At 39.0% G+C, this 288358-nt stretch overlaps 1 protein-coding gene across 1 annotated transcript; it reads right to left on the bottom strand.

Moving 5' to 3' along the window:
* Nucleotides 1-64304: 64304 nt before the first annotated feature.
* On the bottom strand, nt 64305-66239 carry LINGO2 (leucine rich repeat and Ig domain containing 2). The gene has a single exon (XM_035563001.2). The coding sequence runs from the start codon at nt 66237-66239 to the stop codon at nt 64419-64421; it is 1821 nt and encodes a 606-aa protein (XP_035418894.1). The 3' UTR covers nt 64305-64418.
* Between the last annotated feature and the right edge of the window lie 222119 nt (nt 66240-288358).

Here is a 288358-nt window from a genome sequence, read left to right as displayed (position 1 = left end):
TGAGTGGTCAGGGATGAGTCCTGTACTTGCTCATCTCAAGGTTGCTCTGCATGGGCTATTTCTCTTGCCCCACTTAAACCATTCTTTTTAACAGGTGATTTCTTAAGTACCTGTTTTTTACTAGCACTGTAGGAAGCTGAGGTGCCTGTGTTAACACTGAGGGTATGTACATGTTAAAGTAACTGCTAAGTTGCTCCGAGAAACACGCTCTGTAGCTTTGATGCTGTACAAGATACAAATCTGAAAAACAAAGGAGGCACGATGGTGTCTTGTGAACAGTGGTGATGAAAAATGTTTGCATTTCCTGAGCACAGTCCTTTCCATTGCATTAAAACTATTTTCTCTCCCTAAATATGTTATAAAAAATGTTGTTGACTGTTTACTGTTTTCAGGATATGCTGAACTATTATGGACTAATGCCTATGCTTTTAGTTAGTACTGGGCTGTGTACAGCTTCTTTTTCATCTACAGCCCATGCACATCTGACTTTTTATTACAGACTCAAACTTCTTTGCATTATGCAGAAAAGATATTATCAGTTCTAGTGACAGGGAAAATGCAGATTTTTTCTTTAAAGTTATTTTCAGTTCATTATTTCCTTTCTGAAGTTAATATGAAACCGCTGAAGAATTCCCAGATTCCTTGTAGTTAGTCTTAATAAAAGACGTATTCTACTTCTGTAGGCTTTTTACATTAATAATTAAGACAAATGCAGTAGTGAATCCCCTAGAAAGAACACTTGTCAAATAGTTTAATATTATCTATTCTGAAGCTTTCAGTTGAATCCAATTAATGTTGCTATGTGAGAGTGGAGGACCTTCAGCTGATGCTTTTGAAATCCATCAAAAATTGTAATGAACACTTGTATCCATATTATGTCTAAGCCAAGTCCTTCTTTCTGAAATGAAGGAGCATAGGAACTTTGCCAGTCATAAAAAGCCATGTGTTTACATTTAAGTTGTTAATCCTGTGCTATCATTCATTGCACGTAATTGGTTTCTTAATTGCATCTCTTCAAAAATCTGATCTGTTCAAAGTTCAGCAACCTCTTTCTGGTGAGACCAGCACAGTACAATCTCCAGTTAAATGTGTTTGCCTTTTCTAGGTGTTATCAAGATTTCAGTAATGAACTCACTGAGGCACAACCATCAAAGTGTGCCTAGGACAAGAATGAGGTGACTCACTGTGTGTAGCATTTCTTGTACCAGTACCACTTTATTTGCAATAGGGAAATTTTACTAATGTAGATTAGGAATCTTCAAATTTTATAGCAAACAGGCTGACTGGCAGCAAGCTGGATTTTCTTTTATACTTTTTGAGAATCTGTCTGCCTGTTTCCCTCCCCTTTCACATCAGAAATATACCAGTAGAAGTCCATTGATTGGCAAATAAATGAAGGCAGAAAGCCTGATTAGAAATGCTGGAATGAAGGAGGACAGTCTAATGGCTGATGATTTTCCTTCAGGCTCATTGTTCTGCAGCATGACTCTACCCGAGTCAGCAAGCCCTGACAAAATTTTTGAGCTCAGGTAGAGCTACAGCTGCAAAGAAATGGAGGCACTGCAATGCTTTGAAAAACCATTCATCTGTGCAGTTGCACTTTCTGGATAGAATAATAACTCATCCCTTCTTTAAAGAGGAGAGATGGAAACATAGTATGAATATAAATGCATGAAAATTATGGAAAGTACAATGATAGTTGTCAGTTCTTGAATGTAATATAAATTTCCATAGGTGCCCTGCTTGCTATGAGTCAAATCTACCAGTGGAAAGTACTGACTCTTGTACCCAGCCATTACTTTCTCACCTGAGTGATATCTTGATAAGCTTTGACACTTCCCCCATAGGCTGGTTATCTTAGTTCCTATTAAAATCCATGTAAACCCTATGAGATTGTCTAAAATGGCACTAAAACATACTACATTTAGAATTATAGTTTAGACTTCACATGATTTCATTTGTCTGTAAATTTATCAAAAAAACAACTTTTCCAATGTAAGTAATTATGCATGCTATTGGATGTTTTGTGACTACATTGATTATATTTTGCACATAGAGTTGATGAGTTCAATTCAGAAAGCAGCGTAGTATGGCCATTGCTTCTGTACTGTTGAAGTGCAGCTATGTCTTAATGTGTAGATACTCCCATTTGTGTAGATGTACTACAAAAGGCTGTATTTTTTAAATGTTTTCAGGATGGATCCCCGGCTCATCACCAGGCCACACAATTATGCAGTCACAAACAAAGGAGCTGAAATGCGACAGTAAAAATGATGTTATTCTGGAGGACAGATGGGGACAGAGAAAGAAGACTGTCCGAGGAAAATGTGTGCAAGGTAAAATGATTTATATAGCATCCTGGTTGCAAGGTAAACATAAGCGAATGGCCTTATTTAACAGGCATTGTTTTCCTGATCAACGCGTCTTCTCGATGTGTAATATTTGTGTGTATTCATTAGTATGATTTACAGCACAGTTTTCTTTCCTGCTGCACTCTTACATCAGCAGGCAATTGCTCACATGCTGATCTATCATTTTAGCACAGGGGAAAAGCAGCATCTTGCAGAATCAGTGAATGAAGATTTTGAGGAAAGTATCTCAACTGAGCTAAGAAACAGGCACTTAAGTGAACAGGTACTTGTGACTCAATTGGAGGTACCTCAGAAGCTCTGAAAACGTGCTCTTAGGTCACAGAGAGAGCACCAGATGAGAGCAAAAAGTTGAAGAGCCACTTAAGTAACCTGTCTTTGAGTGACACAGTGAAACCTTGCTGACACTGAAATGGGAGCCCTTTGCCCAGCTCAGGACCAAGCTGGGACATACCTCTTCCAGACCAGAGGCACAGTCACCTCTCTGAAAGTCTGTACCCACGGCATCTGTTCAAAGAAGTTACAGAAAATGATAGTGGGCCTGTACTTCCAGTTTTTCTGGACAGAAATAGGTGTAGTCATTTTGGGGAAAGTCACCATGATTTTACAAAGCTAGCTAGAATGCTTTTTTTTTTTTTTTCCCCCCTCCCTTTGGCATGTAGTGTATTTCATAAATTTACTGCTCTGTCACTTTTAGCATTCTTCCTCCCTATGTGAAAGCAACAACTATATTTTTGATAGGACTACAGAAAGCATTATAAGACTATTGAGACAGGTCCACCTATTTTCCTCTTATTTCTGTAAAGAATTGTTCTAAAAATTGCATCTAGGTACTTCTTTTACTGCTCTCTTTATAATTCTGTTGATTAACAGTAGGGTAAAGTGTTGATATTTAGACCAATGATGTTTCTGAGAGAATTATTCTACTCCTCTTTCTGTTACACCTACCCCTAGTAAGCATACAATGGATATCTCAAATATTCAAATGAAAGTTGTGAAGGTTGGGTGCAGAATTATACAGCTGAATTGTAGTGGGTTGTTTTTTCCCCACACTTTTGCAAGTCCTGATTCCCAATAAGCACTTCTCTAAAAAAAGTCAGCAAAATTATTGTAAACTGCAATTTGTGCAAATATTGAAATTACCTACATCTTTGCAGTTTACCCAGAAAAGAAGCAAAAGCAAACCAACCTGCAATATTAAGGAAAAGTAATATATCAAAAGACTTCTCTCAGAAAAAACTTAACAAATGACAGGGAGTAGAAAGTGCTTCTGGAAATAAATTTGTACTTGGACAGATCTGCTTCCAGAAGCTCTTGTGTATGAAGATTGGGCGATACTCTGTTTTGTAGTTCAATGAACAGTGAGAGATTTCAATACTAAGCAAATCAGTAAATCAAGAAGTTCTCAGTGAGGCCCTGAGTTAAAAAATTGGTTTTGTGCTTGAGCAGCCCATGCTGTCATACCAAGATGTTCCTAGCCGAAGTTCCTGAGTAGACAATTACTTATACATTCTCACTATGTTTGCTTATGGTTAAGTATTCTCCATTCCATGTCCCAAAGGCTTTTAACCTACTGTCCAATTTCAGTCAAACTTGATGAGTACAGAGAATAGAACAATTTGGGGGTAATATGACAAGCATCAGGCTTTATTATTTCCCTTGGGTACAGGATGATTTGTGAATTGCTGACAGGAAAATTAAGAATCTGCTTTCCACTGCAGCCCAGCCAGCCAGCACTTCCTGTCACTCAGTGTATCCAGTGTCAGCTTGTGTCACTTACGCACCACAGTAAGTCCCACTTCTGCTTAGTTTAGCATCTTATGTTTCCACCTAACTCACACAAAATATCTAGTCAGACACTCTGTTTTACATCTGTGCTGCACAGGCATAAATGACCATCCAGAATGTGGGAGCAGGAGGCAAAATGAATATAAATTAAAGATGGGCAGCACAGCATAAAGAACATTGTTCATGCAACAGGCATGTATTTGAATCAGTAATGTGCAAGATACCTCCATTTCACTGAAGTGCTGCAAAAAGACAGCCTTTGAAGAAGAAATAAGAGGCAGTTTAAAAATGCTCTTCATGTCCCTTTAGCTCTGCTCCTCTGAAACAGTAAAGATTTCTATCAAGGCCCATGATGTTAGCAGAGGAGATGCTGAAAACTCACCTAAAAAACGTTGTCAGCGTAGGAAGGACTGTTGAGATGCCTATAGAAGAGGCCTAGTTCCATATAGTCTGAGAAGATTCAGTGGGCAATAAATCACCCCCATCAGTTCCCTAGAGCTTGAATTTCACATCCTTCTTGCTTTGCAGTGATGCTCTCTGGATAGAAGTTTAGCAACTAATTGTATAAAAGTGATGGTATTTCATTTATTTTTGGAAATGATCAGATAGCTTTATCATCTTTGTAAAAACAGAATCTTAAGGTGTTCAAAATCAAGAACCAACATGAAAGTTGTTGAAAGATGGATCTGAAATTCTTCTGAAACTTAACTAGGACTCTTTGTCCTTGGCTCGAGACGGCTTTGAGCTTGCAGGACAGAACTGTGTGCATTTCTTCGAATTTTATGTCTGAGCCAGGGCAACTAAAACACTTGAAAATAATAAAAGCAGAGCTTCTCCTGCAATGAATTATAGCAAAAAAAATATAAAAATAAGCAAATAAACAAAAAAACTGACAAAATCTGAACATCATGAGCACTGTAGAAACCACTTCAGCTGATAATACTGAGGAAGTCCTTTTGCCAATGCTTACCAATAAAGTGGTTTTGTCATTTTTTTTTGGTATTTTTTACCTTTGGAATAACAATAGATCTTTAATAGGCCATTGCTTGTAAGCCTCTCAGTCACAGTCTGTCTTTGTGCATCTTCAGCAAAACTATGAGCCTAGCATCAGAGAGTGTAAGTGTGTTGTGGCTATTTGCCTTTAATGGAGGGATAGTCTTGAGGGGGATCTTAGAGACTTGAAAAGTGTCATGAATGTAGCAAGAGAAGTTTTGCTGAACCATTTGGAATTTGATAGGAGGCTTAATTATTCTTATTCCTCCCTCTGCGCCTCCCCCTACAACTTATATAAATATAATATGAAAGAATTTAGAAACTCCATGGGCAGATCTACACTAAAGGCAGGAATGTCAGGGTATGTCCAAATGCCAAAGCCAGGACTTAATATTTTGATTTACGTCCAGTTGAACCAAACTGCCAGGGTGAGACACTTTCCTCACACAGAGAGGGCTTAAATCTAGTTCAGCGGAGTCATGCTTCTCCTACTGCCTGGTGCTTGAGGGATAGGGGAAAAGAAGAGGAAAATATGGAGGCCTGTTGAATATGAAGAGTATCAAAGTAAAACCATCTCACATGGATGATTAAACAAAAAATATGGATGAGTCTAACAGAAGCCATCACCTCTACCACCCCTTTGAATTTCCACGCTCAAGATCAGCCTTTGGTGGCTAAACCATGTGAAACCATTTCTAGGTACAGCACAGCTGTGCCAGCCTAAGGTTGTTCCTGTGAACGCCTTGCATTCCTCAGCTCCTGATATAAAGGATCATATGCAGGGTATCTTCTCCCACCATGGCAGATGGGACAACCCAGCAGCAGGTCCTCCTCTCCTCCCAGTGCTCACTGTACTTCATGTATCTCATAGTGCCCCACCCCAGTGGGAAGAGCTACATACCACTGCACCATGCAGATAAATTTTTATAGCCCAGCACACAGCAGAGACACATCATAATGTACTACCAGGGACTGCATCACATGAAGGGTTTGGGTCTTGAAAAGAGTTGTGAGGAGTAACTTGTCCACTTAAAGCACCTGTGACGTAGGGATTCTGGCTTTGGGAAGGGCACCAAATGGCAGAGCAGACAAGTTTCTGGGACAAAAATTATTTTATTTTATTTTATTTTAATATTTTATTCAGACAGGAAGTAATAGCAGTGCTAACGCCATATCTCATTCTCATTGTGAATATTCTCGAGAGAGAAACAGCAACATGGCTTAGAAACAGAACTTTTCAGTAGTAACAGATACATCAATCTGTATTTAGACAGGATGTACTTTAAGAGTTTTGTTTTTGTTTTAAACAGCAGAGGATCTCTGTTCTCCTTACTTTGGATGCATTTCATTTCTCAAATGCATGTTCATGTAGCTTTGATTCAATTGATTGCCATGACCACTTCTCATTGCCACTCTATTTTGATCTTTCAGCAATTGAAGGGTACCTAAATATGGAAGGATTTTCTCATGCATGCAATGGAATAGTCATTCATTTGTACTAATTTTCCATGATCCGTCCTTTCAAAATCAGAAGCTTAGTTAAAAAAAAAAAAAAAAAAAAGAAAGCTCAGTGCAGTCTGATGCCAGCAAAACTGCACCTGTTTTTGCTTTGGATTCTTGTGCTTTGATGAAGAAGGAAAGAACAGAATTATTATGCACTCCATCTCTGGTTAAATAGATGGCTTAAAATAGCCTGCCAGTCACAGAAGTGGTTACCAGACCAAAGCTGCAGGAACAGGTTATGGATATGGATCTGATGGAATAATAACTATGATATCAAAGTTGCTTCTTTTAGGTTAAGACTTTCACAAGGGTTTAGTAATTCTGCACAGTTTAGACCATTAGTGCCTGAAATTTAGACTTCCAGTGGGACTGAATTTCATCAAAACTCTAGAAAATTCAGCTATTTCAAGTGATGTTTCAAGTTGCTCAAAAGCCCTGTCTCTGTCACTCTGTGCTTTAAATACTGTTGTGATTTGCTTTTAAAATAATTTTTGGCTCTTATATTCTTTCTTGCATACTTCAATTTTCACTAAAGGGTTCATGTGAAAGTGATTGTCTAAGACCACCTTCGATTTTTTTCTTTCACAATACATGTTAGGATGTAACTAGGCATTCATAAAGAACGAGTACGTTGTTAAAGCTGTGCAACAATCCAACAATACCTCCCAGGAGAAATTATATAAATGATCTGTATTGCTTTTATGGTGATGGATGACACAATATTAATAAATACAGAGATTTTAAAATGCCAGGTTTCAGGAGGGATCAAACCTACAACTTGAGGAAGTACTTTACACAAGTCTTCTCGACAACTAAATTTGGCTGCACAAATGTGTTCCTGGAAAAATACGATAAATCAATTATAATTAATTCACAAGTGTTAACAAGTTCTGCTCTATGATTTTGATAGTATTCACCTGGGATAATCCTTGTATGACTCATGTGGATGTTTGTTTTTCTAAGTTAAACTCTGACAATTAAAACAGACTGTGCGCTTGCACCTTACCGTGGTACAATGTAACAGCCTGAGGTACGAGCAAGAGGGGCAACTCACCTATCAGCACTGGTCAGTATCTAGGTGTACTTATTGTGGAAGTCAAGAAGACTTGATGGTATGCCTGAGGTCTAACTTATCAGCATGCCACAGAAATTTGAAGTATGGTTGTGACAAATTCACACTGGACTGGGCAGGTTTACTAGGCAAGGGCTCAAGACATCCTCTCAGGTCAAAGTTTGTCTATTTTGTTATTATTAAAGATCAGAGGAATCTTCACAAAGGGTTTTTAATGTAATCATAGTTACAAGCTGTGCTTTTTGGCTCAAGTAACTCATTAATGGTGTGAAAAGAAGCAGCGAGCCAGCTCTTCTTTGAGGAAATTATGTGGTAATGATAAGCTGCCTAATCCTTCAGGAGAACAGTCCATTCTGCAGAACAGATAATTTCCATGTAGTTGAAAGAACACCATGAAAGCCCCTTGAAGACTGGCAGCTGACTACCGTATATAAAGAGAGGTTTTTGTTCTGTGTCTGCCAGCCAGTCTCGGCTATCAGCCTAATAACTCTCTCAGTGCCTTATAACAGCTCTACATAGACCCATTTAGAGCCCTTGATCACACCAGAAAGAGAATAAAGAGCCCTCCATACTCTTTGCAAGGAGGAAAGTAACCAAAGCATCTGCTTTTGTGAAAGCAAATCCATATAGCTGCTAACAACACTTTACAGCAGCATCAGTGATGACATGAATACCAGAAGTCTGAATGCCATTTCGCATCTCGATGCTCTTTTTCATTAGTCAGCAAAGGAATAATAGCTTCATGTAAACTGCAGCTGGTTTGGGTGTGTGTGGGGAGCAGATAGCTGTCAAAATGCTGAAGCCCGGGGAGGGGGGGCAAAAATCTTAGAAGAATGTGGCATTCATCTGAAGCCATCAAGAAATGAGGTTTGTTGGAATCTAGCCATGCAGCTAGGCTTAGCAGGTTTATTGTTCTGTTGTGGTAGATGTGTATAATAAAACAGATAATGACCTGTAAGTGAAGTCCAGTACTACAAGAAGGGAATGACATTGACCCTTAAATCATACAGCCTTGCATTTGGTGAAAGCCAAAACTTTCACTTGTCCAGAGTACGGCAACCAGGCAATAACCAGGCAGCCATCCTCGCTGGCCTGGCCACTCAGAAATGTAAGGACAGACAGCTGAGCCTGGATTGATAAAATGTCTTCTCTGCTACATCCTACAGGAATATGGTATGTTTTAAAACTATGCGGACAGTTTTTTTTCCATATAGAATGACAGAACCATCTAGATTGGAAGAGACTTTCAAGATCATCAAGTCCAACCATCAACCTGACCTACCAAGTCCTATCACAAAATCATGTCCCAACTTCATATCCTCTTGGATTACCTAATTTACCTGTGTATTCCCCCGTTTCTTACCATACCTGAGTTGCTGCAAGGAAAGGCTGATGTTCATAGGCATCACAGTGACCAGACATGAGCAATGGTGACTGGGCATACTTATTTTCTAATTTCAGAGAATGGCCAATAGCAATAGGTACCAAGATCCCAGTGACAGATAAAGACCATTACTGAAGCCACACGGTGATGATAAATGCTCCAATAGTTTGGAAAATTGATAGGTTGTCAGGCCATTTTACACCATGAAAATGCAAGTAGCCCATGAGCTCAGCTCTAATATTTCAGATGAACAATGTACATGGTTCTATAGCAGCATTTACACCAACAAATCCATAGCACACGGTGAGTAAACAGAGGCATAAATGAAGTATTTATCTGATCCAGCTGACAAATCTATTTGCAGTAAATGCACTCATACCATCAGGGGCACTACTGCAGAGAGGATTTAGGCTCACTGATAGAACCCTAAAATTAAATGTAAATGAAACTGTAATACATAATGGTTGTGCTTCAGGGACAGAGAGCCACCTATTCTTTACTGTTCAGGTTGGATTGATGGAAGTAAGGTACCGGAAAGAACTACAAAGAGCAGAAACCTGGCCCTTTGCTAAAAGACTTCCCACTGTGTAGTGCAATAGATTACAGAATTTTGCACAGAGTGAGATTGAGGAAATTCGGCGTAAGCTTTCCTGTGTCCAATCTAAGAATCAGTCTCAAAAATCACTAGGAAAATAGTTGGTATTACTTGCTACAGAGGGAACAGTCTCCTGGTGGGTTGTCTGTTTGCTATGAAGATAATTCTGATTTCTTTTCTTACAGTCAATACAGCACTTTATGAAAAAACTTCTGAAAAATCAAAGGTGAACGAGCCCTTGCAACTTCTGTTACACCCTCACTGATCAGATGCTGTACATCTTTGACAGTAGCAGAGATACAATTTCCTGCAGGTGCTGTGCAAGATGTGTTAAAGTGTTTGTGCAACACCCCAGGGGGTAGGGGAGACTGCACATCTCCACTGAAGCACACGGCCAGTAAACCCAATGAGGGCAGTTTTGGGGAAAGGCTTAAAAAGTCTTTCTGGTGAAGGAAATGTGTGCATTGACTTGGAAAATGGGAGCCCAAAAAGTACTGTGGTGCCACTACTGGGTTCTGGAAGTTGTTGGTGTTGATGCTGTACCTCCAGCAAAGCTAGGGGCTTCACTGGCCCTGCAGAATGAGGTCATGGTGTCTTGTTTGAAAACTTTGGGTCTTACACCCCACATCTCCTCCCAGTGTAGGCTTGTGATGACAACTGACCAGAACAGGACTTGTGAAGGATGGGAAAGAATATATGAGGTCATTGATTCCCAAAGGAAAAGCCTGGTAGCCATGATATAGCCTTAGGCAGTAGGACTAGGCAAGGCTCCTCTTCAATTTAAGGTCCCAGTTTGTGATAGCCAAAGCCATATTGCCCATGATGATGATGATTATTATTATTACTGCTTAATGTTTTCATCCTTACTGTCTCTAAGCAGCAAAATAATGTGGACTGTTGTTCAGATTAGGAGGATTATCACAGAAGTCCCATAGCCAGACTTTTGAATTTGGAAAACATCCATAATGTAATTAAACAGAAAAAGAATATTTAAGCATCAACAAAAACTCAAGAGAGAAGGTTCTTAATGGATGTTTTCCAAATGATTCTCTGGGATTTTCATACTGATGCTGAGTTGGTGTATTCAAAGCTACGTTACCTCAAGTGACCCTCAGGAAAATAGTTGCATTCTTATTTTTCTGGTAGCGACCACAGAATGAGGAAAAATGGGCATATGAGCAATACAGGGCTCAATACCTGGGCTGAATGATGACTTTCAGTCATCATGAGAGGTTATTTATCTGCCTTCCAATCTGCTTCAAGAAGCAGACAAAAAAGCATTTGAGCAAAGAAATGTGATGAAGACAAACCAAGCAGGAAGAAAGTCCACCTTTGTGTAGTGGAGAGAACAAACAAGAAAACGTTGAAATGATCAAGGTGAACTGAAAAGAAAGAATAAAGGGAATGTGGTGGATGTATTCTTTCTGGATTTCCTTAAAGCCTTTTGTATCATCCCTTAGGGTATCCTGGACAAATTGTCCGACTGTGAGATGAACAGGTACATGCTACGCTGGGTGCTGAACCGGTTCAGTGTTAGAGCTCAAAGCGTTGTCCTGGAAGGGGTTACATCTGGCTGTTGTCCAGTGTTCCCCTGGTCTCAATTCTAGGACCAGTTCTGTTCAATATTTTTCTCAGTGATCTGGATGCAGCTGTCGAATGCATCCGTGGCAAGTTTGCTGATGATACTAAACAGGGAGATAATGTTGACTCAGGGGATGAGAAGCCTTGCAGAGGGACCACGATACACTGGAGCACTGGACAACCAGCAACAGCATGAAGTTCAGCAAAGGTAAATGCTGAGTGCTGCACGTGGGACAGAGTAGTGCCAGACAAAGGTACAGACTGGGAGCCAACTGGCAGGAGAGCAACCCTGCAGAAAGGGAGCTACCTGGTTGATGATTTCAGAATCAGAAAATCAACCGGTCTTAGGGAAGCCCACAGAATAGCGTAGCACTGACCAACAGTAGAATGAGGAGGTAAAATGAAGTTGTATGTAATACATTTTGTGTCCAAAGCACCCTATAAATCTGGAATGGCCAATTTGGAGATCGATAATTCTTTGCTTTAATCAGTACAATAGCATAGAATAATTATGAACAATTACTTCTGAAGGGACTATCAAAAATATCAGCAACAATTAAAGGAGGATTGAAACAAGCAAACATTGCAGAAAATCTGCCATTCTTATTTATTTATTAGGTGTGTGGGTCTTAAGGGAATACCTACTGTTAGTAATTGCATGCTGATTTATCTTTCCAATTACATTTTGCAATATGTTTTGGTTTTAGGGGAAGTCAGAGACAGAACTGAAGGGGAAATAAGTCTTCTAGAGGATGTTATTAAACCAGAAATGAAGCTTGCTTATTTATTTATTTATTAACAGGAGTTTCTTGAAGAGGCAATTCTGTAAATTTCAAAGTCCTAGCTGGAGACATGAATACAACAGGAGAAAAAGTCAGTAGTAGAATGGACAGGCAGCAAAATCACAGCCATAGACCTTTGATACCTTTAGTCTGAGACCACTGAATGAAGGATAAAAGCCTAAATGATTGAATACCTAAGAAACTGTGTGAATATTTAATATAGAATATTTAAAATATTCTATGCCTCATGTCACACATCGTTGTGTAAACCTCAGATTTCTCCATTTCTCCAATGAGATCAGCAATGGGATGTGTATCACGGCTTTCACGCGAAGCACTCAGAAAAAAATCACAGAGTACACGAGGTTCAGCAAAATTTGAAGGTGAAGGGTCAAATGTGGACCTGGGAGATGGTTTCAATTTGCAGACTTGTTTGCTTGTTCTGTGATTTTGCCTTCTGAGTGTATTTTTCCCCTTGTTTTTCAGAACTTGAAGGGGAGCCCACTTCTGGGCTCTTCAAAGTCCCATACTTCCACAAAGCTCAATGCGGTTAGGGGTGCAAGAAGGAAACAGACATGAAACTGTTATCTCACTTATTTTATTTACAACTTAAAACTTGGTGTAACTTACATAGGTATAGCTCGTTTCATGTTTCCAGGTTTCAGGAAGCATTGCCTTACTTGGCAATCTGAAAACATATTACAGCAGAGTCTTGCTGTGCAGCAGTTAGCATTGCTAAGCCAGTTTGTATTCAGGTGCAAATCAGAAACCCCAGCTGCAAATCACCTCAGTAGCTCTAATGGGGTGGATTTGGTGGGACGCACACAGGGACTTACTTCAGAGAATGACACAGAGAGCTGTGACATGCTCATACGTAGAACTGCCTTCTGATGATGATACATACTACAAATATCATAACCACACAATTACATCTTATACCTTTGGTTTTACATTTCTGCTGGAAGTCATTCCCCATACATATTATTATAGTACACATATTTCCCACTGCTTCCATAAATATTCAGCTCCTCTTTTACCCATGCTAACACCTTCATGTTTCTGTAGACCAAGGATCATCAGAAGATAATGGTACACTTTATAAATGAACACCTGAAACATTAGATGTATGTATACTGCATTTCCCCTTTCTCCTGTCACTCACTCACCCAAAAGTTACTTGGAAAACATCACCAAGTAAAGCTTTACTGTGGAAAAAGTGTTTTTTTTTTTTTTCTTTTTTTTTTTCTATGTCTAGTGTGAGTTTTTTGACTATGTCATGTCACAGACTCCTAAACTTCAAGTCAAAAATTAATCTAATTATACTTCAGATAAAAATTTGGATTTTTTCAAGTAATCAACAGATTTTTGGGAGATTTAGTGCTAATAGCAGAGTCATTTATTATTACCTTTATGAAAAAAATAGCTATCATTCAGATTAGTAAATGCAGTGATATTGGTATCTGATATGACATATTCTTTGACATGCATCCTATACTAAATGAATTTTAAGAAGACAAATATACTAAACTAAATTATTCTTTCCCTTTCCTTCACAGAGAATTAGCACTAGAGGGGATGAATACAATTTACCTATTAAGTAAATCGACCAAGGTTTGTGGGTGAAAAAATATCAGTCATAGTGGAAAAAATGCTGTCTTGTTGGCGCACAAGTTTATTTTGAGAATTTATCAATGGGAGCAGTGTTGCTAACAGCAAGCATTAAGGAAACACAGACCAAGCCCCAGGGGATGTGTGTTTCTGAGTCAATCTCACATCAGTCCTGAAATGTGGTTATCACTCAGTGTCTGAATATTTTTAATATACGCTGCATTCTAGTCCCACATAGGCAGAGGACCAAACTAGCAAACTCCATCAAGATTACCACAGGGGCTGATTCAGGCTCCTTTCTCTCATGAATGGCCTGTCTGTTTCTTATTCTCATTATACATTTTTTTTTCTTACATTTTGGAAAAACTGATCATCATCATCATCACTGTCTCATTACCTAAACAAAGCAGGGAGAAATAGGCTTGCTTCAGCCCATTCAGTGGAGGCCATTTACAGCCTTAACACCTTCCTATACTGGCATTTGGATCTTATCACCAATTACCAGAGCCTGCAACCACTCTTCTAGGAGGAGAGATGAGTGTTTGCTCTAGGAAGAATGGAAAGAGAGCACTTGAGAAAAGCAAAGTATAGAAAATAATGGCTAGTAAGGGAAAGATGGTTTAGTTTTGAGTTGCTACTCCCCTCTCCTTCCAGCACAAGAGAATACTTTCTGCTATTTAACTGTAGGAAACTGCAAAATTATACAAGAGTACTTTTCCTATGTGGAGTGATTGGAACTCACTGCCTAAGAAGTTATTAAGGATTAGAGCATAACAAGATTAAAAAAAATCCAATACATTAAGTATGATCTGTTGTGGCAAATCTCGTGTGCTATACACCATATAATGTTTCTCCTCAGTCTTTAATTTGGGTTGCCCCATACGGACCAGGAATAAGACTGTCAAGTGAGCATCTGGTACCTAATTTTGTTGTATCTCCTGAGACCTTTATGAACTTCTGGAGACAGAATTATTTCTTTGTATTAGGCTCAAGTTAACTTTTACTTGCCCAAAAAATATACTGCAGAATTTGTAAAAACCTTTAGGTCTCCTGTGGTTCTTCATATACTGTGGTGTCTGCCATTTACACAACATTTTTTATTTTTTAAGATATAATTCGCCATTTTGAACTCACCCAATAAACTTTTTCTTGCTACATTCCTAGAGAGGCTTAAAATAAGAGTGTTGGGTAGAGAATAACAAGTATAGTGGAAAATTCCCTGGCAGAAGTTTTTAAAGCTTGGGGAGAAAAGAGAAATCATAAAGGCAAATTGTAATTGAAAGGCAGTTTCTCCACTGAGTATTTGGAAACTAGAAATTTGAAAGATTGGTGGATATAGTCCTTTTGTCCAACATTTTCAACAAAGAGATAATATCTTTAGAGCAGAGAAATAAGAGTTCTCTTTTCCGGTGGATTTGGGTCCCCTGTCACTATACACCTCTCACTCCCCTTGATCCCCATCCGATATTCCCTGAGATCCAGGCTGATGTCCAAGTGCTTTCAAATCTCAGTCCTGTTCTGCTGCTTTCAACTTCCAAATAGTGTCCTTAGCTACTTTTTGTCTCATGCCCCTTAAGCTACCAGCTCAGAAGGATACAGATGGTGTCAGCGTTGGTTTCAAGCTCTACACGTGCTGGATGATCAACGTCCTGACCTTACCCAGCACCTTTTGCTGTAGATAATGCCCATGTACTTTTCTTCTCTGCATAACTACTCATTTTTTCAAGATCTGTTTGAGCTCCTTTTCTGGTATTTGTTCATGCCTTGATCAATCACGGTTTTTGGGGAACTGGCAGACCAATCTAATTATATCAGCTATGCTTATATAGGAAAGTAGGCTGGAGCATGGAAGTAAGAACTAAAGGATCAGAAATTATCAGGACTGAATCAGAAAGAATTCTGGAGGATCCTGAGTCTCAGTGACCTCATGCCATTTATTACATAATCATTTCCTTAACTTCATGCAATTTTACTCTCAGACCTCTGATTAGCCTAATCATCACTATCTGCAACTTTTCCGATTTTAACAGGTCTTTTCTGAATGCAAATAATCTGAATTGGATACCATATTCGGTGTGATTTGGTATAATGGTTTGAATATTGCACTCCATCCACTGGAATTGCCCTCTCTTCTTTCATTACTGCTTAAAAGCACATTCACCACAGGCTGTGAACTAGATTTCAGGAAAAGATTAAAAGGCATGTGTTCTTTATAATGCAGTGATCCCTTCTCTTGACAAGAGAGCCATTGCAGGTACAGCCTGGGGACATTAAGGACAGGATTATTCTGTGTACATAGAGCAAAACAGCCTCTGCTTCGGGTAGGCGAAGACAGTGACAATGGTAATCTCGCACAATGTATCAGAGACACCAAAATCACAAATCTAAATGCATCACAAGAGCATCTGGTAGCTTACAATGTACCTGCTGTATGCAAGATGAGGGAAAGCTATCCACCTCATTTTTAGGTAAGGGAAAGATGCACAGAGACATAAAACCACTGACTCAGCCTCAGTCACCAAGTCCATCTGTGTAGGAGGGAGCTGTACCGTTCCAGGCCGTTGCATAATCATATTGGACTCCCTTTCCATTTCAGTGTTTACATAAATCCAAAATACAGACTACACTTGCAAAAATCCCGACCACTGACGAACAGCACACTATGTAATGTTCTCCTCTTCGTCAAAAATGATATTTGCAGTTAGCTATTTCTTCAGCAAAAGTCTACAGGTTAAGAACAGATGCTGCGGGGAAAACAAAATGTAAAGAGATCTGATTATCAATACATCTTAATTAATATTTCCATGGGAGTGCTTTTGAAAAAACATCGTATTTTGTGTACCATTCAATTTCAAGCCAACATTCTTTTTATTTTTTCCAAGATTGCCTGATCCTGTTGTAATTTTCTTCAGAGCAGACAAACAGTGATGTACTAATACCCATTGTGTTCAGACAGGCAGATTCCTTTTGTGAAAGAGGGGAAAAAAAGGTAAGGTACCACATCAAGATAGATGAATAGATGTTTTTAGCATTAAATGTTAATGATATAAAACTTAACTTTTTCAGCCACTTGCAAAGCCACTAGATCATACCCATATTAAAATAAATGATCAGATACTAGAGTTTTAAATATACTTGGCTTGCCCTGCTTACTGCTACACAGGCCTGAGCCTGAATGTCCTTGAGAATCGCTGATGACTTGTCTGGTAAGTTTTACCTCAGTACCGTTTATCACAGTGCTCAAGTAATCGGAAAGGATTTTCAAGGCTGTAACCACTGAATCACAGCAACCTGAGGTTGCAAGTGTGGGTTTTGCTGTTTGGAAACACCGCCCCTGGAGTAGCCATTGCTTTTCTTGGGACACAGTGATGGGTGTAACAAAGAGTAGGTCTACCACAAAACACCTGCTAACAGTACAGAGGGTGCCCACCTTTTCTGCATCTAGTGATCACAGCTTAAACTTTTGCCAGCCACCTTCTCCTTCTAGACACACCATCTTCCCTCAGCCCTTGTTCTACACTCAGTGTGGAAATAACCTGGAGTAGAAAGAAGCTAGTTTTCTGAAACATTTATTCTTTCCCCATGGTTGTTTTTAATAGGGCTTGAAACAATGGTTATTCCCAGAAGTGTGAAAAAGTAGTCCTCTTTAAACTTCTATGCCTGAACATGCACCTCTAAAGATGCCGGGATAAGCAAAGTCTTGTGAAGCATGTCAATTCACCTTGATGAGAACATGCTTGAGTCCCCATGTGTAATGTCGAGCGCCCAGGCTGCACCCAGGCAATCCACTGGCTCACAGCCATAATGGCTGATGCAGAGCAGATCCAAAAATACAAAGGCTCAACAATGAGGTTTTCCCAGACACACCTTAGGGTGAGTTGGGCAGAAGCTGCTAGCAATAAAGAATATATGGACTTGGTCAGCAGTCAGTCTCAAGGGCTTCTGTGTCAGTTGGACACGCCTGTGCCAGCTCAGGGATTGCAATGCTTGTGATGAACATGGGATGGGAATAAATGATCAATACAGTCTCCTCTTGTGGACAACCCCAAGTACAATGATGATTCTTCTCTGGGTGGGAGTTTGAAGGTAATGGTTCTCTGGAGCCTCTTTTTTTTTTTTTTTTTTTTTTTTTTTGTTCCCAGGAGATGAAGCCATCTATTACCTCCCTCACGCAGCAGCATTAACATCAATCTTTTATTCTCTGCTGGTACTGCCCCAAACAGCTTCTAGGTGAAGAGTCCTTTTTTATTAGCACTTGTAAAACTAAAAACCCTCCGTAAGAATCAATGTAAGTTTTAAAATGTAAATGTGGGGTCTGCACATAGCAACAGCAGAGAGAGAAGCAAATGGAAAGAAGAAACAAAGGAAGGCAAGCAGGTTCAAACTCGACACCAGGGACCTTTACACTCACCATAATACTCAAGGATAGGTATAATGCTCCTCACTGTACTTGTATGAGACAGTGAAACACTCTCTCACACACACTCTCACACTTCCTTTCTCTTTTCCAAATATTATCAGAGACATCTATCCTTAGTCAGTGATCCTTGCTTTAAATTTCTTTAAATCAAAATCTGATAATCTTCCAGACTGGGGGAAGACTTTATCAGAGGAGTTCCCAGGGATATAAGCCCTGTATGATACGCCTGTTAATTGCTAAATTAACAAAGGGCTGACCAAAGATATGATTCTTTGTTTATAGTAGAAATCCTATTTTACCAACAAGTAGTTTTAAGGAACCCAATAATAAAATATCTATGCTCGTACAGTCATGTTCTTTTATTCCATTTTCCATCAAATTAGACTCTATGAATGCTGTGATCTCTGTGTGTGTGTGTGTCTCATTGGGAATTCAGACCTTAGCCCGTGCACTTGCTACCCTCTTCCTCAGAGATTCTGAATCTGTAGGCACCATTTGAATTAATTTCCCCAAATTGGTTTCATTTTTTGCACTTTCTTTGAGGGTACAGGTGGCTCTTAGTCACACGTAAAAGCCTTACACATAACACATCAGTTAGTTTAGCTGCACTTGGGTGCTTACACTCTGAAGAGAAGGAGGAAAAAGCCCACTGCCATCATGGCTAGAAAAGAATATATAGAGCTTTTCTTATTTTAAGGTCACAGGGGAAAGGAAAGAAATAGCACCCCCATAAGTAGCACTGCTGAAGCAGTCAGCAGAGTTGGCATAGGCAAGATGTGGGCTAGCCAGTGAAGAGTCATGGTAAGCATGAAATAGAGTTTAGTATTCTGATGAGCTTTTCTGGATGGTTTTAAAAGATAGGGCAGAAAAAATCCTGTCTTCACATTGTTGATAACTTACAATGACTCCTTTTATAGGAACTTCCTGAGGAAATGTCTTAGTTTAATGCCCAGGGTACTCAGTTTTATTACATGAGTGAAAGCCTGGGGTTTTAATATGATATTTGTCCAGAACGGGGCAGCCCAGCTAAATATCCATGACTTTTCTCATCACTGGGATTTTTTGCTGTTCATTTTCTCTAGGGATGCAATAACACAAATCCCCAAAACCCCAGGAACAATGACATCCTTCTTTGTTGAGAAAAGAAAATTAATACTGCTGTTGTAACCATCCTTCTCAAGTTTCCAGACCCCTTAAAAGGAACAGAGCTCCATTATTTGCTGTTCTTAGTGCACTGTAAACTCTCTTCTCACTAACCCACAGAAAATCTGCCAAAGTTATGGGACAATTTCAGTCAGAGTGGCTGGCTTAGGGATAGATTTTGTACTTCGTGAATGTCACTTGCATTCAGCTGATGAACTTCCCATTTTGTAGCACGAATGAAGACAAAGCTGCCTTAATGCCAAAGGTACTTTTGACTCCCTCCTGTAATTTCTGCCCCGTGTCTAGATGGTACGGCTGTTTTCTTTTTTCTCAGTAGGGTCCAAATCATGTCAGTGCAGCCTATTGAATCACCCCAGCCCAGGAGCCATGCAAAGACACGTACATTATCTTCTGTAATCCCCTGCATAATGCTCCTCAGCATTTCATCCCGAGTCCAGGTAAACTTGCCCAAACACAGACTCACAGAGTGTAAGTAGTATCTGTTGCACTGTGCACATCGGTGGTTATCCTCATCATTACATTTCTAAAGAGTGAAAATTTGAGGTTCCAGTCCCTCTTTGAACTTCCTGGCAAAGGCATTTTGCAGACCCCAAAGGACAGATCCAGAATTCAAATTTATTGAGAGTTATTTGAGAAATTTATTGGGTTACAGGTTTTCCTGCTTCATCATATCAGAGAAGACAGACAATGTCTGTTCACTAATTCAGAACTACTCTTGGGTATTCGTTCTAAAGCATAATGTTAGATATACCTCACAGAAACAGCGAAGTGACTAATCAAACTGAAAATGGTATAAATATGAGAGAGGATATTATCAGCACTTGATCTTCTATAATCTATGCCCACGCAGCCTCAGAATATTATTAATCAGCCAAACTATGCAAAAGGAAGACCTTCATCTCTGTGAGACAGCTGTCCCCAAATAGCCTCTAAGTGCCTTGTAGTTAGCAGGCAATCACTCATAGACTAGCCCTGATCATTATCTGAAATACTTGATAAATTATAGAATGATTAAAACTGTGAAAAATCTCATCAGTCATTGCATAGACTCCCCCAGGTCTAATTCTTAAACCTACTTCTGAATTTTAAGCCTATATGTTACATTTCCCTTGATCTGGTTAGTACTTATCCTGTTGGATTTTCTCATGGCTTTGCTTTCGTCATTTTTCATAGACTAGTAACACTACGGAATGATGTTCTTTGCAGGAAGCCATCATGCTTGCTGCTGTTGCATAAGCTACCTGGAATTTTTTTTTGCTGGCCAGTAATTCAGCCTGTTTTAAATAGGTAATGCTATACTCCAATCATAAAAGCTTTTTAATCTGGCAAAGAAGAACAAATACATGGCACCAAGCAGCTAAATTTAACTGGAATTAAGGACCATTTTATATAAACTCCCTCTCACATAGTTAGTGTGCTTCCAGAGGAAGAACAGTACTTTTCTATCACCTTTGTCTACTATTAGACTTTCTGATGAATTTTGTATTTTTACAATGATTTGTTCCAGTTGTGTAAAAAGGGACATTTTCCTAAACATGGCGTTTTTCACGGGGTGAACGCCTTTGCATTTATTCTGTTCCAGTCCAAATGGGAAATGTTCCACAAGTTGCTGCTATTTCAGGTCTTCTCCAAGGCCTTCACTGTATCTTCTAATAAATCTGGGATTAGGTGTCCAATACTAGAGTGAAAATGCTTGGTCCCATGGTGTGAAATGTATAGTTTGAGTTCAGGTATATTAGAAAAAAAATTGTACTTTTTGTGCAAGAGAAAAGGTAACATTGTCTCAGCAGGCTTTATGACAGATCATGCATTCTCAGTCTACAATAACCTACAATTAAAATTAGCTTTAATACTGCATGCTAATTTGACAAAAATGAGATTATTCACTTGGTTTGATCTGTTAAAAAAAAAAAAAGCAATAAAAAGAACTTCTACTGCCAGCTATAGAACTAGCACTTGTAGCACCGCCAACATCTTTAATACCAACTGAATCATTTTCATCTTTAGTCCAGGCTGTTCGCATATTTTATATACATTTGTACCAAAAAAAGCAAATCAACACAGATAAGGGCACATCTAGTAGCACATTGATTGTATTTTTCCAGTACTGAACCAAACAGTCATCTTCAAGGCATTATGGCCATTGCTTCTGCTCAGGATTTTAACTCGAGGGGCACTACCACAGTCAAGCAGTAATCTGGGCCAAATCCTCCACTCTGCAGGCCAGCAAAGTCCTCATTGTCAATGTCTCTACCAAAATGATCTAAGTACCTTCTGGTATGGAGGAAAAATTAAACAAATGAATAATAATGACACTGAGGAGAAAGGGGGTGATGGTGAGGAGAAATTAGGCATACTAGAAATGTAGTTTGTCCTTCTGATACTGAAATGTTTGCTCATTCAAAGAAAGACTTGTAATAAAGAAAGATGATGCAAAGGACACAACATTTGGGTTTCTCCAGGTGCTCAGACCAGGTGGGTCATCTGCTCTGCTAACAAGCAAGTGAAATAAAATAGCAAATGTTGATATAAGTAATGAAACTATTTTTAAAAAGGTAATCCCTTAATAGATATTGTGTGTTTAATATTACTAATATTTACACTCTTACATAATCATATTGTGGATGATTTAACTATGTTATCTCTGGAACAGTGGTTATTCTAATAGATAAAGCTGTGGACACCAGTGGTTCATAGAATAAATAGTCCAACATAATGTGCAAGACATGTACTAACCCTGATCTTCACCAGTGCTGTTTCTGTAGGCTCATCTGATGTCATTTAGATTGGCAATTTTCTATTATTACATCCATTGTAGATTAAATGTTCAGCATTAAATTATTTTGAAGATGCAAGCAATATGTGTTCTAGCATTGGGATTGACTATCTTATGTAAAATCATACGTCTTTGATGACTAAGGTCTAAACCAAGTTTAGAATAATTGTGGGTGAAAAATAAGGTATAAAAGAACTGTTTTAAAAATACTATGTTTACCACAAAAGCTATGAGAAAATTTGTAATAGGAAAAAAAAATACCACAATTAAAAAGAGACATTTTATACTGTAATTATTTCAGAGCCTGAGAAGCCTCATAATTATTTTGTAACTTTTAGCACAGAAATATTTGGAAAAGGCATTTTCCAGGGTGAAGTATCATTACTTGGAAAAAAACAAACATCACAACACCTAGAATATGAAGATGAAAAACAGTAGAAATTCAAATTAAAATAGAACCTCTTCAGAGTAAAAGGTTGTTGCAAAATAGTTAATGTTTCATAATTCACTGTTTTCAAGTGCCATTGCATATGTCTTCACATAGTCTCAACAGATATACAGCACCGAACTACAGCTGCACAGGTAGTCCACTAAATTCAGAGAGGCTAATCACACAGAGAAGTAATTTGTCAGACTGAGCTCCCTAAATCTGTACACTCCAAAATGAACTGTCCACACTAATCCTGGAATTGCATTTGGGCACAGGGTAGGACAAAGAGTTTCTGTCTCTCGCTCACCACCAGGCATCATCTACTCCTGTTGATTACAAAATAGGAAAGTGATCATGTGATGAAATAGATCCCAAACCTCCCAACTTAAAAAACAAAAATTGTTATGTTCACAGGATGAGGTAACACCAATGACTTATTATGGTATATAGTCTTTTTTGGGGTCTGAGAGATATTAATTGCACTGCCTCAAAAAATGACAGGTTCATGATTCATAACCCTCTAGGTAATTTACAAATCAATATCAGCTGCAAACAGCATTCTAAAAACAAATAAGTATTATTTCAGAACAGAACTGGCAGAATTGTTTTTCATTGTTTTTACTAGACTAATATGTATATAGAAACCTAAAGGACTTGCATGTCTGAGAGATTTCTTTTTTTCCTTCACCCTTAATCCCCCCCCCGCCAGTGGTATCGGTTGTTCTAATACAAGATTTTCAAAATTTTATCTTCCATGGAAAACCTTTGCATAGAGAATCACACATTATTCATGTCATTAGGGTACACTGAAGCACACGAGTGCACTCTAAAGTAACAATTCAGGCCACACCAAATTAATCTCCAGTTTTGGGTGGTGGGTTCCAGAATAGTGTCTGCCATTTTAGGAGCAGACATGCATGCATTTTACCAAGAACCATGAACAGAAAGAACAGTACACAAAATGTTATGTGGTTTATAAGATATTTTGAAAATCAGCTGCATGCATGTTTGCTAGTATCAAAAACTACATTGTGTGGATTATTTTTTTCCTGAAAAGATGCAAACCTACCCTGCTCCTGAAGCTGAGGACCCTATCTTCATCGATGTCAGGCAGATTGGTCTGCAGAGGACAAGAAAATCAGGCTGGGAATTCACTTCCAAGTCCCTACTATATATTACTGTGTTTTAAAGACCAAGCCTTTTTAATTTGTTCTGTTCAAGTGTTACATTTTCTCCGAGGTAAAGTAGACCATGGGATCCTGATCAGCCCCTTTCTATACCAGGGAACAATGTGTTATATCATTATCTGAATTTTTAAACATTTATAATGCAGCTCTGACCAGGAGCAGCAGGCAAAGTTAGTCAAAGAATTCATGGTGCATTTTTTTTCTTGTTTTTCTGGTATGCTTGGAAGTCACTAGGTTTCAAAAAACATGGGTTAACTTGGGTCAATTTGCAAGGCCAATTATTGAAAAACATGAGCATGTATCAGGTTTCAGTGGATGTCCAATCAATGATATATTTTAGCTGATGTTCTAGCAGTGATATACTTCAGCTTGTAGGAACTGTCTCATTCATTAGAAAAAGGGATGCTTCTTGAATAAGCTTCCATTCTTGATATGCTGTGGCTGCTTTCTGTTATATCACATCACTTGGACTCTGAATTTTAGTGGAAGTACAGGATAGAAAGTTGGCCATCTGATGACATCCCCATAAAAAGCTTCTCTCAGTTTTACTTTTAGTTAAAATTACATTAGTGCTTTTCTATCCTGCAAGAAGGAAGTGGTATGTTTAAAGAGCTTTACAGCACTTCACTGTAAAATTTTAAAATAAACTGAAAGCTTTAGAAAAACACTACAGAAGTGCCAACTATTTCCATGTATATTGATTTGATCACTCCATTTTTCAAATAATCAAAGTATGCATTCAAAGTTTTGGAGTTGGCATAGGTTTCCACTGCAGACTTAGGAAGGACTTCAGAACTTTTGAAGTATTCCCCCTTTATGTGCTTAAGTATTTCCATAACTGGGTAAACTAGATGGGTAAATAATTTCTAAGGGAACAAGGGAAAGGATTAGTTCTTCATCAGGGCTCATATATATTTATAAGTAGCTAGAAGATACTGTTGTGTTATTGCTAATAGCATCTCTTCCAAATTACATGCATTGATTATGAACTTCTGTAAAAATGCACATTTTTTTTCAAGAATTTGTGTAAGATATCTGCCAAAGACAAATTTTCTACTTTACAGATGGAAAAATACATTTAATGTTTTGCCAGTTGTATCCTCCTTCATGCCTGTATGTTCATGCCTTAAACTAGTTAGTGGCATACAGTTTATTTATAGATATTGATATTGAGTTGACTGTAAATTTTCTGTGCAGGACTTGCACTTATTTGGAGACTTCTCCATTACTGCTTTCATTACTGATCCATTTCTGTAGAGAAGAAAGGAGAACAAATAGTATGAGGCCCTATGCAGTGATATTACAGCAAGCTCAAAACTTACCACTATGCAAAGCAGCATCTTGAATATCATTTCTGCAGCAAATTTGGAAACTCCTTCACTTTATGACATTGACTACCCTGCCTCTTTCTTCTGTAAGCCTATCTCATCTTTAAGTGGTCCTACCTAAAATAAATAGATGTGCTTAAATTAAACACAAACAAACATGGAAATGTGACCTCTGTATACCTGTCTTCCAGAGGCATTTTTGAAAGCACTTTAAACTTCTCTTTTATCTCAGACAGCTGTCAAGATTCTCTACCCTGTCTGAATTTTGCCTTCTGTTTTAACTTACACTGGTGCGCTGAACTGCAGTAGGAGCCTGAATAAATTTGTGCGGCTTCCTCCTACACACACATTTGACTAACTTGCAGATATATACCAAGCCATACGTTCTCTTCACGGTTGATTTTTACCTCCAGTAGCAGCATACAATTTTGATTACTTGGGGATAAAATTTACTGAGATACTTAAACATTGCTTTTTATGTATTGTTTAACTTACAATAAACAATATAATTCAAAAGATGCAATTATGCGGAGCATTAAATACTACTTACCAAAATACTTTCTGAGAAAGTCTGATTAGTATTTGTATTATTTAGTGCATCCTGAAAATACCTTTACAAAACTGAATACCTTCAGAAGTTGCTAAACTATCATTTTACCTTTGTCTGTAGTAAATTATACTTGGTGGATTTATCACTCACACATCTGTAAGTCAGGAGTAGCCCTCCAGGAGTGACTATTACAGTAGGTCTACCTGCCTTACTCATTTTTGCTCTCAGCATACAGCCAGACTTTTATTCTGGGGAAGATGTGCTGCTTGGACCTGTAACATACCTGCAGCATGCAGAAGCAGTGCTGGTAAGGAGGGAAGGAGACATGCAAAAGAAAATTGGGTTGCTTCCATTTGAGTGGTGTTTATAGAGCTGTATTTTGAGACAGAGACTCTTGAATGTTGGCACTGCTTTGCCATCTGCATCATTTAAAGACTACCGCATAGCAGCCAGCACTCCCAGTATGCCCTGAATCCCTGATTTTGTTTCCTCAATTGCAATCATGTCAGAAAGGGAAACAATGCTTTAAAAATGAGGATTAGGAACGTAAATGTGATGCTCCTCTTACATTAGCATCAGTTCACTGACTTCTCTGTAAATCAGAATTCACCAGAGGAAATGCATGTCACAGGCAGCTTTTATCAAATCTTAATTTTTAGTCTTTTGAATAAACATATCTGAGTTGCAGATACCTAAGAGGAGTGTCCCTACAGAGAAAAATATCTAAATTATTATCAATTTTATCTTCTCTGTGACACACTGTCATGTAACTGTAAAGTGTTTTGTTTCCAGGCTGAAGAAAGAAATGGATTATCTAGAGAAGAACAACGAGTATGGTTTCTGGGAATACAGTGACATAGTATTAAAATGGCATGTTCAGTTAGGACCATGATTGAAATAGTTTGGGCATGCAGATGTTTCTGGATATATAAGCAGCAACCTTGGGCTTGCACACATCAGTAAAGAAAAACATTTTTTTTTCTTAGAAGTGGATGCATTGCATTGTGTGTACTGTTAATCACTGTACTGATAACACTACGAAATCTAGTAAAATCTTATTCAGTCTGTTTTAATTAAAATGGATAGAAATTGAGACAGCTACTTGCTACATTTTTTCTTCCTTTGTGAATAAAAGCCTGCAGAAATCTTATGGCCTGTGCTACTCAGAAGGTCAGAGATATTGGTCAAAGAAGCCTCCTTTGGCCTCCAAATTCATGCATCATCCCATCAGATACCACACCCAGAAATCATGGTGCTAAGTTATACCACATCACAGAATCACAGAATGGTTTGGATCAGAAGGGACCTTAAGGATCATCTAGTTCCAACCCCCGTGCCATGGGCAAGGACACCTCTCACTAGGCCAGGTTGCTCAAAGCCCTGTTTAAGCTGGTCTTGAACATCACTGAACACTTACAGGGATGAGGCATCCACAGCTTCTCCAGGCAGCCTGTTCCAGTGTCTCAACACCCTCCGAGTAAAGAATTTCTTCCTTATATCTAATCTAAATCTATTCTTTTTTAGCTTAAAACCATTCCCCCTTGCCCTATCACTACACTCCCTGACAGAGACCCTCCCCAGCTTTCCTGTAGGCTCCCATTTAGGTACTGGAAGGCCGCTATAAGGTTTCCCCGGAGCCTCCTCTGCTTCAGGCTGAACAACCCCAACTCCCTCAGCCTGTATTCACAGGAGAGGTGCTCCAGCCCTCTGGTCATCCTCGTGACCTTCCCCTGGACCTGCTCTAACAGGTCCATGTCCTTCTTGTGCTGGAGGCCCCAGAGCTGACCTCAGAACTCCAGGTGGGGTCTCATGAGAGCAGAGCAGAGTGGGAGAATCATCTCATCTCCCTCAGCCTGCTGGCTGTGCTTTTTTTTTGATGAAGCTCAGGATATGGTTAGCATTCTGGGCTGCAAGCGCACATTGCCAGCTCATGTTGAACTTCTCATCAACCAAAAACCCCAAGTCCTTCTCCTCAGAAATGCTCTCAGTCCATTCTCTGCCCAGCCTGTATTTGTGCTTGGGATTGTCTGGGCTCAGACTCAGGACCTTGCACTTGGCCATGCTGAAACTCTATGAGGTTTGAATAGGCCCACCTCTCAGGCCTGTCCAGGTCCCTCTGGATGGCATCCCTTCCCTCCAATGCGTTGACCACAACACACAGCTTGGTGTCTATTGGCAAACTTGCTGAGGGTGCACTTGATCCTATCGTCCATGTTACTGACAAAGATGTTACGCAGCACTAGTTCCAATACTGACCCCTGAGAAACACCACTCATTACTGATCTCCACTTGGACACTGAGCCATTAACTGCAACTCTGAGTGCAACCATCCAGCCAACTCCATACCCACTAAGTGGTCCATCTGTCAAATCCATGTCTCTCCAATTTAAACACAGTGATATATCATGAAGACAGTGTCAATGACCTAACATGATGTTAGATATGTTGTTATCTTCAAACTGTAACATACAGCCTGGTGAAAGCATGAACAGCTTGGGGAACAACTCCTTCATTTTCATGCATTCGAAGAAAGCAGAAGTTCCCTTCAGAAAGAAAAAGGCATAAAACCTGAAAGTTTGGGGTGGTCTGTTGTACAGAATAACTGCTTGAAACGGTTCCAGGAATTTATAGTGTGGCTTTGCTCAATCATCATTAAGGAACAACAAAAGGGAAAAAGGCAAGGCGAGGCAAGGCAAGGGAAAGGCAAGGCAAGGCAAGGCAAGGGGATCTAAGAAAGATTAAAACATAGTCTTTAAGTTCTAATAACCAGAAGTTCCTCAGATTAGGCAGAACAAAAGTAGAATCTCTATGAGATAACAAACTAAGAAATCCTTATCAAGATGCCTAATAATAGTAATAAATATAAAGGCGTATGTCTCAAAATTAATAGCTGAGGGCCAACTCTGCATGACAACTGAACCCTTTGGTCACTGATGAATTTCATAATATATCTTTTTTTTTGTTTAGTACCAGGGTCTCCAAGGACATTCACATGTTATGTCTTCACTGCTGTCTTTCCTAAACACACTGGGGTTAAGTTTACCACTTTAGCAAGTGAAGTGCTCTCTCTAGCCACCACGAACACTGGCAGACCCAGAGCCCCAATAAATGAAGGTTAGTGAAAGCATCATGAATCTTCATCTGCATGAAATCAAAAGACCTTGCCCACAAAGAAATGCAAGTTCACAGATTCATATTTACACAGAAGCTATATGAGTATTTGACAAGTATGGTTTAAAGTGTCTTAAGTTTTTGTGAAGCACAAAGATTTAAGAGCTTACTCATAAAGTTCAAGAAGCAGATTTCTCAAGCACAGTCATTTTTTATTTCCCACTTGTGTTAGCTGGAAGCTCGTTTACCTGCTGGCTTTGCTAGGAGCCTACCCAGACTTTCTCACCAGAATAGGAATTACCACAGTCAATGGATGCACCTCCATGAGAGAAACAATCACGGATCATTTGTGATTTATAACATCTACCACACAGGACCTTCCTGGATGGGTATGCAAGTAAGAAAAAAGAAATAGTTAATTCAGCCTTGGGAGTACACTGATCAAGTTCCTGACCTTTGGCTTTCACCTCGCTGCTGGGGGATAAGGTATAATTTGCTTTATAATCCCATATGTGAGAAACTGAAATTCCTAGTGTTTCCTACAGCACCAGGTTTATAGGAAGAGCATTAACCATACCAGAAAGAAAGCTGAAAACCAGGCTGGAATGAATTTCTCCATGGAGCATTGCACTAGTCATACCTCATAGAATCACAGAATCATTGAGTCATTCAGGTTGGAAAAGACCTCTAATATCACCTAGTCCAACCTTCAGACTAGTACTATAGTCCGCCACTAAACTATGCTATTAAATTCTAAATCTACACATTTCTTGAAGACCTCCAGGGGCAGTGACTCAACCACTTCCCTGGGCAGCCTGTTACAATGCCGCACAACCCCTGCAGTAAAGAAATTTATGCTAATATCCAACCTAAATCTCCTCTGGTGCAACTTGAGGTCATTTCCCCTTGTCTTATCACTTGGTGCCTGGGAGAAGAGCCTAAATCCCATCTCACTGTAGTCTCCTTTAAGGTATTTGTAGAGTGCAATAAGGTCTCCCCTGAGCCTCCTCTTCCTTGGGCTAAACAACCCCAGTTCCCTCAGCCACTCCTCATGAGACAGTTTGCCTCGGCCCATCAACACAGCCTGTCCAGATCCTTCTGCAGAGCCTTCCTACCCTCAAGTAGATCAACACTCACACCTAACTTGGTGTCATCTGCAAACTTACTGAGGGTGCACTCGATCCATCAGACCTTGCTGCTGCTTATAGAAACAGGTATGAAAACCTCTTGGGAAACCAGGCTGAGCTCCCTTGAGACAGGCTGTCACCATGGAGTTAGACAGGAGTCCAACCAGGTGACAGCAGGTCAGCACCGACTCAGGCTGCTTTAGCTCTTCTTCTGGTGGTTTACCTACTGCATGACAGACGACATTCCATGGACTCTGCCATTTACATTGAGCTCTTTCTATCCATCTGGCCTTCTGTGACAGCTGTTCAAGTCTGCTGGGACTCTCAGTCAGTTATGCCGAAACTTCCTCCTGTATGGATCAGCTTTATGGACACCGGAAGGCTTTTAAATGAAAAAAATAAAACAAAACACAACAACACAAAAACCAACTATTGTATGAAAGAAGTATTATTAGAATGTAAAATAAGATTCTCAACCTGTGGAGGAAAGTGTGGCAGATCTGGCCTGACAGACTAGAACTACAAGGGGTTCACATGCACCTCTTTTTGACCTTGCTGTGTTCCTTCAGAAGCCATGCCTTCTCTTAGGCTTGGCTCCAGCAACCCTGTGGTCTTCTGGCTTGTAGCAAACTGCCCAGCCTCTTCTAGAGCTTATAAAGTGTCTTTCTCTTCCCCTCTGTGGCCCGTCTACATCCTGCTGCTTTCAGCAGTTTCTCTGTGTGCACCGCAACCACCCGACACACTCTGTCAACTCTTCTCCCTGATTTATCCTGCTTCATGGCTCTTTCCCACAGGCAGGTTTGTTTACTCAACAGGGTACTGCCACACTCTCTGAAAAGCAGTGTAGGAGAATTGAAAACTTAACAAAACCAAACTTAGCAAAAAATCCTACTGTTTCTCCAGTTCTCTCTCTTCGGATGGGAAAAACAAGACAAACTTTCCTTGTTCCAGGAGGTTAAACCTCTTGTCCAAGAGTGTTTCGGTAGGTGGCCCATAATTTTTAACAATGCACTTGCTTGGATGTCAGAGAAAGGGGAATTTGATGTAGATTTATTTACAGCGTTAGATAAATACTTTTATGCAGGCATTCAAAAATACTGTGTTCTCTTAACAAGTCTCTCTGTTAAACAGAATTCACAGGTGGTAAACAAGAGTCCCTGCATTGTCATGCTGCTGACATTTTAGCTGACTTTTACATCTGACACATTGTGTTCTTCTCTGTCTATCCAAAATGTTCACATCGCTGTTAAATTGCATGGCTAACAAGTGGAATGGATGGTACTTGTTTCACAGGCCCATTATTTCTCCAGACAAGCGGGAGGGAGTCTCAGCTTTATGGCTCTACACCACTTCAGCTGTGTGACACCCACAAAGCACAAGTTGTCTGGATCTAAAATATTTTTTCTTGATGAAGGATTGTAGTTCTTTGCTCATCTGAAGTACTTACAAATTTGTACTAATAAGTTTTTATTTGCTTCTAACAAGAATTGCCTATAGCCTACACTGATGTGTTGTGATACAGTACTTAGCCATTCAAAGAAAGAAATTCAGACCGAAATCCAGGAGTCTGCACTTTGACAAGGAACAATGCTGCTCATGTTCAAAAGAAATGAGGATAATTGACCAAGTTCAGTGAGAAGACTCTGAAGAGCCAGGAGTTTTCCTTTCACTGAGAAATGGAGACATCTGCCAGCTGCCACTGAGCAAAGTGAGGTGACAGCAGCTTCCACTGACTATACCAGACAATGACTGATAAAAACTCCTTCAAGCAAGCACTGCAAGTCTTATGCCATAAGCTGATAGAAAAACAAGAATATTAAAATTACAGTTAGTAGTTTGTGCTCACAAGAACTTAACACCTGTGGAACAAACAAAGCCCAAGAACATGTGACTTGCTTGCTAGTCTCCAGGCTGCTGTCAGTTTCTCTGTAAACCCTCTTTTTTTTTTTTTTTTCTTTTTCCTTTTTTTCTGAGTATCCTTTAAAAAAAGGTAGGGAGTAGTTTAAGGATGAGGAAAAGTCATGTCATGAGCAAGGAGGGCACTGAAGGCTGCTGGGCTTGGAGAAGCCAACAAATCGCACATAATGTTCAGTACAGAACTAAGAGGGTCCAGCTGGTCTGGGAATGTCATTGTTTCACTTCAGATGAAAGGGCTCCCAGGCACTGCACCTGTATTTTAAAGCTTTCTTTTTCCTGTAGTTCGAATGCCAACAGATTGGAGAGAGACTATGTGCCTACTTTTATGCTAGCAAGTCAGCTTTGATCCATGACATAGTAGGTATGTGATTTTAGTACCTCTGTTAGGCATTGAATCCCTGCCAGTATGGGTTGTGGTTTAAAAATAAACAAATCAGAAAGTGATTAATTTTTAGCTCTAGAACTGGGTCAGGCAAACAGTAATTAGAGCTTCCAAAAAAGCAGCATTTCCCCACTCCTCACAGCAGGTCAATGCTGTTGCTGTTATCTGTGAGGAAGAGCAAGCTCAGATTACACAGCTGTCATCATTCTATTTCTTTCACAGCTGTGATTTTAGTATGTTTAAAAATTGCTTTGAAATGCCACCTTCTTTGCTTATTTTTGAAATGAATAGTAGCACTAATATAAACAGAACCATTGGTGGCTTGTTTTGTTTTGTGTTGTTGCGCCTACATAACCTATTAACACTTGTAAGTGATAACCAAATTGATCATAATATCTCTACCTGGGCTTGATTTGTCAAGGTCTATGGTTTACCTGCAGTGCGTTCTGTACAAACATATAAGAAAAAGTGAACTCAATACTTTAGTTAAATGGAAGACAGCACAGATACTCCTTCTTTTGCCTCTCAAGGGTGAGGTACATCCCAGCATGTAGACTTGTGCTTTTTTAATACAGTTTCAATCAGAAGCCTAAGCAGCACACCTTGAAAGCACTGGTGAATAGGTATGTATTTAATTTGGTTTTGGAGTTAACCATGCTTTTAATGGAGTTAACCATCCTTTCCTATAAATGCCTGTATCTCTTATAGCTGCTTTACTATCTCTGTGCTACAGGTCTCTACAGCTATGGTTGTCTCTGTTGGTAGTGGATACAACACCAGTCTCAATTGCTGGACTGAGGACTGAGAAGAGCTGTCTGCACACCTCCAACCCTGTCATGGCTATCTCCAGCCCATTACTGCTTCTAGTGCATGAGAATCTCCAGTTTACAGGTATATGTTTCTTGCCTGCTACTCAGGCAAAGTAGAGAGATGTCATTTTTGCTTGTGAAAATCTGTGAAGTTATTTCAAGCTCTGTTGATTCTTCATGGCCAGCAACTGATGCTCTTATGCCCAGAAATTATTTTACCATGAAGACTTCAACTTCCCATCTCTCTTTCTTCCCCTTGCATTACCTCCTGCAACACTTGAGTGTTTAATAATGTCTGTGATTAAATACTGAAAGCTTTTTTTTTTCTTTTTTTGCTTGGTTCCTCCCATCCGTGCTTACCTCAAACATAGGGAAATGTCAAAACTCTCATCCTGACAATTTTGACATATTATGAAGAAAAAAAAAGAGAGAAGAAAAAAAAAACATATTTCTTCCACCTCCCTGCAGAAACAATGCTTTCCCCCAAGACGTGTGGAATAGTCTGTTTTAGATGTTTAGTCACCAAACTCTTAATGTTTCTGCTAAGGGCCTCCACTCTAAAAGATGTCTCCTTTTTTGCATATAAACTTTCCATTAAGTTTCTCCGGAGGATATTTTATAAAGTCCTGTTTTCATATTCTACCCCTCTTTTGGTGGGATTTTGAACGCTGGCAATATCACACAGATGTTTCTTTATGGCTTACCTTGCATTTACCTGATGCACAGTACCGGTGGCATGGTATTCTGAGAGATTTTTAAAGTAAACCTTTCTGAATAAACATCTGAAAAAAAAATCTTCTATTCCTCCTCGTCCATATTCTGTGCTATTCTGAACTACTGGATTTTACAGTAAAAAGTTCTAAGCTAGACTGAAATGGGCATGCTGAAATATTGTCTTTGGGCAGTTTTGGACACAGCGTGTTTCCATTGGCAAGTCCGTAAAGCCTGCAGAGATGCTTTGGTGCCTGCCTCCAAGGCTGAGCTGCCTCCAAACCTTGGAAATATGGAGCAAAGGACTCTATGGCCTGGATTAGACCAATTTCTGTATTCAATTCTCCCCTTTGGGTTACAATTCATTTGTATACATGAGAACAGGGAATGATGTGATTCTGATAAAGCCTATTAGCATAGCATGTTATGAACTACTTCTTTACTTGTATCAGGAATAGTGTAGCCAGCAGGGCCAGGGAGGTGATCGTCCCCCTGTACTCTGCTTTGGTGAGGCCGCACCTCGAGTACTGTGTTCAGCTTTGGGCCCCTCTGTACAAGAAGGACATAGAGGCCCTGGAACATGTCCAGAGAAGAGCTACAAAGCTGGTGAAGGGCCTGGAACACAAGTCCTGTGAGGAGCAGCTGAGGGAACTGGGGTTGTGTAGTCTGGAGAAGAGAAGGCTCAGGGAAGACCTTACTGCTCTCTACAGCTACCTGAAAGGAAGGTGTGGGGAGCTGGGGGTCGGCCTCTTCTCACAGATAACTAGTGACAGGACTAGAGGGAATAGCCTCAAGTTGTGCCACAGGAGGTTTAGGTTGGAAATGAGGAGAAATTTCTTCTCAGAAAGAGCAGTCAGGCATTGGGATGGGTTGCCCAGGGAGGTGGTAGCATCACCATCCCTGGGGGTGTTTAAGGAAAGGCTGGACATGGTGCTTAGGGTCATGATTTAGTGGGTGGGTAGCGGTAGGAGGACGGTTGGACCAGATATCTTGGAAGTCTTTTCCCACCTTAATGATTTTATGATTCTATGATTCTGTGATTTATCTGACTCCACCCAACTGGCTAGTAGGTGCTTGTACTTTCAATTTGTTTCTGCTAAGTGCCCAGAAATCTGTGGATGCTACATACACACACCTGAGACAGGGCATAACTACACAGGAGGAATACACTTAGCTGACAAATTAGTGATGGAAAAGCTGCAACACTCATTCATTTTCCCAGATTACATCATTTTTTTTCTAACTGATGCCATTATTCAGAAAAAAAAACCACTTTTGCTGAATTGCTGCCAATTACAGTTAAATACAGTTAATATTTTAATCACTGCAGCACTGCAACACTGTTTATTCTACCCAGAGCATCTTACTCAACATTTGCTCAGACTATTATAATGTCTTCGCACCCAAGAGATAGTTCTAATTTATGGAAAGCTTTTCTCTGCCCAAATAGTAATTTTTCTCTCCTCTTATCTGTGTTAGTTATTATAACATATTTTGCATTGAAAGTTTTTTTTTGCCATTGTTTTTTTTCTCATTTCAACTGAACATACAATCATGCTATCACTTATAAGTATCTTGAATCAAAACTTCTAACAAACTGCAGTACAGCAATTATGCAAATAAGTGGACTGAATGTTTTTAGCATTACAAAATTAGCATACTGTATTTAAGAATAAATAAAAAGTTATAATGGATTTTAAATATTTATGATAAGTTGTTTATCACAGAAAATCAGCAGAGCACCAATTTTATGTGTTATTTTCTCTACTAATTTTCTCTTGGCTTACAGCATACAGTTATGACTAAGAGATTTGAGACTCGATTCCCCAGCTGGCTTAAACTAGAGGAACCCTGCTGACTTTGATGAAGTTCTGTGGATTTACATCAGCCATGAATCTGCACCTCTTCTATGAGAGTTACTGTGTGCCAAGAGAATGCCGAAAGTGGACTTCACGGAACAGGTTGTGCTTTTTCTTTTACTGCAGTCCCTACTCTGACCTACATTTTGTCAGGCTGCATTTGGGGATAAACTGGCATTCTGCAGCTCTTTTCCCTCTGAATTTATATAGACAAATCTCTGCTCAGACTCCCCATTAGGTCCAAGCCCTTGTCAGAGTGGGCTTGCTTTAGTGCTCCCCTGAGTTGTTCTCAGGCCTCATTTCTGTCACACTAGAAGACCCACCAAGCAAACCTTACTTGCAACCACATCAAAGTTTTCAGCTGCAGCATAAAGAAATCACATCTGATGTTTTACTAAAATATTAATTTGCTGTGATTAGCTCATGGATTGGCTCCTCCAAACACCACCCAAACAGCTGTTCAGCGGCATCACAAAGCATAAACCCAGCATTTACAAGGAGGACGTTTGCCGGTTCTGACTCCTGGAGGTCACCATATGCTCTCCGCTCCCTACTCCAGCCTTAGAAAAGGCAGATGAGGTTATCAGTTGCTCTGAGGCATGGCTACCATGTGGGCTAGACATGTGAACACCACCTGTCCCATCCAGGATGAATGAAACAGACATGTGCCCTGCTCAACTGTAAAAGTAAATTACTACCTGGAAAAGAATAATCGTGGCACTGTGTAGACACTGCATATTTCTGGATAATTAATTCTCCACCTTAAGTGAAATGGTCAGAGAAGAAAATCAGTGATACATTCTGAACTAGAAATGACATAAAAAACAGGTATTCTTCAGATTTTGATTTATTCTTTAGGTAAATCAATTTGATTTACTATAATCGAGTAAATTTGGTTTACTCTTTAGACATTCTAGACCATTTTCTCTGTAGAGAACATGCTTTATATTGCTGCATTGGGTTGTTTTGACCCATGTGCAGGACCCAGCACAGCATTTAGTTTTGCTGAATGCCATACAATTGGATGTGGCCCATCAATCCAGCCTGTATGGATCCCTCTGCAAAGTCTTCCTACCTTCAAGCAGATCAACACTCCCATCCAACGTGATGTTGCCCACAAACTTACTGAGTGTGTACTTATTCCCCTCATCAAGATCATTGATGAAAATGTTAAAACTAGCCCCAGTACTGAGCCCTGGGGAACACCTCTTGTGACTGGCCACCAAATGGATTTAATTCCATTCGCAACAGTCCTCTGCGCCAGATTTTTAACCAGTGAACTGTACATTCAGCCATGCCATGGAGAGCCAGTTTCTCCAGGAGAACGCTGTGGGAAAAAAGTATCATTATGCTTTGCTAAAGTCCAAGTAAACAACATCCACAGCCCTTCTCTCACCCACTGAGTGTGTCATTTTATTACAAACAGATTAATCAAGCAGTTATCTGCCTTTCATAAACCCATGTCGATTAGGTCCGATCACCTGGTTATCCTGTACATGCCATGTGACGGCACTCAAGATGATCTGCACCACGACCTTCTCTGGCACTCAGGTCTGACTGACAGGCCTGTAATTCCCTGGATCCTCCTTGTGAACCTTCTTGTCACATTTGCTAACCTCCAGTCAACAGGGACCTCCCTGGTGAGCCAGGACTGCTGATAAATTAATGAAAGTGGCTTGGTGAGCACTTCCACCAGCTCCTTCAGCACCCCTGGGTGGATCCCATCTGTCCTCATAGATTTGTGTTCAAGTGTTACAGTAGATTGGTAAGCTTTTCTCCTTGAATTATATGGGCTTTATTCTGCTCCCTGTCTCTGTCTTCCAGCTAAATGGGCTGGGTATCCTGCAAACAATTAGTCTTGTTAATAAAGACTGCAGGAGAGAAAGCGTTAAGTACCTCATTTTTTTTTCACCTGTCATTACTATGTTTCCTCTCACATGCAATAAAGGATTGAGCTTCTCCTTAGTCACCCTTTTGTTGTATATTTATAAAAACACCTCTTTTACTGTAGTAAAAGGCACAGCTTACTTGGAGAGCAAGGTTTTTCAGTCAAACTTAAAAGTATTCTCAAGACACAACAGAAAGCACAGCAGCCTGGTACCTGTGGAAGCCTGCCTGTATTACTGCTTTGAGTTATTGCAGCGGGTGTTGGGACACAAACAGCGGGTACAACTATCCCTCCTCCCCCAGAGCACACCCCTCGCTGTTGCCGTGGTTACAGCAGGCCTGCCCTGAGGCGCCATGCCGCGCCCAGGCTTCTCTAACTGGCTGCGGGACTGCCCCGAGGGCACGGCTGTGCCTTGCCCGTGCCTGTTGGAGCTGGTTGGAGCCGGTTGGAACCGGCTGCCACTGCACAGCCCCACGTTGCCCTACAGGGCTCATAATGCTGCCTCCCTGCTGAGGTACTCATGCTGTTTACACCCAGTCCAGCGAGCCACTTCTGAGAAGTGGTGATTGAGCATGCTGGATGAGAGCTAGGGGCTTCTGGTGACATTACACTGGAGAGCAAGTTCCCTGTTGCTGTTGTTCAATAGGCGCAGGGAGGAATTTTGTTCAAGGGTCTAGTCCAAGCCTTACTGAAACCATGGGAAGGTTCAGGAACGACTTTGTTTCGGGCCTTTTTTAGTCTTTTTTTTTTTTTTTTTTTTTTTTTTTTTTTTCTGGGGCATGCATATTATGGCTACATGCCTGCTATAACTATTTTTTTTTTTTTTACTCTCTTTGGTGTTTGCTTTGGATATTTTAGCTCTTTGGCTCTGAGTCTTGAGATAGCCAATGTTACAGTTTTCAGGTTAATGCTTACAAATGGCCCTGATTGCTGTTTCTTTAGACTTTAGATAATTTGGTTTTGAGCAGGAGTCAGTCAGCTTGAATCCGTAGGGAATGTAGTAGTGTTTGTGATGGACCCACAAGAGAAAAATGATCATGGACTGTGCAATTAAATTACACAAAGTATATGAATGTTGTTCCCCATGTAATTCCCCACTTCTGTATTCTGATCATGACAGAGCTGGCAAACTGCACTAAGCACTGGTCTAAGAGATCCACTGCTCTGTTACAGCCAGTTGAAGAGGCTTATTACTTGTTAGACACCTATTAATTTTAAGACCCTGAAGATAGGATATTAAGAGAAGTAATTACCATTTTCATTTAATTTTTATGTTTAGATTTTAGATTTTAATTTTAGATTTTAATATGTCAGGTGAAAAGATATATTTAAATTTTCACCCTTTTGTGTTGGTGGGGTTTATAGGGGAGTGGGACAGAAGCATGGTTTAAACAGAGATTCACAGAGTTGGACTTTGGTCTGAGAGAGTTTTTTGTCTCAAGTCACTGGCTATGCGTCGAATAAAAAGGAAAGTATCCTGTCACCTCCTGGGAACTTAACGTGACCTACTCAACTAAGAAGACCGGTTCTGTGACCATGGGACCCTGTTTGAGGATCAGTGTCTGCTCGGGAGAGATTCACCTTCCTAAGTGAGGCAAAAACCTTTTTGCCAATAGGATGGCTGACTTCATGAGAAGGAAACCAGGAATGTGAGTGGAGTGAGAGGGTAAACAGCAGCCCTTTGAGGGAGTGATGGACAGGGCTGCTGAATAAGGGGCATAGGGTAATACATTAGGGAGGGATCATGAAGTAAAAAACAAAACAAAACAAAACAAAAAAGGATTATGCAGGGTCTCTTCCAGCACTTGCAGATTAGCAAAGAATTGCCAAGAAGGCAGCATTATGGAGAAATGTCCCAAACCACTTCTAGGAACCCAGCATGTTGTTGTGCCCTTTTAAGTGCCTGTGCAGTAATGCATGCCATATGGGTGTATGGGGAATAAACAAGACAAGTTAGAAATGTGTATACAGCTGTAGGGCTATGATATTACCGTGTTGGGATCATGGAGATGTGGTGGGATGGTGCCCATGACTGGCGTATAACAATCATAGAATCAAAGAATATTCTGAGATGGAAGGGACCCAGAAGGATCGTCATGTCCAACTCTTGGGTCCCCAGAGGACCACCCAGAAAAATCAGATCATACGCCCAAACGCTTCTTGAGCTACAACAGGCTTGGTGCCATGACCACTGCCCTGGGGAGCCTATTCCAGTGCGCAGCCACCATCTTGGTGAAGAACTCTTTCCTAACACCCAGCCTGAACCTCCTCTAAACCTTCTCTGCACTCTACTGTAATACACACAACAGGAGGATACAGGTTTTTCTGGAACAACAGGCTGAGTAGATTATGATGAAATGGCTCTGTGTGATAGACCAGCTGGAGTGCATGAAGCTGTGCTTGGGGGTAAAGAGGAGTAATGAAGAGCAAAGAGTTTATGGTTAGGATTAAAAGGAAGACAGAGTTAGGCAGACTTATGGTGGGGGTGTGCTACAGGTCACGTGAACACATAAAACAAGCAGATGAAGTTCTCTACAGACAGATAGGAGCAGCCTCATGTTCATGAGCCCTGGTCTTCATGGAGGACTTCAGCCAATCCATTCATTACCTGTTGGAGGGACAACACCGCAGGATGTAACCAATCCAGGAGATTCTTGGAAATTTCTTCTCCAAGTAATAGAGAAGTCAACAATGAAGGGTTTGTTGGGAATAAAAAGGCCAAAGGCACCCTTGGCAGCAGTGGCCATGAAATAATGGAATTCAAGGTCTTTACAGCAGCAAGGAGGGCAAATAGCAAGCTCATGACCCGGCACTTCAGGAGAGCAGACTTTGTCCTTTTCAGGGTCTACTTGGTAGAGTCCCATGGGACAAGGCCCTGGAGGAAAGAGAGCTGGTTTATGTTCAGAGATCACCTACTCCAAGCGCAAGAGCAGTGCTTGCCAGCAAACAGGAATTCAGGCAAAAATCCAGGAGGCATGCAGGGGTGAACAAGGAGTTAGTGGCAAAGCTCAAGCACAAAAAGGAAGTGTACAAAGGGTGGAAGCAAGGACAGGTAACCTGGGAAGAATAGAGAAATACTGTGTGAGCATCCAGGGATGAAGTTAGGAAAGCTAAAACACAGATGGATTTGAATCTGGCAAGGGACGTCAAGGACAACAAGAAGAGCTTCTCTAAGTGTGTTGGTGACAAAAGGACAACTAGTGAAAATGTGAGCCCGATGCTGAATGAAATGAGACCTGAAGTACTGAAAAGCTGAAGTACTGAATCCCTTCTTTGTTTCTGTCTTTACAAACAAGACCAGCCTTCGGGAATCCCATGTCCCAGGGACAAGGGTAACAGGCTGGAGCAAGGAAGAGGCACCCTTGGTGGAAGAGGATCGGGTTAGGGAGTGCTTAAGCAAACTTACAAGTCCATGAGCCCTGGTAGGATGCACGCGTGAGTGTGGAGGGATCTAGCAGATGTCATTGCAAGAGGATTCTCAATAATCTTTGGTTGATCATGGCAACTAGGAGAATTGCCCAAGGACTGGAGAAACGCAAGTACTTGCATGAGCAGGACCCTAGGAGCTGGTGGATGGTACAGATGTGCACACCAATGATGATATGCTGTCCTGCAGGCCTCTGACCTTTCTTTGGAGGTACTAGTTTTTTTCACAGTCCAAGAGAACTGAAACTGCCCTGGAATTTTCATGTAAAAAGCTAAAACTGTTGGTCATACAAATGGATGTGCCAGCCCACCTGCAAGGCAGTGACTTTGTTCTCCATGTTTTCAGGGGAACGGTCAAATATTGGTAGATATTCTGGTAGCTGGAGTAATGCAAAAATCTTTGTTTGTTAAAAATGTCCTAAATGAAAAGCAGATTAATTGTATGTATACAACCAGGCAGTACTGGTTTTATGCATGAGAAACGGGTAACTATGTGGTGGAAAAAATGAGCAAGTGGGGTGCTTCTTATCCACAAAACTGTAAGCACTGAACCATACGGTCTGCATATTCACAACATTGATGTACTTTCATAAACTTAAAAAGATGCAAAATGCTGCTTGTGGCTGTGGTTCTGTATATGGAAATATCACTCCAATACCTAATCCCTCCAATACTGGGAATGGGATCAATACTTCTGCACTGGGTGCAACAAGTAATCAAAGCTTCAGCAAGATTTTGCACTGAAATTTCTGTCCAGCCTATTTTAAAAGTGGGACCCATAAATGCAGATGTTGCTCCCAGGTTCAACTTGCAGCACACAGAATTTTCATAAGTATTCAGATTTCATTTCAAAATTCGGCATTGTCTGTTTGCATTTAAACTGCTGTGTGCAAATATTAATTCTAGGTAGCAACTAAATCTCACAGTTACAATTATACTCAAACCTTGTACGCTGTATGTACTTTGACACTCATTGAATTTAATTTCTTGCTGACTGGAGACCAGTGAACTTTTTCTTATAGTCAGTGGTGTAATAAAGTCCCAAAGAAAGTCTTGTGGAATTCTGCTCTGTGTTCCCAATGCTAATTATGCATTCATGGCACATGTTGTAAAGGCTTCAAAGGCATATGTGGTGAATATGTAGTAACAATTTTACTCAATTTACTAGAGCTTGTCCCAGCCAGCTCCTACTGATGCAAGAGAGTGAGTGGGCGTTCTGCATGCCATGTGCTTATTATTTAATAAGCAGGTTGTACTGTACACAGACTCTGAATGTTAATGAATTTCTAAATATAAAGAACACTTTCTTTTGAAATACAACATACAGACATAATAATGCCAAGGATAAAATGGCAAAAAAGCTGCAGAGAGAGAATGACAGGGAATAAAGACTGGCATGAGCGAAGGGTGGTTTGCGCTGGGTGATGGAGTATACCAAAGTACTAGCAAAAAGCAGAAAAGGAGAGTTTGGCTGGGACAAATGAGTGCTATGAGAGGGCATGTTTGGGATAGATGGGATAGAGGAAGGACAGTGGTGGAAACCATGACAATGACATAGGTTAACACTGCAGATGAAACTTGCTGAGAGCAGAGAAGTGGTGCATAGCCACTTCTCTCTTAAATTCTAGAGAGAGTCAGTGAGGTACAGTCACTGTGAATTTTCCTGCCACATGATGCAGCATCCTGAGAAAGACTGTAATATTCCCTCCTGTGTGCACCAGCTCACCAGCTGTGTATTCAGGGAGTATTCAGGGTGTAATATGATTAAAATGATGGTCTGTAAGTGTACTGTTAATTTCTTAAAAAAAAAAAAAAAAAAGGGAGAGGGGCCAGACAAAAGACTAGTTTTCTTTCAAAAGGCAGCCTGATTTTCTCATTCCAAACTGGTACATTAGAAACATTCCCTTGAAGCTGAAGAAGTGTAAAAATTATTCCTGTATAAAAGTAAGCTCTCCCAGAGAATGTATGCATAAATTCAATCAGAGGAGCAGGGTGAATATTTACTGGCAATAACGCCTTCAACTGTGTTAGCTTTGTGCTGGATACAAGGGCTGTGGTATTGCTTTTGTTTTGGTTGGTTCTAACTGAAGAGTCAAATGCTTCCTTTCATTTAGCTGGAATTAAAAGCCCACCAGCTTCAAAGAGATTTGTTTTGCACATAGACCAAAGATGAATGCAGTTACTTGGCAACCTCCAGCATGGTTGAAGCAGCGTCAGGATGCATTCTTTACAATATCTGAAAAGTCAAGCCCTTCTTCTGGGGCATAGAACACTTTGCTTTGGTCATTCTCACTCCAGTTGGCTTTTGTGCTCTAACGTGCTCTGAGCGTCTGTGCTGAAAAACTATTTCTTTCACAGGCTTGTATGGCACATTTGTGAGAACAGCGTCTTTGTCCTTCATGGAAATGCAAAGCTCCATTCTGTTGGGTTAAAAGTACCATTCCTCAGAAGTACATCTTTATGGGGGTTAAGAAGCCAAGGGCACAGGGCACAAGGCACACAGAAGTTTTACAAGTACCTTTTAAAAAGTATTAGTCTTTACTCACTGGCATAAGAAATACACAAATCGTAGATAAAAAGGATGAATTCTTATTCAGTTTTATAGAGCTGCAGCTCCTGTTGCAGCCACAGAAATACAGGCTCAAGGATATTGGGGTGCACCTGGGAAAGAGATGCCTAGATGTGGGGATGAGTGCCACCCACATGAACCCGGAGCTCCATCCTCTGCAGCTCCCTACTTGACTTGGGAGCCCGCTGAGGTGGCATCCTGTGGGCCTGCTGGAGGTGCCTGGTCCAGGGACATCCATGGGGCTGTCCTCGTGACCTGGCAGTGAGGGAGTCCTGTTGGTCCAGCTGCCTGCAAGCCTCTTTGTTGCACTGGTGCATGATGACCACAAGGATCTGGTGCACAAAGATTAATGTGTAGTGCTACAGACTGGGCTCCAGCTCTTTGAGAAGGTTCTCCTTGTGCAACCCATGGAGGCAGAGGATGGAGACAAGGAGAGTCTCCACTACAACTATCTTCCACCACTTGGCCATGTAGATCTCCTGCAGCTCCTGCCATAGCTACAGCATCATGGACTCAAGGATACTGAGGTGATCTTGGAAAAGAGCTACCCAGATTTCAGGGTGGAGTACACCTGTGAAAAGTCTGCGCTCCCACACCAAGAACTTGATGGCCACCATCTCTTGTGTCCAGAACGGGCAGTGTTGTTTCTGCCTGGACCATCACATCAGGCATCCAAAGCAGAATTCATGCTGCTATGGTACGATGATGGGCAGGTCATCCTGAGTGTCACAGAATCATAGAATCGTGGCAGGTGGGACAAGTTCAGTGCAACGTTGTGGCCATGACCAGTGTGCAGCGCAGTGCTGTGGGGAGAGCTGAGGATGAGGAGCTGCTCCCCTTCACTGGAGCTGCCGCTGGCAAAGGGTGTTGTGTGCTGGAAGAGAGAGAGTGGCTACTGTCATTTGCTAGCACGATAAAGGGCAGAAAAATGCCCTGGCCCCTCAGTAGGAAAATCTCCCGGCACCGCTGTGCCATGCTTCCTGCTGGCCCAGGGGCAGGGCGAAAGTGCTTACAGCACTATGAAGATCAGCCTCTGGCTGATGGGAAGCTTGTTGGGATTGGAAACTACAGTGCTGCAGGAGGTGCCAGGGCCAGGTGCAAGAGTTGACTCTGGGAGGCAGCATGCAGTGGGATGTCTCCAGAGCTGTCCCCTGGCAGCACAGGAGTCCTGTTGGCCCAGCAGCCTTTCAGCCTCTTTGCTGCGGCTGTACACGATCACCTTAATGAGCCCATGAACAAATATCCCAGTGTGGTGTTGCCTGGTGGGCTCCGGCTCCTTGACCGGCGTCTCCTTGTGCAGCTCATAGAGGCAGAGGGTAGAGATGATGAGGCTCTTTGCTACAACCATCTTTGTTTGTTTGGCCCCATAGGTCTCCTGCGGATACTGCCACAGCCATGGCCTCACAGGCTCAAGGATATTGTGGTGGTCTTGGAAAAGGGCTGGCCAGATTTCAGGGTGGAGGGCACCAAGGGGAGCCCAGGGCAGCATCCTCACAGCCCCACGCTCAGTTGGGAACAGTGTTGGTTTTGGACAGACTGGTGGGAACACCATGGGCCAATGAGCCCTGCCAGCATTGTGGTCCAGCTCCTTCCCTGGCTTCTCATGCATCTTCTCCTGCTCTGTGGGGACAGGGGCAGTGAGAGGTGTTGGGGATCTCTACAAAGAGCAGATGCCAAGAAGTCATCTTGCTCCCACACTGAGAACTTGGTGGCCACCATCTCTTGTGTGCAGAGTGGGCAGTGTTGTTTCTGCCTGGCCCATCGCATCAGGCATCCAAAGCAGAATTTGTGCTGCCATGGTAGGACGATGGGCAGGTCATCCTGAGTGTCACAGAATCACAGAATCATGGCAGATGGGACAGGTCGAGCGCGATGTCTTGGCCATGACCAGCGTGCAGTGCAGTGGTGTGGGGAGAGCGGAGGGTGAGGAGCTGCTCCCCTTCACTGGAGCTGCCGCTAGCAAAGGGTGTTGTGTGCTGGAAGAGAGAGAGTGGCCACTGTCATTTGCTAGCACGACAAAGGGCAGAAAAATGCCCCAGCCCCTCATCAGAAACCCCCCTGGCCCCACATCTGAGCTGTCCTGTGCCCCATGCAGGCTGCCCCAGGGCCCATGTCCCCACACAGCTCACCTGCGCTGCTGCAAGCGCGCCCCATGGGGCCCCAGCTGCCTGAGCTATGCAGGGCTGGGGAAACATGGGCAATGACTGTGGGGATGGGCACTGAGAACAGCTGCCAGCAGCCCTGTTTCATGACCCAGCTCCCATCCAAATCCTTCTTGACCTTCCATTTTTTGCTGGGGTGCACAGAGTCCTGCGGCCAGTATCAACAGGGCAGTGAGGTGGCCCTGTGCCAGCCAGCCCCAGGGTCTGTGCCTCACAGGGGCGATGAGAGCAGCATTTGGCAAGAGGATATAGACCATGCTCATTTTGCCTGAGATCTCCCATGTCTGCAAGGACCCCTACCATAACAGTGGAGGTGGGAGGGACGTGGCAGTGGGCTTATCATGTGTGCCCTTTTGAATGTGGAGAGAAAGATGCTTCCCCTCCTGCCTGTTCTGCCTTCAGCATCTGCTGTGCTGTGCGTCTGAGGCTGCAGCACAATTTCCTGTGGGAGAAGATGTCACCAAGGTGGCCCTGGGGCTCCTGAGGGGCATGGCCCTCTTCCCCATCAGGCGGTCCCACTGGGACTGAGACACAACGGGGCAGGGGAAGGCAGTGGCAAAAAGGGTGGACAAGTGTAAGTGTCAGTGTCAGCTGTGTAATGAGTAAGAGGGAGACTTTGTTGTTGACTGTAGATGTTGGTTTATCTCTTTTTCCCTGAATTAATAAGGAGTTTCAGCCTTAGTAGTGCCACTGTGGTGGCAGCCTTCTGCAGGGCTGGGGAGAGTCCTGGGGGCTGCTGGCCCTCTGCTTTGGGGCGCGGTGGGGCCCCCTGAGAAGGAGTGGTCCCTGTACTGGCTGGGAGTGGGGGGGCTGTGGCTGCAGCCCTGGCCAGAGGGACCTGCCACCTCCTGCCACAGCTCCTCATACGGCTCCTCCTGCTCTGTGGGGACAGGGACATTGGGGATCTCCACGAAGTACAGCTTCAGATGTGCTGGGGCACTCATCAAGATAGTGTCCTGAAGGGCTGCTGGAGGCACCCAGTCTGTCTGTAAGGCTGTCCTCCTGCTCCCTGGCAGCACGGCCCAGCAGCCTGTGGGCCTCTCCACTGCAGCTGGGCACAATCACCTGAATGAGTCAGTGCATGAAGGTCTTGGTGTGGTCCTGTGGGCTGGGCTCCCGCAGGACTGATCTTTTCCTCCTCTGCTGGCAGCCACCACTGGCTGTGTGGGGGACATGAAGAAATATGCCAAGAAGTCATCTTGCTCCCACACTGAGAACTTGATGGCCTTGATCGGCCCCGTGCAGAGTGGGCAGTGTTGTATCTGCCTGGTCCATCACATCAGGCATCCAAAGCAGAATTCGTGCAGCCATGGTAGGATGATGGGCAGGCCATCCTGAGTGTCACAGAATCATAGAATCATGGCAGATGGGACAGGTTCAATGCGACATCGTGGCCATGACCAGTGTGCAGTGGTGTGGGGAGAGCTGAGGATGGGGTACTGCTCCCCTTCACTGGAGCTGCAACTGGCAAAGGGTGTTATGTGCTGGAAGAGAGAGAGTGGCCACTGTCATTTACTGGCACAACAAAGGGCAGAAAAACGCCCTGGCCCCTCAGCAGGAGCCCCCCCAGCCCCACATCTGAGCTGTCTCATGCCCTCTGTGGGCTGCCCCGGGGCATGTGTCCCCGCACAGCTCACCTGCGCTGCTGCGAGCGCGTCCCGCGGGGCCCCAGCTGCCTGAGCTGGCAGGGCCAGGGAAGCACAGGCAATGACTGGGGACGGGCATTGAGAACAGCTGCCGGCGGCCCCACAGCACGGCTCCACCAAATCCTCGCTCAATTCTCCAAGCGTCACACACACACTCAGCAGGAGTCCAGGCGTGAACCAGGCTGGGTTGGGCTCTGCTGGTGTCCCAGGATAAGAAATGAAGGCTGCATGGTTTTGCTCCATCACTTGGTGTCCTTGCCATAGGCCATCCACCTGCTCAGGTGCCCATGGCAGTAGACTGCAGCTGAGACAATGGCTGACTGGGGTCTGGTGCCCCCCACCTGGTCTCCACAAACAGGCCAGTGCTTCTGTGGTGATGAGTGGTATCTGGGAAGAGGGTGGAACCCAGACTTCAACCTCTCAAATCTCCTTCATATTTTCTTATGAGCAGGTAGGTTCAAGTTAGGTTTGCCATCACACATGTTGATGTCCTCCCTGTGGTCTCACAGGTGAAACCATAGGGTGCCGTGTGGCGTGTGCCCACAGTACCCTTTCTCTTGAGAACAGAAATGCTGACTCCTTGTAGCTGAGATGCTGATTCGTGTAAGTGAGGAGGAAAACAAACTCTATTCACTCTGTTGAACCTGTTCGGACAGTTGCTGCACATGAGATGGAGGCCTGAAGAGATGCAGAGAGATTTTCTTTGTATTGCCAGAGTTTTCCTGGCCAATCCATTCACCATTGGTGCCTCTGTGCCTGTCCCATTCATTAATGTCAAGATGCTGGCTTAGGACAATGGAGTGCGCTGTACAAACTTTCACTGCATGGCCCCTGTGCACCGGACTTCATCGGGGTCTTTGGATGCCTGGTTATTGTCCAGGTTGCTATAAATCACCTCCCTCATGGCTGATTTCCTCGCATACTAGATACCTGCCTCCATATTGGTCCACTTGCTTAAGTAATTTACAGTCTCTTACTTGAAAGGATACCTTTGATTTAAGCTGGACAGGAGTCACCTCCAGAGGCTGAGGACTTTTGCCCCAATTCCAAACACTTTGTCAATGTCCATTTCCTATAAAGGGATCCCAGCTGCTGGGCTTTCTTGCCCTCCATTCCTGACTACTGGCCTCATTATCCCAGCACTGGAGCAAGCAGGTGACAATATGCTAGCCTGGGTGATGGCTGAAATCATTTCACATATTTCACAGCTGACTCAGGAGTAGTGATCATAGAATTGTAGAATGGTTTGGGTTGGAAGAGACCTCAAATTCCCCCCCTCCCCTGCCATTATGGAGACACCTTCCACTAGATCAGGTTGCGCAAAGCCCCATACAACCTGGCCTTAAACACCTCCAGGGATGGGGCATCCACAACTTCTCTCAGCAACCAGTGCCTCGCCACCCTCATCATAAAGAATTTCTTCTTAATGCCCAATCTAAACCTACCCTCATTTAGTTTAAAATTGTTACCCCTTGTCTTATCACCACACCCCCTGACAAAGAGTCTCTCCCCAGCTTTTCTGTAGGCCCACTTTAGGTATTGGAAGACCTCTATAAGGTCTCCCCAGAGCCTTCTCTTCTCCAGGCTGAACAATGCCAACTCCCTCAGCTTGTCTTCACGGGAGAGGTTTTTCAGCCCTCTGATCATCCTTGTGACCTTTCTCTGGGCCCATTCTTACAGGTCCATGTCTCCCTTATGCTAGGGGCCCCAGATCTGGCTGCAGCACTCCAGGTGGGGTCTCAAGAGAGCAGAGTAGAGGGGGAGAATCATCTCCCTCGACCTGTTGGCCATGCTGCCTTTGATGCAGCCCTATGATGCATCCAGGCTATGACTGGATCGTACCGATCAGGTAGTTTCTGACTTATTTATGATTTCTCTCTTTTCCCCCTCCTGTTCTTGTGTTTGCTCTGCTACAGAGCAGTGTGCGTCTTACAATTCTTCCTCCTGCTTGCTCTTAGGAGGAGCTTGTTCTTCCCTTGTTAAATGGCCTGACTTCCACTTCCATTGATGACTATTTTTGACTATAAGGGTTACTGAAGGTTGCCTCTCTGGTTTAGCCATAGTGTCTGTTGTTTTGTCATCAGATCCAGAGACCTTTTCTTCCCCTTGAGGGTGCTGAATAGTGTTGAACAGGGCTCACTCAGCAGGTGTGGGCCAGGCCAGAGCACATTGTGGTGATTTGTGTCTCTTTGGAATTGCCACGGTATGCTTTTTTTCAAACATTTTATCAGTACTTCAGGATTCTGCACGTGTTTAGGGGTGAAGTCCCAAAGTAGTCGAGATACCTACTGTTCTGTGTGCCTATCCATATTCTCCCATGTGTCCTGCCATCTGTCCTGCCATGGGGCATGTTCCTGAGTAGTATTTTTAGATAGTCATTTCACCTTAGGAAAAGCTGGAAGCACATTCTGGAGACATAGCAGTAGGATTACATTGATTAACCAAGTATGTTCAAAATACTCAGGAGCTATTGTAGCTAGCCTTCAGGAAGAGAAGGGAAAGGTACCATTCCTTATTTCCTCCACCAGTTGGCTCTCAGGGGAGAAAAAGGAGAAGGTATAATTGTTAATAGTCTGTGAGAGATAGTTTCCAGAGTGCAAGGATGATAGCAATGAAGGGCCCGAATACCAGATTAAGCTCAAGGGCAGTGCTTTACAGAACAGCAAACTGAAAAAGACAAACACAGCCTTTAAGATCTCAAATCCAATATGCAGCAGAAGAGGGAACATGACATGGATCACATAAAACAACGCTGAGAGCAAATCAGTCAACATTATGACCAGCAACTGTTAAACAAATATTGTAAGTTTCATCTAACACATTCTGGACAAATCTGTTGTTATTCCAATCCTTCAGGCCCAATGCTGGGTACCAAAAAAGGTCTGTTGTGGTTAGCTGATGGACAGTTTAGGTCAGCTGCCCTAGCTGTGTCCCCTCCACAACTCTTGCTTAACCCCAGCATATTAGCCTTAGGGGTGGAGGGGAGCTGGAGAGACAGCCTTGATGTTGTGCTAGCACTGCTCAGCAGTAGCCAAAGCATTGGTGCGATAGCAGTGCTCTTCCACCTACAAGTGAAGTGCAGCTGTGTATTGGCTGCTGTGGGGAAAGTTAACTGCAGCCCAGCCAGACCCAGTACACGGTCATTCACACTAACTGATGAGGAGATTTATTCCAGAAAGGTTGTCTGATGGTTGCCCAGGGAGGTGGTGGTGTTACCGTCCCAGGGGGTGTTCAAGGAAAGGTTGGACGTGGTGCTTAGGGACATGGTTTAGTGGGTGACATTGATAGTAGGGCGATGGTTGGACCAGATGATCTTGAAGGACTTTTCTAACCTTAATGACTCTATAATTCTGTGGTTCTGATCGGGGACCCATGTGTAACTGTTGCAATTTTCAACAAATAGTTTTGTGACTGATGGTTGCGTGTGACTGCACGTGTGCAGCAGCTTACTAGCACATACCTGGGCACTGTATTGGGCATAAATGGGAGAGTTTTGCTACAGGGTGTTGCTTAAGCAGTGGATTCTGTGGGAAGAGGTCAAGGGCTCTACTGGTGCCAGAAATAGACGGTTCTGGCCATTTCCAGGTAGCTTCAGCAGACCTGCAGCAGGGTGACAGGGAAAGGTGTTGCTTTGTCTCTCACTCTCAGTGTCTGGTTTAACTAGGAGGTTGAGCCTGTTTTGCTTGTGACAGTCATTCTTAAGTGATCTCCCTGTCATTATCCTGACCCATGAGCTTTTCCACATTAGTTTCGTATTCCAGGTCCTGTTGAGAGTGCAGATGGTTGGGCATCTGCCACCCAGCAGAGGTCAACTCACTGCAGGCGCTTACATTTCAACAGCAGTTAAAAGAACTGTTGTCTGAGGAAAAAACAACCCCCCCCCCAAAAAAAAAAAACACAGAAAAAACAACCAACCAAAAAAAAACCAACCCAACCCAACCCAAACCAAAACAACAACAACAACAACAACAACAAAAACAAACCCAAACAACAACAACAAACAAACAACCAAACAAAACACCAAGAAACAAGCAGAACAATATTTTCATTTTCAAGGCACTGTGAAGAAGAGTATTTCATTTATTTTGTTTGGAAAAAGAAACAAAAGATTTTTAACTGCTTCCTATGTATGTATTTCCTTACTTAGTGTGAATTGCTACGAGTTCATGTGGGCAAGTCAGGGGTAGCCACTGAAAACCCTGTTCAGGTTTTCTGCTTAAGTAGGATAAAGGGTCAAAAATTCTTAACACTTTTACTGACTGTTTTTTTCGACACAAGTAAATCTAGTTGATTTAGTTTCATTCTAAGAAAGAGGGTTGAAGCATGGAGTTACATAATAAATCCTTTTCACGGTGGTCAAAAACACAGTCACAGGATGGGTTGGTTCTCAGGTCCTTCCCACTTTCCCCTGGATGGTGCTTTTCACAGTGCCCACAGTCCTTCATGACTGCTTTTGCATGTCTGGGGAGAAAGACTGAAATCCCCCAATGGGATACTGTATTCCTGCAGTCATTTCTCTCCAGGTTTAATTTTCCCGTTCCGCTGTGTGATGGTGCTTATTCTGATGCTGACATGCCTGTGCTTACTGGAAGTTTTAAAAAGATTTAACCTGAGGTATTAAAGGCTGTAAAGTTCTCATGAATAAAGACCTCCACATTCCAGGACAAGAGCTACTGCTTAAAAGGTTAGTTACAGGTCTGTCATCTGCACTGCCATCTGGTCAAGGTCTTTCATTGCAGTGTCTCCTAAGCTGATCGATATTTCTCCTAGTTGACACTCAGCAACTTGAGCAAAGTGCCAAGGGCCAGGGCATCAGAAGGAAGTTTAGTGCTTCCTCGTGCTTTCTCCTTCCATTGAGAGTAAGACTGGCAGATATCTGCCTCATCTATTTTGAGAAGATTTTTCATCTAGCAAGTCAGCCCTTGCCTTCTTCCAAACAAGTCAAGCTGCATTCTGGACTTATTGGTCAAACACTTGTTGGGTAGTGTAGGGAAGGGGCAGGATGGGAGAAGACAAGGCATGGCATGGCAGGAAGTAGCCTAGTTAGGGGCCATTCAACTTATATATGTGGGGAGAGCAACCTTGTTAGAATATTAATGAAAAACATTTTTTCTTTGTAATCAGTATACTCACTGGAACGCTTAGCATATTTCCAAAACTGTAACAGGGGACTGAAAATGGCAGCCTCAAATTGTTGCCTTAAAAACCACAAGTGAAACAGTAATGGATTTTTGTCTTTATTTATTTACTTTTTCTTTTTTATTTTATTTTTAGGAAAGTTTTTTTTGTGTGTGTGTGTGTGTGTGTGTGTGTGTGTGTGCCTCAACAGATGAATGTTGTTTCTGATAAGACAATTGCAACATAGAAATCAATTACAACAATGTGCTTTCCAGCTTTTATTTTTTCATTTAAGTAACTGACAATTCAGAAGGACACAGACAATAGGGCTGTAGCAGAACAGTGTTACAATTAAAATCAATTTATATGAAAAACAATTACAATAGCTGTTGGAAATCCAGGAAAGGTTGACCTTTTGATCAGAACAGACTGCATTTTAAGAAAGTAGTTGTAATGAAATGATGTGGTTTGTAGCTTTCCTTTTTTGAACAAGGAGAAGGAAAATCCTTACGTTAAGACAGGATCTGGAGGGAACACTTTATCATACTGAGAAAATAATTTTCCCATCAACAAGCATATCTCATCCATTTTTCATACATTTCATTCTCATACTGTGAGTCCATTGGAGCAAAGTGCTTTTTTTTTTTTTTTTTTTTTTTTTCCTATATGCCTTCTTTCCATTTGCACTGGTTTGAGTTTCTGCTTCAGTATGTTAAGAAGTAAAGGACAAGTTAATCTCAAACTTGTGCCTGTTTGCAGTTCTCGAGGATGACGTGCCCATTCAGCAAGTAGTCCCTTCAGCTCTCATTGACTTGAATGCACACCTTCCAGTGTCTTCAGCTGTTGTTGGTCTTGAATGGCAGAATGGACGTATGGTGGTTAAGCTCATTCCCAAGGGCAAGTTTGGTATTTTTAGTTGTCCCAGATAGGCCCATACTTTAAAAATAGTTCCCAGTGACTGCTGAACGTGAAGCAGTAACTGGCCATTAACTATCAAATATGCTCCACTGACATTCATAGCAAATTCTTCTGGCTTTAGTCCTAAAGCAGAAGCCGGGAATGGGGCAGTTCCAAGTGTTTGGATTATGTATAGGCAAACCAAACTTGAGTAAAAGATGAAGTTGAGGTTGGACGTGATTCAGCATTGTGGCAAATAAAGCAAACAATGTTAGGTCAAATTCCCTGCGATAAACATTGGCAGTAGAAATTTGAAAAGTAGACACTTGTTACTTTATCTGTTAGAGATCTGGGGAACCTATGGGAACGCTAGGTTTCTTTCAATACGGTTTGATTAGAGAGTACAGAAACTATAGGACCTGTTTTTGGCAGTCTTGTACAAGGACTAAATGGTAATGTTTTTGTACTAGTAGTCTGAGTGCTCAGCGCTGGGGTTGATACACTTGACAACCTGATGATGTGTGGTTTGCATTCATTTCAGCATCTCTCATCTATAATCAACGGCAAAGAGAGAAATCTTCATAGATTCGTTAGGAGATGAAGCATTTAATGCGTTTATTAAGCATTGCAAAAACACTAATTAAATGAGGCATTAAGAGGTCCTTTCATGCAATATACCATTGAATTGCAAAAAAGGCAAGAATCTAGTTGGTGTGCATCTTTCCTGACAGTTTTCTTTCATATACTTCCACTCCTCTGCAGGAACATCTATTTTACAGCTGTTGGAAATACCGACTACAGGGCAGACTGTTGCTGTCACCACAGTGCCATCATCTTCTGGAACACTTTGGGTAGCAATTGTTTAATCTCTTAAAAAAAAAAAAAAGAATTTATTTGTCTTATAACAATGCCTATTATCACATACCAATCTATGTTAAAAATTATAATTCCTCATGTACGGATGGCTGAACTGTAATTCCTCAGCTTTATAATCCTGAAGGGAAATGGCAGAATATTCCTTTTGAAAGGTGAATATTGTTACTGTATTGTATTGTATTGTATTGTATTGTATTGTATTCCCCAAACCGCTAGAGGCCCAGGGGTTTTGACTACAGCTCAGAAATGCTGAGGTCCAGCCTTCTGCTCATGTTACTAGCCAACAGCTGTGACTTCTCCACATTAGGCAGTGCTGATCTGATTTCCTTTATCAAAGTGTGACAGCCTGCCAAACTCACTAAAGCCAAGACAATGAGATTCCATAAGGCCTATTAGAATGTAGTCTTTTGTATAAGTCAGGGGGCTATATTGTGTCAATAACCCCACTGCATTGTATGCCTCTTCTCTGTAAAAGAAAAGTGTTTTCTGCAGTGCATTAGAACTGACACACCTCACAGATGCACTGCAGGTTGGTAGCTTTTTAAGAGGAAATGTTATTTGGTTTCAGTGATAGCAATACTTTACATAATGGATGTAATCTATTAGTTTTTGTGCATACAGCAAACAGCTCTCGTAGCAAAAGTAATAGATTAAATTTATTATCATTGTCTTCCTCTAATAAAATAAGTGTGCTCTCCATCACTTGTGCTTCTGAGTTATATAAATAGCAAAGTTATTGGAAAATAGCTCAGAAAAATATAACTTCCACTTTAGGGACTGATGAGGTAAATAAGATCTTCCAGCTGGTGATTATAGTTTAAACTAGCTGAATGTATCCCCTAGGTATTAATTAATAAATCAGCTCCTGCAAACCCACATAATTCTACAGGTACTTAGAGAAGGTGCTAAGTACCAATGTCATCTGATTTTTTACACTAGTTTTAATTTCTTTTTCTTTCTGCAGTCCAATCCCGTATTTCACTAACTTATTACTGTATTACTTTTCCCCTTGAATACTAAAGTTGAAACTTAACGTTCAAAGAACAGAGGAAGAATAAGGCTTTCCCTAGGGAATTTCCTGTATCTAGGAAAGAAGGAACTTAGACCAAATTTCCCTGCCTGCTGCCGAGTCTGTGGGCAGTAAGGTCAGGTCCTTTTCAATAACTCCATGTTTCTTAATGCACTAGTTCAGATTTATTTGTGCTTTCCCAGCATGAGTTACCAGCCTTCCAGCCTTCCTTCCCCCATCCCCACCCCATTCTCTCTCTCCCCAGTCCCTAGTCCAGAAAGTACAGGAGATGGATAAAGCCCTTTTTATAGCCAGCCATCTACAGATTCATATGAGAAAGTTTTATGATGCAGAAAATTCACTGGAATTCTCTTCCCCCATGTGTGAATAACTTCATCTTTGTGTATTGAGCTTATTAATTGGTAGATAGTGTGAGCTTATTAATTGGTAGATAGTGTGATGCTCCCATTTCCCCCTGCCCTTTTCAAATACAAAAATTCTAGAGCTAGGCATTTTTTAAACTAAGCTGTGGATGCTCAGGTTTATTTATTTAAAGGTTACCTTGGTATCCAATATAGGGCTAATAACTGTGAGATGAATCTTTTATAGTAGATCTGTAAAAGCATAAATATTCTCTGAAATTTATGAAAACAACTGTGCTCTAGAGAATTTTGGATGCTTCTGAAAACCTGAAGACGTGTTTGTGTGTTATGAATTAACTGTAGATACTGTATATATATCTTTTTTTCTGAAATTAATAGATATAACAGGAGAGCACAAATCTTTCTGTTCAGACCCCAGCTTGAATGGGGCTGATTTCAATGAATTTGTCACAGATTACCTGATGTGACAGGGTTTTTCTTTACCTGGTTATCATGGAAAAGACTCATGGTTTCTTTACTGTAAGAACTGGAAACTGTGTATTAAACCCTGTGTTATAGGAACAAGTTCCCCCTCTTGAGATAGTATCAGGTAGTCCAAAAGAGTAACCTGAATTGCATTAAGGAAGTGTAAAGCTTAGTGTAGAAGAAGCCTTCCAGGAACCAGTCTGTCCTTTGCAAACTCAGTGTTCTCAATGCAGTAGTAGTGCGATGGTTGTTTTTTCATGTCATATTGAAGACTCTACTGCAGCACACTGCAGACTGTAAATCAGATGATCAGACTGAAGGAAAATAACATGAAATCAAGCAGATCCTTAACATGATCTAAGTTTCTCTCACAGAAGTTTGACATTTGACATTTGATAGTCTACTGTGGAGGAGGGTGCAGTGATGCAAGTCAGCCAAAACCTTTTGAGGGTGTCAAATGCAAAAGGATGCAACAGATTGCAAGAAGTTTGGGAGAGCTCACATTCAGTTTCTGTCTCTCTCTGCTCCCAGCAATCCATCTGGATTTCAGCCTGCATCTTCCTTTTCTGAGGTAGCAAAACCAACTATGTTTCCCCCTCCTAGTGAACAAGACCCTGGTTTAGAGGATAACGGGTTCAGGATTGATAAACCTTATTTCAGATTATCCCAGAAAATGTAAGTAAAATCCTCTGTTGGTGAAAGCAACTAGCTGCGAATGAGAGTAGCATCAGTAGCACAGGCCAGTTATGGCCTGTGTCCTTCGAAGCTGATCTCTGCCATAGATTTGGTGGGTCGTGGCAGGCCTCAGGCTGGGAATAGCTTTCAAACTCAGATTCTATCTTTCACCACTTAATTTCTGTGGTGCAGTTACAGCGAAGTTTGAATACTGGTGTTTTCCTTAGAAAACATGTTTCAGAAGTAGACTTGCAGTATTGGTTGCCTTCATAAAAAAAAAGTGATATACACTTGGTGAAATCTATCTCCAGGGTACTGGGATGTGGCAGGCTTTTTCATTCTGACATTAGGCTGACCAGTATCCCCACCAATTATCTGCACATGCTGTTCAAGGGAGGGTGAAGGAACAGGCTGTCTGATACTCTGCCTGGAGAATAAATCCCAAAGCATGTCTGAATATGACCTGGGATTTTCTCTGTTTCTCAGGGCTCCATGCCATGAGGGAGGAGTGAAAGTCAGCACATGAAAAATACCTAGAGTATTCTCTTCCCGACTATAATGGCTTATATTTTCAGTTCAGGAATGATTGGTTTGAGTGCATTACCTGTTGTGAAGACTTGACACCAAGGATGTTGGGACTGGTGCTGAGAAAACTGCATTTTTCTCAGCTTAGTTTCCTCCCTACCCCTTGAAAAAATGTGATCAGCTGCATGAAGGGAAGCAGTGTAAATTTTCTTCACTTCTCCCAGTAAATGTTGCCACTCCATGGAATTATTTATTTGGGTTTCATTTTGGATAAGTATGATACACGTCATGACATAAGCCCTAAAGTAAATTTTAAAATGACATTCAGGACAACTGTCTTGACAAACATCTTTTTTTTTTTTTTTTCATTAATATTACCGTATTTTGGTCAAACATGAAGCGGACTTATGGACAAACCCGACTTGTCATGTGCTTCATGAATCATTACAGCAGCGCTAGTTCATTTCCCATCCATATTCATGATCATATATATTAAAATAAATTACAACACATTTTTTCTGGTTAACCTTGTCACCTTTTAAAAACAATATACATTTAATACTTGAAGTAAGAAAAAGAACAAAACAAATATAACTTTTTTTCTTTTTTTTTTTTTCCACACACAAACATATACATATGAACTACATGTGCTTGCAAATAGATTTCAGTAACTGTGATGATACTTTAATAGTTATGAACTATGGCATTCCCTCCCCAAAGAATGAGAGACTTGCTATCATATGTACTTGCCCATAAGCCAACTTCCTACTATAAGGCTGTAAGCTCACCAGATCAGTGTTGTCATTTACTACCTATTTATACAGTGCCCATTGTTATGAGGACAAAGTGTCATTTGTTTTTAGGGATCAAAGCGGCATAAATGAATTATTTCAGAAGCAATAACATTTTGTTTTCTGGAATATCAAAATTATTAACGTGTACAAATTGACAGCCATCTTCACAGCTGTCTTGACATTTCATCTCATTGTTCTTGGATTATATGTGAGGAGATAGTGCTGTTGACTTGCAAATAGCACACATAGAAGTCGGCAGACTTTCTTTTTCTTTTGCCTGTTTTCTTTTGTTCCCAGAATCTGTGTTTTCAAATTCTCCAGCTCAGTTAACAGTGACAAATATTAAAGCAATCCGGAACAGAAGGTAAGCCGCAAGGTGAGAAATAATTAAAACATAATTTCTGCTTATTTTCTACTATAGCCCCTTAGTAGAAAGCGAAAAAACACCTATATTCCTATATCAAATTTCTAGTGTAACCAAGGAGTAACAGAATGGGTGTCAAGGGGATTTCTCCTGATTTATACTGCTTCACTAGAGTAGAAAATCTGTTTTTAGTCTTTTGTTCCAACACTTCTGCTTCATGACAATTTTGGTTCCAGTTTGAATAAATAAGAATAATCAAGTTATGAGGTAAAAGTCTGCTCTTTTATACTCTTCTATGAGCTGTTTGAATATGAAGGATAAAGTATCCTTAAGTTTAAGTTGAAATAACAATTTTCTTGCCTATGCCAGCTCTTTTCTCATTCCGCTGAGGCTATATGTAAAGAATTCTATTTTCAGCTGGCCTTATATCCAACCACCTGCTTCTAGTGAAAAAAAAGGAAAAAGAAAAAATAAAAAAAAGAGTCAGAATCATTCAACCTGCAGATTGCTTTTGGCTTGTATCTATCTCAGTAGCAATAAGAACTTCACAGACGCTTGTTTCTTTCGTTAGAAGGAGGAGGCTTACTTGTGCTTCTTCTTTTTTTTTTTTTTCTTATTTCAATATTTTATTACTGTTTTTGGTTTGAAGAGGGTTTACAATCGTATTTTGAGATCCAAATTCCAAAAACCATGGGAGCATACAGTGAAACTAAACTGAATCCAGAGATCTTCATTTGGGATTACTATCATTTGCAACTGAGAAGGAAGAAGGGCAGAGCTAGAAAACTGTGGCATGAAGGTGGCATGTATCACTGAACCAGCTAGCTGTGATTTTTCTAAGCTGCCAATGAGAATAGAGTTTATAATTCTCATTACAGGTGATAGGAATAGGGTATCCAAACTGCTCAGCTAACTTGAAAAATCTCCTTCATTGTTCAGTGATTCAACAGCAATCAGGCCTTTTGTCTCTTCCAAAGATGTTGCTTTAACTCCTCCAGGGACAATTAACATTTAAATTACTGTATGAAATAGTTTTTTAGTTCTTCTTTCCTTAGTTCTATACTATGTCTTTTCAGCGCAAAGGGAGGTCACTTGGGACACTGAAACCAGGTCAGAAAGCATGTATCCAGTGCTAGCCCATACACTGCCTTATGGCAAACCTACAGATCAGCTGCAGCGGACTGCAACTTCGACGTTACTGTGGCTATGCTGGTTCTTGTATTTGAGAAGACCAAAGCTACAGCTGCAGGAGGACGGACAGCTTGTCCATGTATTCCTTTCCCTGCAACTCCATATCGAGCCGCATTGTGAACTGAGAGGATGGGAATGGACAGAGCACAGTCATCATGCTAGTCCCAGGTAAACTGGGATCACTCAGTGGAAAAAGGTAATTACACAACCATGCCAGAATAGGCCTTCCCTTCCTCACTTCTTGCTGTGTGTTTTACAGCTGGGGAAGGAGGTGGAACAGCCAGTCTCCTATTTACATGAATGTTTCCCTTTCTGAAGAAAAATGAATAAGGGTTGGCCCTTTCATTGTTGACTAGTGGACTCCTTTTTCACAGGATGATGTAGCAGATATGACAAAAATGACTATCTGACTGCGGTTTCTTAGCTCTCTGTGCTAGAAGCTACTGCTGCTGCCAAGCAGCCAGAAGCTCATTGTTCTACTGGATTTTCAACCAATCTTTCATCTTTCTAAGGGTTAAATGTGGTCTTCTGGCATTCCTGCATCTTGAAGTTTTTTTTTTTTTTTTATGGAAAAGACCAATGTCTAAAGCAGATGTTTAGGCGTGGTGTAGGAAAGCTTGTTTATACATATCTTTGATGTATTTCATTTGCAACATGGCCTACATTCCAAATTTCCTCTATACCACTTTCTTCTTCAATCACAAGAGTTAGATATGACTTTGCATTAAATATGAACGCTGACTTCTTACTGTGTCTCATATACCTCAACTACAATTTGTGGTGCTGAGTGCACAATTTGGCTTTCTTACTTTTCTTTATGATATCATTATTACCGTCATAGGTGATGCAGTACCATGCTGCAATAAATAAGGAAAATAAACCACCATACCATTCATGTAAATAAAGGAAACATTGAATGGCAGTACGAATGACATCAACTTTGGGATTGTCCTAATTAAAGAGTGTTTACTTAAATAAATGCGTATTGACATCAGGTCATATCAACAGTTCTCCAGGGTCTCAATGTCTCCTGTCTGATTTCTGTTGCGTGTAGAGCTGTTGACCCTGTTGACAATGGCAGTGTGTATGAATGGTGAAGGAGTGGGGAGCAGAAAGCAAAAGCTGCCTCCCCAGTCTGAATCTAATGGAGGTGATATCACAAGCTAAGCCTTTCTGAAAAGAATATTCCCAAGTTAACAAGAAAAGAAGAAGGAAGAAAGAAAAAAGGGAGAAGCAGCCCCAAATCTATACATATGGCTGAGATGGGGCACTGGTTATTCGTTGTCACCCTTTTATCATTGCAAGCTCTTAAGACATTGCTTGCAGTGTCCTCTTTAACTCACTCTGGAAGGATAAGGATCCATTCGTTATGAAAGAGGAAGAGAACGAAGCATCCGTCTGTGTAAGTGGACTTCAAAATATATTAGTGCGAACTTAACGTTACGTTAGCACAAAACTTACAGGAACTGTTGCCAAAGATAACAGTGTACCTGCTTTCTCAAGTGGCTCCGCTGGTTTCAGCCTTCTCTGTTTTCTCCCTTTTTGCAGAACTACTGCTGCTCTGCAGAGGCTTGTTGTGCTGACCAGCAGGAAAGGCCAGGCTTGGCCTTGTGCCAGTGTGAGGGAGCAGCAAGTGTGCAAGTCAAAAGGAGAGAAAACCCCTTCGTTCCCTCATGTAATGGCAGGTATGCACTGTCCACCTGCATCTGAGTAAATGACAGGGGAGCCATGTGCGGCAGATGTCTCATCATAGCTGGTTTCTTTTCCTCTGATATGCTCCAAATCCCTTGCAGTAAACTGCAGTTTCCTTGATCTCTAGAGCAGATGGAGAAGTGACTGGGAACACATTAGAGGCAGAGTAGGCATGCAGTCAGCTACAGTACCTTTATTCTTAAAAAAACAACCAGCCAACAAAAAACTGCCCAAATGGTGGTTGTCTAGGTCTGACCCTGGCACTGCACTTCTATTTACCCTGCAGTGAGCATGTGTCCCAGGAATACACATCTGGGGAGCAAGACTGTGGGGAGCAAGATAAAAGCCTGCCTCTGAGTCTTGCTCTCCTTATTTCTGTTAAGAGATGCCATATGCCTTGCCAAGTTCACGGTGAAATAAGTAGGCTGCAAAAAGTAGAACATAGCTAGAGGCAGGGAGCAAACACTGATTCTTAAAAACTGAATACTGACTGAACTCAGGGCAATACACACAATGCTGACAGCTCTGTAAGGTGGTGCTCTGCCAGAGCAAGCAGTAATTTCATCACCAGGACATATTTCACTCAGGTAACTAAGCACATTACTGCTCAGAAATCCTTGCAGTACACTAACAATGTAATCACTTTTTAGAGACATTCTAAGGAAAGAGGGGAATTCAGCCATTCATAATTAATCCTAAAAGCACATTTTTGCTAGATTTTTTTTAGGATTTTTTTTTTAATTATTATTTTGACATTTAATATGAAGCAATCTGCTGCAACTGTCTAGAATTTAGGAGAATTTTTGCTTTTAACATTGATTTTAACATTTAACATGAAATGACTGCAGGGGTAATAGATTACTAATTGAAAAATAACAATTACAAGGGAAAGGCACATGCAAATGTCTTTAATGGGCAGTTCAGAAACACTTTGTTTTATCCCCATTTGTTTCTTTAACTGCCCACATTAAGGTACAGTAGAGTTTTGGGCTTCAGTGCGGTGGTTATTTTATCAGCAAAAACAATTTCCCTGGTGTTAGTGTTTAGTCAGGGGTTATTCAATCCTGTTAACATTTTACAAACCTTCATAGAACAAAGAGGATTAATCTCAAGCATCTCCATAAATCTCCAGCTGTCTAGTTCAGAACACACACAAAAAAAGAAAGCAACAAAATGAAGCGCAACTTAAAACCAGCTAAAGTGAAGAAAATTCTAACAACCCTCGCATCCTTCTCTATTGGGTGACCTAAAATGGAGCAGTGATGCAACCAAAGATCAGCCACTAAGAACAGAGATTCTCAAAACTGCCTTGGCCCTGTTTCCTACAGCTATATTAGGGATATACCTGGGGAGCACAGCTGGATTGTACAACTTCTGGCACATTTCCCTTGATAGCAGTGGAAGATTTTTAACCTGCTTAGAAAATCTCTGCCAAAGAATGTGGATAATAGGTTTTAGAAGCACCAGCATCCCATTACAGGCCAGCCTGACTTTGGTTTCAGAGTGCTGAAATTTAACTTTAAGATTGGACACAGGCCCTTAAATCACATTAATCTGAATGTTCTGTCTTACAACATTTTCATATCCTTTTTGGCTAAACACATACATAGTCATTATTATCCTTACTCCAGTTAATTCCGATTATTTATAAATCGTATTTGTTATCAACCACTTAGCAACAAACCTATGGCTCATAATTGCTAGAAAATTGAGAGGTCGCTGAACAACTCCGTATCTTCCCATTGCTGAGAGTTCCAAATTAAGAACAGTGGAATCTACAATAAAGAATAAAGAATAAAGCTTCAGTTCTGAGCCTTTTGGGGATTTGTTTAGAGGCATAAAACAAAGAAAAAGATTACTTGTACTGAACTAACATTCCACTTTCGTCTTCTCCCCATTAAAAAATCTTTCTAAAACCTGGAAAAACTTGCACCTCTTGTTCTAATATACTGCCCCTGAAAGAAACATAACCACATAGTTATTAAAATGGCATCAAGAATAGCTAAGTAATCTGTTCTTGGAAATTAGCTTTGCGTTTATATGTTATCTACAAATATACAAGATGAGAATGACAGTGGCTAGAGGTTCATTATATCTGGCAGTATGTTAGCCTTTTTGAGGCTATCATGTTTTAAACATTATTTTAGTATTATAATCCCCATATTATGCATGGACAACCCTAGTTTACTGGCATTGGAGAAGAGTTCTTTCCTAGCAGCAAAGCTTTTGTAAGTTTTAATTCACTCCTGCAAATAGTAAGATGACCATATTTCCCAAGGAGTATGCAGAATGTATTACTTTCTTTCTTTTTGCCCCATACAGATTAACATTTTAACAGTAGCTTTGAAATTAAAAACAAGGCTAACAAAAACAGCTCCCTCTCATCAGGGTAGAACTCAACTCTTCTATGCCAGCAATATCTAGTGGGTTGCCTTCCCTGGGTGCGATCCAGGGCTACATTACAGTAAACTGGTCCAGTGTGATATCACAGATATAAAAAATATTCCATTCTGTATCAAAACTAGGCACATGCCTTATATTTATATGAAGAGAAGATCAACAGAGCTGAGCATTTTTGCTCTCAACTATTCATCTCTGGCCTTCTACATGAGGAGAAAAATATTTTATGCTGTTTCTAATTGGTAACTACAAGAGTCTAATTTGGGTTAGATGGTTGTTAAAAGGAGGGTGACATCACACTTGGGTCAGTATTGGTGGATATCTAAAAGCACAACCTCTCATTTGTATTGCTTTAAAATGTACACAGTATAGATGTATATTAAAAAAAAAAACAAACAACAAAAAAAAAAACAATTTTTGTGGTGTTGAACCAACTAGAAGGTATGATGCAAGGCTCTTTACCAAATGAGATCTATAGATACAAATTTCACTGTAGAGTATGCTTTAGACAAATGTGTCTTTTTCTTTAAGTATGTAAATCCTACACTGTAGGCTTTTTTTTTTTTCCTTTTTCTTTTTCTTTTTGTAGTGGTAGAAAATGTTGAACAATTGTCCATGAGCATGAGCCAACGGTTCATTGCTGATATCCCCAGAATGCCAATATTTGCAATGCAAACAGTTAGTACAATTTACCAGTTCTATGAAAGGCCCTGACATATCTGCCTCAAGGTCTGGAGGCTCTGCTGTACAACCACAAATAGTCTTTCCATTTCCATGTAACCTTTTGATACAGTGACAGCTGCATTAAGCTGCTTCTGCCCAGCAATTCCACATGCCAGGCTGGTTTAATTGGTTATAATGCCACAGAAAAAGCACTGCTAGCAGAACACCATCAAATCATTTTCATGTTGAACCTTCGCGGTCCAGCAACCTCCCCTTCAACTACAGCACCATTGTTTTTGCGAGGGACATATTCAAGATCAATGCTGGTTTTGTGTTTGCCTTTCCCTCTACTCCACACAAAAAGAAGTAGGAAACAAAATAAAACCACTCCGAGGAATGTGAAGCAGCCCATAGCTGTGGACACCAATATTGTCTTAAGGTCCAGAGAGAAAGTGTTCGCATTAGTTCCATTGGAACTGGTGTCGTTGGAGTCTGTCATATACATAGGGGTCCTGTTGGCATAAAGGAAACGGTCTGAAGTAAACCCCTTCACTGTAAGGGAGGCCGAATAGGTGTCGTTCCCAGCTGCATTACTTGCAATACAAACATATATCCCAGTGTCCTGGTCTTGAGCAAATCGAATCTCCAGTGTGCCGTCTCCCAGAACAGTGGCTCTTCCATTTGATTTAGTTGTGATCAGCCTCCGACGTGGGGTAACCCATGATATGGTGGGCTGCGGATCCCCGTCAGCATTGCACATCAGCTGCACCGTCTGCCCTTCCTCCACTACCAGGTACTGCAGCTTCTTGTCTTGTATCTTGGGCTTCTTACAGGTGAAGTAAAAGGAGAGAGCTGTGCTGTGAAAGTCCTTGAATGACCTCTCCTTGACACTGTCTGGGCCAGCACACATCGGTGTCTGGCCTCCAAACTGCAAAGTGGGTTGCCTCTGTAGAATCCAAAGGAGACGGCAGTCACAGGCCAGAGGATTGTTGTTAATGCAGAGGATCTCAAGGGCTTTGGGGGAATGAAATACATTCTCTTCTAGGGTTTCTAGCAGGTTTTGGGACACATTAAGCACACGTAAGAATCGGAGCCCTTGGAAAGCATGTGGTTCAATGGTACGTAACTGGGCCCCCACCATGTGGAGCTCCTGCAGGCGTACCAAATCAGAGAGCATGCCTGCTTCAATGGTGCTGATAGGGTTGTAGGAGAGGTTTAGATGCGTCAGGTAAACCAGATGTTTAAAAGCAGAGTAAGGTACTGCAGACAGATTGGTGTTGGTGATGGAGAGAGAAGTAAGGTTGAGACCATACAGGCTGTTGGCAGGCAGCATGTCGAGGAGGGGCCAGGAGTCTATCTCCAGGTCTTTCAGGCGAAATAATCTTTTGAAGGCATACGCAGGCAAAGCGTTGATGTTGAGCTGTTTCAGATGCAGACTAATGAGGTTGTGGAGGTGGGAAAGAGCTTCTGTTGGTACAGCTGTGAGGTTGCATCTCTCCAGGGTGAGCTGCTCCAGGCTAAGCAGTCCACTGAAGGCCCTGTGTGATATATAGACCAAATCGTTGTCCCCAACCTCCAGGGACTTTAGGTTATGTAGATCTTGGAACATGTAGTCCAGCAAAATGACAATCTTGTTTTCACTTATATCAAGTTTTGTTAAGTTTGACAACCCAGTGAACACCCCAAGGGGAACCAGCTTCAGACGGTTTCCTTTCAGCCTCAGGGAGCGCAAGTTGAAGAGATTGTTGAAGGCTCCAGGCTCCACATTGGCGACTATATTGTCGCTGAGGTCGATCTCCTCCAGCAAGGGGTATGACGTGAACTCCTCAGGGTTGACGCTCTTCAGTCGGTTCTTGCTGAGGTCCAAGATTTTGGTCTCAATGGGAATGCCCTCTGGAATGGCCATCAGGCGCCTCCGGTGACAGCTGACGGACTTGTTCTGGGCCGAGCATTCGCAGCGGGCCGGGCAGCCTATGGTGGGGCCCATGAAGACTAGCAGCACAGCCAGACCTAGGAACGGCTGCCAGCAAGATACAGCTGTGTGAAGCATGACTCCACCGATTTGGTCTAACCCTCTGTCACGGGCCTGTAGGGGTGAGGATGGGAAAGGGAACATGTTAAGTCTGCAGCAAAAGGAGAACTCTGACAAATTTTAAGTGCCATTTCAAAGCAGGTACATGTGTTTTTATTTGAAATAAAATAAGAAAGCCTATTGTGAACAGCAACAGCAACAAAAAGCAAATTTTCCTTCCTAAACATTGGGCTTGTCAAAGGACCCGTTTATCTAACATTTTCCAACCAGACATCAGAGGAGACAAAACAGCTTTTCCCACTGAAAACAGTAAAAGATGTTAGGTTTTTTTTCTTTTTTTTTCTTTTTTTCTTTTTTTCTTCTCACTCTCAGTGGGTCTCCACAAGCCTGCTATAACTAATGCAGAGATAAACACCATGCACTCTGTAAATAGGGCTAATCACACTTACTGATGTGTTTACAGCACCAGGCCTCCATGAGGTGATATAAATCTAGGCTTTTGCCTTTCCTGTTCACATCAGTGTTTTAAGGCAAACCTTAATGATGTATTATCTTCAAGAAAAAGAGTTCCTTGACAATGAAAAGATTCCTTTTAACATTTATTGCATGCAGTTATAAATAGATGGAGCTTGTTCACATATACAGAAACACAATGGCTCAGATGAGAAAGAACCACTGCACCTCTGATTAGAATTTGTATTAAGAACAAATTGATTCTTTGCTTTTACAGCACAGAGAAATTTTACGTGATTTTTAGAACCAAACACCTGAAAAGGATTTATAGAATACGTCTTTGTACTTCCAAGACATGTAAATTAGCTTTGGAAGGAAAAACGAGGTGAGATGAGCTGGTAGCGTTTAAGCAGCACATTGTCCAAAGAAGCACAACAGGTTGTTTGGAAGTCACACTTCCAAAGTAAGAGATTTTTTTTATTCCTGCCTTCAGGTTAAAACTGAGGATAGTAGAAGACAAAACAGCCCCTATTAAATTAACTAACCTTCACGAAATGCTATACTTTACAGGTTTAGTCACCAAAGGTAAGAGACTTTTTAAGGATAGCTACTAAACAGACACACTCAATAGCCTATTTCAAAAGAAGAAGAAGAAGAAAAAAAACACAACACCAACACAATGTAGGTACTCAAAGGAAGGCTTGTATAATACACTTGCAGAATAAGGTGCACTGCAAGCAAGGAAGTGCCTCAGCCTTTTTGCCCACGCAACTTGATAAGGCCAAGTGGTAGGACTGAGACCCTGGCTTTGTAACATTGACAAACCTTGCAAGGTGCCTCAGGCCTTGTAAAGCCTTTACTGGATTGGTTAATTTGTGCTTGGCTTTAGTTGTATCTGTAAAATTGTTTACATAACTTCTGCCTGTAACTTTCTCTCAGGTCTGGACAGATGACTGTTGTCCAGCTGGTCATATGCATACTGACAAAATTACCCAATTCATTGCCTGACCTGTGGCTTTGAGCCTTGACAATCTGACTAGTGCTTAAGATGTTTTCAACTTAAATTTCAGTCAAATTTTGCTCAGCTGTGTGCAATCATGTAGATTAGATCCTAGAAGAAATGCTCCCCATACACAGAGAACGATTCGTAGATTTCAGCAAACATGGTATAAGTAAAACTATGATCCAACCAGACAGTTATGTTAGCAAATAAGGTGTTTGAAACATAAAAATAACACTGAGTGTACCTCAGAAAGTGGAAGAAGAAACAGCCACCACTAGCTGTGCTGCAACAACACTATACTCCCCTGGCAAAGACCTTTAAGGTGTGGTAACTCATCAAGTAATCCCCTCCTGATCGTGGAGGGTTGTCCTTCTCAGATCATGGACAATCAGATGGGTAGGGATTTAACATTCATGAAGAAGAGCAGATATTTGGCTCTGTTTATCTTATTGTATCGTTAACAATCCTCAACAGAAACTCCATGGTCTGAATTGTAAGCATTAGCATTTTTGTAACACAGTAATAAATAGCTGTTGTGCTTTGACTATTAAAAGCTTAAATGGGTGAACAATAAATTCTCTTGGAGCTGCATGTAAGTTATGTTCGACTAACCACAAATGAATGATGCACATAACACTCCTTTCTTAACTCTGTGGAAGAATCTTGCTCTTGACTGACATGGCTTCTTCTTTCCACTCTGACACTTTTATGCAGAGAGGCAAATTGCATGCCGGTTTTGCGGTGTAGTCTGGAGACCTGGATGAAGACTATTCTTTATTATACTACTTATAAAAGCACATTTCAGCTTTGTCGTAGAAGGACAAACTGCTGAGATTCATTTAGTTACCCGCTTATGTTGTACTCTTGCAAGTAACTATTGCTAGTTATGTCCAGCTGTGATAAAGCTTTTCAGAGATAAACTTCACTTCATTAGGCACAAAGTTAAAACTGGAAGTCTATAGGGGTCTGTGAGTTAGGTGTTTGGAGTGAATTCAGATCAGAGGCTTTTGGGTGCTCTGATCGCTACCTTCAGAGCTCAGTCTGTGTGGTTAGCACTTTCATACCAATACTTCTGCATGCAGGGAATTCATTTGCTATCTTGTTCACCTAATACATGAAGCACAAAGTAAACAGGGTCAGTGGAAGACAAGCACCCCTGGAGTGTTCATTCTAGATGGCAAAAATATGAAATGCTTTTGCAGCTATCCAAGCCACCTGGTAACTAAAACTTCTGAGGAGTGTGAAGTAGGTAGATGGTATAAAATATGGTAAAAGATTTTTTTGACTATTGCTGAAATAAAGAAAGGTAGTGTTAATAAAGTATGTCAAACATTAATAGTTATCTTCTGCAAGAACATATGCACACAGATAGAGATGGTTATGCATTTATCTGTAATGGTGTATGCATGTGTGTGCATGCATTTGCAGGCAAGGAAGATTCAGAACTGAGATTTAAGCTGGAGTAAGTTACACATAGATAAGGAAAAATATTAAGTTAGTCACAAGACAGGAGAACAAAGATAATTTATATCAACAAGTGTAGGTTAGAAGAAAACATAAATTAAATGGATCATTTCAATTTCCATTGACACAGATGATACTACCGCACTTCCTGCTAATCATATCTGTGACTACATACTGAACTTTGAACTGCTTTTTGCAGTAATTACTTTTTCTTCATTACAGAAAATATATAACCTTACATCAGATGCTTATACAGATAACAAACAAAAGGTAAAAAGGTCTAGCACAGGAAGTATGAGCAACTTCAAGATTTCTGACTGTTTGCAAAACAAGGTGAATGCTGGAAGAAGCTCACAGTGAACTTACCAGCTATTGTGTATGATCCAGTCTGGATTTAATGAATTTGAAGTGTTACTTTCAGGACATGTCTGTTAATATCAGTAACAGAGCCTCCCTTGGGCCATCAGTGTGAGAACATCTTGAAAGCATACATATTAATCCCTAGTCTATATTTTGTGTCAGTGTGATCACCATTGCTTACTATTATACATCCATTAAACAACAAAGCTGTTGTTTAAAAATCTAAAGGGAATGGGACCAGTAAATAATCCTTTTCACTGCAAGAAGATATATATATTTTTTTTAAGCTCACAGTACTTTTAATGATAACCCACATTACTTTAGACTTGTGGGATGCTAATTAATTGCCAACTTCACTGACACTGTGCTGAAATATCAGTGTCATCGATCAATATGGCATATTTCATTCCTGCTTAAACAACCTGCATATACATACTTTATCCTTTGCCAGTCTAGGTTCTAAAGATCTACAGGTTTACTTCACTATCCTTCTTTGCATCTCTCTGTAAAACTTTTATCCATTGTGCTGCATACAAGAAAGTAAAGTACATACATACCTATATACATACATACCTACAAGTAAGCTAAAATGTTCATATTTTTGCTCTGTAATTACACTATGCCTTGCACTGTGGCATACTACTCTAAGATGATAACCTGTTAGCACAAAAATACCAACAAAATAATTAAAAAACAATAGGAACCAGCAGGTTTTATGTGCTTTAATACAAATGGGAACTTTTAATTAATTAAAGTTGGAAATTAGGAGAAATTTCTTCTCAGAAAGAGTGGTCAGGCATTAGAATGGATTGCCCAGGGAGGTGGTGGCATCACCGTCCCCGGAGGTGTTTAAGGAAAGGTTGGATGTGTTGTTTAGGGACATGGTGTAGTGGGTGACATTGGTGGTAGGGTGATGGTTGGACCAGATGATATTGGAGGTCTTTTCCAACCTTAATGATTATATGATTCCCTGAAAGTTAAAAAAATAACTCTGCCCTTTTTTGCCTTTCTCTGGCTCTGTTTCTTAAGTCCCATGTCAAGAGTCAAGTTACTGTTGGCTGGTACTCTTTTTCAACACAAGACCTCAATCAAAGTTGAGCTATGCAATTCAGAAAGCTCACAGAAGTTATTAGTTAATAGCTCTGTGTGAACTCACCCCAAATTGCCATCCCTACTGCTTTGAAATGCAAATGATTTTGCACAGAATTCTGCAGCTTTGAACCTACTCATAAATGCTGTACAAAAATGTGTCTGTATCAGTACCTCATAGCTTTTGAATTGAAGAAGTATAACGAAAAATAAATAAAAAGCAAACTGTTGCTCCCTCAGAATGCTGTGCAAATCTGAATGACATAGACAGGAATGTGACAAGCCATGAAAATGTGCTATATTTTGTATTATTTCTGCCTCTCCCTCAGTCTCATTTTCAAGCCTTTAGAGCTAAAAGCTTCAGTGCATCTGACCAGGCTCTATTCCTTGTCCCATCTGATACTACAGTGCTGTGGAGGACCAGGCTTTAGGCAGAAGAGGTGAGATCCAGATTTGCTTCTGTCATTGGTCTCATATCTGATGCTTTGACTTGGTAGTTTTGATATCCCTTTTTCCCTCCCGATCTCTCAGCCTTTCTGACAGTTAAAAAATCCACTGGATCATATCAAAGTTGATAATTCTGCCTGACATTATGGTCATTTAATACTTTCTCTTCTATGATTCCCTTTTTGAAAACATAACTGTATTAAACAAACCTTCTGAGACAAAGTTTTGCATAGGAGGTATCTGACTTGTACTCACACACCTAAGCTCTAACAGCTAATCCTGAGAACCAAGCAAAGTCCCTATTTTAAAGGATTTTAAATCATGTCCTGCCCATTGCTCAAGTCATAAGGCATCAAGACAGATTTTTTTATGAGCCTTTGTTCAGAGACAGTAAATTGTTCTTCCTGTATAAGATTGTTTCTTTCCTACCTTGTTGCTGAATTTTAGCATTCCTGTGTTTTGGAGCATGTAACAGATCCTGAGGAGTATGAAAGGTCCTGTCTTTGCCATTCATGTCACCATCTGCCATGCTTCAGCAAGCAATAAGCCAACAAAACCTTTGCTCCAACCTTTGCAACAAGACACCTTTGCTTGTGTGTGCTCAGTAGACAGTTACTGAATGTGAGCAGCTAGAGCTGCTACCGAAGATTTTACTTATGTCCTTCAAACATTCACCCAGTTCAGTGTGGTTTGGGAAGTTTTTTTTTTTTTTTTTCTCACAACCTCAACTCTTAGCACCCATCATAAATGATTATTTCATAAGACCAGCTGATCTAGCTTTCCTGTTCTCTCCTGTGATGCTGGACAAGAGCTTTCCAGGTAAGTGTGGAGAGAAGGGGGGTGAGTCCTTGCTGCTGGGCTGCAGCAAGGAGGTGATGGTGGGAAGTTGTGCTGGGGATGAGTGAGAACAGGCTGGGAGGATGGCAGAGATGAACCAAGCTAGTTAAAGGGAGAAAAGAAGAGAAACATGAAAATACTAGGCATTTAGGAATGTTCTTATAGAAAGAGACAGTGCTACAGGGAGGACTGAAATCCTGACTGTGTCATTTTCTGCAATTTTGACATTCCTGTCATAGGGTCTTCCAATGTAAGATTGAATGTGTAGCAAAGGGTTTGCCTCACCAGATCTTGTGCCAGGAAAACACCTAAGCTTTGTGTTTTGATCTCAAGCTCTATTCCATTATAAAAGACGATATACAGAAATGGAAGAAAAAATCAAAAATTACAATCAGAAGAATATTTTGAAGTGCTTATCCAGAAGTATTGTTGTAAGACTGATTAAAGTCTTTTTGCCATGTTTTATAAAGCTAGACAAGTGGGCAGAGTTTTTACTCCAAATACTTAGATTATTGTTTGAATCAAAGTAAAAGAAATAACCGTGCCAAACAACAGAAGGTAAGAAAATCACTTGATTCAAAATTCATTTGATTGTGCAAGTGCAGTGATTTTAACCTGCTGGGCAGCTGAACTCCCCCACAACCACTCTCTCATGCCCCCTCCTCAAAGAAAAAGGGTTGAAAATGTGATGGAAAGTCCTCAAGGGTTGAGATAAGGACAGGGACATCACCCACCAATTACCATAACAAGCAAAACAAACTCAGCATAAGTAGATTAATAGAATTTATTGCCTATCACTAGCAGACTACAGCAGTAAGAAACTAAAAGCAAGCTAAAAATACATGATCTGACATGGGGCAGCTGCTAGGCTCTGCTCACAGAGGTCACCCCTGCAGCCCCCCTGCTACCAGGCCCTTGCTACATAAACCCAGTACATCAAGTTGCCTTGCTTTCAAGTTGCCTTGCTTTCTGAAATTAAGCAAACAAATGAAGTCACATGTATGCATACTTTCTGTTTCTAATTTGATGTTTTTAAGATCGATACACCAATTTCTTGCATTTGTCATAGAGAAAGTGAATCTTGAGAAGAAATTTGAAAGAAAAGGTAATAAACCTTAAGGATTACCTCACAGGAGACACTTCATGCATAAAAAACAGGAAAAGAAAGTGGAGAGATTTGCAAGAATAGAAGACAGGAGACATTCCCACAGACACCATTGGTAGGTTGAAGGTCAGAAGGTTTATGAAAGGTATTATATGAACAATTATGTGAAGAGCTGTAAAAAAGTAAAATTCAGATTGTTTTTTGCATAGGTTAATGATGCAAGTCAACCATTCAGGGAAAGGTTGCAATACTATTCTATTCACACAATTAAATAGCTTGTAAGGATCACAAATATTTGCATTAAAAGGTTTCTGGAAAAAATTCTTGGTTGAAGAAAGCATGAACTGATCTAAATAGCACATCCTTTCTACCACCTATTTCTCCTAATTCAGAAACAAGATTTTGAATGGCTAAGTTCTTCAGAATTACTTCTGCCAAGTTGTTCACTCATCTCTGGTAACTTGTATCCCTATTCTACTGGTGAAAAGTGATGTCAATAAGAGGTAAATATTCAATGGCAAAGACAGGAATAGCGCAGTTACCATGACTACAGATGTGTTGATACACCTAAATGTGATAATGCAATTATGGGGAAAGACACAGACTCTATCTTTCAGAGAGACAGAGATCCTCAATAGCTTATATTTTGTTGGGGCCACTTAATACTGAAAGAGCACCCAACTGATGCAGCGAAACTTAACATACCTGGACTTGCTGTTAAGTATCGTTATATGGTAGTCTGCTGTATGATGGGTGACTTCAAGATGATAGACATTATATTAAAAGAGTTCACATTTTTATTAAGCTGCTTTAACCCAAAGTGATACTAAGCAAAAATCCATCAAGCTGTGTTTCACTAATGATTCGTGGAAAATTTTAATGATTCATTTACTGAGAATGACTTATCATGGGGGAAGAAAGGCAGATTTATGACAGTATGGAAGGGGAGACAATATGACAAGAAGGAAAGAGCCATAGCTGTTGCTTTTTGGGAACTCAGCAGTCAAAATAGTAAAAATCTCTTGCAAGATAAATTTCATCATTTCAGAAGGGACTTTGCTATGTTTCACAATGTATTCAGGCAGGTGAACTTTAGAAAGCTCTGCTGCTATAAGCAGGACACTGAGCAAGCGAAGGAGAAACCGCTAAGTCCTATCCTTGCTTTTCATATCTATACTAATTAATGCAGTCTAAATAAATTAACTCAAAACTGAGTCAGTAGGAAGAGTAACTGCATTGACTAAAGAGAAGGAAGGGAAGCTTTTGTCAACAGCATTTTTCCATTAGAAGGCGATGTTTCTTCATCTTGAAGTAAGTAAGCTTTCTTTTAGAACTGTACAGCAGTAAAGTACATGGCATGGCAATAAAGCTGATGTCCCTGTTGCCTAGATGGGATCTCTTCTGTTGAGAAAAGATGGAATTCCTTCAGAAATTTTAATTCTGACATCCAGCTGCTTCTGAGCTTCCACAAGTGAAAATTTTGGTGATGGAAAGCCACTGAAAAGATAAGAGGAATCCTGCTTTAAATGTGTGCCAGCTGCAGTGTTTCTAGGGCAAGTACATTCAAGTATAATTGAATCCTGCTTCAGTAATCCATTTAGGAAGCCACAGGCGTCTCTAGTAGGATCTAGGACATCATTAAAAAAGGATCTTGATGTAACCTTCTACAAATGGATGTTTCCTTCAAATACCTGCACTTCAAAGCCCTAAGATCTCTGTGGCTGCCAGAAGAAATGAACTGTTCTGGTGAAGTGCTGTCTGCACCTTTTGCAATGTGAGAAAGCTATATCAGTACATTTTTCAAGCTGTCCATTAGAATTTTTTTTTGTTAGGTTTAACACCCAAAGATCTTTGTTGCTGTGATGACTTCATCCACACATGGCAAGAGAGGTATATGACCATGACCTTACTGGCTGTTAGGAAAGGCAAACAGATAAAAGTGCAATCTGTATAACGATGGCAGGTGACAACTTTTTCGCCAGCAACTGTACATAAATACTGAATAGGGCAAAAAGGGAGACCAAAACTGCACAGTCCTCCATGGGGTAGGGGTCTGGTGGAGTCAATGCTGTGATTGCAGTCACCAAGGAGGGGGCTCAAACAGTTTCATTCACCTGACTCGGTTCCCTGGAGCTTTCTGCTGGTAGCAGAGCCTGGTGACTAATTGTGGTATGTGAAGAGGCTAAAGCATTTGAAAACAGAGCATGCCTAGGAAAGCTAAAAGATCAATCAATTAGTACTACAGTTGTTGTTGCTGTTCGTTATAGAACTCAAAGTCTGTTTAGCCAAATGGCTCTGAATATTTAAGACCCAGTAGTTTTAAGAATCTTTTAGCCAAGTACACCTGGAAAAGCAAATTGGTTTTATGAGGGTAACACTGATCTCTGTCTGTTTAAGGTTTTAAGTGGAGGTATGCAGTTTAAATTTTACAGCTCCAGCTATTTGAAACTGGCTAAAAATTGAACAAGAAATCTGAAGAGATTGGAACCAATACATTTTCTTTTGTGCTAAGACAAGAAATTCAAATGTGGGTACTGCACATGTAGTGGGGAGAAAAGATTCACTTAGTGAAGCTGTAATAAATGCATAATTACAGTAGAGTTTATCTGGTTAATACAAGAAAAAATGAAATGCATCAGCTGTGCATTTTTTTTTCCACCTGGATAAGCGTGTTAGCAGCTGTTCTGTTTGTATCTTGCACAGAAACCCTATCAGTCAAAACAAGGAGTATATTCGCTGGGGACTGTCTTCATATTGTCATATGCAAGGCCTTCAGAGCACAGCATGGAAGGAAGCTCCTGAGCCATCAGATGCTGTTTGTAGACTGCGGGAGTAGTTAGAGAGTCTGGAGAGACAATACAGCAGCTACAGTATTATGTTTGGTACATTAAAAATACTTACAAGAGAATAAACACATTTCTTAGTCCTTGTTGGAAGTCCCCAAAGTGCAAGCCAGATCTCTGCTGATAAGATGTTGTTGGATTCAGAGTGACTATTACAGCAGAAAATTGTGGCCAGCATTCAAGGACTGGAACAAAGGACAGAAGGGATGTATTTCGGCTCATCGGCCAACATTGACAGGCTCTGCAGTAACAAGTTGTGTGATAGACCCAACTGTAGCCACTTACTGGCTCAGGTAAGCAAGATAACCCAGGGAAAGCTGTACAAAGCTACTGCTCAAAATAGAGTTGATCATAATGTATAAACTGGAGAGCAAAAGAAAATTGTCAGCTGAAGAGAAGAAACCAAGAGAATGTGGAAGACACAAAATTGCTGAAATTTTGTATTCAGATTTTTTCACTTAGGTCAGAGTCATAATCAAGTCTTTTGACTTGAGCCTGGCCTGTTGCAGAGGTATCATAGTTTCTGTTGAAAAACTGTTTTCCAATGATTTTTTTTTTTAAACAATTGCTTAAACAAATTTAAGATAATTACTGCAACAGTTATATTCATTAAAAAATAACATTCACGCGCACTAGCACACACAAAACATGCACATTTGCTTTAAAGTCTTTAAAGGAGAGGGCTGTTTATACCATCTATAATAATACTCTCCCGAATAACACACTTGTCCTTGTCCTAAATAAAATTAATACTAAAACAGTTTTCTCTTGCCAGAACACTTTTGTATGGCCTAATTAAAAAAATAAAAAAACAAAACAAAAAAACCACGAATGCTTGAGTCTGCATGGATGCATCTCTCCATAATGATGTCTCAGTTTTATTCCTAATTAAAAACTCATTAATATCAAAGACTATTGTGAGAAACTCCAATGAGACTATCATTTGGGATCTTAAGACTGAAGGCAGCACCCCTGCCATCAACTGAAATTCACTTATTCAAGAGCTGACTGTAAGCACCGATGTACTTCTTGCTGAAGGCTGTACGTAATACTTCAGTCTTTCTGTTAGTATCTAGCTCTGAAATGTAACATGCTCCAAAGAGTTGCCTGACAAACTGAAAAAAAGAGAACTGACGGATGGCAATTGGTTCACTCAAAAGCATTACATATTTTCAGTATTTCTCATCACTGGTCACTGGAGCGGGTTAGGGTCTGCAGACAAGGAGGGTACATGATCAGGAAGGACACCACAGAGGCTGTGCACTGGAGACCTTTCTGCATCTCCTCCAGTGGAAGATACCTTGCACGTGCATGTCATTTCTGAGCAGATGCTACCATAAATGCAAAATCTGTGTAATGATTGAGGCACACGAAGAGAGGCATTCATTGCACTTGTGCCCTGAGGCGAAGTTTATGCTCTCTGAGTCTTAAGGTGAAAGGACATCCATGAAGCAATGGATGCTGGCAGTTTCCCATGGCTCTGAAATATGCGACATGACTTCCCCCGAATTCCTTGTCAGTAAGTTATAATTCATTTGATTTGGAAAATTCAACAGAGTCTTAATCTTTATTACCCATCCAATGACAAACATCGCTAGAATGATCTAGAATTCAAGAATGATCATAAGAAGCAACATTTATTTAAATAGTGAAATTTTCTTTTCATCCAGTTCCCCAAGTTGGGCTAATTATTATTGTAATTGTAACACTCATTCAGAGGCACTAACACATAGCTCAGTAAGTCTGGCAGGGGGATTCAAACTCAAACTGTCTTATGCCTTGCTTGACTGAGAGGTCTGGACAGATAAAATACATCTAGGTATTTAAAGGTGTCTTTGGGTAGCTTTAGATACTTACATTATCTTTGTGAACCTGGTTTCAGATTATCAAAATCTGCCTCAGTGAAGTTGCAAAAGGTACTCAGTTAAGATTTTATTCTTGAAACACACAGTAAGATGGAGATATCCACTACTCAAACAGACTGAATTCCTTTGATCAATAGTGTAGAGAAACTTTTCTACACATTGCCATAAATCTCACTGGAATTACCAATACTTAACTTTCCACATGGTATGAAATTGCTCAGGAGCTTGCAAGTGGGATGACTAACTGACAAAAACAATAAAACCTGAAAAAAAACCAGCAATTTCGCTCATAAGGGACTACTGCAAAATGGGTATCTGTGGTGGTATTTTTCATGGCACACCCCTCCCTCCAACAAAGTAGATCAGCATAGTGTATCTTAAGAAGTGATTCATACTTTTACATATGCCATATTTGCATTCATGACCTCTAACTGTTGTCATGTACTTTGTAAGGAGGAGCCGTAAGCCTCAGAATAATATTTTCACTGTGTCCAAACTTGGAGTCCTCAGAAAACTCTAGACCCATGATTTGTTGGTGGTGTTTAGGGACTCGCACAACAAGATTATTCAGGATATTATACTCAGTCTGTTTCTCACCGTTGCATCTCAGCCAAATTTAGCTTTTTTGTTTAAGAGTCCAGAAGAATGATGCTCATATAGGAGCAACCGGACTGCTCTGATTTCTCCAGTGCATCCATTTTTGTTGTGTGGCCAGATTTTAATTCAACATCTTTTACACAATTCATAGCCCAGAAAATCCTCTGTAAAGCAATAATCCTTGTTATTGTGTATGACAGAAATACAAGAACAACTCCCTGTCTTCCATATGATGATTTTTTTTTCAAAGCCTTCTGTTTTTCCTATTGATTTCCTGAACCTGCTTCCAACTATATCAAAAACATTTTGGTAATCTGTCTCAGTGATTTCACTAGCTTCTTAAATGAAAGCAAGGGAGGAAAAAAAAATGTAGCAATGACCACTCCTCTGTTTTGTGCTGAAGCAGCTGGTACGGGAATAAGAGTCAGAAATAAACACCTGGTGGACTCTCAAGACAATCTCTCTTTCTAATTTTTCTGCTGTAGGAAAGAAAAAGACCAGGTGATGTGCAAAATTCAGACTATTCACACATTTATTTTTTTTTGGAAAGGGGAAGGAACAATGACTCTGTTTTCATCTTGCTTATAGTCGCAGATGCACAGAACTGAGGTATAAATTTAAAGGAAATCAAGACCATACCTCAGCAGATGATATGAAGCAGTGAAAGGTGTTCAGTGTTTTGACAATATTATTTTTGCTAGCTAAGTGAAAATAAAAATGATTTACTTTTATTCTCCTTTCCTAAGGGTTATCATAACTTCTTTCTTATAAGTAATTATATTCCAATTTGATTGAGGACAAGAATAATACAGCAATGGTCCAAATCTCACTTTTTAGTCTCTTTCAAAACAGACAGAACACTATCTGTTGAGTATAGTAACAATTAATTAGTGAAGTATTAAAAGGATAACCAATTCAGACCCATCGCATTAAAGTCTATGTATTCCTCTTTGGTGTAACACTCGCTGAGCTCAGCTCAACACCTGGGCAGCAGCTGATTTCAAAAATGCAGAAATGTTCATAGATACTCTTTCCCCCATATGTTTAATATAATTAGGATATAAATAAGCACTGTATCAAATTATGCAGGCTTCTCACCAAGTGGTGGCTTCAGACATTAAATTTAGACACCTCTTTTTTGTGGCTTTGTGCCTATCTCATCCTACGACAGGAGAACTGGGCACTTCAGCTTAAGACTGGACATCTAGAGGATTTGCCAAAAGGACATCACCCACCTCCTGTGACCACTCACCATCAGACCTGATAATTTGTGGAGAACACCTCTGTTGCCTAATATCATAAGACTTAACGTTAGTCATCAAAAATCTGACCTAACATTAGTCATAACATTATGATTTCACTACGACTGCTTTGAATGCTGAGCCCAGACTTCCAGCATTTTCAAACCAAGTTTCCATGGGGTAACATCAGTAAATGTGTATTTACTTAACCATCCTTTTACGGGATGTGAGGGCTTATGTCTTTGATATGTTTTGTTACTTGAAAAGGTGACTGACCAAAGAGCTGGTTAAAGCCTGATGCTTCAGAAGGCCTTGTTTCAACTCTCCTCTTCCCTGCTGCAAACACATGTACTCTGTGCTTTCTCGGAGGGGTCAGACAGCAGGAGCTTGGGCTGTAAGACACGGAGGTATGGATCTCTTCAGTACTGCAAAGAGGGGCTTTGTGGCTTGCACTTGCAACCCTTGAGATGCCTGTGCTTCTCACTGGCAGCCACCCACAACCTGTGTATGGTTCTCACGCAGTCATGGATAAAAGACCTCCTTCTGGCGTGCTGTGCTGTTGTCATACAACAGACCCGCTGCTGCATATAAGTATGACTTGCTAAAATGACATTTTTTTTAAGGACAGTTGACTCTGATGCACTGGAATATTTGGTCTTACAGACCAGCATCACTCCCAGCTAAATCTGTTAGGCAAGAGGATGAGAAGGATTCTGTTCCCACCACAGTCAAAGCAGTTTGCCAGCAGTATTACCAGAAGCAGAAATGCTGTGAACCAAATTCCAGTTAATTTCCTCAAGCAAGTAATTTTGACAGAGGCTGCATGCTTGTGTACAAAGTATCAGATACATACCAAATACTAAAATTTTACTCATTGCTAGACTTTTCCTAAGCTTGTAAGATTTTCTGAAGCCTTGTTGTACCCGTTACAGTCTCCTTGTAGAAGGACGGGTCTTTCTCATTTAATAAAGAAAGATAAAGAGAGGGTTTTTTTTTTCAAACACTTTTATATGTATATATATATATTTATATATTTTACTAGCAGTGAATATCTCAGATCATGACACTGATTTTCCATGATTTTTTATTATATAAACTGAGTTCAAATAAAAAGTCTTTTCACTTCCATACAGGTTTCTGTGCTCTCAAAGACAGCAATATCACAAGGTACTTAAAAGCAGATAAACTACTGAATCCGAGGATGGAGGACTCTTATACATGAGGTTAGTCAGGTGAAGGACAACTGTTTGCTCAATAGGTGATTCTTTCTTAGTTTCTCTCACCTTCCCAAAACAGGCTGGGTTTTTTATTTTTCCCTTTGTAATAGAAAGTCTTTGTTTTTAGAGGCTCATTTAAACCAAACCCTTTCTGCTAGAAAAAAAAAATAATCAGAAAATGCTTTACTATTCCATCTTCAATCAGTTGTAATGCCAAGCATATGCTCAGGAGGTAAAGACAGGAAAAACAGTGAAATTCTCTAAATGCATAAATGTACTTAGTATGATGATAATGTAATTTCTGAAAAACTTTGAGCGACTAGATTTTACTCTTAAAGATAAGCAACCAGATTCAATTTAGAGAAGCCAAGCCCACTTTCGCAGACATAATTTCAAAACCTTGAATTTGGGAAACTGTGAGCTCTAAAACATAGTAGCAAAGACATATAAAAAAGTTTTAAAAGTTAAAAAAAAAGGAAAAGAACAGGACATTATTTTTGTAAAACTTTAGTATTACTTCATGCTAGATTTGTGATTTGCAGGGGGAGTCTAATTACTGAGGTGGCATTGATTATGCGGTGGCAGTGTGGGACAATCTGGTAACCAGTAACGGTATATATGTCAGAGAGTTAACAGTAAATAATTACTGTGCTATCCATTCTTGTATAAAATAAAAACCTCTTCGGTAGACAACTGATAGATGAGAATGACACAAGCTAAATCTGAGTTCTGTGATTCAAAACCCTCCTGCCCAAGCTTCCTTTTCAGTGTCTTGGAGCCTTGACAATCACTTGGGTAAGGAAAACTGCACTCTTCAATTATCTGCCAATGTCTGACAGAGAAGAACATGGAGTTAATAATGAACATTATATCTGTTTTTTGAATCAGTGATTCGGAATGCCTTATTCTGCATTCTGCTTTCAGGTCTTGGTGAAGAGAGTGCTCCCCCCAGAAATTAAGAAAACTATTGTATAAAACCAAGAACTGGTAACAGAAGGAAGTTAGCCACTCTGTGGAATGTTTAATTAAAAATAAAAATAAATAAATAAATAAAATTATTTTTATTTAGGGAGGGCAATTTAACTACGATGTGCAGGTTACACAGACTACAAAGAATTAAAAACTACAAAAAAGATCATAAGCCAACTATGAAGCCTTTAGGTAGTGTAGCTGAGCATCCAGCAGACTGTCGTGTTCCACTCATGCTTCCTTCTTACAATGTTTTGGGGTCTATAGGATGAGTAGTCCTTATCAAGCCTTAATTAAGGTCTAAGTCATCAGAAAGGAAGATGACATTTTCATACAGCTTACTTGAATGTGTATATGTTCGTAATGTTCAAGTAATCTTCCGAGAACTTGGAAACAAAAATAACTAATTTGTCAAGCATATTTTCAAGTTACCTCTAAGGAAGGGCAGATGGGCAGATGAGGTATTTATAGTTAGATAGCACCATGCTTAAATGACTCAGAAATCTAGTCTTCTACCCAAAAGCAACACAGACACATATGAATATACATGTGTGAGCGCAAATCAAATTTTGTTGTTGTTTCTACTGTGAAGTTTTGACTCAAATTCTCATGGATTAAAATTTAGTTTTTGCCATCACTGAAGAAAATGCATTGTATCTACCCACAAATCTGTGAGCATAGTTTGTTCTTGCATACTGGTATCTCCATTTTTTTTTTTTACCAAAAACACGTTTTAAACAAGAGTCACTTGGCTGCCTGTTCCATTCACAGTGAGGAAATTTAATGCCTGAAAAGCTGAACTGCAAGGCAATTAAGACAGTTGGTCAATATCTGCCTTGCTGTTTTAGTGAAAGGAGATTATGCTGCTACATTTTCATTGGTTCTGTTGATTGGTGTATTTCGACAGTCAATAAAGAGGGAGGTTCTTTACTTTTAAACACTGCTCTAACTTCGGTTAAGCTGATTTTTATTGATACTTGACATCCATTGATATGTTTTCCTTTAAGAAATGCTCAGACTAACTAATTTCTCTCATATTCTGGATGGTAACTACATTCAAATACCAATGTGTAACCACTGACTGTGAAGACCTCATGAACAAGAATTTATAAGATGAAGTTAGCATCAAGCAGATGTTAAGTGAGTGCAACTTGGAGTTTGATCAACATTTTACTGAATTCTACACCGTACCAACTGCACAAGAGAGGATTTTAGGTAGATGCAGAGTGCTGCTATCTGCTTATCACTCAAATAAGTGTACCGTCGGGAGTCAGTGACCAGCCCTTGTCACTGGAAGGGAAAAAGACAGCCCAAACCTTCTGGCTTATGCACAGATATAAAGAGCAGAAAATAAGCTGCAAATGCTGTTTATTCCCCTCTCTTTCCTCCGGGACTGAAAGAATATGTTCTGGTTGAGCATTTCTCCCTCTTTCCTAATATATCCTGCCATATGGATGGAAGAAGAGAGAATGAATCACTGACTCCACATGGGGTAGGATGAAGGGGAAATAGGCACAGAGGAGATAGGAATGACAATCTGAGTGCAGACCTGAAATCCCCCCAAACAGTTCAAAACAGCAATTTGGCTAATGGCTGCAATTTGGAAAGGCTGCACATCCTCAGAAAGCACAGGGGAGGTGGGTGGAGAGCAGATTAAATGTATCAGTCTCTAATCCACTTCCCACTGCCTGGCTAGCATGCGTGTCCTCTGCATCCCTTCACACAATCTGGAGGTGCTGGTGGAAGGACCTTCTGGTCGAGAACTTCTGCCGTCTGCTGCATTTTCCCTGAATCCGTCTGCTTCTCTGAGTCACCATTTCCATCAGGAGATCAGTGCTCTTCCTCCCGCTTAATGACTCTCCCTGTATTACTAACTTTATGGCAATGCTAATGTTTTATTTAGCTGTGGAAAGCAACCACAACACTATCTGACCAAATGAGCCTAGACAGTGAAGTTGTCGTGTTCAGTTACATTTCAGGAATGTTCAGACTCAAGCTGACTGAATGGCCTCTAACACTCACAACACACTCAGAAGGCCTGATGATGCCATTTCAGGTGAAAGCCCTGCATAGCACAGCAGCACGTACACAACGTCATCTGATCAGCAGACATTGCCTCTATCGTTTCTCAAAAGGATGACCCAAAAGGAGCCCCAAAACTTTCCGAAGGCCTTGAGGAAGAAAAGTTATCTTTATTCTTGCCTTTGTATCCTAACGAAGCCCTCTAAAAATTAAAAATATTGTTGCCAATATAAACATGCAATGTATTGTTTCTGAATTAATAATAAGCCTTATAAAAATCCTGGAACACAAATAATTGAAGCTTATATAATGACTCTGGAGGGAAGAAAAAAAAAAGAAGAAAAAGAGGAAGAAAAAGAAAAAAAGAAAAAGAAAAAGAAGAAAAAGAAAAGGAAAAGGAAAAGGAAAAGAGAGAAAAAAAGGAAAAGAAAAAAAAAGAAAAAAGAAAAGGAAAAGACCCCCCCCCCCCCCAAAAAAAAAAAACAAACCAACTACAACAGAAATTTCTTGTGATATTTCCAGTTTGAATTCATAGGTTCTCAAAACTAGGTAAGCTGGTTAAGGCTAAAGATGTAATTTCAATAACACAGACCAAAGTACCCAACGACAAAACAATGTGCAAGCTACAGTCTGAAAAAGACTTCTATCTATCACTAAGGAGCACCTTACAGTTTACATGTTTATCTGAATTTACTCGAGGAGTTTTAGATGGGTGCTTCTTTGCAGGAAAGCAAATCTTTGCAGTTTTAGTTCATGAAGGTTTTAGAGAATGTCCTGCCTTGCTATCTGGTGCTAGTTGTTTGTTCAGGCGGAACACTTGCCATGCATTCAGAAGCTGTTCCTAGGTATAATATGTACTGCACTTGCTAGTATGAGGTATGATCAATGAAATTGACTCAGCATCTGTAACAGAGAACCCAAAAGCCAATCTTGCATTTTACCGCCTTAATATACCAAGGCGATATACTACTTTTTGTGTTTATGTGTGATCCGTAGCTTTTGTAGTGAAAGTGATAACTTTACCCTCTTGTCTCAAAGTTTAAGTTACACTTGCACAGTATGAAGTGTGAGGTGTCTATGGCAGTCAGCTCCTGCAAGTACAAGGACTTTAATTGAGAAAATTTAATTAAGATAACATTAGAGGTCAGCACTTCACACTTCCATTTCATTGACATTTTCAGCACTCCGCTTCCCTGCTGGGTAACACTGGCATATAATTTATAAACTTTTCATTCTATTATATTCCACTCAAAACATACTGTTAATATGCCATCGGGAATACTTGCTCCCTGACGTGGAAAAGAAGATTATAAATTCCAGAAGTGATGCAAAAAAACCTAAAATATATTTGGATAACTCAGTTACATGACAAATTGTCTGGAAATATACACCTATATCTGCATGAAATTATACATGCCATTTGAAGAAATGCTGAATACATCATTCTCAGGTCTGATTTAGATCCTATTTTTCAAAACAGCTGCTATACTACTTGAAATATCTTTATCATTAACTTACCAAGACACTGATGAATAAGTATATTGATACATGTATTCAGCCAGATTCTCATGTGAATTCAAAGTCCCTTTACAGCACTGGTGAGACTGAAAAGTTTTAAAGGAAATGGAAAAAAATGAGTGCAAAGCAAGCAAGTAAATGAGTCCTTTAGGCTGAGCACAATAAAGAAATCTCAAAACAACTATGATATTGGACTTTGTTTTCTCCAGTTCAAGTCTAGCAAATTAAATTTTTAACACAAAGAAGTCATTTGTTATTTGGTAATGGCATCTGAAAAAACTTTTGATTCTCATACAGTGCCATAAAGCTACAATCAAGTCACATTAGCAGTAATAACATTGGCAAAAGGTAACATAAGTAATGCTTGTATAGGAATGAGGAATACTGCCAAGAAGAATTAAAAACATTCCTTTTTCTAAAACTTGACTACATAACTTCTCAGTATCTTAATAAATATATAATACCCTAAAGCAAAATTCAGACATGAAAATCCAGAGTTTTATGAGCTATGTAGTAGTGGTAGTAGTGGTAGGGTAGCATACTGAACCTTCTTCATATCTAAAATGTAAATGAAGATGGGAGCAGAGTGCTGCTAGCTGATGGTATGTAATGAAAGAAGCACACTCACTGCAATTTGAAAAATGCAGGCTTTTAAACCTGCTCTGAGGGTAGGCAGAGTGAGAAATGAGAACACAAAATTTTTAACAATCTCTTTCCCCCTGTGCTCACTCTCAGGCCTCCTCTCAGACTGCGTTGTGGAAGAGGAAAGGAACAAAGAGCTGCTGCAGGAGATGGGTGGTGTCTTTGCACAGCACTGTAACACCAGTGCCTTGGCTGTTCCCGTGGGGCGGTGCTTCTGCAGCTTCACTGCTCTAGGGGCAGAGAAATCGAGTTGAGAATACACCCAAGAAAGTCAGCAAATGCTGGGGTTAAACCAGATCATTAACATCAGCAGCAAATTTTCATCTGGGGAAGTCTCAGACCAAGGCTGGGAGAAAAAGCTCTCTCCTGCATGGGAGGCAGTGCGCAGATGTTTAGGAAGATGGATGAAAAGATACTGTGACCCCAGAAAGGTGTGGAAGGAAATCATGTGCTTGTGAGGACCAGCAAAAGCTAGCAATCTTGAAACCTTTCCAGGATAAATCTGTTCAGCCTTCAGCTCTCTGAATGTACTGGATGCTTATAATGTATTAAATCTAGCATTAATATATATATACTGAAAGAAGAGGACTTGGAAGCAGACTGTCATGTCATCTAATGAAGCCAGAGAAGGGAAAATCACAGCTAATCAGTCTGTTCTCATCTGTGAAAACAGGTTTTTATTTTATTTTATTTTATTTTATTTTTAATTATTTTATTTTATTTTATTTATTTATTTTTTTTTTGTAACAAAACTTGCCATCAGCTAGGGTCTATGTGACCTCTGGCTTTTATAATCAATGAAATCACAGGAGGATAGCTTCCATAGACTTCTGTTTCAAAAAAAAAGGGGGTTTTATTGAGAAAGGAATGGCCTCAGACTTCTCTAACAGTGCGTGAATCATATTCTTTAGTCATACACAGAATCAAAACCCAAAAACATTGGTACAGAGACCACCACCTGCTGAGAAAGAGCTTGTCTGTTTGAAAGTCACCCCCACAGGATCTGGATAGCTCTTAGCCAAGTTCTATTCCTAGCAAATGGGATCAGACACTGTATTTCTTTCTTTTTGATTCAAATGACTATGGACTGGGCTCTCCTTTGGGTCATAATGCCATTCACTTTAAAGCTCGACTGAAGGGATAACCTCCCCTGCAGTTGGATCCCCAGCTCCCACCTGCCGAGTCTGTGCCCCACATCTTGTTTTTTCTCTCCTGTTTCAGCGCCCTCCTGGCAGCTCTTGAGGAGTCTTTGATGAAAGGGCTGGGTTACACCACACGTGGGGTGCAGCTCCAGCCCAGAGCAGCCCCTGGCACCGCGAGCCAGGTTTCATGCTTGGTGAACCACGCTGACCTTCTGACACCCTGGTGTGTCCTGCTTTCTTCAGGGGTAGCCACAGGACCCTGCCAAACCCTAGCCTGCAGACATCACTGGGACGCGTCTAGTTGCTCATACCAAACGAGACACAATATTGGGCTGGTTGAATCCCTACCTGATCTGGTACTGCTGCTTTTATCTCCTGTCGGACGAGGTGACCTTGTGCACTGGGTATGCACTGGTCTAAATTTCACCTGCAAGTTGCAACTACAGCTTGACAGGAAAGGCAGCTTATATACAAAGAGTCCTCATGAGACATTTAAGTGTCTCAGCCTCATAAGCATTATTGATTTCGTGGGAATTCTTTAGTCCCAGAAGACAGAAAAATGTGATCACGCACAATGCCTATATGACAAAAGAAATCAGCCATTTGCATTACATTTAAAATGGGTAGCATTAAACAATCAGAACCACAGGCATAAATGGATTGCCCTGCTTTAATGCAGATAAAATGAGAAAGTTGATATGTGGAATTCATGATTTCAAGTGACTTCCTGCTTGTTTGTTTCTGCAAACCCTGATTTCAGCAGTCATGCAAGCAGTTAACGACCCTCTTTCTTCTCCTGAAAGTCAATCATATTACAACACATGACATTTTTCCTGCTTCACAGAATCGAGATAAAAAGTACAGAGAAAGACTGCAGTGCAAAAAGCTTTAAGATGTAGCACTGAAGCAGAGAGGCATTGCAGCCTTTCCTCGAAACCTAGCGAGTTTATCAGCAAGCAGCAGAAGCGATCCACGTCTAATTTAGGAAAGCCACTAGGTGTCCCTGCTAACCTGCAGCAGAGCGGCGCTCCCAAGTCTTGCTGGAAGATACAAGCACGCCTCATAAACCCGTCCAAAGAAAATACAGCGCGACCAAATCAGACAACTGTACTCGGCAGCATCACCTGCCCAGCTGCGCATCACCCCCACCCCACCGTCCACCACTTTTCCCTTGCAGACTTTCAGGGATGTGGTACCTGCAGGCAAGGTCAGTGCTAGTAAACTGCACTGTTTCCTGTTCATTAAATAAACCAGGTATGTCCTTGGTAAATGTTTTTTTCGAGACTGCAGGCTTTCCGAGACCACACAGTCCTCAATCAAAAGCCGGGAAGTTTGCTGTGGTGCCCATCACACCGGGTGCATCAAGCTGAATAATGCAGTATTTAGTGAACAGGGCAGAGAAGCTATTCTTTTAGTACTGGATGGCTAAGACAAATACAGCAAGATATGATTTTTTTTTTCTTCTCCATTGTTTTTTTCATTCTCTTCTTTTCAAGCAATTGAATCAAATATGATTTGATTTAAGAGATCATTTTCGGAAAGGGAGAGATTTTGCAGGATTTTGGATGCAGACTTAGGAACACCTTAGGCAGCTGTAAAAAGATTTTGACATGTAACTTTCAAAGATCTCATTTTCACATTCAAACAAGTAAGATTTTTATTACTGGTATTACTGGGAGCCAGTGTTGCAGTCCCATATCCCCAGGGAACAGGGGGGACCTCTCAGTGAAACCCCAGACACTGAAGGGGTCTATCATTCTTCTGGTACTGTAAGAAAAATAATGATGAATATTTGAATTAAGTGTTTCCAGTTTCAAACGATAGCAGTTGCTTCTCTCTAGCTTGCTCTTCATAAACTAGAGTTTCACAAAAACAAATATTTTATTTACAGATTTTATTGGGTCTATTTTTGCCCTAGGAAAGGACTATTATTTTTTCCTTTAGTGAAAAAGAAAAAAAAGGGCGGGAGGGGGACAGGCAAGTATGAAAAAACACCACCAAACACCCAAACTTGTGGCATTTTGACTGATGTCCAAAATGTCTAGGCACTGCCTCACTAGAATTACAATCTGGCTATATCCTACTTCTGTGAGCTGGGATTTCTACAAGCTGGACTGTTTCCCACTGTGATGCATCATTATCTCTACCTTGGTGAAAAGAAAGGGCTTATTTTATAAGAATAATAAATCACATTACATTGTGATAGAAATAGCTCTTCCAGGAAGATGAAGACACAGGAAAGCAGTGCAGCATAACACAACAGAGCTGTAGCTCCCACAAAGAAACAAAAGACAGCAACATTTGGAAGTTTTCCTGAAAGTTTTCTTCCTGCAGGGCATTTGAAAATGCACATGACAAGAACATCTATTTACAATACAAATTATGGATTTGTGATCATTTTTTCAAAAGCCCCCAAAAGGGGGGCTTCATTTTTTTTTCTTCCTTTTTTATATCGTCATGTGGTTTAGAGCTTCAGGTCTTTAACACCAGGCCTGAGAAAATAATCAGTTTATTCTTCTTCAGAAGTGATGATTCTTGTTTACTTACTGCACTTCAAACTCTGGAAAAACCTCCCCATTTGCACTAGCTAGGTCCCATTCTGAAGAAATAGTGTGAATTTTTCACAGTTCAACAACTGTTTTTTTTTTTTTTTTTTTTTTTTTTTTCCAAACCAATAGAGGCCTTTAAATCCGCAGGACAGCACAGTTTAATGCCTTGGCTATAAAAATTAAAAACACAACAGGTTTTTACTCAATACTCCTGGTTGCCCTGTTGGTGCTCTTTAATGCATGCCCAACAGGGAAATACAATGGCAATAACTGGTTAATGAACGCTGTCAGGTTTTCAGTGCTGACTTTTTGCAATAGACAGTTCTCAGGCAGAAGAGTAATACTGAAATATTTAAGAAATCACTATTATTTAAGAAAATTTTCAACCATTGTCAGAGGAAAGAAAGGAACAATGGAGAACACATTCTTTCAGGCTCATCTAGACCTTGAGTTCTTTAAGTTGCCAGAGCAAGGACACAGAGGATGCATTAACCATCCAAAGTGATTATCTTCTTTCTGTGAACGGAGAGAGAGATGCCACTGATCAGCCTTGACCAAAGTAAACTAATTGTTGTCGGCGCAACTTTAAAAATGTTAACTGTTAACCCAAAACCTCTATAATTCCTTCAACAATACGCTTAAAAAGCCCACATGCTACAAATTTTCCTTCGCTCTTACAATGCTTTTCCCTCCGTTTAATGTCAGCTTTAATGTTGTGAAGAAAACTGTTAGCCCTGATGCAGAACTGTTAGCCCTGATGTTGGTTTTACAACCATCAGGCTCAGAAGCATAGTCCTAGCACATTTTTTTTCCTTTTTTTTATTTTTTTCTTTTTTTCTTTGCTTCTCCAGTCAACAAGCACACTGCAAGATGTGACTGGCAACCTCACAGAGGTGCTGTGTTTCAAAGATCAGACAGATTTCCATGGCTTTGAATGGAGAAGAGCTGTGGGAAGGGATCAAGCTCCAGGTAAAGACAGGTCACTGTCCAAGCAATCTGAGAATGAAGCTGTATGATAAGAAGCAACATAAGAACAAAATAGGAATGGGGAGTGGAAAATGATAAATGACAATAAAATCATAGAGACATATAGGAGTGACTTTGGCCAAAAAAGAGAAAACATAGCTGAGGAAAAACACAACTAGGGGGGTAGAAGGTCCATACTTCTAAAAGTGAAAGGTCAGAAGAGAAGGGAAGAGATGAAAGATGCATTTTCCTATGCTCAATGCATTATTATTACTCTGTTGGACAAACTATTCCTATTGTATACAACTCAATAGTAATCCATGCATAAAATAGGAATTACCACCTTAGCTAAATTAAATAAAAATAGGAAGAAATATATTGCTTAATGGCAGAGTGTTTATGGCAAAATCTATAATTTAGACAGCAGGAAAAATATGTAAATCCTTTTCATTAAACAGCAAATCTATGCCAGTTTGGGAAAAAAAAAAAAAAAAAAACACAGAAAAAGATGGAGCCTCATAGCAAGGCCACTAGCATGTTCAGAAAGGTTTTACAGCTCAGGCTGGGATTTGGTAAATGCAGGTCCTCCAGCACTGTCCCCCTCTCACCACTTTCCTCCTCTGTGCAATTGGTCTGTACACCCTTGGGCTGATCGGCTCTGCCTGGGTTCTCCACCCCAAATGGTGCTGGCAGTCCTGGCACATGTTGTAACCTAAATCTCACTATTTCTGAACTGGAAGCCTCTTGTTTTGTTCCATCAGTCAGTAAAAATCCAGTGCTGCTTTTGCTTTTGCTGCACATAATGCTGTAAGGTCTTTTTTATGAACACAAACCACTTGGATGCTTTTTATCTTTATGCATTTGATCCTGTGAGGGTGTGAAACCTGCACTGCAGCTAGGAGCATTCTTATGGGAAAAATAAGAAATGCAATATTTATTGTTTGTTTCCACTGAAAATATTTCTTGTTTCTCACCATGTTGTCATCGGCATATCAGAGTCAGAGTGGGCTGGGGTTCAAAGGAGTGAGAAACAAATCCAAGGAAGGGGCTTCCTCCTCAGACACCACGGCCAACCACATACGTTTTCTCATCCAGTTCCTACTAAAACCACTAGAACTGACACACTGGCCCTAGCTCCTAATATGTCTTTGCTGGGGACCATAAACCCGGTGGCTTTAGAGTCTCACTGAGAAGTCTGCTTGTGTTGATAAGCAATTATCATTGGGATAAAAGGAGAGAAGATAAAGTCTTGGTCTATCAGACAGAATGGCAGTACCACTCTCTTCCAATGTTATCAGTATTTCAGGATAGTTACTTCGGAGGAGCAAACACACGGGAAGTTAGATTGCTTGAACATATTTATCCAACATAATAAGAAGCCTAAATGTAAATTAAAGCACATCTACAAAAACGGAATCCATTATCACATTTTCATGAGCTTTAATAACAAAATTGCTTTGTACTTTCTGAAAGCTGAGTCAAACTCCAGATTTTAAAGTGGAGCTGGAGCAAAAACACTCTGAGCACATGGAACAGAAGGTTAATAAAAAGGATGGAAAGAGAAAAAAGGAGGTGAAAAAATAATCTATATGCATGAAGAAAAGTATTCATACAGAATATTCACAATGAAATATTTTATACAGCTCATATTTAGAAAATAAGAGCTAGGAAGTTTACAGAATGGCATCTAGAGATTTGGATTATATAAAAGCTGTGTCAAACAGTACAAATCCTCAGCTCAACAAGATTTTTAAGATTAAATTTCAGTCTAGTAAACACACAGTTAATATAGGAGAGGCTGATGTGCTGATATTAGTGCACATTCACTTTCTTGTTTAAAATACTTCCCTTTCCTGTGAGTATCTCAGTGATTCCTCCACTGAGATGTCACAGTGGAGGATATATGATATACAACCACACTGTATCTCAAACCTCTGGTTCTTCAGAATGAAAATGTCTTAGCCCAATTATAAACACCAATCCTGCCACCAAATAAACTGGGAAAAAAAAAAAAAAAAAAAACACAAAAAAAACCCAGCAAAACCAACCATCAACAACAAAATAAGCGACACAGAAAACAGCCAAAACCCAGAACCCAAACTATTTTCCCAGAAGTAACTTCAATTAGTTTAGAGAGTTCCAGAAAGTTGCTTTGCTAACATACTGCACTTCCTCTCCTAAGTAAAAACATTAAACATAATCACATTTTCATAGAACCATAGAACAGTTTGGGTTGGAAGGGACCTTAAAGACCATCCAGTTCCAGCCCCCTGCCATGGGCAGGGACACCTCCCACCAGACCAGGTTGCTCAAAGCCCCATCCGGCCTCACCTTGAGCAGCTCCAGGAATGGGGCATCCACAGATCCTCTGGGCAACCTGTGCCAGTGCCTCACCACCCCGTGAGTAAAGAATTTAGGCACCAACTGTCGCCTCTAGCCACCTGCTGTGATAGATGGATCCAGTGTCCTGCTAAAAGGGGTGGTCAAGACATGCAGAGTCTATATCCACCAGTTTGCATTTACAGCTACGGTACAGAAGTGTAGGATTTCACTCTAGCGAACTTCTCTTCCTGCAAGAATATTGTGCTTAGAAAAATGATTACACCTTTGATTGCAGTTAATGGTTTGGTATAATCCAGCTAAACACTTGTTCTCGAGATGTACTGCCAGAAAATCTGCTGCTCAGGAAGCATTTTCCTGCAAGCAAGGTCGGCAGAACTGAACCACCACAGGCATGTGTAGGGACATATGAGCATGGTAAGCAGGTGTCCCAGCATCCAACCTCACCGTGGCTAACATGCGGGATAGGTTAGATTTACTGCTATGCCATTTAACACAAATCTGTTTCTGTATGACTTCATTATTTTAGTCTGGTTTTGCACTCCGTGAATCATAAAATTAAGTCCAGAAAAGGTGCTATCTGCAGTATAGAGAAACACCTGATTCATCAGCTGAAGGCTCTCATCTGTTCCAATACTTCCACAAATGCTTGTTTTGAGCTTTGCAAAATTTGGCATTTTTTGCTTGGGTAAGAGTCTTGAGTCTAACTTTCAGATACCACAAGACCAGTTTTCCTTTCTGCTAATAGAGTCTGTCCCATGCCATCTTTAGATTAGAGAAAATCACGCAGCTGCAATTACCCAGTGAGTAATTGAGATACTGTGAAGATGGCCTTTTCTGTGAATCTCTACTTCTGCAGTGAAGCCAGGTCCCCAAAATGAAAAATCAGGAAAGTGCTTCGGTGTGGTATTTGAAATCTTAGATGCAGTGAGCAGTCAATGTGAGAACCAAGGCCACCCCAGACCAGCTCTCCTGGAATCAACACATGGAGCTGAGACATGAATGCCAAACTCAAGCAGGAGATATTTGTAGAAGATGACAGAAGGTGGTGTTAGTCGTGGTTCCCTGCCATGCAGTCGTGTCTTAGCAGACTCAGTGCACAATGCTGCCTACTCAAACTTTTTGTTATAATCTCACTTACTCTCTATCAATTTTTACTAGGCCTGACAAGAGCTTACTGTAATAATACTTTAATGCTTGCTTCCTATCCCTCCACTCACACTCTCACATGTCTTTTGTGCCAGTCTGCAAGTAAGAGATGCTGCTGGTATTCTTCTCAGAGCCCAGGCTGCTGATGCCGGGCTGGAAGTATCTGCATACACTGATTATGGATACAAGGGATGGCTCATGTGAAGTGATGGAGACCCACTGTACCCCACAGAACCGTGCTGTTTACATTAGCTAAGAAACCTGCTCCTCTGCTGTTTGCTATGACAACAAAAGGACGTTAAACCAGTATGCTCTATTTTCTGAGAGAAATAATTTTACGTTGCAGGGATTCAGAAGTCCGAAGAAAACACCATCCTATTACCATGTTTTAACTTCACGCAATAAAGGCTCATCCAATTTACAGCCAGTATCTCAGTATCTTTGTAACCAATATATTCATGTCGGCAATCAGATCCATGAACATTTTTTTTTGTATTTAATAGGTATAATTTCCATGAATCACTAATGGAATCAGTAGGACGACATAATATGTATTCAAAAAAATGAGGTGGTGCCCTTCAGAATCCTGGAGGGATTTCATCAGCACAAAACAGCCTGCTTCTTTACTCTACAAAGCCAGGGGTTTTCTACCAATTAGGAATTTAATGGCAATTTGTAATGCAGCTCTGGGAGACCACACTGGATTTTTGTTTCATGTTTCATGCTTTGTGAGCACTATTAAAAAAAAAAAAATCAACACTTTTAGCAAATCTGAAACTTGTGTGCCTGGAAAAAAAAAAAAAGTGTGGTTTCTTAGCCTGATAAATGTTAGTCAGTTTTTCTAATACAGCCATTTCACTCCTCTCCTCTTCCTCCAGTTTAATACAAGGTGATTGGGTGAGAAAGCTGAGGTCCTGCATTTGCTCTAGAGGACTGAGTAATTTGAAAGGGAATTGATTGCTGTGCCTATATCTGTACCCAGAAAGTCTCTGGGCTAGAGCTGGCTTGCAAGAGAATCTCACTGCTTGCTTCTCAGACTACTTTTTTTTTTTTTTTTCAGACAACTTCAAGAAAGCAGTATGTCGAAGCAAGCAAGAGTTTTTCCCATAGTATTGACTCAAGCTTTGCATGTTGTTTTGAGGCATCTTTCTTGCCACATTACAAAGAGCTCCACATGTTATTCACCTCTCATACGGCACAGCTAATGGCTGGCCTCCCTTCCCTAGTGCTTGACACAAAGACTAAGCTCACATGCCACCTGAGGCACATGCATGCTCTTTGACAGTCTCATTCCTTCCACAGTGAGTTTCCTTGAATGCAGCTGTTATTCAAAATGCTCGGATACTTTTCCAACTCACTCTCTTTTCAGTGCAGCAGGGGGTACCAGCAACTGTTTTTCAGTTAGATAGGCATTTCTGGGAGCCTGTCCCCTGTGCTTGGTTGTGTATACCAAGTTCCTTTTTCACCACTTTTAATGAAAGTGCCAGGAAACCACATGCATTTTCTTTACAACTCAGCAAGTAAGGCAAATCTGAAACCATGCAAAACTTAACATGGCAGACTGGTGAGCATCCTCTGCCTGCACAGCATACACAAAGAGCACAAAGTCAACAGAAGGGAAGGAGAAACTGCAAAATGGGCTTAAATGAAGGAGTTGATTTATTTCAAAAAAATGAGTACCCAGAAATGGTGAAGTAAGTGCTCAGAATGTTCCTATGGTTCTGGGAAAAGAAATAAGCCTTTGTCATCAACATTTACATTATAAATCATAACATAGCCACCTCAGGCATAGGTATTGCACTTTGAGTAAGGCCAACACAACAGGGGCTGGTTGTGACATCTGAGGCAGCAGTGTTGTATAAGCAGAAAGCCAACGGGTCCTGTAACTGCTGTACAAGGCAGAGGATCAGATGAAGTAGAGGGTGGGATTCCCCAGAGGGCTTGGCTCGATAGTCACGCACAGCCACAACAATTAGATGGACCTTTCCCATTGATATCCCAGTCACTCTTGCACAGTTCTTTTTATGGTAACCATACAGGATAAAAACAAGATGTCCTAAGTAACTGCAATTGGATTATCATGTTAAAGCTCATTTCACCACAGCTTTCTGAGTATGAGCTTTCATTTTCCAAGACATACTAAAGCAATAAAGCTGAATAGGATCCTTACAGCCTCCCTAGGCCAATCCATTATTGAAACCTGTGGAGATTTGCCAAAAACTATTCTGGCCTGAATCTAGTCATCAATGAAAGATTTATTCAACATATTAAATAATGTATTGTAAACACACCACTTTCAAAAACAAATCACTTTAAAAGAATTCTGCTATTAAGAGATTCAGATTGCAAGGCTACCTGACGACTTCACAAAAATGTGAGTTCCAGATTTGTGGATATTTTAACAAAAGCATTTGATTTGGAATTCAGCTCAAGCACAGGCATCAGACTACATTAAATGAATGAGATGGGAATAAAGTGGAAGAAATTGGGGCACCTATAAGACAGCAATTCTGAACAAACAGAATTTCAAAACATGAGAGGTGGGTAGAGGAGGAGAAGAAACACACCATGCAATTCGCATTAGAGGACTTGTTTGTCCTTCTTACAAAGCAAATAAATCCGCATTACATTAATGCAAATTATTGCTTTATGAACGTAACAAATGAGCACAAATGTGAGCTTCTGTTAACTGCTGTACACAGCTAAAAAGCTTATGAGTGACTGGTCCCAGTGCCTGGAAGGCTGGTTTTCCAGGAAAAGCTGAAATGTGATTAAAAAAAATTAGATAAAAGAACTGTGACACAAAATTCCTAGGTTCTGAATTTTACTCAGGTGTGGAAGACAGCAGTAACAAAGAGAGAAATCTTCAGCTAGTCAGCTTTGTTGCACTAATTTAAATTTACACAGTGTGGAGGAATCACTGCTGATTTCTAACAACTGATTGTTTGGAATATGGCTTTTTTCAAGTCATATGGGCAAACTGAAACAGTTTCAGTGAATGCAGACAGGAGAGAATGCAACAAATAAAAGAGAGTGAATAGCAAAGTGAAGAGTGCAGGACATTAGGTTTGTAGGTTTTGTAGGTTTAAGATCAATTTGGACAAAATCAGAATAACACAATCATTTTCCTTCAAATATGCATAGACCTGAACCTTCCAGAATAAAACATACATAACAATAATGTACAATCACTATTTTTGGTTGTACACATTTACAAAATATCTGTCAAATTTTACTGCAGAACCTCTGCCACAGAAATGTATCTCATGTAAAAGGGATGGCTGTGGCTAACTTGTGTCGTGAGCTCTGTAGCATCTGAAGAGACGAGGGTAGAGGTGCTGGACTGGGTCACAGGTAGAAAACCTTTGTTCAGAGTGAAAAGAGGTACACAGCAAAGTGTTACTGGATCTGGGACGTATCCTGAAACACAGTGCTCAGTATGTGTAATTAGGAGTAAGGATTAAGAGTAAGGTTAAAAGGGGTTTCTCCCCCTCTAACAAGAAGATCTTGAGACCCAGTCAGGAAACACATGCAAAAGCATATAGAAGAAAGCAGAAAATACTAGTAGGTGAAGCTGAAACTACCCTTGTGAAAGCCTTGTAGCATTTTAAAATTCTTTTTCTCTTCTTAGATTCTTAGTCTCACTTTGCTAAGTGAGGTGCTAGTGGGTGAATATGCATTTGGAGGAAGGACTTTATTATGAGGAAAGTAAAGCAAGTAATCTAAATAATCTACTTTTTTTTTTTTTTTCCCTCACACTGAAATACTGAAATAATTTATCCAGAAAAATGTGGATTTTCGTATAGCTTTTTCTTTTGGAGAGGACAAGTTGATAGAGTGTACGAGAGTAATCATCCTGACTCAAATTCTGTCCTTTTCCTTTCTGTTTTTGTGATATTTGCAGCAGGAGAAGGCAAGAAGAAACAAAAACGAAATGAGGGGATGTTTTTTTGAATCCTCAGTGTTCTTTTTAAGATACTGTTCTATCAAGAACTATTGTCCCAGCTGTAGTTAAAATAATTACAGAGCAATTACAGTCTAATGAGGAAAAATGGTGCGATCTACTCAACATGAGTAAGAGAGAGAAGACAGTACTCCTTTGGACTGATAATGCCACTGCATGTGCATGTGACTATCCTACAAAGCCAACAAGAAATCTAATATGTTTGTAAGGTAAAAGCACCAGGCACTGCTAAGCATTTTCCAGACGGAGGAAGCCAGAGAGTTCCCACCTCAAAGGTCTTTTCTTCAAAACCAAATGACTGATGCAGAGAATCTGTGATACAGCTAAGAAATGTCACTTTATTTTCCATCTTCCAATTCTGTAATAGTTAAATACACAAATTAGGCAGAGTAGTAAGACTTTCAAAGGTAATTGAAAAGCCTTGTGATTTCAGGACTTTTACTTGCAAGGTTAGGTTCATCACTTAGGTGGTGACCTCACATTGACCAGCAGGGGAAATGTGAAAAAGGGTTGTCTGACCTTCAGGAAGTCTTCAGTTTCTAAGTGTTGAATGTCCTTTCGAAACAGAATTATGGCTCATAAGCTATTTGGTATATGTCCATGCTGCCAGCTACATTGCAGCACTCAGATACTTGATCTGGCTGTAGTATGGGTAGGAGCACAGTTAAAACTAAGGACAGACATCTCAATGTTACACTGCAGCTTATTGTGAAAATTTACTGTAGTTGGAGAATGATTTCCATTGATTTTCAGTGCTTATGCAGTGTAGCTGAAGATCTGGACCGCCATAGATGCAAACTGATGTCTTGTCATTAAACTTGCAAATCACGGTAACCCACCCACTTTGGGTAAAGGAAGACACTGATAGAACACATGGGAAATCATTTCTTTATGTACTTACTGATGTTTTAGAGCAGTATCACTCTCTGATTAGCATTTATTTGAATGTCTAAATATAACAAACACACCGTTAAATCTGTACATTTCTGGATGAAGCTTTACTGTACAAATCAAACCTTGTGAAGTCGCAGTGATGCTGCTGTGGTGTGCTGTGTACCTAAGACCTAGCCTTCCCTCCTATGCCCTCCCTCCCACCCTAGTAAAATCTTTTTGATCAGTTACATTTTTGGTAGTGATTTCAAACCTCTGAATATAAATTTCCAGTGCACTCCTTTGTGGGTGCATTTTTACACACCTCCCAGACATCCTGCAGTGCAGAATCAAAACACAGGAAAGAGAAGCACCTATGACTAGATGTCCATGTTACTTGGTGTCAAAGGTGCCATCCTTACCATCCCTCTTTGTTTCTTTTAGAAATAGACTATGAAAACACCTCAATAATTAAATCATTTACTTACTGGGTGTTACAACAATTGGTAATGATGAAGACATTGCACAATCAGCAGGCTGTACTCATTTGTTCTGCTGCTTAACATCACCACTGTGAGAACATCATTGTTTATTATGGCTCACAGGCAGTAATCATTTTAAATAACATGAGGATTTTTTTTCACTCAGTTGCTTTCATGCTTTAGGCTGATGAGAATAATCACCATGCAACAATTACTTGCACCTCTACAGATGATACACAACAATTCAGGTCACTGCTTTTTAAATGTATATGTATATACTTTTTGGTGGGTGGAGGTGGTGGGGGGAGTTACAGGTTTTCCTCTTACACATTTCAAGGGATAAAAATAAAAATCCAGATTGTTGTCTTCATTTCTTCTCTGCTGAGAACCCTTATTAAACCAAAAGGTTAAGTGTCCAATATAGGACACTTTCCAGTTACCATATGAAAGAATTCAGAAAGCTAAAGAAGTAGATGAAGTATTTGGTAAACAGCTGTGACCTACCAACATGGACACACATGAAATAGCTAAATCCACCGGGCAATGATTTTGTTTGAAGATTTATTTATGAATAATTCACCCTCTATCCATTTTAACTATTAGCACCTGAAAATACTCCAGCAATCTTTTCAGGAAATAGGAAAAATAAACACTGTATTCTTCAATGCACATACCTTTCAAGCTGCTAATAGTAGCTGAACATAAATACAGAACTCATCCCCAAAGGTTTGCACCCAATGCACCCAATGTTCAATTTGGCATTAAAAATAATGATACATGAGCTTGTAATTGATACCAAGAGTATTTTTTTTTCTTAAACAAAGCAAGCATGCATGAGTTTGAAAAGTACTTAGTTGAAACGATGGGTTGAGAGTAAGTGGGTCAAATGCAGGTCTTCGGGATAAGTTATCTTCATAAAGATGCAGAACTGACACCCTGGATTTGTAGAGGGTGGACTTTGGCCTGTTTAGTAGACTGATTGGAGGAGTCCCTTGCAAGACAGTCCTGAAGGGTAGAGGAGTCCAGGAAGGCTGGGCACTCCTCAAGAAGGAAATCCTAAAAGCACAGGAACAGGCTGTCACCACATGATGAGAGATGAGGCAGCATGCCAGATCAGCCTGGCTGAACAGAGAGCTGTGGCTGGAGCTCAAGAAGAAAAAGAGGATTTGTGACCTTTGGAAAGAGGGACAGTCCACTCAGGAGGACTACAAAGATGTCGTGAGGCTGTTCAGGGAGAAAATTAGCAGGGCCAAAGCCCAACTGGAGCTCAATCTGACATCTGCTGTTAAAGACAATAAAAAAAGTTTTTTATAAATACATAAACAAGAAAAGGGGACTAAGGAGAATCTCCATCCCTTATTGGGTGGTGGGGGAAACATAGTGACAAGAGATGAGGAAAAGGCTGAGGTACTTAATCATAATTGCTAGCCAATGGGACATCACAGAAGGAGATGTAGAAACAACACTGAGAAGGTAATAAGTCAAGACTGACTTTGTTGCTAAGCAGGAACAATTGAAAGAATGTGAAATGAAACCATAAGCACAGGTGGAAATTAAACAATATATAGTCCATATAGCTTTGCAAAATGAAAAGGTGAAGCACCCTAATGTGTGAACTATTCCTTAGTGGCAATATTTTGAACATACTGGAAGATAATATCTGAGAAACTCAGCAGAAGAGTAGTGTGCTAGTCATTTTCTGGTGAGAAAAAAGCCCTTTAGGTAGGAGAGAAGAATAAGGAAATGATGGCATTTAAGGGAAGAAAAAAAAAAGAAAAAGAAAAGAAAAGCAAGCAAGGTACAAGGCTGTCTTGAATACATAGGAACAGCTGATGACAAAAACGACAAGGAGAAAGTTATCAAATCAGGTCTTTTCTGTAGTGATGGTATTAAGACATTGATAACCAAGATAACTTGCTTATTATGAAGCAGATCATAGCAACAAGAAATCAAAATGAAGTGGCATCACTGCAATATACATTATTTGCTTAAACCAAAGTAAGGCACAGGCATATTGAAAACTTGATTTTGTAAGGCTGGACCAAAGCAATCTCTGGGCAGCTGTGTGAATGAATGGGTATTTTGCATAGAGAATTTTTTGATTCTAGAGAATAGAGAATATTTTGCATGTGCTTCTAAGCACAGAGAAGCCTGTGCTATTTAATGTGCTATCTAATGCTATCTATGCCTGTTGCATAGAGAAGCCTGTGCTATACCCACTTACCCTCCTGTGGCCCAAGGTGGTCTCTGTTTCTGATACTACCTCAGTTCTTGGTGCCACAGCTGTCATGGCTAGGGCCTGTGTGAGTTCCTGTGCCTCAGTTAATTATAAATATGAGAGGATATGAAAGGTTGAAAACCAGCTTCTTGCAACTGCTGCTGTGAGTCTGGGTCCACTTTTTTTCCAAAATCTCAAAGCTCAATAGATCAAGTCAAATCCTTCTAGTTTTATTACCTGTTCAAGATGGAGAAACGAGTATTCAGAATCCAGAGGACAATGTTTTGTACTTCAGTGTGCTGACAGACAGTACTTGTTAGATGCAAAGCATGATTGAAAGAGGGAGTAATCCATAACTACAGAAAGGGTGTAAAGAGGAAATGCAGAAGTTCCACACAAACGGAAGAGCAGTGGACTTAGGATCACAACTATGGAACTGTACTTCTCTCAGTGACACTGACCCTATCACTGATGTGTGTTCATGGCACCTGTTGGCTGATGTTATCATATTTGTTCAGATACCAAGTAGTTCAGTCCTTCTGTAGAGCCAGTCAGTTTTTCCTCCCCTTTTTTTGCCACACCTGATTAGGCTTGTGTGAGAGAAATAAATCCAGTCTTATGCAATGCTAGACTATTACCATCACATAGGAAAGATGATAATCTATCACAGAAAATCCATAAAAGGATGATATCAGGGGTTCTGTTCTTAAGCCATTTGGGAGAACCATATCTTATTGTAATCTGCCTGGCGCCAACAGCCTTCTGTTCCTATTGAGGCAGTCAGTCACAGAGAGGGAATGGAGAGGTGACTAAAGCTCCATTGGTGACCCAGGGCCAGAGAGCAGCAGGATGCTGCTTCTGAGCAGAGCAACTGCTGAATCCAACAGGTCATTTTAGAAAACAGACAAGACGGAGGAGCTGCAAAGACTGAAGAATATTTACACTGTGCTTTCACTAAAACACCAAGTGGCATAAATGGCCAAATATTTGAGATTTTAAATAAATAAATAAATAAGTCATTCTGCAAACCCTGTCCCATAGGCTGTGTCTGACTAGAGGCTTCTTTGGCAGCCCAGTAATTCCAGTCTGTGCTCCACTAAATGAGGCACAGAAGTTTCTTCCTCACCTCTACAGCTTCTCAGCCTAAGAGTTGTATTAAGTCAAATGCAAGCACAGAAGGAATGCTAAGTAGTAACAAAAGAGATTAGCAATTCCGGATTATATTCACAATTTAATCAGTAGTAATAGAAAGTGATATATACAGTGTAAGAAGGCCATCATGCAAATGACAGCACAGGTTTCTCTTTTAAACCAACACCAACACTTCTACATCAGAGTTCACCATTTTCATTAAAAACACACAAACAAAACCAACCAACCAACCACCACCAACAAAAACAGAAAAGCCTTTAGCTCTTCTAATAGTGGAACTTGAAATGGTTTTATAAGAAACCGATGTATTTTTATCAGAGGCAAAACAAACAGACAAACAAAAAAGCAAAGAGCACTTTTGAAAATGGTCCATTAATAAAATTAATCTCTGAAATTTTCAAAACACTGCTATGCCTGTGTAAATGTGTGATGTCTTATGTATAATGATGCAGATAATGTGTTAAAAAAATAAAGCCTTGAAACAGAAAGCTTAATGTTACCATAGTAAGATGTACACTGGAACAACTAATTCATTTGTTTTACTTATAGCTTGATAATAAGCAGGTACTGCATGAACTCTGGGAGTTCATGACCAATGCTGAAATGTTCTGAGCATGGACCCTTCCATTGAAATTCTTATTGAGCAGTCATTGTTTGTGTGATATGCTCCTAAGGCTACATATTCTTCTATCCAAAAAACAAACAAACAAACAAAAATGTTGGCAAAACATATCTCTTTCATCTTTATTTTATGGGTTTTCGCAGCAACACCAAGGTAAGATAAATGATTCTTTCAAGGTCCTGAAGGAAATCTTTGAGCAATGAAATATGTATTTTCAAAATTCCAGAACTTTGTGCTAATCACTGACAACTCTTCTTTATCATTAATCAAGTGCTGCTCTGCTCTTACAATAAGTAGTTCTTTGGTATTCTGGAGAAAAGATAAGTTTAATATCCCTAATCTTTAAAAACTGATGGCCTTTGTAAGCCCAAAACTCTTTAGCTTTGCCCCGATTTAAAAATAACAAAAGCATACGGCCAGTGAGTTGTGATCAGTGAATCTGTCCTGAGAGACATTGCATTTTTTTTCTGATTTGCTCTTCAGAGACACTCACATAGCTGGACTGAAGAAGCCGTACGTGAGCCAGCAGGACTTTGTAACATGGGCTTTGAACTAGTGGATTTTACTGCAAAAATCAAACTGTTTCTTAATATTTGATCCAAAAAATTCTTCGATAGGACATAATCTCATTTAGTCATAAGGCAAGTGTTCTCTTAGCTCCTAAGTGAGCCAACTGGGAAAACGAAAAGTACTTTCCCCTTTATTTATTTATTTGTGTATTTGGGCAGTACTTGCAAAGCTTTTAAGACACCTCAGGTTGAGTCTTGAGACTGACAAATTTCATTCATAAAAAGACTGCAATGCAGGTGGAAACAGGACTTCTGACCACTGCCTGAAACACATATATTTTATATTGATTGCACAATACAGTCATTTTCTGTTGGACCATGTAGACTATAGCAATGTTTTCCAGTCAGCTGTTCTAAGCATATACAGTAGTATGCATTTACATTGTATGCATTCATACACATTGCAGTAACATATAGCTAAAAATATCTCTACAAGCTTTTACTGACTATTTGTTACACCTGTTTGCTAATGCTTTCTGTAATAATGGAGAATTATTCACAGTTGACGTTGTCAGCTTGGTGAAGGTATATTCATGTATCTCTTTTTAACAAGCCGTTGTATATTCAAAACTTCTCAGCTGGGACTTTTTGGTCCTAGTTCTGGTTCAAACACCTTAGAATTATATGTCTGTGAACTGCAATTGCTAAAGACACAGCTATTTTAAAACATAGCATGATATTTGCTGTTTGTGATATTCCCTGAAAATTCTCCTCAGTCCTTCAGAGGATGGGCAAGCAGCAGCAAACATATATCATAAGCAGAGCAAAGGTGTCTGTGGTAAGTTTCCATCCAACAATGCAGAAGGATTATGGTCAGAGTGAATTCAGATTCTACTGGAGTTTGAGCTTTATTTGTCTGATTGAAATAATTATCTCAACGTTTTTCCAGTGTGACAGAGACATCCCAAAAAGCATCTAGCAGCGAACAAGAACAAACAACCCACAGGGGAACAGAGAACTGCTACTGTGCCACTGCTTATCAGATCGAGGCTTTACAGAACCTCACCAACTACCTCTTCTTAATTTTGGTAACAAATTCATAATGAAAACTCACCTACGCTAAAAAATAGCCACCGGGGAAATCAGAAGATGCACTTTGTACTTTTCCCTGAAGTCTTTAGGAGCCAGAATGGGAATGAAAGAACAAACAATGCCATGTTCAGCAGGAATCTTAAATAATAGTCTCACCAAGTTACATGCATCAAACATCTTCAGAATTCCAGATCATCTATAAACACAGTAATGTTCAAATACTACATCCATATTTTTAATACCTCCTGGACCTACTGTTTTTCCTATTGAAACTTCTACATTTTTACTCGGCGGCTACAAAGGGAAAAAATATCCCTCTTCTTAGTAATAAACTATTATTTTTAAGAACAGAGTTTGCTTTAAAAATTTCACCGATCTTTTTGGTGTGTTAAAAAGCACAGAATACTATATACCATGTATCATGAAAAGTTGTTAGAAATATTTTTTTTGCCCTTCAACTGTAGCACTTCTTAAATATTCTAAGGTAGCTGGAAGTGTCTCCTGGAAACTTCCCCATATTGCTTTTTCATTTATGAATTTTTGTTATCAAGCCAGATTGAGTCTTTAAAAGTGAGCTGAATTTCTCTATTTCCCAGCTGGATAGTATGTACATTCAGTAACCACAATTAACTATTTTTTTTGTATAAAAAAGGAAGGTAGTGGCCTGTATCTGTAGACCAGAAATAGCAGAGATAGCAAAGTCTTCCTAGAGAAAAATTACATGCTTATTTCTTAAAGTGTTTGTATTAATCTTGTCAGTCTACTGACATGCAACTATTATTAATGCAATCATTAATAGCAAGTTTTTTTTTTTCAGACAGTACTTGATACACTAACTAAAACAATGTAATGTTTCTGCCAAAAAGAACACTATCATGTGACAGACATTTTTAATTTTTATCAGAATTCCTTCTTTTCATGTTAGTCTGCAAAGTAGAGAAAATTTTTAATGAACTCTGACATCCAGCCTGATGATTATACATTTGGATAAAACACTCTCCTTCTGAAGTTTGAAGGTGGAGATACATGCGATAATATATACGTGTGTGTGTATACAAGAAAGACATATAAAATATAACGTAAAAGACAGCTGCTTCCAGGATTCTACATGGAGCTCTAGGCCCCACAAGCAAGTTACTGAAGTGCTCTAAAAAGCAGACAGTAGAAAAAGCTAGGAGACAACAATGGATAGTTTAAAAAAAAAATCTTAAGACATTTCTCAAGGTATTTCTTAAGTAATTGCCCAATTTTTGCTCTTTGATACCATCTGAGAGATTGAAGCATTTACCTGGAAATTGCCTACCAGCTAGAAAAAGGCAAAGGACACATCTGGGGAAGACATGTGTGTGCTTTTTTAAAAGGGCATAGGCAGGATTTCATGTCACTGGGGGGTAAAGAGAACTGGTTGCAATTTTTTTAATAGCATAGTTTTTTTTTTTTTTTTTTTTCTGAAGTATCTTTCCTAAAGTATCTTGTACAGTACAAGGGACTTTTTTCCCTTTCTATTGCAGTGTGTTCAAACTAACCTCTTGCTTTAACAAGCACTTGCTTTATGTTGTTTGTAAGGTGCGTGTGAACATGGTGCGGTGAATGAACACCTTCCCCAGGAACTATTATGGTGTGCACACTCTTCTCCCTCTATGCTCTCCCTACAACTCCTCTCAGTCTCCACTGTAACAGTGCTTTGACACCAAAGGATGCTCTCTGCGATTACCACACCTGCAGGAAACAATGGCTCTCAACCCGTCCCTCTCTCCTTCTCCTTGCTAGAATCAGCAATTACACAGTGAGCTACTTTGAATAAAATTGTGAAGATGGCTCTAATTAAAGAGATATCATTGTCCATCACTTCAATGCATGCAGCTTGTACTGGGTCTGGCTGGGATGAAGTTAACTTTCCCCACAGCAGTCCATACAGTGTTGAGCTCTGCACTTGCAGCTAGAACAGCACTGGTATCACACCAGTGTTGTGTCTGCTGCAGAGCAGTACTGGAGCAGCATCAGGACTCTCTCCAAAGCCCCCCAAAGCCAGTAGACTGAGGGTGGGCAAGAGCTTGGGAGGAGACATCAACCAGGGCAGCCAACCTGAACCAACCAAAGGGATATTCCATGCAACATGGTGTCACACTCAGCTATAAAAGGTGGGAAAGAGGATGGAGAAGGAGGGCTCTTGTCATGAAGACATCTGTCCCCCTGAACAACTGCTACGTGTGTTGAGGCCCTGCTTCCCAGGACATGGCCAAACATCGCTCATTGATGGGAAGTTGAGAATAATTGTTTTCTCTCTCTGTGTGTTTCCACGTGGCCTTTGCTTGATTTTCTCTTTCTTTTCCCTTTAATTAAATTATCCTTATCTCAATCCCTCAATCCATGAGCCTTTTTTTTTTTTTTTGGTTGTCTTTTCTCCCCCCAGCTCCTTTTGAGGAGGCAGAGCGAGGAAATGGTTGTGTGGAGCTCAGCTGCCCGGCAGTGTGAAACCACCATCATATGGCTCAGCAGCACAGTGAAAAAAAGAAGAGAAGAAGAAAAAAAGTATGTTTGTGTAGGTCTTTGGGGCTGTGTGTGGTTTTGGCCCAGAAGTTTCTACAAAAATGTTCTTTGTCCCTCTCCCCATTGAGATTTCAGAGCTCATACGGGCAGCTGTCAGACTACCCTACCACTGGGAAGTCCTTGTTCACAGACCTGAGTGATCACGTTGTCCCACACTGATGTCTTCTCCACCAAAAAAAATATTTGACTCATAGCACATATCCAGGGTACAGAAAGCTTCTGGGATTTGGCATTTGGCATACGGGGAATGAATAGCTGAATCCCAAATATGCCTCGTAATGTCAATGAGTGCAATCGTACTGGTTTGCAAATACATAAGCCGCAGTAGCATGCACACGCATAAGGACTTTTGTAAATAGGAGCATTTACTGAACTCAACAAGATGGCATGATAGGAAAATTCACAGCTTCCCGCTATCTGTAATGAAGTGTAGCATTACGTGTATAATCTAAGAGAAGCTTGTGAAATGTATCAGAAAACATAAAAGGACGGGGGAGGGAGGATATACTCAGCTTATTACACAGTAGTGTTGGCTGGGAAAAAAAAAAGAAAAAAAGATGTGCTAGAAAAATGCACTGGGAAATCAGTGCTCATTATTATTTCTTTTCCTTTTGAAGTTATCTTCTCATGCAGAGCATCAGCGACCTGAACGACTAGTAAAAACTGCCTTCCAGAATTTCATTATTGTATAAGAAAATAGACAGATTTTAATTTCTAGTGAGATAGAACTTTGGGGGTTGTGGTTTTTAGAACTTATTTTTCCATGGACCTCTTGAATAATAAGAAGAGGGGGAACACATTTTCCTGTTTGTTTTCATGCTTTTCATGTAAAATGTGGAAAGAAATAAGCCTAGTTTGATGATACTGGAGGAGTCTAGGAATAATTTACTGGTCATTAGGAAAACTTTCCACAAAGATCAAGTGACAGCACAGGAAATCCAAAGGGGGAGGCATGTAATATCAGTGTTGAACTTTAAGCGGAAGAATTGGCTTTACCGAACTAACACACCTCCTGCAGATGAGTTCTGATCTCATCGAAGACGATCTGCCCTCCTGCTTTGCAGCCTGCAGAAGCCCTGTGAGGAGCCATATGCTGCTGCTGCTGCTCCTCCAGGAGGTTGTTTCCAATGTCTGTAAGCAGCTCTGGGGCAGAGGCTTAACCTGCTTGCACCTTTCATATGGCTGCCCCCACTACAGAGTGGAGTTTATAACCAGGCAACCAGGCCTTTCCTTATGACTTTTATCTGACCCCCTAGTAAAGGCTAAATTGCATGCCCATCAGGATTATTGTTATTACTATATGCTTATTCACCCTACAACACCACTTCCTTTCTTATCTACCATCCATTTTTATTTTTATTTTTATTTTTATTTTTATTTTTATTTTTATTTTTATTTTTATTTTTATTTTTTCTGGGAATCAATAGCAAGACAAAATTACTGCTACAACTGAGAGAAATTCAGTACATACCAGCTATGATGGATAGCTGTGGCTAGTTAGGTCCTGTGTGGCTACAGGTAGGATTCACTTTTGATTAATGTGTCTCTAGAATGAAATGAAATGTGAAGAAATATCCCTGGCAATGAGGCTGGGTAGTGCAAAGGACAGTGATGCTAACAGATGTTATTAGTTGTGTAATAACCTGAGAACAATTCAGATCTTAGCCACTTCTCAGCTGCACTCTGCAGCCATTGACACCTTTACATGTCACATGCATGGAAAATAGTGAGTGCTGGTGACCAAATAAAAGGTGATTTAGGTCTCAGTTCTGTGTCATGCCAGGACTAAATTCTACATGATTGGACCGAATTCAGTCAAAAGGAACAGAGGCCAGTGAGAGTTAAAATTGGAGAGGAGCCCTAGTGAAGCCCTGTATATACCCCATAAATATACCACAGCCACAGCCCTATGTGCTAGGTGCAGATGGTTAGCAGACAGACAGAACTTCTTTCCTGATTTGTGCCTGTACCTGTCTCACTCCTTCACTTTTCTGTTTCTTTTTGGGACCTCACATAGGGTACCTAGTCTACAGAGCTTCCCCTGGGGAGATTCTACCACAGCTGCCATTAAAGTCTGTTTTCAGACAGAGACCCCCAGAGTCATAGGATCAGGTGGGCACTGCAGTTTGTTTTTAACAGTTATAATATACATACATAATATACATACATATATATATATATATATATATATATATTTCCAGTGATAGCGGGCAGAATCTCAAAACACCTCAGCTTCAGTACCAATCTGATTTTTGAATGTTTGTGTTGGGCAGTCTGATATCGTTTGTAAGATGGGAGCAACAGCAGCATTACCAGTTCTCTGATGCTTGGATGTCTGGATGTTGGATACACAGACATCCCTTTGTCTCAAGCAGGAAGTCTTCTGTTTGTCAATATAACTAGGACATTGATATTTTGAATTCAAATAACACAGACTTTTCAGGATGAAAGAAAATACATTGAAGAATAAGATTTACTTACAGTTTTATATTGTTCCTTACATCTGGACAAGAATAGACCAAGTCAAACCCTAAATCTTCAACCCCAGTCTTACTGAGTTGAGAAGGTAGGGTGTCACCACCAACTTAATAGTGAAAGTATGTCTTCTGAATAATAAAGAAGAACCAAACTATCTCCAGAAACCTGTGTAGATATTCAAACTTGTAGGCAATTTAGGCACACTACTGCTTCTTTATTTCTCTCATAAAAAAATCAACCATGTTCTTAAGCTGCAATTCCTTGTGTCGTCTTTCCCTCCAAGGTATTGTACCTTACATACTGGAAATAGTGAAATGTATTTTACCCACTTTAAAATTTCAAGAATATGAATTAAAATCAAGCATCTCTGAGCACTAATGTTTTGGTTAATTGAACCTTTCTGACATGTAGTCCCCCAGGTCTCATGTGCTAAAAGTTCAGAAAAATTCACCATGCAGTGAATACATTATTCCTTAAAAACACCAGGACAAAAACAAAGACTGTTCTGAGCTTACTGTCATGTTTCATTTAATAATAATTTTCCCATCCCTGCTTCTGTGATGCCAGGCTCCTTTAGAAATAATTTGTTTCAAACTCTGAGATACTGTTACCATATGTAAGGTACATTTCTTGGTAGGGCAAATGAAATGCTCTGCAATTCTTTAAAAGTTCTTTTGATTCCTAAGATAATATAGGCATAAACCCTCCATAAGGAAGCTTATAGACACATACAAGCCTACTTTCTATTCAGTTTTACATAAATATCAAACCCAGCATAGGACATTTGGAAAGAGAAGTATTTACTCTCATTTTAACATCCAAACCCTTATTTCATTTAGAAGAAAAGACGATTGTGAAGAAAACCATTATTTGAATGGACATACAAGGTTTAAGGTTGCCAATGAACCTCTTTCTTGTTAGGCACGTGTTATGACAGCCTTTAAACATGTAATACTTTTCCCACCAAGAACTTTGACCACTCAGTAAACATACAAAAAATGCTTCATTTAAGGGGATCTATTCCATGTTTTGCTTTGAATTCAATACTTTGGAGAATGTAAATGTCCCTGTAGATCTTTATGTTACGGAGTGGCTATGGAAGGATACAGCATAAATAATTAGAAGTCATTTGTCCTGCTTTGGTGCTGCGAATTAACTCAAAATTAGTGTTTTTAACAACTACTGTAATGGTTAGGAAGTGAATATTTCTAACAGACTTGAGAAGAGGAAAAATATACTGTTCTTTTTTTTTTTTTGCACCAGTGGAAAAATGGAGAGATTTCAGTTCAGGATAAATGCAAAAATATTTGTTATAAACCTGTGGACTTTAAGGCAGATCTTCTGTTTCCCAGTTCTGTGTCAGGTATGAGACTGCAAATTTGAGAGCTCTGAATGGCAAATCAGTGCTCAAGCCTCCTTGTAAAACTTCTCTGAGTTTCTTAATTTAGATTTTTCCAAGATGAATTACTGTTATCAAATCCAGCGAGTTTTCATGATTCATTTATCATTTCCAAGAATTTAAGATGTCAGTTTTTTTCTCTACATCATCATAATTTCATTAAACCAGCAAACAACTTCTGAGAAGTTCAGCCTCCGCATTCTCTCACATGAGGACTGTACCATTAATTCTTCTGGACACTTCTATGAATAATTTGAAGCAACCTCCTGATAGGTCTTCTGAGAGAGCTCAGAAAGAAAGAGGAAGAAAGTGCTTCAGTTTTTGACGGACACTTGGTTATTGGACTTTGACTTTGGCTGTGGGTTTTCATATTTCTAGAGTACTTTATTTTCTTCCCTCATGCATCCCCTAAGTCACTGAATCGCAAAAATTATATTGAAGAGATGAGAAAAACTAGTATTATATATTTTTTTTCCATCTAAAGGGAATATATGGTATGCAGGTGTGTAAAACCATACAGGTTTAGAATTAAAAATTCATTTATACTTTGGCAACCATTCTAGGGAGCAAGGGAGTCCCATCACTATAACCAAGGACAGGGTTTGGCTCAAATTCCATGTTCTAAAAAAACCCAATCTTTTTACAATTACATTTTTGTGAAACAAGGAAACGTGCCAAGGTTTTCAATGAGATGCATATATCCCAGTTGAAATTCAGTTCATTTTGGAGAATCACTGTGGACATCTTTATGGAAACAAGCAGGTACCAAACAGAAAATGATGGAAAATTTTGTAGGCAGGCCGGAGGACCTGCCTAGGGTACTGAGCAATGCTAGTGCAAAATATGAGGATTATGTCCTCTCCTTTTGCACTATTATAGACTCCCCGGGTGAAGTTAACTAAGATCAGAGGAGGAGTTGTCTCAGTTTTCTGAATCAGAACAAGAAGTACAAATTGCCATGAAAATGGGCAGATGGGAGAGATCCCTCTCTCCAAGCCTGCTTCTCCATCTACCTGTCAGGTGGGCGAGGAGTGTGTGGGTAAAATGGGGCTGAATGAATGTAATTCAAACTTCTCAAGCTCAGCTGGTAGACTGCTTATCCTTTTTTCTATAGTATGGAGAATGTATTTCCTAAACTGCAGCAAGCCGCAGTAAATGAAGAGAGACTCTGTGACACGCTCTGAAATTACAGATTTTGCAGGTCTCTGGACATTTCAATTTTGTCCACTGACATTTCAATTGTAAAAGCAGAACAAGCTTAAAAATGGTGTGCATGTGTGTGTGTGTGTGTGTGTAGGAGGAAGAGAACAACTTTAATCGATAATTTTTAAAAGCTGGAAAAGAACAGAGCATTTTGAATGATAACAAGTGCACTTTGCAACTGCAGGGAGGAATTACATGACCAGTGACTTTCCTTCCGAGGTTGTGAGCAGGGCTAGTAAAGGGCATGCTCACTGGTCAGGAAACAGTAGTAAATTGACTGCATGACACTGCTGGAACCACTGCTCCTCCGCTCTGTGTGGGGCCTGTAGAAAGGACCAGAAAGCTGGCAGTTCACGAGCTAAGCCCTGCTTGCTGGCACAGTTCCTAAGGTTCATTTCCCCAAGCCTGGGAAGTCCCTTCCCCTACCTCCCACCCAGGACACAGCTTCAGGATTTCTGGGCTCCAAAGACTGCTTTGAGGGAGACCTTGGCTGTCCTTCCCCCTGCTCCCTTTCTGAAAGGAAGCAAACTATTACAACGCAAACGAAGCTCCTGCAGGAAGGAAGTCAGCACAAGGTGACTATGAAATGGAAGGACTACATCAAGATAACTGTACACGTGAGTGGTTGTTACGCTCTGATGAGTCCGCATCCTCTAGATGACACAGTGAGACATTACTGATAGTGCAAAACTGCACTAATCTAGCCTTGAAATAAGATGCACACATTCACTGGCAGGTCTAAGTTTGTTCTAGTGAGCCTGACGATATTGCCTCTACAATAATGCCATGTTCAAGTCACAGACTGAAGTAACACCCATTCACAAATTTGAAAAATAAACAAACAAACAAACAAACAAAAACAACAAAAAAAGCAAACACATCAAAACCCACAGCACCCAGGCTCTTCAGGTTGGAGGCACCTATAGCATCCACTTCCAACATCCATTCTCGCAAAGCAACATCTGCCAGTTCTGCACTACAGAAGTGGGGTATGAGGAAATGGCTTGTATGGAGATCAAAATACGGGTACGAGATTTGATTCAGCACTTTCTGCTAGATCTCGAAGGAGGTCACTATCCCACCACTATGCTTCAGCACTCCAGCAGTTTTTACTTATTAACCTTTAGGTGTACCAAACAAATTTCAAGAGCAAGTTCCTTGAAGAGGTTGCCTGTTGTTTTACGTGTGACACACTGTGCAGTGCAGGAGACAATTAATTTTCATTGGGAACCTGATGACAGATTACAAATAATACTACTTTCGTGAATAAGTTATTGTTAATCATTAAAAGATTAACACTGTGTTCCATGTGGAGAAATGTACTATGGAGTATCCTGACTTTCTCACTGATTAGCTGTAGAGGGAAAAGTTTTATGCCTTTTGAGGTTTCACAAACATTAGAGATTTCCAAGCACACATTTTTCCCATAATTTAGACATGTGGGGTGCTATTCAAAAAGTGTGGTCTTTTTTAAATCTGCTGTTTATTTCCACATATAACAACTTACCAGACACAAAACCTATGCCTATAAAGATCAGTCTGATACAGGTTGATCATGCTATTTCTGAACACTTACACAATATTTCATATTTGTCAGTTGATGTTGTTTCCCATATCCTTCTTCTGACTGCATGTAACATTTTAATAGTGACCAGGTTTTCATGCTTATTTCATATTTTTCTACAGGAAGAAAAAAATCTTTTTAATATCTATACTTACTTTATTTTCAGAACTTGCAAAACTTGAATAAATCAAACTGCAAATTCTGAATTCAGATTACACTACTTTGTTTTCTTTTTCTAACTCTTCATTGTAGGTCATTACAGCTTTGTTAGGTAAAGAGTGTCACTGAAATCACAACATTTTTGAGCATCCTAAGGAAGCTTAGGTTATTACAGGAGACTCATCCTCCATCCATTTAATTTGGAGATTATTGGAGACCTCATCCGTGGGTATTACTACTAAGCATTCTCTTACAAGTAATTATTCATATGAGTAAACACTAAACTAAAATATAGGTGTTTTATAATAACAAAGAGGTAGTCAAATATTTTTCTAGGGGTACCATCACCGTCAGCTTTCCACTACACCCTCTCTTTTAAACTTTACTCTGTGAACTCTTCATTCACTTGTATTTTACAGCACTGAGCATTTTCAGACATGATCTTCAGATATACCACTGATATTGTCTGAAACTTTTGTCTCCAATATCAGAGCTTTGTGAAAAAGGTAGGCACTTCTGTGAGAACTTTTTTGAAAACAAAAGCTTTCTGGGAAAATTTTCATAGCAGTTCAAATCCCTTCCAGTATTTTTTTCAGACATTATCATGAACCCTAAAAATGCATAGGGCTTTTCCCCACCTATAGTTTCTATGACTCCATTGTGCAATGCAAACAAGATAGAAAACATTCCCCACAGTGTTGTTTTTGCTCTTTTTTTAATCCCAGAAGGGTCCTCTGGAATTGAGTAAGTTAACACCATGTCAGCCCACATCAGAGCAAAGCTGCATGACAAGGAGCCTGTATATAGTTTCAGTCCTGTAAGCAGGGAAGATGTATAAGCACGGAGCTCTGTATGGGCTAAGTTACTCTTACAAAGCACTGCTGGACACAGTGTGTGTGTGTGTAATTAGTGGTATAAAATCACAAGAAAGAGAAAGGAGGTGGCAGGGAACAAACACCAGTTCCATGAGGATTTCGTAACTCACAGTTCATAAGACCACAGGCCTTGACTCAGCAAATCCAGCCACACTTAGCATTGATCGTTTGTCCAAACAGACTTTTTGTCTTCATCAGCTTCACTGTGAACTGAGTGAAAACTTCATTTAATGCCTTGTTGATCAGAGGTGGCCGTGTTTACAGGTAATAATGTGCCTAAGCGATCGGGCTTCATATGCAATTCTTTATGCGTCTACAGGAAAAATAGATCCAACATCCCACAAATGTAAACACGTTTGTAACTCAAGCATGGGTAGAGGTGTCTTACACAGTTCTGTACACACTAAAGATGGAAATACATCAATTTATTTCAAATATTGTAACAAATTCAGTTAAAGACTGCAGTGCAGGTACATTACCTGCTCACTGGGAATCCAAATAGCACAAATATTCATTGGCTCTTCTCAGAAATATACAAAAAAGCCACAAATCACCCTTTAAATTATTACTTTTTTCTTCATTTTCCTTAACCATCTGTGAGCCCCAAGCAAAGTTTCAAGCAAATCCTTCCCCATCCCTCCCTTTCTCCCCTGCATTTGCTGCACACACACAACCAGATTTTGCCTGATGATCCTGTTGCAAAAACATTCAGCATTAAAAGGAGAAAGAAAGATCAAATAATATAAGGTCAGATCACTGAGAAGGCAGCAGCCCTAGCAGCAATGAAAAGAAATTGTAAAAGATGCAATCACCTTACCATTCATTGTGGCTTCCTGCTGCCCTTAGTGCTTTCTGAAGTGGACAGCAGTTAAGTGACAGCTTTCCTGTCTTTTAAGTGCCTTTGGCTGCAGGCACAGGCTTTTTCACAAGTGCTGCACATTTAACCTTGTTCAGAAAACAACCTTTGTAGGAAATAAGCCTAATTGAAAAGCAGTCGAGGTTTCCAGAGCCTTATGAGATCCTCCATGGGCAACTGCAGGGCCGAGTCATGATGGGGAACAAAGATGCACAGCACTCTGGATCGTCTTGGTATTGTAACCTTCTAAGTGAGGGGTAGCAGACCCAACAATATACACGTCTTAGCAATGCCTCTGGCAGAGATGGTGAAAAAATGAAGTGGTCTTGCTTGCTAGCAAGGTTTGGGCACTATCTCATCGGTTTAATTAATCACTGGGGAAAATGTTACAACACTGCTCTGATTATAAAGTAATGGGTCCATCAGGCACAATTAGCGCCTGGCTGAAACACTGTAGTTTGCTCAAAAACTATTCAAGTAAACAATTGTGGGTCCTGGATGGGGCTCCTTTTCTAATTAATCTATTGAGAACTGAAGTATTTGCTTTTCCTCAACAAGGCATTTCCTAATATGTGATACTGCTTTGCTCATGCTTCAAGTCTTGCTGGTAATTAAAGGCAGATTTTCATATAAGGTTTCCATTCCCTCACCATAGCTGTGGGCACCTTCCTAGAAATGGTTGTCCCTGTGGCATGCCAAACTGCTGTGCTATTACATCATTCCCTAAATTAACACATGTAACATGATGTAATAGCATCAGGGAAAAAGAAGCGACTACAGTGACATGAATTTCAGAAATAATATCTTTGCTGACAAGGAGAATTTACATGAGGAGTTACCCAGCTACTCCATTCAATTTCTGCAATAAGCAAGTACCTAAAAGGGGAGCAGTGTCTATTGGAAATTCAGCATCACTAATTGATGCATAACTGCCTCTTATCTAGTATCAATATTTAGACTGCTAATATCAACTTTTGAATTAAAAAAAAAAAAGAATAACTAGTTCTTTTAATGGTGTTTACCTCATTTAACTCAGTAGTGGGGTGGAAGACACACCAGAATATAGTCCCTATAGAATATGTAGTGGACCAACCAACCATTCACAACACACAACCAGATCCACCTCACTGGGAGGAGTTTTTGCTGCTTTTACTAGAATACAAAAATGGTGCCCTCTGTTCTCAATCTCTTTCTTCAGTTTTCACCTGTCAGTCTCAGCATTTACTCAAAGGCAGAAAAATTTTAATTCCCATGTTTTTACACATGCAAACTGTTACACCAGAGGAATGTCTGCTCAATCTTCCAGAGTAAGTCAGTTCTGAAAGATTCAAAATTACTCATTTCAAACAACTCACAGATCCTTTCAGCAAGAACGAGCTATATATGGTGCTGCTGTCCTCATTCACAAATCAATAAAATGCATGTTTCTCTAATGCTTTGTTTTTGTACTGAAGGTAAACCCTTGGGGCAATTCAGGAGAGCTTGAGGCCTACCACTAGCTGGTGGGAAGAACTGAATTCATGTCACATTAATTAACTGCTTCTTTTCCAGCTAACATTAAGTCCACTCACCCAACATATATGTTGACTTCTACAAGCACCATCTGAGCATAGGGTATATATCTGAGTTACTAAGAGCTAGAAGGCATTGCTGTTGTTAAGTTGTCACTAGAAGGGAAAAGTAAGGGAGGGTTTTACCACAGGTCAAGCTCCAATTCAAAGCATTACATTCCTGACGTGAAGAGCCACTTTACTTAGCTGTCATAGCTAAGAGAATACCTAAAAATTACCTAAGGACTCTATTTGTAGAAGGCATTATATGTAGGAAGTATCTCATCCAAGAACCTTACCATAGCTACACATATCTGTGTGACTTGTCCTTGTTGTTAGCCCAATTTCAGTTTGCTGGGTGAATAAGACAGGGTAGAGTGTTTGTTAAAGAGAGGAAAAAAAACCACCCTAATATATTAAGACCCTGACATGCAGTAATGCTTGCATGGAAATTAAATTTTCTGAGCAACATGGCCATTCCCTGCCTGGTGGCAATGGGAGTCTCCACCACAACTATCTTGACAGGATGTGTTCAGCTGGATCAGGAGATGCTCCCCAAACCTCTGCTCTGTACAGTTATAACCCAGCTAGACGTGGTCCTACAAAACCACCCCAGCACCAACATTTTCCAGTGCTATTGATCAACACCATCATAGACTATCTCAACTACATACAAAACACTGTCACACACAACCACTTCTGAAGGAAGAGCTTCTGTTGACTACTTACAAATGTATAATTTGTTTACTTCTGCAGCAGGAATGCTCTAGGGGAAGTCTTTGTTTCACTCCATCCACGATGTTATCCTGACAAGTTTGAACATACAATCAAGAGCAGACACATCAGGAGCTTCCTTAAGGAAAATCTTGAGACCAGCCTGAAATTGCCACCTGCACGGCCCCTTTAACAATCAGTCAAAGTCTTCCTCGTGTTGGTTCAGTCAGTTGCCTAGTTCCAAACAGATCCATCTTCTCCCACAAAATCCTCGTCTTATCTCTGCCGATAGTTGGCTGGGCTACCTCTAAATTAACAACTCAACTGCACTGGGTGTGCTCACAGGCACTATCCTGAAAACAGCTGCACCATGGTTATAACTAATTGAAAAACTTGGTATTCATATTTCTAAATAAGGTTCCGCAGCTCTTGCCACAAACTTAAGGTAAATCAGAGGAAATTAAGCCACTGTTTTTTGTCATGTTTCTAAACGCTTTTGCTAACATTATATTTTTCTTTTCCTTTGTTATTGTTGTTACTTGATTTTACACCTCTGCTAAAATCTTTCCTAGATTTTCCAGCATTAGAAGTGTCCTAAAGATAACCTAGAAAGTATTGGCTATTTCATTTGCTAAGGAATAAAGAAATTCCAGACAGTGCTTGACTTCTTCCAAGGTAATAGACACCTCAACAGGTCAAGATTTCCTCAAGCCACTGCAGAGTCCTCTTTCACCCTTATAAAAACATAATTATGAGTTGGTAAAGCTGAAAATATAGAGACATCTCTCTCTCCTTTGGCCACACAGTCTTTGTGGAAAGCATCAAGACATTGAAATGAGGACAGGAAACTTGGTTTTTACTTACTGACTGTCACATCAATGGCAAACCCCCCAAAATGTATATTTCTAGCTTGTCAAGGCAGGACCCTGTTCACTGGATGCTCCAACATTTCACATACTCCTGCCTTATAGACATACTGCTTCTAGTTTCTGAAGCTACAATAGTGCTGTGCCTCGATGTGCTTCTCTGTACCTCAGAAACCATAATTTGGGATATAGAACCAACTAATTTCTAACTCAATAGAAATGCAAACTGTAGTAGCACTTTTTTTTCCCACTATAATGGTACACTAACATTCAGTTGAATAGGTGTTTCATACTGCTAGAATGTCTCAAGCTGCAGCAACGTTAATAACTACATCGGAGCTACGAACTTATTGGCTCCTACTGGACTACTTAAATTGTTTGGCTGTGTCAGTGAAGTATAGTATAATTTCCGGCTGCTCTTCTGTAGTGTCTCAGATTGCTATGTACAGTGTAGCTTTCAGCAATGATCAAGTGTGGAAACTGATCTGAATTTTCTCTGATTGATTATAATCAATGGCAATTATAGCATACAGCATCTTAAATACCCATTGGCATACATATTCAGTTCTTTAATTTCACAAGTTCCTACTTAATCAAAGTGAGAACTGCAGATGTTGGGCTGAAAGAGACAAAACTGGAATTATTGTAGCTATTTTATAAGCTACATGATTTAAGCTGGTGTGCTCGGTCCAGCTTCTGCTGACTCCTGCTGGGCAATTTCAGAAGAAAGGACTGTAACTTGAGAGGTAGAGCTAAGCCCTGATGACTCAAGGGCCCATCACTCAAGAAGCAGGCTGCTTGTTCTCTGGTTAAGACTTTTGGTATAAGTGTTGTTAATCCAGCACGCTGCACCAAATGCAGACAAAAAGAATCTCTTGAATGAAAAAAAAAAATCCTCTTTGTGCACCCTTAGGTTTCTCAATAAATTTTGTGTGTGTGTGTGTGTGTCTGGAATCCCATGCAAACAGCATTGGTTATATAGCACTGTGATATCTTATAAGGCCAACCGGGGAATGTTTCTATAGCATCTCACCCTCCCTCCCCTGAAGCTCTCTCATGCATCATATTCTCCTGAGTTTTAAGCAGGAAATTAGGTTGGAAGAGCAGTAAGCCTGAGATATAATCAGCTGAGTACCATAAACATCCCCGTACTGTGTTCTCTGTGTATGAAAATAAAAATAACTCCTGCTTAGCATCCCCCCAGCTTTTACGTGGAGCCTAATGACATCTGAGAGACAAACCCCCTCTGTTTTTTATTGGCAAGATTTCTTACCCCCTGCAGCTGAATCTGTCTTCCCTAGAGCCATCAGAAGCGGTCGTGAAAATCTCCCATCTCCAGACCTGATTTTGGAGACCCATTCTTGCAATCCCTTACATCCTCGAGACGCATGTCCTCAGTGTCAGTCAGTGTGCTATTGATACATCCTGAGCGTTAATGTGTTATTCATATTTCTCTGAGTTCATCACTGTCTCAGCTTGTTATTCTCACTGTTCCCTGGAATAATAGAGCTTAGTGAGGCAATTTATGCTCAGCTTCTGCAGCATGTGCAAGTAACATATTCTATTCAAAAATATTACAGAAAAAAATATCAACTATGTCTAATCACCTTCTTTCCTCCAGAGATTTAAAGCACAATAGCATTCTAACTGCACTCACTTAACTGCTTTTTAAATAATAGTTTTGAGTGTAGCAGGGCTCAGATGCTCCCTTTGAAGGAGCACTTTCTCCTTCTCGCTTTGGCTTCAACTCCTGATGAAGACTCAGTTGTGATCATGTCTCACTGGTGTAAATAAAGAATACTGCCTCTACGATCAGCGCAGTCACAAAGCAGTAAAGAAGACAAGAGTCAACTCCTTAGCATCGGGTACTGTGCAAAACCACCTTGCCGATGCTGTGGTAAACCCTGCTGGAGCTCTGATAAGGCTGCGCACTACATTCACTTTTCACAGTCAGGGGGGTTGCCTATGCCAACATAATCTACATCATATATTTAACCACATGTTGAGAGTTGATTTAAAATATTAAAGTATTACAATGAAGTCTTTTCTAGGGCAGGCTGCCCAGCACAATCCAAAGCAAACTCCCCTCTTTTGTCAGATTTCAGTGCATGCATTTTTTTCTCCTGCTGTATTGTCTATTCAGTGCAGAGCATGGACCTGCTCTTATCCTCTCACACATGCATGAGATCAAGTATCATGAGGCGTGAGCAGAATAAAAAATTAGATATTTTAAGTTCCTTAGTCTCCGTCTTTTGCTACGTAGCATCTCAAGCACCAAAATTGCGCATCAAAATATATTATTTATAGACATTTTAGTCTTAGACTTCATGCAACGGGGAATGAGGAAACATCTAATACAATATAATTGACAGACATCTGCCTGCATTACATAGATCTTCCAGATTCTTCTAGCCACTCCCCTGAAAATATAATATTAATTCTTCTTATTTTAATCTGAGAATTTAGAGACCAAAATGCATTGCATTCACAAGAAAAAAATACTGTTTAAAGACACATTCATATTCAAATAGTTCAAGAACATAAAACCACACCATGAGTGTTTTTTCTCATAGGTAATGCAATCTCTTCTCCCTTTATACTACTTTAGTGTAAAAAAATACAGCAGATTTATGTTTTAATTTCGCTCCCTTTTTCTTAGGTTGCTCATGGAACAGCGTCAGAGAGAAATGGCCTGCAGCATTTAGGCCCTACATCAAACTGGCAGCTACTGTTCCTTGACACCATTCATATTCCAAGTAAGCATTGTGGTTTGGCATCCCTCTGTCATCTTCCAAATCATTAAACTGTCTGATGAGAAACAGCAGGTTAGCTTTTTATGGTGTTGGTTAACAGTTGTGCATCTTTGCTATGCTACAGCTCCATTGTTTAAATTGTCAAATAGGAAGCACGCTTGTTACAAAAAGACATGGCTGATACTATGGCTTATATCTTATATCTTACGGCCTCATATCTTATAGCTCTATGAATTACTTGTGATCTCTTTGTGATCATCACCGCTGAGGAACCTTCTAGCATCCTCCAGACACGTAATAATCACTGTAGAGTCATCTGCTTTACATCAACAGGCCATTTTGTACTTTAAACAACTTTTCAGATCAAACCAAGTGATTTTGCTATATAGAATGCTTGATCAAAATTCTAATAAAATGAGCCTGACTTGAATGTTATACTCAGGACTCCTCATCCTCTTTCTGTACTTTGTGAGGCCACAGAAGATTTTTCAGGTTTGCACTTGCAAGCCAGATGCACTATGTCAGAAACAATAGCACACATGCCAACCTTAACCTGCACTTAAAATATGTCCATGAGAAAAGGAATTAAAGCTACAGAGGTGAAGTGCTAACACTTGAAAGTAAACCAAAGGAGTAAATCAGTTTTGATTTCTTGCAGTCTAGCCATCAGAAATGCTTACCCTGGAATTTCTGAAGTCATGATTATCCTTGCCTGCTGGCTAGCTTCATGCTGGTGTAACAGAAACAGTATGCTTGGGGTGAACACTGCACAAGTCCTGACATCTTACTTGGTAATGAAATCCTACTGAAAGGTGAGATATGGAACCAAGACAGCAGATTCTGTTACATTTAGATCTATTTTGTTCCCGCAGCTACCCCTTGTTTTTGAGGGCTGATGCTCATCTCTATACATATTTCCAGTATGAGCCTCTGCATGCAAGGTGCAAGGCCATGCTTACACCACACACACCAGAGAATTTCTGAAGATCATGATTCACGTTCACTAGATCATTTCTAATTCACGTACTCAGGAATTTTTTTCATATGGAGACCTGTCACCTAGAAAGATATCTGGGATTCTTTTGAAGATAGATTTTTTTAGAATTGATAATACAACTAACACAGTGCTGTTGCTGTTGTTGTGATGGCCTAATGGTCTACATTTTCAAAAGTTACCTTGAGAAAAAACAAACAAACAAACAAAAAATACCTACAGTATTTCAATACTAAACATGAAAAGAAGGTAAGCTTGGAAGATTTAACAATGGGCAGAAATGTAAATGCAGATTTTCATGGAAAGCCGACTGAACATAAAAAAAAAACCATCCATAGATAGAATTTAGCAGTTCACTGCTTCTAAGATTTACTCATCAGCTTGAAGACTGTGGATTAGGACCAGACACCATCCTGTGGCTGGTCCTAATCTCCTTGTATTCTTATGTCAGCACATGCAGGGTTTCATGGAAATGAAACAAATTTGCTTCTGTGGACAGAGGAAAATTGAGCAGAGATGCCTTCTTACAGAAGGGTATCTCTAGATCTTGAAGAGTCTTAAAAAAAAAAAAAAAGGTAAAACTTCTTGTTGAAATGATTTTACCATTTTTTGATGAAGTGCAGACAGAACCATGTGATGATGAAAGGAAGGAAAGTGAGTTTCAACAAAAAATGGAAGATCTTATTTTAATGCTACATATGCTTTCTGTTGTCCTCAGTTCTATATTTGAATTGTCAGTAACACAATTTCTCCTTTCACATAATTTTACTTCAGTTGCTTCCCACTATCACTTTGGTTCCTTACAAAGATTATAAAAAAAGAAAAAGTCACAACTCACAAGTAATGTAACTGAAAAAGAAAGATTTAAAGCAAAGCAAAAGGTAAATAATAGTGGGTATTACTGTGTTTCGCTTAACATTTGCACTGGAATAAATCTGGACTTTCCAGATGGTGGAGAATTATGTACAGCTCCTGTACCAAGACTGAATCACATGGCTGGCAGTGTGGCTCTGTTAAGCTTGGAGTCTCTAAGCAAGCTGAACTCTTTCATTTTGGACAACCTGGTTGGCCAGACATCCATGAAGTGCAGGCGCATGAGATGCAGACCAGTACGGCACCTACAGTGGCGGTCAGTCTTGACTTGCAGCCACTGCTGAAGGCCCCACTACTTGGTTCTCTGCTGCACACGGCCCACCAGTCTCCATCCAAAAGCTTTTGATAAGTAGCCTGTTCAGCTGGGAAGCACAGTTACCCCAAACTAGATCATGGTGACTTTTTATCTGGAAAGGGACACCATTAAATTAACAAATTTTACCTTAAAACATGAAATGTTACCTATGATGCTTTTGACATTGGCCTGGGAGAGAGGAAAAAAAAAAACCAACAAAACAAAAACAAACACAAAGAAAACATAACGAAACCAAGCCCAAGGTACAGTGTTATTTCCATTATGAAATCAATTTTCCCTAATAGGCTGCCATTTTCACAGCACAATGCAAGATTTCAAGATGATGTACTACGCTTTGCTGTTTTCTGATTAACAAAAATGTTTTGTCTTTGTTTTTATTCTGGTAAAAAAACATTTTTTTTTTTTATTGTTTTATGCCAGCCATTGTGTTTGTCTTTATGAAATTTATGATTTAAAAAAAGATAAAAGCTGCATTACTATAATCATAGATGCCTAAAAAATTCAATCAGAAGATAATTATAATAACAAAAGCTCTTTCAGATTCAATGAATTACAACTGGTAGGGTAATCATTGTTTCTGGAAAAAAAAGTTTTTTTTTTTTTTGTTTTTTCTCCTTTCAGACGAGTAATATAGTTTAGAAAGGTTGTACTATCTATATTTATTCAAGTTGTAGGATGAGAATGAATTGAGTTTAACATAATTGACAGGCATCCTAAGGAAAGAAAAAAAGAAATGAGATTTGTTCTTGGTCAGTCTGAATTGTTTAGGTTTAATGGGATTGTGAACACATTTGAACTGTGCTCTCTTCTTATGCAGCTAGTTCTTTCTGGTAGACTTATCCTAGCTTATAGTTCAGTCTTCCTTCAGTAAAGAACAGAATTTTATTTTGGCTAAAGTGTGACAAAGAATTAAAATTTTCATTTCATTTTGGCAAAATTTGAGTGAAACAAGGGTACCGTGAAGTCCTGTCAGTATCCAAACTTGCTGTCTAAAACTCTATGTGGGTCTTGCAATGCGATGGGTTACTGTGACCTGGAGACACAGATGCTGAAGCACTGCTCTGTGAAAGAGAAGATATCTGGAGCAGAAGCTTATAGGACAGGGCCATGGACAGACACAACTAAGAGTGAATTCCACACTGTGATGATCTTAAAAGTTTCCTTATCAACATAAAAAGAAACTTGCTCTCTATTACCTGATTCAAGTTTGCCTGCTGGGGAATATCACATTGGATCAATGTGTCTCTTAGCACTTTGGCATGCTATTGTGTTTAACCTATGGATTGCATAAAGAAACATCCATAAAACTGAAGCAGTTGTTTTACTTCACGATCTCTTCATCTTCAATGAATCTTAATGTGTTCCCTTAAGTGTCTCACAGTAGATACTGAAATATTTTACAAAACATTGCTATTTTTAGGCAGCATACACATATTACAGAGACGAACCAGGATCATGCCATTCAAACATAAAACATGCAATTACTTGAGCTGCAGAATTAACAGTCTTGCATACAACAGCGTTTTTTTTTTTTTTTTTTTTTTTTGTGGTTTAGCTCCTATCCACATTTTTCAATAACTAGAATAAAGTATACTTTGCAGACACTATTTTACTGAAGGTTTTATTAGTGTCCTTCTCTCCTTGTAGGCTTGTTTGCACAAAATTAATAGGAAATTACTAGCTTCTGTGATTCCTCCTTATGCTGAATTTGGCTGAAACTGAGAAGTTTGTTCAAACTTAGTAGGAGATCAACCCACAAACAGGGAGCATAGCCACCATAGCCTCCTTTATTTAGGAAACCAGGCTTTCACAGCTCCCTGTTCCAAGCAGTGTACAGAAGACAGCAAATGTCTTTGGCAGATGAGGATGCACAAAAAGACAGCCATGAAGTATTGGTCAGAGGAGAAGATAGCTACAAGCATGTCAGCATTGCCTCCTCTATAAAGCTGTCATGGGAATTATGGAGGAATCTGAAAGAGGATAATGAGATAGCTGTGCAAGTGTTCATAGGAAGATTCTAGTTTGAATCAAGGAGCAAACAAAACAAGCTGATAATAGTGATGACTTAAAATGATTTATCATCAGTAATAAGCCAGTCTTTGATATCAGCCTGCAGACCCCAAATTTGGGCTATTTTGGAGAGTTTTTCCACTCACATTGTTTATAATCTGATAAAGAAGCCCTGCTGCTACAAATTTACTTGCTGATGTCTTTAAATTGATGGTGGCTACTGTTCTTAGGTTAATCAATTAAATTTTCTCAAAGTCTAATTAAGGAGGAAACATTTGGATAATTTCAGTGTGAAATATAAAAAATAGGCAGTTTTTTTGTAAACACACTCTTTGTTTTCAGCCATCACACGCCTGCAGCGAGTACTTAAAGCTCCTTCTCCTTTTTCTTTTGCAAAGTACTGCAAAACAAGCACAAGTATCTTAAAACACTGACAGCATTTTCTACATTGTTCAACCTCTAAACTTAATATACAAGATGCTTTGATGAAAAGCTTCTGAAAAAAAATTCAGTATTTATGGCTCCTAGCAGTCTTCTGCAGTGGATTCAAAGCCTTATAACTGGGTGGAGAGACAGAGAGAATCAGGATTTAGTAAGAATAAGAGTAAGAATAAGGATGAGAAGAGGAATAAAAACCACAGCAACAAAAAAAGTAAGAATAAGCATAAGAACAACAAAGAAGGCATTTTTTTTTTTTAACCATTTCTAGCCTTCTGTAGCTGTGAGTGAATCAGAAAGCCCATGTTTCTGCTTAAGGTATTGAGAAGTCTTTGATCAGGGCAATGAAATTATGGGACCGAAGAACTGCTCATAAATTATAAACATTATTTTATCTAGCTACTATGTAAATAGTAGCAGACTATTACCAGGAAAAGCTAAACTGGGCTCTTTTATGTAAGGTAATGGGTATCTAGACATTTTTCTCTGTAGGGAAAGTGTTTGGCAATAGATGATTTCGTTCTAATCTCAGTACTTTCTCTTCATTCCAGCATGCAATTTTTCCTTGCTGCTTTAATGTTTTCAAATCTTCCTACTGCCACTAATAGACCAGATGGATTCCAGACACATTACAGAGAAGATAAAGACTGTTATGCTGCCCCTTTCACAGTCTACAGTTGTTTTATCATTCATTGTACTAGCAAAAGGATCAGTCCCTCAATATGACAACCACTGTGTTTTAAAGAAAAGCTTCAAAAAAAAATTAAAAAAAAAATTCACAACCTCAAAACATATGAACTGCTTAGTGCTAGCTGAGAGGAGGAGGGAGAACTCATTTCAGAAGTTGTTTGCTAAAAGGCATGAACTCAGAAACAGTCAGCCCTGATAACTCACTTATGTTTTCCACTGAATAAAATATTTTGACATTTTCCTGGTCTAAATGAGAGCTGCCGAGAGCTGTTCACAGGCAATTCAAACTCTAGTGAGCAAGTCACTGTAGGCTGGCATGAATTCATACCAGCAACTTCCCCTGTCAATTACCCTGTCAGGCCATCCTCCAGTTCACTGTGGGTGTAGAGATGGAAAGGGCAGCACAGGCAGAAAGCACGTGGGTCTTCCCGCCCCCAAAGGGCTCTCCAGAAGGCCCTGGCCATTGCAACACCCGGCTGGAGTCCTCCTTCCCTCCCTGGAGCAAATGGTCCTAGCATCCACTCCTCACAGCCAGCGAGCAGCGCTGGAGCTCCGAGTCAGGACACAGCCATGCTTTCAACTTGCCTTTCAGTGCTGAATTACTACCTGGCCTCCCGTGTCTGTGGGACAGGAATACCTACAGAGGTGCCAGGGAAAACCACAACTTGGGCCGATGCAAAATGCCTCCAAACTGTATGCCATGCCCACCAAGGACTGCTGAGGTGCCCACATGCCTCCTCTTGTCCTGGGAACCCCTGCACCAACCTTTTCCACCTCTCTCCCCACATTTATATCATGCAGAAATAGAAGAGATGGGGAAAAGGTGGGAACCAAACACAGAGGTAAATATATATATATATATTATAAGTAAAAAGGACCTGATGGGTAGGGCGGGGAGGTACTGCAAAGACATACAAACAAACAAAACCCCTCCAACCCACCCAACCAAAAAACAGGAGGGAAGAGAAACCGTGCAGAAAATGAGACATAAAGAAATAAGAATATTTGGAGGGAAGACTGGGATCAGCAAATGAGCAAGGAGAAGGTAATTACATTTTTATTTTTTATTTTTTAACTGGGTGAAATGGAAAGGAAGTTCCAAGAAAGCAAAAGGAAATTGGCTGATGCTGAGACATGACAAAGGGGAAATAAAAGGGAAGTACATAGGAAATAATACAGAGAGAAGAGAAGGAGACAAATGGAAAAATGAGACAGGTCAATGTGGCAGAATAAGAAGTGAGGAAGTGAAAGCGAAGCCAAATGTTAAAGAAAATGAGAGAAGGATAAGAACAAAACAGATTGGGGCAAAAGATGTCAGGAAGAAAAGAAGAGAAGAAAATGGGAAATAGGTGAAAGATGAAAGGAAAGGGACACACTGGAAGGAGAGAATGCCATCCAGAGGGATCTTAACAGGTTGGAGAAGTGGGACTGAAAACCTCATAAAGTTCAACATGGCCAAGCAGAAGGTCATGCACCTGGGTTGGGGCAATCCCAAACATGGATACAGACTAGAGGGTAACTGGATTAAGAGCAGCTGTGAGGAGAACGTTTGGTTGATGAGAAGCTCAACATGAGCTGTCAATGTGTGCTTGCAGCACAGAAAGCCAGACATATCCTCGGCTGCATCAAAAGCAGCGTGGCCAGCAGGTCGAGGGAGGTGATTGTCCCCCTCTGCTCTGTTCTTGTGAGACTTCACCTGGAGTGCTGCATGCAGCTCTGGGGCCCTCAGCATAGTGGAGTCATGTACCTTTAAGATAGCCCAAAGAAATGTCACGAGGATTATCAGAGGGATGGAAAACCTCTCCTGTGAAGGAAAGCTGAGGGAGTTGAGAATGTTCAGCCTGGAGAAGAGGAAGCTCCGGAGACACCTTACAATGACCTTCCAGTACCTAAAGGGGGCCTACAGGAAAGATGGGGAGGGATTCTTTGCCAGGGGGTATAGTGATAGGACAAGGGGTAATGGCTTTAAACTGAAAAAGGGTAGATTTAGATTAGATATAATGAAGAAATTCTTCACTCAGAGGGTCGTGAGGCACTGGAATGGGCTGCCCAGAGAAGCTGTGGGTGAGCCATCCCTGGAACTGTTCAAGGCCAGGTTGGATGGGGCTCTGAACAACGTGGTCTGGTGGGTGGCATCCCTTCCCATGGAAGGCGGATTGGAACTGGATGATCTTTAACGTCCCTTCCAACCCAAACCATTCTGTGATTTAGAATTATAATTCTAAAGCAAATAAACTTGGCAAGGATTAAATTTTATTTAATTTACTTGTACTCCACATTTTATTTACTCTTTTGTATTGTTTATAAAACGTTACTAGGTATGTGGTACTTTACAGACATGTAACATCTGTCTTGTTATGTGTAAGAAGAAACACAGCAAAGGATTAGGGTTGTTGAAGGAAACAAAATCAGTTTTGAGTGGTCAGAGATTTTTCCAAGAGGGTAAAATATTATTATTGCCTAGTGGGAAGTAAATTAAAGGTTTGCAATGTAAATTAACAGTCTCAGTAGGTTATTGCTGTAGAAAAAAGGACTCTTCAGAAGGATTTTAGAAAACAGATAAATGGCTTTTTTTTTTTTTTTTTTTAATGGAAGTGCTAAGGAGACTGTTGTAGATAGAGGAGGAGAAATATGAAGGTAAAAACTTCACACAAAGGTGGAGGAATCTGGTACACCAGAGCCATGGATGTGTGCATTGCAGTGGAAGTTAAAAAAATAAAAAAAGAGTATTTGTGAAGAGACATGAAAGGTGAGGCAACCAGATGAAAGGGTGGAATGGGTAATTTGCTGAGTGGACTGGAATGAGGAGAGGTGGGATGGCTAATGCCTGATGCCTCATAGCCCATGGGAGGTCATTTGACACCTCCTCCTTCTTCCCACACATATATCTCATTTGTTAACAAGTGCCATATCCTTAAAATGAACTCAGGCTCATTAAACAACTTAAGAATTTCATCTGAATATGGAAAACAACACTTTTATCCAGCCAAAATGCGGCCCTTTGGAGGACTCTTCAGAAAGCAGTATTCAAATTACAGCAGAAATGTATTTGGCAGCTCCTAAGTGTTGCTGCCATTATTTCTGGAAGAAGTGTTGACAAGGACTCCATATCGCAGGAGGAAGGCAAAAATTAGGATACATTTATATTTTGTCATCACATCAGGATCAGAGACAATAAAATAATCTCTACCTAAGAAGAAGTAAAGGAAGAAAAAATAGGCCATGCTCAGAGATGAGCATTTCTTTGTCTTTAAAACTGAAAATGACAGGTAAGATAAAAGAAAAAGATATTTTAATTAAAATATATGCACATATTTGAATAGGAATCAGAAATGAAATCCTGCAGCTTATGTGTAAGAGTATTTATTTTAATTATGCTTTTCCGAAACAAGCTCTCTTCTATCCAATGTCAGAGTAGAAGACTCCTACCTGAACATCAGAGCAGATACAAACATTTTTAAAGCAATTCGACACTTCAGCCTGAAAAGGTTAGTGAGGTCTAGCACACCAACATTTATCACAAAACTGTAACTTAGTAACTATGTTGTGTTGAACAGAAAAAAGGAAGCATTTTCATGACTCTTGCCATTCAGAGGACATAGCTGAGTAAGGATTTTTACAGAAGGTAAAGCACAAAGCAAAAATCTCTCTATTACTCACTGAGTTACTGTCTCAAAACTGAAGGGAAAACAAAACAGTTTTCAGAGAGATACCTTCTTAAATCTTCACAGATGTTTCAAAAGGGAACATAAGTGTTCCCTTAGGCTAACCTGATTAGGAACCGAATCCCAATTTCCAGCATGATAAATATGTACCTACCCCAGAACGTGAGATTTTCAACTTGAATTCTTAAATGCTTATTGGAAAAGCCTACACTGCAGACTGCAATGCAGAAAAGAAATACTGAAACTATCCCTATGTAAAAAGCAGGGCAAATTGTTAAATGCAGTAAGATTCTTTCAGTTTTGCAACCGTCCTTACTGTAGCTATGTTAGTTTGCTGTGTAGGCAAGTGAACTCTTTAAAGGAGGACATTTTGGTACTTCTGAAAAAGTCTGTTCTCCATTGCCAGTGACATTTTAAAATTTATAGAAGAGAAAGGAAGAATAAAAGTGCAGGACTCAAGCTAGAACACTCCCTCTTTTGCCACTATGTTGATACATGGTGAAGATGGATTGGTCATGATGAAAGGTGAAACAGTCCTTATCCCTACCAATTAATTATGTATTTAATATAAATTAATCCTTATTTAATGAGGTCTGAGTCATTAGAATCAAGTTTGCATAGATACAGATAGATAGACAGATAGGTATAATTGGTGCTACAAAAGTGAAACTTTTATGTGTGAAATGAAGGTCAGAGCTAGAGACAGTCACAGTTTTATTATTAAAGAGATGCCAAACTCATTACTGATATACTGCCCAGGGTATCGCTGTGATAATTCCATAGTCAAGGCTCCTGGGGGGAGGGGGTTGATTAAAAATATAAATGATTGCTTTTCTTGCTTGGAGAGAATGACACACTGTAACACAGTGTAAAGATAATCTTTAAGCAGAACAGAAAAGGTACTGCCTGCTGAGTCACTTGATACTCTGCCTCCCAGAGATAGCAGCTCCTCCCTGGGACAGGCACAGTGGTCCGTCCTGGGGTCAAACATGCCCAAAAGTTAGGGGAAAAAAAAAAATAAAGAAGAAAAAGGTAGAGGGGAGAGAGCTCTCTTCTCCTTGGTCTTCAAATAGGTTCATTACAAAAACATTGCTTACAGTCAGATGAAGGAAGTCATATGCCCCAGACACACAAAACTGAAAACTAAAACTAACTAAAGTCTATGAGTAATGCTGTGCAAACAGCCCTGTTGAACTCAGTTAAAACTGTAGAAACTATACGTGTGCTGCAACGATCATGAGTTTTAGTATAAACTGCCATGAGCAAAGGGGGTACATAGTCACACATTTATTTCTCTGACTACTTTACTACACTTAGTCATCAAGGTGCTTTGACTGTGTTTACCCAGAGGTCTTTCAGGATGAACTTGGCACCTTGACTGGTGCAACTGAGAGAAGACGAATCATGTTTCCTGTTTACTTAAGAGGATGAGGGACTGGTGGGAAGGTCTAGTCTTGGCTTGGCTGATCAATAAATGTCAGAGAAAATGAGAAAGAAATGGTGATGATTACTTCCTACCTTAAGAAAAGAACTTCTCTGTAGATAAGGTTCACCTGAAGTAGCTAGGAAAGAACATTTGTTTTGAGAGGTGAGCAGAAATAAGACTGAGGTCTTTCAGAGAAGACCTGGACATGTCTGATTTTTTTTCCCCCCATGGAAAATACTCATCTCTCATGGATTATGGTGAAGCTTTAAACCAGATCCAAAATAAAGGAATTATTTTCTCTCAGCTAATAAGCTTTTGTGACAGAGGTACTGGTGACTTAGAGAAGTCAAAACAGTAGATTCACATTTGATCAATCTATGCATGGCTAACTAGTTAATTACCTAACTAATTACCATGAGAAAAAAGTGGCATGAGGAGTATGAAAGTGTGAGTTTGGGGTTAATTTATTTCCTCCTAGTTGCTTCTTTTTTGAGCACACAATTCAAAAGAGAATGAATCAAGAATGTATCATTCCAACATAACTGAAAAGCCACTTCATTTTTTAGATTGGACCAAGACCAAGAAAATGCATGAACTAGTGAGGAAAAAGGCAGTAGTTAATTTCCTTTACTCCTAATTAACGGAGTTATAAGTAGAAGCTTTTGTTTTCTGTTCATTTTTTTTTCCTCCCCATTGTATCAAAGTGGGAAGGAAAACAAGGAAGCACGTAACTGCATACACATTCTGCATCTCCTTTAAATTCAGCTGTCAAAATACCATGAAGGTTTTGAAGGGAAAAATTGTAACTTTCATTCAAATGTTCTAGAATTACCACATAGATCTCATCATTCTAAATTATGCTTATAGACCCAAAGTGATTTTTATGAGCTGCCTTTCCACTTCAGCTATTATCATGGTTAAAGAAAGAGGAAACAATCTTGACAAAAGATGCTAGCAAGACCCAAAAGGTAGTTTGGAGAGAGTAATGACAATAATTCATCAAATAATGGTATTGAAATCACCCACCCTCCAGTAGATCTATTTATTGAAAATAAACTTTCCAATGAAAAAAATAATATATTTTATGTTTGAAAATACATACTCAAAAGAAGTTTGTCACAACCATGCAAAACATTTACAATCCATGCAAGATATTAAGAGTATGTATATCTAGCTAAGGCACTATATTTTCACATTATATATATAAAAATATATATAATAATATATAACAATAATAATAATTATATATATATATATATATATAAATACTAGCAGTCTCTGTCCTTCTTTCTTCTATCTGAAGACCTTCACGAGTTACTAAAGTGTGTCATGGCTACCCTGCAAATCCTCGGGCCTAACCAGATCAGAAAGTATTCAATACACTGTAGAAGTTTTTCTGTCACTGCTGAAACATTTTCTGAGAGTTTATACTGCCTATCAGGCACAGAATCAAGAATAGAAAAAGCAGTATAATCCTTCCAAAACAAAGGAGTACAACATGATTACTTTCTAGCAGAATAAATCAACTCACCAGTCATCTGTCCTGTTAAATTTTTGACCTCATCTCATCTCATCTCCCCGCTTCAATTTTCTTCCTGACATTTTAGCCTTCTATTCCTCCATTTTTCCCCTTTGTTCATGTGTTTCATTTTGAGACAGAGAATCTCTTATTGACCCCTCTACAAAAAACGAAGCTGAAGGTACGCCAGACAATACATTTGAGGAGAAGGGTGTCAGAATTAAAATGTATGCCATCACTGAAATTGAGGGTGATTCACAAATTCAACCTCATCAACTCAGAGCAATGATGCAATTCTGGAATAGCATTAGTTAGTTTTCATTACAAAGCTAACTCTTATTTCAAGAGTTATAATGATGAAAGGTCAAAGTAATTTCAGCGTGTATTTCTATGGTAAGTATATATGGGGTACTTATATATGTACACATATATGCAGTATATATCCTGCTTTTTACCTTTGGGACAGAGGTATAACTGATTTTTAAAGGAACAATCAGTTTTTCCCAGTCTCCATATCTTTACATGTTTTCTCAACAAATGGCCTTTTGTTTTGTGTTCTTCTTATATAAGAGGAAACAAACAATTATGGGTACCCAATTACTATTTCAGGCACTGAAGTCTTAACTAGGAATCTGGTTCTGATGGACTCTCCCTTAAGTCTCACTGCAGGGCAGGCTGATGCGAGATTAACAAAGACAAGATTTCACTGTCATTGGTAACAGAGAGACAAATGAAGAGCCAAGGGCACATACAGAGTTTTTTTGAGATGGACTAAGATAATTCACATCTGAGGCTTCTTGTAATTTGCTTTATACTCATTGAATCATAAGAATAATGTGCCTACTTACATAATGTGAACAAACATAACAATGTCCAAGAGGGCACAACCAACATCCATATTACAAACATGAGAGTTAGGTAATGATCTGACAGATCTAGAGGCAGAAAATGTACAGCAGTCATACTGACTCTCAGGTCAGCTAAGGACATACAGTAACCCAGAGAGAGCTCAGAAAGCACGCAATACAGGTTTGCTGTAGCCATGTGTAGTTCACCGAGTGGAGCAAGATAAACTTCTAGAATACTATTACCCTTTAGGAAAGTGCATTGGAAAAAATAAGTTTATTTTCAAAGTGGCTGCAGATTTGGCAGATTTAGTTCCTTCCAATGCTCCCCTGTCTCCAGGTCACAGTACAACCTGCGTAGGTTTTGGCAAGTCTGACAGAGAATTGCCAGTGCTTCCCTCATGCAGCCTTGTTCAAAATCATTCTCAGTGCCACTTTTTGATAACCTGCACTTCTCCATGCTGCGAAAAATGTAAAGAACTTTCTGTGCTCTTGATTCAGTCTTCTCAAAGCTTTACTTTAAGGAATGCAAAACCAGAGTTGAACCAACTGTCCTTGGGGTAACAAAATCAAGTACATTTCATTGGCTGCAGGCTGCCTGCAGAGCCCACACCAAGCCTCTGAATGTTCGATTACCATGGCACTCAAGTCCTCTCTTCTTTATTTTTGGCATGACAGGGGCTACCCAACTTCATGAAATAGATTCTTATATTTATAATACTGTAGTCAGGGAAATACTGACTTCTTTCACTTGCTGAGGATGTTCCTTATGGTGGAATTGCACAACCATTCCATTTCTAAGAGGTATGAAGAGAAGAAAGGAACAAACATGTCTACAAAAAACATCTGGAACATCCTCATTCCCATGTTTCATTGGAAAAAGAGGGGTCTGGCATTTGCTATGTACTTGACTGAAACCGAATCACTGGCAGGTTGATGAAAGGACCCAAAGTCCAGATAACTGGAAGAGGTTCAGGCTACCAAGTAACACAGTCTTTCACACCAGCCTGTACATCTTCAAGTTGCACTATTATCTACCACAATAACTCCATTGCAAGCTTTCATTTAGCAGCTTAGAAAGAATAGAAACAGTCTCTCCTAAGGAAACAAACAAACAAAACTTCAGGAACTTCTGAAAGATTCTGCATGGTTTTTGTTGCCTGGGAAACCAACACTTCCTTTCTACATCATAACCCAGTACAACTGAAATCAGGAATAAAGAAACAGAAAGAAAAACTATACATGAACTGTGAGGAAAGACAAGAAAAGACAAACTAGACAAGAATGTTGTGTCTGCCCCACAACAAATTCACTTGCAACAGGGGCTTTACAGTGGGAACAGCATGCAGCACATAAGATAGTAGTAAGCAGATTATCCCTTTGTGACAGGGAGGAAGGACTTGTTTCTAAAACCCACTGAACACCCACAATTCCCACTGATGTCAGTGTAAATAAAATGTCAGAAATTAAGTAGCATTTCAAGGGAGTTTTGTGCTTCTCAGGATTAAACTATGTCAGGAAAAAAAAATCTTGTATAAAAATTCAGGACATCTTCAAGAATAAGGAGTGTGCAATCTCCCAAAGCATGAGGGAGAAGTCCTGATTTTCACAGTTTGCCCCTCCCACCTTTTTATGGTGTTCATCTTTAGCCAGAAATTGGATTTATTTGAGAGATCATTTCAAAAGAGTGTTGGAGGTAACATAATGTTCTGTAAAACATATAAGCGAAGGGAGGGGGAATCTAGTCATCATATATGCTGATTTCCTTCTTCACTGTATGAGACATGACACAAATACATTTATCAATACTTAATCAACTTATCACTAGCCAAGCAGCAGCCCTATTAACTCCTCTAGTCAAGGAAGTCCTGCCACTCAGAAATGCTCTTATCACTGGAGAATATTGCCAGAAGTCATCTGTCTAGATTCAAGAGAGATGGATATCTTGTAAAAGCCTTATTTGAATTTAGCATTGAACACATTGTGACAGCCTTCAAGTATCAGCGATCAAAATACCATGACTTCTTTACTGAGCTTGCTAGTTTTACCTCAATATTTTGTCCTGTCCGTGCTAAGCACAAGTCTGACAAATCCTGAGATGCTGTCTGTAGACAAATAATATTATCTGTCAATTGTTTAAAGGCAGACATACCTGCCTATCTTTTTTTTTTTTTTTTTTTACAGATCTGGAAGCAGAACATTTCAGGCACTGAGAACATTTACAGATAAAAAGTAGAAGCCTGTTCACAGCTAAATCTCTCAGAGCTTCTTGGAGCTTGGACAATACATATTTTAACATCAGATAAAACTTGTTGAATTAGCAGAGAAATTTTTTGCGGTTGGAAACCTAAATACTGTCTTCTGTCTCCCAACGATTTCCTGCATTTGGAAAGGCTATTAAGGTCTTTGGACTTCTCCTTCAAACTTTTCCCTACTGGAGTCAGCTGAGCCATTTTTATTAAGAGAGAATGGCTGGCATTAGAGTTACAGCAAAGGAAGCTTAAGCATTGCCCCTTAATTTGTGGACATCTCCTGTCTGAGAAGCTCTACAGAACATGGCAGAGGTGAAACATTTGGTCCTTTAGAAGTGACTCTCAAGTGCAAAATCACGTAATTTGATTGCCTTCAAAATACATGAAAATGATAGGAGTATACAAAAACGATAAAACTGCTGATTCAAAAACTAGAGTGGCCAGAGTACACAGGCTGAGGGGGTGTTATTACTGTAATTACTCTAATTAAGTATAATTATAATTGTATAATACACATGATATATGATAGCTTCAATACATAATAGATTTGATTACATAATTATACAGTATGCAATTAGTTATGCATTATATGAGTAATTATAATTATAAATATTTATTACTTATTAATTATAATAGCCACATGTCCATCCTCTTCAACTAGAAGCACTACTTTCTCATCTGCAAAAATACAGGAAAATAGACAGTTTCCACCCAAAGGTGCAGACAACTGACCTGTTCCTCACCTTGCATATCCAAAAATGTACAAGTAAAAGAAACACTGTCCAAGTGAGAAACAAATGTACACTTACGATCTTAGACCTTCAATCAAGATTATTGGAGTGATGTAGCCAATAAGCCAACCTTTTGTGACCCAGTGTGCACATCATGCACACTCCCTTTCATTCTCAGCTCTGCTGATTAATCATGCCCAAGTGTTTTGTGCTGCTCTGGGCCTCTGTTTCCACTCTGGATGACAAGAATAATGATACCTACCACTCTTACAAAGTAGTTCTAGGTCTGTGATGAAAGAAATCTAAGGTGACACTATTATTGCTCTTTTCTTTTCAACAGCAAGTATGGAAACACAGATTGTAAAGGCAGAGCCTGGCATGAGTCAAATGAATCCATGCTTATACCCAATCTAAATTTACCCTCTTTCAGTTTAGAACTGTTGCATCTTGTCCTGTCATTACAGGCACTGGTAAAAAGTCTTCATCTGATAAGCCCATGTTTATATATTGAAAGGCTACAATAAGACCTCTCTGAAGCTTACTCTGCTCCAGGCTGAACAACCCCACCTCTCTTAACTTCTCTGGAGGTATTCCAGCTCTGATTATTTTTGTGGCCCTCCTCTGGACTTACATTAAAAGGTCCATGTCTTTCTTGTGACGGGAACCTCAGACCAGGATGCAGTACTCCAGGTGAGATCTCACAAAAACAGAGTAGTGGGGGAATCATAGAATCATTCAGTTTGGAAAAGACCTCTAAGATCATCTAGGCCAACCCTTACGCTAGTGCTAAAGACCACCACTGATCAGCTCCCTTGACCTGCTGAACATTCTTCTTTCCATGCAGCCCAGGATATGATTGTCATTCTGGGATGCAGCCACACATTCCTGGCTCATATCCAATTTTTCATCCACCTGTATCCCTTGTCTTTCTCTGCAGTGGTGCTCCCAATACACTCATCATCCAGGCTGTATTGATATTGGGGATTTCCCTGGCCCAGGTGTAGGGCCTTGCACCTGGCATGGTTAAACTTCATGAGGTTAAAGGGGGCCCACCTCTCAAGCCTGTCAAGGTCCCCCTGGTTGGCATCCCTTACCTCTAGCATATCAACCGCACCATACAGCTTGGTGTCATCTGCAGACATGCTGAGGGTGGACTCAATCCCACTATGTCATTAAAGAGGACATTAAATGGTGCTGGTCCTTGTACAGATCCTTGAGGGTCTTGAACTTGTTACTGGTTCCACTTGGTCACTGAGCCATTGACTGTAACTCTCTGAATGTGGCCATCCAGTCAATTCCTTCTAATAGTCCATCAGTTCTATACCTGTCCAGTCCATCGTTGAAGGCCACTAGAGTACTCAGGTACAATTTGCCTTTATTGAAGCCATGTTGGCTGTCTCTGATGTTTTCTCTCTCTTCCATTTGTTTTATCATAACTTCCATGAGAATCTGTTCCATGATCCTACTGGACACTGAGGTGAGGATGACTGGTTGGTAGTTCCCAGGCTCCACGTCATTACCCTTTTTAAAAAATGGGTGTGATAATCCCTTATCTTCAGTCACTGGGGCCTTTGCCTGACTCTCATGACATTTCAAACATGATAGAGAGTGGCTTAGCAATTACATCTGCCAATTCCCCCAGGACCCTGGGATGCATCTCATCAGATCCCATGGAGTTGTGTATGCTATGGTTCCTCAGGTGGTCTTGAACCTGATTTTTTCTATGATGGGAGGGACTTCTTTAATCCAGCCACTTTCCTAAGGTTCAGGAACTTGATGGATATGGGAAGAGTGATTTTCAGTGTAAACAGGCAAAAAAAATATTGTTGTCAACATTCTCCATGTTGCTTGTTACTAGGTCTCCTGTCTTATCTGGGGAGGAGTGCACATTTTCTTTAATTTTCCTTTCTGAACAACATACCTGTGGAAGCCCTTCTAATTATTTCTTTGCCAAATAAGCTTCAGCTGCGCCTTAGCTTTCATGATCACATCTCCATACATCTGGGCAGGATCTTTATACTTTTTCCAGGACACATGTCTCCGGTTCCATTGCCTATGCATTTCCTACATACACTTGCATTTGACCCAGAAGTCTATATTCAGCAATGCTGGTTTCCTTCCTTCCTTTCTTGATTGATTTCTTGGGAATTGAAAGCTCTTGTGCTCTAAGAAAAATGTCCTTAAAGAGCTGCCAGCTCTGTTCCACTCCTTTATCCCCGAGGGCAGCTTCCCAAGGGATCCTACCACTAACTCCATGAACAACTAAATGTTCACTCTCCTAAAATTCAGGATCTTGACTTTACTCTTTGCCTGGCCCATATCTCTTGAGATCATGAATTCCACTAGGATCACTGCAGTCCAGGCTGCCACCAATCTTGACACCTCTAATTAGTTAATCTGTGCTAAACATCTCAGATAACTTCACTTGCTCTGGGTGATGTTCTACGTTCATTAGCAGTCACAATAGCTAAAATTTAGTGTGTGTTGTTGAAGACACACAGAAACCTCAACATTGTGGCCATTTTATTTAGTTATATAGCACTTGCCACCTTAAAATATTGACAGTGCTGTGACTTATTTATAGAAGAGTGAAGCCATGTATCTTTGAAACATTTTCCTCCCATTTGTAATGTTTTTGTTTGTTTCTTTTTCTTTTTTTTTTTTTTTCTTTTCTTTTCAAACCACAAGGATGGCAGATTAAATACACTTTCTGAGATTGTTTTCTTCGTCAACAGCTCTTCCTAAGATGGAGCATCCTGCAATACTTTGGTTGTGAGTTAAATCTGATGGAATGAAATACGTGCTAGATTGCAAACAATCTTTAGACAGCCACCTGGGGCAGACGTGAGAACAAAAGTAATCCTCTCCTTCCACTTTGTGATGACCTCAATACAGACTTTTTACACAAAACCTTCATAAAAGATGGGAGGAGAAAAGCTGTTGCCAACACAATGTCTATAACATGCATATAGATACCTACATGTTAAACATATTTATGTATATATACACATATACATTCATGCCTACAGCCACTAACATTTTTTTTTTTTAAAATGGAAGAAAGTGATGCATCTAGAATAAACATTCATTAGACATTTTTATACATGCACCCCAACAGTATATTTCCTCTGAACTTGGAAAGGTCAGAGAGCTGGGTATTTTAAGAAATCCAGCAAAAATACCACCTTCCTTGTGATGTATAGAGATATCTAGTACAAATCTAAGTACTGAGCACTAGGAATGGTGCTGCATGGCAGAGCAGAGTTGTACACTGGCAGATAGACCTAAGTGGGAATGAATGAATCTGTGCTGAGCAGCACTCCAGTTTTACCAGAATATGTATGGCATCTGATCAATGTAGTTTTAGCCAACTCAGCAGCCTGGTGTACTTCATAATGTTTAGAAATACAGAATTATTTTGTTTGGAAAAGACCTTCAAGATCATCAAGTCCCACCATTAATCTGCCTTAACTGAATCCCATCACTAGACCATGTCCCTTAGTGCCATGTGCACACATCTCTGGGCACTCCACCACTTTCTTGGGCAGCCTGTTCCAATGGCTGACCACACCCTCTGTGAAGAAATTTTTCCTGGTATCCAAACTAAACCTCCCCTGGTGCAGCTTGAGACTGTTTCCTCACATCCTATCACTTATCACTGAGAAGCATTTGATACCACAGTGATAGGTAGCAATGACAAATCCTTATACAGAGAAAATATATCTTCTTTTTCATGAGAAAATAATTGAAATAACCATAGTGAAATTAATGTGATCACTGATAATGATCTAGTATGTGGTCTGGGAAATCCTGTTTCCAATTTAATTTTTATCTGAGACAAATTCCATACAACTAAGTAAGTAACACAAATCCAGAATGGAGAACAACAGGAAAGTTCCGTTTTGTAAAAACAGATCCTTCTTCTGAACATTTATTTATTTGGTCATAACCATTTTGTGATTTATTCTTACAATAAAAATAAAACATTTTATTTTGCACTTTTTTTTTCCCAAAAAATTGATGAAGACATTACTTCATTTCAACATTTTTGCCTCTTCACTCTCTAGAGGGAAGATAAATTATATCATATCCAAACTGAGTCATTAAGTAATTTTCTATATCTGAAAAAAGAGACAAGCCTTGAACTTCAAGAAAAAAAAAAAAAGAAAAAAGAAATGAAGAAGCTACTGCAGAAGTAGTGGATATGATATATTTTACTGAACAACAGAAGGAGAGAACAGGTAGAACTCCTTGGGGATTTAAAGTGCTCTAACCAACTGGGATAGTGGTATGAACAAAGGCTAGTAATATTTCCTCAGTTTGCATTTTTCTAGATAAAATTAATTGAAAAAAAAAAAAAGCAGTAAAGGATTACTCTGCATTGTTTTACTGCTGAAAATGCAGCTAATTCCTGTTTCAGTTGAGTGTAGCTTCAACATAAAGGCATAGCTGGCAACACCAGCTTGCGTGCAAGCACTGTGCATCCACGATGAGCCAAGGAACACTTTGCGCCTGCACTGCCCCACCTCTGCCCGGTGCCTGCTGTACTCTTCTGGCAGCAGGCTCTTCCCAGTGCTCTGCATTGACCCTCACGGCTCAACGGAAGTCAAGTCCTGGATGTGATATCCCTCAAACTCACACTGGGTTGTAGATTCCTTCAGGGAAAGCACTCAGCTCTCATCATCTAGAGGGATGCTGTTTCTGCCTTTAGTCCTTGAAGGTGAATCATCTGATCTGATGTCCTTTAGCACTGAACACAGAATAGCCAACTCGCTCTTCATTTTTGATCTTCTGTCATTTTTAAATTATCAGTGAGATAGAAGATATTGTGAGTGCTCAAGTGAAATTTTGTCAGTGAAGCCTGAGGATTTCCAAGGCCAAGAGAAACCATAACGCTGTTCTGCTAAATCACCCAGGGAAGCCGACTGCAACTGCAGACCTCATTACCTGACCTCAGCTAAAGTTTTGTGTTGTTTCCTTGAGCTAATTCATTATGGTTCTTTGGAGATCACCTAAATAAAATCTCAGCCACAGAAGAGCGAAGAGAAACTACTTCATGCACAAGCAGTTGTGTGTGTTCTGCCTTTTAATACATCTTTAATCTATCCATCTACAATATACAACTTTTATACAAGTGCATGCTTTACCATCTGCTTGTTTACTATACTAAGGAGTGAAAAAGAAGGTCTGACAAGCTTGTGTGTGTATAAGTGTACAAATAAAATAAAACATTCAGATTATAATTTGACAGCAGACACTCAAAGCTGAATTGGGGATATATATATATATATATTTTTTTTTTTATCAGCTTGCTGGCTGGCAGAGCCCAAGCACACCATGCAGGTGGAAATGTATGGCTCTGTGTTCAAATATGCTGCTTCCAACAACAGTGCTGAACTGGCTAACCAAAGAATGAAGTAGCTAGAGGAACAACTGCCAACTTTTGTTATCAGCCAGAGAAAAAGCAAAAACCAAGGGGCAGCTGCTGAAGATAGGTAGTGTAAGGAAAAACAGCAGAGAGAATAAGTGAATGTATCACTTTGCTACCTGCCCCTTCTAGCACTCATAACATGCCACTTTCTTTTGTTCAGTTTCACTCAACCAAACATCATGTAGTGCCTAAATAAGCTGCACTGTTCTTAACAGCAAGATGCAAGGAAAAATTCCCTAAAAGATTATTTTGTGTTGTGTCAGAGTATACGTGTAGTATACTATTCATATATGAAATGCCATAGATGAGGGAAATATTTGGCTGTACATACACACAAAATATTAAGCAAAAAAGCATGTGGTAGATAAAAAACTAGAGTTCTATTTCTCCAGTTCTAGCTAATTGACTCCCTGAAACTCCAGAAGAAAAGTTAAGTACTACTTTGCTGGGGTTTTTTGTTACTTTTTTTTTTTTTTTTTTAAGATACTGTCATGATTTAAGTTTTCATAAGACCCAAGGGAAGCTCTGGCAATAAATTTTGAAACGCCTTCAATGGTCCAGTAAGCATGATAGTCCTTTGGCTTATGGGGAAATAAATGACTCACAGTCTGCTCCATAACTGAAGATCACTCTTGACCTAAGCTATCTCTTTCAGTCTATCTAAAGAGCATTTGTATCTGTTTGAAAGACACACAAGTGCTAAAGAAATCATGAATGCCTATGAGTTAAACATACAATAAGGACACCAGTCTGCACAGGCATGAGAAATGGTATCTTACAGGATGGCAGGACTAACATGGGCGATGGATTTTTCTTCTTTTTGTAAGATAAATAGCAATGGCAAACAGCAATACAAATAATCCATATAAGCAGGGCTCTTTCACAGTCCACTCACTGAGAGAGAAGTTTCAGCTCCAGCTGGTTGACGTGCACTTTGATTGCTGAGCGTGGAACTCCAGGGAAATAAGGAAAGGAGAATGGAAGAAGCATTTGAGTGGCCTTCACTCCAGTGAAGTGGCAGAGCCCATGAATCTAGGCACTGACATTAATGAAAAGCTGAACCATTGCACAAGCCTGATCAATCACAGAAAATAGAACAGTCACATCTAAATCCAATTCCACAGGCTGAGCTTTTACATTCACCCTAAGTCTCTAATTGCCAACACATTTATTCCTTCATTTGCAGTAAATGCTCCCTTCTGAAAATTCCTCTACCCATCAGCTGGCCCCTGGATATGACCTCAGTCTAGCAGAATAGGGATGAATTGAGGTCTTCATAAATGTTAGCTGCTTGAGCTAATATCACAGCTCTTACTTAATGCCCTTTTTCCACCCACTCTTACAAATGTTACTTGACTTTGTTTACAAATGGCATTTGAGTTCTGGACATGACAGTGAGCAGAAGAAACACTTGCTTAATGTCCTTTGGCAGACGAAGATGGCTAGAGACAGCACCAGCCATAGTGGGAAAAGGTGGAGCCTTTCTTCCTAGGGGTAGCTGCCTTTTAGCACAAGAAGGAAATAAGCTATGCCATTGTAAATTAAAAGAGGACAAAGGAGATGGCTTACTCCATTCTTTTTGACACTAGACTAAACTGGAAGAGATGGGGAAAAAAAAATTGTCACTGCTCCACACAGTGCCTTTATCTGACCCTGGGACAAAACAGCTATTTGCCGTCAAAGAAGTTACTGTAGACTCATCATTGCAAAGGTAATTCTTAAGATATATTGACAACAGTAGAAATAGAGACATAAGAATCACAACTGGCAGTGTGACTGCAAACTCTGAAGTGGGATGTCCACCAGCAAAATTGGGTTGGCTCTGGTGGAAAGTGAAGTCCAGATTTGCCACTGCGGAGCAAAGTGCATGGTAGTGGAACATTTTTCATTAATGCCTGTTCAAATGCAAAGCAAATTTTCACTTGAATGTGTTTGTAGTGCCTTTGTGTTCGCTTTCTGCAGACTTCTGAGCTCTCAAACCATTTTAGCATGAACAAACACAAGTGAACTGCAAGCTTCACTGCTCACATATTTGAAATGCATATTAGACTTTAAAAGCTACTGCTCATTCCTTGTTGGATATTGCTAAAATAATCTAATCAGAGGAAAGAAACTAAGTTACATGTTACTTTGGTAGCTAAAAACTAACTATGCCAAAACAACACCGAAACTATCTACGTGAAAAATAAAACCTTTCACTGGAAACTTATGTAAAAATTTGAAGAGTAGAAATGACAATTCCGTAACTTATATGTGGGCAATTAAGAAGCTAATAGAAAGACAAAACTGTTAAATAATGAATTCATTTAGTTGCTTTCAACTTATTATGGGAAAAAAATGTGCCATTTCAATTTAGCAAAGGAAAATGGAGAGGATATACTAATAAGTTTTGTGTTCTGACATATTCCACTTTCTTGTCTCTTTTCTGAATTTTGGTAAGCATCGTCATTTAGATTTTAAGGACATACAGGGCAAAAGTTTCAAATACTGGCATCTCAGCTGTTGCTAATTTATTTTTTCTTTTCTTTTTTTATTTTTTTCCTTATCTGCTACACCCATCTTCCAGGAGCAAGCTCATGAGCCAAGGTGTAAGCAATCCCAAAGTTCTGGGACTGAAAATAATCAGTAAGTAATCCCAAATTGCTTCTCAGCCTTAAAAAACACTACAAATATTGGACTTCAGTTGACAACCTTCTTTATTCACTCAAATCCAGAAGAGTTTGCAATGAAGCTCCGGAGCTGTACACACCATCATAAATTAGTGTACAAGCAACAGGGCCTGCAGTGAAGCATTTCATTGTCAAAGTTCAGAGGCATGAGAGAAATGAGCAATAAGGAACCAATATAACTAATGTGATCTGAATACTAGTTTTGCCATCCTGAACTATATATTCTGCATGTATTTGCAGTCCCACAAAGCACAACTGGTAGCTCAGCTCAACTCTTTTAGATAAACGCTATTGTAAGTGTATAAACCAGCTCAGCTTTATTATCAGGAGCATAAATGTGTTCAGAACAAGATTAGATGCTGCTGCTGCTATGTAAAAAAATCCAGCACCCTCCCTTCTGCAACCCCCCAAATCAAAACACGCACAGATGGAAGCATTTCAAAGCCCGTGAGAAGAATATTTTCTGAGAAGAATGAGGATATATTACATGAAAGCTGAAAGAGCAATTACAAACCAAGATTTCTGGAATCAGAAGCCACTAACAGAAGAAACATTAGAAAGAGATGACTGGGGAAAAAAAAAAAGTAATTTAAACCTCTTCAGGGCTTACCAGTCCCTGGGCTCCACACCATGTTATCATTACTGTGCAAAGTGCACTGTGCAGTTTTCATATTTGATCTTTTTATAATCATGAAACAATTGTTCTTAGTTTTCACCTTTCTTGTAGCACAAGCACGATGAACATGCAACAGAAAGATTTTCTGTAAGGGGATCTGATTGCTAAGCACCCTTTTACACTATTGTAAGATAGATGGAAGACCTACAGTAGCACAAGCTTCTGCTTCACTGGGGCTTTGAGGAAAACCAGAAAAAGAAGCTTTTCCCTGCCCTTCTTACTCTTTGTCAAAGAGCCAAGTCTAATGTCAGCCCCAGAAAGCCAATCTAATTTGAAAAGGCTAGGCTTTGACATCCTTGATTAACAATGCAGCCATTTGGAGGAGACTTGACGGATAGATGACTGGAGCTATCCTTTCAGAGAAACAAATAGTTCATTTACAAATTACACTTCATTAGTCTGGAGAAGATTAACCCAATTGCAGATGGCAAAATGTAACTAAAGCTGCATAATTTTAGTGGAAGTACCAGTAAAACTTAATTTTCCCTAAAATTACAAGTTTAGGGATGAATGCCTCCCTCCACCCCTCCAACTGCAAGAAAGCAGTAAGTCATTGTAGTTTAGAGTCTGAACACAAGTTTAATGGAACTGGGAAGTAAAGTGAAGATTCTCCAGTAACAAATATATTTAATTGTATTATTCATTCTTTTAAATGCACCCATTGTATTCCTAGGTCTGTGTATGCGAATGAACATTACCGCTAATGTTGATACCTCCTGACATCACAGTAAATCTATCAAGATTCATCACAGAGAATTCAGGGGTGCAGAGATGCTCCTGCACAGAAATGACCTGGCATTTTTTTAACCCAATATTTTCTGGTCAAGAAAATTTTACTCCCGAGATACGAAGATCTCACAGAGAATGTGGAATTTCAGACAAAAGGTTTTAAGCAATGATTTATCAAAATCAGGACTCATTTCTCAGGCAACAAGTCCAATAGATACAGAGAAAATTATTCATATGTTTCAGGAGCTTTACCTTAAAAATTCCTGCCTAGCAGTTGTGTTATTAATACAGAGTTTGATAGTTTCAATAACGGACAAAATACTTTCCTGAAAACCACAGTACTTATCTGATTTGTGAAAGTATCAGAAAGAGGACCTTGAACTGAAGCCTTTCCATCAAACAAACAAACAAATAAACAAAAACTGATCATAAAGATAGGCTATTCTAGATTAGTTTCTTTACATTTTTCATGAGAAGCTTGAGAGACTCTGGTTTCACTACAGTTTCAAGGATATTTTTTCTCCTGCAGCTTGTCCTTCTGTTCTCCTAAATGGAAATCCTCATCAAAACTTTTCTCTGTTTCCATATGACTGTCTTTTATCTTCAGAATTACAAACATTTTCTCAAAGATTTTCCTAGTCAATTGATCTTTCTATATTTCCTGCAGAAGACCAATGACATCTGGGTCTTCATATTGATCTGGCTCAGTCGGATCAGTTTAGGAAAAGGAAAAACATGCAGGAGATGGCATGCAAGAACAGAGATGACATATGATGTCCTGACAATTAATGACATGATAAATTATTAATACTGCTTCTCCATCTCTAAAGACAAAATAATGTAAAGCAATAATAATGAATTGGCAACGTAGGAATAAAACTTCTCTTTTTCTATCTTCTCTGGTCGGATCTTTTATCATTTTTTTAAATAGTTTTTTTTTCAGTCAAGTGATTTGAAACTTCTCTTCTGATGGGTCATTAAAATCTTCCATGTCAAGCAGGCAAAAAACAAAGCAATAGGCAATGCACAGTAAGAGTAGAGAGGCTAACTATAATCACTGTGTGACATTATGTTGATTCATGCTGACGTTTCTGCTGGTCAAGTGGTAGCCTCCAAGTTCCTGAAGTGAACAAACAGTGCCATGCATGCTTGATATGCATATCCCATTCATTTTTAACAGCATTGCCATGGAAAAAGAGGAAAACAGAACAGACAGATGCTTAGCATTTAGATGAAAAAACAAACAAACAAACAAACAAACAAAAAAAAACCAACAACAACATGACAACGCAGTAATCTTCACCAGGGAGGGCTGATTCATTATGTCAACTCCTCAGGGCCCTGCACAGCAGATTTGGCAGGGCAGTGACTTTCTGACATGACTGAGCTTGTTGAGTCAGTGATCAGCAGATTTGTGTTGTGTCTGTTTTCTACAGGTCAGTTCTAGAAAACTAAATTATTTCTGTTCAGCAAGAAAAGACAAGACAATGGAAAGATGGAAAGGTCAGAGAACAGCAGACATGAAAACCATTGGGGAGCTAGTGAACAAATGACAACTTTAGTAATCAAGTTATTTAAAATAACTTATAACTTAGTAACCAGACATTTTTAACTTATGGTCCAGATATGCTTCCCTTTCATAGACTGTGCAATACCATTTCAAGGAATCCCATTAAGCTATTCTTACTCATAGTTACCACTCACACTGAATAAATGTGGCAGAATTTGCTTCTAAATGAAGAATAAATGCAATTTTGATTTGATGTCTTTGTTTTGCTCAGAGAGCAGCATAGTGGATTATAGGAGCCAGAACCACAGCGTTCAGTTAGAATTGGTCTGGTGATCAAGAAACTGACGAAAACAGATACATTTAAACTAGTATACGGAAATATTTTTTGGCTAGAAGTAGATCTATGGGAAGAAGTAAATGAGAACAACATGATTATAGGGCAATCTTTAGTGAATCTACAGTCTGCTCAGCACCTATAGAACTGTGTGTGTAAAACACATTAACAATGTAAATATTGATAATTAAGTTCTAAGTTAGCCTTGCAACTTTGCAAGACAGAAATTATTTCTTACTCTATATAAATCCCTAACTAGGGTACGCTAAAGGTGGGTAAGAATATAGGATTCTCATTCTGAGATGTTCTAAATTAAGCATCCCAAATATTATTCTAAATGGGCATTAAGGGCTGTGCCAATGAAAATTGAAAAAAAAAAAAAACTAGAACCAAAACAGCCAACCAATCCAAGCCAACCAGTCAACTAACCAAACAAAAAAAACCTTACATTCAGCACCATGAAAGAAACACCTACAAACCACCACCACCAACAACAAAAAAACCCACAACCAACCAAAGACCCCCACAAACAAAAACCAAAAACCAACCAACCAACCAAACACTAGAACTGAAAAAGAAACACAAAACAAACAAACAAAAAAACCACAGCACAATGGGCTGGTAGAACCTGGACTGGTCAGCTTATATTGCTCAAAACTTGCATGAAGCATATGGAGAAGTATAATGTGACCTCCATAAGCATGTAGAATGTGAAAAATTAAGACAGCGTGCATGCCAAGAGGAGGAAAGCAGACAGAGCAATTCAACAGGAAAGGTACACTTGCAAACTAAAGGGAGGACAAACAAAGCCACAGCTCTCATATACTCCTAACCAGCTTATTAGAAAAATCTTTCTCTTTTTTCTAAAAAAATCACCTCAGTGCTTTTCTCTATATTACATCCCACATTCTGAGTAATTTGCACTGAACATAAAAATCATTTAGCTATTTATGCTATTATTAATTTTTTCCCATAGCAAGAAAACTATTATCCAAAGCTCATTTAGATATCATGAAGTACTTGGGGTCAAATATCTGTGGTTCTGATTAATTTGCTATTGGCAGCTGTGAAGTTAAGAGACATTTGGGTTCAATAATAAGAGAATAGATACCATATTTTAAGGAGATAATGTTTAACAAAATTGTTAGATGTTTTCAGTATATGCCATTGAGATTACAGATACAGTTAAAATGTAAACCAAAACTAAATCTTAAAAAATGAAAATTATGAAAAGCTCTGACAACAGGTAAAGAAGATATCAGTGCAGATGCAGTGCAACCTACAATAATACTAACACCAGTAACAACAGAAAGTTTAGGAAGGAATTCCAAATACTTTCCACTTAAGGGCATTTAACAGCAGTCAGCCTAAACACACAACATAACATAAGGAAGTGTGACTTGTTCCAGGTGAACTAAAGCTGAGTAGTTCGTCTGGTTTGTCCAAAACACTGCATCATGCAACAGATGAAGAACCTTTGCACGAAATTCTGTAAACAAGTAAAACAAACTCAAAGAAGGTCAAATTTTACATATGTACTAACATAGGTCAGGATTATGTACATCTACAGCACTATTCAGTTACTTACACAGTGACTGGATAATGCAGATAATCAGTTTAGCTTGTGTAATAACTGTGCTGAGCATGTGTGCATTACTGGGAATGACATACCTGCCATGTTACATAATTCTACCATAGATATTTCATCATATTTCCTTTATTTATTCAAACAATATTTCCACTCTTTTTGAATGCCCATTAATGGTGCAAATCTTACAAATGGAGTCAATTCCTTCTAAAGGTACATTACCTGGAAAATTCTGTTAACCCATGCAACACTCTATCCAAAGCATTGCAGGTAAAAGAGAAGGCATATAAACTCTGGGTCATCCACTTAATCTACAGTAGCAAAAGATCATCTGTCAGTACCTGATGTGAACACATACTCTTCACTCAGTAAAGTAACCTTTTCCTGAGGGAATGGGAGAGAATGTTCACTTCCTAATAGCAGTAAGTGATCACAGTCATTTTATTCCTAGAACTATTGCCTTGCTCATAAATCACTCAGCTTCTCATATTACAATACATTCAGGGGTTGCATTATCTTCTAAGTGTCATATTTCACATCTGAAATACTGAAAAACTGATGCTTTCCTTGCAGAAAAGTCCTTAATACTTTGTAGAAGGCTTGACTTTCAGAGTTTTTGTTGATGCTACTGAAAATAGTCTGATGAAAGATGCATCCCGCGATACTAGAAGAATCTTTCACAAAAGCTGAAAATTGAAGCTAAGCGGAGGTTAAAGAATGTACAGCACAAAGCTTGCACTTGTTACACTTAGTAAGTCTTTTGTAGATCAGAATAAAAAAATATATTATTTTGCATCTGCCTAGGTTTCCTCTGTCTGAGACATTTCAATTTTAACTAAAATGAAAGACCATGGAAAGTAAGGGGACTCCTCCGACTTTGGGTTAATCTCTTAGTGCCTATTACTTTCATTCGATGAAGGCATATCTTCAAATTCTGTGTGCTTTATGGTGCTCTATGTTGATCTTTGGGTAATAAAGTACAAGCCAGAAGAACAAAGCACAAAGAAATGCTGTGGGAGAGAAAAAGGTTACATTTCTTTTCTTTCAAAGCATGAAGTTTTAGAGCAATTTCAGTGATGATATATCAAGGCACCATTTTACTCCCTCACTCCAAAAATCCTTCATTTTCATGGTCATGTAATGCACACTCCATGGCAGTGGACTGGAGGCAGCTAACAATAAGAAGGGCTACAACAGTAAAAGTTCATACCCCTATCTGAACTGGTCATCCTTCACTCTAGTCCCACAAGGTGTCCTGAGTTTAGAGATACATTTCTATACATATTTAACTTAGTAAAAAGTGCAACATTTCTTAGGATTTGGCAGTCAAAACCAAATGATGCATTCTCTAATTAGCCAAAAAATTAGCCAAAAAAAAAAATAGCCAAAATTAGCCAAAAAAAATAGCCAAACCTTCACTTTGATTTAGCTGGAAATGGCTGCCATTTTCTGTCTCTTTTTTTTTTTTTGGTCATCTTATCACTAGGGCATGAAAATTCCTGACCTGTAGTAACTAGAGAAAAGTAAGGCAGCTCTTTTCTCTTGCTGCTGAAATTTTCTGACAAGAGGAAGTAAGGGATATTCATTTCAACACTGTGAAGCTTTTACGTGTTACATACTCTGTGGCTAACAACTGAAGAAAAATACTCCCATGTGTAAGTCATAATATCAGGACCAAACGGAAATGGATCCATTTTCTAGCTGTGACACAGACTGTATTATCTTGGATAAATGGATCTGTCTATGCTTCCATTTTTTCTCTTGTGTTAGAATGCTTTATGCATGCCATGTGGATAGTATGCAGTTTATTTCACATTTGACAAATCTAGAGAAGATTCTTAAATTGAAGGTTTAAAGAAGTGCATTGCTATGAATTAGATCTCGACAGTGTAGAATAACCCCAGTAGCAAATACACTGACTACAATACAGAGCATTTTTGGTGCACAGCTCACTGTCCTAGTTGCAGAATAGATTGATTAAAGGAATTTACACCACTTCTCCAACAGAGGGTCTTCTCTGGAAGGAAACTCTATCCACACAAGAATTTTCAGCGCAGTGGTGGCAGCAAACAAAATTTCTCCAGACCCCAAGCTAGCAAAGCAATTTTGGCTCAACTATGCCATACATGCATACTCTATTTCTACCCAGTGATGAAATACCACAGAAGGGAACAAAGCAGCACACAATACCTCTAGCCATGTGGGACCTCAGGGGGTTTCTAGCCCAAACTCCAGCCCAGAGCACGGTCAGATGTGGGGTCAGACCAAGTTGCTCAAAGCTTTATCCCATGGGGGCTAGAAACCTTCCAGGCTGGGAGATGGCACCACCTTCCTGGGCCCCAACCCTGCTCCTTGGTTGTCCTCATTGAAAACAAGTCATTGAAAACAAGCTTGAATAAAACCTGTTTCAGATACTGTCTCTCACACTCCCACCACGGGCACCACTGTGAAAAGTCCATCCCCATCCCTTTGATTGACTCCTATATGTACTGGGTTGCTGTGAGGCCCATCAAAACCTCCTCTGCCTCCATTGAACCAGTCCTGACTGTGGCCTTTCCTCACAGGTTAAGCACTTCTAAAGCACCACTGTTACAGTCAGTGTGAGCCCCTGCAATATGCTGATGTTTCTCCTGTCCTGGGCCCCAAGCAGGATGATTCACCTTTGTCCACGACATACCAACTCTTCCCCACCACATTTTTCTCCCTCGCATGCCCAAAAATGTACTCTAAAATGACTTTGATGAGTTTTCTAGGGACTACAGTGAGACTGTATTTTTCCCTTAGTCTTTGGTACCACAGCCAACTCTCAGAGGGCTAACATGTTTAGATGACACAACTAATATATACGGAAAAAAAATAAATAGGTAAGTCTCTCATTAGAATTGACAAAGCAGCAGCAAGCTTCAAGCTAAGAATAGGTGAGAAACAATGGGCCTAAGCTGAACCTAATTAAGTTAATTAGTTGAACAAATAGAGAAAAAAGGTAATTAACACCACTCCACTGGTAACATGCTTGACACAGGGTAATTAGCCTTTTTGAGAAGTACCACAGAGCACTGCAGTTATACAACTATGCAGGATTTCAGACTAAATCAAACTCTGCACAATGGAGTTGGGGGTGCAGACATCTTGTGATTTCTCAGAGCACACAAGAGAAACATGATGAGAGATTTTATTGGAAGTGGAAAGATGCATTTGTTCTTAAAAGAAGCTTCTAGCACATATAAAGTATAACAGGAACAAAGGTCAAGAAAACTGCTTCTGTGTGCATTCAGAATCTGACTGTATAATCTGTTTTATAACACTGGCATTTTGCTGTAGCAGAGTCCCCCAGACCCACCTCCTTTTTTTTAATTTATTTTCCCCAGAACAGAACAGTGCTTTGATCACATTATAAATGCCTTCTGTGACTTCTATAAAATCAGGGTAGCAATAACGTTGTCAAATTCTCCTCAGATCAACTTTCAACAGAAAAACGGCCTTAAATAAGTACAGGCCAAGCAACAGAGGAGAGAAATGCCAATCTGAAAATACTGTCTCTCTATTTCTCATTTGTTTGGAGCATTGTCTGGCATTGGGGCCTATTTATTAGGGTAAAGCTTAAAACTGAATATATATTAGTTTACTGTTATGAAGGAATGCTGCATTGCTTACAGTTTATTATGCCCTTGAGTGCCATAATGACTTCTTACCTGTATTAAATCCTTGTGTTTTTGTAATGAAATGCATGCTCTTGTGCCCTAACGAGCACTCAAACATAATTTATAATCAAACATTATGAATCTGCAATTACTACATTCCCCATTGCCACACAGAACAGCTTCCAATGTACAAGTTTATTTCTGGTGGATCAGTCACTCTGGCCCACTGGGTAAATCTTCCTCCACAAAGATTTAGCAGATCCCTTTTCATGTGGAAACAAAGGCAGGCCAAAATCATCTCTTACTGTGGGGAAGCCCCAGGGGCACACTATCATTCTGATATTCACTTATGCATCTGTTACAAATCATGGATACCTACTGCACTTGAATGGAAACAGAAAAGGTGTTCTGTCACCTTCTTGGGGTGACATGCCATTGCTAATGCACAAATTACCATGGTTATTCCTTGAGCAGTCTCACTGAAATACATGTTTCAATTAGGAAAGACAGCAGAAGCTAGGCCTTTCTTTGGAGCCAAATTAGCTTTTTATCAGGAAAAAAAAAATGCAGCGGAGATTGCCTGGAGCTGAAGTACATGTAGATAGCTGGCTCATCTTCCCTAGAGCCCAATGAAGTGCAGGTGTTTGTTTTTAAATAAGATCCTTATATTACAATGAAGAGGACCAAAACCCTGAATATTGATGAATGTTGACACCAGATGAAGGAGAAAAGGAAAGAAATAGTGTTGTATGATGGTCCCAAATGGCCTCTGCAATAATTACTGGCTCTGGGACATTTTGTTTATGAAATAACCCATATAGGTATTCCATTACTTAGCACTGACATCAAGGAAGAGCTCATTGGTTTCAACAGTACCATAATTCACATCAGCACTGGGGAAACTGCTTGTAACTACAGCTTCCTCATTTGTAACAGTGAAAATTAGTGCACTGAAAAAAAGTGTAAAAATGGAACTTAAAAAGGCAGAACTGATTAATTAGGCAGAGTTGTGTCACAAAGCTTAGATGGCTAAGGGTAACCAAATATCTCTTTATTGAAGATCACTATACCTAGTGATCCAAACTCATACAACATATTTCACCTATTGTACACAAAACGTGTGTTTTTAAAATAGGTTTAAGATCTGCAAGTTTTTTTTTTTTCCACAAAAGCTTCAGCATTTTCCAACTTTGCTGTTATTGATAGATCTCATGATAAGTTTTCTGAATATCACACATTCCCTTGAAAATGTTTTATCCCAAGCTATGTTCCTTTGTGACATGTATTCAAAATACCAACCCTGCTACCTCCACTGACAGAAATCAAAACATCTCATAACTTACAATGTACATATTTGTGAATTATTACAGGTAAAAGTATTTCCTGATACTTCATTATAAATCAGAAAAATCCAGTTAAAAAAAAGTTATACAACTGTGAATGAAATAGGGCTATTAGGGATGATTGATCAGATTCTCATCTTATTATTTTATGTATGTGAAAAGAATACTGCACTGTGGAATATAACAGGAATTACTTTATACCTTTGTGAATAACTATCTTGTGGTCTCTTTTTCTTCCTGTGTACATAGCAATATATAGTTAATATATAAGCAGTATATAGTTCATATATAACAAATGGGTATTTTCCGATATAATCAGTGAATCTAAATGCTTCAAACAGCCACAGGGACATATTTCTTCCAAAGAGTGAATCCAAAATGACACAGCTAATGAGTATGTCCTTGAAGGACTTTAGCTGCATTTATGCATATGTAATTCAGTTACAACTGATTCATTAAGGAAAGGCTGAGATGTCCATATTACCTGAAGCCTATTTAAAGAGAACATCTGTTTTGCTAAATGGGGAGCATATCTGAACTGTGAATAAGAAAGAGATAGCGAGAGGGAGGAAGGACTTAAGACAAAACGGGTACATATTAACATCTGTTAACATGCTCTCATGCAAGAAAATAATACAGAAAACTGCATGTTTTCTGAGTTGCCTAGACCAAGTCACATACTCATAAGTATGTATATTCACTAGGCCATTTCTATCTATCTACAGGAAGCAAAAATAATATTTTCCCCATGCTGTGTTCACCTCCAATACCTTCTGAGATCTCTCAGATGCTACATACCTGCTCATTTGTTTGATGGTGCAATTATTTTAGTGTTCTTTACCTTCTATATGTCAACAATGTGTACTATACACCATACAAAGGAAAAGGGAAAGACAAAGCTTTCAGCCAGATATTCTGCATCTTTTTACAGTGTGACTGGGAAGGATCCCACAGAGGACTTCAATCTGGTACCTAATTTGGAGTGGGAAGCATATGCATGGAACATACCTGTGACAACTTCACCTCCACTTAACTCTCCTTCTAAGGTCGATACCTTGAGCCCATACTGTTACAGCAAAATAACGCTTATCAAGTATATTCACCTGTATGCAATCGTTTGATGTTAACCACTACCTAACCACTAAATATTTTTGTAAAACCACAGTCTGCAGAAGGAATCAAGATTGTGAAACCAAGCCGTGTCTGGACTGACACTAAACCTCACACACACATTAGTTAATGGGCAACTATGGGCCAGTCAGCCTCACCTCCATCCCTAGAAAGGTGATGGAGCTACTTCTTCTGGATGCCATCTCCAAACAATTGGAAGAGAAGATTATCAGGAATAGTCAGCATGGATTCACCAAGGGGAAATCATGCTAGACCAACCTGTAGCCTTCTTTGATGTCATCACTTGCTGGGTAGATGAGGGGAGAGCAGTGAATGTTGTGTACCTTGACTTCAGCAAGGCTTTTGACACTGTTTCCCACAACATCCTTGTGATGAAGCTTAGAAAGTGTGGGATAGATCAGAGGACAGTGAGGTAGACTGAGAACTGGTTGACTGGCAGAGCTCAGAGGGTTGTGATCTGTGGCACAGACTCCAGTTAGAGGCTTGTAACTAGTGGTGTTCCCCAGGGGTTGGTACTGGGCCTTGTCTTGTTCAACATCTTCATCAATGACCTGGACGAAGGGATAGAGTCCACCCTCAGCAAGTTTGCTGATGATACAAAGCTGGGAGGAGTGGCTGACACTCCAGAAGGCTGTGCTGCCATTTAGTGAGACCTGGACAAGCTGGAGAGTTGGGCAGAGAGGAACCTGATGAGGTTCAACAAGGGCAAGTGTAGAGTCTTGCACACTGTGGAGTAATAACCACATTCATCAGTACAGGTTAGACCTGCTGGAGAAGAGCTCTGCGGAGAAGGACCTGGGGGTCGTGATGGATGACAGGATGACCATGAGCCAGCAGTGTGACCTTGTGTCCAAGAAGGCCAATGGGATCCTGGTGTGCATTAAAAGGAGTGTGGCCAGCAGGTCAAGGGAGGTGATCCTCCCCCTCTACTCTGCCCTGGTCAGGCCTCCCCTGGAGTACTGTGTCCAGTTCTGGGCTCCCAAGTTAAAAGAGACAGGGATCTTCTACAGAGAGCACAGAGGAGGACCACAATGATGAGTAAGGGCCTGCAGCATCTCCCATATGAGGAAAGGCTGAGAGACCTGGGTCTGTTCAGCCTGGAGAAGAGAAGACTGAGAGCTGATTTGATTAATGTTTATAAAAATCCAGTGTGGGGGAGACAAATGGATGGGTCCAAGCTCTTTTCAGTGGTGTGCAGCAATAGGACAAAGGTCAATGGCCAAAAAACTGGAACACAGGAAGTTCCACACAAACGTGAATAAGAATTTCTTTACAGTGAGAGTGACACAGCACTGGAACAGGCTGCCCAAAGATGTTGTGGAGTCTCCTTCTCTGGAGATATTCAAGACCTGCCTGGACAATTTCTTGCTCAACCTACTGTAGGGAACCCGCTTTTAGCAGGGGTTTGGACTCAATGATCTCCAGAGGTCGCTTCCAACCCCTATGATTCCATGATTCTGTAATGTTGTGCCAGGATTATGCTGAGATTCTGCTTTACCATGTGGCTTAGCAGGATCTGCAGATACTAGTGCGAGGGTGTAATGAGATTTGATCATCAGAAAAGTTGAAGCTATTGGCAGTATGTTCTTGATTCTTCAGATAAAGTTCATTACTCCTGCACTATAAGCTTGGCTTTCATATATTAATCCTGCTTACAATGGAAGGCAAAAAAGCAAGGACCTCCTGTTCACTTTACCCCACTGGAATAAGAGATTCCAGCATTAAGTAGTACACAATTTATGGAGGGATGAGTTATAGTCTTATTTTGCATTTTGTGCTATTTTACCTCATTTTTAAACTAACAAACAAGCAAACAAGCAAACTGTACTTTTTAGTTCTGAACTAGTCTTAAGCGAAAAGAGCATGCCTGACTTTTATTACCCACTGTTAAAGCTCTCTGCTTCTGCCTTTCCACTTCCTCCATGCACAGACAGCAAATTACCAAGGGAGGGCTAACCTTGATTAGAGCTCACATTATACTCTGTCCATTGCAATTCATTTCATGAAGTTAAGGAAGGTGTAGGATATCCCACTGCCTTCCCCTTCTGCTCTAAAGAGACTGTTGATGACTCGTTCATGTTGTCCTGGTTATTACCATTGACATCATGCAATACATGCCAGAGCTCAGATTTTTAATTAGAAAAAGAAAAGTCCTGAGCAGCAGGACAAGCACTCTGAATGAAAAATTATTGCTTGGTTATAAGGTTTTAATCATGTGTCTACCTGCAACACAACAGGAAATGCAACAATGCCAACATAAGTACTTTGTATCTTTTCCTCATTAAAACTATAAACAATACACAAATTAAGCACGATCTGTATGTAAAATGGTGCAAGGAATAAAAGTAATTCCAGGCTGACTGAAGGCTGATCATGAGCAGCTGAGTAGCTGCTGTTACAATTTCAAGCTTTACCACAACAGCAGCTCCCATTCCGTAGGCACTTAGACAAGCGTATGAAAGTACACAGGGCTAAAGGACAGTGCTGTTTACTTTACAGGTAGAATAAAATAAATAAATGAAACATTTGCTCATCATACTTGAAATAAAGATTAATAAACAATTTGAAAAAAGACATGAATTAAGTTTATGAATTCATTGCAAAATGTAGGCTATCCAATATTATGCTTTACCTGTTCTTTTTAATGATTCATCACTCCCTTAATATATGTATACTATACTAAAAATAAACAATATATAGTGTAAGATGAAGTGGAAAAGTGAAATCTGTATTTATTGGTTATAAGCCACCATCATGTCTCTGGTAAATAAGATGAAACCCATAAGAAAAGCACCCAAATATGCATACACTTCCCGTTATCAGATTAACTGCTCATCCCTCTCCAGCAGCTCTGAACACATATTGTTAACAGGCAACTGCATTTTGATGATGGCAAGTCCACCTCATTATTCACTGCTAAACTCAATTAAAGAAGACAAACTTAATTCATTCTGAACATTATTTAGCAATGAGTTTGAAATGAAAAAGATAATGTATACAGAAATGCAGTGGTTGTGAATAGAGATAGTAGCTGTGATTTACCTGAATTTATTGACTACTTTGCTCCCCCTCTTTGCTTCTACCCCCACATCTTTAATTCTTAACATTCTGCTATGGAAAGCAATAAAGAATAACTTGACTTCCTCTTAACTGAGGATTTGGAACAAAACTGAGACTCACAATTTGTTTTAAGCAATCCTACTGTTATTTCTATATTTTCTAGAGGCTAGCCTCCTACTTGAAAATATTTATTTATTTATCTATTCCTCAAGAATGGAGGGACAACTTCATTGTTTTGTTAGAATAGAGGAAAGGACACCTTCAAGTAAGTCAACTTCAGTGCTGACTGTATTGACTGAAATTGGTTTCTTCTTCTAACTTTCAACTTCTTTATCTGTGGAGAATATTGATCAATGAACTTCAGGCCAGCGCCACTTAATTTTTTCTTACTATCAAGACACATATTTCCTCTTGCTATATGTACTACTGCAAGGATAAATAAAAAGGAAAATTGTCAAAAAATAAGAAAAAGTTTTGTTTCAAGGATTGGAAGGCACAGCAGATTTCTGTTAAAGACACTCTATGAAAGGCATAGGCACATAAGCATACACACAGAAAATATTTCCATCAGGCACCTGGAGCTGGCAGCCTCAGGCCCTTGCTAAGCAGTCAATAGAGCATTACTCATTTGGGAAACTCTCCCTCTATTCTCAGCTGAGATTCTGATCACTCTACAGTCACCCTCTTGAAAGGCCATTTTTGCCTGTTATCTGTGTCATATTCTTCTGAAGTTCACTCACTTTGTGACTGGCATCTCACGCCTCCAACATCACTCCTACATCAAAAAGCTCTTAGCCAATTGCCATAGTCTCACCCTTCTGCAAAAAGCAAAGTCTTTTCCCCCCTACTCAGTAACTCTTTTCTCTCTTCACCCTGCACTACTGATGCTCAAAGGAGTTTTAAATCTAATAACTTCAAAATGCCATGAGAGGAGAAAGGAATACCTTTGTAGAAGCAAAGTCTTCTGAAGTACTGCTGGATAGAGTACATGTTCTTTGTTTCAAGTCAAGCATTTATAACGATACAGAAGTTGGTTTTGGAAGACTGCACTCATAAAAAACTCACAAAAAATTAAGCCCCAGAACTGGTTTATGTTGTGTTAGCAGCGTTCCCAAAATTGAGTGAACCCAGAGGAATTGCCTAGCCTAGCAATTGCCTAGCAAACAAGTTGAAGTGCAAAGCAAGCTAGCAGACATTTATCTATGTGGAGGCTTACTTAGAATCACAGGAAAATTATAAGAGCTTTTTAGTAGCACTCTGATACCAGTACTCATCTTGGCATCTCCAGGACCAGATTTTAACATATTTGAATTCTAAATAATACATGAATCATTGGCTTATCAAACTGATTTCAGTGAAGGTGGGTGGTCCTGTGTGGAGCAAGGGATTGCACTCAGTGATCCTTGTGGGTCCCTTCCAGCTCAGGATATTCTTTGATTCAGTGACTCTAAGATACTCCAAAATCAACAATGGCAGAATGTGAACCAAAGTTAGAAAAACAGATTATAACTACTCAGCTAGATGAGTAGTTCAGGGGTAAAAAACACTGAAAATGCAGGATTGATGGAAAATAAAACACACGTTTCTGATAATACAACCAATCATTTATTTATACATAGTGATTTGAATAAAAATGCTTGTTAAATTGTTCTAGTTCTTAATGCCAGCAAGGCCTCAACTCTGTCCCTGTACTGTTCAAAAGACCACAAAGAAATAGCACCTGGGAAGAGGTTAGGTTACACAGTCTGCCCAGTCAGAGAGGTCTACGTGTTCTGGAGCCTGTTGTGCCTGTGTGGTATGTTCCTTAGACATCAGAGACAACAGTGTAGATGACAGACCATGCGTCACAGCCGTGCCCTTTAGCTTTGGAGGCTTCAGCCTTACTCAGACCAATTTAAGCACGAATTTTAGTGTATTTGACTATGATTTACCACAAATTGTAATTCATGACTCCTACATTTTGTTAGAAAAGATAAAAGTAATCAAGATGCCTTTATGTCGTCTCTTTTGTTTCTTTGCAAAAACTATTGTACAAAGGATGTAAGTGGATCAAACCAATTGCACGTACATACCTGGCAAGAGACCTAAAAAACAACCCCTTTCTTTTCTGTGAACACTGAGGAGCATAATACAGTATTAATTAGCAATGTCAAAAGTGCTTTCCATTTTCAGAAATAGCAGTGGAGAAGAGGGTGAAACACCAGTTACTTAGGATAGAGTTCTTCTTTCAGGGACTTTACAACTATATAAGGATAGCAGAAGAGCAAATGCAGCTGCAAAAAAAGACATTTAGATATTTTTGAAAACTGCTGTAAAGAGCTTAGTTTTGTAAAAAAAAAAATCCACTCTGAATTTGTAAAATAAAGCAGAGTGAATTTTGGCAACTGAGAAAGCTGTAAGAACAACTTCTTTATAAAATTCCATGCAGTATTTGTAAAATTTCTTCAAAAGGTCTCTTTGATGTGAACTGTATCTTCATATCTTCTATAAGTGAATCAAAACATAATTGCTTTGGAAATTTAGAATAAATTTTACATACGTGTACAGTGCATTTTGGCCTGTCTATTCTTGCAATTAAACTATTTTAGCAGCATTTCTATTACCTATGTTTCTCACAATCATTGTCAGTGCTTGTTAAGCTTTTCTATGTAGACAAAGCTCAGCAGTGATACCTAAACTAAGACTTCTCTCTTCTCTGATAAATGAGCTTACTGCTGGCTATCCTATATGTATTCCATTGTAGTCTGCCAAGAACCATAAATCAACAAAAGCAGTTATTTTCTCTGTGAGCTTTTCCCTGACTGCTGAAAAAGAAATCTTCAGTAAATCTTAATTACATTAGGACTTTTATTTTTTGTAGTGATAAAAGAAATTAATTTTGAAATTTGGAGATCTTCACAGGAAGCTATCTTAATAAGAGACAACTTAATAAGACATCATTAAAAGCAGCGAATTGAATAGCACTTAGCAGAAATGATGTAGACTTGAAAGACTGGAATTATGACAAACAAATAAGCAAAACCAGTTTATTGACAGTTTACTGAATTTTACACTGTGCTTTTCATGAGGAGCTTTTAATTAAGTAGACTATAAGGTTTATAGAATGAGAATGATATTGCTGACGTTCACTTTTGAATCAGTGAAGACCTGAATGTATTTCCAAAGGAAGCTTATGATGGCATTTCATATACCCATGATTTCATTTCCTTTTCTTTTCTTCTTCTTTTTTTTTTTTTTTTTTTTCTTTTTTTTTCCTTTAATTGACCACTTAGAGGCCAGAGTACTCAAGCTGCCTGGAAGGAACAGGCATTTTGTCAGGAGCTATTTCTACAATAAGCTCTCTGATGTTGTCTCTACTTATCTTCAGAAACTCTGTACACTATTTCAGCTTTGACTTTGACATACAAATGTGTGGTATATTCCAACTGATTTTAAATGCTTTCTTATTTTTGAATGTTCTTGCATTAGAACTGGTAAATGACTACAATATTTATTACTGCATGTATATATTTAACATATTAAGTCCTCTAAACAAATCAATTCATGATGCAGTGTAACCTGACATAAATTTGATAAGGTGTGATTAGAAACACAAATGAGCTAGGTAGCTCTATATTTAAAAACCATTCTTCTTTTGCACCATTGGAACATCAGTACTGTGAAAGCCAGAAGATAAGCAGTGAGGAGTTGGGCTTTCAATCTCAGGAAAGGATGAGAACAACACAGAGACAGTATCTTCAGGTTTAACATTTTATGCATTACTTACGTTAGTTATTGCATTATATGTTTCATCTTATTGATGGGAGGTCATTCATCGTGTCACCTACTCATTTTCTGAAATATTTTTAACCTTTCTGAATGATCAGTTAAGAAACAGGTTGGTCGTGCCCCTTTCACAGCCAGTGCTCATCCACAGAAGATGCAGGATCAAGACAGAGCTGAGGCAAGCAACTAAAGACGGTATATCAGCAAGAATCATCAAGGAGTCTAGAAAACATGAACTATTAAGAATGCCTCAAGGAACAGTAGAAAGGAGAAAAGTAATCAAAGTTCCTTGCTGGAGAATGGCAACATGTTGTTTCTCACTGAGAGGTTAGCTCTACATGTATTTCGTCTCTCTGTGTCTGTCCTGCAGAGAGCGTACAGGAAGAAAACAAACTTATATCATTAAGGACTGCATGTTCAGCAGCAACATTTTAGGAGGTAAAGTATCTTATTTAATCTGCATCCATTAACAAATAAACCAATTAAATAGAATTCATTTAGTCTAAAATATAATTGTCAGGGTGTGCAGATTTTTGGATTGAAATTGTTGTGATTAGGTGGATTTTTCAACCTGCCTTTGTAGTTTCTGTAAGCATAGAGCAGAGGAAATAAAATGCCCGAATTTTTGAAATCTCTGTAACCTCATCTACCAAAAATACTGGTTTAACTTTATAGAGTATAATAACTAAGGAGTAACATACAAAGTTTGTAATTAACAGGTACAAAGCAAACAAAGTAGGTGTCTGTTTCCAGAATATATCATTAAGTTATGAAAGCCATCCCACCAGATGTGATGAGTAATCACAGGTGTACACTGTTTCAAAGCAGGACTGAAGAAACTTACTGAAAAGAAAGACATTAAGACTATCTCCAACTCACGATCTCCCAAGATTGCAGCTGGTTGGAGGCTGGGCAAATTCTCAGGGGAAGTATTGTATATACTTGCTTTGAGTTTATATTCTTCCTGAGATTTTATTTTTTGGCCCATCACTGGGGATTGGATAACGGGGCGATAGAGGGATCTTCAACTTGACCTTTTATATCTGTTCTTATGTCCTCAAGTTTGTTTCAATTATCCCTACCTTTTCTACACTGCAGTTATATTATTTCTTTATTCTTTTCTTCTTAAGATGAAGATGATGGTGATCTGAGTATCATCATATGTCACTGCAGTTGTATTTTATCTAACAGAAAGTCTGGAGAGTTCATAGAAGTTTATTCACATGACCTAGAAATATTCCCTGGGCTTCATGACATGTTGTGCAGAAAGATATGACTCTTACATGAAAGAGATCTTGTTGTCATGAAATTTACAGGGTATCCGTGCCTTGACACTACTATAATAGCTGCTATTCCAGCCTATGAGCTTCCAGAGAAATTAGGCTCATCTCAGGCAATTTTATTATTATTATTATTATTATTTTTGTAAATTAAAAAAATGCACTGTGTACACTGTTTTATTTCCTGAGATATTTGATTATACAGAGTAAATTTTTTTTTTTTGTCCTAACAAATAGTTCATTACAAATCCTTGCATAAGTCTGGAATAACACACTCAATCTGCATGTGCAGGCACACATGCAGAATTCTCTTCGGTCATCAGGAATACGCACTTTCAATCAGCAGTTTTATCTTCCAGCCCAAATACCTACACATACAGTAATGTATTTATGCATTTTGATTTGTGGAGTAGTTCTTCAGATCTAGATAATTTCTTTTGAAAGATAGTTAATATTAATTTCAGTTGCACCATCAGTTGAGCATAAAACTAGAAAAAAACAACAGGATTTTCTCATTAAATTTGAGAAGCATAGCCTAAAGAAGAAGGAAGAGGATGCTTCCACTTGCTCCTCTAACAGAATTTTCACAAAATATACCTGCAGATATGACTAGTAAAATGCTGCATTTATACACCATTGCTGCAGTTTCAAATATTTTAGAGATTTTTCTTTCATCTCTCTCTGATAAAGAGATAAAGAATCTAAGTTTTGGGTCAAAGTAGGGTTTTGTTCTGATGCTTTCTTTTTTTCCCAAAAATGTAATACAGGAATACTAAATCAAACTTGACTTGACAGGGAAAGCAGAAGTTAACATGTGTGCAAGCCAGTAAAAAGGGAGACAGAATAGGAAATAACTGTCCCCTGCAACTTTCGAACAGTGAAACTGTACATAGAGAGATAAAAGAACTAATTACTTGAAGAACAGCTACTCAGAAAGCATTTTTAATGACATACTGATGTGTCATTAATTCCTAACTGCTGTCAGAATAACTACTCTCTTGGAAAATGGGTATATTTAAAGGGAGTTCATGCTTTTTAATTTTCTTCCTGCAGTACACATCAAAAGAGGTGAAAATGAAGGGTGGACACTGAAGACTGAGGAGCTTGAGAAGAAGCCAAAAATTATTTCAAGATCTAGATGGCTTAGGTTTTAAGTTCCACTAAGTCAAATTTTTGGCTAATATACCATTTCTTGCATATTTGTCTTGTGCCCCCACTCCAGTCAGAAAAGGCATTTCTCACTATTGGCCTGGATTACTGCACAGCAGGAAAAGGTGTGAAGTCTCCCCTTCCTCTAAGACGGGAGGCTTGTTTCTTCAAGGTTTCTTCATACCTGCATATGCATAGGTAGAAGATTACAGTAGGTTCAGCCTGCATGGTTTGGGTTCACTCAACCCATTTTTACTTTGTACACAACATTTAGCCATATTAGAAACAGGCAGCTCTGGTTTGACTTGATTGATTATGCAAATGCAGCACAGCTATGAATAGCACACTTGAAAGTGGACAGGCAATCAGCATAGCTATTTCAGTAGTGAGAGATCTGTGATGGCTTAGGAACAGCCTGCAGAGCCTGATGTTGGCTCTGGGTTCACCATGGTGAACCATGGCATGACAAAGTTCTCAGAGACAAGAAACTTTTCAAGGTAGCCTAAGAGATAGGGTAGTTTCTGGTTTGTTTTATGCCACAGGGAAGCAGCCACTGAGCTATCTTACAGAGTGCAGGATCTTACCATTGCATAGAGCAAACGTGTTCCTGTCAATGTATGTGAGAAGAGGCACTCATACTGCTTTATTAGCCTACAAAACCATTCAGTAATTAATATATGCATATTTAAATACTTTAAAGTCCTATCTGAGAGAATGTCACCTGCACATTTGTGTAAAATGTACAGGTTTGCATCCTTTAGGAACTCATAGGGGACTATCTCTGGATATGTAAATCAAACCCAGATGATAAGAAATCTTGGAAGAACAACTGTATGTAAATGTATCTGGTATTTCTGAGAATGTTCAAAGGCAAGGGGTAGATGTACAGGTTATAAAAGATATCTAGAGGAAATACTATTTCTGCTTCCCCTACAGTGTGTTCTGTGTAGGTCCAGAGAGAACTTGCAATCATGCTTTTTTTTCATGAGGTAATTCAAAAAACAGATAGTGCTAGCTTGCCATCAGTGAGGTCTTAGTGTGCCAGAAAGGAAACACTAAATAGTTTTCTTCTCCCAGAAGAGACAGAATTCCCCCACAACACAAGCAATATTCTCAGTTTGATGCCATGACAATCCCAGGGATGAACTATTTACTTGCCTCACTGTATCTTCTAACTGGTTTCAGGTTTTCAGATGAAATGCTGTTTTTGAAGAGCCTGGCAATCATTTTAAAGCTACACAGTTCTCACAAGATAGACTACAAGTGAAGATGCAGGGCTAAAAAGAAATGTATCAAAAAGTATTTTCTGCAATTGGGGGCTGGATGAATAAAGTGAAACTTGAATACATACAGATAAAGCTACACCATTATAAAAGCAGCTAAAGTAATTCCTCTCTTACTTCTATGCAAAGAATTTTTCTAAATCTTTTTAAAAAAACTTCAGGGTTGTCAATTTTTTATTTTTACAGCTTTTCACACACTTACAAATGCAAATTATAGAATAAAAGTGAAAATTCAGTGGACAGAGATAAAACAGATGAAAACCTGTTTTTCCAGCTCTCTCCTATAATGAACTGTGACTGCAGCACTTCTAGCATCTCTCCTCCTTTTTCTGTCCCTTACCCTGTCCACTATGCCCTCCCACAGGTCTGAGGATTACGACTGAGAGGTGCTCATGCTCTGTAGCTCGCCATAGCAGCATGCACACTGTGACTGGCAAAGCAGACCTCCCCTAGGCCCTCATCTTCCTCCACATGACACGGGCCTGGTATCCTTCTACCCAACACTCACTTCAACAAAACCTGTAGAAATTTGAGAGGTTTCAGGCATCTGCCTTCTTGAATTTGATTCAAACTGGTCAGCTCCGACTTACTGGAGGAGTAAGAAGGAGGAACAACAACAAATTCTGTACAATTGTTCCCTTAGCCACACACAGTATTAGGGATAGTGACAGACAGCATATGCATCACCACGGGTTGCAAGACAACACCTCATCATCTGCTTAAATGTGTTCAGATAATTCTTAACTCTCTGTTGCTATATAACAGAGCAATGTCAAGGCTGAACATGTTGACTGTATTTTTTCTTTAAAAATGCCTATAAAGTGCTATTATATGACATTTTTATGTCAAACACTAGATCACTGTATAGGAAACTCTTGACACCTGCTGCTCCATTTCTCCAATGTTGGCCATCAGAACTGCCTCCTGCTTCATCTTTTGTGGAGGGCATATATTGAAGGATGTACTAAAATTTGACTTTTCAATTCCCCAGATTGAGATTTATATCCATACTTGTTGGTTCAAGGTCTAAGCACAGAAAAGTCCCTGTATTTTAGATCCAGCATGGATTGTTTTTCTTTTCTGATAACAGCAGATTTTGTGATATATGATCATTCAAGTCACCTATTAACATCTTCTAAGGAGACATTTACTGCTGATGCAGTGCCTATTTGGCAATGGATTCTTCAACAACGAGAACAGATTGGTCTATTACAATCAAACTTTATTTCCCCTCTCTCTCTTATCAGCATATGACACAACAATTGTGACAAATACTATTTTTCTTTTTTTGTTTAAATTTGGCAGTGGGAACACTGCCACATTTAGTTTTGATGCTGCATTCCATAAAATTTTTCTGTTGTGGAGTCTATGTATAGGCTATGTGCTTTAGAGAGCACATATAATGGTTTTAACTAGAGGAGTGAAATTTTATTTTCACCTTGTAAGATCAGTAAAATATTGCAATTAAAAACCTCTGAAGATCACAGCAGACAGTGTTACTTGGAAACTATAAAAGTAGTAGAAGAAAAGCTCTACACTCCACTGCAGCAGAATCAGTGCTTCTTTGCCCCTATCAATCTCAGATCAGGGTATCTCTGCTTGTGCTGTAACACTGATTCATAAGCATCTGCCTTTGACTTATATTTTGATTAAATAATTTTTACTCATCATATATGCATGGTTAGCTGTATTCCAAGCTTTCCAATATCTAGAACATGTATCCTACATGTACATAATACATTCAGTTTCCTTTGGGGACAGTGAGACCCTATATTGGAGTGATGATTTACTTTGAAGATGGCTGTTAGCCCAGCATGACACCTTGAGTTCTCTAGAGTTTGAACAAACAACTTGATTTCCCCTGGCAAATCATGTCAGGGAAGTGCAATGGCTCACAGTGCTCAGAAATATCTTCCTCTCAACTCAGGGGTGAGGAGTTTCAGCAGTGTGAGGAGGAACACCGTGATCATCCCAGAGAAGCTAAGCAAGCTCCAATTGAGTTCTAGCAGATGTCTTTATATAGAGCAATAACCTACGCTGCTTCCCCAGATTGACTGGAAATGCTATGACACAGAAAATTTCATCCACACCAAACAAAATTCAGAACCTGTCTCAGTTTGTTCTCTGACTGCCACACTTTACACAGGGACGACTGTGTAATAACAAGGCAACTTCAGGTTTATGCACTCTTTAAAATATCTTGTTGTGTTTACAATATCAGCACAGTGCTGTCATGCTCACAGTTCATCTCAATCTAAGCATAGTCAATCTGCTATATAACACTCCTGGGGCTTCTTCTGTATCAGTCTTCCCCACTGTCTAAAATACCCTGTGAAGTTGATTCCTCCAAGGAAAATAAAATGTGGGGAAAAGAAGGGAGGAAATAATTTAGAACCTATACATATTTTTTAGCTGAAATTAATAAGTTGTAAAACACCATGTTTGACTGTGTATCCACAGGAGCTTTTTCTACTACAGAATGAAATTGAATTGATAAGCCATAATAGTCAAACAATTACTGGGGAATAAATAAACGTCCTAATAATGGATCTAAGCATCTTTCTCATCTCCTCATTTCTTATGTATACTTTAAGATACCAAACAGAAGGGTGTCTCCAGTTGAGAGCAGAAAAACCTTTACAAGGACATTGATTCCATTCCTCATTTTTTAACTTTCCTTTTGAAGGAATTCTGGGTATCTTTTTGTCTCATGAAGTTACAAACTAGAACTCAATAAATGCAAAATATTTTCCAAATTGCTCAGAAAAGCAACAACTATTCCATAAGATTTCACATTATCCTTCACATCACTTTCACAGCTTCTCAAGCTTTCAAGACGAAGGTGAATTATTACCTACTTTGTTCAAAATATTCTTAGTTTCATTGTACATTTGAAGTAATGGTCATGTACCATTGTGCATTTGGTGCATTTTGTTTGGGTGCCCTCATTTATGTTCCTTTGAATAGTCCAAATCAAACTTTTTAAAAGAGGGGAGATATGCTTTTCTCTGTGGGAAGCACTGAAACTGCTTTGAGGGAAAGTTGTTCACACTCTAGGGTGTGTCAATCCCAGCCAGAAACTGGGAAAATGAAGGTTGTGCAGAGACAGAGGGTCTAAAGTGAGGAGCATGGTGTAAAAAGACAGGCCTCCAACGGCTGGAAATAATTGTTTTTTTAGGGACAGAACATGCAGCAATTCAGAACATCATGACTTAAACAAAAGCAAGGATTCACAAATGCAAATACTCAAAAGAACAAATGTATAAGCATTTACTATTTCTATTCTGTCTCACCTAGCACTTTTAAGATTTCTTCATGTCAAAACTTACCTAAGACTTACCTCACTCACATACTAATGAAACTCTTTTTTTTTTTTTTTTTAATTTAAAGGCCTTTCTTTCTTCTATGCGGAGTTTGGCATCAGGAGGTTTTAGCAGACCCTCCTCAAGTTTTACAAAAGCATTGTTCATCACTTTTTTTTTTTTTTTCCTGAGGAAAATAATTTCTACAAAAAAGTACACTGATTTTGTTTAGAAAAAAATGCTAACCAAATCTGGAAAAAATACAGCAACCTTTTTACACTAAACGTCACCTATGTGGGTAGACAAAAAGGGGGCATAACGAAGTGTAAGCATATAAATATTTGCCACTTTTATTTCATAATAAAATTTGAAAATCTCTCAACTCTGAAAAGTTTGGATATCATTGCTGTATTTCATACTTCAGCAGTGAGCTTTTATAGAATGTCGTCTTCTCTCGTGTTTCTTTTGATTCTCTATAATGATCATAGAAGTTGATTCAAATAATTGAAAAATACCCTGTCTTTCTTTTCGTGTCTCTCCCGCCCCAAAGGTAAGACTATTTAATTTGATAAAGTACTCTTGCAAAGTTATATTATACCTCACTATATCGGATATATGAACAGACCAAGAAAATTAAAATGTGGTTATCTTAGGCTCTAAGGACCCAAACTTTGAATTTTGAGAAAATCTGTCTTCTCTCTTTGTAGACCGGGCAATTGCATACTACATATATATATATAGAGAAAAAGAATATGGAATATGTATGGAGCATCCACAGTCCCACATAAAATATTTGCAGCTTCTTGTCAAGTTTTCCTGTAAATCTGAAGCATCAAATGACCACGGTACTTTTTAAAAATAAGCATTATTATATTTCTCCCAGGGGCTTGGTCACTTTTTTTTTTTTTTTTTTAGGGGAGATTACCACCTACTCTACTTGTCTCTAACAAGCTAGCTTTCTCAGGATTTAAAATATTCCATCTTAGATTTGCTTAATCTATGTGACGAAACTTTTCCTTTGTCTTCATCCTTAGAAGAAGCAGAATAAGTATGTCCTCACTGTCCTTAATAAGCTGTCAGAAGTTGGAATTGAAATAAATGGGATCTCCAGGGGTCCAAAAAGCTGAGACAAGAGATCAGACTGTTAAAACAGCAGTAGGAGACTATCGGTATCTTTGGTAGAAAAGCTTAAATTCTATTCTATTCCTTTAGATGAAAATGAGCGCACAGTAGAAATATGCTCTACCCTTTAATCTTCAGAAAACATTAGATTAATTCTTTCCTCTCCCCAGCGTAGATACTTAGGGAAAGCCTACTTTTGACCTAGTTAAAGAGGGGAGTAAAATATTCAAGGAAACCAATTCATAAGGTTGTAGCAGAAGGTTATATATCCAAAGATGGATATTCTCATTTGACTTATTGACTAGAATAATGCAGTAGTATTTCTATTGCATTTTATTTTTTGCTGTATTCTGATCTTGAAAAATATGCTCTACTTAATCCTTCTACTAATTTCTCTACGTTAAAAGTACAATTCTGCTGTCCTTGCTTTCGTGGAAAGGAAACAAGTAGATTGTCTTGTGAGTCAAGACTGGGTAGGGCCCCTGTTTCTGGTATGATATACTTTTCTCCTTTCTCAGATGTTTGAAATGTAAGTCTGCCTCTAATCTGTCTCTGTTTTTACACAGTTAAACTGTTAGTTAAAAAGTAGTTTTCACTGGTGAAATGAAAGCCCCCAGCCTTATTTTCCAGTATGAAATTGAGTTTTTCCTTACACTAACTAGAAAGGTTTTAGATGTGCAGTGAACAGATTCTGCATAGAAATCACTGAGGGAGAATATATATGAAATACCAAAGCATCATTTTTTTTAACCATAATCGTACCTCAAGGGCAGATTATTCTTAAGTTCTAAAATGAAAATCCATTTGAACACTAGGCAAGAGTAACTCAGACAGGAAAGGTGCAAAGCAGATCTACCAACGTTTTTCTGTAGTAGATGAAGTGCAGAACTGATGCACAGTCTTACACATGTCTAGGTGCCTAAGCCACGGAAGGCGAATTGGAGAAGTAAGGAAAAGCTGATGTACTGTGACATTTCTTCTGTTTATGTGTCTACTTCACTGACACTTGACAGTTATTAAAGTTGTCCTCCTGTTTGGGGGAGTCATTTCCAATTGCCTGTACATGTAAAAGCTTTCAAGAGAAATACAATGTATCACTCCAAGAGTTCCAGAATTTAAAGTTTTTCTTATTTAAACCTCTACTTTATACAAATTTGCCAGGCAGAGCGAGAGAACAAGAGTTGAGTTGCTCTGACACTTTCTATTAAAGCATCTCTCCTGACTTTTTCTTATGCCCCAGATGCTACATCTTTACATAATGACACTGAAAAAACTGGCATAACATGGTTTTCGCATTTCAAATTACGTGATGTATTTACTTTTCCTTCTAAAGCATATGCCTCATTTCAGGACTTTTGTTGTCAATGCAAAGACATCTTGTCTATCCAAAGTCAGCTGGGAGACAACAAAGAAATAAAGGATAAGAACTGACCTAAATGAGAAAACTGCAGATACTATTCTGGAAAATCTGGAAAAACAGAATACACAAGTCAGATGACACTTGAGACAAATTGGAAATCATTTTGTGTTGAAGAAAACTGATTCAAGAAATATGCTTGCTTTCTCCCCATCAGCCCATCCTCTCACCTGCATGTACGTGTTATGGTTCAGCTCCAAGTGGCATCTAAATGCCAATCTACACACGAAGTGTGGCACAGCTGTAGTTTCCATTATTCTAAATTGCATCTTAGTCTAAGAACTAGAGTGTTTATGTCTGCTTTTTCCTCCTGCTAGCCTAGAAAATGAATGTTATAGGCTCTGCACATCTTTGTTTTATTTCAAATAACAAAACAGTGCAACTTTAGCAAATACCAGCAACAAGAACAACATCAACCAAACAAAAAATCCAGAAAAAAACAGCTCTTCTAACAGCTCTTTTCTGGCAGCACTGAGTTGGCCTTCTTCATCTAGGAAACCACTCTATATTCATCTCTCCTGAAAAAACCTGAGAACCAAGAATCATCTTCTGGGCTACTAAACTTTTAAAATCTACTGCTTGGGCCTCGTTCTTGTGGGTATGACCAATTGTTCTTGTGGGTCTGTTGATCTGTTTTCCACCTTTAAATTCAGTGGGCTCTCTGTGTAGGGAACAGCATGTTGTTGAAGCACATATTGGCAGATCTGTTAACTAAGTGCTAATCATAAGAACATTTCAGCTAGATTCCACCATCAAGCCAGTTTCCAGAGATGGAAACTGGAATAAAAGCACATCAAGGAAGAACAAACAAACACACCAAACTAAACAAAAACAACAACAACGTTATATCACTTTCATAGCATTTTCCAATAACAAAAATCTAATTTTCATAAGGAATTTCACTTTCCATTTTACATCAATTTAAATCAGTGGGAGATTTCCCTGAGAAAGCCTAGGGAAGATGAATAGCATTTTTCTTGTCAAACTCATTCATCTTCCGCTCTATCAGTATTTAATTATGCAATACATGACAGCAAAAAGACAAGACATCTATGTAGAAAATACAGAGTTTCATGTGAACCAGACAACAACAGTTCAGGAATGATTAACCTACAAAATATGATGTCAATAATTCAGAGAGTTACCTATGTTTGCATATCCATGGAAAAGATGCATTTCTGAAGGCTAGAAAGAGCTGAAGAACAACAAAGCTATGACGCAATGCTTTTAAATGCATTTTGGGTTCTAATGAGGCTGGATTTGGAAATACAGCAGAATGACAGTTTATTGTGTTGGTGACATCCTGTGAGATATCTTGGAGGCTTGGAAGGAAGGAAATTGAAGAATTCTAAATGAAGTTTTCAGACTATGGCACTGAAGTTCACAGAAGAATATTAATGTTCAGTACGAAAAAAAGGACAAAGTAGGTGCTTGCACATAATGGCAAGGTATCAGAGGGAAAAAAAACAAAAAACAAATATCAATGTGTGTGAGAGCTATTTGAGTTCCAGAAATAATCCAGTTGAGACATAAACTTTGGAGTTAATATCACATGGGAGTTTGAAACACATTTACATTTACAAATTTTGACCTGGATGTAAACTGTCTGAAGCCTATCAAGCAGCTCAAGGATAACAAAGGTCTAATTTGCTTTCACAAATAGCACCAACACAATTAATGCAGGGTGTTAAACTGTTAGTGGAAGGAAATGGATTGGTAGGGAATGTTAGGTCAATCAGAAGATTCATGACAAATGTGAAATTGCATTGTACAACACCTAAGTGCATAGAGAGGCAAGTGGTTGGAAAGGAAGAGAGGTGTACATTGTCCTGTAAATAGGATTCTAATTTTGCATACATCTGTCTTGTATGGCCTGCTTCCTTACCACATTCATACTTTGATATCAAAGACTGGAGTTACAAGGAAGCATTAGAACAAAGCTAAAATGTAGGTTGGAGGAGTATGAAACAAATCTAAATAAGCTATGCGTTAATTAAAGTTTAAAATCTAGCTTTAAAATAAAAGCACTACACACAATTAGAAATCATGCAGTCAAGCATGCTTCAGGATAAATCACAAGCCTTCATTATAACTCTTTAGATCTGAGTATAGCACACAATAGCAGTATAAGTTACTCAGGGAATCCAGTTACTTAAAGGAAATGTTCTTTAAATATATACAATTCAAGAGAAAGAGTAAAAAAAATGTCCCAAGTCATTAGAGCTCCTTCTCCGCTGTGGAAAGCAGAGGTAAACTGTGCCCACATGACATGAATAAAAGTTGAAATAATCTTGAATTACTTTTTAAATGGCAAAAGATTTCTGGTAACTTATCATTGGTTTCCACTGACTAAATTTCAACTCCTCTTCAGGCTTTTCATGCAAATGCTGCAACTCTCCTCCAGATAGCACCTACACATTATACAGGTCTGCTAGGTCACCTGTACACCTTGCTTAGGAACGGGACCAAGCTCATCCCGTGGCTTTCTGGAAAACACCAATCTCATAGATACTGATACGAATCTCCTCTCAAGCTGCAAGAGAGAAATACTCATTACTACCATCCTATCTACCTGTTTGATGAAGTCTTGACCCTAGCTAGGTGCAGTAGCTATATCATATTATGAGATGTTTGCATGCAAGAAAACTAATCAAAGGCACATCTTACTGGGCCTAGAGGCAGCCGCTTCATTTACAGCCTGCTGCAGTGTCTTATAAGATGGCTCACTTTGATTCCTTTGTGCTATGCCTTCCAAATGCCAGATAAAAGTACATTTTTGAATAATTTAATTCTTTCCCTTGTGGACAAATAAGCACAGTAAATGACCAATAATGTACCATTACTTATAGCTTAATGAGGCCTGCAAAGTTCTGTAACCTTATAATAATCAAATTCAAGCATATAAAATGATTACATGGTAATAATTGTGGTAATAAGTACTTAGAATCATAGTGAGTATGGAGCATGTATGTGTAAAGGTCTATGCATATATTTTCGTCTTTGGCGTATATTTTCACCTTTGCTCAGTGATTAGGATTTTCAGGGACACTGAATTATGTCTGACAAGAATGTGTCAAGGCTATACAGCACAAACTGCCATAGGACGTTCTTTACATACAATAGCAAATCCTCAGTTTAGAAGACATTGTATACAGTACAAGTTAAATCACCGCATAGGCTGAATACATAAATGTCAACATTACTTCAGAATGATTTATTACCTCCCTTGTCTTTAAAGTAGAAAGGTATGGCTTATAGACTACAGTTAGATTACATTTTTAATTCATAGATTTTGTTTATGAACAGGTTTTAATCCTGTATCCTACTATTTTTTAATGTGCCTAGGCATTTCAAAAATGATTGAGGGGCTTAGAAATAAAGTTGTGTTCTTCATCAAAAGTAGGTAGGTCTACATCTGAAGAGGAAAAAAATACAAACCACCAATATTCATTGCTAAATAACTTAGGCTAAATACCCAGTATTTACTAGTTCACATGAATCCATCCTAGGATTAAGTGAATATTTTTCTTTTCTTTGCAATTTTTATATTAATTTAGAAATAGACAAATTGTCATTGTCTAAGAGAGCAGCAGAGTTGGACACTGGATAATTAGTCCAGTGAACTTATGAGGAGCCACATCTTGTAACTCACACTTCCAAGATCATACAGCTTCCCATGTGTGCAGCTTACACTTCTCTACATACCTGCTTATTATTCATGGTAAAAGTCTAAGGTCAAATCCTAGTTTGTACAATTCACATCTTAGAATGGAGGTAAAACAGGGATAAGCAAAGAAGCCGCTGGGGGAACTGGAAGTTATGTATTCAATTAAAGTATACACTTCCAAAAGCTTTGCTACATGAACTTCAGTAGCAGCAAAGTGAACATTGCAATAGGCTGCTATACACTTGCAGTTCACAGACTTGGGCAGACCGTTGTCTCTGAAATCTGTGCAAACCTGGACTGATCCTAAATGCTTCAATGAATGCACTTATATTAGTATAAATCACATTTGAAATCACTGAGGAATTATCCAGATGAAATCTAAATCAAACTCAGGAATTTTGTTTATTCGAGCCATATGAAAATTTTTCAAAAAATAAGTTTAAAAACACTATTTGAAATTTGCTAAAAGCACTTTCAAAAATCAGTTAAATACATTTAACTGAATATAGCTAATGTATCAAACAGATTACCTAGCACTTCAGACAATATAACATTTGCACAAGTTCAGAATTCATCATATCAATTCTTTGCATGATTTTCAAAATTATTTTTAAATTATAAATGCACTGCTAAGCATATGAAACAGCGGTTATTAACTTTGAAACACTCACTACATTGCTTCTAGCAACTATCTTACTTAAAAACAATGGAATTAAACATCAACAAAAAAGCCCTCTGTTTTCTGTACCCAGTCTTCATGTTACTTAATGCATTCAGAATTCTTTTACCCTTCTTCGTTCTTTCAGAGTTACTTCACTTGTATGCTGGTTCAGTCAGCTGGAGACTGAGCACTGCTAACGCCTTTTTCTTATGAGTGATAGCAGAGGGAGGGATCAATATGTTGCAGCTTTGATTAGATTTCAAAAGCATTCCTGTTTTGATGTAGACTGCCACAAGGTCTCTGATCCTTTGAAGAAGCTTAGGTCGAGTGTCAAGTGAGGTGGACCAAGTGACTATAAAACCGGCTCAGTAGAAGAGCTACAGAAACCAAGTGGGCTTCTATGGAAGGTACTGGGTTATGAGGAAGATGCAAAGGCAAAGGTCTGTGGACTCTTTCATCTCTGTTATCCGTCAGCGGTGTATTATCCAGGGAAAGCAGAGAAGTGTATATTACGTGCACTTGTAAGTACTAGAAGACATGACAGAGGCAACATGCGATTACCTCAAGTCAAGCTGACACCCCACAGGACTTCCAGCTCTGGAAAGTATAGCTTTGTGCATTTTTCATGCACAAAGGACCAAACGGGCACCCCCAAACTGCGTACCTCAGGTGTCCTTCTCCAGCCCCAAGGCAAAGAAAGGCCATCAGCAGCCTGGCACAGACACTGCCCCACAGCACTGTGTCAGTGTGCTCTGACACAACAGCTCCAAGCCTCCCTTGGCTCCCTGCCTAAGAATATCCCACGTCTGTCATCATCTTCTAGACTTGCCACCTGAACTGCTGAGTTGCTATCAATACAACGCACATTGTTAATCAGTATTTCCTCTCAGACCTGTCTTTCTTCCCCCGGGGGACAGAAAATTTACTCAGAGAGCTGCATGCTGCGCAGTCCTCCCAAAAAGAATGGGGAGCCAAACTGCCTGACTTTGCTTATGAGCAACCCATCAGCTATCCTTGGATTTGAGGATTAAACTTATACTTCATCAGAGGTATCAGTAAAAGCAGATTGCATCAGTGTGAGTCCAGCAAAACAACCTGCAGGTCTCTCTTGGAATGTTAAATTCCACGTCTTGCAACTAGAATTTTTCATTAATTTGTGCCAGTCAGAGCCATTTCGGCAGAGGTATTATGTCTGAAAGAGGATATGTTGCTTGTGAACTAAGTGCCGTTCTCCTAGTGGAGTACACAGACGGATGTTGAAAGGGGCACAATTATGCTTCAGGGAGAAATCAGTAAAATCAATTCTTCTTTCAATGTTAGTTAAATTGAGAGGATTGATTTCAGATACAAAGCTTGGTAAAGAGTTTATTTGTTTATTTTTCCTTTGCAAAAATGGCTATAAGCAGCTACCTAATTTATGCTGTAGTCATTTGAATTACAGCACGAAGACACAGAAGCATACTTGTTATCCAGCACACAAAATCAAGCTAATTTGAAGGAATATACTTCAGCAAGAATGTTAAATTCTGTAGCAACTTTCTGATTTCAGTTTCCCTTGTATTAAAATGCAGGTGCAAAACACTTATAAATGCTTCCTCCTGACCTTTACTTACTGAACTGTTTTAAAATTTTTTATCTCTAATTTGAAGAAATTATTCAATTTATATGATTACGAAGCATCTGATATGTAGATATTTATAAACAGTTTCTAGGCACAAATTTTTCAAGATATGTTTCTGGTTGTTTTTCAGTTTTAAATTACTCTTTAAACTCAGTACATTAGTCATGAAAGAACAGTTGGCTTACTTTCAGAAGGTAAGAACATCCTATTTGTTAAGCAGGCAGGCTAAGACTTAAGAGCTGGGGTTCAGTTTGCTCTGCTACAGGTATCTTGATTTTCCCTGGTAAATCACATACATTGGATTACCAAAGACACTAATGTCTTTAACTCTCACTAGAATCTTTGGAAATTGTTAACTTAAGTCACGATCTGGATCTGGGCTTCTATCTAGCTGTTTGTTTTCAGCTTCCCATGAATGAACTGATGGTAACAGAACTTCTCAAACTCATGAGAGCGTTGTGACTGCATGGAAAATATGAAAAATGGAGATACAGATAGCATTTAGATAACTTCATTTGTTTCCACCATCATTTTACCAAATCACCATCACAGTTCTTTTAATTCAGGCCACACAGACCATAAGAAAGTGAAGAAAGGAAACAAAACTAAGAAACACAAAAAATTAGATGGACAGAAATAAAAAGGAAACATTTACCCTTTCTAGTCACTAAGTATTTTATACTGTTCTGTGTTTTCACATGATATACTACTAAGTTCTTTCAGCTGGAATTTTATTCCACTGATTGATATATAATCAAGTATGTACCCCTTTTTCTAATTAATATGCAGAAATGTCAGTGTTCTCACATGAGGGATTAATCATTAACCTCAGTTGTTATAAACACTTTTTATTCCAAATCATGTGGCAAGTTTGTTTCTTTATCACTTAAAAATTTCTCTCCCAGTTTTCCCCTTTCATCTTAATACTGTGCTTTCCAACTTCAGGACATTCCTCTTGAAAAATTGAGAGAAACATTAAGCAAGAAGAGGTCAAATACAGGATTAATAAGCAGGATTAATAAGGTGTCAGAATTCAACGAGCAATTGTGCTGGGCATAAAGACCAGGAGAAACATACGTAAAAAACTTCGAGGAGAGCTGTCCTGGCTATTTGAAAAGTCAGAATATGGGGCAACAAAGAAAAGAGGATAAGCTGATGAAATCTTAAATACCTGAAGCACAAAAACTCTGAGGCTGAACTTACGAAGCTAATGCTATGTTCTTTATTGCATGCCAGGTGGATGCAATGCATCAGAGGCTTAGAGGTTCAATGAAAAAATGTAGAAATAAGCACACAGGCTACTTAAATAACATGATTTTCTCTTTCTTATTTCAGTTGTGTGTGACAAAGCAGTAAATGACACTGAAGTTTCTGCAAGGATATGGCATTTACACCTATTTAAAGATATATATAGAGTCACACATATGCACACAAAAATGTATGTAATTCATGCTACTACACTCTTTTACTCTGTTTTGACTTACGATGGGATGCACTGAGACATTTCTGAGACATTCATGACGCCTTCCCTGTACAACACTCAGTCATACCCCCCTGGACTTCTTTCTCTAAGTCTTCTCTTATGAGCCAATTCTTCTAACAGAGATGAGTGTCAGTATTTGCCTCCCTCATCTTGACCCAGCCATCTGCTTTTCTTCAAGCTCCATTCTGGATGGGCAACTATAGAGAAATGCCATTAAATTGTGCAATAAGATTCCATTTTGCGGGAGCTGTAAATACTGAAAGAGGTCAGGCTGAGCATGCTACAAGTGTTCATGCAAAAAATAACATCATTATGTTGCGGGACTGTACAAACAATCTCTTGCAGTAGCAATAGCATGAAGGATGCCAAGCTTTAAAGTCCAGAAAGTCAGTGGGCTTTTAATTATGTCCTGTGAGAAGAAATCCCTTCACTATTCATGATGATGTCTCTCCACTCTAGAGCTTCTTTAAATGAATGCTCTCTTTGGTAAGATGCTGCAGTGTTCAGCTTACAAGTGAAAATGCAAAAACAAAATACCTGTTTTGAATTATGAGTATCTGAATCCTCGAAGTTATCAGTTTGCAAAAAATTACACTGAGATGTGTTTTAAGTGTTATATCCTACTATATATCATTATGCACCCTAGTAAAAAGCAAGATACGCTAACAGCAACACCTAAGCAAGTAGTCATTACTATGCATTATTTTACAGACATTAAATGGATTACCTTGTTGAAAGCTCCAGTCAAGAAAATGCAGTCCAGTAAAGGCCTCAGCCTTCTGCAGTGCAGAGCTTCCAGACTGCACCCAGGCAATCCACTGGCTCACAGCCATGCTGGCTGATGCAGAGCAGATCCAAAAATACACAGACTCAAGAGTGAGGTTTGCCCAGACATGCCTAAGGGTGAGCTGGGCAGGAGCTGCTAGTAATGAAGAATAGATGGTCTTGACCGGCAGTCTCAAGTGCTTCTGTGCCAGCTGGACACGCCTGTGCCAGCTCAGAGATTGCAATGCTTGTGATGAACATGGGACGGGAATACAAGTCTCCTCCCAGGCAAGATAATGCAGTCTCCTCCTGTGGACAGCTCCAAGTACCTGACGATCCTGCTCTGAGTGGGATTTCCAAGATAATGGCTCTCTGGAATCAATTTATTTTATTTTATTATTATTATTATTATTTTTTCCCAAGGAGAAGATTAACAGAAATCTTTTAGTCTCTGTTGGTACTGTTCCAAATAGTTTTTAAGTTAACAGCCCGCATTTATTAACACATGTAAATCTAAAAAGACTCCATCAGAACCAAAGTAAACTTCCTAATGTAATATGTGGATGCAACAGCAGAGAGAGAAGCAGAAGAAAAGAAGAAACGAAGGAAAGCAAGCAGGTCCAAACCTGATACCACGGACATTTCTTCCCCTCTACTCACCACAAAATGTAAGGTCAGGTGTAAGTCTCCTCACTTGTACAAGAAATTGAAGCATGTTCTCTTGCTCACATGCTTTCTTTCTCTTTTCCTAACGCTATCAGAGACATCTGTCCCTAGTCAGCCATCCCTGAAGATTCTGGGAAGCCCTTTTCCAGGGGAATTACTTGGACAGATAGCCCTGATTTGATATCAATTAAGATTTCATAAATTAACAGAGATCTTCATAGTAGAAGTCCTATTTTGTCAACAACTAGTTTTGAGGAACCCTTTATGGAACAAAATATATATGCTTGATATATATGCTTATACATTCATGTTCCTGTATTTCATTTTCTGTCATGTTAGATTTTGAATTTATGAATACCATGATCTGTGAGTGTGTCTCCTTGGGAATGTGGACTTTAGCCCATGCACTTGCCTCTCTCAACCCTAGAAATTTGAAATGTGCGGGAACCATTTGAATTACTTTCCCTAAACCAATTTCATTTTTTCATCTTCTCTGAGTGTACACGTGGCTCTTAGTCACATGCAAAACCCCTACATTTTACCCCTTTGTTAAAATATTACAGACAGATGGTACTGAAACAAAATCCAGTAAGACTGAATCTAAAATGAGACGCTGTGCCTAGCCCTCCTATTTTAGATCCTTTTAAAGTTAATGGTCCAGTTTATGTCTCAGGTACTGGATCATTACCCTGTGTGGGTGGTAATGCTACATGCCTCTCAACAGAAAAAAGTAATCTACGTTATAAGTGGTAACAGAGCACTTCATTTTCTTCCAGTGGATATCTAACAACTATTTGCTTAGGCTTCACAACATTACCAGAGTACAAGAAGAAAAGTTTTTATGATTAGAACTGAAAATGGAACTGACAGAGAACAGTTAAAATATGATGTATATGAAGAATTTCTTGTACAATAATCTTCACTTCAGACTTTTACAGCAACTAACACTTTGTTTTAATCACTAACACATAAGGTATTTGAGAACCTGATATTCTTGAGAAGATTTATCCTTAAACATACATCTATAAAAGAAGCATAGAAAGTAGAAATTTTGTTTTGCAAAAGAGGAAGACGCTAAGTAGCTTGCTTCAGATAAGGCATCTACAGCATATGGGTAACAGAAATCCCTGTGCCATCACTGTGTAGGCATCCCTATAGCTAGGCTGTCATGCCATGGCCCAGGGAGGCGGTGTCATCTCATTCCTTGGAGTGTTTCCAGCCCCTGTGGGATAAAGCCCTGAGCAACTCGGTCTGACCCCAAGGCTGAGCCTCCTCTGGGCAGGAGGTCAGATGGGGACCTCCTCAAGTCCCTGCTGGCCTGAATTGTCCTGTGGTGCTATGGTCTTAAGTCACAATGTTATGCTGCCATTTCAAGCATGAGGACATACTTAAATTAACATGACTATTGCACTGAATGAAGTATCTTTGAGCACTCAGTCACAGGCTGTCATGACACTTACTAATGTATTATTTTAAGCAGAATTAGATGACAAACTGAGCCTGTGCTTAAACATTATATTTTCAGATGAACTTCAGATGGGCTTAAAAAGAAATATAACCAAAATTAAAATAGTCTACTTTTAAACAAAGTATACTTAAACTGATTTATGGAGTACTTCTAGTGACAACTTTTTCATTAGCTAAAAAATCTTTCCCTAAACCCCAAAATCAAATATCTGTGTAATGCAGTTAATTTCATACTCTTTGTAAGTATATGAGTTGTGATACAATCTTTTAGAGGTTTTGTTTATTGAAATTTGAATGATGACTTCATGAAATCACATACCCTAATCAGCCTAGGAACTATAATGAATATGCTGTTTTATCTGTACAGCAATCTCTGCAGTTTATGAAAGAGATGAGATGAAAAGAATTTCTTCTACAAATATTCCCCCCCCCATTTATGACATGCTATGGTATCCTATAAATAAAAGAATCCATTTATTCTATTTGTTTGTTTTTCATAGAGTAGTGGGGGAATCACAGAATCATTCAGGTTGGAAAAGACCTCTAAGATCATCTAGTCCAACCCTTAAACTAGTGTTCAAGACAACCACTAATCACCTCCCTTGACCTACTGGACATGCTTCTTTTGACGCATTTTAAATGATCATATCTGAATGTCTCAGCTTATAAATAGGAATTTGCCCTGCAATAATTCCAGTTGGTATACATTTAAAGTTCCCAGATTTTTCAGCTTGAGATATCAGAAATAATGAGAAACTTGAGAAAGTTAAAGTTTCATGCTGTCTGGTAGTGTTTGTACTTGATGCTTATTTACATTCTGGACTTTAAATTTTTTGGGAAAAAAAAGTAAAAAAATAGTACTATAAAACAGAATCAGAGGCTGATTTGCAAATGCTTTTTGCGTGTGACTCTTAAAGAGTAAGTAGAAACAAAATATGAAGTCCAGTTTTGGAGAAGTTGGATTCGCATTTTCATTACTTTAAGGTGTACACATTGTTTTGAATTTTCTCCTTAGCATCATCATTACTTACTAATGCAAATGAAAAAAGATGTTCTATAAATAAATTAAAGCAATAATGAATTAAATTTAATATAAATTATGAGCTACATGGCTCTGGGCTGAGAGGAACAGACATTATCAAGCTATTGTGAAGTATTGCTAGTTGCTGGTATGTGTGTAACTCTGAAAATGCAAGTACAAAAAAAAACAAATCAAAAAACAAAAAACAAATAACTTATTATTGCATAGTTAGGACTCTTCAGCGACCTTACTGTGCTGAAACTGCCAGACTGACATTGAAAAGTTGTGGCATATTCAAAACATATATGATATGGCAATGATACAAATGGAGGATTGAACAGGAGTTCTTTCTTCCTGTCTGCAATGATTTACATCCTGGATTAAAAAATTGTATAGCTTAGAAACTAAGCAGCCCAATCAAAATACCAAATATATTCATTTAGGTCTTTGTGTGTATAAAGATGAATGCGCTCTCCAAAGGGAAAAAAATCACAAGTTAGGGAAAAATATTTTTATCCATTAAAAATCATAGCATTGTGATAAATAACTCAAATATGTTAATTTATATTCTGTCCAAAATATTTTATTTCTGAACCAACATTATGGAAATTCAAGGTCTAATGTTGTATTTCAAAAATTCATTAAATCAAGCATTTAAGTCAACTGATGAATTTTTAATGAATATGGATTTTTTTTTTTTAAATGCACAAGCGATGTTGGATATATTTACCCATGGTTCTTTCCTTTCAGCCTATTAGTAATTTCAAGGTGAAGGCTATAAAACAGCTTGTGTTTTTTTCCTGAGTCAGGATTTCATCTCTTAAGGCCTTATCCTTCTGGTTTTTCCTATTAAAGCAGTTCCACTTTGGTCAATGTAGCTACTCAAAAATATAAGCCAGGAGAAAAAAGCCAGGTTTCAAATTGACTTAATTTTTAAATATTTTTCTTTTTTCATAATTTCCATGAGCATTTTTTAAAAATGTTTTTCTAAAAAAATAAACAAACAAACCAAAACAAACCACCACCAACAAAAAAACCAGTTTAGTAGGGCTAAAAGAATTTCTCACAAGGATATTACTGTTTCTGAGAGGAACAAGAATGACCTCATCTCAACCAAAACAGAAAAGCACTGAGTGATCTTCGGTGGTGGCAGGGAGGGAGCAGGTCTTTTCACTCTAACTGGGAGGCAATATCCGTACTCAACATCATTGTCATTTGGAATTATCTAGCATGTTTCTGAAAGTGAAGTCTCCAAAGACAACTGAAAAGCTTTTAGTCTGAAGGAGACAGCCAACTTTCACCAGAGAATGAACTGCGAAATGTAACTTTCCAGGCGGAAAAACACAAAGTCACTTGGGCGGAGGAGAAGATGAGCAAAATAAATGAATAAACACGTAAATAAATAAGCTACTGCTGGGAACAGGATAGCTGAACCAGGCTGTGGCTATTTTCAGGAGTATTCTGTGAGATCAACACGGCTTTTGTCTTCTTGCTCCTCTTTGAAGTGGGCCACCCACGATTATGAGTGGATTATGCCCTACCAGGGCAGCTGAGTGTGCGGCATCCTCCAGACAGGGCCATGACTAGGCCCTGCGTGGGTCCCAGGGCACTCATGACACACTGCTTTCTTGCTGTGTGTGCTGGGGTTTCATCTCTGTGCATACAGTAAAGGAAAATATGCTCTTTAGATTTTAGTACTACCTAGATGGGTATTCAAAAAAAACTCGGCAAAATAAATAAATAAGATCACAGCAGATTTTACCTGGAGTGCATTATTTGAATGTGACTCCAACAAACAGCACTTCACGTTTAAAAAGAACAGCTTAATAGCGGGCCTTCCTGATTCTGCTGAGCTCTGCAAACTACTTGGAATAACATTTCACTAAGCATCAAATTTATCTAGTTCATCTCCTCTACTATTGATTATTTTGTGTTTCTCTCCTGCATCAGATGTTCTTTCTGCTGCTATTGTAGTTTGTCTTGTAAATATAAGTGCATGAAGAAAAATTTTGCTCTTAGAAAAAAAACACTCAAGCTTCTGCAAAGAGGTTAAACACTTAAATGTTACTCCTTCAGAATGTAAATTTTAAGGAAAAACAAAGGCAGTTTTCGCAAGTTTTCTTGTCATGTACAGAAAAAAAATAATCCCAAACCCAAAACCAAACCAAAAACAAACCCTACCTCTTTTGCTTGTGAGAAAGCTCTCCAAAAGAAATCAAAAAATGCATTCTCTTCATTTTTAATGGTCTGTTCATTAGGAAGTAATGGATTCTGCTTCAATTCCCATTCTCAAAAGGGTGGTCTTACTTGTTTATGTAGCAAGATACTGCTTGTTGTCTTCAGAGATGAACAAAGCAAGAGTGTACAGGACAGTGTATACACTATAGAGGATATTCTTACACTATCTAGTAAGAAGTGACAGGCTCATCATAATGCCCGGAAGCTTTTCCAAGATAATTTGGGAAGGTTGTATGAGAGAGTAGATCATTTTAAGAGAAAGGCATACACTCTTCTTAGGCAATAAAATCCTTAAATCTTCTTAATTTTCATTTAGTTTTTGCTGTTTTTCAGTATGTTTGTATGCACAAATTAATTATGTAATATTATTTCTTTTGTCCCATAGATCTCTCTAAAAGTTATTATTCCAAAGGATTACAGTATTTTTAATAACTATAAGCATAATAATACAAAACAATTAATCCAACAATATTCCAAACACCATTATTCTAAAACAACAACTGCCACCCATATTTTTATGATCTATTCTTTTCTTACAATTTAGGCTGCTATTTTCTTATTTTCATAGAAGGAAAAAGGGCTATACTTCTTTCTAAAAGATTTATAAAAATCTACGTTCACATGACTTTTAGATAGACTTTGTAGTATCTGAAACTATGACATAATTATTTATATTTCTTACTGATATGCACAACTGCAGAACATTTTATATAATTAACTTCAACAATAGCTAATAAACAATACATACCAGTCTAATGTTAAATCCGGATTGGATTCAATTGCCGGATTTTTTGTTTGTTTGTTTGTTTTTAAAAGCAGGATGTGTCAGATTACCATGTATTAAAACCAGCTGATGTTTTCTCTGTCAAACAAAAACTTGGATGTCATTTAAGATAATATAATGCCTTATTTTTGTCCAAATGAAACCAAGACTATCCAAACACAACCATTTTTTTTTCCCCAAAAACTAGTTAATAAGAAAATGATGAAGTTCTTCACAAATATTTTCTCATGAATTTTTTTCTTACTGTTTTACACCATTTCAAAACTGAAGCCGTTTCCATATGGGTATAGTAATTTTATTTTATTTTTTTTGAATATCAATGTTAGAATTAAATTTATGAATTTTGTCCAAATAATTATTTCAATATTAGATATTCCATATAGCATCACACACAATAGGTATAGAGACTTTGGAAGATGGAACAGCTAAATGTCAAATAGTCCATAGCATAATTTTGTGTGAGAAATGGTTTGCAAAATACAGTATTTTAGAAGTAGAAAATGTTATACAAACAAACAAAAATGTATATGTGTCTCTTAGTTTAACAGACTGCAGGCATGATTACCTAGCTCACTTCCAGCACACCAGAAGGTCTTCTAGCAGTTTGCATATTAGACTCATTACTTCTCTTAAACTACAGTCCACAATTTAGAAAGGATCTGTCTTGAAATAGAATTTCAAATGATTGAATGACCAGCATTATTTCCTGGACAATCATTTTGTCATCACTGATGTCAATTAGTGCTAATTATTCCTAGTGTTAAAAGTAGTTTCTGTTCTAAAAGTATTGGATACTACTTTCTACTTTTTTATTTATTTATTTATATTGAGTTACCTACTACAAATAACTTTTCCAGAAACGTTCACGTAAGCATATGTCATTTAATTTCTTATACTACAACTGGAGGTGAAAAATAAGGTAAGCTCTAAGCTCTTAACTCTACTGCTTACTCCTGTAGCCTTTCTCTGAATCTTTTCCATTGTTTTTAACAACTCTTTTGAAACCTGAATAATAGCCTCATTTATGCTATACACAGACACAATATTACTTTCTGTCCCTACCTGATGATTTCTGGATTATACATCTGACTTATTGTCTCGTTTCACTGTAATTTCATCACGCATTCCTGCTAGCTATTATATTTATGGTGAAAATCCAAACCCCATTTTCACAACCCTTACACATACTGGGATGTATACATTCTAGCAAAAGTCAAAGGAAGATCTCATTAATTAGATTTGACAGTTGTGCTTTTCTGGTGAAATCAGTGACACTTCCTCACTGAAGCCACTGGCAAAATTCCAACAGACTTCAGCAAAGCAAGGATTTCCCATTTCGCTTCTAAAATACACCTGGGAGCACACTGAATATGCAACAAAGAAATAATAATAATTAACCACATGCACAATCACAAAAGAGGGTCTTTTCTTTTCCAAGGCATGTAACTAAGCAGGCAGCTTTGCTGTCTTGTTAGGAGTCTTGCCGAATTAGGAGAGTTGACAGTGAGACTGAAATACAATCAACATATTTCGTTTTGTTACCTTTTATTAGAGTTTTGTTGTGGAACAAGATTTTCTTTGTTGTTTTCCCCCAGTGTATCCCTCATTCCAATTAAAAATTATTAGTTTACTGCATATGTGATGCTCATTACAACACAGTGTAATATCCCATAATGTACAGGGCAGAATGAGTTCTGTCATTATACCATATAGTAATTTTCTCTATTTTATATGGATGGACCCTTATCAAAATCATATTAGAATATTATAACAGGATTGAGAATATCAGATACTAATTAAGAGAAATAATTTTTAAATGAGTTATCTATTGTTTATGCTTTACAGCTTATTACAAAGGTGGTTGGAAGGAATACTCTACACCAACATAACACTTTTCAAGTAATGTCTTTATAGACAGAAACTTTTGAAAATGCTGAACATGTAGCAGATCTCAATAAAATCAGTAACAGTAATCCCAAAGAAACAATTTAAGTGAAAAACTCGTATAAAAAATGAAACCCAACAGGTAGGTTAATTTATGATACCAGACCACAAATGGGTGCTTTCCTGGAATGATGCACTGTTAGAAAGGCCAGTTTTACAACTATAGAGATGTGCTACCAATTTATTTTCATGCATCCTTAACAGGTTCTATTTTGTCTCTCATCTGGTGCTGGAGAAAGGTATTGATTGCCAAAAGGTGTTCTAACTGTTTACTTCTAACAAAGAAGCAATTTGGGACAACTTTTTTTTTAACTTATCAGACATAAATGAGCTACAAGAAGTCTAGAGCCTTGACACTACAGGTGGGAATGGTTATATAAAGCATCATTATTTCTCAAGCATGGCTACCTAGTTACTGCCCACTGACATCAGTAATGAGTAGAGACAGATACCAACTTCTATGATTCTCTCAGTGCAAAGTCAATTCTCTGGCTCTCCCCAACGGTGGGCATCAAAAGGTTGTTAGTTTTTCAAGTTACTCGTATTCATTGATCTTCTGTCTAAAAAGCAACAGCAGGTACAACATTGCTAGCCTGTAGATGAATTGCTCATGCTGTTCTGGGGAGTGAAGGGTTTTAAAATAAGCACTGTTCCCATAAAGTGTAAAGTACATATGGTTTAATTTCAAAAGCTTCAGCAGACTTACACTGTCCTCGTGTACTGCTTCACAGATAGGTCTGTTTATAATCGCTGACGTTACAACACTATGACATCAGTCACCAACCTCAGCAGGAGTTATATACAGCTACTAGGTCTTGTAGAAGCAAGAAAAGCCTTATTGTCCAGCCATCTAAGAGAAACAACAACCTGGTTCATGTAAAAAAAAATATATAATTACTGCACAGCAGACAAGCTGTTCACCCGCATTTAAAAATCCTCAGAGGTTAGCTAAATAGAAAATCTAACCCTCCTAACACAGCTAGTCACAGAAGGAACGGTCACTTCCAGTCCTATCCCATAGCTTTGTTCAGCTCCCACTTTTGATTCATGCAGTCATGTTCCTCATCACCCTTTTGAAGTCACGACTGCAGCTGCGCATCTCTGTGGTTTCACAAAATACACTTTTTTTAAATTTTATTTTTTATTTTTATTTTTGAGAGAGAGAGAAAAAGTTTTGCAAAGAAGTTGAAATAAAAGCAGTTTTAATCTGGTTCTACTTTCTCGTAACCTAATAGCATCTAAATTGTGTCTGGGGAGGAAATTTAAGCAGCAACTTCTTCCTTGTCTGGCCTGTCAGGATACTGGTAAAGGAGCAGGAGGTACTGTAAATGTCAACACTCTCAGTAGCAAAATGTGGCATGTGAGGTACAAGTTTTTTTTAACAAAACCCATCATGGCTAGAACAAAAAATAAGTGTGTAGAAATAGGCAGGCAACTTTACTAGGATCCCCTGTAAGAAGCAGTATGCCAGCATTTGCTCTGGTATAAAGTCCAAACCTTGCATGAAGCCTTTTCAGCTAAATGCAGCATCAAGCCTCCTGCAGCTGGCTCCTGAGAAGGAACAGAGGAGATAGAGTAACCAGGAACTTGGTGAAGACTCAGCAAAATACACTCTATCTGGATCTGGACAGAAGCCTACTGTTTGCATAGCTCTGGCAAGAATTTCTCTGTCGTGTGCTTGCAGTAGGCCAGCTTATGAGCTACCCAATTGGCTGTGCAGTGGTTGTATGCTAAGTGCATGAAGAATGACTAAGGCTGGCAACAGTGTTGATAAACTACAATGCTTTTTATAATATATTTGGTACGGGGCATTAAGAAAGTTTGACTTCTGTACACCTACATCACTCTGTGGAGAATGAATAAAAACTCCCAGCTGATGCTTTAGATTCAGTCATGAGAAACTATTTGTCATTCCTAACAGTTCTTTTTTCAGACCACAGCTGAGACACATTGACTAAGAAAAATGGAGACTGCAGTCTTGCTGCTTATGTCAATTTTGGTTCATTGACACAGAAAACACTTCAGTTGTAACTAAAAACCACCAACATTAAACAAGCATAAACAAAGCAATAAAAAAACCACAACACCATTAACTCTCAACAAAACTCAGGTTGTCAAAAACAGCACAAAGATAAAAAATGCTGTGGTGATAGAGGGTCTGTGACATGTTTCATTCTATTCATACCATTTTCTCATACTTGATGACAACTACAAATTTAGCATGTATATATACTTGCATGGAAATGAAGATATTTGCCAAAGAATCAATATTTCACTTGATCATAGATAAAATCCGCGTGTTACAGTTTAGTTCTTTAACTTAGTGGTATACCAATAAAAAAAGAAGCAGGGAAGGATAAAGCAAACAAACAAACAAACAAAAAACCAAAAAACAATAAATCAAAGTAACTTTCTTCAACCAAGATTGTTCTTAACTGTTCATCAGAACAACAGGACATTTCGTTACAGAGCTTCAGGAAGCTTTGAAGATTCATTTTTATACAAGATCAGCTTCAAAGGCTAGTGATGAAATCTGACACCTTTTCAATGCCACATTAGAAGTAGAAATTTGAATTGGGTCAACAATGTTTGAAACCTCTATACCCTGAACATCAAGGCTTGGACTAAAAATCATGACAGTCTCTGTTTTAGCTTCAGTGATGCCATCAAGCGAGCAAGTGCTCTAGAAGGATGTGGAACTAACTAAATCAAGAAAGCCAACTCTGATTCAGAATATAGAAGGACTGACTGGTGCAGACTTTCTAAAAAAGGAGAAGACTGTGGTCCCGCTTTATAAAGGCACTAAAACAAACACTAATTTTCAAAACAACAGCTTTCCTTTCATGTTTAAGCTTATCTTCCAAAAGAGTCAAAATTAAGCAGGGACAAGACTGGTGTAGTACATAAAATAAAAACAAACCAAAACTAATAGTAACAACAAAAAACAAGCTAGACACTATAAGAAACTTGCAAAATTGGGTTCCCCTCAACCAAGAATCTCCATTTAGACCCCCTTCCAGAATTACCATTTTATATTCCATTCAGCTTCCTCCAGAACCAAGCAGGTCACTGAATAAGCTAAAATCTGTGAGTCTAAGTATTTATGTTTGTAATCACAGAATCAGGAACAAAGTGCAAATTTAGCTAATTACTTTGACTGTTTAAAGCGTTAATCATTAACACTTAGGCTTTGTTTAACTCCTTAGGTTATGCAGCAATCCTACATAGCAAAATATTATAGCTGAACTCTTTCTGAACTCAGCAACTTTTTCTTATGGTGCTTATGGGTCACATGAGAGCTTATATAGTCTTCAGCACTTTGATTTTAGACCACTGAATTTATTCAGCTCTTGTCTTTAGTGCAACAGAGTTAAATTGCATTAAAGGGACCCTGGACGTGTATAACAGGCAAGTGGAGGGTGACCACAAGAGTTCATTTATGCCACTTCCTCACCCCATCTCCATCCTACACTTCAGAGAATCAACAGAAGTTACAAGCAGCTTCATCATGTTTACTTCAAATGGTAGAAAGGCTTTGCTTTACCTCAAGACACAAAAGCAGGTCTCATATCTCCTGTTTTCACTGCAGGGAGGGAATCCCAAAATTTCTGTTATGGCGAGCACTATGCAGCCAATTTCCCTTGAAATAAACCTTCAGCATTCAGCAAGCATAAACGCTACCTAATAAACGGTACCTATAAATGGATATTTCAAGTGTTGCTATTAATATACAACAATAGCCTACTGAGGTAAGGCTGTATAATCCATGATTCTGCATTTCATAGTCTCGGTGGAACAGTTCTGCAAGATTACTTAGACACTGGACTCATCAATTTTTCAAGAATTAGACATTTCAAGAACCTTTAAAAAAAACAAGTCAGCATGCAGGGAACTGCCTAAGCCCTGTGTCGCAGCTATGTTAAGTAAAGATTACATGTCCTCCCTTATAAAGATTTTAGGCCCATGTTAACTGATAATAAAGAATTTGCAAATTGGCAGGTAAAGAACACCCCTAGTATTATTACAGCCCTTTCATAGGCTCTTCTTTAGACAAGGGGAAGAGAAACAAGTCAGTTTTCAAGGTAGTTCTTTGAGACCTCAGGGATTATTAAAAAGGTCTGTGTGAATGTGAAGAAACAAACAAAAGAATAATTCACCCTTGATCAGGAAGGAAACTGACATTTCCTCAAGGATGACTACCAGTCTGCACAGGCTCCTCTAGCTTGTTTCTGTTCTTTATGACTCTCTGCCTCCTCTGCTTGGGAGGTTAGCTGCAAGACTGACCCAACACTGAGAAGAAAGGGAAGCTGGAAGGAACTAACCATCTTTTTCTTCTTTTAATTAGAACTTTTTTTTCTTTTTTCCTTTAAACAATCATGGCACAAACCAATAAGCAGAACTAAATTAATGGACCATAAGAGACTTCCTGGATTGAAGTAGGTTGATTGAATAATCAAATTCTAAGTCCTAATGGAAATAATAAACCTTATTCAGTCTAACCTTGCAAAAAGAAAAAAAAAACTACTTAAAGTTTTTATTGGAGAGATTTTTACATCAAATGCCTAATGAGATGGCAAGCATGCATGAATAATTATTTTTACTTACTGTTCCTATTAAAGAAAAGATGAGCTATAATTCTTTCAGTCAGAAATAAAAATTCTTCCCTGATCATTAACATTAAATAGGCTTTTTAGTTTTTATTCAAAGAAAGCACATTTAAATTGAGCTTCAAACAGGCAGAATAAATATCTGTCTTTGTAAGAAGAATGTTTTTCTTACTCTTCTCTTTACAATATTTTTAATTACTTCTAAGGAGTTTAATAGGTATGGTAGAAAAAATTCGACCTCATCCCATAGCAAAAAAAAAAATTAAAGAAACACACAAAACAAACAGAAATCACTCTTTGAAGTGTAATTTAATTGTTTTAAAGCATCAACTGAAAAGTTTCAATTTTTCTGTGATAACAGTAGTACTGTCAGCAACTCTAGAATTTATTGTTGAAGTTAGAAGACAGTCCACATTTTCATATGTTTCCAGGTGAAAAAGTGACACCAATATTGAATAAACTGATTACTAAATCTCAGTATGGAGTAAATATTAATGGAGAAGTATATTAATTATGACTTTAAATAACAAAGGTTTCTTATTTTGTTGAGCTTGATGGCTTTTTAAAGTTACCCTTCAACACTAAAGTTAGAAAAGTTGTAAAAGTTAGAGCCTCTTTTTCCTGTGGTGTCTGTCCTATAGCTTGCATAGAAAGGACTCTGTCCTATAGCTTGCATAGAAAGGACTCATGAAACTTACCATCTGTGGTGATTTTTTTTTTTTATTCTATAGAATTAAGTTTTCCAAAAGCTGTCACTCAGGCACAGCTGTAAACCAGATAAGCAATAAGAAAAAATTAGCATGCACATTTTCCATAAAAATTTAGTGCTTTGCTGAGAGTAAAAGGCATACCATCTATTTTTTTTATCTGCTTAAAATTAACATACGGTTTTCGACATTGTTAAAGTAGATACCATATAGAGTGATGGTGGTATTTTCAGCCACTTTGAATTGAAAAGTTTATTTTTTCTTATCTTAACCAAAAAGCATGTCCAAATTCTTTCAGCTACATTTTTTATTTTATATAACTGGTCAAGGTGTTTTTATCACTTACTGTCACTAAAACCCTTATTCTGGAACTAGAGATCTGCCCGTCTGGTTGACAATGGAATTCTATTTCTCCCATTTTATGGTTATGCACAAGAAAACTGACTCATGGGCATACTTCAGAGAAATTACAGAACCAAGAGTGTAATATCAGCCTGTCTTTAGGCAGAAGAGCTTGCAGAGCTTTTCAGGTATTCTGCAGGTGACTGAGGTTTCTACAGAAAATCCCAGCTGAAATGAACGTCCTTTGTAACCTTTGATGTTCTGTAAAATTCTCAAGCCTTAAAAATTTATTATGCCCAGGTCCTCTATCATTGGTCCTAGCTGGAGAACATCTAAGTTCAGAATGCTTGTTGCATTGCCCTAGCACTGCAGAGAGTTTTTGAATGCAATATAATTATCTTCTCCTCACTTACGGATTTTACTCTTTGTAATAGATTTACATCTCTTTCTAAGCTTTCTCTCAAAATTTTATTGCTGCCTGAAAACACTTTCAAAGCCTTCTTAAAGTTCTCCTTTGCTGTACTGCTTCACAAAGCCCTAGCATCAATTAGGTACTGCAGAGGTCACTGCCTCATGTATTGATCAGTACTGCCTTGCTGTCTTGTATCCCTCCCTCTTTCCAACTGTTGTCTCATCTTGAATGCACATTGTAAACACCATGGGGAAGAGCATGCTTATTCTTTGCTTGTATACCACCTAGTACGAGAGAGTCCTGGACCATGGCCAAGGTATCAAGATTGTACAAATCTCAGTATATTACATGAAAAGGTATAAGAAGTAAAACACAGCAGAAACACCTTTGAAGTAGGCAATTATTTTTCTCGAGTTATTTTCACAGGCCCCAAACTGTATAGATTTTTATTCTTTCATATCATTCAAGCAATATGGCTTCTCCCTTCTCTCCAACACCACATTTTCAGAGTTAGAATTATTACCTTCTGTTATTACCAGGTATTTACACCTGCACTGAATTAGTTTTCCCAAAGCAAGCTTCTCTGTAATTCAAATTACAGTGGAAGAATAAAAGTAGAACTGCAGCTGTCTGACACAGAAAATGATCACAGAATAATTTTATACTTCCTCTACTCACATACATTGGGACCATCTCGCCACCTTGAAATTCTCACTGAATGGTACTGAGGTAGCCATGGTGACCATGAGAAACTGCTAGAACAACCAGATACCACCTGAAAACATGTTCCCAAACCTTGTCGCTTGTACTAACCATGCTGTATGTCAACTTATGTCATGTTTCATTAGGGGGAGTGATCGTGGCACAAGAACCATATACTTTTATGCTACCAGATACAGGTCTGTGAGGTAGTGGTGACCTTTAGAAGACCCACATAACTTCTGTCATTTGAAAATATGTTTTAGCTAGGACAGAAGATCTAGGTTTGAACAAACGAAGGGTTAGTCTCAGGAGTAAAACAGATTGTTGGGGGGAAGTTTGAAGGATGACATTAACTAAATGGCGCAAAAAAAATTAGGTATATTATTCCAGGAGGAGGGAAAAGGAGTTGTTTCAAAAAGATTAAGGGTTTGATGAATATTATGCCGCCACATTGATTTTTTTTCACTAACTTCAGTGAGCTTTTAATAAAGAAAGCTGACCAGGCACATAGTATGACAGATAATCAACAAAACCAAAGTTTACAAAATCATAGCCCTCATCCATGAAAGTGACTGGTTTTAAAAATTCAAGAGTTTCAGGAAAATTCAGGAGAATTTCAAGAAATTCAGAAAAGAAATGGCCAGCATGGAAAAATAAAGGAACAAGATCCCATTACTAAGGGAAGTATGAAGCAAGACTAGAGCTCCATTTGTACGTGTATGCGTGTGATGAGGACTGAGCAACAGGCAAGGAAGTGGTGGGAAGGTGCCACTGCTTCTGTCACCAGGCCTTTCTGAGACCTTGTTTTTCCTCCTTCCCCATGCACAGCTCAAAGAGCAAACAAAAATAAAGCACTGGAAATGGAAGGAGTGGAAAGGGTGCCAGAAGGAAAATTTTGGAATTAAAAGGCAATAACCTATAAGAATATTTCTGCAAGTACTCCTTATTTTTGATTGCTTTTTTTTTCACTTTAACATGTACAGTAAAAGAGTCTTAAGAAGCTGGCTGCCTTCATTTTAATATAAGGCAGAGATAAGAATATGCTGCTTCTTATAGCTCATTAAAAAATATCTTCTAGGAATATATTTCTTTTTCCAGGGGAAGAACAGTCTGTGGAGATTAACATCCATCTCAACAGAGAGCCTTGTTAGCGAAGTATGAAAATAAATCAGATTTCTGCAGCACGATGAAAGCTGTGAGCTACAACACAGAACATCTTTTTCAAACCATTTTTCCACCCCATCTTTATTCTCACTGACTTACCAACCACAAGAAAGTTTACACAATGAATATAAATCATATCCAGGAGGAATTTCTCTCTTTCCTAAAGGCTGGGAGCAGGCACATACATGTTGTTTTATTCTTCAAACAATGTGATGAATATTTTATGAGCTATGAAGCTCAGCAACTTCCATGAAAGAGACACCAAAGCAAAGCTGAGGCTCTGCCCTCCCCTTTCCTTTCCCCTGGTTCCTTGCCCGCTCTTCAAAATTAACTTTTGCGTGCGTGAGAAGCAGAACATTCTGTGGTCATACATACCTCCAGGAAATGAATGACTATAACTTTTACTGTGTCACGTATTTGAAAGAGAAGAAGGCAAAGGATTTTTGCAGCAAATTCATATGCTCTTAACTCTGTTTGGTGATGGGGAGTGGAGCCAAGGGAGGTGGTGGCTAATGTTCTCCCAGGACAGAAAGCATTAATGCTGTACTGAGAGCGTGGGAAGGTGAAGTTTCAGATCACTTTTGACAAAGCTCATGAGATACGTTACACAACAGATTGCAAAAAATATGTGTTTGGATTTCCTTAAGTACCATGTTTTTTCCCCGGTGTTCAGAAAAACATTTTTTTTTTCTGCCAGCTTAGCTTTGACTCACAGAAACCTACTGAAGTTCATAACACATAGATATTTCAGACCTGATTCTTCCCTACTAAGCAACTCATGCATGATTTATGTCTGTACAAAGCGGATGTAAGAGAACAAGACTGAACTGATTGCATTTTATACCTGCTTTTATCTGGATACAAAGGACTGCATAAATAGCAGAATATGAACTATCAGGGCCATTATCTTAAATGAGCAGTGGAAGGATCTCTTTTTCCAAACCTTAGTCCATGCTGTCAGACTGGAAGTCTACTCAACACCACACTATGAGGACAAGAGTTTTTTGTTTGTTTGTTTATTTTTAATGGTTGTAGAGGTAAAACAAAACTAAAGGAAACAACATACACCTTTCCTTTCAGACTGGACAAGTAAACTGATGGTCTTCTTCGTGTGAAACGCGGTGTCTGGTTCAGACATTTTTTTGCGTACAAGTATTGTTTGACTACTGAGCTGAGGTAAATAAACGATGAGGTCATGGAAAGAGACTTTCAACCTAAGAGTGGCAGGACTTGGCTTTATGAGTGGAAATAAGAGATGTTAGTTAAGATTCTCAGGCTTTAAGATTTGGGCACTTGCAGCCCCAAAACCTCTTTAATAATAAATGATGCAACAGGGAGACTAATAGGACAGAAAAGAGACGATGGAAAATGTGAGCATGACTGAGGCCAGCAAAGCAAAGTACGTTGCCTTTATTGCATGAGTACACATGCCTTCCTGAGACAAAAAATGACACAGCAAAGATAGCTCCTATAGGCATAGTAAAGATAGCCCTTGTAGACAACCCTATCACTTCTCCTAGTCTTTCACATTTTAGGATTCTTAACGAAAATATTCTTCAGCGGATACTTAATCAAAACCAGCATGAGTTTCCTAAGCCAAAGTTCAGTTCCAGTCCAGAGATTTGTTCACAAAAGTACTGCTTAAGTCACAAGCAAGAATAACTGTCAAGAAATAAAGCTTGAGAGATGAAAATGAACAATTTATGTTCCAATCTGTGTTTACGGTGTGCTGTTGTATCAGAGACTTCTGAACATCTTGCTGATGAAGTTGATATAAATCCTTTTTATTCTCTTAAAGAGGACAGAAAATTGGAATTCACTCTTTCCTCTTCTTATTCTTCAGCCACTCAAAATACAGTGACACTTAAAGCTTATTATACTTCTTAAAAATTTTAATTTAAAACAAAGCAAAACAAAACAAAAACAAAAAAAATCCAGCCTTGAATTTCCATGCACCTGACAAAGACCAAAGCAGAGAGGAAGTAAAAAAAAGAAAAACAATAGATAAAGAATGACCTGAGTCACCAAAAATACTGTTTAATCTTATTTGTCACTCCTGATCCATTACTGCCAACCAGAAATCATTCAGCACTTTATAAGATTAAGCAGAAATTAGTTGAATTGCTATTATTCCATCAAAAGATATCAAAAATCCATTCTGGGATGAGGCAATAAAATTGTTAAAATAGATATTTAACTTAGTTTTTGAACCATAACTGTTTTTAATATTCTAAATGCTGTATTATGGCATATCTGCTTGGCTATGAAAGTTCAGTTTCAGTGAGCAGAGCTATTAGACAAGAAGCTTATGTCTATTTATATTCTTATAAGGCCTAACATAGGTTAGTTTCTCATTTTTACCCTGCTGCATTTTTTTAGGAGTAAATCATGCCTAAAGGCATAGAAAATATGAAATTCAAGACAATAAGAAATAAAATGAGACAGCATCTCTCTGGAGCAGAAAAGAAAAACGCAAGGTAATATATTGAAGGAAAATATTTTTGACCTAATAAAATGCATTAAAATAGATCCAGTAAATCTGCATTTTAATTTTAGAAGCTAGTGGTAAGAAGTCTTCAAAAGATTCTGAAAATACCTTGGTAGGTCAGCCCAGTGGTACATCTAAGGTCACTATTCTCTTTCTGGAAGTGTCTGTAAACAGAACAAAAAATAAAGGATACTTTCTGCAGTTGTGTTTTCCTAGCATCCATAATCAGTGGATTTGTGCATCCCTGACTGTTCCCTCCTATTCAGATGTTTGCTGAGACAAATGTAGACTAATTCTTTCAAAGAACATTTCAGTAATTTTAGGTGCTGCAAAGCAGACTTTGACTTAAAATTGTTTTCTTGGGAGGGTGGGGATTGTTTTGTTCTGACATTGATGTTAATTATTTTTACTGTTATCTGTTTGGTACATTATGTAAAGCAAATAAATATTGGTAGAAGAACAATACAGTGTTATGTTTGATATTATGTTTATTTTAATTAAAAAAAAAAACTGATGAAATTATTATGTTCCACTCTCTTGCATGCTGTTCTATTGTTATTTCTATTACCCTTAAGAGAGACAACATATCTACCTAAAACAATGATAAGTTGCAATATATATATACACATAAAATCAGCCTCAAATGCTCTGAGGTTTTTTAAAGTTTGATTTCTTTTTCTGTTACACAAAAATGAAAATACAATGCGATCCTTTTTTTTTCCAAAATAATCTGAAGCTCAAATCCTGCTTAGTTTTACTATACAGCAAAGTATTTTCCTTCTCAATATATTCTTTTTAATTTTATTAGGTTTCATTTTGCAATAAAATACTGGCAAATGTAACCAGAGATACCAGAATCTTACTTTTGAAAACAATGAAATTACGTTTAGAAAACCTTGATAGTTGCATCATATAAATACAACAGAGGAACTGGAAAGATGACCGCAGTATCATGGGTTGTATTCACAAGTGTCTCTAAGGGTGAATTTTTCCATGATTTTTTAAACACCTTTTAAAGCATAACAGAAACCTGCCTGCAAAACCAACCATTTTATGAACATTTCATTGTGAAAAAAACAAAAGCCATACAAAATCAGTGGCCTTCCCCTCACTCCCAGCAGAGTCAATGCTCCTAAATACAGCATCAAGCTACTGTCAAGTTATGCTCAGGCTAACATCAAGTTAACAGAAAGATGCCTGCTAATGTTCTCTACACTTCTGAATATCAGTCCCCAAGACAGCATTAAAAAACCTTCAGCTACCTGCTGAAAGGCTTTCATAAATATTACCTCCCTCTTTGTGTGAGATGCAGGTGGCCTAAAGCCACTGTGTGTCCTCAGGCCACACAGTAGAAAAAGCTCTGCAAAGGGGCAGGTGGCAGCTGGGCTGACTGCATCTGGGCCTCCCTGGTCATACTTCTCTGTTGTTGTATTAAACAGCTGCCTTAAGCACATGAGGAAGCACAGGAAGGCCAAAGATCTTTTTAGAAATGAGAATTTGAAGGCATAGATGGCTTTATTGCCAGGTAATGACATATGGAGCTTTTTACCTCTAGATAACTGCATGAAATTGCCTGAGGTCAGCAATGACTGAAAATTGTGACAATTAGATGGCTGCTTTGTGGCCTATAGGAAATGAATTTGTGGCCTCATTCCAGTTCTCTATCATAAAACAATTACAGCTAATGCTGATTGACATCCTTGATTGCAGCCATGGCTGAGAGGCCAAGGCTGAACGAGCCTTGAAAATAAACTGCCCTTCAACCCACAAAAGTCAATCCTCCCAGTCAGAGGTGAGGCTCATGCTGGACAGAGAAAAATGCTTCTCTTTTCCCTCGCTCTGCATATAGAAAGTTTGTCTCTCCTACAAAACACAGCGCCTTCACTGCCACCACTTAAAATGACATTAAAAAGGAGAAGTCCTCTGGGAGAGTTTGGGTAAAACATATTACATATTACTCTATTGCTTGCATTTCAGACACATGCAAGATTTCAAGCAACGAGGTCCTATTGTGCTAAGTGCTGTGCAGACACAGTACCAGACAGCCCCCTCTCCAAATCACTTGCCATCAGAACAAATGGGACAGATGTGGACAGCAAGAAGCATTATTGCCAGTTTTTGACAGACGGGGAATGAGGTTTGGTGAGCCTAAGGTCACACAGGTACTGTGTGGCAGAGCAAGGCGCTGAAGCAGAGCGTGGGGTCACGGCTCTAAAAGAGATTTAAAGTTGAATAAAAGAGGGCAGTTCTGCATCACAGAGACACTTATCTGTACAATTTGCTGATTTCCTACAGTGGTGAGAAGAAAAGGAACTTGTGGTACTACAGAAATGAAACTGTGCATAAGCATCCATGCAGTTTGGTACTGTTCTGGCATCACAATGGAAATCAGGAAGGTTTTGAGATTAAATTTGGAATTAAGAACAAATTAAATTCCTGACCATCACTTACGGTACCTGTGACTGTCTAAATGCTAGCCCCAGCACACCCAGATCTGATGTTACTTAAGCAGCTCTCGAATCAAATAAAAGGCTTCACATGTGGGGGAAAAAAAAAAAAGTGCACAAAACTCCTGTTCTCCATTGTTTATTTCACAGCAGAAAGGTCAGTTTGCACTGGTTATGTAAAATATGCATAGTGGTAAACACATAGTTTAATAAGCATCTGAAAATGTCATGATATTAAAACAAGAAGAGGGAAGGGAAGGGAAGGGAAGGGAAGGGAAGGGAAGGGAAGGGAAGGGAAGGGAAGGGAAGGGAAGGGAAGGGAAGGGAAGGGAAGGGAAGGGAAGGGAAGGGAAGGGAAGGGAAGGGAAGGGAAGGGAACGGGGAAGGGGAGTAGCTAGAGTGATCCTACATAGTATGTGGTTAAAATACACATCTTCTGAGGTAGCGGTGATTGAGAAAGAAAGGAATTAATATTTGTGGGGCAGCATGACTCTGTGCTGGCCTTAAATAAAAGCCCAAGGATTCAGCTCCCCATCACCACCCTTTTTTTTTGGCCTCCTATTGTAGTGCATGGGCTATGCTACTGCTTATCTTAGACACTGCAGTACAGCTTCAACTTCTAAGAAAAGGTATGTGGCAGCAAAAATTCACAACTGTTTTCAAATGGACTACACTGAAGTATTTCAAGCATAAGTCTCGAAATAACCCGAGGTAAACAAACTGCCATTGCCTCTTTACTAGGAAGATGAAAGAAACCTAGAGGAAAATATCTTAATTCTCAGATGAGCAGCATCAAGCTGGAACCTACTTAATCTAACTGCCTTTTCTTAAGATGATAAGTGTCTTTCTCTGGCCTTGTATTTTTGGAGTTAAAAAACAACATTTTCCTTTATCAGTGGTCCCGCTGTAGAAATGGAATTGTTTCTGTCCTTTCTGAACTGTTCTTCACAAGCCATTCTTTGCTGAATTACTTATGAGTTGGAACTTTTTTTTTTTTTCCTCCTGGGGTACAATCCTGCAATTACAGCCTATTTGTTTAGTTCAACTTAAACTGCTAGCACTCATCAGCTGAGCTGTAATAAATGAGCATGTGGATCTTCTTAGTCCATTCCAGTTATGAAGCATAGTAAGTTAGCTTAAATCATGTTTGTGCTTTATGTAAAGTTCTTCCTTTATTTTTATTTAGTTATTTATTTTTGCTGTGCTTCCTGCTTCCACAGCTCATAGTATTTTAAGAGTATCAAGGCCAGGATCCCTCTTCTGTGATTCTTCTTACAATTTATGTGCTAACTGAACAGACCTTTGATATCTGTGATCATTAATCAGTGATGATAAAAGAGAGATATTGGAAATTGGAAATCCAGCTGCTTAGTTCAGGGATTCAAATAGATTAACAGTACTAGTGCAACATACACACATCAAAAAGCAATGAACAAGCATTTAAGTTACCATTTTAAAGTGTCATTCTAATAGTATCACAAGGCCAAAAATCACCGAGACCTATACATGATATCTAAGAGCCTGGTTAAAAGATAGCATAGAATTAGAAACATCTCAGGCCTGATGAGAGAAAATATGAGTAATTTTAGACAATATTGCACATATCTTTATATGCAAAAAATATATTCTTATGTGCTTAGGACCAAACAACTAACTAGTAAAGAAATCTGTATGATTCCAGGGACTTGGAATCCAGGCTGTGCCGCCTTCTTCTGAATTTTTTTAACTAAGGAAGTCCTCTTTTCCCTCATTACGTCCTCTTAGAGTGGTTATTTCTACAACTTGTTTTCATTTAAGGAATTGACTTCATTACACTATATTACTAAGATACCTGAAAACTTCTAAGTGTATTATTATGTACAGTTTAAAACAAGTTATCTTACTCTTTCAAAATGTAGGTCATCTGCCATTATGCATAGAATCATATGAATTGCAAGGAAAAAAGATCCTTTCATTTTCCTGTTAAGATTTCATTTACCCCTAGATTATGTGAATCTTCTAAATTGGCAAGCTCTGAGGGTTATTCAAAAACAAGGGTGCTGTATAAAAAATCCATGTGTAAAACAAATTTAGTAAATCTGTTTTCATTTTTTTTTTCTGTTATTTCTACAAAATGGATGGAAATAATGTGACATTTCTTGGAGGAAAAAATTATTATGACTTAGAGAAATCAATTTCTTCAATCAAATCTTCATTAAAGAAGGGCACAAAAAGAAATATGTCTGACAAAAATATTTATATAGGTTAAAAGGAAAAAAAGTATTGGTGTATGACTCACAACATGATACTCCCACTGAGTAGTAAGATATATGATGTTACAGGTTAGAAATGTCATTTTCCTTCTTCCAGTATCATCCTTCTCAGCCGTTCTGTGATTCTGTTACTGTGTGGGTGACTGAGCACTGGTACAGGTTGCCCATGGAGGCTGTGCAGTCTCCCTCTTTGGAGATCTTCAAAAGCCAGCTGGAAGTGATCCTGGGCAACCTGCTCTGGGTGCCCCTGCTTGACCAGGCAGCTGGGCCAGGTGACTTCCTGTCGTATTTTCAGCTGGAATGGAGCTAATTTTCTTCCTAATAGCTGACATGGTGCTGCATATTGGATTTTGGATGAGATTAATTCTGATAACACACTGATGTTTTAGTTGTTGCAGAGCAGTGCTTGCAATAGGCCAAGTGTTTACACTCAGCTTCTCACACTGCTCTGCCAGCGAGGAGGCTGGGGGTGCACAAGGACCTGGGAGGGGACACAGCCAGGACAGCTGACCCAAATGGATCACCCAAATGGATGTCCCATACCATGTGGCACCATGTGGAACAATAAAAATGGGGTGGGTGCTTGTGGTGGTGTTGGCTGCTGCTCAGAACTGGGCTGGGCGTTGATCAGCGGGTGGTGAGTAATTGCATTGTGCATCACTTGTTTTTTATATTGTTTTATCGTTATTATTATTTACTGTTATTACTATTATTCATTTGTTTTCTGTCTTATTAAACTGTCTTTCCCTCAATCCACTGTTTTTACTTCTCCCCCCTTCCCCCTTCCCCCTCCCCCCTCCCGCCCATTTTTCTCCCCCATCCCACTGTGTGGGGGTGAGAGAGCGAACGACCATATGGTGCTGAGCTGCCTGCTGGGTTAAACCATGACACCTCCAGAGGTCCCTTTAGACCTCAGCCATTCCGTGATTCTGTGTGATTCTGTGACTCTTGCTGTGGTTTAACCTCAGCAGGCAGCTTCCCTTGCTCACTCCCCCCACAGAGAGAAGGGGAAGAAAATCAGCAAGGTAAAAGTGAGAAAAGTTGTGGGTTGAAATATAGACAATTTAACAGGTAGAGCAAAGACTGCATGCAAGCAAAGCAAAATAAAGAATTCCTTCACTACTTTCCATCAGCAGGCAGATGTTTAGCCATTTCCAGAAAAGTCACTGTGTGGCTTTCAATTTTACATGTGAAAATCATATATAATGGTTACTTGGGAAGACAAATACTTTAATTCCAAATGTCCCCCCTTCCTCCTTCTCTCCTCTAGCTTTTGTTGCTGAGCATGACACCACATGGTATGGGACATCCCTCTGAGCCATTTGGGCCAGCTGTCCTGGCTGTGTCCCCTCCCAGCTTCTGGTGCACCCCCAGCCTCCTTGCTGGTGGGGCAGCACGAGGAGCTGAAAAGGCCTTGGCTCTGTGTAAGCACTGCTCTGCAACAGCCAAAACATCAGTGTGTTATCAACACTGGTTTGGTCAGAAAAACAAAACAGTACCATACAAGCTGCTGTGAAGAACACTAACTTCATCCCCACTAAAGCCAGTTCACTTCTACTGGGGAATCGCTCCAATGCTAATATTGTGGCAGTTAGTATCTTTTTGTGAATTATGATCTGCAAAGGTTGCATATAAATGAACATTAAATCAAAACACTGTTGAAAGAATTAACGTGGCCATTTCTCGCATGGCTTTGAAGATGCTGAACAATTGTGTAAGCTCGATATGAATAAGTACTGCAAAATACTTATACTGTGATTAGTTCTTTGCAAGTTAGAGTAATTTATACAACTGGCTGCTGATTAATTACAGAACGTCTCAAAAAAACAAATGTATTTCTGAGATACAAATCTATTACAGAATGTTTCCCATTGATTGGAACAAGTTATGAATTGAGCTCATGAATTCGAGAAAATCATAATTCAAAAGACTGCATCAGTAGGCTACCCACAGAGATTGCAGCACAAGCAGTAATTCTCTGCTAGCCTTGTCATCCTTCTTGTGGCCTTAGGGCAAAGCTTTTTATTTGATTAAATAGTCCTTCTAATTGAAAGAAATGACTCCATACAATCTGTTTTTGTGTGCCATACACACCTGGTAAGCTGAAATGAAGAAACAAACAACAAACAAACAAAACAACAAACAAACAAAAACATTCTGATAAGATTTGTTAAGTCATGATAGACTAGGCTTCTTCTCCATAGACTTTGGCAGGATTGAAAATCTTGACCCAGCCAATCACAATACATGCAGAATGTTCACAATGTTGTTTGGGTAAGGCATAAACAAACTAACCAACAAAACATGGGTATATACAGCAAATTTGTTATTGTGACAAAAAATTATATGTACAATAACAACAGGTCATATGTTATGGCTTGGCTTACTGATTTAGATGAATATTGGTAGTAAATTTACTGAACCTCTCCAGTTCTGACATCAAAAATATATCTTCCAACTACTAGTTTTGGGATTTCACAGAACACTATTTTCAGAGATTGGGCTATGCAAAACATTCATGACCTATAAACATTTGAATGACTCTCTTTCTATTTCACCAAATTTTAACAGTGTTTAAGACTGATGAAGGCTTGCATATGATACTCTGTTTTGAATGAAAAACATATGAATCTGCAAAGTTAGCCTAAATAAAACTTAATAGATGAGAACTCACAAGAAATACCATTAAATAATTTTCAGGCAAATTCCTATGAAACAACATTATTGATGTTCACACAGCCTAATCTGAGGCACCATGAGGAAAATAGCTTCTCTTCTGATTTTTCAGTCATAAACTTAGTTAGGTGTACACAATTAGCTTAAACATTTACACATGGACAATTTTTGTGCAAATTCCCAGGTGAGTGATGTAAAAAAAAGGTATTTGCATAAGCAAATAGCGAGCTAGTTTTCTACTAGGTCACATGCATGGATAAATACCTGATTTGTGTATGCACAATGGCTGTTTGTAGGCATATTAAATGCATGCAAATGCATCAGTGCAATTGCTCACCTCTGACTTTGAAAGTATTGTTAAATTGGCAACAATTTTAATCATGTTTTTTACTTAAACTTGAATAGTTCTAGCAGTGTAATCTACATGTAAATCAAGGTCCTTGTAGCCTACCTACCCTCCAGAAATGAAATTCCTTACACTCCACTATTCATAATCCTTTAAAAATGTTGTCACCTGTACTGTTTTCTTCTTTCTTTATAAAGTTCTTAACATTTAAGGATAACTGTGTGTCTGTCTTACAACGCAGTAAACACTTGTATTATGTTTACATGGCAAGGTTATGGTACCGGCAGGGGGTTGCAGGGATGGCCTCTGCAAGAAGGGACCAGGAGATGGTCTCATGTTAGACATAGGGACCTGCTGCTGGCCAAAGCTAAGACCCTCAGCAAAGCTTGTGATGTCTTTATGCAAACACATGTAAGAAAGGCTAAAAAACGCTGTGCAGCAGCTGTGAGGAAGAGGAGTCAAAAAAAAAAAAAAAAAAAAAGGCAAGAAACAGCCCTGCAGCCCCCAAGGGCAGTGCAGCAGGAGGACAGGAGGTGCTCCAGGCACGCAGCACAAGTTCCCCTGCGGCCTGTGGAGAGGCCCCTGGTGGAGCAGGCTGTCCCCCTGCAGCCCATGGGTCCCACATGGAGCAGATCTCCACGCTGCAGCCCATGGAGGAGCCCCCGGTGGAGCAGGTGGATGTTGCCTGGAGGAGGCTGCGGCCCATGGAGAGCCCCCGCAAGAGCAGGCAGGCCCTGGGCTGGAGCTGCAGCCCGTGGAGAGGAGCCCATGCAGGAGCAGAGGGTCTGGGGGGAGCTGCCACCCGTGGGGGACCCGTGCTGGAGCAGTTTGCTCCTGACAGATGGATGGACCCTGTGGTACGGAGCCATGTGGGAGTGGTTCTTGTAGAACTGCAGTGGGAGTGGTTCTTGTAGAACTGCAGCCGTTAGAATTACAATATAATAGTAGATTGATGCACTTTTCAAAGCGGAATAAAAGAAATATCTTTTTTTTTTTTTTTTGGGCAGTATTATGGTGTATTTATATTAGGTAAGTCAGATTTAATTGAATAATTTAATTTTTGGATTTTTTTGCATGCTATTAAATAGAAGATTTGAATTTAATAGTTACTTGGAAGCTTTTTAATATCATCTTGGTACTAGTGAACACCGTAATAGTTAGAAGGATGTTTTTGCAAACAGATGAATGTAACTGAAAACTTGACTTATGCTTATATTTCTTTTGTTTGTTTGTTTTTACTTCAGATCCTATGATATTTCACATAATGAACACAAAACAATAGAGAGCATGGAAAATATTATCTTGAAATGTCTGTCTATACAAAACAACAACGACAAAAGACCAAAACCCCCTGGATTTTAGTGCTCAACATTTCTTTTGTCTTAATTCCTCTCAAAGCACTTCTTGCCTCTTCCTGTTTTCCTATATAAGCCAGACTAATTTCATAAGTTCAGAACAATCTATAAAAGTATATCTTGGGAAAGTAAAGGTCATGTGATCAGTTAGATTGAAGAGGGTTATACACTTCCGAATCTGACCTGAGGAAAAACTGCAATTAATTTAGAAACATTTAGAAATATCATGTGAAATTCAGGTTGGAACTTAGGAGGCATTTCTTCTCAGAAAGAGCAGTCAGGCATTGAAATGGGTTGCCCAGGGAGGTGGTGGAGTCACCGTCCCTGGGGGTGTTCAAGGAGAGGTTGGACGTGGTGCTTATGGACATGGTTTAGTGGGTGACATTGGTGGTAGGGGGACAATTGGACTGGATGATCTTGGAGGTCTTTTCCAACCTTATTGATTCTATGATTCTATCTTGGATCAGTTGGGAAGGACCCGCCACTGAAGCAGGGAAAGAGCGCGTGGAGAAAGGAGTGACAAAGACAAAGTGTTATGAACTGATCCTAACCCCATTCCCAATCCACCTGCACTGCTCAGAGAGTCATAAAGAGGTAGAAGAATTGGGAACAAAGGAGTAAAGTTGAGCTTGGGAAGATGCAGGATACGGAGGAAGGTATTTTTAGTTTTCTTTCTTACTTTACTACTCTATTTCCAATTGGCAATAAATTAATCTTCCCAAGACAATCCCAAGGCACGCTTTGCCCATGACTGTAATTTATCTCTCTGTCATTACTGAAATCCACAAGCTTTTCCATCTTACTTTCTCCCCCGGTCCTGCTAAGTAGGGTAAGTGAAGAAGAGGGTGGGTGGGCACCCGGCACCCGGCTGCCAGCCAAGGTTAACTCACCACAACATTGTAGGCTGAATTTAACTATTGTCTGACATCTTTAAACATAGTAAAAATTAATACTTGGCGATGTCTGAGTGAGCAGCACATATCCCTTGTAGGAAGCTCCAAAAGCATTTATCCCCACCGAATGGAGCAACAGTAGAATTCACAGAATCAGAAAGCAGAAAAAATCCCCAAATGCAAAGAGAAATCCAACACACTCATCTGCTTTGCTAGAAAGAGACTACAATAGGAAAATAATAGTAGTATCAGTGTTCTAATTTCACAGAATCAGTTATGATGAATCACTACTTTGTCTTCTAACTGCAAATGTGGTTATTACCGTGATAGAGTTGTAACACAAAGAGACGACAGAGAAAGTCCAAAGTTCATATCACAGCTCCCTTAAATGCCTAACTAAATGTAGCTTCACAAAGTTTGTGGCCAGAATTTACTGTCATGCATGCAGTTGAATGCATTTTTTGTGCATACTGGAATTATGCACAAGGATGGTCATATAAATATATGAACTATATATATATGTATCATTTAAACTACACATGCAATTATGCCTTGATGTGAAGTTAGTTCCACAGCAATAGAGTAGAGCATCCAAAAAATATTTTGTCTTTCTTTTGTGTATCGAACACACCTCATTAGAGACAGGAACATACCATACTCTATTGATACTAAAAATATATTACTGTTCATGATGAAAGACTATTTGACATGAGGACTAGCATTATCTTATGGCAATCTACTTCTAAGTAGTCCTTCCAATTTCATTGCAGCTACACATGAAGTAATGTAGATGTCAAGGATACCAACACAGTCAGATCCCATCCTGAAATACCTGTAAAGCATCACTGGAACCTTATTTGAAGGACTGAAACATAAACAGTTGAATAAAATGTTGTTTTTTGACATAGGTGTTACATAATGTGTGATAGATTTGATCTTAATGTTCACAATTAAGAAGGTTTCCTAATAATGTTCATCACATATATGACAAGATATCAAAGTAAATGGGCCCTGTGGGAAGAAATGCTCCCTCAAATTATCTAAAACTTAAAATGCCAAAATTTAGTTTCAAATTCCTTATTCAAGATTCTTTAGAATTCTGTAACTTATTTATAACCTGTAACTAAACCCTAAAGTCTCCCTTTTCTTGTGTAATGCAAGCTGACACAGAAAAGACAAATATGATTCCAAGCTACTCATGAACCAGGACAATACAATATGCTATCTGGTTAATAATAAATTAACTCAAAGAATGCCTAAACCCTTAGATATAGCAGCAGCATTAAGACTTGGAGAGTTAATACATGAAGCTTCTCTTACTAATTTTGCATGCTCTGCATTCACAGGAAGACTCAGTGGATGCTCATCACTTGTACAGATTTCAGATCAGGCCTGTGCGTTCAACACTACACTCACAGAGGTTGCTCACTGCAAGGAGGACTCAAGATGATGTGTTTTTTTATTCTCTTCAATGGTCTTCATACACATTTGTGCATTTTCAATGAAGGCTGTACTCATTTCCTATAAAGAGTTCCATTTCACTGTTAAGACTGCGATTTGGCTAGACTTCTAACCACCCTATCTCACAACAAAAAGAAAAACAATGGGGCAAGGATAGCCAGTGACAACTACAGAGCTTCTCAACTGCAGTTCTTAGTAAGGGTAGATTCAGGACTACATGTACGCCTTTCTCTGAATTTGTAGGTTTCACACAGAGAATGTACATTGCAGTAGAATTTTTAATATTCTTTCTCCTTTTTGCTGGTGGAGAAAGTTATTTTCAATAACAAAATCTCCAGAATACAGAACTTTCTACAAGATATGTGATATTTCACTTGTCAAACTATAGAGCTTGAAAAGAACACTTTAAAGGATATTTTATTGTCTGACTACATATTAGAAGTTCTCCCTTCTTCCTTCCTCTTCTTCCTGCCTTTTTTGGGGGAGGAAGAAAGGACAAATATTATTTGACTGACTTGGACAGCTCATTTAAAGCTGCTAAAATGTATCATTTCAAGTGTTTTTGAAGAGACTACTTAAAATACATATTATTTATTTGACAGAGTATGAAGTATTGTGCACATCTAGTTTAGGAGTTTTATATGAAGCTGAAGTTTATCTCCATGTACACTGACTGCTAAATATATTCTCTTTTCCAATCTGTAAAGATCTGTCCCTAGCTAGAGAAGCACCATCAAAGTGCATCACAGTAAGAAAAGTCTCCTAGTTGTTCATTCCTGTCTCATCATGGGATGAAGCTCTTGTGTTCTGAGAAGTGCGCAAGTATGTATTTCTTTACAATGTCACTACAGGTCAGCCAGTAAGAGGAGAAAAGCAAACTCTCATAAAACCTGAACTGTAAAACCATGAAATTGTAAAGACAGAAAGTTCAAAGTGCCATTTGATTTTGATAAAATCCCCAGACAATCAGATTACCATCTGAACCTCTGTCATGTACACAAATGTCCTTGAAAAAGAGTGGGCTCTTTTTAAAGGTGCCTATAGTGGGATGGAAATCTGATTCAAACAGGATATTTTGAGGAAGAAAAAAAAGAAATAGGAAGAGACTTTTATATAAACATATATGCATTTACACAAATTGCATGGCAAAAGGTTGAGCACTAGAAGGAATTACCCAAGTAGTCTGGCATATTTTTTACAAGGGCATCTAGTTTTTTATTATTTTCAGGTATCTATTTCTGTGAAGTGATGAGTATTCAGAGAGGTTTACAGATTTTCAAGAACACTTGAAAAATATTTAAAGGATACTTAGATTCAGACCACTGATTGTTAATCCAGTCGAGTTTGGATATCTTCCTTCAGCTGCATATTGTTTTGTCAAAGGGATGACTTTACTAAAGAAATTGCAGTGTTATGGGATTTAACTCCTCTCATCAGCAAAAGGATTCTTGTGTTGACATGCTCGGGATATCCCTAAACCTTTCTCCAGATCTGTCATGGCTTTGTCTCATTTTTTTTTTTGTAAGATTGTGTGTAATGAAACAATTTTGGTAACTTTCCCTAAGAGCTCATTTATTTTTATTAGTGAGCGTAGTGGTGATATGTGCATTTGGCTTCCTTTGTTGGCCTGCTGAACTTGCTGGAGAGTTGAAATTTAATGATTGATAAGGTGATAAAATGAAGAATAGAAGGATAAAACCTGAGATATAAAAGCCACGTAAGAGAAATAAAGTTTGGAAGAAGCTACTTCGCTTTTAATTGAAACATAAATTTGAGGAACAGGATTATGAGATTTCATTTCAACAAATGCGTATGGGGGTGAGTTTTAAGAGTCACAAGCACTGGATATTGACCCATTCTGGGCTGATATGGCCCATTGTGAAAAGATGTATTTAAGTAATCTCAGGGCAGTACGGTTCAAAGGGGATAACAGTCTGTAATGCAAAGCCTTATATTATGGGTAAAACTGGTTCTGGTTAAGGCAAGCACCACCTTATTCATCTCTTTGCACATTAACAGATGATGCTGTATGAAGTTTACATCTGTCTACCCTTCAGTTTGGTGTGTCCCCCAGTGGAGCAGGAAAGGGAAGGACTATCTCTCCAGATCTGAGGCAGGCGGGGACAGAGCAGCACCAGTGAATCTGTCTACGTGACACCTGGAGTGGCCCAAACTGCACAACAGGCAGGGGCAACTGGTGGTACAAGACAGTCTGCACGGGCCATGCCCAGAGGTACTCCTGACCTTCTGGTCCACATTCAACAGTGGGGAGATGTGGACAGTCTTCTTAAATGGTCAATATTTTGTTTCCTCAGATTGTGGAATCCTACCTTACACTTCCATTTTTCTGTTTTCACTTAATGACTTAACAGAAGATAATAGGGTATTTTCTTTTCCTGTTACTTCACCTCCTGGCCCTTTTCAGACTCTTCCATGCCAGTATACTCATCTATTCCCAGCTGGCAGGGATGACACTATCCATTTGTACATGTGATAAGATACCAGAAACAGACCATTCTGTTAAATGACTGAAATAGGGAAGACCAGTGAAAGAGAACAAAGAAAAAAGGAAGATAGGATCCTCTATGTCCCAGAGAGCCAGTATACTAATAGGATCAGTAGAGTGTGAGTCCCTTTCACACAGTGATTACACAGGAAAGCAACACTTCATTTTTATCAGTGGTCTACTGAAGACCCTTCCTCAGATTTAACTATTTAACTGGATATTCCCTAGCTGAATCCAATGAGAATTTAGTAAAATGAATTAGCTGGCCTTAAATGGAAAAGGAAAAGAATTTATAGAAGTATGTTTTACTGTGGGAAACAATCGTCAGCATTATATAACTAAGGATTCAAAAATCTAGAGATTCCCCTATATTTTACAGTGAGCCTACCTTTCATGAGCCTGCCTTAATATAGTGAGAATTAAAAATAATTAAATTGCTACTGATTTTTTTTTTTTAATTTTATTCGTCTTCTGACTCTTGAGGTTCAAGCTTTTATATACCTTTTTTTCCAGCACTGTAGACTACAGAACACTTTAGACATAAATAAAGTTTACTTTTTCACATATTTAAATGGTTTAGGGACCCTGTCTTGCAACAAGGCACCAGTCCCAAAATGTAGAAATCATAAGTTACATAATCGAGTCATTAAATATATTTTAATTTCAAAAGAAGGAAGAACTGGTAGGAGGAATAAGTCAAAGAGAAACTTGACCACCTCTTCCCTGCACTCCCAGACATGCTCTTTTCTAACTTCACATTGTAAGTGTACTACTGTAAACAGCCTCAGATTGACTTGGAGTTATCAGTCTATTGCACACCAACAATAACACTGAAGGAGTGACATAATGCTGTTATCAGCTGCTTAAAGCCTCCAGATCTAAAATGTGCATTTGTCCTCAGGTGTTTACAGAAAGCAGGGTGTAGTTAGCTAGTTTGCATATCACACTTGGCTTAGTTGTAAATAAGAAATGCAAAGCTTTCATGATATAAACTTATCACCTTTAGGAACATTTTTCATTTTCATTTAATACCCAGTGAAATATTCTGAGTTTCCATGCACAGTAGTATTCTGTTGAAATTTCTATTATTCAGAAAACTTAAAAGACATACACCATTTTTTTTAAAGCAGAATATGATATTCTGGTCTAGGCTTGCTGTTGTCATTTTTATAACCATACACTGGGAGCCGAAAAACAGCCATAGAAACTTCGTGACAAAGACACTGCCTCGCAGACAGAAGTACTGCTATTAAACCAAAGTTTAACTATGGAAAACAACTTTTCCATGCAAGAAGTCCCCACAAACCAGTAAATGTCTAAGAAACAGTGCCTTGTCTTTACCTTTTCGGGAGTTAATGCAAGCCTCCACACACTGGGAACAGTCTCATAAAATATCTGAGTCACTCATTAAGTGACTATGTCCCTGTTCTTCCTCCTGCCCCTAAAAAATCACTGGGCCTTCATAGAATAACAAGTGCATAGTGCCATCATGCAGAGTTTGAGAGGAAGAGCTTGGTTTGGCAGAAAGCAGTACAGACAATAAAACACTACTACAAATGAGGGTCAACAGAAATTTGGGAAAAAAAATGTAAAGATAACTTTTCTGCCCTTATTTAAAGCTGACTTTTACCAGTGAGGTCATGTCTGAAGTTGTATATTCAAGTTCACGTGGTACAGTGCCATCTCAACATTGCTCTAATGCTTCCTGACCCAAACTGCGTATTGGTATGGTTTTCATATTGACTTAAGCTTGGACTTTGTGCGTCAGTACATTCTGCTGCCCTAGATACACCCCAAGACAGTTTTGAATACATCAATAAACTCTCCTTATTCTTTACGAACTCAAAAGGAAAATGTGAATATGATCCCCCTTAATCAGCCATGTGTATGAGGACTACATACCAGCAAAAGGAGTCTCTATTGAGCAGGCCAGTTCTTTGCCAAAATGCTATATTGCTGTACAGTGTCTAAGAGCTTTACTTAAAAACAGAAAAACTACATACAGAAAAAAGATAAAAACAAAACAAAAGTATTCACTCTCTCTTTCACCTTTTGCGAAACACCAGTCCAAACCAGACAAGAAAGATGTATTTTTAGTAGTTTGAAAGTGTCCATATCAAATTGCTTTATGTTAAACAAATTGGTTTCTACAGATTACTCTAAGGAATGAGGTAGATTATTTAATGTCCAAAACAGGAATCTTCTCTGAAAATGAAATGGAATTCTCAGTATCGAATAATAAAACAAAGCACCAAGCTAAAATAACCTTAAAATAAACATGCAATTAGGCCTATACTTCACACAGCTAGAAGTCTTTTAATATAAGAACACCCACAGTAGCCATTAAATTTTGCTGCTAGCCTAATTATTTATGTTTCTTCCTTTGTTTTCATGTTTGTGCTATGCCACTTGTTATAGCAGAGATTCTTCCTGTTAACACATTTTAAGGGAAATGAGTCAGTCTTCTCTTGCCAAAAACATGTTTTCAGTAAAGGTAACAACTTACTGCACAAAATAAATAGCTGCTTAGAACTGAAGTTGCAGGTTCTTTGCATTTGTGCTTATGGAATACAGATATTTTTGGCAGTTAGGTAGGACCGTACAAATACTCTCAAATAATAAGTAAGGCAAAATGAGCAATCTGCTTTAACACAATTCAGTCCAATGTTGTTTGTGTTTCTGTTTTGTTTGAGGTACATGACTAAAATTTTATTTTAACCTCATCTTTGTCATACTGCACTTACAGAGTAGCAAATTTTTGTTCCAAGCCACAGCTACTACTCTGAGATTGTAATAAAGAGGAAATCCTGTTAGAAGGAACTTATATAAGATTCTATAAACAGCTGCAATTGAAATAAACCTGGAAGCTGTCAATAAACAAACAGGTTTAAATAGCCTTACCTGTTTACTGCTTTTAAAAGTCCAGTCCTTACTCTCTAACATACAAAGCTTTTAGCCACTGGGTGAGGTCAAAATAGCGCACTTGATCATGATAATCCCAACCTGTTATGGACAACAGCATCTCTCATGACATCACACTCAAAATGCTTGAAACGAACCTGGAAGACAGAGATACTCTTTCATTTTAATTCAAAAATAGGCAACCATGTCCTAGGACAAGGTACCGTGTGCACATAATCAATTAATACATTATAAAGGAGTGTGTACAAGGCCAAATCACTATATCACTTGGTAAACATCAAGACCAGAGACTGCAAAGCTCACATTCCAAAGAAACACTTTTTGCTAAGTATATGCAGCTCTGTTGTACTTACTGACCCATTAAAACTGTTGGGATTAATAAACAGTATCTATCTTAAAAACAAAAGAAACCAACAAACCAACAAAAAAACAAAACAAAACTCCAGCTTCTACACATAGACCTCTAAGTCCCTTCTCATGTGAATTTCAAAAGGAAGATCATAAACTGAACCAAAGACAATTTTATCTGAGGAAGGTCACAGAACGGATTTGGTAATATTATATTTAGTTGTTTCATGAGAGCTTTGCTGGGTACAATTTCTTACAGGGTCTCTAATAGAAAACACAACCTGCAAGCAGATGCAATGCAAATCGACACCAGACAAGTGCTCTTTTTACTAAGAAAAGACATACAGACCAATGAAGTATTCAGGTGGCATATTTTAACATGTCTTTAATGGAGCCAGGGAAATTTACAGTTCTGTCCAGCACTCTGGTTCTGTATAGTTCTGAGGGTTCCTTGAGAAAATTTCCTAACACTTTCAGGATTGTCCCCCTCTCAAATGTTGCAAAAGATTTTATAACAGAGAGCATGAAAATGTCTGTGCGCAGAGGTGAGTACTAGTGCCTACAAGTGAATACCTGATGGAAATAAAATATTCTACACAAATTAAGAAATGTCCTAAGTAATAGTCCAACAGACTTCTCATTTAACTTTGCAGAATATTTCACTACTGGATTAATAGAGAGTATGACTTCTTAGCAAATCAAACTTGTTAGACTGCAACAACTGAGCTAAAAACAGTGAGCAAAAAGAGAAACTGTTATTCAACCTCTACCAGTCATTAGCATGTTTTCTAAAAGGTACACAAACAGAACATATTTCTACAAAGGGATAAGACCACTTTTTAGTCTAATTCTAAAATGAGAACTCAGTGCATGCGATGCATGACGCATCTACTTGACAAACAGTTTCCAAATATACAAAATTTATATTTATCAATTTTTCACATCTTCTTGACTTAAGTAGGAATGAACCCAACTACATGATCAGTTCTGATCTCTCTTCATACACCTGTTCAGATGAATACAGGCACTGTGAAAAGGTTACTGGAACACACTTTGAAAATCAGCTGAATATCTGTCCTGGTTCCATCTAGGATAGTTAATTTTGCACCTAGTAGCTGGTATGGTGCTCTGTTTTGGATTTAGGATGAGAATAATGCTGATAACACACTGATGTCTTAGTTGTTGCAGAGCAGTGCTTACACTACGTCAAAGCTTTTCAGCTGCTCAAGCCACCCTGCCAGCAAGGCAGCTGGGGGTGCAGCAGGAGCTGGAAGGGGACAGAACCAGGACAGCTGACCCAGACTGGCCAAAGGGTATTCCATACCATATTGCATCATGCTGAGCAATTTATATGGGGTGGCTGGCTGGGGTTGGACGGGGACCACTGCTCAAGGATGGGGTGGGCATTGGTCAGTGGGTGGTGAGCTATTGCATTGTGCATTACTTGTTTTGTGCATGTTATTATTATTATTATTACTATTATCATTATTATTTTCTTCCTTCTCTGTCCTAATAAACTGTCTTTATCTCAACCCACAAGCTTTTATTTTTTTATTTTTTCCCGATTCTCTCCCCCAACCCATTGCAGTGGGGAGGGTGAGTGAATGGCTGCATGGTGCTTTGCTGCTGGCCGTGTTAAACCACAACAATATCTTAACAGAACTTTTCCATCCAATTCAGTGCATGCTGATCAGCCACTGATTGATGTATGGTCAATGATATATGTACCATGATCAGATACAGAACTGAAATTTAAGGTGACAGAGGAATGGACACTGAATCACAGAATCACAGAATCGTCTAGGTTGGAAGAGACCTTCAAGATCATCTAGTCCAACCTCTGTCCTAACACTAACAAAACCTCCACTAAACCATATCACTAAGGACTACATCTAAATGTCTTTTAAAGACCTCCAGGGATGGCGACTCAACCACTTCCCTGGGCAGCCCATTCCAATGCCTAACAACCCTCTCAGTAAAGAAGTTCTTCCTAATATCCAACCTAAACCTCCCCTGGCGCAACTTTAGCCCATTCCCCCTCATCCTGTCACCAGGCACGTGGGAGAATAGACCAACCCCCACCTCTCTACAGCTTCCTTTAAGGTACCTATAGAGAGCGATGAGGTCTCCCCTGAGCCTCCTCTTCTCCAGGCTAAACAACCCCAGCTCCCTCAGCCGCTCCTCGTAAGACTTGTTCTCCAGACCCCACACCAGCCTTGTCGCCCTTCTCTGGACTCTCTCGAGCACCTCCATGTCCTTCTTGTAGCGAGGGGCCCAAAACTGAACACAGTACTCGAGGTGTGGCCTCACAAGAGCTGAGTACAGGGGGACAATCACCTCCCTAGACCTGCTGGCCACGCTGCTTCTTATACAAGCCAGGATGCTGTTGGCCTTCTTGGCCACCTGAGCACACTGCTGGCTCATATTCAGCCGACTATCAACCAATACTCCCAGGTCCTTCTCTGCCAGGCAGCTTTCCAACCACTCATCTCCCAGCCTGTAGCGCTGCTTGGGGTTGTTGCGCCACAGGTGCAGGACCCGGCACTTGGCCTTGTTGAACTTCATACAGTTGACCTCAGCCCATCGGTCCAGCCTATCCAGATCCTCCTGCAAAGCCTTCCTTCCCTCGGGCAGACCAACACACGCACCTAACTTGGTGTCATCTGCAAACTTACTGAGGGTGCACTCGATCCCCTTGTCCAGGTCATCGATAAAGATATTAAAGAGGACCGGCCCCAGCACTGAGCCCTGGGGGACTCCACTAGTAACCGGCCTCCAACTGGATTTGACTCCATTCACCACAACTCTTTGGGCCCGGCCATCCAGCCAGTTTTTAACCCAACGAAGTGTACGCCAGTCCAAGCCACGAGCAGCCAGTTTCTTGAGGAGAATGTTGTGGGAAATGGTGTCAAAAGCCTTACTGAAGTCAAGGTAGATCACATCCACAGCCTTCCCCTCATCCACCAGGCGCGTCACTTGGTCATAGAAGGAGATCAGGTTCATCAAGCAGGACCTGCCTTTCATAAACCCATGCTGACTGGGCCTGATTGCCTGGTTGCCCTTCAAGTACCTCGTGACGACATTCAAGATAATCTGCTCCATGAGCTTCGCTGGCACTGAGGTCAAACTAACAGGCCTATAGTTCCCCGGGTCTACCCTCCGGCCCTTCTTGTAGATGGGCGTCACATTTGTTAGCCGCCAGTCGACTGGGACCTCTCTTGATAGCCAGGACTGCCAATAAATGATGGAAAGCGGCTTGGCCAGCTCCTCCGCCAGTTCTCTCAGTACCCTCGGGTGGATCCCATCTGGCCCCATCGACTTGTGTACATCCAAGTGCTGTAGCAGGTCGCCAATCATTTCCTCGTGGATAGTGAGGGCCACAACCTGCTCCCCATCCCCTTCCACCAGCTCAGGGTACCGGGTATCCAGAGAACAACTGGTCTTGCCGTTAAAGACTGAGGCAAAGAAGGCATTGAGTACCTCAGCCTTTTCCTCATCTTTTGTTAACTAAATTTCCCCCCGCATCCAGTAAAGGATGGAGATTCTCCTTAGTCCTCCTTTTTGTGTTGATGTATTTGTAAAAACGTTTTTTGTTATCTTTAACGGCAGTAGCCAGATTGAGCTCCAGATGAGCTTTGGCCTTTCTAATTTTATCCCTGCACAGCCTCGCAACATCCTTATAGTCCTCTTGAGTAGCCCGCTCTCTTTTCCAAAGATTATAAACCCTCCTTTTTCTCCTAAGCTCGAGCCACAACTCTCTGTTCAGCCAGGCCGGTCTAGTTCCGCGCCGGCTCGTCTTTGGGCACGTGGGGACAGACCGCTCCTGAGCCATTAAGATTTCCTTCTTGAAGAGTGCCCAGCCTTCCTGGACTCCTCTGCCCTTCAGAACCTCCTCCCAAGGGACTCTGCCAACCAGTGTCCTGAACAGCTCAAAGTCAGCCCTCCGGAAGTCCAAGACAGCGGTTTTACTGGTCCCCTTCCTGACTTCGCCAAGAATAGAGAACTGAACCATTTCGTGGTCACTCTGCCCAAGACAGCTCTCGACCACCACATCTCCCACCATTCTGTCACTGTTTGTAAACAGAAGGTCTAGTGGGGCACCTCCCCTGGTAGGCTCTCTAACCAGCTGCATCAGGAAGCTATCTTCCACGCTCTCCAGAAACCTCTTAGACTGCTTTCTCTGGGCTGTGTTGTGCTTCCAGGATATGTCTGGGAAGTTGAAGTCCCCCACAAGAACAAGCGCTGACGATTTCGTGGCTTCTGCCAGCTGCCTGTAGAACTCCTCATCCGTCTCCTCATCCTGGTTCGGCGGTCTATAACAGACCCCCACCAGGATGCTTGCCTTGTTGGCCTTCCCTCTGATCCTAACCCAAAGAGACTCAACCTTATCATTCCCAGCCTCAAGTTCCTCAACATCAAAACGCTCTCTAATATAGAGAGCCACACCACCACCCCTTCTGTGCTGCCTGTCCCTTCTGAAGAGCCTATAGCCAGGCATTCCACCACTCCAGTCATGAGAGTGGTCCCACCACGTTTCCGTGATGGCAACCAAGTCATAGCCTTCCTGCTGCACGATGGCTTCCAGCTCCTCGTTTGTTACCCATGCTGCGTGCATTAGTGTAGATGCACTTCAGTCGGGCCATTGCCTTCTCCCCCGGCCTTGCCATTGTTCCCCCTGGTACAGCTCCAACAAGACTTATTTCAGCCCCGTCCCCCTTCTTTCCTAGTTTAAAGCCCTCTCAACGAGCCCTGCCAGCTCCTGGGCTAGGATCCGTTTTCCCCTTGGAGATAGGGACCCGTCTGCGGTCACCAGGCCGGGTGCCGAGTAAAGCGCCCCATGGTCAAAAAACCCAAAATTTCTGTATTGGCACCAGCCTCTGAGCCACGTGTTAATCAGGTGGGCTTTCCGTGTCCTCTCGGTACCCCTCCCTGCCACTGCAGGGACGGATGAAAACACCACCTGTACTCCCGCTCCATCCACTAACCATCCCAGTCCCCTAACGTCCCGTTTGATAGCCTTCAGGCTTCTCTCTTCAATATCATCACTGCCAGCCTGGACTATCAAAAGAGGGTAGTAGTCAGAGGGGCAAACCAGGTTGGGAAGCTTCCTGGCAACATCCCTGACCCTGGCCCCAGGGAGGCAGCAGACTTCCCTACGGGTAGGGTCAGGTCGACAAATAGGGCCCTCTGTTCCCCTGAGAAGGGAGTCACCTACAATGATCACCCTTCCGTCTTTCTTGGTGGAGGCTGTCTTGAGGCGTGGAGTCAGCTTCCTCGCCCTAGGCATCCTCCTGGGTAGACCTTCTACCTCGTCCTCACCCACCAGCCTCTCAAGCTCCAGGGCCTCAAATCTGTTATATAAGGGCACCTGGGAAGCAGGGGCCGGTGGGGGGGTGCGTTGCCTGCGAGGTCGAGCAGGGACCTGTCTCCATTCCTCCTCAACTCCTAGGTCGCCTCCCTCTGCCCGACAGCGACAGGGCAGGGGGTCCACCCCCATTTGGGGTGTCTCGCCCCGGTACCTCTCCTTCAAGCCCTGCAGGGAGTCACTCCACCAGTCTACCTCCCGCTCACACTCCCTGATAGCCCTCAACCTATCCACCTCCTCTTTGAGTTCTGCCACCAGGCGGACCAGGTCATCCACCTGCTCGCACCTCACACACACAGAGCCTCTGCCTCCCTCAGATGGCAGCAACAGGCTCAGACACTCCCTGCACCCAGAGACCTGAACTGCCGCATTGTTGAGCAGGCGGTCAGTCTGGGTGGTTACAGACTTTCTAGAGAGAGCAGTCTGCCTGGTGTAGACCATTGCTGCCTAGTTAGCAGTCGACAGCCGTTAAAGGTGTTGTTCTTATGGGCGGGGGGAACGTTCTGCCCTCTCCGCCCTCCCTGCTCACCCTGCCTGCGCGAACTGCCGTGCCCCGCCCTTCTGACGTGCCACGCCCTGTTTGCCCGCCCTGTTCGCCGCGCTCCTGGTCGCTCGCGCTCCCTAGGGGCTGCTTTTGAACAGCCGGGGAGGGGGCGCTGCTGGCTCCGCCTACGCCTCGTCAGCCTCCCTCACGAGGGCTGCCGGGTCCTGGCGGCTCCCTCGAGCGGCCTCGATGTCGGAGAAAAAGCCCTGCCTGTCCCGATCCCCCGCTCCGCTGCAGAACGCGTCTGCCCCGGAGCCGATCGCCTCGGCAAGTGACACACTAATATGCCTCAGAATAAATCTGATATCAAACTATAAACTAAAACAGGCAAGGGTGCTTTTTCTCTAGCAGTCATTCCCATAGTCAAATCTTTAAGCAAGAAAGCTTTTTCTAGAAATGTAGTAACGCAGACACATAAAGAAGCCTAAACAAAAAGTAAAGCTTTCATCAGTACCTTCCAGTAAGGCAATGGAAAGCAGTCTTATTCAATTGTTGTCTTAAAATTTTCAGATTATGTCAGGCTGTATATAGCCAAAGTTAGATCCTCCAGATATTCCTCCAGATTTGCAAGGTAATTTTAATTTTACAGTGTAAAGAGAGAAATTGGCTAAGACTTGGAAAAGTGACTTGAAGATTTGGATACATCAGGATTTGTATGACCAAACTGAGACACCTTTGATCTTTAATACAATGGAGAAGGATGGAAGGTAATAGGATCAAGAGATAAACTGGCTGGACAAAGGTCAAGAACTCCAGAAACTAGAAGTTATTAATGACATTGGCAGGCAGCATTTCTGAGACAGAATAAAAGAAACTGTGCTGAAGTTGAGGTAGATTTGATTATTAAGTAAAGAGCTCTTGCCTGAACTTGGAGAAAAAAAAAAAAAAAAAAAAAGGGAAAAGGAACAGTATCAAGGAAGTATACTTGTCCCTAAACATGAATGATGGCATGATGTCTCTAAACATGAACATCAGGCAGGTGTCCTGCAAATGTGTCCTGCTAAATACACGTTGTCTGTGCTGACAAAAGAAGATCACCTGTTAGTTCAGGATACCACAGAACAAGATTCCTCCTTCATGATGCTCCAAAACCTCCTTTCATCCTACCTGAGTGAAAGTACAGCAAAAGCTGAGTAAAGATAGAGCAGGAGGGTGAAACACGAGACAGTGCTTTAAAAACAGTCTATGAGCACCCAGAGAAAGAGACAAGGAATATGGAGCAGACTGTGTACAAGGCAATCACTGCAGCAAATGCGTCAACAGAATTTAAGTATGAAAAGTCAAATATGTGGCAACAAACATGAGTTTATGTATTCCTCTATAAATAAATCAGATCCAAAGATGAAAAAATGACGTGAAAGAAAGGTATGTTTGATATCCTTCCCTGTCAATCCTGCCTCAAAGGGGAAGATACACCATGAGAATTGTGTGACAGCACAACATTACCAAAACAGCAAGAATAAAGAAGGAGAGGACTGTAGAGAAATCTCAGGTGTTGTGGAAGAATAATGAGCAAAAATGAGAAACAAAGTGACACGAATTCAACAAGATTTATATAAAATACTTCACATTAAGATTCAGCATAAAGTGGGGGCATGACAAGAAAATTATGTGTAGTTCCTGGGATTTCTAAGATAGCTATTGGCCAATCTCAGTGAACGAAATTTGTGCTGGAACCCTAGATGCTGAAAGTAAGGTGATCTAACAACTACTCAAGGAGGTCTAGTTTTGCAGAAAAGGAAAGGCTCAACACTGGTCATAACTATTGCTGGCCTGGAATTTTTGTCTCAGCATCCATGCCAAAGCTTGGGACTAGGAAAGCTTATAAATGAAATTTAGATTACAGGAAATAGTACAATCAAATCAGTTAGATTATTTAGAAATCACTTTACCTGTCATCTTTGGAAGAGTTCTTGTAGCAGACTGATTTGTTTCCGCTAACTATCTTTTCCTCACTTTTTGGAAAAAGCTGATTAATTTTTGAGAACCCAGTCTCAAGGGTAGTCCATTGCTGTATGCAGAAATTAAACAATGATGGCAGATGGCCTCCATAGATGTACACCTGACTAAAAACAAATATAAAAAGGAAGGGTACAAAAGATAGAAGCAGGGATACTGTCTAAGTGTGCAAGAACAGAGTTTGGGGGATGTGAAGCCCAAAGGGATGTGAAAGGCAATGAAAAAGGCTTCTTAAAGTAGATCAGCAGCAAATGGAAGACTGGGGAAAGTCTGTACCTGTCTCTAAAGGTGGCAGAGGCTCTCGTGACGAAGACATGGAAAAGGCTGACTCAGTGCCTTCTTCACCTCATTTGTTATAGGACAGATAAGGAATCAGGAATCCTGAGTCTCTGAGACCAAAGGGAATGTCTGCAGAAAGGTAGACTTACCACTGGTGGAGAAGGATCACGTTTGGGAACACTTAAACAAATTAGGCATATGCAAGTAAGGATATAAAAGTATTAGTGTCCAATGCAAAGCAACAAAGACAGTGAATGGGCTAGAGGGGCAGACCTATGTAGAGCGACTGAGGTCACTTGTTTTGTTCAGTCCTGAGAAGAGGAGGCTGAGTGGGTAGTGGCCTACAACTTCTGCCTGAGGAGGAGTGGAGGAGGAGGCACTGATCTCTTCTCTCTGGTGATTAGTGATAGGACCTAAGGGAAGGGCATGAAGTTGCATTAGGGGAGGTTCAGTCTGGATATTAGAAAAAGGTTCTGCACCAAGAGGGTGGTCAGGCATTGGAACTCCCGAGGGCAGTGGTCATGGCACCAAGCCTGCCGGAGTTCAAGAAGCATTTGGGCAGTGTTCTCAGACATATGGTTTGATTTTTGGGTGGTCCTGTGTGGAGCCAAGAGTTAGACTTGATGATCCTTGCGAGTCTCTTCCAACTTGGGATATTCTATGATTCTATTCACGCAGTGGATGAGGATCCATGGGGGATCCATAGGATGCCCCCAGGAACATTGAGGGAGCTGGCCCATGCAATTGCTAGGCCACACTCAACAATCTTAGAGCAGTCATGGCTACTGGGAGAGGCTCTTGAGGACTGTGAGAAGGTAAAGGTCACCCCTGTCATCAAGATGGGCAAGAAGGACTACCTGGAGAACTACAGGCAAATGCAATGAATAGCTCTTTAAATACTTTCCAAATCCAAGGAGAAGAAGGTGACTGGAAGTGATAATCATAGATTTATGAAAGGGAACTGGCTTAACAATCTGAAAGCATTCTACAATGAAATGATGAGCTCGGTGGATAAAAGAAAAGTGCTGGAGGTTGTTTACCTCAACCTCAGTAAGGTTTTCATGACTATCTCTCATAACATCCTCACTTCCAAACTGATGAAGAACACATTAGATAAGTGCACACTGATAGACTGAAAATCGTCTGAACTGCTAGCCTCAAAGGATTGTGCTCAGTGGCCCAAAGTCCAGGAAGAGGCAATTTACTAGTAGTTTAGCCACAGGTGGATACAATATTAGGGTCAATATTGTTTAACCCATTCATGAATCATCTGGGCAATGGCCCAGAGTGCACCCTAAGTGATTTGAAGATGATCCAAAACAAGAAGGAGCGGTTAATATATCAGCCGTTCAGAGGAGCCTCAGCAGGCTGGAGAAATAGGTCTGTAGCAATCTCACAAAGTTCGACAAGAGGAAATACAAGGGCCTGCACCTGGGTAGGAAAGAACTCCCAGCACCAGTACATGGTGGGAGCTGATGGGCTGGAAGCTGATCTGCAGAGAAGGATCTGGGGGATCTGGGGGACAAGCTGGCTTTAAGCCAACAATGTGCCCTTGGAGTAAAGAAAACCAAGGCCTCCTTGGCTGCATTAAGGTGGGTGTTGCCAGCAGCTGGAAGGTAACCTCTGCTCAGCCCTGGTGAGACACATTTGGAATCCTGGGAACAGCTCTAGCCTACCCAGTATGAGAGAGAATGGACATATCAGTGTGAGTCCAGCACAGGGCTAGGAAGGTGATGAAAGGAGCTGTACATCTGACCTATGAGGAGAAGCTGAGAGAGCTGGGATTGTTCAGCGTGAAGAGAAGGCCAGGAAGATCTTATAGATGTATTTAAACATCTGATGGGAGGAAATGAAGAAAATGGAGGTGAACTCTTCTCAGCTGTGTCCAGTGATGAGGAAAGAGGCAACAGCCACAAAATGAAATAGGGGAAATTCTGTTTCACATTTTTTACTATGAGGGTAGTTGAACACTGGAGTAGATTTCCTATAGAGTCTCCATACTTGGTGATATTCAAAAACTGTCTCTGCACATCCCTGAGCAACCAGCTCTCACTGATCCTGGTTTGAGCAAAGGCATTGAACTAGACTATCCCCAGAGGTGCGTGCCATCCTCAAACATTTTGTGATTCTGTGAAAACCTATAAAATGGTAAAATGAATGGAAAAAAAAAATCAATAGCTTTTGCTTATTTCACATTACCTTGAGACAAATCAGTGTAATCTGTTTTGTAATTGCATATTGTTTTACAGCAGTAGAAGAAAGCTTATTTTGTCTCTGTACTCTGCCAAGACAGTGTTTTTAGTACAATAATATTAGCTGTGACTTTTGAAGTCACAGACATTCAGCAAAACTGGCATTTAAAAGAAGAATCTGCACAAGAAGAACATGCCACTATATCTAAACCCTCCTGAACCCTATTTAAGTAGACAGGTTTAATATTTAACATCAATTTCATTCTCTACTTGTTCATTTCTACCATCACTGCAGTTCAGTTTTAAAGTTAACTGAGGTAATAACACTGTAGAGACAGTAAAGCTGAAGTCTGGAAGATACTTTTAAAAGCACAGTCCTGCAGAACAAATACCTAAAAGTGTGCTAGGTAATGGAAGCTAGCAAAGTCCAACAAGTAAGGCATGCACAACAAGCCTACACCTTCTGTTGCCTTTCCACCATCAAGAAAGTAAAATTCATAAATGAATTAGTTACTTTTTGCACTCACTTTGAACACATATTTGTGGCTGAGGTAGACATGGTACAGAACCCAATTTCCACATATCGAGAGGCTTTATGACGTTACTGGTGACAGCAGTTTGCCCTGTCTGTGCTCCTCTGTACCTTAGACAGTGTGATGGCCTGAAATCCTGCTCGGGTTTGAGAATCACACTGCTAATTTCAGTTTTAGCCTGTCTCGTTTTGCAACGTGTAACTACACCAACATCCCAGCAAACAAAATGAGGTATGTGGGGAACTGTTCTTTGGCTGGTTCTAGATAATCTATGGGGAGGTACTTGTTGCTCCTTCTGTTATTTAAAATAATCTTTCCTAGTACTAATAGAGAAGGAAGACAGCGTAAGAGTTTGTTACTGTATTATGTCATATAAATCTATGAGACATTAGCTGACCCAAGGGCTTACTATTTAAATCAAGAGGACAGGGAAACGATGGGGAAGGAGACAGTGGAGAGAGGAGAACACAGATGCAGTGAATATATCTGTTCTGATGACTCATTTAAATGTTGGTGCTGGATTTTCAGTACTTTCAGAGGGCTTGTGACATAGGTGATTATGGAATTAACATCAAAACAAAGAAGAAATTGAAAAGGTGCTAGAACAGTGAGTGAGAAATTGCACAATAGAAAGCAGTGTGATGCTGATATTTGAATCTCTCCTCATAGGTTTGATTGACTTTCTGAAGCCACAGTGTAGGGCCAAACAAAGTTCAGCATTATGCTGATACATATTTAGTGGTGGTTATAGAATGTGTGTCCTCATAGATCAATTTCTAATATCAGATGCAAAGGCTACAGGCTGAAGTATCAAGTGCTTCAGCAGCATCATTCGCATTTGCAGTTCTGGTTGTTGGTTCAGAAGACTGATAGCAGCTAATTGTTTTGTGGCAGAATAGCCCCTGAAAACAACCCATGGCTGTTCCTTCCCCATGACCTGTTTGACTTTTGTCCTCTCTGACCAATCAGCAAACCATGTTAAAAAAATCCAAAACTACTAGTATAATCAACTGCTAAGAACTGGTCTGAAATCATTGAAATCACAAACCAAATGTTATCAGATGTTAATCTGCAGATGTTAACCATGCCAACTTGTTGGAATGAATTAGCCAGCAATAGAGGGGACAAGAACTTTTCATTTTTGATTGGCACTCCTGCATGGAAAGTGGTACTACCGACTGACTTCCTGACTGACTGACATCCCTGACTATTCTTACTGCTTGTTGATTCACTGCCTGTTGATGGAATGCAATTGGCCAGTTTTGCAATGGCCCGTGTGGTTTGCATCACAGGAGCTGTCCATTGCTCTGAACATGAGCAGCAGCTGAAGCGGGTCATGAACAAAGTTTATTATTGCAACAGCTCTGACACAACCTGGTTCCATCAAGCTGCTGCAAGAACAATAGTTCTCAACAAAGACATTTATTAATTCTGATAATGTTGATGGGTCTGTCAGAAGCCACATGGAAACATATATACAAAAAAGTGGGGACATCTTTGCCAGTGAATCTAGTGTGGGCTGCAGGAAACAGGGACTCCTCAAATGTTCTTTCAGGCCTTGAAGGGTGCAAGACTGTGAACAAACATACCTGTCTGATAACAGGAAAATAAAATAAACCCTGAAGAGTTCAATGAATAGTTCTCTAACTGTATTCATATGGCTTTCTAACCTCTCTAGTCTCCCATTCACAGAGCACAAGAAAACACAAATATGCATGGAGAGCACCAGAAATCCTGAAATCAGTTTCTCAAAACAGAATATTTTTGGTTTCAAAAATCACTGCATTTTTATATGCTAACTATTTCCTGCATCTGTAGAATATCATCTCTTCATTTTTTTCCTCTCTGGTCTTGGATGTATAGAACCTCCTTTTATATAGAAAGGAAAACTGAAGTTCTAAAATAATGATCCAGTTCCAGGAACTGGAGCTTTGATACACATTCTGTCAGAACTTAAGGTTCAATAAAGAAAGGTTTAACAAAATTATGAAGGGATTGCATTTTTTTCTTCTTCCCTTTTCAGGCCTCATAAGCTAAGAGGGGAAGTTACAAAACAGAACAAAACATATCACCCCACGAATCAGTTAAACCTCTTCCACTCAGGTAAGAGTGGTGAGATATATGGCCTGCGATCAACTTGCCATGATCAACCAAAAGGACATAATGTATGTACCAGCTCTTCCATACAGAGAAAAAAAAACCAACTATAATTTGTAAACATACAATTAAAACCAACTCATTTTTAACCTTCTTGCAATATAACTACAAACAATAGCACACAACATATTCAGATCAAGGAATTTTATTACTGAAAGTATAAATGACTTACCTTAAGACTTAATGGGTTAAAGTCCAAGAGATGATCACTGCACCTTTGAAAATAAAATTCACCTATTAAAACTTCTACAATTAAGTTAGCTAAGAATAAAAAGTCCTGTTATCTGAAATCTTTTAGTTAGATACATAGGCTGCAGGTTGCAAGGTTCTTCAGTACCAAGCAGCATGCTCCTTTCTGACTTAGAGCTACCTTGAAGAGATGAGTGTAATTTATTTAGTCCCTCAGTTCCTCTTTTGAAGTATCCAAGAAGGAGGTCCACAGTAAGCTACACTCCTGCCCACCTCAGCCTTCCAACCTGGATTTCATCTCATTTTGTATTACAAAGCCTAGCAAGAAATCTTTCTAAAGCGACTATTTTATGAAGCAGGAATCAAGAATATTTTGTACTCCCTCTGCAGCACTGGTTACTGCGGCAGCAGTAACAGTTAACAAACACTGTTCAAAAATAAATACCAATCTCGCAGATGACAGAAAATAACATACCTAGCACCAACCTCTTACTCAGCTTTTTTGGAATCAAGGGGAACATAACGACTGGATTTCTCCTGGTTTGCCAATGCTCATGTCAGCACATTGGACAAAGCACTGGGAGCAGCTTATTTTGCAAAGGAACACCTTGATGAGTCTTCTCACATTCTAACTTCTGTCATTTGCACATATGTGAATGGCACCATGATTCTCTCATACGCTATCATGTAAGAATCTCTGAAGAAGATTGTTTGCTCCTTTATATCTAGAGTGATTTTAGAAAAGTGATAGCTGTTTATAACATCTGAGGATCCTACCCCTTGAGTTCAAGACACCTAACCCCTCTTGCTAAACAGACAATTCTGCTGTATTTTTTGAGAGACCACAAAGAAGCTGTACTTCCCTGCTAGCCTGCCCTTGCCATCCCTGGATCACATGCACATATGCATTTTATACACACGTCCCTCACCCTCTTCCCCCCTCCCCCCCCCATATATATGAGCATTGGCATATATATATATTTTTCAAGTAATTACTGAAAATATTTGTTTACTCTCCACACCCTTGAAAATTTCTTAATTCATGAAGCTTTGTACTTGCTATGTCCAAGTTTTGTGGAAGTATGGAATCACCTATCATCCCTGAAATATGAGAGAACTGTAGTCCAATTACTATACTGCTATTCTACTACCGAGCTTGCCTTATTATAATACAAATAGTTCAACCATTCAACTCATCTTAATTTCACAGGTTTAACTGCTTTATAGCAAAATGCACAGCTTACGGGGATCATCCAAGATATTGCATTTAGGTTCACCTCATTAAAAGACCTTTGTAGGAACTGTCACAGTGATATAAGAATCAAAGTAATCTCATCTTAACAGTTGTTGCTTTATTGGTCACCACAAAGAAAAGTGTATTTCCCCATCTTCATCAAGCTGACTTCCAATTCCCTTGCGGAGGGCTAAAAGGCAATCCAAAATGCAAGCACAGTGAATCTGGTCAGATATAGGACGTTTGCAAATTTGTACAATGAGTAATTCAAGATCAATCTTCCCTGAAATTCTAGCTCCTACCTTCCACCATTCCCAAGCCTCCTGAAATTTTCAGTTTATTAGATTAGGAACTTACAGAGCTGATCTCGAATAGAATGAATTTCCTAGGTAGCTAACACAAAAATAAATCATATTATTTGTGTCTCAGAAAAAGGCTTACTAGAGATGAATTCTGATTTTCAGTATAGCAAAATGGCATTCTTCTCCTTAAGTATATACTTTTGTGTACACATCTGCATACTGATATTTATTTAAATTTAAAGACACTGCAACTTCTGACAATTTCAACTGCATCGACCTGCAGCTAAAGAGAAAATTTGGACAACTACTTTTGCAGAAAAAAAAAAAAAAAACCCTTTCCAAATTTCATAAAGGTGATATTTAGCAAAACAAGCAAACAAACAAAACCAAAACAACGACAAAAAAATGCTGATTTGAATTAATCAGACTAAAATTTTATCAGAATCAAATGCAATAATGTGAGGGAAGTGTATCTTCCTTCTGAGTGGAACAAAGAGAGTAAGAGGAGTGATTTTGGAAAACATACTGGGAGTCGTAGCTCAATGGTTAAAAAAAAAAAAAAAAAGTACCCTCCTTAAAGCAAGGACAACAATGAAAGATAGAAAGCACTCATAGAATACAAGTTTTTAGCTGTAATTAATATACTATAGAATATGTCTTCAACTACCATCTCATAAACTGAGTAGATTAGTATGTTATGTTATGCTTCTTCCAGTACTGTGCACATTACAGAATTATTTTGTCTGTATTCCCAAACAGATCTATATCAACTCTTTTTGAAGCAGAATAATGTCAATGATGGAGTCGAGACAGCTTATTCTTTGTGGCAGAATGATGAGAACAAAATCAGTTTTGCTGAATCATAAAGCATCCAGATATGACTATTTAGTTGTTTAAAGGTTTTACATACCTCAACTGTCTTAACAAGAGACATCAGAGGAAGACCTGGCTCAGGCTCATGGTTTTTGAAAGTTTCTACCCAAATGATTCAATGGCTTCAAAGAACTGAGATATGGAGAAAAATAAATCCTCTGCCTACCCCTCTTCCCCCCCCCCAAAAAAAAAAAGCAACACCAAAAAACCACCACACACCCAAAACAAACAAAAAAAACAAATCCAAACAAAACAAAACAATAAAACCCAAGTTATAGTTATACCCATCTAGTGTTCCCATCCTTTACAGAAGACTCTTCATATTTTGTGAAAGTACTTTTTTGTTTGTTTGTTTTTTGTTTTTTCCCCCACAAAATTGCCATTTTCCTGACCCTCTGGAAACCTAGAAAATGTAGTTAATTCCAAGAGTATTTGCTATTGTAATATTTATACATCCAGTAGAAACTTGCAAGTGAGCAGTAAAAAACACAGACTCTGTCTGCAGCATTGACTGGATGGTGAATGTGACATTTCATAGAATCATAGGATGCTTTTGGTTGGAAAGGACCTTTAATGATCACATATCATAGAATCATAGAATGGCTTGGGTTGGAAGGCACCTTAAAGATCATCTAGTTCCAAGCCCCCTGCTGTGGGCAGGGGCACTTCCCACTAGATCAGGTTGCCCGAGGCTTCTCTCATCCAACCTGGTCTTGAACACCTCCAGGGATGGGGCATCCACAACATCTCTGGGCAACCTTTTCCAGTGCTTCACCACCCTCAGAGTGAAGAATACCTCCTAACCTCTAATCTAAATCTCCCCTCTTTTAGTTTAAAACCATTCCCCCTTTGTTCTTTCATTATCTGCCTGAGTAAATAGTTGTTCTCCATCTTTATTATAAGCCCTCTTTAAGTACTGAAAGGCCACAATAGTCCCCAGAGCCTTCTCTATTCAGGCTTAGTATCCCCAGCTCTCTCAGTCTTTCTTCTCAGAAGAGGCATTACAGCCCTCTAATCGTCTTCGTGGCCCTCCTCTAGTCCACCTGCTGCCGTAGACAGTGACGTCTTTCACTAGGTCAGGTTGTTCAAAGCCCCGTCCACACTGGAAATGGGCTGATACTACTCCAAGTTACAACATAAAACCATTTTTTCTTTGATGATACAGCTCTTAGTATTTTGGAGCAAACTACCAAGCAGGTCTCCACTGGGATTTTCTGGGAATATTTCTTAAATGCTTTGAATTGAAATGCCTGGTACGAAAACAAAGTACTATGTACAAAGTCCTATTTTGTATACTAGAAAGATAATATGAATTTCATTTAACATAATCTATAAATCTTGTTTTCTACTTTGAAAACAATGGAGAATCACCCAGTCAGAAAGAGTCAGCTGAGTGGTTTATAAAATTAAATTTCCTTAACTGTAAACAATTAGCAATGTAATAATGAAGGCACAGTTCTCACAATAACTAAGGGATAATTACTGAGCTTGTTTTGTGACTGATGAAGAAAGATTCTGAAAGGAAATTTAATCACTGATTTCTTATCCTATACTTAGATGCCAAACGAGATCACATAATTACAGCTGAATGAATTTCTGTCCTCAGATTATATATAATCATGTCTACCATGCTGATTGCAAAAGCAAGAAAAAACCAGAATCTTCAGTGTTTATTTCATGGACTAACAATGGAGATTTTTGGCATGCAAGGGAAGGTACATTCGTACAGCTCTAGGAAGAAGAAAATTATTTAGCCCCAAACAATTATTCAGCATCCACAGGAAAATTTTGCAGGAAGCTGAAGCATGCATTGCCAAAATCCTGTTTGTCAGGAATCAACTTCATCACAGCTACAGAAGGTATGCATTCATAGCAGGATGTGCTAAAGGAAAGAACATGACCAGCAGATCCTCATCCTGCTCACAGCTCATCCCTTTCCTTATTGTCCTGCTTTAAATAGCATTAGATCCTTATTTTTCTCTACCCATCACCTTCATTCTTGGTGGCTTAGTCTCATACTTCACTGACTACTACTTTTCACATTTTAAAGATCTTTAAAGTGATACTATCATTATCTGCAGACATCCATTTACTGACATGAGGTTGAGAACAATGCCAGTAACATGTCACTACTGAATAGAACAAGAAAAAGTCTGCATTCATTTACTACCTTAAAATATTACATCCTTCTCCAAGAAAATTGACCAGACTAAGTCTCTGGTATGTTACAGATGGATTTGTACTGAGTTAATTAACAGCATTAATATAGAAAAGCCAAGACTTGCATTAATGCAGGCAACTTTGTGTTTAAATCAAGATAATGAACCTTATATAACATGTAAAAAGCACCAATAATATTAGCAAACAATGAAACAAAATGGAGCCCATAAGAACCAGAGTACCCGTTATGAAATTCAGTCCTTTATCAAAACATGGTATGTCATTGTGAACAATTATGGGAAAGGAATATGTTAGAAGACAGACTAAAATTTCACTTAATTTCACCGAGAAGGAAACTTTGTCCCCATCAGAGTCACAGAAGAATGAAGTATCGTATACCTTGAAGTCTCTTGTGCTGCCCAGATTCTGCACAGTGCTAGTGTGAATGTTTTAGCAGTCAGCCACCTCCCTTGCACAGATACCAGGGCATTGCAGGAACCTGATAGCAATGGGTTCAAGAAGCATCAGGGCCACAGGACAGGATGAAGGTACTTCTTATAGACTAGGAGCTTCCCCCTGTAGTTCTTCATAAAAAGTACACAGGAGCTTGCAACAAAGTCTGAGACTGAAGGGGTATGTGTATGAAGGGGCTGCACTGGGTAGAAAATGCTTTTCTACCATTCTGCTCTCAGTACACAGTCAAGATCTCATTGCTAGAATAAAACCTGCACTATGCTGTGCAGTAGCAACTCTGTTTCTGATGGCATCTGCTTTCTTCTATTTTGGCTTTTAAGTTAGATAAAATCCAAGCCAATTTCTGGAGCTTTTTCCTCATGCAGTATGGCAGGCAATACAAGACGATCATGAATGACATCTGCTATCAAGCCTTTCTCATACCACTTCTTGGCTAAAAAACATGCTGAAAATAAGTGTGTGGCCAAAAATGCAATTAACGAAAGGTTATTTGAAGTTGCAAGTTATAACAATTCCCTACTGGACTTTAATTTACACCTTCTGCTAACACCTCTCAGCAGGACAATTTAAATTGTTCAAAAGGAAGCTCGTGTACCTTTCTCACCTCCTTTAGTATCACCCCAGAATTCTCGCCATTTGCATTACTTGCACTGGCTAGCCAACAACCAACTCCCGTGTGACTGGAGGTGAAATAAAATCTGCTATAAATGTTGCAAACAAAAAGACAGCTATAGTTATTTTACTGTTCTCAGAAGGAGACACTCCTCTAACTTACTAATTTTCATCATTTGAGGGTTAAGTTTGTTGTCAGCAAACCTTCCAAGAGCAGTTGTTTCTGGGACAATTTTGCCATTTCTTCTGTGCAAGTACTGTCAGAAACACATCCTGCTTAGTTACACTGTGAAGCAGAGCCTGACAGGCACCAATACATATTTTGAGATTGTAACAACCACTAAATTTGACCGTGATAAGACTGTACAGTAAGTCTGTACCTCCTCACACAACCGAAAAACAAAACCAAAAATGAACAGACAGAAAAACCCTGATCGATAAGGTGCACCTGCCTTGAGAGTTACTAAAACAGGAGAAAGACAATGCCCTCCAGCAGTCGGTTATGAAAACAACTGTTTCGGTAGTGTTTATCAGCGTGCGGCAGGACTAATGTTCCAATCCTCCTTCCCAAAGTACACAAAAAGCAATTATGCGAACAATAACTCTGCTGTTCTCATGATTTCTGGAAACCTTAGTCACTGAAAACAGTTTAGAAAGAGCTAAATTTCAAATTCTTTTCCCAGCAAAGAGCTCGACTAATGGATGAAAGCATCGTCAGCCTTCTACCTGTGTTCCTTCAGGAGTGGTTCAAACAGATATTATTAGCAAAATCATTTGCAAAGACTACTGGGGAATTATGAGCCCGTTCAACATCAGTTTCTGAGGTTCCATGGTTTGCTTTTCATTCCATTTTAGAATGAAATCTTAAGCTGTTTGAAGATTTATTTATTTATTATTATTTTTTTTTTTCCAGAGCAGCTTTGAGGTCTGTATTGAGTACAGGCTGGAATTTTGCTGCGTGTGTTAATCAGCAGAGTGATGGCTGGTGTGACAGCCTCCACGCACGTAGTTCAAAGTGGTTTGACTGAGTAGCTTTGCTGACTCATTTAGAACAGTCTCTCCACCTCTGATCTCTCCACATCAACACAGAGGGATATGAATACAGGCTACTCACATCTCAGCAGTTTACTTCTACTCCATTTTGGACCATCTCTATATGGTTGGATTCATCCTAATATAGCTGCTGAAGGAGCAGGAATAATTCATAATAGCTTTTTGCCTAAGAGGGTATAAGTAAGAGTACCTCTACTGAAGGCAGTTTAGACTAGCTGAAAATATAGCTAAGATTTTTAATGTGAATTACACAGAGAGCCCAGAAGAAAAAGGAATAAGCATTTACTGTCCTGACAACCTGCCAATTTCACATACAATCATAAATGCTATTCCCTGTTATTCATATGTCTTATATCTGCAAATACCCCATGAATTCATGAGAAACACACACACAAGCTTTTTCCTGCAAGGAGAGAGATAATGTGAAGTTATATGATCTTAGGAAAGACTGCAGCAGGCAGACTGACCCAAAATTAGGAACCAAGTTATTTTTACTTACTGTCCTCGTTTAGTGCTTAATGTTACCGTATCCTTGCAGGAAACAAGCCATTTTACAATCAATGTGTTTTATTGAGCGCAGAACTGAGACTTACTACATGTGAATCTCAGCTGTTTCTTCTCATGCAACTTGGACGAAAACATGTTTTTCATTCCCTCAATACCAGTCTAATAAAAGGTTACCTTGCTGAGCTCCTGGAGAGCTTCTTTGTGACAGGGCATTATGTTCACATGGGGAGAAGAAATCCCACTTCTATCCCTATGTTCTCTTACTGAGGAAGATTTGGAGCAGGGGCATTTAAAAATTAATGTGGTAGGCAGATACCTTTATAAAAGGATATATTTTTTCTGGTTTGGAAAGAGGAGCTGGTCAGATAATCCTACTTTCTAGTTGATTCTTAAGAGGGATCACATGGGTCTCTTAAGATGGGGTAATAAGAGAGACCAACCTAGTGCTCTGTCCTTTACTGAGGATTTATCAGCAGCCATGCCATTAATTTGAATCCCAGGCAACTTAAATCTGGATTGATGTTCCTGCCTGACCCAACTCCAAATCAAGTAAAGCATGTGCAGATGCCAAAGTCAGACTCCACATTTTCATAGTGTTTCAAGTTCATACTACGTTATCTAAATTAAAAGTGCTATTTGAAAGCAAATTTGCCCATTTTGAATAACAAGGAGTGTCTACTTTCAGAAGAGTAAATAAAACTAAACAACCTTTCATCCCTGTATTCCTAGGAGGAAACACTGCAATAAAAATAATCACAGAATCACAGAATGGTCATCTGTCAGGACAGGTCTCAGCCTGTCCTCGTAGAAGAGGTGTTCCAGCCCCTTCATCATCCTTGTGGCCCTTTGTTGGAATCTCTCCATTATGTCCACATCTTTTCTGTACTGGGAAGCCCATGACTGGAGCCAGCACTCCAGGTGCAGCCACACCAGTGCTGAGTAGAGGTGAAGAATCACCTCCCTCCACCTGCTGGCCGTGCTCTGTCTAATGCAACCCTGTATACTGTTAGCCTACTTTGCAGCATGGTCACATTGCTCTCTCTTGTTCAATTTCTTGCACACCAGGACCCCCGGGTCCTTTTCTGCCAAGTTGCTGCCAAGATGGGTAGCCCCCAGCCTTGCCTGGTGCCTGGAGTTGTTCCTCCCCAGGTGCAGGACTTTGAACCTCTCCTTGTTGAACTTCATGAGGTTCCTATAAATATAGGGAATATATAAATAATAAAATAAAAAACTCTATGCCTGTAGTAGCAGCATAGTGACAATAAGCCTAACTAATCAGATTGAAATTGTCTGGCTTCTGTCAGTATATATCTTGAGGTGAGTAACAGCTTAACACAAACAGTTCATTTAGGACAACTACAAAAAGCAGAAAACCATGTTTAAACTTGCCCACACAGATAAATACTGACCTCAGGAGATTCAAAATGAAAAGCTGAATATGCAAAAGCATTCAATTCCCCTGAAAGTACGTGTACTTGGACCTGCAAAATGAACTGCTTGCTTATTAGAAATGAGTTCTCAACACTAATCAACATAAGGGTGAGATTCACTGGAAATGGCATCAAAACTACAGCAATACTTGCAAGCAGCCCAGCTAAGTATCTGTTGCTTTCATGATGGGAGCAAATAATGGACAAAAATATAAGAACACAAAGAAGAAAGACAACCAAAAAAGGTGAATAAAATAAAATCAGTCTTGAAAAAGAAACAATCATATGGTAAACAACTAAAGATTTCAACTTTAAAGAAATGAGCTGTCAGAGAACAATGTGGACAGTAATGCACCCAAAGCAAAAATCAATCATAGTTCATTGCTATCTGCATCTGAAAAAGCATCGTAGATAACTTCTCAAACATTCAAAAGAGAAGCTGAGAAAGACTGTATCAGTGAATGATGGCTGCTGTTATTAACTGGCATTATTAGAAAACAATAATAATTAATTAAAAGATATACAATTAATTAAAATCATTGAACAGAGTTATACTTGCTGTTGTAAAGCATTCTCTCTCTGAAGTGCTCATCTCCCTTCTTAAGGGTTATATTACAGCATACATAATTAGATTATCTAGAAGGTAACTGCATATAATGGGATTTCCAAGGAAAGCATATATATTCATCAGGAGCTATAGAACAGAATTATACAAGTATAATTAAACTTCCTTGCCTTTTTAGAGGAAGAAAAATGTATTCTCCCACCACACTATATTATTCCACCTTACATGGTCCCTCCTACCATAGAGCCAAACAAAGGAATACTATTAAGTTCATATTTATGCCCAAAGCCCAAGACCAGACGGCTGTCCAAATACTAGTATTGTGTAAGAACATCATCTGTGATTGCTTTTCATACAGAGATTTTTAGCAGAAATTTAATAAACATCTAACATCATTTTTTTTTTCAGAATGTTCACCAGAAACAAACAAACAAACAAACAGAGTAGCAGATGCATTGGTGTTGGTCATTTTTACTCCTATTGCGTGTAGCCACTGTTGCTTTAAACCTATCCTAAACATCTGTGACAAGGTGGCATATGAACATTTTTGAAATTTGGAAGGAGCCCATTCGTTTTTCCATCAGGTCCTGCTTGCTGCAGGAGCCATATTAAAGTAAAGAAAACTAATGCAGAATGGTGGTTTCCTTCTTCATTTCCCACATCACCTCCAGTACACTGCAGCAGAAGCTGTTAACACTGGGGGTGCCCACAGAGCCCCTCGTCTTGCTCACATAGTGGGACACCAGAAGGAGCTGTCTTTCCAGAACTGACCCTGCTAAAAAAAAAAATATGGTCGTGGAGGTTGCATGGGCATGGGTACAGCTGGTACAAATTTTGTAACCCCCAGGGCCAGTGAGGGGAGGTGGTGGGCACGCAGCGGCATGTGGGTGCAGCCTTACATGCCTGCACCCACCTGTGTTTGTTGGGGGGGCGGATTGTATCCTGGGATTTGCTACAAAAGGGTGTCTACAAATCTGTAGATCTTTGCTAATGTTTTGTGAGTGTCTAGTATTGTAGTTTATTTGCTTTGGTTGCTGCTATTGATCCCAAATGCCTCATTCACTGATTAACACTTAATTATGTCCTGTTAACAATAAACAGTTTTGATACAGATTTGATTTAAACCACTTTAATGTTTTTTTTTTTTTTCTCTTGGATGTTACTTTAAAAACAAGCAAACAAACAAACCTAAACAGTTTAGAATGACTCATTCTCAATAATACAAATCATTCCAAAATCCACAGTAAGAATTTACATGCTATCGTGATCCAGTCTCTGAATCCTAACAACTGAAGACATGGTTTACTCCCTAACTAGACACACCTATTGTGCCCACTCAGAAACACCTGCTTCACCCTTTGGAAACTGTGTGTAATGGTACTTGTTTCACATGGTTGAAGGTCAGATATGCAATCCATCAGTGACTAAATGGTGCTCAAATGTTACACTGATGAAAGTTTTTTTAAAAATAAAATACCTAGATATATTTTTCCCCATTCTTTTTTAATCCCATATAACATGTTTATAGGTGTATATACTCATGAAAATGTAGACAAACATTCACATATTAATAAGGAAAATTAACAAAACATGCAGATGAATAATTATGATTATTAATAGAGCAAACAATTTCATGGGTTTAAATAAAAAATACTGGATTGTTTCAGACAGATGATTGTTTCTTTTCTATTGTTTTCATTTTATATTATTATTTTGGATGATATATGAAATTCATTTAAAGGATTTATTTGCAACCAATGGATTAAAACAGCAACTCTTTTGAACAAGAAAGAAACTGAGAGCTGTTATATACTGTGTCTATTGTGCTTTTAATGGGTTGATACTGACTGCCGTTTTCCAGTTTACCTATGTTATTATTATTTAGAAGCCATAGAGTAGAAATAAGGAATGACTGCAGTCTGATAACCAACAGCAAGAATGGGAATCTGAAAGAAACGATTTGGGAGCCCAGTCTGAAGGCAATGACTATAACATGAAGGTTTTATCAGCAAGAGCGGAAGCAATCCTGTAACAAGTCAGTACAGGAGAAGGATCAGTATCTCATTTTATGTAACAGAACAGAGTTCTCTGGAAAACTGATGAAAGCAAGGAGATTTTAGAAATTCATTTAAGTGGAAAACAGAAAATAAACAGAAATGTTGGAGGATAATGCTGTGTGGAAGAATGCTTTTATAACAGATAAAGGGAGAAAACAGCAATGAACTATTTTATTTCTTATGTATGCATATGCTTGACTTTATTTTAAATGCATATGCAAGGAGATGTCACATTGAAACCTCCCAGAATTCAGTCTGCCTCCTTCGTAAAATACATTGAAAAGCCTGCCTACAGTTTGTGATGTACTATGATTACTGAGGATTTCTCAACACAGAGATACTAAATTAAAAATCAAAACACAGTTAAATCAGCGCCATCTGTGTTACAGAAAGACTTATCAGATTTGTAATTAGTATAGCTTATTTGAATAGAATTAGCCTATATAAATTACAGCCCATCAGCACTAGTGTGGACTAGTAGATGAGTCTACACTAGGTGGTTCATGGGTTTACCTGGATTGATGTGTGCTCCAACAGCTCTGACAGCACAATTCACAATATAGGGAGAAAACTGGGTGATCATGTTACAAAATGGCATTTGGTTTATTGGCCATCATGGATTACACTGAAGGAAATGAAATTAAGGTTATAGTCATTAATTCCAATTTAAAGGAGAAAATAAATTTATAGTTGGGGTACAGTGTTTCTTACATACCGACTTATTTCCTTGAGATGTTCAACAGAGAAATGATATGCTAGAGAAGTTATTCTGCGTTATTTCTCTTTGTAATAATTTATACAGCACATAAAAAGATCTCAAGGTCATGTATCCTATTGCGACTTCTGTACACTGAGAATATCTCAAGGATATTCTTGACAAGTTATGGAGAAAGTTACTAACAGCTAATTTTCTGAATGACAACCACTACGTCTGGATATTTGTATATAATTTCTACGGAAGCTGAGAAAAAAAGTAAATCTGTATTTCTTAAGGTAAAGAGAGAGAGGCAGGCAATAGAAATCTTTTATTTTTTATTTTTATTTTTACCCTACATACACTAATTCCTTAGGTAATCAACATTGCTTTTTCACTCCTACAGTCATTTTTTTTCCTTCAACTCCTGCTGGTTGTCATCCTTATGTCTCACATCACCACATTTTTTCAGAATTTGTGCAACACTGGCTTCTGTCTATGCCATGGCAGGCTTAGATAATGAAAGCAAATGAAACAGAAACAAGGCTGCTAAGACACCAGGTGGGGATAGAAGTATTTTTAGAAAGAACTACAACAGTACAAAGAGCGTTTTTTTTTTTCTCTTCAAATATTCTATTTTAACTCTCCTCCAGCATTCCTCACCAAATGCTCTGTTTGAAATACTTAGGCTATTGAAACTTCTCAAAGCTGAGGCCCTGGTTCTGGAAATACTGATAATCACAGAGGCTGAAACTGAGCCGCTGTAATCCTTTTCTTCAACTCCCAGGAAAGAGGACATCACTTGTAAGGATAATTGAAAATCTTATTTTTGAATAAGCAGTTGAATAAGCTTGCTTGGCTCCAAATGACTTTGATTGCTTTTAAGTGCATTTGTAAATGGTTTTAAATGGGAGAGATTCAATGAACTGGAGTGCAGAAGAATCACAGTGTTGACATTGATAATGAGTGAAAAAAAAAAAAAAAAAGGTTTCGTGGTTCCTTCTGACAAGCCATTTGTAGGTCACTAAAAGTGGTAAACTGAAACCAAACTTTCTTGGATCTCCAGTTCAAGTTTCAGACAAAAATTTTTTCACTCTGCAAGACAATTGTGTGATATTTTTTCTGCTGTTGAAAAACTGGCATGAGCATTTTCTTTATGCTGTTTTTCTTTTGTATGAAGCATGCCATGAATTACCAGCATAACCAACTGCTCAAGCACAGTTAAGGGGTGAGGAAGAATTATTTCTTACTCAGACACAATTGTTATCAGAGGAGTTCGTTCACAAGGAGAGATGGGCCTGTAACTTCCCTTCACACCCCCAAAGCTTTTGACAGACAAGCAGTGGTCAAGTAGCTAATAATACATAGTGAAGAATGTGGGAGAAAAAGCTTCAGTCTCTGTTCCAGCATAAACTCCCTTTGCAGAAGTGAGCTAATGCCTTACTTTGTCTTGGTACAGGTAACAGCATGACATGGCTGCAGTTAGGTGGAAAAATACACTAAAGAAGAGGAGAAATTTGAATGCTATTGTAACAGAGGTCTGACAGCTGTCTAGACTGTTATCTAAACAAAAGAGAAGTAAAAAAAGGGTACTACTTAGTAAAGTAAAAAAGGTACTACTTAGAAAAGTAAAAAAAGGGTACTACTTAGGCAACGGTATTTTAGTAGTTTAGCCTTTGCATCTTTATTTATATACAAAACTGGCTCTTGTTTGCCATTCATGTTCATTCCTTGTGCCACAGGGACACAAAAAAGAAGACATTGTGTCAAGTATGGGATAACCAAACCACTGTATTTGCAATAGACATGAGAATAGATGACTGGGAGGGAACCAAGAAAAAGGACCACAAAGACACTCAGCCTGTGGTCAGAAACACAGCTAGGGAAAAAATGGCAGGCCTGCTCTCTGTCCATCAGAAACTCTACAGCCTTTTTTTTTTTTTTTTTTTGGCTGTTATGATTGAGCATTCAAAACCTGTAAGCTCTTTTGGGCAGAGGTTGTTTCATTCAAATTTATGGTCAATATTTATGTCTTATTCCAGAAGTGCTACACTCATATTTCCTGAAAGGAGGGAGTGAAAACCTTCCCCTAATCCCTCAGCAAAGAATAGTATGCAGTACTATTCACTGCTTTAATCCAACTTGTTTTTACAACATGCTTGCATTGAAACTACAGTATCCCTGTTTTCCTATAGATAGAAAAATAGATAAATAAGTAACTGTATCCCCACAGACAAACAGAAATACAGAAGGCCTACACAAAATATGAAAATCAACACAGAAGAAGAAACAAACTGAATATTAGCATGGCACACACATGGCAATGAAGTCACATTTTGCCTTAAAAGCACCTGTTATATAACTCTTCTTCAAAAGAGAGAAGAAAGAATAAAAGTGTGGAAAATGACTTGGATCCTGAATCCTTTGCACATGTTTGCTTTTGAAGTTGTATTAAACCATAAGGTTGTATTTATAGTTAACTGCAGGCTTGAGAAGAACATCAAAACTCTTCAGGTAAGAGGTTTCTGGTGGCTTGAAGTGCCAGGAGTATTCAGTTTTGCATATTTTCCTGACTGTTTTAATTCTTTTCATATTATGATAAAAGTCTACCAGCCTCATTACTACACATGGGGAGTTTTATTAACTTGGGTTAAAATTGTTATGATATCTGAACATGAGGAATGGAATGGTGATTGCATTGACAATTCTCAGTTGGTTGGAAGTGGTGGATCATAGTTGCAAAGCTTGACTTTGATTATATCTGAATAATAAAATGCAAGAGAGCCTAAGCTTTCTGAACAGCCAAATATGATATTCTCATGAAGAAAGAAAAAGTCATACATTATCCAGGCTCATAAACCAGAAGGTTTTACAAAACAATGGCATTTACATGACAGTGGCACTTACAAGCTAGATATTGCAAAGCCCATGGAAACCTTGAGGTTCAGAAAGATATTCATGTTGATATTAGAACCCTCTAACCTTAAGTACCTGCCTTCTCTATTTCAATGGAGGGTTAGCGTCTAACTGCTTTTGAAAGCAAGCAACTCCTTTCTCCTCCGTGTTCCCTGAAACCTTCCTCTTTCTTGATAAAGATAGCTTTTAGAAATTTGGTCCCTACAGCTTCCATTACCATTGGAAGAAGAGGTTGGCAGAAAACCTGCAGATCAGTTTACCTTTGCTCTTTGTTCACAGGGAAGAGTTGCACTTTGATGTCACAGATAACTTCTCATTTTCTTAATTTAATAAGTTTATTTGCATGGAATAGATCATTGCCTCTGTAGTGAGAGCAAAAGGAGAACAGCTATAAACAAATCTATTTTAAAAAGTTATCTATACCTAAAGCCCCTAAATATACCTGCTTCCACGTATAACAGGAACTGACTTTATGTATTGTGGGCATGGATGCCATGTAGTGAGAGGACTAAACTTAGCTTTCAGAACTGTGTTGTGATCTGTACTGTAAACAAGATAAATCAGTGCATTTCCTATACCTCCCATCCTACACAGCAGAGGATTTAAATTGCTAAGCTCCTTGAAAAGGAATGTAACACTTCATAAGTCTGGCTGTTGGGGAAGAAGGATCTTTGCCTACATTCTGACCTACCCGGGAAACTGTGTGTCCTACATAGAAAAAAAGGTAAGAAGATTCATGCCTAAGACTATTTTGAGGCAGGGACTCAAATTCTGCTTGCCAGGCATTAAGGTAGAGGGTTATTTTCTAGTCTATCTGCATAGCTGCAAGAGGAATAGGTAGAAAGCAGTCCCCAGAGAACTGACTTATGACACTGCTGCAATTATGGATGATTTGTCTGTCTTCGTGCTCAGCTCATTTGTGCATTAACTGACATGAGACCAGAAGCAGCAGGGACAACCTTAAGCATCTTCACAGTATTGCAGACATGGATTATGAAATGCCAAGAATTTTAAGGACAAGGAAGTTAACAGTTCTTGACAATATAAAGGCAGACTGTTGCTGCAGTTCATGGAAAGTCAGCTTTCTTTCCATTATCATTAACACAGTTGAGAGATGCTTCATTGGATGATAAGAGGGATTGACAAGTATTCAATCGGAGCAACTACGCAAAAGAGGTGCACTGAAGTCTAAATTAGTTTAAGTCCTTCATTTAGGTGATTTTCTGCTCAAGAGTAAAAGAGATATTTTCTAGGTCAATCAATGTCCTAATTAAGGGGTTCTCTAGTAAAATTATTATTATTATTATTATTTTTTGAGTGATATAAAATATAACTGAGTTGATACACAAACAATTCTTGGTGCATCTTTGTTGCATTTTAGAACCTACTAGGTGAGAACCACAGACGAATACTTCATTCTGGATTAAAAAGACTTTCTTCTTGGGCTGCATTCTTGTTATGCTGTATAGTAGCTTCAGGAGGGTCAAATAATTTCATTAAGCCAGTAAAACATTTAAAAAAATAGATTTTCCTGTTTAAATGATCTCACTGTGACTCTTTAACTGTAACTTATGTCAACAGTAACTGATCCATGCCAGCTTCAATTTGACATACAATTTGGAGCCAGTGCCTAAGGATACAGGAAATAAGATATTCTCCTGCTTACTTTCAGAGAACTAATGAAGAAAAGAGTGAAAAAATGTTAACCAGAATGATAGGAAGGTGTTACCAAGTATGGGTTAACCAGCATAAGAGAATGTTAAAAAATGCCTTTTACTATCTGATAAGATAAAGTGGATAGGCAAAAATATTATGAACGCTGTGTTTGTTCTAAAGTAGGAGGCAATTCACAACTGCAGGCACTTCTCCTCTATTACATCTAGTATTTTCTGATTAGTAATTTTGTTTAATGACTGTCCATGACTCATTACAGTATTTCATTAACAAAGTAGTAGTCAGAAATCTCCTTCATCCTTACCTCAGAGGTTACTTTAGTCGTAAAATGCATAGAAACAGAGAGGCTGATAGCAGCAGAGAAAATTTCCTCCCATTTTGTAAAAAAGTAGGGAACATTTTTAAATTTTCATAAAAGTAAGACTATCAAGTACTATCAATAGTCTAACTACTAAAGGATGAAATATTTAATTTGAGCCAGTAGCAAAAGCTTGAATGAGTTTAATTAGCCTCATCTGAATTTCCTGGATCCACAAAATTCCTAAAATTTCAAGGAATGAGATTTTATAAGACTCTTTAAGTTCCTTATTCTGATCAAGTCTCACTACAAGAATTATGCACCTGGTTGCTCCTGAACTTAAACTTTCAGCACCAGGGAAAAAAATGGAGAAACCTGGGAATTTCATTCAAAAAATTCACTGAGACACATATGATATGATGTTATCCATATTACAATGACATAATTTAGCTTGATTCAAATTTGATTCAAATGAATGAAAAGGGCTGTTACCTGTTTACTCACACATTGTTTAAATTTAATTTTTCATATTTGTATTTAGTTTTCAATGCTTTACTGCCTGAAGGAAAAATTCCACTTATGCTCAGGAAAAATGCTCAAATCCAAATTTAGTTATTAATCATAAAGTACCATCTAACAGAAGTTTAGAGTACAGTACACATAAATAAAGTAAGGGTTTCCAGGCCTGGGTTCTTAGAAACACAGAGGAAAAAAATAATAATAAAAAAAAAATTCCCATCAAGGCTGATTCCAAATGATAGACAAGATCCTTTATTTTATGCTACATAATATAAGAAAAGAAAAAAAACAAAACAAACAAACAAAAAAACCCAACTTGAACTAACAGGAAAACATGTTTCCAATAATAGTAAATTGGAAGTGCTCTCTATACAGAACCACAAAGGACATAGAAAGTAACAGTGCATATGTTACAAGTGTGAATCTAAGCCAGGGAATGTAAAAGGGATGAAAATTAATGTAAAATGAATATGTGCTAATTTTTTCCTTCAGATAATTGACAATTGACATCATTATATTGGCCAGTTAGTGAACTGAGTATTCTGACATCCTTGAAAAGTCCTATTTGGATATAAATCTCATTCAAAACACTTCAAACTACTATATGATAATTCATATGTTCCTGTCCAGCTGGGTTGCAAAGACTTTGTCAGTTTGCAGAGAAATGAAGATTTCTCAATTTCTTGACAAAAACAGAGGGAGATGAAAGCACTAGAAATCAAATATGTAGCTTGCTGGGACAGACTGAGAGGACTCCATTGTTCTACACGGTTTTCCTTGAGTTAGTTCATCAGTCCTGCAGGCATATCACTGAACAGTTCATTACAGATACACATGGACTTCAGCTGCAAACATGCACAATTAACTTCTCAGTGATATGAGAAAGGGTTTTTTTTGCAGATCAGCTTTTGAAACAAGCTGCTTAACCACAGATTAAAATCTTCCATTGCTTGCTCCAAGTTCCATAACAGCAAAGTCCCAAAGAAGACTATTAGTTACAATTTATACTGGGAAAGTAGAAAACGGAATGTGCCCATGTTTCTTTTCACAAAGCTACAGACCACAGAATGGCAGAAACTGCAGTTCTGGGAAGAAGTTACTTGAAGATGATGCTACACGAAGGATACCTGCCCTCACAGAGATTTACTCACATTAACTATGCAAGGCATCAGGTGAGAGAATCCATCATCCGTTTTTCATTAAAATGCGCACAAGGACTTGTACGTGGTATATACCAGTAACAATGAATCCACACAGCCTTGGAAATTAGGCTGGCAGAAAGTGATAAAAAGGAACATGGTGATTACGTGTCTGAATAGTGAGCAAGATCCAAGGAAATTAGAATGCCATTCATAGCCTTTAGTTAGGTATTTAGTCACTTTCAGTACTTGTGAAGAGATATTGATTCTGCAATAGACTAGGGAATTACTGATAACAGAAGCTGGATCTACACAAAATCTAACAGGCCAGCTACTTTCTAAAATTCTTATCAGCAAAAGCTTTCCTTTCTAAATCCACACAGGACATGTGATCTGCAATTTGACTCATGGTGGTACATTTTATACAAATAATCAGAACAGATTCTGAGACCTGAGAAATGATCCCAACAAAATGACACTGCTGGAGCAAGCACACACTCTTCTAAGCCACCTTGTTGGGGCCAGAATCCTGCCTAGATCAGCCATCAATCCATTAATTTATAGTCACTGGACAGTGTGATGCATTTGAGCTGAATTTATTTATAGATAAAGTGATGGAGTGCTCTCTCTCTCTCTCCCACCCCCATTTATAACTGCATTCAAGTCTTCAGCTAAACAGCAACACTGAGATGTTACAGAAAATTTCCTAGAATGAATATAATACTCATTCTTGGCTCTCTGAAAAGATGGGTTAAAGATTAGCCTAAAGATTAGGTCACACTTTTATTCTTTAATTAGATATTACTGAGATCAGAAATAGTTTCTTAAACATAGCCTACGGTAAAAGTGCTAGCATAATGAATATCAGTATTGTTACCTCATTATTAAATGAGACTTTCAGACCAGAAGTTTGCCCTGGCAAACTCCATCTTACTCCTGTGGCTTAATCATTTTATCATTAGCTTGCGTGAGATAAATCATGCACACATGGAAGCAATTCTTAATAGTGAATAGTAGAGATGGCTAGTTATGTGGTAGTGGTTTGCTTTCTAGCAAACAGGTTTTACACATGCCTAGGAAAATTCAAGCACATATAAAAACAGCTAAGGAAACCATCTACACTATCTTCTCCAGGAAAGCTAATTCAAAATGAATTAGGAAGACAGAAATAAATGACTGCAGAAAGCAAAGCATAATAATTTCTGTCAGTCAACCACATGTAGCACAAGACAAGGGCTTGTCATCAGCTACCATTAATAAACATGAACTAAGATTAGGAAGAGAGCCACAAGTGAAGAAGAAACATTCACACATGAATAGAAGTCATGGAGCAAAGGTGATGGATAAGCAATGTCTTTGGAGAAAAGAGCATCAAGCAAGACTAAAGTGGGTGTAAAATACAAGCATCTGAAGGTTGCTGAAGGCTGAGATTAAAAAGGACACCGAAACACAAACAACAAATGACAGCAAGAAATGAAAGAATGAGCATCCTGATTATTGCTTTCTCCCCCAGAAAGTGAAAACCAATTGCAGTACCTTAACTCAAAGTATATAACCTGTTAATACCTAACATAATTTGTTCCCTGCCCAACTGTGATTATTACAACCAGAAGATGAATGGAATTGAAATTAGGAAGCTTGGAGTGTAGGTAATCTTTTTTAAGATTCACACTGCAAAGGACTGAGAAAAGCACTGCTAGAGGGGTGTTTAAAATCTGTAAAATGGTGCAAGGTAATATTCCAGCTAACTATTAAGTCCATGCAAGAACAGGTATGTAGGTTATGGCAGTCTGAGGGGATCCTATACTTATCGGTCTGCAGATCCTTTGGAAAACATGACAACAAGAAGTATATTAGCCCACAAAGATCCACTCTACAACATTCTCTTCACCATGCAAAAATAGATTCAGGCCATTGTCAAACTATTATTCTGAAAATTGAAAAAGAAAAAACAAAAACAAAACCAAAAAAGCTAACATACATCACCTTTGTGGGCTTTTCAACCTCTGGGGAGAATTTATAGTGTATTACTTTCTAGAACTATATTAAAATAAGTACCAATAAACTACAAGGACAGTCTGAAAAATGAATAACCTCACCTACCTGCTTCGAGCACTTGAAACAGATTAAATAAAATAGAGTACTGCATCCACATATATTAGTTTTTAGTGTGTGGGCAGATAATCTATTATCAAGGCAAAACCTTCCTATAACTCTCTTGGGGCTGCTGTCCGTGCCACCACCTTCACATCTTATAATGTCATGAGTGCAAAAATAAATATTGACATTACCTGTACCATTCTTGTTCTGTGCTTTCATGACCTTCTGTATCTAGACTGAATACTTAGATAATTGTTTCCACTTCTGCTGAAATTTTCTTTATAAAAACACTGAAATTTGCATAGCACAAGTAATATAACTTCTCTTAAATTCTAATGAAGGGAATAATTCAGAGAAATAGTACCAATTAAAGATGAAAAATTGAAAAACAGAAGAACAGAACCAGCAAAAGAAGAGATTAATATGCAAAAAGTGTGGCTGCTCACAAGTGAAATCAAGTCACAAACTCTTTACACATAGAAAGTCCTTATAGATATAGGACAAACTCCAGAATATGTACAGAAGGAATGTGATCCAATGTACAGAGACCTTTCAGAATTCCTTAAAAAGCAGTGAAGTTTCATCATAAAAACAATTTTCCCCTGAATCCCACAATTATTATCCATCTCCTTCAGCACAATGCACAGACGACAGATGGATCAAAATGGAAAAGAAAAAAAGTGACAGAATCTAACTTAAAAAAAACAAAGCTGGTACAAGACACAGTAATATTTACAGACTTTTTATTTCTAATTCACAGTGAAAATTTTAGTTGCTAGAAAACCTATATTCTAGCAGTTTTAATTGCAATTGTTACAGCTCAAAATGAAACAACAAATGCTGAATTAATCCAAGACAGTATTTTCCCCTGATCACTATGACAGCACCTTGGAGAATAACCATATCTCTGTGATCTATTCATGATATAGTAGTCAACTACCAATTCTAGTCTAATGCATTTCCAAACCATATATCCATGACAAACATAAGTATAATAAACACAATTGTCCCATGAAGGAAATATACATATCACACACACATACATATATTACGTACATACACACACACATATGAATTTATGTTTCAATTCAGTTAAAAAAACATAATAGAGGTCTATTGTATGTTACAGTAGATCTGAAGAATGAACCATTTGAGACATCCAAGCTTCTTTTCTGTATTTTTCATAGATACTGCATAAGTTCACTCTGCCCTTCTCTACTGGAAAGATCTTTCTCAAAGTAGCTTAGCTTTTAGTGCTGGAACCTGGAATTCTCTTTTCATTTCTGCCACTGACACTCACACATGACCTTTAAAACATTATGCTACTTTTTTTGTGGCTCAGTTCATTGATCTGCAAAATGGTATAAAAATGCCTGCCTCACAGCTGTGTTGCAGATTATTGATATTGTCATATGGCAAGGCAGCCATAGATGAAAAGCACTGTCTAGGAATGTCCTGGGTAGCCAGTTCCAAGAGAAGGTGCATTGACAGACTGGCTAGTTTTCTCAGGTATTAACTCTGCTACAGCCAAGAAAGCTAATTATATGACAGATTATGGGAATGCACTGTTGAAAAAACATGCATCAGACACCACACGATAATCTTAGGATGAATAGGAAAGTGGACTTTACAGCAACTGTGCTGCAGCTAACATAAGATAAAAGAATAACACTAGGACAGAGAGGTACAGGGGAGGAGCAGGTAAGAACAGGTGATATTTTTATGTGTTTTAATTAACTTCTGTTCACTTTGAAGCCACATTTTCCCCCTGTCTAGCAGTATCAAAGGGTATTAAAGTTAACAGTGGTGCAATTTATTTCTTTATGTCTTTCACAGAATCACAGAATGGCTAAGGTTGGAAGAGACCTCTGGAGGTCATCTGGCCCAACCGCCTGCTTAAGCAGGGACACCCAGAGCAGGCTGCCCAGGACCGTGTCCAGGTGGTTTTTAAAGATCTCCAGGAACGGAGGCTCCATCACCTCTCTGGGCAACCTGTGCCAGTGCTCCATCACCCACACAGTGAAGAAGTGCTTCCTGATATCTATACGGAACCTCCTGTGCTTGTGCCCATTGCGTCTTGTACTGTCACTGGGCACTACTACAAAGAGCCTGGCTCCATCTTCATTGCGTCCTCTCTTCAAGTATTTATAGACATTGTTGAGATCCCTCCAGAGCCTCCAAGTCTCTAGGCTGAGTCCCAGATCTCAGCCTTTCCTCACAGGAGAGGTGCTCCACTCTCTTCATCATGGGACACCTACATTGTCCCTTTCCTACACTGCATAAATGGCATGAAGGGTTTGCAAAGAATATAATACAGACTGCATGTTTTAAAGTGCGTTTTACCAGATAAAAAATGGATAGCAGATACTTGCAGTCATGTGTATCCACTTAAGAAACTCATATCATTGCCACATTAACATAAAACACTTGAAAGGAAAAGCAATTTCAGAATGCAAATCCTGTTTTGGTATTTCAATATTTCCAGTACTTCTGCAATATATATATATATATATATATATGTATATGTATATATATTTTTTGTTCTGAGAGATTTTAAAGAATGCTTTTATCTCAACATAGTAACTTGTAATGAAAAAAAAAGTTCAAAAATTTCTCAGATTTTTACTCAAAAGCTCTTAAGGGCTAGAAGATCATTTTTAATTCTTAGAAGTGCACTTAACATTAATATTTTATATAACTCAATATGCATATATTACTGGAATTAAATATAGAAAAATGTTGTGGAAATTAAATATAGAAAAAATATCAAGTTACAGTACTCAAAATTCAGAGATTAAGAAGTTAGCATAGATTAGCTACTCAAGACTCTGTTGATAGACAGACATAGTTCCAAATAAACAGTTGCTAGGTCTGTTGCTTTGTGAGCATTTTTAAGCCCTTTTATTTTCTTCTTCTTTTTAATTTTCGTTTCTCTTTAAACAAATATAGCACTTTGGAGCCATCCAAATGAATTATATCAATTTAATTCCACAGCAAAAATCATATAAGAATTTCTTTCAACTCCTTTAAAAATTTAGATGAGGCACTTTAAGCTTTTTGATTCTTTGGTGTTGGGTTTTCCAATGAATTTTCAGTTAGTGTTTTCACGATCTGATCTCTTTTCTATGAACCTCCTTTCTACCTATCTCTCCACTAAACTTGCTACTTCTGCTTTTTAGACCTAGTGCCAAGATTAATGATTGCTCAAGCAATTCACATTTTCAGGTGACCTTTATTTTCATCATTACTATGATTTTAACGTTAACTAATTTACATTTAGCTACTTGGACTGCTATTGGTAACTGAATTTTCACTAAACAGGAAAATTATGTCTCATCCATTCTGTCACCGCAAATGAATTTTTATTCATGAAGATAGGTATGAGAAGATAGTAGTGGAATGTCCATTACATTTTACCTCTGTCAACTCTTTCTGTCAACTTACAGTTTCAGATGTCAACTCTCTCTCTCTCCCTAACTTTGAAATGAGCCTGAACAGAACACAATAGTACATCCCTAGCCATGTACCATTAACATGTACTATTACTCACATCCCTAATCTCTTAAGATTTGGTAGTTTTGGATGTGACTGAATAGTGTGTAATTCTCAAGTTACCTTCGCTATTGACTGACTTTGTGAGTAAATGTGCATACAGTGCTCCTGTGCGTTTGTTGGAAGCACTATTTCCCACCAATTTCTTCTACAGTAAAGGGAACTAAAGTGATATATTAATAACCTTCTCAATAAGAGGCATATTGTCAGCACATGACATACTATCACTACACAGCTTGGTGGACTCCAGACTCCAACCTATTTGTGGAAGAACTTCTAATTCCAGAAGGAGAGCCTGTTTGGTGAAATTTCCTACTAACAGTCTGTTTCAGAAGATATCTATCTAGAAGCACACTTGTTTGCGGGCTACATAAAATTGCACTCGGAAAACATGTTTATCTCAGGGCTTTTATAGTTAACTCTAAGTTACTATGTGAAATGCATGCAGAAGTTCTACAGGAATGTGTGGTTATCCCTCACTATCGACAAAAGAAAGCTAGCTACTGATACTGACCAAGGAACATATACGGCCACGTTCTTTGCTCAGTAAAACTTCATTAGGGCAAAGCTTCCTGATTATCAGACTACACTTGAAGTCCAAGGAGCATACTTCTTTAATATTGCTCATATCTTTAACCTTCCTTTCTCCAGAATCAAATATTTTAAAGCTTTTTTACTGTGTTTTTAAATGCAAGTAGTTAAATACTTGTATCGCTGTATCTTTAACAAGGTCTACAGTGGTCTACAAGTTGAAGATATGCAGAAAGACATAGATAACGTAACAGTACTAGCTTTCGAGGTGATTATTTGGGAAAATTAACAAAACTGGTTCACACCACAGCCACTGTAAAACTGGAGAAGACCATCCCGCAGAGAAATTGTAACAATTGCTGGAATGGGACAAAATAAGAAAATTAAAAAACAAAAACAAAAACAAAAAAACAAGCAAGAATGGTGTTTTTTTTTGGTGCCTAATGGAGATGCACATGGATATTTGTAACAATTTCTTAACCCAATACCAACTATCAGAGTAATCCAGCACAAATACAAAGAGGAGGTCCGGCTGCTTTAACCATGAGTTTAAATCACTAAAGCTTTGTGCTATAGACAACACTCAAGAGACTGAAGAACTACGAAATTAAAGAAAATGAAGCAATCAGTTTCCTAGGTGCTGAATTGTAGGATTTTGTCTATTTTGATAACTGTGTGGCAACTAGTCTCATCAATATGCTGCAGATAGGTCCAGGTCCTGAAGAACAAACTATACAACTGACTGTAAAATCAATGCTTTGTTATCTAAGTGGTAATTATGATGATGGGTAGTATAATAATGATGGGTAGTAAAATGATTGATGCCCCAAGCCTGTCAGTGTTCAAGAGGCATTTGGATAACGCCCTCAGTAATGTGCTTTAACTTTTGGTTAGCCCTGAAGTGGTCAGGCAATTCTGTTCTAAATAGGAACTCACTTTCCTAGTGGAAAGCCTTGTTATTGGAGTGTTTACTTGGACAGTGCTAAGCAAGGTCTGTGTAAATGTTGTGGAAGCATGGCTGAGCCAAATTCATTCCAGGTATAATTCAACATGACAAGCTATAGATTACAACTGACAAGGATGGATTTATCACATTATGTTCTATATAACAGATTTTTGAATTGTGATGACATCCTAACTTCTACCAATATTTAAGGAAAAGCATAAAGGTTTTAAGAAAATTAAAACAATTATGACAGTTGATAAAATAAATAGTACAATTTCTTGGTGATAGAGGAGATACAGTCCCAGATCTTATACCCACTTTTCATCTTCCAGTTTCAGAGGTCATGGTCCAGAGGTCATGGTAGTTCTAATTTAGCATATTAATAAAAAAGAAAAAAAAAAAAGGAAAGACAATCAATCAAACAAACAAACAAAAAACAAGCAAGAAAGATTCAACCTGAAATTTGCAGATGACCTAACCAGTCCTCAGCTTCTCTGACTGTACTGCTGTTGAGCAAGATGGTCTAGTGGAAGGTGTCCCTCTCTGCTCATGGCAGGGGGGTTGGAACCGGATGATCTTTAAGGCCCCTCCCAACCCAAACCATTCTGTGATTCTATGATTCTATGTAATATCCTTGCCATAAAGAGTACATGCTGAGCATAGAGTAAGCACTGCAACATGTTCAATTTGATAATTAGATTGTTCCCAAATGTGATGGCATATTCAGTGCATTTTTCATAATGTTTTTGTATTTGCCTCCTGCAGTCTTTAACACAGGGCATCCCTCTAGCCCTCTTAACCCATACAGAAAAACCTATTATTTCCAAGGAGTTCAGAAGGTTTCTGAAGTCTGCTGATTGTAAAACATATATGTAATCTTCAGTCATGATTAACAGTGAAAAAAAAAAAAAAAAGAACATGTTTTAACGATGAGAAAGGTTTTGAGAAACATTTATCAGTTACACTGATTCCGTTGGATTTACAGGTAAATATTTGAAACTGTTCCAACAGAAAATAGCATGAGAAATTTTAAAACAAATTTATAATACTGTAACTGCAGCTCATTTATGTTTTATCATAAACAGCCCTTCAAATTTGGCACTGATATTTTGATACAAATTATCTAAAAATATTTGAACATTTGTAATAAAGTTTGGAAATATCAACTACAGAGCACCACTGCTGTTTATGTGGTTTTGAATGGCTGTGGCATTTGTGTGCACTGCCTGTTGACTGTACCCATTGTTTGCTGCAGAACACTTGGTGTACAGCTTGTTTCTTAAAGCCATGTATCAAAATGACAAGCTTGATTCTACAGAGTTCAAACTTTTTTTTTTTTTGTGCTGACCCAACAAGGCTGGCAACTACATAAAAATGTTTATAAATTCAATGGACTACGCTACTGCTTTCTTTCTCTCTACAATTTCCTGTGGAGAGGAAGTGGAGAGAGAAGTACCAGTGTCTGCTTCCTGGTAACTGATGACAGGACACAAGGGAATGGCACAGAGCTGTGCCAGGAGAGCTTCAGATGGGGCATGAGGAAAAATTTCTTTACCGTGAGGGTGGTCAAACACTGGAACAGGCTTCTTAGAGATTGCCCCAAGACTCCTAGATGGATGCCCCAAGCCTGTCAGTGTTCAAGAGGCATTTGGATAATGCCCTCAGTAATGTGTTTTAACTTTTGGTTAGCCCTGAAGCGCTCAGGCAGGTGGACTTGAGGATTTCTGTAGGTCCCTTCCAACTGAACTTTTCTATTCTATTCTTTGAACAAAAAGTAACCAGAAAAACAGTTTTTCCCTTCATTGACAGAAAAAATACATCATCCATAGTAGCAGCTTAAATTGTATGTATATAATTATCATCTGCTGACTTTAAACATGTGGCATGGACATGTTGAGCTTTCTCTAGTTCCCTGAGGAAAATCATTATAAGTGATGAGTCTCCATAAAAGCAGCAAAATAATAAATTTTGTGAGAACAAACTTCTTCATGAGGCTCAGCCAGTAAGGTGTGTAAATCTTACTGTGATATTCCAATGTAATTTTTCAGAGTAGTCTGTAAGAAACACACTGGACTTCATCGTAATTTACATACTGAATGGTCTACTTGGGTGAACCTGAGTTTGTCTGTGCCTGCCTGCATACATACTCTTCAACACGTTTCTCAACCGTCTGACTCACACTTGCTTCCTCCTCCTACTTCCATCCACACACTCAGCACCTGGAAGCAAGTCCCATGCAACCAGGCAGTTCAGTATGCTCAGAGATTTAAACCTCACTGGTCTTGCCAAATCTTGTCTCCTTCAGTGCTGGACAATGGCATTTCAGGAGTGTCACAGCACCTGGAGTCACAGTTACTCCATGGAGGAGTAATACAGGAATTTATTATTCAGCATTTATATCACATAAAGCTTTTTAATCCAAACTGTTCTCACAATGAAACAAGGATAGATATAATGTCCAGTGTTTTCCCAAAATTTACATAGTGATTCCTTGATGCTTCTGGTGTATTTAAACCTATTCTCTGAATAAATATTACCTGGGTACTGAAATGGAAAACAGAAACTTGGTTGTTAGCCTTTAAGATTCTTAGTAGAATATGAACCAGTCTTTGCTGTTCATTCAGCAGTTTCTACTGGATCCATACAATGGAGAGCAGTAAAAGCTACCATTTTTTTTTCTAGAGTAGTGAGGTGTGCATAGGAATGGGGTGGTATGGGGTAGGTTGATGTAGTAAGCCAGCAGAAAGTGGTCAAGGAATCTCAATTTATCTCCCTTTCAGAGAGAAACATTAAACAAAGGAGAAAAGGACCAACTTAATATTAAAAAACTCAACACACATACACTTACACGAAGGTTAATTCTGGAAAACTCCTGACTATGCTATACATAATAGGAACCACCAAATTTGGTTCTACTAAACCAATTTTTATGAGCAATTTAAAAATGCTAGGATGTACATATTTATATATACACATTCATACATATTCACATTTCATACACAAATATTGAAAGGATGCTCAGTGAGGTAGCTACCCTCAGTAACAGCTTACTAGAGAAACATAAACTCTTAGCAGTCAGGAAGATTTTGTGTCTAATGAAACAGCACAATTCGTTACACATTCTACTGCAGAACACCATGAATAAAATACTGCTGGACTGGCCCTTCTGGGAACTCAAGTCTGACAGCAGTAGTTAATTGCCTTTGAGAGGAACATGAGAAGCCTTGGAGAGGCTGCAGCATCTTTTCCTCCAACGAAATGCATTAGGCATAACAGAGTAAGGACTGAACAAAACACGGGCATTGTTTTCCTACTTTTTACTAAACACCTACCACTCACTCTTCACAGAAGATTTTATCACATATATTGTCTATCTTTCTTTTTCTTCTATTGTCTAATCTCTTATCCCAGAAACAGAACTCAGAGATAAAGATCATGGCTACTGAAATTTATCCTGCTGAACCTCTGTGCATTGATGTGTTTATCGACAGGGAAGTATAAAACCCTAATAATCAAATCCAAAGTATGGAGAAGCTTATTACCCTTTAATGGATAAACAAAGTAATAAAAAAAAGAAAGATATACTTTAACAGAAAACACAATAACAATGAACACATTTCATTCACAGGATATATACCCATCTACAGAAAGGAAAGAAAATCCCACATTCAGGCTGACTTAAAACTGACATTTTTTGCAAAACCAACACAAATAGGAGACAATTCAATAAGCTTTGGAATAAAGAAACAGGGACTAGTCAGTCTCAACTGGCCCAAGAGCACCTTGTGAGGTGTAGAACTTTATTCTACTGTGGACTTCTATTATCAGAAACTCAACAGAGCCGAATTTGTTCTAGTTTAACTTATTTCATAATGCTGTACCTAAAAATATGTCTGTGGTTCTATAAAAATAAATTTTCACTTAAATAGAGTGAATCAAGCCATTAAAGAAGTGTCCTGTTTAAGTACAAAACTGGTGAGATGGCAAATCCTTGCTTTGTTTGCTAGTGTATGCTACAGTCTGTAGAATCATAGAATCATTACAGTTGGATAAAACCTCCAAGATCATCTGGTCCAACCATCCCCCTACCACCAATATTACCCACTAAACCTTGTCCCCAGGTACCACATCTAACCTTTCCTTAAACACCTCCAGGGACGGTGACTCCACCACCTACATGGGCAACCTGTTCTAATGCCTAACCACTCCTTCTGAGAAGAAATGTCTCCTCATTTCCAACCTGAACCTCCACTGGCACAACCTGAGGCCATTCCCTCTTGTCCTATCACTAGTTATCTGTGAGAAGAGGCTGACCCCCAGCTCCCATAAACTTCCTTTCAGGTAGCTGTAAAGAGCAATAAGGTCTCCTGAGCCTCCTCTTCTCCAGACTGATCAACCCCAGTTCCCTCAGCCGCTCCTCATAGGACTTGTGTTCCAACCCCTTCACCAGCTTCGTAGCCCTTCTCTGGACACACTCCAGGGCCTCGATGTCCTTCTTGTAGTGAGGGGCCCAAAACTGAACACAGTACTCGAGGTGCGGCCTCACCAGAGCAGAGTACAGGGGGACGATCACCTCCCTGGTCCTGCTGGCTGCACTATTCCTGACAAAAGCCAGCATGCCATTGGCCTTCTTGGCCACCTGGGCACACTGCTGGCTCATGTTCAGGCAATCATCAATCAGCACTCCCAGATCCTTTCCTCTGCACAGCTTTCCAGCCACTCTGCCTCAATCCTGTAGCATTGCATGGGGTTGTTGTGGCCAAAGTGCAGGACCCGGCACTTAGCCATGTTGAGCCTCATCCCATTGGCCTCTGTCCATCGACCCATCTTGTCCAGGTCCCTCTGCAGGACCTTCCTACCCTCCTGCAGATTGACACCTTCCCCCAACTTGGTGTCATCTGCAAACTTACTGAGGGTGTACCTGTGCAAGCCATGGGCTGCCAGCTTCTCCAGGAGAATACTGTGGGAGACCATGTCAAAGGCTTTGCTGAAGTCTAGGTAAACTACATCAACAGCCTTTCCCTCATCTACCAGGGAGGTCATCTGGTCATAGAAGGAGATGAGATTGGTCAGGCAGGACTTGCCTTTCATGAACCCATGCTGTCTGGGCCTGATCCCCTGGTTGTCTTGCACATGGTGTGGGATTGCACTCAAGATGACCTGTTCCATAACCTTCCTTGTCTATGAAATAGGTATTTGCCTCTTCTGTCAAGATTTACCTTGCATAGTTTTGCTCACATGTGGTGTAATTGGACCTTTACTCTGGAAGACAGACACATTATCCCCAATGCCCTTGTGCTTCTGGAAATCTACCAAGTGCAACCTTGACCATCTTCTATGACAACGTGACTGGCTGGATGTGTGAGGGAACAATATTGGGTGTCGCATGCCTTGACTTCAGCAAGACCCTTAACATAGTCATCCAAAGACTAATTGTAGCCATGGGGAGGTCTGCCCAGAGTATGGGTGTGAAAAGGTGAGGAGAAAACTCTTTGGAAAGATGGGTTTAAAGGGTCAGGGGTGCAACATCCAAACAGTGATTGGTTAATAGAGGCATCCCTCAGGGACTCACTCTAGACTGAGGGGAGCAGTTAGTGGACTGGATGGAACCACTGCTGTTCAGATCAATCTGGGCAGGCTTGAGAAATGGGCTGATGAGAACCTCACGGAGTACTCCAAAGCTCTGGGAAGCATTAACCCTACAGCAGGACAGGCTAGTCAGGAGCTGCTCTGTAGAAAAGGCCCTATGGGCAGAGAGTTGGCAGGCAGCATCAGTGCACCCTGGAAAGCAAGACAGTCCCTTTACTGGGGGCAGCACCTGCATGAGTGCAGCAGCAGGGCCAGGTACGAATCCTGCCCCTCTGCTTAGCACCATTGAGACTGTGCCAGGAATGCAGGCTCCATGTCTGGGCTCCTGGCACAGGACAGACCCTGGCAGACAGAGGTGAGTTCAGTGGAGGATCAGGGCTGAAGAATGTGGTTGAGAGATCAGGGTCTCTACAATCTTAAGAAAGAGGCGAAAGGGAGATTCTGCTGATGGCTCAACCAACTCAGGGGAGATGGGGAGGCATAAGGAAGAGGCAGCCAGACTCTTCTCAGACATGCATGGCAATAGGATGAAAAGCAACAAATGCAGGTTGGAACATGGTAAATTCTGACTCAATATAGTGAAAAATTTCTTTGACCACTCTGATGGTGGTCAAACACTGGAACAGGATGCCAATGGAAGCTTTGGCATCCTCATTCATGGAGATGCTCAAAACTAAATGGAACAAAGTCCTGAGCAGAACAATCTAACTGAACCTACTTTGAGCAGGAGGGTGGGTTAGCTGAACTCCCACTGTCTCTTCCAACCTACCTGATGCTGCAATTATATGAAATCAGTGATTAGCTGATAGCTCATCTTGAGCTGCTCAGACCTGCGAATATATAAAAAACACAGCAGTCTTTTTTGTTGCTGTTCAGAGGAGTAACACAAATCAAAGTATAGCCTAAATGTTTTTACATTTATCACATATCCTACTTCTGCACATGAAAGAGTAAAAGAGAAAATACTTTTGTGTTTACATGATACTTCAATAGCATTGATGTAATTCTGGTTTTCCCTCTAACTCACATGTTCCTTTTCTGAAAGAATGAATGGCTTGGATATTGTATGATTGTGTGAGAGGTGTGGTACACAATATGCTTCATAAAAACAGTTCTGTAAAATCATTGTACTGTGAGGAGTGTCTTCTGAAAGAGTTTGGGGGGAGGGGAACGGGGAAGACTTAAGCTGAAACTAGATGTTTGCAAAGATGATGTTTGCAAAGACTTCAATTAATTACTTCAGCAGTACATACCTGTAGGTTCTGCTTTAGCAGAAGTTTTTGGGAGATACCATTAGCAAATCTCCTTCACCAATGTCACTCAACATATCAGGGGAAACAACAGAAGGTGTATCGTGCATCAACTCATAGCTAACAGTGCCCAGCACTGCAAATCTTCTCCTTTGTGCTTCAGCAGAACATGCCATTTAACATGAAAGGAGGGAGGGAAGACATCAGCTGTGAGAAAGCTTCTGGGTAACATATGTGCCTGGCATATGACCGGCTTTTCTCATTCTAGTAGTTCCAAAGTAGCAAAACACTTGAAAATAGGGAAATGAAAATTCAAAGAATGTAAATTGGAGTAACTACTAGTAGAGTCACCACTCATCTCAATCCTTGGTTTCATCAATTTTATTGTAACACCATGGAGCATTTGTAACTCTATGGTTTACATTTTCTGAAACTGTATTTTCTGAAACCTTTTTTTTTTTTTCCCTAAAAAGTTTCAGCTAGGATAGGTTATATCATACAATCATTAAAGAAACAGTCTGCTTCATTATTCTAACTCATATTTCTAAAAAGGAGATATGGGAAGATGACCAGCAGAACACATTAGGAAAAAAAATTCTAAACCATTTACACAATCATGCTACCTCTGCTAGCTTGAGGACTCCGTGTACAGCAAGAAAGGATACTACCTTATTGATTAGCAGAAATATATGCCCAAATCTTTGTTCTTCTATTCTGTATTCCATATACGCCAAATACCAGATTGTTCATTATGTTTGTTGAGCAAAAGCACACTGTTCACAACTTGGCATTTCACAAATAAGCTTAACCTTTCCCTCACCTCTCTCCTTCACTGTATTACATTCCTACTTTCCTTGACTTAGTCTCTGAGACATATGAAAAGGTTTATATTAACATTTTTAATAGTCTCATGAGATACAGAAGGAAACTCAACCATCCATCAACTCTCTTCTTGTGGCCTTCCTGAGAAAAGATGGCTGTAATACACAAAGAGAACTTAGTGAGTCAACTTGTATTTTTTGAATTCATCCATTAAGATCCAAGAGAAAGCCTGGCTACAGTAATTACTCCACTGCAGCAAAGAAATGATAGGGATTGAGAAACAAAGAATGCACATTCACAGAAATGAACCTAGTTGGCCTCATATTTACTACCAAGATAGTGACTGCTATGCAGAGTTTGGCACAGGTCATACATTTTTTGTAAGGGCCGTGCAACTTGCTTTTTGCTACTACATACATACACCTAGATGTTTTTAAAAATTAATGAGTTCATAATCACTCCAGTAAACTATTTTGTGTCCACATCACATGATTTAACTTAACATGCTAGACATTTTCTGTTGTCTTACATAAAACTTCAGTCTATTCTTCCTGGGAAAAAAAATCAAGTAAAGGTAATGGCACTCTGTTTCTTAAAATTATTTATGGAAACCAGCCCATATGATGATGATCTCATTATTTTTCTTTTCTTTCCTTTGAAAGCCAAGTCCCTTCATGCCTTTTATAGTGTGATAATGCAACAAGGTCTACAAAAAGAGGTCTCTGGACTGGATTTAAAGAAGAGGAATTTATGTCAAAAACTGCATTGAAAAAAATAATCAGAAAAAATGTAAAAATAAACAAACAAACAACAACAACAAAACAAACCCATCAAATCCTAGCAGTCACAAAGCTTAATCCAGAAAGTCTTAAAAGGAAAACATTCATCTCTAGTGATTACAATGTTGTTTCAGAAAATCCTGCAAATGTACCCTACAGGGTGTTTTCTTTTTTGTTCATCTTAACCAGGGGAAAAAAATAATCAAAACCCAAAACCATCAGCCAGGATTTCTTTGGATAAAATCTCAGTGTTTCACTGACCTTAATGCCAATTTATACCATGTATTGACTGAAGCTGAAATTTCTACCATTTCATTAACTTGGGTGGTATTCCCAAGCATTCAGTCACTTCTAAGCATTTCTCAAAGAATAAACAACCCTGTCATTAAGCACTGAAATTATGGTGTGAAGAACTCTTAGACTGAATGATAGATTCAAAATTACAGGGTTTACGCTTTATAAATTCTCACTATTTTGTATATGCATGATTTCCCACATCTAAAAGATGTTTCTAAGAGTCTTCACAGAAAAGCATACCTAAGCACTACGTTTTTAGAAGTCGTGCATTCACAAAATTAAATAACTTCATTCTTCAAATGAAGAAGATGACATTACAGAGTGATAGGAAGGAAGAAGAAATTACCTAGTATGATGAAATCGTAAGTTCAAAGAAGGGAAACAAATTCAACAAAACCAAATGCAAAGTCCTGCACCTGGGGAACTCATGAAGTTTTAAAAATAGCTCAATGTATATAGGTAGTGGCACAGACAGCAGAGCAATCTGCACAGCCCTTACAAAAGCCCATGCAGCCAGTACAGGCTGGGGTCCCCGTGCACAGGTTGAAATGAGACGTGCCTGCAGCAAAGAATGCTAACAGCTACCTGGAGCAGAGTGTTGCCTGTGTATCTTCTTTAACTGCATGCGTATCTTCCTCAACTGCATAAATGCCATACAGAAAAGAATTGCAAAATATTTAATCAGATCATTTCACAGTATGGAGAAATTTTTTTGTATAGCTTTCTACCTCGTGTATTTCATTCATGATATACCCATACTCTATTCTGTATATCACTATATTTATATATTTAAATATAAAATTATATATAAAATTATACACAAATATAAATTATATATAAAATTAAAAATTTTTATATGTATTTCTATATATATATGAAAAGCACTTGGTTGGTTGGTTGGTTTGCTGTGTATATAAAGTGATATATATAAAGTATATATAGTGTAATATTATCTTGAAAATGAACTACAGATACCCTGTTTTTTATACTTAGCCAACTCAGAACTTCCAGACCTTTGGCTGTAGTACACCTGAAAGATCAAACCTGAAAACTTTACAACTACCTCAAATTTTCTAGATAATAAGAAATGTGGATGCAAGCTCTCACCCATTTAAAAGTATTTGATCTCTACTACTTATAGAAGAATGCACACATATGTTTTAATAATAAATTATCTTCTGGATTAAACCACAGAGCAGGTCATATTTTTGCTTAGCAGTCAAAAGTCACATTCAGAAGCTACACTGTACATTTCATTTTTCACAGACTGAGAAAAATGTCAGTGTTTGTTATCAGCATACAACAAAATCTATACACTGTGTTTGACAAAGTTTTAAAAGAGAATTGTTTCTTGAACAGTGTAGGATTTCAGTTTAAGGTTCTTAGCTTATTTGGGCAGGGGTCAGAAATAATACAACATATCCTTCCAAACTTTAAGAAGGACATTAATCAATGCACCCATGGAATTACATGAAAAATAAAATGCTTTGCTTTCTCCCTGATGTTATTTTGCTTTGGCAGGTGTTCTTCTCATTCACATTTTGTCTTCCCTGTCTGGTTTCATCATCTTCCCCGTGCTAAAGATTTTTTTAAATGAATATTTCCTATAATTACACCTGTCCTAAATCAAATTTCTAATTATTCAATTAGTGTTTTCTTCTTTATGTCTTAAAAAAAAAAAAAAAAAAAAAGGAAAAAAAGAGGAAAAAATAGAAACAATGCGAATTTATGTTGAATGGTTGAATGGTGTGCAGAAGACACTAAAAATATTATATTTCACACTGGTTTGCTTTTGTACAGAGTAACTCTAAATTACAAAAGGGTAGATATAGGAAAATGTCAGATAATTTCATAGAAATTGAACATGAGGTTTCGTGCACCTTTCCTTGAACCAGTCAATGCCAATCACAGGCCTTTACCAATGGAGACACAGATCAGACAAAATACAGCAATCCAGTTGCTCTTAAATATCTTTAAATTGATATGAAGTGCTGCTGGTGACTTTTTTCTGAGAACAAATATAACCACCTCAACTTTTTTTTTTTTTTCAAAGTACTTAAAAAAATATTTTAATTAATAAAGTATCATCAATCTTCCTGTAGACAAGCATGGATGTGCAAGCTACTTCATCATAAAAATTCCAGATTTCTTCCTTAGCTCAGTTTAGAAGAGTCTTACTTCAACTCTTTGCTTTGGAAAATCATTAGATGACAATATGATCTATGTAGAAATGCTAGAAGCAAAAGGATTTGACTTTCACTTTATTTCTTAACTATTTTATTTAGGCTGTATCCGTTGTTAATTAACGCCTATTCCATTAAAAACAACAACAAAAATCTTTCAGTTATGTTTGTAATATTGTCTCCTATTGGATATTCCCAGAAGAAACACTTCCTATTGCAGATGGGCAGAGTAAACACTACAGAAACCACCAAGTTAAGAAGAGAATTTGAGGAATAAATACTGCTCTTTTACTAACTCAGTAAAGAAATGATTTTATTTAAATAACAATAGACTTATTCCTACAAGAACCCAGGCTTTTTACATTTTTTCAAAGTTAAATATCACAATTAGGCATAAACACCACAGCCCATTACACAATCTTTGCAGTAATGTGGTAGGCTGCTTACTGTTTAGATATGTATGCCTTCTGGAAAACCATTGAAGTACATTGCAGCACTGCCAGGTAAGAGAGAAAAATGGGACTGATAGCATGGGTACTGTTTGTATCTATAGGAAGTACCACCCGTTTTCCATATCATATATTTATTATCTAATTTTAATATAGTACTATCAGTTCTAACAGAGGTAGATCAACAGAGCTGACACAGTTTGATGTGCTAGCCCTGCTGAAATATATTTCTGACATACTCTAGACTCATACATGTTTGTAATAAAACTTACTGGTTTGGAAAGAAACTTTGCTTCAAAAAGATTGTTAGAATAAAAGTTTAGATAGATGTTTAGTGTATTCATTATATAGATCAGTTGCATGCTAATAATAACCTCAAAAATGAAACTAAAAACGTCTGTTTCTTTGTAATAGAGATGGTGTTACTTGAAAAATGATATCATGAGTTAAATATCAAAGATATTTGAAAAGGCTCTAGACTGAATCCTAGCTACAAGCTAAATCTAATGCCTTTTTTTTTTTTCTCATATAAATGGAAATGGATCTTATCTTTCTGTTTTAAATTAAATCAGAAAAAGTAAACTCCAGTAAGTTCCAGATATCTGCTGGGAAAAAAAAAAAGAGAGAAGGGGGGAGGGGGAGAGGGAGAGGGAGACAGGAAGGAAGGGAGAAAGAAAGGAAGGGAGAAAAGGAAGGAAGGAAGGAAGGAAGGAAGGAAGGAAGGAAGGAAGGAAGGAAGGAAGGAAAAGAAAAATGATCACTTACTAGGATTTCCTCTTCACCATTCACACTGATCTAGGAGATCTACACATGCACCCAATGCTCATTTAACACTCCCCAAGATATGTGCAGTTTTTGCACCTCCTGCCACCTGGCTTCCACAAATAAACCACTTTTACAAAGCTCATGCAAGACCTCAGATTTGGCATACAGTTATGTCTTCTGAGTCACCCCACAGAACTGGGAACATTTGCTCACAAGTTCTGTGCCTCATCTCAAGAGTATCGAACTGCATATCCACTATACGAAATAACTTTTTTTTGTTTGTTTGTTTTTTCTCTCTCTTTTTTTTTTTCTCTCTCTCTCTCTCTTTTTTAATTTAATTTAATTTTATTTTTTCTTTTTTCTCTCTTTAGATTCAACAATCTTTCTGCTGTCAGATGTTACCTTTTCAGTAACCATCGATCCTGGCTCATCCTGAACATGCCTTTATGAGTATCCTGGAACTGTCAGGAAAGGCTCAAAAATGTAGATTTTTTTTGAAGACAGGAAGCATTAGCTTATTCTGTCATGGAATATGAGTCTACCAAGTACTTGGTTTATGAAATTCAGGGCAAAGTAAATATGCTCAGCATTGCATTAAAGGCCAATACAGCTTCTAGATTATCAGGGATGAATACTGCCACACAAAGAATGGGCAAAAGTGGTAGACTGCAGATTGCTGTTGGATCACATGAAATCAACTCCTTCTTTTTTACTCCTGGTTAAATCCAGCTATATCCAGGGTTACCAATTACAGAAGATTTCCTAAACCGATTATAAAATGCACAGGGAATAATGGAAGAAGGCAGGTGTCAGAAGTGACATACTTAAGCAGATGAACAGATAACTGGAAAAGGAGAAAATGAAGAAATAAGGAATAAGAAAGAAAGGATGTGTCATACATCTATTATTGCTACTTAGGAGACTGATATGGACATAAAACGTCACACATTTTCAATATTTTTTAATGATAAGAAAACATTGGGATGTGAAATGTTGACATTGAATTTGCAAAAAAGTAACTAAAATTTTTGAAATCTTACACTATCTGCTTTAATCTCCTTGAATTTTATTTTACTTTATTTTAGTTTAGTTTAATTTTTTTTTTCTTTAATAAAGGGCTTCTTCCCATCATATCTGCTTCTATATATGACTTAGAAATATTATTCAGCTTCTTCTATGGGAAGAATTATGGTAATCCGAGTCCAGGCTTCACTCCAGATTTGGTTTGCATGATTCAAACGATGTCAGTGCTTACTGTAGCCAGAAATTGAATGTAAACAGCATGCAAAAGACGTTAATCAAGATATTTCAGATCCTTAAAACACTGTATACACATTTTCAGTACTGGCACAGCAGCAGTCTGAATTCCAAGCTAGTTTACCCATTCCAGGTTTCTTAGGTCTTTCAGAGCTGGCTGAAGGGAATCTAGGATCAGAGAAACCTATGTTTGTCTGATCACAGATACTGATCCTACATATCTAGAGGCTGTATTCAAAGAAGTACATGTCATGACTGTCTTATTTAGCTAAAGAAAGATGATAAACATGAAATGTGTCATTTCAAGTATTGTCACGACTTGTTTTTTCCCCTATCTTTGTCTTGCTCTGAAAAGCTAAAATACCAGAGAGCATCACAATTGAATCACATTTTTTGTTGCACTTTGCAATCAACAGGCTGTCAAATTCAGTCTACAAAGAGAAGGATAGTGTGTCATAACTAGCAATTTATAAACTTTCAAATAACTTCAGAAGATTTTCATAGGCTATACCTGTGGAGCAACAGCAATATACTGAACTAGTAACTACTACTAATTGCAAATTTTCAGACAGAAATAATGTCTATTGGTCTCTGATGCATAAAAATGCTCAATGTTTGTTTAAATTTAACCCTGCAGTCAGGCCTGCAGATGTCAAGGGGAACATTTGCATGCATAAAGCTAGACTGCTGCTAGATTAGCTAGTTGATTCAGCATTTAGTGCTGATACTCTACTAAGATTCATAGCCTGCAAACAATACATGGCTTATTGAATAATTTCAGGCTCAATGAAGTATGGCCTCTACACAGGTCTTTAAAAAAAAAATCAAAAATATTCCTGGATCAAGTATCTTCTCATAGGTATAACAACTGTCTCTTCAAGAAACACCAGTATTCAAGATGACTGAAAGATGTCAACACAGCTGGCATGCGATAAACATTTGTTCTCTGAGCATCTATCAACATCTTGCAATGATCTGCCCATCCCGCACCTGCAAGAAAACCTGCATATAGAAACTTCCACTAGACAGCAGAAACATTACATTTAAAATTTGTTTCTCCTTGTCTTTTAGGCACAGGTAATGCACAAAATTCTCTGTCCATCCCAGGCAGTATCCTTCAGGTTTCAAACCAGCAAAGCAGTTTACACTGGCTGCTGTAAGCTTTCTTCAGGGAATCAGACTGGCCTTCCTGTCTGAAGCCTCAGTTTGCCTGAATGATAAAGTTTAAATGAAAAAGAACGTTGCAGTAGAGAATTCTCTGAAACCATGTTTTCTTCCAATTTATGTGCAGGTGACAGTTTAGCAGTTAATATTAAGAAGGTCAAATCACTGATTTTAAGGGGACTGCATATATAACTTTTAATTTGTCTAGCTTGCTTTGCAATAACTCATGCAACATGAACATGGAAATGCTTTTTCTTGCATTTTTTTTTCTGCATTTCATCATTTAAGCCTTTGTAAGATCTCATTCCTACTGCTGACCCTTTCCTCAATCCTTCACTTTTCATTTCATCATGACAAGTTTCCTGTGATAAGGGTTTCCCATTCTTTCCTCTACTACTTGGGTTGTTCCCATGTTCTGTGGAGTTAACCCCCCTCTGAATCTAACAGACGAGGCATAACTCATCTTTCCTTCAAAACCTCAAATCTGCTGGAGAGCGGGATGCTCACTGCCACCCAGGGAGTTCTCATAAGATACATTTCTTTTGGAGTGTTACAAGCCAAGTCCTTATATTATCAGGTTTATTCCATGTGATGTAAGAATATACGAGTATCATATGGCCAGGGAGCTTGCCAGATTTCCAGTGCTGCCACACCACAGCTTTCTCCTGTAACTAAGGAATAGAAACTCTTGAGTATTTACAGCTCCCCAGCTTTTCTGCCACATGAAGGGCAGGAAACACTGGAGCTGATGCTGCCTTCTGCTATGACAAGTTTCTTTAGGATGCAGGCTAAATTGATGGGGTACTCCTGTTAGTGCTCACAACTTCCACGTACTCCTCACAGAGATATAATTTGAACTCCTCTACTACATTATTTAAGTCTCTTTATCTCATTACTATTCCTTGTAGGTCAATTGGTTGCCCTGTTAGTAACATGCATTGCCAAGCAAATCTGCCTTACAAAGCCAAACAGAACTCAGACTTTCTACCAATCAGGGACAAAGAAAACCAAAATTAGCAGCATTAATTTTCAAGATATTTTCAAGCTCAAAGACAGACACTTTTTGCTTGGAACAATAAAAGATCTTTCTTTCTTTCTCCTGACCTACTAGTAATGAATAGTACAAGAAAGCAAGCCTTACCATTGCTTTATGAAAAGACTTATTATATTAGGAATCCTTTCTTTGTCTGTTGCATATGATCACAACATTGTCTGCTGAAAGAGACAGAAAATTGTTTCTGCAGACTTTTCATGGGAATTTGTCTTCTGCTAATATGAGTGGGAGATTGGTAATCTGTTGCCAGCACCTACCAATTTACTGACAAGTGCCTATTAGTTTGCATCCCATAGCACTGAGTGTGAAATCACAAAATGAAGTTGTTGCTAGTGTAGGATGGAAACAAGAAGTATGAAAACATGCCTGTTTTGGGAAGACTGTTAATTTCAAGGTTAAAAAATATGATTGATTTTCATTAATTACATTGTATGCAGAAAGTCTGTTCCCCCCCCCCCCCTCCCCCACCGGCAAATCTGCAATCATCTTTCTAAGCATAAAACATTTTTATTTTATACAGGATGGGTTTCCTCCATGTTTTCATAAATGTGCTGTCTGCGGCATTCAGAGGTTCAGAAAGAGAAAGAATTTCTCAGCCTTTTACCAAGTTCACCTTCCTGTATCTTATGCATGGGCATGTCAGACATTAGTACCTAAGCAATCGATCCCCATATAAAATCAAGCTTAGCTCACAACAGATTTTCAGATGAACATTTTTTTTTCCTTCTGTAAATACAGTAATCAGATGGACTTAAACCAAAACCACTGTGAAAAACAAATTTGTATTTCACAATAGTTCAAAAAAGAACCATTTCTACAGAGTCTAACTCAATGAATCAATGCTTAAAAAACACATTTGTCTCAAATACAAATACAAAAATAATATCAAACATTTGAGTAGTAGGACTACATTATCCTGTATTAAGCTAAACCCGGTCACTTTTAAAATTAGAGATTTTAAAAAAGTCTAAATGACTTATCAAAAGCCCACATTAGTTTCAGCCCCCAGATATCAAAGTACCTTAAAAATGCGATTCAATTTTTGGGAACAAAGAAAAGTAATGGTAAGATGAAAAACTGATTTTTTAGTTGTATTTTATTAAAGTTAAGGCTTTATAACCTTTTCAAAAGGGTGTCCCAACTTATCTCTGTCTTCATAACAGTTTATTATATGTATTCAGTCTTATACAGTATTATATGGTAAGGGGGGAAACTTCATACTTGATAAAGAATATTTATAGGTGTGGCTTTTGTTATGGGGTATGTCAGGCCTTCATTAATAATACAAATATAGAACAAAATGAAAAATTTTCATTTTATAGTTTCCTGACCCTACAGATTCTTCAAGCAGTGTCTAAAGCTCTTCAGGAATATCTCAGCCTGCAGCACACTGGAAACTACAGAACAACTAAGATTAAATATGAAGATACAAATAATGAAGTAACGAATAAAAACACAGGTAACTAGAAAATACAGACAATGTTTGTGGATAAAATCCTGGCCTCACGTAATTTAACAAGACCTTAGCTTTTGGCTTCCAATGTGGAAGTTGACACTCCTCAGAGCTGTGGGTGATACTCAAAATGAAATAGAGCATTGAAAGCTGTGGAAGGAACTACCCTGAAAGTTAGAAGCTGACAGGGAATTAGGAAAGTGTCTGTATCATAGAATATCCAAGTTGAAAGAGACCCACAAGGATCATAGAGTCCAACTCCTGTGTCCCCAGTGGACCACCCAAAAAGAAAAAAAAAAAAAGAAAGAAAAACAAAACAAAACAAAACCAACCAGCCGAACAAACAAAAACCAGATCTTGTGCACGTGTCTGAGAGTGCTGTCCAAATGCCTTCTGAACTCTGGCAGGCTCAGTGCTGTGACCACTGCCCTAGGGAGCCTGTCCCAGTGCCCGACCACCCTCTGGGTGCAGAACCTTTCCCTACCACCCAGCCTGGCCCTCCCCTATCCCAGCTCCATGCCATTCCTTCCGGTCCTGCTGTCCCCAGAGAGCAGAACTCAGCACCTGCCCCTCTGCTCCCCTCGTGAGGGAGCTGCAGGCCACCATGAGGCCTCCCTGCACACAGTACTCGAGGTGAGGCTGCACCAGTGCTGAGCAGGACAATCCCTTCTCTACTGACTAGCAATGCTGTGTCTGATGCACCCCAGGGTGCGGTTGGCCCTCGTGGCCCTCGTGGCCACCGAGGCACGCTGCTGGCTCATATTCAGCTTGCTGTCAATCAAAACCCCCAGATCCCTTTTTGTAGGGCTGCTCTCCAGCATCCTATCCCCCAGTCAGCAACAGGGTTGCCCCTTCCCAGGTGCAGAATCTGTCACTTGCTCTTGTTCAACTTCACATCGTTAATGATTGCCTAGCTCTCTAATTTGTCCAGATCTCTCTGCAAGGCCTCACCCCCCTCAATAGCTCCACCTAATTTGCTGTTGTCTGCAAACTTGCTCAGAAAACCTTCAAGTCCTTCATCCAAATTGTTTATGAAAACACTGAAGAGGACTGGTCCTAAAATGGAGCCCCCACTAAGTGACAGGTCACCAGCCTGATGTAACCCCATTTACAGGAATCCTCTGGGCCCAACCTGTCAGACAACTGTTCACCCATCTTATTATGCTTTTATCTAACTGTATTCTGGTCATTTTGTCCATAAGGGTACTGTGAGAGACACTATCAAAAGCTTTACTGAAATCCAGAAAGATTACATTGACTGGCTTCTTTTCGTCAACTAGCTGGGTGATCTTGTTGTAGAAGGAAATTAAGTTTGTTAGACATTTTGGAATTGCCTGTATAATGGGATTGCTTTCATTTTTTATTTCAGTTAAAGCTTTGAAGCATTTTTCATGCCAAAAACTTCTTATTTCCAGCTTTTTTTTTTTTTTTCTAATTTCATAGAATAATTAAGGCTGTAAAAGTCCTCCAAGATCATCTGGTCCAACCATCACCCTACTACCAATATCACCCACTAAACCATGTCCCTAAGCACCTTTCCTTAAACACCCCCAGGGACGGTGACTCCACCACCTCCCCAGGCAACCTGTTCAAATGCCTGACTGCTCTTTCTGAGAAGAAATGTCTCCTAATTTCCAACCTGAATTTCACATGACATTTCTAAATGTTTCTAAATTAATTGTAATTTTTCCTCAGGTCAGATTCACAAGTGTATAACCCTCTTCAATCTAACTGATCACATGACCTTTACTTTCCCAAGATATACTTTTACAGATTGTTCTGAACTTCTGAAATTAGTTTGGCTTATATAGGAAAACAGGAAGAGGCAAGAAGTGCTTTGAGAAGAATTAAGACAAAAGAAATGTTGAGCACTAAAATCCAGGGGCATTTGGTTCGTATTTTTTATTTTTTATTTTTTTTTTGTGTATAGACAAACATTTCAAGATAATATTTTTAGTGCTCTCTATTGTTATGCATTCATTATGTGAAATATCACAGGATCTGAAATAAAAACAAACAAACAAAAGAAATATAAATATTAGTATTCAGTTATATTTCATCTGTTTGCAAAAACATCCTTCTAACTATTAAAGTGTTCACTAGTACCAAGATGATATAAAAAAGCTTCCAAGTAACTATTAAATTCAAAGCTTCTATTTAATAACATGCAAAAAAAAAAATCAAAAAATTAAATTACTCAATTAACTCTGACTTAGCTAATACAAATACACCATAATACTGCCCTAAGAAATATTTGATATTTCTTTTATTCTGCTTTGAAAAGAAGTGCATCAATCTACTATTATACCGTATTTTTTAACCTAATTAGCTCACCTTATTTACCTTTTTTACTGTTTTCTTGTTTTGTAGCAAACACCAAGAAAGACTATATCCATACTGAGAGGAATACCACATAAATGGACAGGGAAATATGATCCTACCTGTGAATCATTCCACATATAAATTATTGGCTAGAATAAGGATATTACTTGCTTGTAATTGTGATCGATCTGCAATGTTTGAAAGTTGTTACTGCTCAATACCTGTGATTGAATTATCTGATATAGCTTATAATCCATATTCCATGGAATATGGCTCATTCATGTTACAGACAATAACTATATACTATATAACTATATAACTAACTATATAATATATATATATATTGAGAAGAGTGCATTCAAGGACATGACACACAGAAAAAATAAATATTTCTTCACTATAATTAGATGCAGAAAGAAATATTACATTAATTTAGACCCAAAAATATATTTTGTTTCGGATTACCCCCATCAACAACAACAACAACAACAACAACAACAAAAGAGAGAGAGAGAGAGCAGAAGACTTAACTTTTTGGGCTACCAAGCTAATATTTTTCAAAGAAAGTAAGACTGACCTACCACATCACACAGATTCTATAGTCTGTTATGTATCAATTACTAATAACAGAGAGTGCTGACAGCACTTCTTTATTTTAGATGAACCAGACTTGCTCTTAATTGAATGACTCCTCAGTGATGAACAAAAACACACTTTTTGGTTTTTGTTTTTTAAGTATTCTTTTGTTTAAGACATTTTGTGGTTCAGCGGAGATAAATATGGCAGAGCGGTTAAGCATGCATCAGGAGTATGCTGACACAAAATAAGGAACACTTAAATATTTATATGTCGAATGGCAGATATTTCATATTCTCTGCATTTTAGCTTTCTTCATACAATGATGTAAGCAAAAAGAATTCTTTACCCTTCAACCCATTAATATTCCTACTATCAGCCAGTTTCATTATATCTTTAAAGCAGCCTAAAATATATGCTTTAAATTAAATATATTTATAAATATTATATTTCATGGAGCTTTTAATTTTTACTAAGGACGGTAAATCTCAAAATATGTCTTTTTGATTCAGATACATCAAAAGACATACAACTAGTTGTGCAGAAACAAAACTTATGAGGAAAACAACACTGATATTGAATCTTGAGCCATAAGGTACTCAATCCATGACAGGAGAGCAGAGCTGAGATGTGCAATGAATGGCAGTGGACATTTTTTTCATAAACAAATGCCTTATGCATGGTACTATGTATGACTGAGATATGGACTGAAATTTAAATTACATGTTCAATACATGAAGAGATAACAAGCAGAAAATAAAGATATGCATACATGTTAAAACCTCCTCTGGTCAATATTAATACAGTTCTGTTTATCTCCTTGAAGCAATGGTGATATAATTTAAACAGCTGATGATAGTGAAGAGGACTACAAAACTCTTATAAGGTTACAATGCAAGATGTTGCTGTTTTTCCTTTTCCACATGAATAGAACACGTATATTCCCAATACTAACTGAACAGTAATGGTTTCACAGGTGTAATTCAGAGAGAAGCCCATGTGAAAATAAAATACATCTGACCTGAACCCTCCAGTTAAAGTTGTCATTTGCAAACAGGCTCATCTAACAAATTTATACTGTGCTTCCGACGGAAAAAAAAAAAGAAAAAAAAAAGATCCTTATTTCATCATAGAGCAATCTATGTCCTCAGTATTTGCAGCCAAATTAACAGGTCTTTTTCAAAGGCTTTGTTTGAAAATATATCCAGAGTCCATATTTCAGTGGAAGCTTAAAGCTCAGGTAGTGCTCGGTTATTCCCTTCTTACTCACATGAAAGAATGCACAAGTAAGTGGAACGCTACATGATACATGAGGCAATGAATTATTTCTCAGTCTAGGTTCTGCAAATCCAACAGAGAAAAATGAAGCCACTACAAAAATGCGCTTAAAGTTTTATTATATTCTAACAAAGTATATACATATTACATTAATAGTGTACTTCACGCATGTGGTGAGATATTTATGAATTTTCAAAGCTGCAGTTTCTCTTGACTTAGACAAATATGTAAACAAACACTTTCTACAAAAAAAAAAAAAAAAGTGGAGACACTAGACAGCTGTCCACCATTAAAATTATCAGCAAAAGAAATGAACGTTACCTGTAGGTCTCCTCAAGAAGAGACCACAAGTGAGATCTATCAATTTTATTCTACTTCATCAACATTGACTTCACTGGGAACTTATCATCTGAGCCTTGAAATGAGCACCTACCACTAACTATTTTTAAATGTATTTTTGAATTATTGTAAGGCAAGTTTGCCTAACTGGTTTCTGCTTCTGTCCAAATCTGATGAAACTAATACCTCTATGCCCATCATAGTTAAAAACCAGTCCAGTCTCTGTCTTCATCTTTTATCTCAGTTCCCACAGTTCACTGGCCAAGTTAGACATGCTTCATTTTATTATCTTCCAGAGGTCTAAAACCCCTGTGGTCCCTGGTTTGTTTACAAGACTGAGGAATTTGGATCACTTCCCCTTGGTGTATTGCCAAGAATTAGGGTTGTCTGAGAGACCAAAAATGGTAACGGGCATTCAAGGAAATTTTTCAGACTGACTGATAATGGTTGGAAGGCAATAAGCAAGGCAAGATGTAGTGAAAGCAACTTAATAGAATCATAGAATCAGAATATCCTGAGTTGGAAGGGACCCATAAGGATCATCAAGTCCAACTCCTGGCACCACACAGGTCTACCCAAAATTTTAGACCATGTGACTAAGTGCACAGTCCAAACACTTAAATTCAGACAGGCTTGGTGCAGTGACTACTTCACTGGGGAGCCTGTTCCAGCGTGCGACCACCCTCTCGGTGAAGAACCTCTTCCTGATGTCCAGCCTAAACCTCCCCTGCCTCAGCTTGACACCATTCGCATGGGTCCTATCACTGGTGATTAAGGAGAATAGGTCAGCACCTGCCCCTCCACTCCCCCTCAAGAGGAAGTTGTAGACTGTGATGAGGTTTCCCCGCCTCCTCCTCTCCTCCGGGCTGAACAGGCCAAGTGACCTAAGCTGCTCCTCATATGTCTTCCCTTCTAGGCCCTTCACCATCTTCGTCGCCCTCCTCTGGACACTCTCCAACAGTTTAACATCCTTTTTGTACTGTGGTGCCCAGAACTGCACACAGTACTCGAGGTGAGGCTGCACCAGTGCCGAGCAGGACAATCCCTTCTCTACTGACTAGCAATGCTGTGTCTGATGCACCCCAGGGTGCGGTTGGCCCTCGTGGCCACCAAGGCACACTGCTGGCTCATATTCAGCTTGCTGTCAATCAAAACCCCCAGATCCCTTTTTGTAGGGCTGCTCTCCAGCATCCTATCCCCCAGTCAGCAACAGGGTTGCCCCTTCCCAGGTGCAGAATCTGTCACTTGCTCTTGTTCAACTTCACATCGTTAATGATTGCCTAGCTCTCTAATTTGTCCAGATCTCTCTGCAAGGCCTCACCCCCCTCAATAGCTCCACCTAATTTGCTGTTGTCTGCAAACTTGCTCAGAAAACCTTCAAGTCCTTCATCCAAATTGTTTATGAAAACACTGAAGAGGACTGGTCCTAAAATGGAGCCCCCACTAAGTGACAGGTCACCAGCCTGATGTAACCCCATTTACAGGAATCCTCTGGGCCCAACCTGTCAGACAATTGTTCACCCATCTTATTATGCTTTTATCTAACTGTATTATGGTCACCAGAATGGTCACACCAGCGCAGAGTAGAGCGGGACAATCACTTCCCTCGACCAACTACCAATGCCATGCTTGATGCACCCCAGGATACAGTTGGCCCTCCTGATAGGTAATAGAAGGGCAACCACAAAAGGGCCAGACAATTATCATTTGCCTGTTTCATAACAAGATTGTTTTCCATTGACCTCTCTGTTACCATTTCAGTTGGTACTTATCTTGCTTGGTGTTTGCTCCCTGTTAAAGGTCTGTGCCAGTCTTGACATTTCATCCAAATTTAGCTATCAATAAGTGGGAAAACACTGGTTTCTTCAATTATTACCCCTTTAGATTAATTAGTGTCAGTGACTTTTTTTTTTTTTTTTTTTTTGCCAACTAGATCAACTAGATTTCATTTTTGCTCTTTTTGCTCACTTTGCAAGTGTCTCTGCACCATTGTCTCATTTCTTTTTCTCAGTGGTATTCAAAATTTCATCTCAGACAGGTAACATTATATAAATGCAATTAAATTAAATTAAACTTTTGCTTCACGTTTCCTAAGGCCATTAATCCATTTCCTACAATAATTAAATTGAACCATTTAAACTAAGATTATGCATGAAAGAGAAAAGCTGAAATGGAAAGTAGTACGCCAGGATAACTATTTATTATATTTGCATAGAAACCACAATGACCAATGACCAACTTCAGGAAGACCAAACTTATATCCATTCTTCTGTAATAGGCAAGTCCTTGTTCATGCAGTGCATGCAGAATTACTTGGCACCAACACTGGATAATGGTGCAAACCATGTGTCTTCATTCATGTATCTTTAGAATGAAGAACTAAAATATTTGCACTACTCCTCCAAGAAGAAAAACTGCCCAGTTCTGCAAAGCACTAGATTTACACTTTCAAGGAAGACTTCGATCACTGTTACCTAATTTCATGCCATTCATTTATATTTGACTATGGAAACAAAATAATTATACTGTATTATAAATCTAGTTAGTGTTCCACTGCCATATTCAAGAAAACTTGCAAATTTCAGGCATGCTGGTGTAGCAGAATCAGCTGAACAGTTCTGCTATTCACCATGAATTCCATGAATTTTATAAACCTGTGCAGAAATAAATCAAATGCTTACATTAAAGCATGGCTCAAAATACCAAATGATCAAAATACTGTGGCAATTTGGAAAGAAGGGGAAATCACAGGCCTGCTACAGAATTAATGACTGGCATTTTTAGAGCAAGAAATAACTAATCTAAAATTTCTAAAATACCACTGAAAGACTTTTTATGAATCATAACTGGAAATTTTATTCATATTTAAAAACAGTCAACAGCAAAAGGAAAAAAGCAAAGAATTCATCAAAATCACCCTTTTTTGGGTAACATTTTCTTTAATAAGAATGAACATTGCTAAAAGCAGCATTTTAAATAATTAAATTATTATTATGGTCCCATTTGTTATGAAAACTGAGACTTTCACCACCACGCATGTTTTAATAAAACCTTTAACAATGAGTTGCTGTAGTGAACTAGTAGTAAACTGACTAGATAAGAAAGGCTGAAGTCCATATTGTTCATAGACAAAAGTGATACTTTGGGGTATTCATATCTGGATAAAAATACAGACAGTCCTTAAACACACTGAGGTTCGGAAACATAGACAATCCCTCACTGATTCCCTGGGCAAATGGAATATAACAGTTTGGGATTAGGGTACTTGATATCTACCGGAGCTGAATACTCTGGTAGATATCTGAATAGTGACCTCAAACTTTTGGCGGAGGTGCACAATGAAAGTCCTTCTCTGTTCTGAGGACAAAACAAAACCCAAAGAAGGTATGTCCCAAGAGATAACTTTTTTTGTTTTTGTTTTTGTTTTTTGTTTTTCCTAAGAACTGTTGTCACAACAGAGGCAGAAAAATTGATGGTGAGGAAAATCTGCCAGGGTACTACAAGCAGAGACAGCTGAAGGAGAAGCTGGGGAGCAGCTATGTGACCAGACTGCAAGGGGTTGCATTGCAATACGTATTCACTCTTCATGAAACACATCAGGAAAGAGCACAAACTGGACCCAGGTGAATGCACCTGGCTGAAGCCTGGAAACGAAGACAAAGAGCCCTCCAGAGTCAGTGGGGACTTTCAAAACTGACTTCAGCAGCTTTTCATTGAGGCCATGTTAAAAAAGCCTTAACACTAATTCTCAATGTCTAGTGGGTCACCTACAGTTTCAGCACTGGTGTTAACTGTTGAAGGTACAAGTTCAAGAACTTTTCTCTGGTGAAGAATATGTAGTCCCAGAATATTCACTGAACACTGAGGGCAGAATATACTTAAAACTAATCCAAATGAATTTTGTGCCAATTCTGATGACTATCCTGATTTCTTATGCCAAATTATGTCCAAGAAAGTATTTTTAAGTAAAATAGTAAAACAAACAAACAAACAAAACCAAAAAAAACTATTTATAATAAACTATTCATAATTATTCCAGTCATCTCATACTGACCATATGCTGTAGCTATACATTAACTGTCCCCCTTTTTTTTAGCATACAGAAAAAGGAACTCATCAATTTAGAAACTTAGGTATTGCAACCTCTCATATCATTGTGCAAGTGTGACACCTATAATCTTTTCCATCTCATGTTAACCATGACTGATTTCATGACTCAGACCACACACAATAATTGAACTCACATACACTGTCACTGCAACTGTACAACTAATGAAGAGAAGGTTGAGTGCTTTCAGAGCTTAAGTCTATCCTTATTTTGACTGCATTTAAGTCCCATGTATCATGGATGCATAAGAGAAAAATGCTATGAGGAGATATACTTTAATCTTATTAATTGAACTTTTAAGACACAGGAATACTGGTGTTTTAATTCAGATTATTTTAATTACTGCAAAAGAACACTGAAGAAAACAGAGACATGATTTAGCTTGACTACATCTACCATTTATAAGGTGAATGTCCTTCAGATCAATCATGCTTTCACTGACAAGAACATCTAGAGTTCTAAAACATATTTTCTTCTGTGTTTAAAGCAGACAAAATATTAGTAAAGGAAAACAACAACAACAACAACAACAACAAAAAACACCGTGAGTTGAACTTAAAACAACTAATTAATTCAGGGTCAGAAAGGCTGCTCATAAGATGACAGTTAACTGCACATCCCCTACTTTCAGCATTATTATAATTATTATTATTTAAAAATGATACCTCCAAAGAATGAAAGACATCTCAGACTGAGAGCTGATGGACAAGCTGGGATAAGCATTCAAAAAGAGAGTCATAATCAGAACACAAAACAAAAAACATCTTTCAAAGAGACTTTTTTATTTTTGACACAACTCAAATACTCGTTTTCTACAGAAATGTCATTAGGGCAGTATATGGTAAAAGTATTAATCAAATGGCAAAGAAACATTGCAAGAAAAACTAAAAGAATCTGTGAGAAATGGCTTCATCAACAAATGTGGTACCAATTCCAAAAGAACTGCACTCATAAAAATATAAGAAGGGAAGAGTCAGGATACTGTCAGAAGGATTTGCTTCCTCCCATAGCATTTTAAGCCCACTACCCAGCTGTCTCTTGCAATTACCAAAGTTGCACTGCAATCTGTTATAATAAAGAAGGAATGCAGTGGGTATAGCCTTGATAAGGCAAGAGGATTCATCTGGAACACTCTTTTCACAGGGGAGAAGAAGAGAACATATAAATGAGAAGAGAGCTTAAGGCCCTAAGGTTTATTAATAGCATTAGTACCAGCAAGGGAAATCCAAGCATTTAAGTTTTGAGGCAAGATTTTTTAACTGAGAGGTCTAATTTTAGATCTAGGATCCTCCTAAGTGCCCCTGTTTGAAAAGTTAATTGCTATTTATTGACCCTTCCTAATGTCTGAAAAAGAAGCTAGTCAAAAAGCCAGAGGAGAACTATACCTGTGATTAACAACAACTATCATACTGTATAGTTTACCACTTCAGATAACACATGGAGAGGACAAAATGTTTCCAAATTTTTTATGAGAATTTGGAAAAAATCTTGATTTCTGTGAGGCACTTAGACAACATGAAATCAATCTGTATGGTCTACAAGGTTTTGGTCGAAGTATTTGCAACAAATTTTATAAGAAATTGCAACAGATGTATGAAACATTCTGTCTCAGTTTTGCTATCCATTCTGTGCCATTTGAGATGTGAGACTTAAAGGCCTTGATACTTCCTGCAGTTTCAGAGAGGACAGAGACTCAACAACGTATAGATATTTTCTCTATAGAAAGGAAAGGCAAGACTGTGTAACTACTGTCTTCCCATCTATGCGGATGTTATACGTAGTGCTAATTAGAAACTGTTTTTTTTTTGACTTTTTAAGGGAAAAAAAAAAACAACTTTAAAATATTTTTATTAAGAGTATCTTGTTCCTCATGTGTGATGGAGAAGACAAAAACTGTTACTTCCTTTACCTGACTTAAACTTTTCCATATCAGTCTGTTAAGTTCTGTCAACATCTAACTAGAACAATTTTTAATCAATGCTAGGACACTGATTAAACCAAACATCACAATATTTCATCCTAGACACTCAAAAAAGTCTCTGTATTTCTGATGGAACAATAGGAGTCAGGCTATTTCCAAATAAATATTTCTTAAACATTCATAATGCCAAAAAGCTGATGTTACTTTCTTGCTTTTTTTTTTCCTTCTCTTGTTTATGCTGATTAGTTATACAACAGCTTTCATCTTCAGCTTATACCAAAAAAACATACTGAGCATGGGCAGCCCAATAGCTGCAGCATGATAAAATTTATGCCTGTCCCCAAGTGGTTCCATCATGTAAGTTTGCACAATTTCATTGCTTGACTTGGCAAATGAAGCAACTCTCTCTGGAGCTCTTATGCTTTGCCATGAAACAGACTTCAGTTTAAGGAAATCCTGTGCTCAGGTGTGCAACAAGAGCTTATCATTTGGCAGATTTTGTTTGCCTAAAGAAAACAAGCACAAAACCTGTTTTTCCTTGGTCAACCTTTTGAACATGCTCGCCGCTTCTCCAAAAGAAATTCATGGAAACTAAAGAGAAAACAAAAGGGGTTAATACAACATCAGCCGTGTGAAATCAGATTCCTCACATCTTTAACGTCCTAAATATCAGTACACAGGTGATTACAAAGATGTAAACCACTTTTTCACCACTGTAGCAAACCAAGATTTTTCTTAACTCTAGCAAAAGATGACTGTGTCAAAAGACTCATTGGTTACTTATTTCCAAACTTTCCTCTGTCTAGAAGAGGCACAGTTAGGGAAGGGTTGAGCTACCCGTGCATCACATGTTCCAAGTGTCAATCACTATCAGCATTATGACTCAGGTGGAAGCATTTGATTCCAGGAGAACTACAATTCAGTACAAAAGCAAAAGAGAAAATGCAGTAAATAATAATAATGGTGAGATTACACAGAACTTCTTCAAATTTCAGTGCTGTCGAGTTATACCAGCAATGAAATAAGACAAAGAGGATAAAAAAGGCACAAAACCCCTATGAAACTACTGAACTTCTGCAGCTAAGTGTTAAAGCTTTGGTATGCCAAGGTATACAATTGGATTTCATTTTGAGACTGCAGCAAATATTTAATATGTGCCAGTCCTTCAATATTTTACTGCCGTACAAAGACATTCTTTTAAACAGAGCTAAAACACATTCAGTAGAGTGCAGAAATAAGATACAAAGCCTTACTTGTATCTTTTCAGAACTTGAGAATATTTTCATTGAAATTTTACATCAAATTGGTATTGCCTTGCTATGAAATAGCAAGCCAAACCATCATGAAAGACAAGGCAGAAAAACTTCGAAAAAATATTTCAAGTATTTAATTTGAGGTAGCTAACATAAATGCTAAGAGGAAAAACCCTCCCTGGTGTTCTTTTTTTCCCCCTCTACAGTGATTTAATGAATTCTAATAAAATTATATGCTGGTGAAAAACCCTCAGAGGATTTCACCCATTTACTTCAGATACAACTCTAACTTTGTATTTGAAATTCATAATAATGCATAATTAGAAGCAAAGCACTTTTGTTTTGCTTGATGCCTTTCACACAATCAATATTCAGAGAAGAAAATGGTCTCTGATCAGCTTCCTAAAAGACATCGTCACCCTAGAGAGCAGCTGCTGGTCCTTCACAAAAGCAGATATGCATGCATCCATGAATGTAGGTTATGTGTGTAAGTGTTTTACACATCTGTAGATTCATAATGGAGTGGTATATTATTTCCAGTGAATATTCTGATTTTATTAATTCTGTTTGTTTCCTCTCTGTGAAGTTTATTGATGGAAAGTTATGCTGTATCTTAGTAGGCTGCAGATACATTTTTTAATCTGACAACAGCTGCATAGCCTTAAAAGGATAAATTTACATACTGAAATGAACTAAAAGAGATACAAGGAATATATTTCACATTACTGGAAATGTCTGTTGTACATCTTACTATCTGTATTTATTGCCTCTTGTGACACATTAGCCATAATTATTACACATTATCTGCCTAGTCCTGCATTAACTAAATGAATTCCTTTGCTTTTAGGTGCAAAGAATTTGTAATTTTCATTATGATATGGTCCATTAGAAAGGAAAGAGTGTCTGGAAAGAAAGTGAACTAGATTTGAAAACAAAGTTATGTGAATAGAAGAAAAATGAAAGTTTACTTGGAATGTTCCTGGAAGAAGCAGTGCTTATAAGACTCACTATCTTGAGCCAAGACCCATGGAGGGAGGGAAGGAAGATCAGTGGACAGTAAGTAGTGAAAGCTGAAGGAGAAGAGCTCACTGCTTCTAGTTTTAATGCAGTTATTGCAGGAATGCTAAAAGCTGGCCCAGGTAACCTGCTGAATGCCTCTCTGCTACCTGTCAGAAGCACAGAGATGGACAGCAGCATAAAAGATGTCAGGACTCCAGCACTTAGTGAAAACGTTCCTCACATCTACGTACATCTTCTCAGACTGCCCTTGGAACAGAAAGTGCTTAATTAATTTAGCAGGAGTATCCTGTCGTGTAAGTTCTAAGCCCAAGATGATGAGAGGGCACCTGAGAATGTATTCTTTCCTTTTTGTAGGATTGTCTTGAGCACACAGAGATCTGGGTTTTCCCATATGCTGAGATGGCTCTCTCTCCTCTTTATTCACTCTTATTTTCATTTATGCAATAGCAATGTAATTTCAAAGATTTTCACTGCTTATTCATATGGATAGCCAACTCATGTTTCTTGTTCTTTCTCTGAGGTTAGTCCTTACAGCAGTAGATTGTAGAACCAATGCAATAGAAATAAAGCACTCAGACCTTCCCCTCCCTTCCCCCCCCCCCATTTTTTTTTTTTTCCCAAGGAATGGTCAAGGACTAGGACAAAAATATTTTTGCTTTTAATAGCATTTCCAGGGCTGTCAGAATACTTTTTACCACAAAAAAAAAAAAACACACACACACAAAAACAAAACAAAACAAAACAAAACAACAAAAAAACCTGCTACCTTTTACAGCTATTAAAACCAAAAGAGAACCTCACAGAAATTCCTCATTAAACAAATACCAAATTTAGCTCTTAAAAGTGCTGCATCCAAGCCACCTCTTTTCTCTGTCCTGGAGCGGACATTGCCAAATTTCTCCATTTCGTTTTTTGATTACATTTAGTTTAGCCAAACACGTTATGGTGGCAGAGATGAAATATTGCCAGAGTATTTTTCTTCATGCAGTGTTGCCAGAAAACTTCAACTTGTGAAGGTAATACTTGGGCAGAAACAGCAAGATGGACTTGTTTATCAGCAAGATGGAAAAATAATTCTTTCCTGTCTGCAAGTACATTACAAATTGAGAAGTGCTTTGTGTCTCTTCCAAAAAGAAGAAATCAGCTCTAGTACCAACTCATGTGGCAGAAAACTAAAAAGTTACTTTAATTGAAATGTTTAAATGTATAGGACTATTGAATAATAATCTCAACCTACTGATAAATTAAGGACATTAAATTACAAAATGCAAACTTAAATCCTCACTGTCGTTAGCAATTGCCTTCAATATTACCATCTTGTAATCCAGAGAGCTAATTTATACATTAGTGCTGGCAATAAAACTTTTTTTTTTTTTCTTTTTCTGTCAGGTAGAATCAAAAGGCTCAAGATTATGCAGTTTTCATATTACAGCTTCATTTTGCTTTGTACAATTTCTACATTTTATTTTATTTTCTTGTAGAAATGGTTGCTGGAGGCATAGATTTTGATTAATAACATAACTCAGCTAAGCATTCTCTTTGAAAAGAATTAACTATCTAGGCAGAGTACAACAAAGCATATTTCAACAAGATTATTTTACATGGCCAATTACAAAGAGGACCATAATTACTGATTTTGAGCAGTGTTTTTCAGGATTTCCTCTAGGTAGGGAGCAATCTGTTGGGAAAGTTGTTGTAGCATAAATTTATGAACTGATAAGCCTACTACTCTGAAAGTACAGTAAATCACTCTTAAATTTGGCTCATAGACAATGCAGCATATGTCCGAGGTCTTAAACTTAAAAATGCTTTTCAATATAAAGCTCTCAGGACTTTTTTTTTTTTTTCTTTTTTTTTTTCTATATATATTCAGATGACTTGTACTGTCTCAGAATTTCCTAAAATCTCTTTCTTTTTTTTTGGTATTAGTATTCAAAAGTCATTGAAGCATACAGCAATTTGGCTTGTATGTTTACCAGTAGGTGTAAAATAAAACATAATCAATAATAAACTGGATGTTACAGAATAGGTGCATATACACCCTGGACATTAAATCCAGAAATGAGATTGTGGAAGCTACTGCTTCATAGGTCAAGCATGCTTCTTTCCCCTGTATTTAATAGTTACTTGGCAAGGTGAATCTTACCTCAAGCTGCTACTATTTTATTATGAAGCACACTCTTGGCAATAAAGATACCAGAATAGACAGTAAAAAGGTTTTGCAATTTCACATAATAGAAACTTTCCCACTTAGAAAATCTGCACTAGAAAAAGAGGATAGAGTAGTTAAACTTCAGACACTCAGTTTCCTTAATGGGACTTTCTGTTCTTCAGACATCACATGGCTCATCTGAACATAATTAAACGGTTATAACTTCTCCAAACCAGGTGAAGACTGGGTGCAATTCTATAAAATGTTGAAGTACACAATCGAAATAAGTTTTAAACGTAAGCTGTAAAAGATGTGGACCTGTTAGAGCGAGTCTAGAGGAGGGCTGCAAAGATGCTCAGAGGGCTGGAGCACATCTCCTATGAAGAAAGGCTGAGAGAGCTGGGGATGATTCTGTGATTCTATG

This window comes from Cygnus atratus, chromosome Z (genome assembly GCF_013377495.2).
Source record: "Cygnus atratus isolate AKBS03 ecotype Queensland, Australia chromosome Z, CAtr_DNAZoo_HiC_assembly, whole genome shotgun sequence".
Taxonomy (NCBI): Eukaryota; Metazoa; Chordata; class Aves; order Anseriformes; family Anatidae; genus Cygnus; species Cygnus atratus.
Note: the sequence above shows the minus strand (reverse complement) of the source record. Positions and strands in the feature narration are given on the sequence as shown.

Bases quoted from the DNA above. Each gene is read 5' to 3' on its own strand.
- LINGO2 (XM_035563001.2), bottom strand. From the start codon at position 66,239: ATGCTTCACACAGCTGTATCTTGCTGGCAGCCGTTCCTAGGTCTGGCT.